This window comes from Monodon monoceros, unplaced genomic scaffold, assembly GCF_005190385.1.
Source record: "Monodon monoceros isolate NGI ecotype Baffin Bay Population unplaced genomic scaffold, NGI_Narwhal_1 Super_Scaffold_14, whole genome shotgun sequence".
NCBI lineage: Eukaryota > Metazoa > Chordata > Mammalia > Artiodactyla > Monodontidae > Monodon > Monodon monoceros.
The window spans coordinates 31,586,128-31,874,485 of NW_021703770.1; the positions used below are offsets into that span (position 1 = coordinate 31,586,128).

Below are 288,358 nucleotides of genomic sequence, written 5' to 3' on the forward strand. Positions count from 1 at the left end.
AATGTTTCATTCTTTTTTACTGCTGAGTAATATTCCATTGTATATATATATACCACATCTTGTTAAACCAGTTATCTGTTGATGGGCACTTGGGTTGTTTCCATGTCTTAGTTATTGTAAATAGTGCTGCTCTGAACATTGGGGTGCATGAATCTTTTCAAATTAGAGTTTTCATCTTTTCCAGATAAATACCCCAGAGTGGGATTGCTAGATCATATGGTAGCTCTATTTCCAGTTTTTAAAGGAACCCCCATACTGTTCTCCATAGTGGCTGCACAAATTTACATTCCCACCAGCAGTGTAGGAGGGTTCCCTTTTCTCCACACCCTCTCCAGCATTTATTATTCATAGATTTTTTGATGATAGCCATTCTGACCAGTATGAGGTAATACCTCATTGTGGTTTTGATTTGCATTTCTCTAATAATTAGTGATGTTGAGCATCTTTTCATGTGTTTCTTGGCCATCTGTATGTCTTCTTTGTCTATTTAGGTTTTCTGCCCATTTTATGATTGGGTTGTTTTATTTTTTTGATATTGACTTGTATGAGCTGTTTGTATATTTTGGATATTAACCCCTTGTCGGTTGCATTGTTTGCAAATATCTTCTCCCAGTCTGTAGATTGCCTTTTCATTTTGTGGATGGTTTTCTTTGCTGTGCAAAAACTTTTAAGTTTGATTAGGTCCCATTTGTTTATTTTTGCTTTTATTTCTTTTGCCTTGGGAGACTGATCTAAGAAAATATTGCTTAGATTATGTCCGAGAATGTTTTGCCTTGTTTTCTTCTAGGATTTATGGTGTTATGTCTTATATTTAGGTCTTTAAACCATTTTGAGTTTATTTTTATATATGGTATGAGGGGTATGAGGGGGTGCTCTAATTTTATTGATTTACATGTAGCTGTCCAGCTTTCCCAACACCACCTGTTGAAGAGACTATCTTTTCTCCATTGTATATTCTTGCCTCCTTTGTTGTAGATTAATTGACCATAGATGTATGGGCTTATTTGTGGGCTAGGGATATGCATTTTAATAAGTGCTGCAAGGGCTTCTCAAATGCCCCATTTTGGACACACTGTACTGGAAACCAAAAATCTGATATTCTATTCATAATTGCTATGTCTATCAAAAAGTTGTGAGTTCAGTTGGAACAAAAATCTGAAGATAGAAAGATCATGAACTTCCATTCATTATGTAACATCTCCAGTCTATTTGGGCACTCAATGAGTTTCCTAATAGAATTCTTACCGCCATTTGACATGTGATAAGTGTTAAATGAACAAATAATGAAAATAAGGAATTACCTCCTGACACATCATCCCTTCTGGTCATCCTGACCTATTATAACCAGAAGAGTCTATTTCCTATGGCACTTAAGTCACATTTAAGGCATATTCTTTTAATTTTTGATGCAGGCACAATGTCAACCATGAATTTGTTTGCAGAATTAGAGCTTGATGAATATCTTATACTTCTTCCAAAGGCATCCTGTGCACTCTTTCTTCAGGTTCTCCCTGCCCATAGTTTCCTCTCCTTGAGACTGTTCCTTGTTCCAAACCAATCCACAGCTCTCTCCAACCTCCCCGTCCCCTGCCAACACGTTCCTAGTTAATTCCTGCTCAAGTCTTAGCTTAAAGATCATTTCCTCATCCAGCCTCCTGCACTGGTAAGGACCCCTCCAACGTGCTCCCAGAGCACATAGTCTTTCCAGCAGTACCACCGTTACTTAAAAGGAAAATAAGCCTAGAATTCCTTTCTTAGTGCTTTGTTATTCTTTTTTAATCTGTTGCTTGTGTTTTCGTGAGTAAGTGCCAATGCTGTCCAATAGAACTTTCTATGATAGTGGAAATGTTCTTTATTTGTGCTCGTGCTTCAATCCAAGAAATCTGTGCCTCTTGACACCGAATAATTCATTGCTTCATTATAACTTACCTTTTCTGTTAGGTTGTGTATTTCCTCATATTTCCATCCATCTGGCTAAGGGAGCAGGAAAGGCTAGAGGAAACTCTCACACAGGAGGTGATATTGGAGAAAGTCAAGAGCAGTGAAGAAGGGTTTCCCTGCAGAACAACAGAGACAGGTCCCGCAGGCAGATGGAACACCATGGACAAAAGTTCAGAAGCATGAAACAGCAGGGCAAAGTCTAGGAGGTCTCACAGTCAAAGACAGTTAATGTCTAAGGAGGACATAAAGGGAACCCAACAGAAACATTTCATATAAGATATGGAAAAAATTGATTAGAATTTGATCTTGGAAAGTGAAAAGAAAAATTATAAAATTAATCTATATTGTTATTTATATGTAACAAAAGTTAGGTAATAATTGTAAGTCTTCCCTAATTTTTGGAATAGAAAACAAAGTTAGTGTTGATTTAGGGTTTGGGAATCTACTTTTAAAAAAATGTGTCTGGTAGCACGTTTGACAAATAGGTTGAAGTCCTTCATTCTTCTCAGCCGCCCCCCTTAATCTATAATTTTCAAATATTCCTCTTTTGAAGATCCTATTAATGTCCATTTTTCCCTCTTTAATTGTTAACTTGTCTAATTTTGCAAGACTTTATCAGTGTTTGCCTGTGATTCTAACATTTCTTCAACATCATCTCCATCAGTTTCATGAAACCCTGCATTAGTTAGGGTTATTCATATTATGACGATTTTTGTGTCCCAAACTAACCAGACACATTTGGATAATGATTACCAGGTTAAGAAGAACCTCCTATAGTTCAGTATGGCTGGAGTGTTGGGTATGGGGCAGGGAGCAGTGGGAAAACCCTGACATTTACCAGCTTCAGCAAGTAAGTCTGACTTTCTGACCTTCAGATTTCTTATTTACCTTGAGGCAGCTGTTGCAAGAGTTCAGTACAAATGGAAACACCAAACACTGTGCCAGGAGCATGACTGTCCCTCAGCAAATACTCATGGTCTTCCTCTGCAGTGCTTTGGATATCCCATATTACATTTGATTGATTGATTGATTTGTGCACGGATCAGATTTCTGTCTTGTTACTCTGTCAGATGAGCACAAAACCTGATAGATGAACTTGTGTGCTGCAGAGGAGCAAGAAAACGTTTGTCAGTTTTTAAGACAGGGCTTCCCTAAAAGCTAGTTTTCCACTGAATAGAGAGATAAAGCAGAACAGGAATGTGAGATATTACATATGCTGGGATGATATCTCTGAGACTATACAGAGCTCACATTTGCAAGACATGCAAAGATTTTTTATTCTAGGGCCGAGGGATTCTGGAATCCAGCCCTTCCTACTTGTCATTCATTCTAGAGAAATAAATAAATTAGGCAGTGAAACAGGAGAATCAGCGTGCCTCAGTGCAATCTTAAAATTGAATTTATAAATAAAAATTAGAAGATGGAGCACATCCTGGGCTCTTCTGAGGAATTATTGACAAATGTGGGACTCTCCTGACCGCTAATCTGAAATGCAGTTTTTCTGTCTATTCTTAAAATAATTTTTTTGTTTTTTATGGTACGCGGGCCTTTCACTGTTGTGGCCTCTCACGTTGCGGAACACAGGCTCCGGACGCGCAGGCTCAGCGGCCATGGCTCACGGGCGCAGCCGCTCCGCGGCATGTGGGATCTTCCCGGACCGGGGCACGAACCCGTGTCCCCTGCATCGGCAGGCGGACTCTCAACCACTGCGCCACCAGGGAAGCCCTTAAAATAATTTTTGAATTCATATTTTAATGTATTTGTTTTAGAATGTTTTATTTCCCTCAAGAACAAAGGGATTCTTTGGAAAGAATTATATGCAAAAATTAGCCGAGTGGTTTGCAACCATTTACAGTGGAAATTTATATGCAGTGGTGGTGGTCTAAACTGTAATCTTTACTTTATCATACAATTCCCATTACTTTGGAGATACCTCAGAGGCTAAATCTCATGGGACAGTTAAAGAGCAAGGCTCTGATTTTCCAATGAGAAACTGAAAACAATAATGAGATTTGTTATCAGATTAGAATTGTAAACTCACCAACAGAGAAAGAAACAAATTTGAGATTTTAATCTTTGTGTTCCACGTTCCAACCACATTATAATAGTATCTCAAGGGAAATTTCTTCTCATTCCTTAGAGGTAATATTTGCAGCTATTTTCCTGGTGTGGGTTAATTTCATGGAAACAGATCTCAAGGATGAATGATCATGTCTAAAGGAAAAAAATGCTGATAGGCTGTGTCTTAATCATACACATCTTTCTTGGGAAATGTTTAACCAAGAATTGAACATGTAAGCATTAAAGGAAATTTAAGGGAACTATTGATTTAAGAAAATTTGTTTTGGAAGGGCAAGGCTAGATACAGGGCACAGAGAAAATCTAAGCTTCCCAACACAAATGTCAGAAAAGATCTATTTATCCTCTGTTGCTAGCCATTTCTAATTTCCCCCACGGAAGAGTGTTCTTTTAGGTTAATTTTCTTAATATATAAATAAACTTGAATAAATCAGTAGGAGAAAGCTCAACCACCCAACAGAGGACATGAATAGGCAGTTCATAAAGAAAGAAACATAAATGGCTTTTAAACATGAAAAATGCTTTAGGCAATTATTAAGTCAAATTAAAAATAGAAAGTTATATAAAAAATGCAGTCTTAGTTCACAACTTGGCCCAGCAACAAATAACATTTACGTAGAAATAATAACCTAAATGTTGAACTTAATATACCTGTAAGTAGCTTATTGAACAAGAGGAACTTGGAAGGTTCCAGCTGCAAAACTCTGTTATCTCACTTTTTCAACCCCATGGCTGAACTATCAGACAATTTCTATCATGTTTCTAAGTACTTTTAGGTTATTAATGAATAGTCTCCATTTTTTTTCAGGTTATCGAAAGCTCTTATATCAGAACACCAAGCTCGTATCCCACAGCTCTCCCACAGCTTGGGCCTGACACAGGCTTAAAGTTTGCAGTGGGCAAGAAGTATGGGCAGGGTTGCCAAATAAAATACAGAACGCCCAGCTAAATGTCAGTTCCAGAAAGCAACAAATGCTTTTCGTAGAATTTCGTCCCAAATAGTGCATAGGAGGTACTTACACTAAAGAAAAGCATTTTTATCTAAAATTCAAACTTAACTGGGCTTCCTGTACTTTTATTTGCTAAACCTGGCAACCCTAAGTAGAAAGTCAATGTCACTTTATTTCTTCTTGCTCACTATGCTGCCTCTGGCTCCCCTAGGGTCAGATGAAGACACAAAAAAGGTAGAATGAAGAGGAAGAAAAGCTCTTGGCCTGCAGAGTTGTCATCTGCCATGAGTGCCCTCTTTGTATGTATCAGTAATATGTCCAAGGTTGATTCATGAGAGACCCTTCATCACTGGGATGTTTTTGCTGTACTTTCCTTGACCTAGAAGATGCCTCATTTGGCTGGCCACTGACAGCTGTCCACTCAGCACCTGGCTCCTGCCTGTCCAGTCGTTGCTAGGGTCATTTTTCATCCTTCCAGATGGTACTGTTGTGTTGGGAACTTTTGAAAGCAACCTATTGGCACCTCTCTTCCACAGAATCCGGCCTGGCCCACGGAAAACCAGATCTTTGCCCCACCAATCCCTGGAAATGCTGGCCAACCTTGACTTTTTGTCCTGCTACCAGGCAGGCTGCTCCAGCCAGCTTCTGGCTTCAGACTTTTTTTCCAGGTGTTAGTCAGTCACCAAGTATGTGACTGTCCCTGCAAACTATCAGTCTCTCTGAGGATCCCCTTGAAGTCCCCCTCACTCAATTCAGGATGAGTGTAAGGTGTCTTCCTCCCCTCTAGCACTAGGGATGGGGTGGGAAACACAACACTCTGCTAACTCTCTCCAAAGCAATGCCCAACACAGGCCCCTTCAGCTCCCTGGCTAGTTCTGGAGACTGGAGGTAGTAGCGAAGGCTGGAAGAATCACCTTGGGGCCACCTGATTTGCAAGCCCTGCATGGATTTCTAGAATCTCTATTTACAACGTGGGGTTGCTTTGTACCTATTGTTCTTAGCTTTGGAGACTCAATTGGATTTCAGAGACTTAAGACACCTATTTTAACAATCTATTATACAACTAAAAATGGTTATATAATTAAATTGTGAAGATGAGAGGGAAAGTCTGTGTGTGTATGTGTGTGTGTGTGTGTGTGTGTGTGTGTAGAAGGCAAGGGGTTGTCATAAACCAAAATCCTCATTGATCATAACAGGAAGGCAGACAAGTGTGTCTAAAACTGATAGACCAAAAAGTAACAGTATAAGCACACTGCTTAGAAATATGGAGATAAATACCAGAGAGAAGATCCAAGTAATTGAAAATGCTTGCTTTTGTGGAGGGGGACTGGGGGTTTGAAAATAAGTGGAGACAAAATACTGCTATTTTTCATTATATGCCTTTTAGTACTATTTTTTTTTAATTTTTAAGAAAATTTTATTTATTTATTTATTTATTGTCTGCATTGGTTCTTCGTTGCTGTGCGCGGGCTTTCTCTAGTTGCAGAGAGCGGGGGCTACTCTTCGTTGCAGTGTGCGGTCTTCTCATTGTGGTGGCTTCTCTCGTTGTGGAGCACAGGCTCTAGGCACACGGGCTTCAGTAGTTGTGGCACATGGGCTCAGTAGTTGTGGCTCGCGGGCTGTAGAGTGCAGGCTCAGTAGTTGTGGCACACGGGCTTAGTTGTTCCGTGTCATGTGGGATCTTCCTGGACCAGGGCTCGAACCCATGTCCCCTGCATTGGCAGGCGGATTCTTAACCACTGCGCCATGAGGGAAGTCCCAGTACTCTTTTTTTAAACAAATGTATTACTTTGATAATAAGAAGAAATATTGAAAAAATAATTTTGCATAAACCACAAAAATTACACAGTCATTAAAAAGAATGAGGCAGACCTACATGATAATGCTAGCTAACACTTATATAGTATTTGAGGAGTATTGGACATAGTCTAAATTCTGGGTGTATGTGTATTTGTTTGCTAGAGCTGCTGTAACAAAGTACCACAAACTAGGTAGCTTAGAACAACAGATATTTATTGTCTGCAGGTCAGTCAGAAGTCAGAAGTCAAGGTGTTGGCAGGTCCATGTTCCCACTGAAACCTGTAGAGAAGGATGCCTCCTTGCCTCTTCCAGCTTTTGGTAGTCCCAGATGTTCCTTGGCTTCTGGCAGTATAACTTCCTTCTTCACATGGTATTCTCCCTATGTGCATGTCTGTGTCTGTGTCCAAATTTCCCCTTTTTATAAAAACACTAGTCATATTAGATTAGGGTCCATCCTAATGACCTCAATTTAATTTGATTACCTCTGTAACACAGAGGTAATCAAATTACCTACCATAACACAGAGGTAATTTGATTACCTCTGTAATCACTTGGAAACCCTATTTCCAAGTAAGGTCACTGGATACTGGGGGGTAGGACTTCAACTATCTTTTGGGGGGAACACAGTTCAACCCATAACACCATGTAAGGACCCAGTGAGGTGGGGACCATTATTAGTACCACTTTGCAGATGAGGAAACCAGAGCACAGAGAGATTAGGTAATTTGGTCAAGAATACATGGCTAATTAATGGTGGTACTGGAATTTAAACCCAGGAGACCTGGCTTCCAAATCCTGTGCCTTTAGCCACTAGACCACACTCTCTCTCTTACACTAGGTGTACAAAGCAAGGTGAGAGTAAAGCATAGAGTATGCTGTCATTTGTGTGACACACTTGTGTGAAAAAAAATTGGAGATGACTATTACATACATGCTTACAAATACACAGTACACTTTTGGAAGAATGCCCAGGAAACTGACAATAGTGTCACCTCTGGGGAGGAGAATTTGGGGACAGGGAAGTGAATCTTTTCTTTAATATGTGTTCTTTTAAAACTTTGAAGTTTGCTGGGACTTATTTGTTTGTTTACCATATGTAGGAATTAATTTAAAATATTTCAATTAATGCACCCAATATGGGAACACCCAAATACATAAAACAAATACTAACAGACATAAAGGGAGAAATTGACGGGAATACAATAATAGTAGGAGACTTTAACACCCCACTCACAGTAGTGGGCAGATTTTCCAGACATAAAATCAATAAGGCAACAGAGATCCTAAATGATACAGTAGAGCAGTTAGACTTAATTGATATTTTTAGGATGTTACATCCAAAAAAACAGAATACACATTCTTTTTAAGCAGACATGGAGCATTCTCTAGGATTGACCACATACTGGGACACAAAACAAGCCCCAACAAATTTAAGAGGATAGAAATTATTTCAAATATCTTTTCTGACCACAGTGGCATGAAACTAGAAATCAACCACAGAAAGAGAAATGAGAAAAAAAAAATTACATGGAGACTAAAAAACATGCTACTAAAAAACCAATAGGTCAATGACAAAATCAAAGAGGAAATTTAAAAATACCTTGAGAAAAATGACAATGAAAACACAAACAAACAAAAATCTATGGGATGCAGCAAAAGCGGTCTTTAAAGGGACGTTCGTAGTGATAAAATATTTTAATTAAAAATGAAAACGGGCTTCCCTGGTGGTGCAGTGGTTGAGAGTCAGCCTGCCAGTGCAGGGGACACGGGTTCGTGTCCTGGTCCGGGAAGATCCCACATGCCGCAGAGCGGCTGGGCCCGTGAGCCATGGCTGCTGAGCCTGTGTGTCCAGAGCCTGTGCTCCGCAACAGGAGAGGCCACAACAGTGAGAGGCCCACGTACCACAAAAAAAAAAAAAAAAAGAAAGAAAAAAGAAAGCAAGAGGAATGTCCTTTCACTAATGCCATCCCCCCAGGTTACAGGAGCTCCTTGGATAATATGCTATGGAAATGTGTAAGGGATCTTTTTTGGGGAAAATGTTCTAAGCGTTGGTTCCCAGACAGCTTCTTTAAGAAAGACAATTGCTTTGAAAGACTTTTTTGGTGGCTATATAACTTTGGGTAGAACTTTAGATAGTGGAATATTATGTAGCCATAACACTTTACATTTTCATGTAGAATTTAATGATCATGGGAAATATAGTTATAAAATATTAAGTGAGCTTGTGTAGATAGATATTTGGCTCTCTTTAAAAGCAATGCTGAATAGAAAAAGCTAGAAGGAAATAGACCTAAATATTAACAATGATTATTTTGTGTGAGAGTGAAAGAATTATGGGTGATGTTTATTTTCTTTTTTGCACTTTTTCTTATTTCATTTATGTTCTAAGATAGAATTTAAAACATTTCTTAAAATGTGCTAGAAGTGTTTCCAATAAGCTAGATCCATTCCCACATGGACTGACACTGCTTCCCCTGAAGAGATTCCAATGACAAGATGAGTGTGTGTGCCCTAGAGGTTTCTCTCCTTCACAGTCAGCCTGGGAATCCTTTTTCACATGTAAGCACTCCTACCCTTAAACTACCACTTTCCTAACTTGATTCCCCAGCAAGATTTTTTTAAAGGAGAATGAGAGGTATGGGGGTGGTCTGCAAGGTATCAGCTGTCATCCTTGGAACTCTATTAGGATTGTTCCCTTTCAACTGCCTGCAGGATGTAACTTTGTCCTGCCGGCCCAGCCTCCTGCAGGCCCAGCTGACCAACAGCAGCTGTCACTTAAGGCTACTCGCGTTGTACACTGTACAACTCAAGGGTGTCATTCACATGGATTGATGTGAGTAGTGTCTCCTAGTGAGGTGTGTGGGAACAGCCCTCATCATAAGACTTATCTGGTTTCCTGGAGAGGTTTGGACTTCTTCCCTCCCTAGCCCATCACTTATCAGCAGACTGCTATAATAACAACCCAGTGACAGCTCTCAGCTCAGCTTCCCCACTGAGGTTCTGTGTCTGCACGTTGGGCTTTCCTCGTGCCAGCTGGCACATGACTCAGACATCATTAAACCATCCTCAGCCCAGAGTCCAGCTAATTCTCTGGAGATCTGGGGGTCAGGCCTTCAGGTCCAAGTCAGTGGCCAGCAGTACTTATTGGCTTGTGTACTAGAAAGGACTTTTGTGGCATTCTCAAGGATGACTACGTTAAACATCAGACGAAAATAAAACCTGCTATGAAGTAAGGCAAGAGTCCTTCAGGGACTGGAAACTCTCTGATCTCAAGTGCTTTCTTCTGATTGGGCTGGGAGGCTCCCCTCAGCCCTGATCATTCTAATAACCAGAGAGATTTACGTAGCACTTAGACGTCTACAAAGGGCTGCTGACGTCTAGGTCACATAATGGAGTGGAAAAAGTGAATTACGGAAAAGTATTGTGTGCTTGATCCCATTTATGTTATGATAATCATAAATCAATATGATCCTAAATAGATAAAGAGATATTTAGAGGAAGTTCACTTAAAAATGATCAGTGGTTATCTCTAGGTAGCAGAATTTGGTGTCGTTTTTTACTTTTTAAATTGTAATTCTCAGTCTTATAAGAACTTTTTTTTTTAAACCATAAGCATGCATCATTTTTATAGACTAAAACCAGAAAAATCATTTTTCTAAAGAGCAGTTACACACATCTCTTTCGACATGAGTATAACCTTAGGCAAATTAGCTAGCTTCTCTGTGCCGCAGTTTCCTTCATTATAAAATGGAGATAATGATAGTTCTTACCTCATGAGACTGTGAAGATGGAGTGTGTTAATATATGAAAGTACTTAGAAAACTGCTCAAAACATTGAAATGCTCAGTGTTATTATTTTGGTGGTAGGGGTGGTTGGTGTTCATTTTATTATTATTAGTCCACATTATGCAATGACATCAGCAGGATGGGAATTACCCAGAACAAAAAGCCAAATTATTTTTACAAGGCTATGAGACAGATTAGTGATAGTTGAAAAGAAAGACATCATTGTACTGACACATTTCCACTGAGAGCCGAATGGTTTGTACAACTGACAATTAGTTTGCTAGTAAAACTGTCAGGGAGTAAAAAAGCTTCAGTCAGGTAACCTTCTAGGAGACAACTTTCCAGGAAAAAAATGTAGTGATTTTTAGGCTGATGAACTTCAAAGAAATGTATGAAGGTCATAATGAGACAGGAATTTCTGTATGAAATGCCTTTACAACATAGGCTACCTGCAGCTACTCAATCTGTTTCATCAACACAGAACCTTCAGTAAGAATCTGGGAAGGATGGTGAAGTGATGCTGTGTATAGTAACCCCTTGGGTTTTTATTTGCAGTGGCGGGGGGGTGTCTCTGCCTGGCATGTGTATGTTATGAAAGGCCCAGGAAGTTATTGTTTGTAAATGTGCACAGGTCAGGGCACCAGGTTCTCTACGTGGTTGAATGCCTGGAGCCTAACCCTGAAATACTTGCTGTGAAGCTCTCCCTAAGTCAGTTCCTGGCTCAGATGCCTCTGGCTTTAGCCTTCTGGTGATGGGGACACCCAGACTTGAATCCCTCATCCAGGCTCTTTCATCTGATGACAACTGATAGAGGATGTGGCAGCAAAGGTATGTCATCATTCAAGCTCATCTGAACCAGGAACCCAGGTGAAGAAACCAGTGTGTGTCCTAATCATTGCCAATAATAAACCAAACAAAGCTGCCTGCCAATTAAGGATATACCACAACAGAAATCCATTATCATTCCACTTAGAGGAATCCTGTGCTTAAAATTCCACAGTAAATGTAAGCACTTTTTACTAGCCGTGTCACGGCTGGAAAGAGGAATTCTTGTGAGGAGCATAAATAGATAATGTTTATGAACCCAGCCACAAGAAGGGCGTTCATACATCTTTCTGGTAGATGAATTGCTTTGTCACCCAATGTCACCCCATGACAAAAATAAGACATCAGAACCACTGGTAGAAAACAGACAAATACAGACTCTTCAAAAGGGGGGATACAAAATTATCTTTGTATGCATATGTTAGTTCTTATAAAACAGAAACTAAATACAAATATTTTGAAGTAGCACTTAGCTTAGTGACCTGCATGTGTGTTAGTTTGTTTATTTACAACATACTGAGGATAGAAGTGATTACTTAGAGAATAATTTGGAGCCTGGTCTAATAGAGACCATGGCAAAAAGCCCCAAGCCTCCACCCCCATAGCAGTACAGAAATTATTTTGACCTTGAAGGGTTTTAGAGCAGTTATACCAATGACCACCTGGGTCAATAAAAGAAAAACCTTTATTGATTTGAGCCATACAGCTTCTTGGAGTGGATTCCAAGATGAACAATTTGCAAATATTTGCTTGTCAGTAGTTGTAGGCTACTGAGCTGAATCCCAAGGGTTTGGAATAAGATGGTCCTCTGAGAGCTAAACTATAATATCAAAACATAATGGGTTGAAGTAGAAATATTCAAAATCACCTTAAAGAAAGAGAATGCTACCCAGGCCGGGCTTTGCTACCATAGAAAAAGCATAGAGGGAAATGCAAACAGTGTCCAGCCAAAGGGTACTGCCTAGGGGTACAGAAATCTTAGCCAACAGGTTTTGAATCATGACTTTTTTTTTTTTTTTTTTTTGCCTGGAAAGGACATTCCCCTGTAGGGATAGAAGCAGAAGATTATCACCAAGTGAGTATAAATGTTCAGATTCCTAGATCAAAACCTCCCTAATGTGAGCAGGATGTATTATGCTACGTGTGCCTAATAGCATGAAACATTCTTTTTTTAAATTAATTAATTAATTAATTTTTGGCTGCATTGGGTCTTTGTTGCTGCACACAGGCTTCCTCTAGTTGCGGCGAGCGGGGACTGCTCTTCATTGCAGTGCGCGGGCTTCTCATTGGGGTGGCTTCTCTTGTTGCGGAGCATGGGCTTCAGGCGCGGGCCTCAGTAGTTGTGGCTCGCAGGGTCTAGAGCGAAGGCTCAGCAGCTGTGGCTCATGGGCTCGGCTGCTCCGCGGCATGTGGGATCTTCCCGGGCCAGGGCTCGAACCCGGGTCCCCTGCACTGGCAGGCGGATTCTCAACCACTGCGCCACCAGGGAAGCCCCTGCTCTTGTTCTTATTGCATGTTTATAATCAATCTCTTGCTTACTCTGGCTTCCGAGGTCAGTGTCTCTACGAAGAAATTTTGTATGGAGAATGTGGATGTCATGTATTCCCATGATGACAATTATTTTTGATATTGTGAGTGAACTTACTTGCTATTCAGTTTATGATTTGGCTTCCCACACAAGTTGACTACAGGGAGAAAATGGGCTGCCCATGCCCACTTAAGTGTTCCAGTCTACAGTCTCCACCATGTTTTGATTTTGTAACTTAAGTCACAGTGGGCACCTTCATTTCCTGGTTCTTAGAGAATAGCATCTTCGTAACCTCGAAACACTGATGAAAGCACGTTTGGAACATGCTTTTTAGTTAATCAGCACATTGGTGTTTTGGTTTTATATCTAATCTCATATACCTGGTTAAGGTGAGTATAACTGACAAACCTAGGTTTCCAAGCCCGTAAGACCAAGGACCACCCAGCAGACCATGGAAAATTGCCAAAGGTAGCAGTTGTCACTTGAGGCCTCCTGAGAAAGAGTCTGATTGCCTTCCCTGGAAGGGCACACCCACTTGTTTCTGGTGGGGGGAGGGAGGAGGGCAGATCATGCCTGTCATTTTTTTCCTGTGTAATCTTGGTCCTTATATAAATGAGCTTACTGGTCTTATGGGATTACTTGAGACAAACTAGTAAAGAGTTGAGAGATATCTACTCAAAACAGTGAATTTGGCTTTGAATAATTGATCTGAAACTTCTTTTTGGCAGTAATTAGCCATTAGGACCAAATGCCCGTTAAGGCCACTCTTGGATCATGATAAGTCCACATGTGTAGTCTGCATATAAGAGAATGTGTGTTTTTCTTTCTGCATAACAGGAAGTTATGCATCCAGCTGACCCAAAAGGAGTAAACATATTATTATCTAAGTCTAAAGGAGGAGAGGCCAAAACAAATCTCAGTTTTATCCTATCAGAGATTATTAACTGATCTTTCAACTTAGTCTGGACACAACTGAGGTCCATAAAGTCACAGCCCAAGGAAAAGCCTATAAGAACCACCATTTATATTGTTATGGACAGATTTCTCTTCAAGGTAGCAAAGAATCTAATAGTGGCTTGTAGTGGAATAGTTACACCTAAACCCATGGCACCTCACGTAATGTACTGGCCTGAAAAACCCAGACTTACATTTTATAAAGTAAAAACTGGTCACCTTTTGCCTGGAACATCTAACAAATTAATAGATCTGTAATCAAGCAAAGAAAAGAATTTTCCATTAAAAAAATTATTTATTTATTTATTTGTTTATTTTATTTTTTTGGCTGCATCGGGTCTTAGTTGCCGCACACGAGATCTTTGTTGCAGCATGCGGGATCTTTCATTGCGGCACGCAGGCTCTTCATTGCGGTGTGCAGTCTTCTCTAGTTGCGGTTGTTTGGGCTCTTGCTGTGAGAGAGCCAGAGAGTGCGGGATCAGTAGTTTCCACGCGCCGGCTTAGTTGCCCCACGGCATGTGAGATCTTAGTTCCCTGACCAGGGATCGAACCCGCGTACCCTGCATTGAAAGGCTGATTCTTAACCACTGGACCACCAGGGAAGTCTTGAGTTTTCCATTTTTTAAAAAATTAAACTATTTGTTTTGAGCCAGCTGTAGATTTATATGCAGTTTTAAGAAATAATATAGAGAGATCCTGTGTCCCTTTCCCCAGTTTCTTCCAACAGTAATGTGTTGTAAAAGTATAGTGAAAGATCACAACCTGGATGTTGACATTGATAAGTCAAGAAGCCTTTTCATAGCCGCACCCACTTCCCTCCCACTCCCATCACTCCTTAATTCCTGGCAATCAGTAATCTATTCTTCATTTCTGTAATTTTGTTATTTCAGAAATGTTATGTAAATGGAGTCATACAGTATGTAACCTTTGGGGACTGGCTTTTTTCACTCAACATAATCCTCTGGAGAGTCATCCAAGTTGTTGCATCTATCAATTGTTGGTTCCTTTTTATTGCTGAGTAGTATTCCATGGTATGGATGTATGGATGTATCACACTTTGCTGAACTATTTACCCGTTCAAGAGCAAATGGGTTGGGACTTCCCTGGTGGCGCAGTGGTTAAGAATCCACCTGCTAATGCAAAGGACATGGGTTTGATCCCTGCTCCGGGAAGATCCCACATGCCGCGGAGCAACTAAGCCCGTGTGCCATAACTGAGCCTGTGCTCTAGAGCCCTCATGCCACACAACTGAGCCCGCATGCTGCAATTACTGAAGTCCTCACGCCTAGAGCCCGTGCTCTACAACAAAGAGAAAGAGAAGCCACCACAATGAGAAGCCCGCACACCGCAACGAAGAGTAGCCCCCGCTCGCTGCAACTAGAGAAAGCCCATGTGCAGCAACAAGGACCCAACACAGCCAAAAATAAATAAAATAAAATAAATAAATTTATTAAGAAAAAGGAAAAAGGACAAATGGGCTGTTTCCAATTTTGGACTGTTATGAATAAAGCTGGTAAAAATATTTGTTTGTAGGGTTTTGTATGAACATAAGTTTTCATTTCTCTTGGGTAGATGCCCAGGAGTGCAATTGCTGGGTCATATGATAGTTGCATGTTTAGTTTTGTAATAAACTGCCAAACCGTTTTGTAGAGTGGCTGTACCATTTTGCATTCCCAACAGCAATGACCTAGTTTATTCACATCTTTGCCAACATTTGGTATAGTCACTATTTCTTATTAGACACTTTGATAGGTATTAGTGATATGTCTTTGTGGTTTTAATTTGCATTTCTCTGATGGATAATGATGTTGAACATCTTTTCAGATAATTTTTTGCCATTTGTATATCCTCTTGAATGAAATGTCTCTTCATATCTTTAGCCCTTTTTCTAGTTGGTTTGTTCGGTTTTCTTTACTATTGTGTTTTGAGAATTCTTTATATGTTCTACATCCTGGTCCTTTGTCAGATGTGTGGTTTGCAAATATTTTACCCTAGTCTGTAGCTTATCTTTTCATCCTCTTATTATTTCACAGGGCAAAATGTTTAATTTTTATAAAATCCAATTATTAATTTTCCCTTGTATGGATCTTGGTTTTGGTGTCAAGACTGAATACTCTTATCTAGTTTTAGATTCTGAAGATTATCTCATATTTTCATTCTAAAAGTTTTATAGTTTTACATTTTATGTTTAACTCTGTGATCCATTTTGAGTAATTTTCTTGTATAAGGTGTGACATTTAAGTTGAGGCCTATTTTTTGGCCTATGATGTCCAGTCAGTCTAGTACCATTTGCTTAAAATCTTTCTTCCATCGAATTCCTTTTCCATCTTTGTCAAAATCAGTTGGGCATATTTGAGTGGTACTATTTGTTGGTTCTCTAGACTCTCCCATTGATCTAAATCCATTCCTTCACAGGCCACACAGTTTTGATTACTGTTGTTATACAGTAAGTCTTAAAGTTGGGTAGACTGATTTTCCCACTTGATGCTTCTTTATCAAAATTACTTTAGCTATTTTAGTTCCTCTGTCTTTCTACATAAGTTTTATAATAATGTAATAAAATCTATAAAATCTATCTGGGATTTTTATTGGAATTGCATTAAACCTATGTGTCAATTTGCTGAGAATTGATATCTTTAATAAATTGAGTCTTCCAATCCATGAGCACAGAATGTCTCCATTTATTAGATCTTCTTTGATTTCTTTCATTAGCATTTTTAGTTTTCAGGATTCAAATCCTGTACATGTTTTATCTGATTTATACCTAAGAATTTCATGTTTTGAGTGATTTTAAATGGTATTATATTTTTAAATTTTGGTGTTCACAAGTTCATTGCTGGTATATAGAAATACAATTGTTTTTAAATATTTATTTATTTTAATTTTGGCTGTGTTGGGTCTTTGTTGCTGCAGGCGGGCTTTTTCTAGTTGTGGCGAGCAGGGGCAACTCTTCGTTGCAGTGTGCGGGCTTCTCATTGTGGGGGCTTCTTTTGTTGCGGAGCACGGGCTCTAGGCACACGGGCTTCAGTAGTTGTGGCTTGTGGGCTCAGTAGTTGTGACTCACGGGCTCTAGAGTGCAGGCTCAGTAGTTGTGGCACACGGGCTTAGTTGCTCCATGGCACGTGGGATCTTCCCGGACCAGGGCTTGAACCCGTGTCCCCTGCATTGGCAGGCAGACTCCTAACCACTGTGCCACCAGGGAAGCCCACAGTTGATTTTTATATGTTTATTTTGTGTCTGGCAATCTTGATGCACTCATTATTTCTAGGAGTTTTTTTGGGGTGCAGGGATAAATCCCTCAGGATTTTCTGTATAGATAATTATGTTATCTCCAGATAGTTTTGTTTCTTCCTTTCAATCTGTATGCCTTTTATTTCCTTTGCATTATCACACTGGCTAGAACTTCCAGCATTATATTAAATAAAAGTGGTGAAATTAGGTATCTTTGCCTTGTTCCTTATCTTAAGGCGAAAGCATTCAGTCTTTTACCATTAAGTATGTTAGCTGTAGGTATTTTGTTGATGCTTTTGTAAGTTTGAGAAAGTTCCCCTCTATTCCTACCTTTCGTTTTTTCTGAGAGCTTTCACCATGAAGGATATTGAATTTTGTCAGATGCTTTTTTCGCATGAGTTTATATGATCATGTGATTTTTCCTCTTTAGCCCATTGACTTGGTGGATTACATTGATTGATTTTTGAATATTGAAACAGCCCTGCTTTCCTTGTATAACCCCATTTGATCATGGTATATAAATATTTTTATACATAGCTGGATTCTCTTTGCTAATATTTTGTTAAGGACTTTTGTGTCTCTATTCATGACGAATACTAAATTGTAGTTTTCTCCCTTTTTTGTACTGTCTTTGTCTAGTTTTGTACTGTTATATAAATGAGTCAGATGGCCTTTGTGTATTGGCCTCCTAGGTTGTTTTTTTCTTTACAGCAGGCTGAGACCCATTAGCTCAAAAGCCCACTGGCACCAAACTCAAATTTTTACACATCCAACATCCAGTTATCTTAAAAATAGTCTCAACAAGCAAATATTTAGCCATTTAGGACTCCCTGCTTTGCACATCCCACGAAACCTCATCTAGTATTTGCTGACTCTTGATAAGATATAAGACCCCAAGCTGCTGCCGTTCAGACTTCTCTGACCCAGAGGCTCCCCACCATGCTGCTGAGTGACATCACGTAGACATGTAAGCCCCTCTCTGATCACCCTTTCTTCTGGGGGTTCCCTTGCTCCCCTCCTCTTCTGGATGGTGGCCCTCTTGCCATAAGCCTCTGGTTAGTCACGTACTGAGAGGAACTTTCCCTCACATGCAACCCTGTCCAAGCACAGCCCAATAAAGCTTGCATGTTACTTCCTTTGTGGTTATATCTTTTTTCTTGTTCATCCCCCAAATCCCTCAAATCCCCTACAGACATCAGGGTAATACTAGCTTCATAAACTGAATTGGGAAGTGTTCTGTATTCTGGAAGAGATCATGTAGAATTGATGCGAATTTTTCCTTCAGTGTTTGGTAGAATTCTCCAGTGAAACTCTCTCTGTGCCTGGAGATTTCTTTGGGGGACCTTTTAATTAAAAATTCAATTTCATTGATGGTTATAAGGTTATTCAGATGATCTGTTTCATACTGGGTGTGGTGAGGTTGCTTTTGTTTATCAAAAAATCCAGTACTTTTTCAGTGCTGTCCTCTTTTTCCTTTCCTTCTAGGAATCCGACAGTACAAATGTTAGATCCTTTGTTATAGTCCCATAGGTCCCTGAGGCTTAGTTCCTTTTTTTTCCTCCAGCCTATTTTCTCCCTGTAGTTCAAATTGGGTCATTCCTGTTTTTCTATCTTCAAGTTCGCAGATTTGTTCCTTTGTCCCCCATCCACTGAGTTTTTAATTTCTGTTTTTGTATTTTTCAATTCTAAAGTTTCTGTTTGGTTCTTCTGTATATCTTCAATTTTTTTGAAAATACTTTCTCTTTGCTGAGTCTATTTTGTTTTGTTTTATTTCAAGACTGTTCTTCATTGCTTACTGAAGCATTTTTATATGGCTGTTGTAACATCCTTGTCAGATCATTCTGACATCTCTGTCACCTGGATGTTCGTATCTATTGATTGTCCTTTTCCATTCAATTTCTGATCTTCGTGTGTTTTGGTATGACGAGTGATTTTTTTAAATTTAAACCTGGTATGTTTGGGTATTATGAGACTTTGGATCTTATGAAAACCTTCTGTTTTAGCTGGCTTTCTCTGACACTGTTCTGTCAGGGGCAGTGAGGGTGCTGCCTCATTACAGCCAAGTAGGGGTAGAAATCCAGATTTCTCACTCAGCTCTGTTGACACCCGATGCGGGGAGGTGTTCCTCATTTCTGCTGGGTAGGGGTAGGAGTTCCAGCTTTCCACCAGGCCTGCACTGGTACCTCTCTTGCTTGGAGAGGTAGGGGTACCTCAGTACTGCCCCGCATGTGGCCCCCACTGACACCACAGGGTGGCGAGTGGCCGTGTTACAGCTGAGCAGTAATGAAAGTCCTGACTCTCCTCCAGGCCTCCCCTGACATCATTCCAGTGGGAAGGAAAGGGGTGCTGCATTACTGTGGGTAAGGGTGTAAGTCCAGGCTCCCCACGTGGTCTCCACTGATCACATGAAGGGATCTGCCCCCTATTCTGCCCTCTCTCACATCACCTTGGCAGTGACTTTTAAATTTTACATTCACAGTTTACATTACAGCCTCATGAGGGTGGACATCTAGTCTCCCTGTTTAACCTTTGTTACCATTGGTAAGGGTGGGGACATAGTTCTTTCTATGATGTTTGGCCACAGTAGAGCAGTTTTCAACTAAAAGTTTTCTCTTCTTGCCAGGCTGCCTCTTTTCTGGTACTTTGGCTGGAGAGAGCAGGCTTTTGTTGGGGCTTTTTTTTTTTTTCTCAGCTTGTTGGCATTTCTATGTTGCTGGCTTCTTTAGCTCCAAGTCTGAGGTATACGAGGCTAAGAGAAACTCAGGGAACTCACCACTGTGCTGCTCTTTGGGGCTCAGTGTTCCTAACTGGTCTGTCTTCTACTCTCCATCTCTCAGTCTTCTTATGATTGTTTTGCATATAATGTTCAGAGTTTTTCCTTGTACTTAGTGGGAAGAATAGGAAAAAGTACATCTATTCCATTTTCCCAGCAGCTGAAGTCCCTCGTTCGCCATTTTGAAAAATGGACAAAACCCACACTCTGGGTCAAGCCAGACAGCATCATTCCCATGGAATTCATAAAGGTGACTAGGTTGATAATCATCTGAGTCAGCTGTTCTAGGTGGTCCTCCAAGTAACTCTGGAGGCTGGGAATCTCCTCTAAGCATTTATTCAGCTTGAAAATTTTGACCAACTCTTTAAAATGAGCCACAAGTACCAGGTTGCAGTCAGAGAAGGATCTGAGCAGTTGACCTTGTTTTGTAGATAGGTAGGAGTCACCCACGTCTCAAGTGGGAGCTTTGCCTTCATGACCTCAGTCACCAAGTTTATGTCTTTGCTAACTGTCCCCAGAATCTACCCTCATCACTGTCTCTGACAGCTAGATTCGCAACCTCCCACTGGGATTTATAATTTCTACTTTTTTTAGGTGTTGAGAAATTTATAATAAGCTTCAAATCTGATGATATTTTAATCATGTCTATATCCTCAGCCTTTGTCATTGTAAGTATTTGGAGAGTGTCTGCCATCTTTACCAGAACACTCTGCCAGTAGAACTGGTTTGAAATTTCACCTTCAAAGGCAGAATTTTAAGTAGATCTCAGCCATAGGTCACCAATGGTGTTGAAAGTCCTTGGGTCTACCCTCCCCATTCCAAATTCACATGCATCCAGACTCTGCATTAGAAAGAGAGAGAAAAGATCCCTTTCCGCTTGATCCGGAATATTCATTCTAAAGATGGAGACTTTATCAGGATTAGACTCAGCTGCGAGTGACAGAAAAATCACAGTGACAGTAGCTTAAACAAGATAGTAATTTATTTCTCTCTTACATGAAAGCCTGGAAGGGCAGTCCAGCACAGGCATGGTGGCTCTGCACTGAGCAGGGACCTGCGTTCCTTTCATCTTCTTGCTTTTCCATTCTCAACATATGGCTTTCACGTTATGGTTCGGAGAGAAGTAGGACATATCCTTTCCCTATAATGGGACTTTCTTGAAATCGTGACTACCCTTTCTCACTGGTCAGATCTAAGTCACAGGGCTACTGTTAGTTGCAAGAAAGGCTGGGTAAGGTAGTGCTTATTCTGAGTGGCCAAGTGCCCATCTGTTCTGTTAACATTACTAAGAAAGAAAGGGAAAATGAAAAAAATCTATAATGATCTATAGATCGAAAAATCTATAATCTGTCATGGACCCATAATTAGCATTATAGATTCTTTTCGCTGTTAGCCCCAGTGACAGAAATTGTTATTTGCCCCGAATATTCATTTTCCCTTTCTTTCTCAGTAATATTAACAGAACAGATGGGCACTTGGCCACTCAGAATAAGCACTACCTTATCCACAAACCTTCAATTTGCCAGAGAGCCAGGCCAAAACTGTAGAAGGTTCCAGTCTCTCTGAAGCCAGCAGAGATTCAAGTGCCCAAGCCACCCTTCTCTTAATTTCCCCCCAAAACATGGAGAGATAAATCCATGAATATGATGAGATTCATTCTGAAATCTGACTCAGTTGTAAGCATATAGTGTGAAAACCCACCTGCAAAGCCAGTGTTACAGGTTTTATAATTTTAGAGTACCCACTTGCTGTGGCCCCAAGGACTCAGAACTAAGTAACAATATCTGAAATTTACCAAAATCAAAAATCATCTGCTGATCTTGGGACTTCCCTGGTGGCGCAGTGGTTAAGAATCTGCCTGCCAATGCAGGGGACATGGGTTCTCCATGGGAAGATCCCACATGCCGCAGAGCAGCTAAGCCTGCGTGCCACAACTACTGAAGCCCGCGCGCCTAGAGCCCGTGCTCTGCAACAAGAGAAGCCACCGCAATGAGAAGCCTGTGCACCACAAGAGTAGCCCCCGCTCACTGTAACTATAGAAAGCCTGCGCGCAGCAATGAAGACCCAACGCAGCCAAAAATAAATAAATATATATTTTTAAAGTATAAAAAAAATTCTCAACAAAATATTAGCAAATCGGGCTTCCCTGGTAGCGCAGTGGTTGAGAGTCCGCCTGCCGATGCAGGGGACATGGGTTCGTGCCCCGGTTCGGGAAGATCCCACATGCCATGGAGCGGCTGGGCCCGTGAGCCATGGCCGCTGAGCCTGCGCGTCCGGAGCCTGTGCTCCGCAATGGGAGAGGCCACAACAGTGAGAGGCCCGCATACCACAAAAAAAAAAAAAAAAAAATTAGCAAATCAAATCCGAAAATATATAAAAAGAATTATATACCACAACCAAGTGAGATTTATCCCCGGAATACTAGTCTGGTTCAACATTTAAAAATCAACTAATGTAATCCATCACATCAACAAATTAAAAAAGAAAAATTACATGATCATATCAATAGATGTCCCTCTCACTCCTTTTAAACATTGTACTGAAAGTCTTTGCTATGCAAAAGGTAAGAAATGAAAAGAAAAAGTATACAGATTGGGAAGGAGGACATAAAACTGTCTTTCTGTTTGCAGTTTGGAAAACTGTCTACAGACTATATGATCATCTGTGTAGAAAAATGAAAGAATTAACAAAACTTTCTGTAAGTAACCAGATATTATAGCAAGGTTTCAGGACACAAGGTTAAATATACAAAAGTCAGTTGCTTTCCTATATGCCAACAATAAACAAATAGAAGTTGAAATTAAAAACACAATACCGGGGACTTCCCTGTTGGCACAGTGGTTGAGAGTCCACCTGCCAATGCAGGGGACACGGGTTCGTGCCCCGGTCCAGGAAGATCCCACATGCCGTGGAGTGGCTGGGCCCGTGAGCCATGGCCGCTGAGCCTGTGCGTCCGGAGCCTGTGCTCCACCAACGGGAAAGGCCACAACAGTGAGAGGCCCGCGTACCGCAAAAAACAAACAACAAAAAAAAACCCCACAATACCACTTGCATTAGCACCCTGCAAATTAAATACTTAAGTATAAATCTAACAAAATATGTACAGGATCTGTATGAGGAAAACTACAAAGCTCTGATGAATGAATTCAAAGAGAACTAAATAAATGGAGAGATATTCCATGTTTATGCATAGGAAGATTCAATATTGTCAAGATGTCAGTTCTTCCCAACTTGATCTGTAGATTCAATGCAATCCTAGCAAGTTATTCTATGGATATCAACAAACTGATTCTAAAGTTCATATGGAGAGGCAAAAGACCCAGAATAACCAACACAATATTGAAGAAGAACAAGGTTGAAGGACTTAATGCTACCAGACTTCAAGACTCACTATAAAGCTACAGTCATCAAGACAGTGTACTGTTGGCAGGGGGTGGGAGGAGGAGGGATTTGGATGAAGACAGTCGAAAGATACAAACTTCCAGTTATAAAATAAATACTAGGGATGTAATGTACATGACAAATGTAATTAACACTGCTGTGTGTTACATATGAAAGTTGAGTAAATCCTGAGTTCTCATCACAAGGAAAAAATATTTTTTCTATTTCTTTTATTTTGTATCTATGTGAGATGTTGGATGTTTCGCTAAATTTATTGTGATAATCATTTCATGATGTATGTAAGTCAAATCATTATACTGTACACCTTAAGCTTATACCGGGATGAATGTCAATTATATCTTAATAAAACTGGAAGAAAAAAAAGCGTACTGTTGGTGAAAGAATAGACAGATAGATCAATAGAAGAGTAGAGGCACAGAAATAAACCCCCATAAATATAGACAACTGATTTTTGACAAAGGAGCAAAGATAGTCTCTTCAACAAGTGGTGCTGGAACAACTGGACATCCACATGCAAAAACTTAATCTAGACAGAGACCTTACACCCTTCACAAATATTAACTGAAAATGGATCTTAGACCCAACTGTAAAATGCAAAACCATAAAATTTCTAGAAGGTAACATAGGAGAAATCTAGATGACCTGGGATATGGCAATGGCTTTTTAGATATAACACCGAAGACACCATCCATGAAATAAATAATTGATAAGCTATACTTCATTAAAATTAAAACTCCTGATCTGTGAAAGACACTGTCAAGAGAATAAAAAGACCAGCCACAGACTTGTAAGAAAATATTTGCAAAAGATATATCTGATAAAAGGACTGTTATCCAAAATATAAAAAGAATTCTTAAAACTCAAAAATAAGAAAACAAACAACCGAATTTAAAAATTACCTGATCAGACAAATTAACGTATAAAGTTGGCAAATAAGCCTGTGAAAAGATGTTCCACATCATGTCACCAGGGAAATGCAAATTGAAACAACAAGATGACACTACACACCTATTAAAATGGGCAAAATCTGGAAGACTGACAACACTAAATGCTGGTGAGGATGTGAAGCAACAAGAACGATCATACATTGCTGGTGGGGATGCAAAATGGTACAGCCACTTTGGAAGATAGTTTTGTGGTTTGGTGGTTTCTTACAAAACTAAACTTGCTCTTACCATACAACCCAGCAATCACACTCCTTGGTATTTACCCAAAAGAGTTGAAGACTTATATATACAGAAAAGCCTGCACACAGTTGTTTATAACAGCTTTATTCATAATTGCCAAAACTTGGAAGCAACCAAGATATCCTTCAGTAGGTAAGCGGATAAACTGTAGTACATCCAAACAATGGAATATTATTTAGTACTAAAAAGAAATCAGCTATCAAGCCAGGAAAAGATGTGGAGAAACCTTAAACATATATTACTAAGTGAAAGAAGCCAATCTGAAAAGGCTACATACTGTGTGATTCCAACTGTATGACATTCTAGGAAAGGCAAAACTATGGAGACAGGGGCTAGAGAGGAGGGAGGCATGATTAGATGGAGCACAGAGGATTTTTAGGGCAATGAAATATCCTGTATGGCATTATAATAATGGCTATACGTCATTATGCCTTTCTCCAAACCCATAGGCTGTACAACACCAAGAGAAAGCCCTAATGTAAACTGTGGACTTTGATGGTGATTTGTCCATGTAACTTCATCCTTGGTAACAAATGTACACACTGGTGAGTGATGTTGATAATGGGGGAGGCCATGCATGTGTATGGAAGATGGTATTTGAAAAATCTCTTTACCTTCCTCTTAACTTTGTTGTGAACCCATAAACTGCTCTAAAAAATAAAGTCTTTAAAAAAAATCTACATTGTTGAGAGTGATACATCTGTGAAATGCAACATTGTTAAAAGTGTTGTCTGGGACAGTTGGCTAAGGAAACTAAGAGGAGGGGGTATATGTATACATATAGCTGATTCACTTCATTGTACAGCAGAAACTAACACAACATTGTAAAGCAACTATACCCCAATAAAACAATTTTTTAAAGAAAATTTTAAAAAAGGAGAATTAAGAAAATTTAAATCTTGTTATTGTCACAAATAGTAGTTTCAAATTTGTTGTCTCAGTTGAGCAGGGCTATGAAATTGAGGCTGTGATCATGGAAGAATCTTCTTGTGGGCCAGTTGGTTTTCCTGTTCCAAGCCATAGATAAATCTTGCCTGTACAGACCATGGACTGATAGCTGTTGATTGATCAACATTAAATGGTCTCTCTTACTATTAAAATAATACCTCAAAGCACATCTACTGTTGATGGTTTGTGGTAGTGGTGCCCTCATATATAAAAGACTGTTTTACAGAATAAAATTTTTTCAGTGAACAGTAGATAAATCACAGAAGTAATTTTTTATTGAACTTGCTTCAATAATATCTAAGTGGGAAGTTCTTGGTTATTGTATAAGAAATGTACCTTACAGATACTTCTTTGGAAGTCTTTATCTCCATCTCTCTCATTAAAATTATATCAGAAAATGAATAGAGCTGGATATCTTACATGTCTTTTGTTTTCATTTAAAAATTATCCTTAATACTACTCACTCCTTTAAATAACAAAAGATGAAAGAAACCTAAGATCATCTAAACAAAATTGGCCTACATTCCCCAACCACTGATGAAAACTAAAACCAAACATTAAAATCCAGTTGCTAGGAGGGGAAACGGAGTATGGTTTGGAGTTGGGAAAAGTAGGTGTGTATGGGTGCAAATGTGTTCCCACTCAAAGGATCCAAGGAAATCAATCTTGATTCTTACTTAGATTTTGAAAACTGGGATGTGATTTTTAGTTATGTCTATGGTTTGAAACATTTTTTGAATCATGGACCACTCTGAGAATCTAATGAGAGTGACGGACTTCACTCCCAGAAAAATGCATGTAAACAAATACATAAGGCTTTGTGTATAATTAACCTTATTGCCTTGAAAATGCTTTTCTTTCCCTTAGAGAATTACAAAAAAAAGTTAAGTTTTTTTCTTTATTTTTAATTTTTGAATTTTATTTTATTTTTTTATACAGCAGGTCCTTATTAGTCACCAATTTTATACACATCAGTGTATACATGTCAATACCAATCGCCCAATTCATCACACCCCCCCCACCCCTCCATCACTTTCCCCCCTTGGTGTCCATATGTTTGTTCTCTACATCTGTGTCTCAATTTCTGTCCTGCAAACCAGTTCACCTGTACCATTTTTCTAGGTTCCACATATATGCGCTAACATATGATATTTGTTTTTCTCTTTCTAACTTACTTCACTCTGTATGACAGTATCTAGATCCATCCACGTCTCTACAAATGACCCAATTTCATTCCTTTTTATGGCTGAGTAATATTCAATTATATATATGTACCACATCTTCTTTATCCATTCGTCTGTCGATGGGCATTTAGGTTGCTTCCATGACCTAGCTATTGTAAATAGTGCTTCGGTGAACATTGGGGAGCATGTGTCTTTTTGAATTATGGTTTTCTCTGGGTATATGCCCAGTAGTGGGATTGCTGTATCATATAGTAATTCAATTTTTTGTTTTTTAAGGAACCTCCATGCTGTTCTCCATAGTGGCTGTATCAATTTACATTCCCACCAACAGTGCAAGAGGGTTCCCTTTTCTCCACACCCTCTCCAGCATTTGTTTTTTGTAGATTTTCTGATGATGCCCATTCTAACTGGTGTGAGGTGATACCTCATTGTAGTTTTGATTTGCATTTCTCTAATAATTAGGGATGTTGAGCAGCTTTTCATGTGCTTCTTGGCCATCTCTATGTCTTCTTTGGAGAAATGTCTATTTAGGTCTTCTGCCCATTTTTGGATTGGCTTGTTTTTTTTTTTAATATTGAGCTGCATGAGCTGTTTATATATTTTGGAGATTAATCCTTTGTCTGTTGATTCGTTTGCAAATATTTTCTCCCATTCTGAGGATTGTCTTTTCATCTTGTTTCTGGTTTCCTTTGCTGTGCAAAAGCTTTGAAGTTTCATTAGGCCCCATGTGTTTATTTTTGTTTGTATTTCCATTACTCTAGGAAGTGGATCAAAAAAGATCTTGCTGTGATTTATATCAAAGAGTGTTCTTCCTATGTTTTCCTCTAAGAGTTTTATAGTGTCCCATCTTACATTTAGGTCTCTAATCCATTTTGAGTTTATTTTTGTGTATGGTGTTAGGGAGTGTTCTAATTTCATTCTTTTACATGTAGCTGTCCAGTTTTCCCAGCACCACTTATTGAAGAGACTTTCTTTTCTCCATTGCACATCCTTGCCTCCTTTGTCATAGATTAGTTGACCATAGGTGCGTAGGTTTATCTCTGGGCTTTCTATCTTGTTCAATTGATCTAGGTTTCTCTTTTTGTGCCAGTACCATATTGTCTTGATTACTGTAGCCTTGTAGTATAGTCTGAAGTCAGGGAGTCTGATTCCTCCAGCTCCATTTTTTCCCCTCAAGACTGCTTTGGCTATTCGGGGTCTTTTGTGTCTCCAAACAAATTTTAAGATTTTTTGTTCTAGTTCCGTTAAAAAATGCCATTGGTAATTTGATAGGGATTGCACTGAATCTGTAGACTGCTTTGGGTAGTATAGTCATTTTCACAATATTGATTCTTCCAATCCAAGAACATGGTATATCTCTCCATCTGTTTGTATCATCTTTAATTTCTTTCATCAGTGTCTTATAGTTTTCTGCATACAGGTCTTTTGTCTCCCTAGGTAGGTTTATTCCTAGGTATTTTATTATTTTTGTTGCAATGGTAAATGGGAGTGTTTCCTTAATTTCTCTTTCAGATTTTTCATCATTAGTGTATAGGAATGCAAGAGATTTCTGTGCATTAATTTTGTATCCTGCAACTTTACCAAATTCATTGATTAGCTGTAGTAGTTTTCAGGTGGCATCTTTAGGATTCTCTATGTATAGTATGATGTCATCTGCAGTGACAGTTTTACTTCTTCTTTTCCAATTTGTATTCCTTTTATTTCTTTTTCTTCTCTGATTGCCGTGGCTAGGACTTCCAAAACTATGTTGAATTAATAGTGGTGAGAGTGGACATCCTTGTCTTGTTCCTGATCTTAGAGGAAATGCTTTCAGTTTTTCACCATTGAGAATGATGTTTGCTGTGGGTTTGTCGTATATGGCCTTTATTATGTTAAGGTAGGTTCCCTCTATGCCCACTTTCTGGCGAGTTTTTATCATAAATGGGTATTGAATTTTGTCAAAAGCTTTTTCTGCATCTATTGGGATGATCATATGGTTTTTATTCTTCAGTTTGTTAATATGGTGTATCACATTGATTGATTTACGTATATTAAAGAATCCTTGCATCCCTGGGATAAATCCCACTTGATCGTGGTGTATGATCCTTTTAATGTGTTATTGGATTCTGTTTGCTAGTATTTTGTTGAGGATTTTTGCATCTATATTCATCAATGATATTGGTCTGTAATTTTCTTTTTTTGTAGTATCTTTGTCTGGTTTTGGTATCAGGGTGATGGTGGCCTCATAGAATGAGTTTGGAAGTGTTCCTTCCTCCGCAATTTCTTGGAAGAGTTTGAGAAGGATGGGTGTTAGCTCTTCTCTAAATGTTTGAGAGAATTCAGCTGTGAAGCCATCTGGTCCTGGACTTTTGTTTGTTGGAAGATTTTTAATCACAGTTTCAATTTCATTACTTGTGATTGGTCTGTTCATATTTTCTGTTTCTTCCTGGTTCAGTCTTGGAAGGTTATACCTTTCTAGGAATTTTTCTATTTCTTCCAGGTTGTCCATTTTATTGGCATAGAGTTGCTTGTAGTAGTCTCTTAGGATGCTTTGTATTTCTGCGGTATCTGTTGTAACTTCTCCTTTTTCATTTCTAATTTTATTGATTTGAGTCCTCTCCCTCTTTTTCTTGATGAGTCTGGCTAATGGTTTATCGATTTTGTTTATCTTCTCAAAGAAGCAGCTTTTAGTTTTATTGATCCTTGCTATTGTTTTCTTTGTTTCTATTTCATTTATTTCTGCTCTGATCTTTATGATTTCTTTCCTTCTGCTAACTTTGGGTTTTGTTTGTTCTTCTTTCTCTAGTTCCTTTAGGTGTAAGGTTAGATTGTTTATTTGAGATTTTTCTTGTTTCTTGAGGTAGGCTTGTATAGCTATAAACTTCCCTCTTAGAACTGCTTTTGCTGCATCCCATAGGTTTTGGATTGTCGTGTTTTCATTGTCATTTGTCTCCAGGTATTTTTTTATTTCCTCTTTGATTTCTTCAGTGATCTCTTGGTTATTTAGTAACTTATTGTTTAGCCTCCATGTGTTTGTGTTTTTTACATTTTTTCCCTGTAATTGATTTCTAATCTCATAGCGTTGTGGTCAGAAAAGATGCTTGATATGATTCCAATTTTCTTAAATTTACTGTACCTTGATTTGTGACCCAAGATGTGATCTATCCTGGAGAATGTTCCATGTGCACTTGAGAAGAAAGTGTAATCTGCTGTTTCTGGATGGAATGTCCTATAAATATCAATTAAATCTATCTGGTCTATTGTATCATTTAAAGCTTCTGTTTCCTTATTTATTTTCATTTTGGATGATCTGTCCATTGGTGTAAGTGAGGTGTTAAAGTCCCCCAGTATTATTGTGTTACTGTCGATTTCCTCTTTTATAGCTGTTAGCAGTTGCCTTATGTATTGAGGTGCTCCTATGTTGGGTGCATATATATTTATAATTGTTACATCTTCTTCTTGGATTGATCCCTTGATCATTATGTAGTGTCCTTCCTGTCTCTTGTAACATTCTTTATTTTAAAGTCTATTTTATCTGATATGAGTATTGCTACTCCAGGTTTCTTTTATTTCCATTGGCATGGAATATCTTTTTCCATCCCCTCACTTTCAGTCTGTATTTGTCCCTAGGTCTGAAGTGGGTCTCTTGTAGACAGCATATAGATGGGTCTTGTTTTTGTATCCATTCAGCAAGCCTGTGTCCTCTGGTTGGAACATTTAATCCATTCCCGTTTAAGGTAATTATCAATATGTATGTTCCTATGACCATTTTCTTAATTGTTTTGGGTTTGATTTTGTAGGTCCTTTTCTTCTCTTGTGTTTCCCACTTAGAGAAGTTCGTTTAGCATTTGTTGTAGAGCTGGTTTGGTGGTGCTGAATTCTCTTAGCTTTTACTTGTCTTATAAAGCTTTTGATTTCTCCATCGAATCTGAATGAGATCCTTGCTGGGTAGAGTAATCTTGGTTGTAGGTTCTTCGCTTTCATCACTTTAAGTATATCATGCCACTCCTTTCTGGCTTGTAGAGTTTCTGCTGAGAAATCAGCTGTTAACCTTATGGGAGTTCCCTTGTATGCTGTCATTTTTCCCTTGCTGCTTTCAATAATTTTTCTTTGTCTTTAATTTTTGCCAGTTTGATTACTATGTGTCTTGGCATGTTTCTCCTTGGGTTTATCCTGTATGGGACTCTCTGCGCTTCCTGGACTTGGGTGGCTATTTCCTTTCCTGTGTTAGGGCAGCTTTCCACTATAATCTCTTCAGGTATTTTCTTGGGTCCTTTGTCTCTCTCTTCTCCTTCTGGGACCCCTATAATGTGAATGTTGTTGCGTTTAATGTTGTCTCAGAGGTCTCTTAGACTGTCTTCGTTTCTTTTCATTCTTTTTTCTTTATTCTGTTCCGCAGCAGTGAATTCCACCATTCTGTCTTCCAGGTCACTTATTCATTCTTCTGCCTCAGGTATTCTGCTATTGATTCCTTCTAGTGTAGTTTTCATTTCAGTTATTGTATTGCTCATCTCTGTTTGTTCTTTAATTTTTCGAGGTCTTTGTTAAACATTTCTCGCATCTTCTCGATCTTTGCCTTCATTCTTTTTCTGAGGTCCTGGATCATCTTCACTATCATTATTCTGAATTCTTTTTCTGGAAGGTTGCCTATCTCCACCTCATTTAGTTGTTTTTCTGGGGTTTTATCTTGTTCCTTCATCTGGTACATAGCCCTCTGCCTTTTCATCTTGTCTATCTTTCTGTGAATGTGGTTTTTGTTCCACAGGCTGCAGGATTGTAGTTCTTCTTGCTTCTGCTGTCTGCCCTCTGGTCTCTTTTTTGTTTTTACATTGCAATTGTCTGATATGTCTCTGAAGTCTTTTTTTTAATATTTTAATTTAATTTATTTATTAATTAATTTTGCTGCACCTGGTCTTAGTTGCGGCATGTAGGTTCTTCGCTGTGGCAGGCGAGCTTCTCTTTAATTGTGGCATGCATGCTCCAGGGCCCATGGGCTCCAGAGTGCATGGACTCTGTAGTTTGCGGCACACGGGCTTAGTTGCCCTGCAGCATGTAGGATCTTAGTTCCCCGACCAGGGATCGAACCCACATTCCCTGCACTGGAAGGCGGATTCTTTACCGCTGGACCAGTAGGGAAGTCCCAAGCTTTTCTAATTTGGGTTTTCAAGTAAACTTAATGCCCTCTTCTTGAAAAAAATTACAATAAATAAAAGTTGTGCACATATAGAATAAAAAATAAGTTTATTCTGTTTGAAAGTAATTGTAATAAGATGCTGCTCCTTTGGTTTATTTTGTTTATTTTGTTCTTTGTTTTTCAAAAAAAACAGCCCCCATTTATTATTTCAAGGTTTCTGTCGGTCAGCAGTCTGGGCACAGTAAAGCTGAGAATGCTGCAGTTGTCATCTAAGGCTTGGGGTACCCTTCAAGGCCCATTCACATTGTTGACAGAATTCCATTATAGGATTGAGGTCGCTGTTTTCTGGATAACTGTTGGCCAGAGACCATTCTCAGCTCCTGGGTGCTGCCTGCAGTTCCTTGCTACATGGCCTTTATAGGCAGTTCTTGGCACGGTTGTTTGCTTGCTTCCAGATTAGCAGGAGCATATGTCTCTGACATTCTAAAGGGCTCAGTCACTTTTAAAGACTCACCTGATAAGGTCTGACCCAGCTGGATCATCTCCCTTTGGATTAACTCAAAAACAACTGATAAGAAACCTAGTCATGGGAATGATATCCCATCACAGTCACTCCCCTGCACTCAAGGGGAGGAGATTATACAAACTGTGTACACACCAGGGGCTGGAATACTTGGGGGTCATCTTAGAATTCTGCCTACCACAGCTACTTTCCCACCACTGCTTCTAGGGAGGCTTCTTTGGTTTAATAAGAAGTTGTGTGGTTTTTAAAAAGATGAGACAAACAGTATCATACAATTGACATTAACTTTTGCTTTGATGGACAGGAAGGTTGAAACCCTGATTCACTCAAGTCTGTGGTAGCAAATAGAATCGTGGCCAGTTAAGGATGAGCTGGGATCTCGAACACCAGATTTTCTACCACTCTTCATGTTGAATTCATGTTACTTCATTTCCTTTGTTCCCAAGTCATTGAAGTCATCTTTGGCAAAGCCTACTTCCCTACTGCCATCTGTCAACAAGGAAAGGATTACAGATTTACTTTCCACTTGAAGATAATTTGAGCAGAAGTAACATTCAAAAGTATTCTGAGGGCTTTCAGGTCACTACAGTTTTCTGACTGAAGCTTTTGAAAAAGCTTCTCCTTTGTTACTCTCAATGCCAGCCTGTAGAAGCATTTGCTTCAGTTTTATATTATATATATAACTGAAAGTCTGAAGCTTCATCCCTCCAAGTTATTCTTCTAAGTGTATAGGCTTGGCCAAAAGACCTTGTAGTTTTTGTTTTGTTTTTCAGAAGAATGAGGTTGGTGACTCCAGGACCTTGAACGGAAGGATCTACATCATTCACTGTATTTACCAAAACTATCTGCCTAATGAACCAAATTGTGAGCGAACTTCTCCCAGTAGAATTGCTTGGAGAACTTGCTTTCCTTTTATCTTTCTCTTAAGTGCACACACAACTTCTGCTTCGAGTTCAATAAGCACTTCATGACCTGTCTTATTCTATATGGTCGATAATATTCTATTATTATTTGACAAAATCTCTTGAAAAGATGGTGATTCAAGGCCCTGGTTTGGAGGAAGACGAAGATATTCAGAGCTTAGGCAAGGCTGTTTTCAGGGTCTTTGGCATTGATGCCAAACTACTGGCCAACATGCAGAGCTGCTTTCTTCTAAAAGGCAGTGTGACCAAATGGGCAGCTGAGCTTCCCGAGGTACCTCCTAGAACCTGAGATGGGAGTCTTCTTTTCATCCAAGTTTGCTTGGCGAAGTCTTTTCACAGTTTTAAAGGAGTAGTGGTATCTATATTTTCAAACATGAGCTCAGAAAACATGTTTTTTTCCCCTGAAGAAACTGGTCAGTAATAATGAACAAAACCCAGAAGGTCACAGAGAAATGTTTGTGGTCCATTCTTTTCCATGCCAAAGAGAAATGTTATCACTTTCAATTATTCAAAGATCTGCTTCAAAATACAAAATACACATTTTGGAGTGTGGTCATCAACTGACATATTCCACCTCAGCTTCAAGCCCCCTGATGGACCAATTTCAGGGCATGTGGCTTTACCAAGGTCTCTCCAGTCCCACAGGGATTCTTTGGTTTGGCATGAGCAATAGCTTTGGATGAGCGATCTTGCAGGATACTTGAAAATAAGGCTCCTGATTTGAGATGAATCCATTTGATAAGATTCTGGTATTTCCAAAACAGGATTCTTCTCATGAATTCACACTATCTGAGATATATTTTAGGATGTAGAAGTGTCACGTGCTCCGTCAGCTTCGCCGGCCTAAGGTTTTCATTGGCAGAATCCTGCCTCATCCAGAGCACCAAGACTTGATATCTGATTGCATTCAGCAATAAAGTAAACCCAAAAAGCACAAATATTTGTTCGTACTGTGATTTATTTCTTTCAACATTTCCAATTTAAGCTAGACATAACAAAAGCAAAGGCCGATATTTTTATTCAAAATGATAGATTATGTTTTATTTAATTCTCATCAGTGGTAAACAATTTTAGAAATCCTAGAATGGCAACAGTGACAATGGTATGTTACCCAACCACACACTCACTTAGCATGCGATAAGACAGTTTAATAAGCAAGCGGAAGGAAAAATTTGGAAATTTATACCAGCAAACTGCTCCATTTGCTAATTACTTGTGTAATCAAAGAGGCAATTGCAAAAGCTTTTTACATCTTCCAGAAATCTCTGGAAATTCCTCACTACTGATAATGAACGATGATATGCAGTTCTACAGGTTTAAAAAGAATCACATAGCTTCCTATGTGTTACACTTTCTGCTGCATATGTGTCTTTTTATATTGCCAGTATTTTCACAGATACATGAGTAGTAAAAAACAAAGAATCAACAGGATTCAGAAAATTGTGACGTTCTTTCATTTCCCTCCAGACTCATATGTGTAATCTAGAGGATGAGCATGGCACAGGCACATGGGGAAGTGGCCTTGGCTTTTCTTACTTACACTTCACTGCAATTCTCTGTTAACTTTCCATTCGGTTAAACTTCCATGTACAGTATCGTAGGCATAATCTTGCATTCTATTCATACTGACACTGATTTACTGCAAATAACTTGATAACCATGGAGCGCTAGTCTTGGCCATGTCTTTATCGTGAATGAAACTCTTTAAATGTAGACTTTGATGTTTCCTGTGATCACCTTGCATAAATCAATAGCTGTTTTCTATTTCCACCATCAGTCTTCTTGTAAAATAGAATTGGAACAAGCTGAGTAAAATGATCTTTTTATCATGTCTTGCAACTATCCTGTCTTTATCATTCCAATGATTGTGAATTTGTACACTTATAGAAATCAACTCATGAGTGCTAAAAAATTGCTTTTATATACAGACAAAATAAGCTCCTAAAAGTAAGTGCGATTTTCCAAGAAAAATAAAATGTTTTTACTTGAGAGTGTCAGGTACATTACACTCTTTTCAACTTGTCTTGAATGAGTGAAGGTAATCTATTATCAATGGTTTTACCACAAAAATCAATATTCACTCTTGAGTTGCAATGTCTTCAAATTTTTTCAACTTTTTCATGCTTTCTGAAATTTTTCAGTGCATCCTAAAATTTTTCAAAGCTATTTTCCATCTGAAATTCTTTGTGACTGATTTTTTTAAGTGAGACCAATAACTATAAGTAACAGAATACTGCATTCTTTGTAACAGCATATTCCAACCATTGAACAATTTTCTTAAAGCTTTGCAGTTTACCTGGAATGTTTTGTAATCTTAAGGTAAATTTGTGTTGATACTGCCAATCATGTAATTTCATGAACTTCAAACTATATGCAGGGTCCCAAGTGGAAGCTGACTCATTCTCTGGCCAGTAGATGAACTCTGATTAATTATTGGTGACGATAAAGCCCTCTATTGCATGTTGCTGTCTTTGGTGTCGTTCTTCAATTTACAATGGGATATTAGCACATCTTGTAAATGAATATAACAGACTTTTGTTCTGACAATGTTTTAAAATAACCACAGTTCCAAAACAAACAAAACTCACACAGGCATACACACAACTGACCACAGATGAAACAATCACACTGCTAAAGAAGAATAACAACAACAAAATGTGTGTACCAAGCCTTGCAGACTGTACAGTGTTGACAGGAACAAATAAGTCCACATGAGGACACAGGCAAAACATCAACTGAGAATGATGCCAGGTCTCATCATCATTTGAGGTGAGATTCTCAATAGTGCCATCTGAGTCCATTCAGGCTGCTATAACAAAAATAACATAGATGGCTATAAACAACAGAAATTTATTTATCACAATTCTGAAGGCTGAAAGTCCAAGATCAAGGTACCATTCGATTCAGTGTCTGGTGAGAACACACTTCTTGGGGCATTGATGGCCAATGTCTCATGGTATCCTCACTTGACAGAGAGCTGAGAGGGGAAGCAGACTCTCTTGTGACTTGTATAAGGGCACTAATGCCATTCATGAGGTCTTCACCCTTGTGATCCCATCTAACCCGAATTACCTCCCAAAGGCCCGACCTCCTAATACTATCACATTGGGAGGTAGAGTTTCAACATGTTAATTTTGGGTGGACACAAACATTCAGTCCATAAGGTGTCCCTAGTTTTCCTTTGATTTTTTTTTTTCTGTCTACATGAAAAGTTGGATATTTTTACATTTTCACAAGACAAATAGGACCATGACTTACATTTTATAATTTACTTAGCTGGTTTGAGAGGTATAATTATTGTTCCCTCTGGAATGCTGGGTAGGCCCATGCTCACTGCACCCCCATCTCTGCCACTGCCCCACCCTTGCCCTACATTATATTTACACAGTTCTTCCAGAAACCGAATGATACCCACTTAGGCATAAATCTGGGTTGTTGTTTTTTTTTTTATAAATAAATTTATTTATTTATTTTTGGCTGTGTTGGGTCTTTGTTGCTGCGCGCGGGCTTTCTCTACTTGCGGTGAGCGGGAGCTACTCTTCGTGGTGGTGCGCGGGCTTCTCATTGCGGTGGCTTCTCTCATTGTGGACCACGGGCTCTAGGCGCTCAGGTTTCAGTAGTTGTGGCTCGCGGGCTCTAGAGCGTAGCCTCAGTAGTTGTGGCACACGGGCTTAGTTGCTCCGTGGCATGTGGGATCTTCCCGGACCAGGGCTCGAACCCATGTCCCCTGCACTGGCAGGCGGATTCTTAACGACTGCACCACCAGGGAAATAAATCTGGGTTTTAGTGTATGAGTTTTTTATAAAAGCTTATGTATTTTATTATTCAGTAGTTAGAAGGGGAGTTCGTGGTTTTCCCCTTTGAGGAGACAGTAGATTTTAAAGTATGTTTTCAAATGCATTTGGCAATGATTTCAGAGAAGAAATGACAAGATTACAAAAGGAGCTAGAAAGAAAGAAAGCAAAACTTAGTAGCAAAATATCAAGTGTCCTTATTTGCCACAGATCCACAAATAAATGGCAGGGACATCACAGGGGTCCAGAGAATGGTTTCACAAGCAATTATAGAGTTAAGAACTTTCAGAGATGAGCTTGAGACAACATGAACTATTTCACGTGCAAATCAAAATCTCAAAGCCAATGAAATTGATAGTGTATCACCCTTACAGGAACACTGAGGAGGGATGGCAATGTAACCACCTTAAATGGCCACTGTTGTCTGCTAGTGACACCTCTTAGTGAGGACTGGGAACACAGCAATATCCACTAGGCTTATGGTGCCAGGTTCCAAGGAAGAGCTCCCTGACAGGTGTTATTCCTTGCTTCATAAAGTCTCAATGTCCTTTTGGGCCTGGACGCCCATTTCTTGCACAACGGTTGTACTCTGAGTCTAACCAATAGCTGATGTACATGGTAACCAAAGTGAAAAGCAGATATCTCAAATATAGACTAAGAATTCATGTTAGAAAACAAAGATGAATAACACAAACTTTATTTTTTTATACTTCATGCTAATTTTATTTTATTTATTTTAATTTATTTTTTATTGAAGTATAGTTGATTTACAATGTTATGTTAATTTCTGCTGTACAACAAAGTGACTCAGTTATACACATATATACATTCTTTTTTATATTCTTTTTCATTATGGTTTATCCCAGGATATTGAATATAGTTCCCTGTGCTATACAGTAGGACCTTGTTGTTTATCCATTCTATATGTAATAGTTTGCATCTACTAACCCCAAACTCTCAGTCCATCCCTTCCCCACCCCCTGCCCCCTTGGCAACCACAAGTCTGTTCTCTATGTCTGTGAGTCTGTTTATGTTTCATAGATAGGTTCATTTGTGCCATACTTTAGATTCTACATATAAGTGATTCCATATGGTATTTGTCTTTCTCTTTCTGACTTACTTCACTTAGTATGATCATCTCTAGTTCCATCCATGTTGCTGCAAATGGCATTAGTTCGTTCTTTTTTATGGATGAGTAATATTCCATTGTATATATGTACCACATCTTCTTTGCCCATTTATCTGTTAATGGATATTTAGGTCACTTCCATGTCTTGGCTATTGTGAATAGAGCTGCTATGAACATAGGGGTGCATGTATCTTTCTGAATTATAGTTTTGTCTGGATATATGCCCAGGAGTGGGATTGCTGGATGATATGGCAACTCTATTTTTAGTTTTCTGAGGAACCTCCATACTGTTTTCCATAGTGCCTACACCAACTTACATTCCCACCAACAATGAAGTAGGGTTCCCTTTTCTCTACACCCTCTTCCAGCATTTGCTATTTGTAGACTTTTTAATGATGGCCATTCTGACCAGTGTGAAGTGGTAGCTCATTTTTGTTTTGATTTGCATTTCTCTAATAATTAGCAATATTGAGCATTTTTTTACGTACCTATTGGCCATCTGTATGTCTTCTTTGGAGAAACGTCTATTTAGGTCTTCTGCCCTTTTTTGATTGGGTTGTGTATAAAACAGACTTTTATTTATTTTTTATTTCTTTTGCGGTACGCAGGCCTCTCACTGTTGTGGCCTCTCCTGTTGTGGAGCACAGGCTCCGGATGCGCAGGCTCAGCGGCCATGGCTCACGGGCCTAGCTGCTCCGCGGCACGTGGGATCTTCCTGGACCGGGGCACAAACCCGTGTCACCTGCATCTGCAGGCGGACTCTCAACCACTGCGCCACGAGGGAAGCCCTAAAACAAACTTTTTAAAAGATGCGAAATAGAAAAAGAAGCAAGGTATTCTGTGAAACATAATTAAAGGCAATAAAAAACAATTAAAATACAATTTTAAATGGATTTTAAATGTTCATCGATTGTTACGGTTGTTTTTTGTTTGTCGCTATAGCACTTAGAAACACTGAAAAATATTCAAATCATTTTTAGAACTTACCCAAATAAAATTCTTTGCCTCAAAAGTACACCCTGTGAAGTCAGAATAGTGGTTATCCTTAAGGGTGGCAGTGCCCAGAACAGGAGAGGCCTTTTGGGGTATTAGTAAGGTCTTTTGCCCCTGGGACTGGTTGTGTGGGTGTGTTCCAGCCATGTGCTGGAGTCTGTGCAAATCATCTCTGAAAGCCGAGTTCTTATTTCCAGGAATTTGTGAGCTAGTTGTTAAACACAGCCATCAATAAAAATTACATTATGGAAACTTAAGATTAAGTAAATTATATAAAACTTCCTAATTATTTTACTATATTTAACTGTTATCCATGCTCTTGAGGTTATTTATGCACATTGTATCTGTGTGACGGAAATATATAACATATACAGATATATATATATATATATATATATATATATATATATATATATATTACTACATGTCTCTCCCCAACTCTGCATTCAGTGACATCATGTTGGTAGTTTGAAATGGGCCGTGGTGGCTGATTTCATTTGCATCACAGAAATGGACAAACGTTAGAAGTCAGGGCTTAAGTTTTATTGATTTTTCTAGACTTAGGAAAGTAATGGAGAAAACATTAATAATTCAGATTGAACTTAAAAGTACATCACGTCTGTAGCCATTACATTGTAAATAGAACAGAAAAATGAGGAAATAGTCTTTCAATATTTGAAAACTATTATCCAGTTCAGCGAAGTTGCTCACATCATTGACAAATAAGTTCAGACATACCTCTTCATTATTTCACTTTTGTCTTACTCATTAATATAAAGAAAAATATTAACCAACATTCATGTTGAAATTACAGTCATTAGTTGCAAACTTAGATTGTCCACTGGTATAAGAAATAAGGAAAAATCAATTTTTTTCTCATAATTTCTTCATTTCTACTCCTTTGTTTCTGTTTTCTTTTTCTGTAATTCTAATTAATTATATTAATTTAATGCAAGCCCTCATTACTCTCGTATTTTCCACCTCTCTGTTTATTTGTTATACTTTCTGGGAGATTTCTTCAACTTTATCTTCCTTCTGTTGAATTTTTAAAATTTAACAATCATTTTAAATTTCCAAGACTTCTTTCTTATTCTCTAATTCTACCATATTTACAACATCCTTTTCTTGTTTTAGAGGTGGAATTTTAATTTTTCAGATATTTCTGAATATACAAAAGGGTATTTTTAAAAATATTTATTTATTTATTTTTGGCTGTGTTGGGTCCCTGTTGCTGCACACGGGCTTTCTCTAGTTGCAGTGAGCGGGGGCTACTCTTTGTTGTGGTGCGAGGGCTTCTCATTGCAGTGGCCCCTCCTGCGGTGGAGCATGGGCCCCAGGCCCGCCGACTCCAGACCGCAGGCTCAGCAGCTGTGGCACACGGGCCTAGCTGCTCGGCGGCACGTGGGATCCTCCCAGACCAGGGCTCGAACCCACGTCCCCTGCATTGGCAAGTGGACTCCCAACTGCTGCTGCCACCAGGGAAGCCCAAAAGGGTATTTTTTTAAGTTGTCCATGATTCTCTGAATTATTTGTGTCTTGTAGGATTGATTTCTCTGTTTAATTTGGTCCTTCTTTTTTCTTGTTACAATCTTTTCTCCAATGTCTAATGATTCTTGGTTGCTCATTTATATTTAAAAATGAGGCAATTGTAAAGCCTGTTCCTTGAAGCTTGACTGTATGTTTGGGCTTGTTGAATGACAGCCTTTGTCTTCAGGTGAGCAGTTGGAGATCAGCCAATTTGCTTGGGGACATTAAAATGCAGGGCTCCTGCATTGTTATCTTGTTGTCTCCTGGCAGGTTGGTCAATTTCCTCAGAGAAGTCCCTCCCTATTTACATTAACCTTGGGAGTAAACAGTAGGCAGCCTGTGACCAAGGGCAGGTAAGGTGACTCTTCCATATACAGACTCCTGTTTTCTGCCACACTTCATTTCTGCCCTCTGTACTACCTGCTTTTGTTGAGACTTTGAGTCCTGAACCTCTGTGAGTTTCTATAGGCAAATCAGCTCCCTGCTCATTGCAGGCCACTTCTTAGGAATGTCAAGAAACAGTTTCCTACACCCTGCTTCATCAGTTACCACCCCATTTCCTGGTTTTTGTCTCGAAAAAGTTTTAGAAATTCTCATCATTGTTCACTATTTTGAAACAGAAAGCTCAACTCATTTTTAACTGTTTGAGACTTCATATATAGGGCTGTTTCCTTTGGGTGGGGTAAGAAGAGTTATGGGTATGGGGGTGTTGTCATAATGTTTTAAAGACCTGAGCTAATATTTCTATAATTATTGGTTCATGTAAGCCCTCTGTCTTGTTTTCTTAAATGTATTTATCCCCATTCCTCACTCCTCTCCCTCTCCTTCCACTGGGCAACCATTTTACTGTATGGGATGATGTATATATCCTTCTATTTGTATGTATCCCAGTAAAATAATGTATCATTATTCTCTGTGAACTTAATTTTTAATTTATACAAATGATATTGTGCTAAATATCTCATTCTCCTACTTTTTTCGGTCAGCTCAAGCTTATTAATTATATTTTCAGAAATTCCCACATCTCTCTTATTTGTTATCTGCTTGATCTGTCAGTTAAAATCTCCAACTATAATTAATGTATCTATTTCTGTCAGTTGTGATTTAATATATATTTGTTTTATTAAGTGCTTATGTGTACATGGTTATATCATTTTGTATTTTTGTATTTCATTTTGTATTTTTGTATCTGTATATCATTTTGTATTTTTGTATTTGTATATCATTTTGTATTATTAGTATATATTATCCCTTACTAACTTTAATTCTACTTTTTACTTGAATTTTAGTTTTTCAGGTATTAAGATTGCTACCTGAGCTTTCTTTTAATTTTCTATTTTTGCCTGGTATATCTTTCTCTATCCTTCTATTTCTAACTTTTCTATGCCTTTCTGTTTTATTTATTTATATTATTTTTGGCTGCGTTGGGTCTTTGTTGCTGCTTGCGGGCTTTTTCTAGTTGCGGCTCTCGTGGGTCTCTAGATTGCTGACTGCAGATCTAGGGACTTGTCAGCCTCCATAATCATGTGAACCAAGTCCTTACAGTCAATCTATCTAGCATCTCTCTATGGTCTCTATACAGAGATAGTTTATCTATCTATCTATCTATCTATCTATCTATCCTTTTTGTTCTGTTTCTCTGCCGAACCCTAATACAGTAACTTCACCATTTACATGTATTTTACTTAATATTATATTAGGATTTGTTTCTTACATGGCATTTCTACTTTCATTTTTTCTTTTCTCTTTTTTCCTGCTTTCCTTTGAGTGGAAGAAATTTTCTTCTCATGAAGCAAGTATGTCCTACAGAATGCCTCTCTAGTCAATGTTTTATCAATAAAATGCTTCTTGATTTTTAATATCCAAGTGTCATAATCCATAAGTACATAACGATGAAAGACTTTTGGGGGCTGATGTTTATGTAGGAAAAAAATTGGTATTTACATTCCCCCAACTAAGTACAATATTTTTTTTTAATATTATTTATTTATTTTTGGCTGTGTTGGGTCTTCATTGCTATGAGCGGGCTTTCTCTAGTTGTGGCAAGCGAGGGCTATTCTTCGTTGTGGTGCGCGGGCTTCTCATTGCAGTGGCTTCTCTTGTTGCAGAGCACGGGCTCTAGGGTGTGCAGGCTTCCGTAGTTGTGGCACCCAGGCTCAGTAGTTGTGGCTCGCAGGCTGTAGAGCGCAGGCTCAGTAGTTGTGGCGCACAGGCTTAGTTGCTCCACAGCATGTGGGATCTTCCCGGACCAGGGCTTGAACCCCTGTCCTCTGCACTGGCAGGTGGATTCTTAACCACTGCGCCACCAGGGAAGTCCCCAGTACAATAGTTTTAATAATATGATGTGAAGGAAGTGTTAAGTTACATTCCCGATAAAATTGGTAAAATGTCCAAATCACGTGTAGACATTTTGAAACGTGCACTAAGTACCAAGTAAGGGGACGTGTGTTCCAGATGTTGCAGAAACAGAGAGAAGAGAAAAGAAAAATTTCAAAGCTGTAAAGCATATGGTGGAGTTTAAGACCTAGCAGAGAGGAGAGAGGTACTTTCATGCAGGACACACAATATGAACCAGCAGAACTCAAGAAACTGGCATGAGGACACAGGATGAAGTACAGGCTGCAAACAGTGGCAGAAAAAATGTAAAAGTCTACATTCTGAACCACTGGCCCCATTCCCAAGCTTGGCTCTCATAGCACTGGATGTTGGGCTTTTTCCTATTACCAGCTCCACCTCAGACAGTTCTGGAAGATTACCCTCCAGAGAAAGTGATCAGCCACAAAGAAGAAATTTCAAACTTTAATCTGAGAGTGTTGCCAAAAAGAGGCTGGGACCCCATCCAATTACTCTTCAGAAAATGCCATCAGAACAATCCCCAACCATTCAGAGCTTCCAATCAGTGTCTATCGAAATGATCATATGGCTTTTCTCCTTTCATTTATTACAGTAGAACTCTTCTAACCAACTTACATTTAACTGACCAATTGCCTCACCATCTCTCAGGAAAACTTATTGACAAATGTTTATGATATACTGCACGCTCATGGCTAGTAGGCTACTCTCTGGTATAATCACATACTTCCATTCCCACAAATTGAGTTATTTCGTTGTTTTTTGTCCCCAAATTGCTTTTTGCCACTTGTGCTTGTTATTTTAAATATTTAATCAAATATTTCTTAATTTGGCAAAATATGAGTGTGAAGCAGAAGAGCTGTTGATTCTGTTTAGAATAGGCAGAATTCTAAAGATTTCCCCCAAGATTCTCATCCCCTGGTTATTCAAACACTAATCTAGGTACTGTTTTATAGGGACTTCACAGATGGAATTAAAATGATTAATCAGCTGACCTTAGAATAGGGAGATTATCCTGGATTTTCCAGATAGGTCCAAAGTAAGCACATGAACCCTTAAAAGCAGAAGAGATGAGGTATAAGGGACGAGCAGAAAGGTCAGAAGTGTGAGAACTCCCCCGCCATTGCTGGCTTTGAAGACTGAGAAAAGACGTCAAGAGCTGAGGAATGTGGGCAGCCTTTAGAAGATGAGAATGATCCTGGCCAAAAGACCACCAGGAAACAGGGATGTCAGTCCTACAACCTCACAGAAATAAATTCTGCCAATAACCCAAATGATTCTGGAAGTGATTCTCCCATAAGAGCCTCCAGTCAGGAACGAAGCTCTGGCCAACACCTCGATTTCAGCCTTGTGGGACTCTAAGCAGAGCTTACTGAACTCTGACCAAAGACCTCTGAGATAGTAAATGGGTCTTGTGTTAAGCAACTCAGGTGGTGGTAATTTGTTACAGCAGCACTAGGAAACGAATACACTATTGAAAAGTAAATTTATTACTTTGAAAAATATTGGTAAGATGAGTTGCTGAAAAAAGCTGTTTTTGAATGTGATGTGACCACGACAATTGTAAAAGATTGGAAAGAAGATTGTAAAGATCTGCAGAAAAATACATTCCATCTGCTTCACAAATGCCCTAGAGGCTTCACTCCGCTTTAACAGCACCCAAACTAGAAATTTAGGGCAATACATGATGGGCATGGCTTACGTAGGAAAGACAACTCAGAAATCCATTGATCTATACTGAAAGAAAAGAACTTAGCTCTACATTTAAAGACTGATGTTAAGTATATGTAGTTTTAAGTTAGCCATATAAATTTGCCCCTGCATTTGAAGACTGGTGTTTATATGTTTTAAGTTAAAACAAAATGGATAAGGTATCTATGTCATTTTTTAAAGATTCCATGCTCTAAGCAAATTTTTTATTAACAAATTATCAATCCTGATTGCCTCTGTTAAGAGAGTTTCTCCTGTAAACCAGTGAATCATCAACTGCTTCCCTAAAGTTCTAGGCTCCTGTTGTTACTGGTTATACTAGGTGTGTGCAGTGCTGTCTTTCACTATAGCTCTCTGCAGAATAATGCCTGTTATCCCCGGGCGGGGGGTCTGGGGGGGCTTTCCTTTCCTGTGCTTCTCCATCTTCAGCTCCCTATGTTGTACATGTGAGATAGTTTCATTGGATGCTATGAATTTTCACCAGAATTTTCAGTTTCCAAGTTGGCTAGGACCTGAAGTAACTTCCCCACTGCACAGTCCTTGAATTACATGCTTACCTTCAGCATTTCCGGTTTTTACTGTTTCTGAGGCTGCGAACTGAAATGCTTTCAGGGTGAGGCAGGTAACCTAAATAAGGAAATCCTGAGAAAGGGAGTGACATGGGCTGGTGTAAGTAACAGGGAGTGGTAAGTCCAGTGATAAACCAGAGTTAGTGCCAAAAGAATAAAGTGCCTGTTAGTGATTGCTGATGCTAATTTCATGCCCACTACCAGCTGCCTTTTAGATCTCCTTTCTAATTTTCATTTTACCTGCCACTTTACAAACTGACAGAAATATGTACAATTTTACGAATGACAAAAAGATGTATTAATTATAAGTAATTTCCCAAAGTAAAGTTGTATTTTGTAATATAGCAGAACATTTTCCGCAACATTTTGGTGAATAACTGATATGCTATTTTGTCATTGTATTGTACTCTTGTACAATGAGAAGGAACCGGAGGGTCTGAGAGGACCTACACATTTTTTAGAGAGAAAGTTGAGAAAAGAAAAGTTAAGGGGAAGTTGAAGAAGGTAGAAATAAAAACTGAGAGAGAAGAGCAAAGTAAGAATTTTGAGGCAATAGGAAAAGGCCTTTGAAATTTGTCATCACTAGCTTGGAAATACAGTTTTCTAGATTGTAGGTAACAGCCTGCTCAAAAGTAAATTCCAATTATATTCAATGACTTTTTAAATACTGTTTTATACCCTGCAGAGGGTCATGAAAAATTTCCATGTGCTTTTGAGGAATTCTTCTTGAGAGATTCTTTTCTAATCATTGATGAGAAATCAATTTTAAATCACTTCTGAATCCCTTTGAGAAAAAGTTGCATATATTCTTTCCCACAGCTCAATTGCATTAGAACATTAGCACGGAGATATTTGGCAGAGCAAAAATCTAGTGTATTTTGACTATTTAGGTGTTAAAAGTTTTAGGGTGAGGTTTCATTTTGTTCTACAAAGTCTGCCAAATTCTGACTAAAACAAATAGGCCAGCAGTGTAAAACTAGATACTGGTTACATGTCTTTTTGCATGAAACCTGTTGTAAGTAGATAATTGTATAAGAAAATTACAGGGTTGTAGTGTTAAGAATTTTAAAACTAACTATGTAACTAACTAACTTTCTGAAATGCATCAGAACCAAAAGCCCAGATAGAGCTCTGCTTCGTGGCTCAAAGCAAACTGACCAAAATATATAAAAGTTAATTCCCTTATTACATTATATTTTGGAGAGTTATTGAAGTTGCTGAAGATTAAGGATATTGAAACAATTATAATTTCAGATGCTGTCTTGTGACATTATGTGGTTTGAGGCAGGACGTGGTTAGGAGGGATTTTTTTCAGTAATAGGAAACAGAGGCAGGAATATCTAGAAAGAGATGTTAGGATAATTGCAAACTGACAACTTGTATAATTCCTGGATTGATTGTTAATATTGAGGATAAAAATATTTGATAGTGTAACCTTGGTTAACTAGGTGAAAATGAAATGTTACCCATAGTAGAGGATTTTAGATTTTTGACATTTTATGACTTGCGTGGATTTAAATAAGACTTTTACCATAAGTATTGGGTTGTTGAGGAGTTATTTTAGGCAGTTTAAGTCAGGACAGGAAATAAAAGATTAGAGTTGTGTCAATGTCAGAGGCCTACAGGGGCCAGGCAGAGGACACAGTAAATGAGGGTGGCCTGGTATAAGAACAAGGGGAAATGGGGAGAGGGACCACCTGGGAGTGTGTGTTCCATCTGCAGGCGGCAGCTGTTGACATCTGGGGATGTGGGGTATGGGGTCTTCAAACATTTTTAAGCGATTTTGGGTATCTGGGTTTTATGTAACATCTCTTGATGTTTAATTCAGCAAATAATGTCATTGATAATCACTCCCATGGGTAGCAAAATGTCCAATAGGAAAAATGAACAAATCAAGGGATAAATGGACCACAAATGACCTAGCATGTAACTGTTGTTCAACGGTAATAAGGGGGGAAAATCAAGCATGAAACTGGTGTATTTAACAAAACACACACTTATAAAAGACTGTGTGAATAACATCATGTTTTTACTTAGCCTTGCTTGGGCAATTTGAACATGGAAAGGGCTCTCTGCATTTGTGGATTTGATTTCTTGTTCCAAATACTTGGGTTTTAGGAGGTGGCTCCAGCCTCTTTTTCTGAGTTAATACCCTGTTTTTTTCTGCATTTCCACTCACAGTGGAAGAGAGGGGAATGGATCTTCAGAGATACTGTGACTTACGGCAGGAATCTCCTCTCACAGCAATGCTGAATACAAAATTCCAAAGGGGGGAGGTTTTCAAGGACCTCTAGCTGAGTTGGTATTTATAGCACCTGAAATGTAGTAGGGATGCACTAACCATATAATTGCATTAAGAAGTTGAATTCTTTGCACTTTCTGCATTTTAAACATATATTGTGTTAAAATCAGAAATAAATGCTATTTTTTAAAGTTTAATCGATAGAAAACAGTATAGAGCACATACAATTCAAGCGTTAAGTGTGTAAACAGCTTAGAGAAACAGCTTTCCTGGACAACCTGCTCTAAATATTCATTTATCCCACCCCTAACCCCTGAGCTTCTCAGATTTCCTGAATTCCACTGACCTTGGTCTCTTTGTAGACCCACTCTGGATACATTCTCATCGAAGAACAGGTTTTCTCTTGTCTTGGGCCTGGATTTCTCCACGAGTACTGGCCAATGTGGGTGGGAAATTCCTTCCATATCCGCTTTGGTGGAATTGCCTGTCTCCTCTCTGAGACCACCACCCATTTTCTTCTCTTCTGGTTTAAGAATCATTTGTTCAATTTCTATTATTTTCCTGGTTACTCTTAAATTTTCAATTAATCATATGGAATTTGGCAAAGTCTAAGTCCATAAACACTGCCACATCTTTCTCCCTCTCCTAAAGCAGATAAGGACGGTAGAGCGACTTCACCCTGATCATTCTGCCCTCGGCTTACATATTGCCCAATGTTTTAGTCTCACTTTTTTATACTCCCCAAATAGTTGCTATTATTGTTCTTATTTTATATACTTATTTGGATTTTCCCCTATGTTTACTGATTTCTCTGTTCAGCACTGCTTTTTTTTTTTTAATTTATTTATTTTTGGCTGCGTTGGGTCTTCGTTGCTGCCCGTGGCCTTTCTCTAGTTGCAGCAAGCGGGGGCTACTCTTCATTGCAGTGCACGGGCTTTTCATTGTCGTGGCTTCTCTTGTTGCAGAGCACAGGCTCTAGGCACGCGGGCTTCAGTAGTTGTGGCACGTGGGTGCAGTGGTTGTGGCTTGCAGGCTCTAGAGCTCAGGCTCAGTAGTTGTGGCACACCGGCTTAGTTGCTCCACAGCATGTGGGATCTTCCCGGACCAGGGCTCGAACCCGTGTCCCCTGCATTGGCAGGCGGATTCTTAACCATTGCACCACCAGGGAAGCCCCACCATTGCTTTTTGAGTGCTACTCTCTCTTTCTGAGTTCAGTGTCCTTCTAATCATACTTTTTACTAGTCCCTTCAGTAAAGCTCCTTGGTGGGGGGCTCTGTCTTATGCCTGGAAATGTCTGTATTTCACTGTTTCTCTACCATGATAGGTAAACCAGGTTGGCAGTTATTTTTCTCTCTGCACTTTGAAAATATGATTCCATTAGTTTCTAGTTTCTATTGTTGCTTTTGCTACCAGCCTAAATGTTGTTCTTTTGTAGGTAAACTGTTCTCTCTCTCTCAGACTCTTTGGTGTTTTGAAATTTCCTACAACATGTCAAGGTGTGGATTTAATTTTTATTTATTTCGCTTGGGACTTAGTGTGAATCTTGAATTTTCTATTGTAATTTCATCTTCAGCAGGCTTTTACCAAGAGAGCCCCTGTGCAACCTGAGTTGAAAGTGTATTTTTCAGAGATGTGTTTTTGGGAAGTGTGTGTGTGTGTGTGTGTGTGTGTGTGTGTGTGTGTGTGTGTGTTTGTATGACCTTCTGTGGGAGTCCTAGGTGTATCACTGACCTAGAACCACATTCTACGTTAATGTCTTAGCTTAAAGATTTGCAAATCACAGAAGTAGGATACACACACTGGAGCTCCAAACTCCCTGGTGAGATAAGCCTTGGTGAGAAATGATCAGTTCTGACTCTTTTTATCCCCACCCAGAGCCTGGAGTGAAACCTACATGCTTCCTGTCATCTCCCTGTGCTGGTGGGTGGGTATTTTCTAGTTCTTTCCTTCCCCAAGGACATAACCCTTCAAGGTTGTAGCTACAGGCAGGGCTGTCAGTTCCAACTCTCTGCCTACTCTACTGTCCCCTTGTGGCCATAAGATCCCAAGTGCCCCGATTACCTGCATGGGGGCAGACACCCCCATCCAAGCTACTGCAGTGGCAGCCTTGGCCCTTTCTCTCTCATTTTCACTTCCATCTTTCCTCTGGGCCTTTGGAGATTTCTCTTGCTTTCTCAGGAGCTCCGCTACACATTTAAAAGGATGTTTGTTGCATTTTATCTAGCACTTAAAGGAGTTTGTAGCAGGAAGGTTTCTATGTTTTCTAACCTCCTCAATAGTTCTGGAAATGGAGTTTCTCTATTCTTCCTTCTTTTTCTCTTTCTCCATTGGATCTTTCAGACCAGACAAAGACTCCCATGTCTAGAATATGGACAGGAGTTCCAAACATGGTTTGGCATCTTTCTTACTCAATAAATCCACTGCAGATCTCCTGGATTCAATATTTTATGCTAGCTACAGTTAATTGTAGAGCACCAAAAGCCACCCCAGGGAGTAGATTCCAGAGATAATATCCCAAGACTTTTTTTATTCTAATTTTTACAGGTTCATTTAGAATTTATTTTTAAAAATCTTTTTTAAAAATTCATATGACCCTTATTAAGGTTAAATCTCATCCATATTTTAGAGATTCCCAGGAGGTGGGAAGGCATATTAAAATAAGTGGAAGGGCCTAGTTCACAAAGCTACCCTTTGACACACTGCTTTGATTTGCTTACATTTACCTAGGGTGAAATTCACTTTAAAAGAGAGCCTGACAATCCTGTTTGTTTGAGGGAATTTTGTTGTTGTTGTTGTTGTAGTTGTAATTGTAATTGTTAAGGTCAAGAAACATTGCCTTAGGGTGTGTTACTTTCACTTACATTAATTGGAATGACCCAGATGAACACTAAAGACAGGGAAAAAGATTGGGAGCTTTGAATCTGTAGAGTGAGGAACAGAGGAAAGGAGGAGGGAAATGAGTTAGGATTTCAGTGAAGGGGCTGGCAGGTGGATGGGCAGGCTGAAACCTTAGGAGCAGCAGGCTTTGGGATGTACGATGGTTAGGGGCCTGCCTGCAATCACATGGCGCTCCCAGAAGAGCAATTGAGTAACATTTAATGGCGGAACTATTTAGAAAAACCAACAAGACTTGGTGAAGCACTGGGGGTGAACAAGAGCTAAAAGCTGTATCACCTGCAGCCTGGAGAGGAGAGGGGAGGAGAGGGGACAGTGACTGGAATCTGGCGAGAGCTGGAGCTATAGGAGACGGGCTTCTGCCGGGAATGCAAGCCCTGGGAGGGAGCTGGGGGCATAAACGCCTGAGCTCTCTCTCCTGCAACCCTTTGATCTCCTGCTAGTGCCAGCCATTGGCCTAACATCACTAGAGACCGAGGGCAAGGGAATCCCATGGATGCAGTCAGGGGAGAGGGGTGCCTCCAAGGGCAAGAGCATTGCGGAGAAGGGTAGAGAGTGGATGCGGAGAGGAAGGGAGACTGTCCCTCACGGCTGGTTGGAGGACGTGTGGGTTAGCATGGGGGCAGGGCAAGCACATAGCGCATCAGGCACTCTTTGACTTCCTTCTTTTCATTTTTCACAGCCTTGCTTTCACACTGCTTCTGCTAATGCCTTTTCGTGTCAAAAGACTACCTTAATGAATGTTGAAAAGGCCCCAGTTTTGGAGCCTGTCTTCAGGAGGTGTAAATTCTTTCCCTATTTCTCGCGTGCCCCTCCCAGCTCCACTTCTCATGGAAAGATGACAGAAATCAAGCCTGTCCCTTGACAGATTGTTCAGCACCTTGGTGACATCAGAGTGGCACTGAACAATAGGAACAGTAGTGAATTGCCCTCACGTGGGTTAAAACATCAAGGCAAATCTAGAACTCCACCAACCTGGCCATTTCCCCAGTGTCCAGGAGAATCAGGAGTGCAGAAACCATAGGCTCTGATCACAGAATCCAGTCTCCTCAGGCCACCCGTGTCTACTACACCCTCTCCAATTTAGTCTCTTGTGTCTCCATTTAATCGTTGACCTTTCCTTATCCAGTAGCTATAGAGAAAAGAGAGTGAAAAGGGGAGGAGGAAGAAGTGAAGAAAAGAGAGCGTATGCCCTTGTCCTCTTTCTCTCTTAATCATTGAAATAATGCGCTACCGATTGCCCTGTGAACGGGACCATGAGTGCTGGGACTGGTCAACGGAGGGCTCCAGAGCCAACCTTTCATCATTTGTTGATTCAGTAACCATGTCCTGTAATAGTATTCTCAGCATTTGACTATGACATTACTCATAATGATTGGTATCTTTGTGTGGGGCTGTGGCTTATAGACTAAGGCTAGCCTGGTGTTCCTTCTTAGGCTGCTCATATAAAATCCAATTTTTAGTCTGTGGAAACAGACACTAATTGAAGCACGTGGGGCAATTTGAGAGGCTGCCTTTTTTGCCCTGTGGTAGATCACTTCCCTTCACCCCATTTCTGGTTGATCTATCTGCCCCTGTCATGTCACAGCTAATCACAGCTATGATGTTCCAATTCTGGTAACTGTGTACCGGGAGAATCAGGAGTGCAGAAATCACAGGCTCTGACCACAGGAACCAGGGCAGGGTCTTTCTTACACACAGGGGATCAAAACCATCTGTTGAAGCATAAATGAATGTTTTTCAGGGTTGCATTTACTGCATCGAGGTGAAAGGGTGTAATGATAATACGACTGAGAATTTAAAAGCAATATGGGGGTAATTAATAACAGTATCAACTTACAGGGGTTTTTGAAGATGAAATGAACTAATATTTGTGAAAATGCCTGGTAAAACCTTAAAGCCCTACACACGTGTTAATTATTATCATCATATATTGATATTGTGGCTAACTAGTTTTTCTGGAAAGAGCATAAGATTTGGAGTCAGAAGATACCTCCCCCTTGAGGATGCCCAACTGTGGGACCTTGAAAATTTGCTCAGAGTTGCTCTCTGAGCATTATCCCTCTCATCTTTAAAGGGGAGATATTAATAGTGTTATTTTCCTTCCATATACAGCTCAGATGGTTAGTTGCAGAATGCTTTGAAAATTGTAAAGCACAACTTAAATGTTGGGTTTTATTTGTTTGAGTGATTAGAACACTGTGACCCAGTGGACAGAACATCAACAGGATACATACCATCACCTACAGGAGTGATACAAAATTTGAGAATATACCCTTCTCAGAAAGTGTATCCATTTGGGGCCAAGGCAGTGTGGTTGTTGGAGCTGCAGACCACTCAAGGGTGGATGCCACGGCCTTGCTGCCACCGTGGAAATTCCAGCCAGCGGAGCCAACGGAATTACATTTGCGGAAGACTTCTAGTGGTAGTATCAGGAAACCACTTTCCCATTCAGCTCTTGCCATGACTTCTAATGGATAGCAAAGTGGAAAACTTGCATTCCCTGAAGGGTTGAAAAGTAACAACACCGGACAGAGAATCAGAAGCTGGGTTCAAAACCCAATTCTCGTACATTCTGGCTGTGTGATGGCGGACAAGTCATTTATCATTGCTTAGCTGCAAACAGAGAATAATGAAACCTATTCTGCAGGACTGTTAGGAGGCTAAAATAAGTTTATGTATGTAATGTCATTTTGTAGATCAGAAAGCACTAAACAGATGTGAGCATTAGTATTCTTCCCAGACACTGAGGGAGATGATACGGAGCAGTAAAATCTCCTCACATGTAAATAGCAGAAGCAGAAAGGAAAACAAGCAAAAGTCCTGGGTAATTCACAAACTGGAATAACCAGCCTCTGAATCACATAGACTTGGCCAGGCCAGGTCCAATATTGAGCCCTGGTGGCCACTTCAGTGGCTGGAAAAGGGGCCTATGAGGAAGCTGAAGGAGTTATTTCCTCTACAGAAAATATACACGGGAGGAAAGCTAATGATTTCCAAGTACACACAGGATGGCTGTGGGAAATGTGGCCAGCAGCTGTGAGCCATTTCCACAGAAAACAGGACTTGCAGGTGGCCAGGATGAGGCTCTGTCGGGGTCAGTAGTACGGGAGATTTCTGTACCTGGGGCGATGGGTCAGGCCAGAGCCAGAGCCAGAGTGGCTGTGACCTGGTTATGTATGCAGCCAGACGGCCCCGCCCATATGGGGCCCAGACGCTGTCTTGGGGTTTAATCATATTGTGCAAACGTGCCCCCTAATATGGAAAGGTTTATCTTTGTGAGATGGAACTTAAAGATCCCCATGGGACAGGGACCTTGCTTTGGTAAGTAGCTCACCCCAGACCTGAACTGCACTTTAATCCCTAAATTAGTTACCTGGGACAATTTACTGCAGCCTTACATAACCTTAAAGACAAACAAAATTTGGAGATAGTTCTCATTCACTCATTCATCCGTCCATTCATTCATTTCTTCTCCATTGAGCTGGTCCTAATGACAGTCACGCACTGGCAGAAGAACCCAGGTGAATGTGACATAGTCCTTTCCCTAAACAAGCCCACTAAGTGGAAGGAAGTTAAGCCTGGAAATTACCATGTAGATGGAGATGACAGTAGATGGAGAGAGAGGTATGAAGAGTGAATGGTGAAGGTTTGAGGGAGGGAGCAATCTCCCCTGACTGTGGAGGTAATGGATAGTATCACAGAGGAAGTGGCATTTAGTAAGGGACCGAGGGCGGGCAGCTCTGGGCAGGATGTTTGCAGCAGTGGCTATAGCATGAATCTTTGTGTGGAAGTATTTGATTTTTTTTATTATTCATGGTTTTTATTGATTGTGTCTGTAATCAACGTGTAAGTAACTTAAGAATAGTGATAAAAAAAAAAGAATAGTGATCATGCCTTGCACTTCTTTGGTGACTGTGCCATTTCTACACAGTGCCCTCCACAGCTATGGAACAAACGTCCCTTCTCTCCAGCCTCTCTTCCACAATTTCTCCTCAGAGACTTTGTTCTAAACAAAACCCTTCCTCTAGGCTTTTATCTGTCATTCTCATGTTCAAATCATATCCATCTTGAGACCTTCTTCCCTTTTTTTTTTTTTTCCTGGGGAGAGACGGCTCAACCTCTCTCTAACTCCTGTTTATAAAGCTGAACCACATGAAATTGTTGTTTCTGTAGATCAAAAATGGTCAAATATTGACAATTTTACGCGGTTCAACCTAATGTATTCTCTTCCGCTGACTCGGTGCTGACTTGGCACTCCCTTGATCTCCCTTGTCATTATTAGAGTTTAAGTGACCTGGTTTCTTTCTTTCTTGGCTTTATTCCTGCCTCCCACCCCCACCCCGACAAATGTGAGCCCATTAGAGCAGGAACTGTACTGTCTTATCTCTGCTCTATCCCTAGCTCCTAGACTATTGCATGGTACATGGTAGGTGCTCAATATTTGCTTAAGAATGAATAAGTGCTTTGCCCCAGGGATGGGCATTAGACAGATTTTCTCTAGTTGTGGAATTGGATGAGTCTCTCCAGGTCTCGCTTATCTCAGCTCCAAAAGCCAAGTTGTGAGGTACACTAGGTCAGTGGTCCCAAAACCTGGCTGCTCACCAGAGTTGCCTTTGGAGAGAGTTAAAAATAGAGATTTCAAGGCCCACTCCAGACCAATGGAATCACCAATGGAATCATAATCTGGCAAGGGCTCCAAAATCTCTAGGTATCTTTGCCTCCCATGAGGACTTTCAGGCAGCCACTGAAACAGCTGTCAACTTGCACCTGGGAACCTCCAGACTCCATGAAGCCACAGGGAAAGGACATCATCTGTCTTGTCCACTGCTAGGCTCCTGGTTCATGGCACAATGCCTAGCATGTGGCAATCAGCAATGAACAGTTGTTGAATGCATGTGGGAGGCTTTCCCATTTTTGAGGGGCATCTTAAACTCCTGAGGCCCATTGGGTTAGCTGAAGAGTTTTCTAGGGTCCCCCTGGGCTCCCAAACTCGTGTCACTGTTTGGATGTGTCACTGGGCAATTTAACCTCTCTGAGCCTCAGATTCTTCTGTAAAATGAGGGCGTTGGATTAATGACCACTAAGGTCCTATCAGACTTGATCTTTCTTTCCATGATGACTCCACTAATTACTAACTGTATGACTTTGGGCAAGTGGCTTACCTTTTGTAAAAGTATCTGCAGCCCTATTCTCTCACCCCTTGCCACTGGATTGTAAGCTCCGTGAGAACAGAGACCTTGCCTGTCCCATTGCATCTATCTGTAATACTTAGTGCTTGGCAGACAGTAGTCACTCAATAAATCATTCTGTGGATGAATGGTAGAGACATTCTAAAATATGCAATGTGAGGGACTTCCCTGGTGGCACAGCAGTTAAGACTCCGTGCTCCCAATGCAGGGGGCCTGGGTTTGATCCCTGGTGAGGGAAATAGATCCCACATTGCATGACATAACTAAGAGTTCTCATGCCACTACTAAGGAGTCCATGAACCACAACTAAGGAGCCCATGTGCCACAACTAAGAAGCCCGCCTCCTTAGTTGCGCCTGCTGCAACTAAGACCCTGTGCAACCACATAAATAAATAAGTAAATATTTTTTAAAAAATGCAATGTGGGAATTCCCTGGTTAGGACTCCGTGCTTTCACTGCCGAGGGCCCAGGTTCAATCCCTTGTTGGAGAACTAAGATCCCGCAAGCTGCGCAGCATGGCCAAAATAAATAAATAAAAATGTAAAAAGCACTGAGAAGGTAGAAGCTAGCTTAGCTAATCAAAAATTGCATAAATCAATCTGAACTGAATACACTGCTAGTGGGAGTATGAAGTCATACAACCACTCTTCTTTCCTTTTTTTCTGAGTAACAAATTTATTAAGATATAATTCGCATACCATAAAATTAATCCTTTTTAAGCATATGATTGAGTGGTTTTTAGTATATTCACAGAATTGCACAGTCATCACCACTGTCTTAATTCCAGAACATTTCCTCATCCCCCCAAAACACCCCATGCCCATTAGCAATCACTTCTCATTCCCTCGTCCTTCCATCCTCTGGCAACTGCTAATCCATTTTCTGTCTCTATGGGTTTGCCTATTCTGGACACATCATATAAATGGAAACATACAATATTTGGCCTTTTGTGTCTGGCTTCTTTCACCTTCTTTCACCTTCTTTCACCTTCTTTTGTGTCTGGCTTCTTTCACCTTCTTTCACCTTCTTTCACCTGTTTTTTATTTTATTTATCAGTTTATAGACCTTTGGGTTGTCTCCATTTTTTCCTCTATTGTGAATAATGTTACTTTGAACGTTTGTGTACCAGGTTTTTTTTTTTTTTGTGGTACGCGGGCCTTTCACTGCTGTGGCCTCTCCCCCTGTGGAGCACAGGCTCCGGACGCGCAGGCTCAGCGGCCATGGCTCATGGGCCCAGCCGCTCCGCGGCATGTGGGATCCTCCGGGACCGGGGCACGAACCCGCATCCCCTGCATCGGCAGGCGGACTCCCAACCACCGTGCCACCAGGGAAGCCCTACCAGGTTTTTTTAGTTTAGTTTAGTTTAGTTTAGTTTTTGTTTTGGCTGCACCGTGTGGCACGCAGGACCTTAGTTCGCTGACCAGGGATCGAACCCGGGCCACCTGCAGTGGAAGCACGGAGCCTTAACCACAGGACTGCCAAGGAAGAAGTCCCTGTGGACCAGTTTTTGTGTGGATATAAGTTTTCCATTCTCTTGGGTTTATACCTAGGCGTGGTCTTATGGTAGTTTGACATTTTGGGAACTGTCAAAACTGTCAAACTGTTTTCTGAAGTGGCTGTTTCATTTTCCAGTCCCATCAACAAGGTATGAAGGTTTCAATTTCTCTACATCCTCGCCAACATTTGTTATTATCTGTTTTTTTTCATTTTAGTTATGCCAGTGGATGAGAAGTATTATCTCATTGTGGATTTCATTTGCATTTCCTTAATGATGTTGAGTATCTCTTCATGTGCTTATTGGCCATTTGTATATATTCTTTGTTGGAATGTCATTCAAATCCTTTGTCAATTTTTTTTTTCCCTAGGATTTTTTAAACTTTATATGGCACTATGGCATATAGTTTATCTGGGTATGGAGGCTTGACTTCACTGAAGACAACTCAGTGCTCTCTGATAGTCTTTTCTTATAACAGGAGTTTTAATTTTTCACCTTCACAATATTTATTTTCCTATATTTTCCATACTGTACTCTTTGATGCAGCAGTTAGGAGTAAAACATTTTGCCTTCTCTTTGCTACTCATTAGCATGTTACAGCTTTGCAAACCAAATACTTTACTCTTTCTTATTCTTCTTTCATAAACTTTAGCTCATTCTCAGCCTCCTCTTTCTTCTTTGCTCATTTTTGAATTGAACTTTTGTCTTTTTATTGAGTTGTAAGAGTTCGTTACATATTCTGGACGCTAGTCCTATATCAGATATATGATTTGCAAATATTATTTCCCATTCTGTTACCAACACTATTGCCCCAGAATCATACCCCTGCCCCTCCCTCAAAAGGAAACCAATTGCTCTTAACTTATTTTCAGGTGGAAGCTGCAAAGAGAAAAACAAGAGCTGGTTAGAACCAACTAGACCCAAGGTGGCAGAAGATCTAACTTCCATTAGACCTAGAGCCACATTATACATTCATTTTAATACCTTAGCATGCTAAATGATACACCCACTTGTGCCATGACAGTTGACGGTTGTTGTGACAACAACCAGAAAAGCCCATACAAGGACTGAAAAGGAGAGTTGCATCAGTTCTGGGTCCAAACCACACTCCTGTTCTGGGATAAGTCATGAATATTCTTCCCACTCTTTCCAGTTCCCTCCCTTTTACCTATACATATGGTATAGGTCCTCCTATATATATGGTGTCTCTGCTGAATTGGGTTGAGAAGTTGATTTGCAAGTTAAGTTCCTTCTTTGGCCATTGAATTAGTTTTGTTATTGGCTGTGTGAGTCCTAGTGGAAAAAGAACCTCCCTAGCCAAGACAAGGGGTCTTGGCACAGGCTAGGACCCTGGAGAGGGTCCAGCTGACCAATTCGGTAACAATTCCATGGGATGCCTTTCTACTTTCTTGATGGTGTCCTTTGAAGCACAGAAGTATTAAATTTTGATGAAGTCCAATTTATCTATTTTTTTCAGTTGTTTATGCTTTTGTCTCTAAGAAACAATGGCCTTATCTGAAGTTCCAAAAATTTACTCTTATGTTTTCTGCTAAGAATTTTAAAGCTTTAGCTTTCACATTTAGGTCTAAAAGTCATTTTTACTTAATATTTTTATACGGTGTGAGGTCGAGCCACTTAAAAAAATATATTTCTATAGTGAAATACATATAGAAAAGCACACAAAATAAAAATGTATAGCTAGGGGCTTCCCTGGTGGTCCAGTGGTTAAGAATCTGCCTTCTAATGCAGGGGATTATGGGTTCGATCCCTGGTCGGGGAACTAAGATCCCACATGCCGCGGGGCAACTGAGCCCCTGCGCCGCAACTACTGAGCTCACGTGCCACAACTAGAGAGAAGCCTGCATGCCGCAGTGAAGATCCTGCATGCCACAACTAAGACCTGATGCAGCCAAATAAATAAATAAATAAATATTTTTAAAAAAGGTATAGCTAAGCTAAACAGATTATCATAAGGAAAACACCCTGTAACAACACCTATGTCAGAAAATAAAACTATTAGCATTCAGCAGGTCCCCTGGTTCCACTTCCCAATCAACACCTCTCCCTCCCCATGAAGTATCTGCTACCGTTTAAGGTAACCCCATGGTTTGCTTTCCTTAGTTTTACCACCTAAACATGCATCCTCAACAATATAGTTTCACTTCACTGTTTTTTTTTTTTTAATTAATTAATTAATTTAGTTTTGGCTGTGTTGGGTCTTTGTTGCTGCCCACAGGCTATCTCTAGTTGTGGAGAGCGGGGGCTACTCTTCGTTGCAGTGCGCAGACTTCTCATTGTGGTGGCTTCCCTTGTTGCGGAGCACCGTCTCTAGGCACACAGGCTTTGGTAGTTGTGGCTCACGGGCTCAGTAGTTGTGGCTCGTGGGCTCTAGCAGGCTCAGTAGTTGTGGCACACGGGCTTAGTTGCTCCGCGGCATGCGGGATCTTCCCAGACCAGGGCTCAAACCCATGTCCCCTGCATTGGCAGGCAGATTCTTAACCACTGCGCCACCAGGGAAGTCCACTTCACTGGTTTTTGAAGCTCATATCAATGGAATTGTACCATCTCTGACTCCTTTTATTCAACATTACTTTTTTGACATTCATTTAGGTTTTGCAAGTAGCTGTAGCTCATTAATATTTATTGTTGTACAGCATTACTTTGCATGAACTGACCATGATATTCTATTTTTGATGGTCATTTGAATTGTTTACAGTTTGGGGCTTTTATAAATAGTGCTTCTATGGACATTCTTTTCCTTGTCTGTCGGTACACTGTGCATGCACATCTATTTGGTGTATACTTTGGTGTAAAATTGTTGGGATTGTATATTTCACTTTAGGAGAAAATGACAAACTGTTTTCCAAAGTGATTATATTGGTTTACGCTCTCACCAGCTGTAAATAAGTTCTTGTTCCACGCTCTCACCAACACTTTTTATCATCAGTCTGTTTGATTGTAGCCATCCTGGAGGGTATGTAGTGGTATCTCGTTGTGGTTTTAATTTGCTTTTCCCCGATGATGAATGAAGTTGATAAGTTTATCAGTCATTTGTGTATTTCTTTTATGGAGTGCCTATTCTAGTCTTTTGCCCATTACAAAATTTTGGGTTTTCTTTTTCTTTGTAATTTCTAAATTCCTAGAAATGTAATTTTCGGTTTTCTTTTTCTTTGTAATTTCTAAATTCCTAGAAATGTAATTTGAAGCAGCATGGATGAACTTGGATGGTGTTATGTTAAGTGAAATAAGTCAAACAGAGAAAGACAAATACTGTCTATATCACTTATATGTGGAATCTAAAAAATACAGCAAACTAGTGAATATAATAAAAAAGAAGCAGACTCACAGATAGAACAAACCAGTGGTTGTCAGTGGGGAGAGGGGAGAGGGATTAAAAGGTACAAACTATCAGGTATAAAATAAGCTACAAAAATATATTGTATAACATGGGAAATATAGCCAACATTTTATAATAACTACAAATGGGTTATAACCTTTAAAAATTGTGAATCACTATATTGTACACCTGTAACTTATATAGTATTGTACATCAACTATACTTCAATTAAACAATGCAAAAAAATTAATTTTCTTTAATATCTAATTTCTAGGAATTTAAAAATATATTCTGAATGTGAGTCCTTTTTCAGTAATACATATCACAAATATCTTCTTGCATTCTGTGGCTTATTGTTTCAACCTCTTTTTTTTGTTGTTGTTTGTTTTTATTTTTAACCATTTTTTAAAATTCAAGTATAGTTAATTTAAAATGTGTTAGTTTCAAGTGCATAGCAAAACAATTCAGTTTCATATATATATATATATATATATATATATATATATATATATTCTTTTTCAGATTCTTTCCATTATAGGTTATTACAAGATATTGATAGGTCCTTCAAGTAGGACCTTGTTATTTATCTATTTTATTTTATTTTATTTTAAATTAATTAATAATTAATATTTTATTTTTGGCTGTGTCGGGTCTTCATTGCTGCACTTGGGCTTTCTCTAGTTGCAGCGAGTGGGGGCCACTCTTCGTTGAGGTGTGCAGGCTTCTTACTGAGGTGGCTTCTCTTGTTGCAGAGCATGGGCACGTGGGCTTCAGTAGTTGTGGCTTGCAGGCTCTAGAGCACAGGCTCAGTAGTTGTGGTGCACAGGCTTAGTTGCTCTGCGGCATGTGGGATCTTCCTGGACCGGGGATCAAACCTATGTCCTCTGCATTGACAGGTGGATTCTTGACCAATGCACCACCAGGGAAGTCCCTATCTATTTTATATATAATAGTGTGTATATGTTAATCCCAAACTTCTAATTTACCTCCCCCCTACCCTTCGCCCTGCTATCCCCTTTGCTAACCATAGTTTTTTTCAATGTTTTAATGTTGTCGTTTTGATGAACAGAAAATTTTACTTATAATATAGTCTAACATATTATCCTTTTTCTTTATGATTAGAGCTTTTATGCCCAGTATAAGAAGTTTACCCCTGTCCTAAGGTCATATAGGTATCCTTTTATATATTATCTTCTTAGAGATTTTATTATTTGCCTTTTACATTTACATCTACAGTCCACCTGGATCTTTGTGTATGGTATGGGTAGGGGTTAAGTTTAATTTTCAAAAATAATGATATCCAATCATCCCAGCACAACTTACTGCAAACACCTTCCTTTCCAAATTGCCCTTAGGTGCCTATGTTATCAAAGTCATGTGTTCATTAACCTTTGGTGTATGTCTGAGCTTTTTATTCTATTTCAACGATCTCTTTGTTTCTTCTTACATTTCCATATAAGTTTGACAAACAACTTGTGAAGTTCTACTGGGATGGAAGGATTTTGATTGAGATGGCACTAAATCTATAGATCAGTTTAGGGAGACTTTACAACTTCACAGTATTAGTTGTACCAGCCCATAAACATGGTATATTCCTCCATTTATTAAGATCACCTTTGATTTCTCTCAAAAATGTTTTAAAGTTCTCTGTGTAGAGAGTTTATACATCTTTCATTGAATTTGTTCTTAGATATTAGACATTTTATAGTTTTTATATTATTTTAAGTGGTATTTTAAATTTCGTTTCTAATTCTTTTTGTTTTTTTGATATGTTAAAAACAATTGATTTTTTGTTGGACATTAACCTTATTTCCAGCTATTTTGCCAAAGTTGCTTATTAATTGTAATTTGTGTGTATTAAAACATGTCCTGTGAAAATAATGATGGTTTTATATCTTCCTTTCCAAAACATATATATATATATATATATTTGAGGGATAAACAGTTTTTACTGGACTCAGGTCAGGAGTCTATGAGTCTTGAGGATCTCTCTTTGTTGGTTTTTTTCCCCAAGTTCTTCTTGGCCCATTTGAGCTACTTCTTCTTCATGTAGTGAATCTTGGCCTCATCCTACCTCTTCTTTTCAAAATTCATAAGTCAGGTGCCCCAGGGATGCAAACCTATGTGTGGGCTTAAGACACACGCATTTGAACAGAAATGATCATATGCTTTTTTTGGTCAGACACCTTGAGGTGCTCTAGAGTAGCCTGGTCATACTCGATCTTGTGGGGCAGCAGGCCTTGCACAGTCTACCTGAAGATGTGCTTTGGCACCCAGAAGTGGAAAGGACCATTGCACGGGTTGGTGTCTATGTGCTTGTAGGTCAAGGCCTGCTACCTTCATGTAATTTTGTAGGAGTTTGCAAGAAATGTTGATGTCCTCATAATGCATGACCACCACTTTCTGGCCGAGCAGTACTCGCCTGGCCACTCTGGCCTCCAGGTAGCCCTGGAGATGGTTTCAACCATTGATTAGCATGACCTGTCCCTCTGACAACTTTGGCAGCTGCCTCAGAAAATTAATCCCTATACTTTAAAATTATTTTTCTTGTCTCGTTGCACTGGCTGGAACCCTTGTGCAATGTTGAAAAGGAGTGGTGAGGATAGACATCCTTGTTTCCAATCTTAGGGTAAAAGCTTTCAACATTTCACCATTACAAAAGATGTTTCCTGTAGGATTTTTAGGAATATTCTTTATCAAATTAAAGAAGTCCCCTTCTATTTATAGTTTGTTAAGAAATTTTCTTCATGAATGCTTACAGAATTTTGTTCCATTCTTTCTCTTACTCAGAATGATTGAATGATTTTTCTCTTTTATTCTATTAATATGGTGAATTACATTTGTTGATTTTTATATGTCAAATCATCCAACTTGTTTGTGATCTACTCCTTGCTATATTCTGTTGAATTTGTTTTGCTAATATTTAAGATTTTTTTTAACAGACTTTATTTATTTATTTATTTATTTATTTGCGGTACGCGGGCCTCTCACTGTTGTGGCCTCTCCCGTTGCGGAGCACAGGCTCCAGACGCGCAGGCTCAGCAGCCATGGCTCACGGGCCTAGACGCTCCGCGGCATGTGGGATCCTCCCAGACCGGGGCACGAACCTGTGTTCCCTGCATCGGCAGGTGGACTCTCAACCACTGCGCCACCAGGGAAGCCCTCAACAGACTTTATTTTTTAGAGCAGTTTTAGGTTCATAGCAAAATTGAGAGGGAGGTACAGAGGTTTCCCATAGACTCCCTGTCCCCACACATGCATAGCTTTGCCCATTATCAACATCCCCACCAGAGTGACCCAATTGTTAAAACTGGTGAACCTCCATTGACACATCATTATCACCCAGAACTCATAGCTTACATTAGGGTTCACTGTAGGTGCTGTACATTCTATTGGTTTGGACAAATTTATCATGACATGTTTTCGCCATTATAGATCATAGAGTAGTTTTACTGCCCTGAGAATCCTCTGCTCTGCCTATTCATCTTCCTGTCTCCACTAACCTCTGGCAACCACTGATCTTTTTACCATCCCCATTGTTTTGCCTTTTCCAGAATGTCGTATAGTTGGCATCATACAGTATCTAGCCTTTTTAGATTGGCTTCTTTCACTTAGTAATGTGCATTTAAGGTTCCTCCATGTTTTTTCATGCTTTATAGCTCATTTCCTTTTAGTGCTGAATAATATTCCATTGTGTGGATGTACCACAGTTTATTTACACATTCACCTACTGAAGGACATCTTGGTTGCTTCCAAGTTTTGGCAATTATGGATAAAGATGTTGTGAGCATCTATGTGCAGGTTTTTGTGTGGACATAAATTTTCAACTCCTTTGGGTAAATACCTAGGAGCTCGATTGCTGAATCACTTGTTAAGAGTATGTTTAGTTTTGTAAGAAGCCATAAACTGTCTTCTAAGATAGCTGTACCATTTTGCATTCCCACCAGCAACGGATGAGAGTTCTTGTTGTTCTACGTCCTTGCCAGCATTTGGTATTGTCAGAGTTTTGGATTTTTGAGTCCTGTTTGTTGATTCAGTCAACATTCATATACCTACATATTTTTCCTTTTTATTCTTCATCCATTTATGCCTCTCTGAGCTTACACTGGGGAATCATTTTCCTTTTACTTGAATAACACCCTTTAATATGGGTTGACTGCTTAAAATTTCTCACATTTCTTTTTCTTTCTTTTTCTCCCCTTCCCCGCCCCCCATTCCCCCACCGAGTATCTTTCTTTCATTCTTTTTTTTTTTTATTTTAATTTTTTGGCTGTGTTGGGTTTTCGTTGCTGCACGTGGGCTTTCTCTAGTTGTGGCAAGTGGGGGTTACTCTTCGTTGCGGTGCGCGGGCTTCTCATTGTGGTGGCTTCTCTTGTTGCGGCACGTGGGCTGTAGGGCGCATGGGCTTCAGTAGTAGTGGCTCGCAGGCTCTAGAGTGCAGGCTTAGTAGTTGTGCACAGGCTTAGTTGCTCCGCGGCATGTGGGATCTTCCCGGTCCAGGGCTTGAACCCGTGTCCCCTGCATTGGCAGGCGGATTCTTAACCACTGCGCAGCTAGCGAAGTCCTGTTTCTTTCATTCTTGACACTATTTTTTGGCCTTAGGAGTGTGCTTTGCCCACAAGTGGGAAAAGCTTGAAGTGTTAGGGAGTTAACAACCCAGGAGCAATCCTCAACTACTGAGAGATGGAATTAATGGATAAATACCTCCAGTTTCCTCCCCACTCAGTGGGCTACTTCTAAGATATGTCCTACACAGCCTCTCAGATGATCCCCAGTGGGATTGAATTCCAGTTGTCCACACTGGTAAAACATTCATCAGCCCATCTTTTATAGGGGTTTTTCCATCTTTTATAGGGGTTTTTCCATTTGCTGTCTCATTTCTCCATTTCCATACAGTGCTTCCTGTAATCACTTCCTAAATAAACTATTTATAGCCAAATCCTTGTCTCAAGGTATGTTTTGGCGGAAACCATATCTAAGACATGGCTTATTTCAGAGGAGCAGTCCTTTAGGGCTCCACACAAAGTAAGAGGAGCTCATTAGCACTCACCACTGCATTGGGGAACCTTGGACATTAATCCTTGTTGTCTTAGCTCTGAGTGTTTGTCAGAACTGCTCAGCTTCTTGGCTTCTCACTTGGTCTTTCTGTAATTGGCATTCATCCCAGGGGGATAAGTGGCTCCAAACACAGGACTCACTTCCTTGGGTCTTATTCATCCCTTGGTTCCTAGTTTGGTAATTCATCATTATTTTGTTAACTCTCTTGTGCCTCTAAGCGGATTTAAAGAAATATTTTTGGTTAACTTTTCAGTTGTCCTCAAAGGGAGAATTAACCCAAATTGTTAGAAAAGAAGCCTACTCCAGCCTCCTTTTCTAGATTTGTATTGCACTTTAACTCTTCAAAAAGGTTCTACTTGAACCTTGCTTATTTCTATTCCCTATCTGTACTCCCTCCTCCCCCATCCATGTGATGGGCTTGCACAACTCTGTGCTTTTACTCTTGTTTTTCCCTGTTCAAAGTGTGACCCACCAAAGTGTGGGGAGATGAGAGTTCTCCTTAACATGCCAGCCTGGACGATGCCAAGATGGTTGTCAGTCAAAGACCAAGTGGGCAGTTTGAATGGGCTGCCTAGAGTGATGAGACCAGCCTTTGACCAGAACAGAAAGTCTCAGTGGGTAAATCAAGCTGGAAGCAGGGTGGAAGCACAATGAAAAGATGAAGAAAGACAGATGTGGAAGAAAGAGAAATGAAGCAAAGTATGGGCATGGAGGTTGGAGTTTGTCCAGGGGCACATCTAAAATGACTGTGTTTAAGTTAGATGTTCTATTTCCCCAGAACATTCTTGAAAGTTCAGCTTAAATGACTTCTTAATTCTCTTGGTTGGAACCACTTCCTCCTTTAACTTTCATAGCACTCTTACTGTATTTATCATATCACATTTTCCCATTGGCTTTGAATAGTCTGTTCCTTCTAAATTATTAAGTAGATGGCAGCTGTGGTATAGTGGAAAGAGCAATGGAATCAGAGTTAGATGACCTGGTTTTAAGTCTCAGCTTCAGCACTTACCTAAGGTGTTTGAGCCTCAGTGTCCTTGTCTATATAATGGGGATAATATTATTTACTCCATAGTGTGATTTGAGTATTAAAAGACATAAGCGTATAAAGCGGTATGTAGTCAAATGGTACATTTGTCAAGTGGCACATGGTGAGCAACTTGACAAATAAAAGCGTTCCTTTGCTGAGACTACTAAGTGTTATGAAGTGCTCTCCATGCTTGACATACATTATCTTATTTAAGCCTCATCAAAACCCTATGTAGAGCTATTACTATGGAATAGTTCACAAATGAGAAAAAAAGATGCTATGATAGGTTAAATGATTTAATCAAGGCCACATAGTTAAGTAGCAGAAACAGGGCACAAATTCAGGTCTGTCTGGCTCTAAAACTAGCAGTATCCATTGGTCTACCCTGCTTCCCAGTGGCTCCCATGGATTTCTAATAAATAGTGGCCTTGAAATCATTTTTTAGTCTAAAGTAATCTGGGCCATTTTTGAGCTAGTGACCTACAAATGTGTTCCATTATCTGTCTCAAGGGGTACCTACTCTATCCTGATTTATAAATAAATTTTCATATATTTTGTTCAAAAGAACTTCCTGAGCAAAAGTGTGTGTGTAATGCATTAACAGAAGAAAAGTGATACTGAAAATTAAGAATGTTTCACAGGACCCCTGATTTAACTGAACATACTGGAGAAGAGACTTCATGTTTTCACTTTTTTCTCTTGAAAGAGGTACTTGATTTTTTGAAGGTGCCATGGAAGCCTTTGAGAAGAAAGCTATGAACTGGTTCCCTAGAAAAAAGCAAATAGATCTATTTAAGAATTAGCCTTTATGATCCCACTGATCATAAGCTGAGGAACGAAACACCTTTGTAGAACAGATGTATCATCTTTCATTTAAAAGGAGTAAAAAATCATGAATCATTTAAATCAGGAAATTGGTGGAAATTTCCACTTTTTGTCTTTGTGTGGGTATGTAATAGTGGTGGTGTTGGGGAAATTGGGGAGATCAGGGTGATAAAAGAAGGTGCTGCAAAGTCAGCTCTATGATCCTACGATTGGACCTTCTGGAAAGGCCCTTACATAACTACCTTACTTTTCCAATAAAAGGCTGTGTATTTCTTCCCCTTAACTGATTTTACACTTCCACTTTAAATGTAACTGAGGATGAAGGACGAGAAACAAAAACAAAAAACCCCTAAGGGTCCGCAAAAAATATTAGGGCTGCCCCAGGGGAAATCAGAGCGAGAGAATGAAGGACCCCTCTTCCTTCCCACCTCCCCGGGGACACACACTTAGCCTCCCTCCCGGACTCCCCGCCCCTGCCGGCTCGCCCTCCCCCGCCCCCCCCACCTCCTCTTTCCCTAACACGTGCTCTCCGGAACACTCACTCGGGAGATATCCCACCTCCCCGGGGCGGGGGCTGGGCTCGGGAGCCGAACGGACCAATCCGCACGCGCCTTACAGCGTCGTGGCCCGACAACGTTGAGCTGCCCAATCGAAAGGGCCTTACCGCCCGTTTCCCGGAGCCCCGCCCCCTCGCAGCCGTGCCCCCGCCCGCCCGTCTCCTCCCTCCTCCTCCTCCTCCTCCCGTTCGCCCCTCCCCCGCCGCTCGGGAGCGGAGCTTGCGAGACGGAGAAACTGGGGCAGAAGTGAAGATGGCGGCGGCGGTGCTGGCGGTGGCGGCGGCTTCTCGCCAGTGACGCGCGGTGCGGGCTCATCTCCCTCCCCACCTCCCTAGTCCGGACCCCGTCCGCCACCGGGACTACACCGGCCCCGCAGCCCGCAGCCCGTCCCGCTCGTCCCTCCCCACTCGGTCCCTCTCCAGACGCCCGGCTGCCGCTGGCGGCGGCGCGACCCGGGTCCCGGCCGCCGGCCTCGCACTCCTGCGCGCTGTCGCCGGGGGAGCGGGCTGCGTGTTGATCCGCCCTCCTGCCCGCCCCGCCGGACCGCCGCGCCGCGGACACACGCCCGGCGGGGAGGCGGCGGCGGCGGCCCCTGCGCATTTGCTTCTCTCCATTTGGGGACTGGAGGGCGGCGGCGGCGGCGGCTGTGGGTTTTGGGGAGGGGAAGGGGTTGGGGCGGGGAGCAGAGCGGGGGGGGCCGTGCTCAGGAGGAGGACGAGAAGGAAGCACCATGACGTCCATCCATTTCGTGGTTCACCCGCTGCCGGGCACCGAGGACCAGCTCAATGACAGGTAATAGGGCCGGCGGGCGGGCGGGCCGGCGGGCTGGGGGAGGGGCGCCTCCCCGCCCTCCCCTCCCCCACGGGGCCGCGCCGGGGCGGGCGCCGGTGTTTACGCGCCGTCCGGCGGTGGGGTGGGGGAGGGTCCTCGCTGCACCAGGGTAGGCCCCTTCCGGGGCAAACTTCTGGTCCCGGGGGCCCGGGGCCGCGGGGGCGAGCGAGATGTGGACGGGAAAGCGCACTGCACCCTCCACTCCCTTGTCCACCCCCCCCCTCCACGAAGGAGCCGCGTTGAACTCGGTGGAGATGGGGGGGGAATCCGGCTCCCGGTGGGGGGGAGCTGTAATTACCGCCCGGCCCAGGCTCGAGGAATCCATATTAGTCAAAGTTGAATTGAGACAGACAATGCGGATGGGGGATGGTGGAGGTAAAAAGAGAGGGAAGAGGAGAAGCCGGGCGAGGGGCCCCGGGTTAGGCTGGGCTCGCCCGGGGCCCTGGGAGCTGTGTCCGGTGTGGTGGTCGGACCTGCGGGGCCTGGAGATCTCGGGGGAGCGGGGAGGGTGGGGAGAAGCTGATTACCGGCGGATCGCGGCTGCGGGGGAGGGAGGAAGCGCCATGATTATTGTTATTATTATTAAATTTGAGCCCCTGCAGTGAGGTTTGCCAGTCCCGGGAGGGGATGAATTTGGGCGCGGGTGGGGAAGTGGATTAGCTTTCCTTGGCTCTGCTACTCCCGGAATGGTGCACGCAGCTCCTGCCCCGGCCCCTGTGGTGCGAGCTTTTTTGTTTCCTTTTTTATTCTAATGATAGTGTTTTCCTGAGTTGTAATTTGACAGCTGAAAGCCGAGCGTGGAGTCAAAGGAAAACTCTTACGTTTGCAGTTCGCAGTGCTGCTTTTCTTAACACGCTGTAAAATTTCTGGGATGGGTTTTGCTATGGGCGGAGGAGGAATTACGATTTTTTTTTTTTTTTTTGGCCTTTCATAAGAAGGCTGTTTTGGCCCTGGATTCCTCTCCTTCCCTCCTCCACCGTCCCCTGCCAGGTTAGGATATTGAATTGCAGGGCCGCATGTTCTCAGGAAACTGAGATAAAGCAGGAAAAGTTCCTTCACTGTTGCAAAAGAGACTCCGAGGAGGTTGAGGGAAGCTTCCATTAAAGCAAGTCTTAGAATCTAGAACTCAGCTCTAATGATGGCCTAAATGTTTACAGGGTCAGAAAGGGGGACATTTTAAGTCTCTTTCTATCCCAACACTTTCGCTGCTCTCTATTCATTATAAATAGGGAAGGCCATCTGGGCCCAAGTTTAGAAGTTAGATATAATTTTTGCTAAGTGACCAGGTGACATAAATTGCATGATGCCCTTTTTGTCATGTGCTTCCCGTCGGGAGGAAGAGGCCTAACTTGCTGCTAAGATACTGGCCTCTGTCTTGGAGTATCTAACCGCCTCAGGTGGGGCGGACAGCCTTTCAATCCGGGAAGCTGGAGGCTTGGTTTCTGGCGTTAGGTTTGGATTTGTCTAATCTTTGCTGTAACCATATAGCATTTAACATGTTTGTAAAACTTTTGGAATACTTTCTGAAAATACTAACCATTTGGAATTGTCACGTAGTTCCTTTAAATACTGAAATAAGTTTTAAGTCATTTATTTTAACATTTCGTAATGCAATCCTTACTCCGATTTTGTTTCATTACAGATCTTTTGTTAAGACTTTCACATAAGGTTTTTTGTAAATTTTAGAACCACGCTAGTAGTGTGGATAGCTGTACTGTCTGTCATTCATAGAACCGAGGTGGTAGTGCTTGTAGTGCAGCTTGTCTTGTAACTTAGAAAATTGCACCGGGAGAGAAGTAGGGTATGTTTTTTATATTAGTCCTAACTTTATATACCAAGAATCCTGACTAACTTACTCAATTTACTGTGCATGCCAAAACCTATTTTGCAGTTTTGTTGGGCACTTTGAATAATTTTTGAGCATTCCTTTTGTTTCAGCTAGTCTGGAAATTGACATGTATCTTTTTTAAAGCTACCTTTTCTTTTTCCATTCATGGTGTAAACAAGTAATCAGCTTTTTTTTGATTTCTGTAATGTCGGTATACAATATTAAGAATAGTTGGATCATCTTCAGTTTTCATTTCATGAGAAATGAAAGAGGTGGATCTGATGAGATCATAAAATGTACATCAAGGTGGCAGATATTTGAACAGTCGGAGAGGGCTGTAGGTAAAATCTTAGGAACCTCTAGTTTTATCTAGTAGCAGTAAAAATGTCTGGTCTGTTGAGACTTACGAAGGCATCATTTGAGGTAGTCATGCTTTTTTAGTTTAGAAAAGTAGTTGACTTGTGGTGGAGCTGTTCTGTGTCTCCCCTTCAGAAGAAAGTTCATGTTTGCATACCTAGTTGCAAAGTAATAGGATCAACCTATTGCTGCATTGCTTGAGGGAAATCTGTTTCCAAACGAGGTTGGTTTTCTGGAACCTTACAACTTACTAGAATAAGCCCAGAATATTTTTGTCTTCAGGTAAAAATCTACCAAGGTTTAAAGTAAGTTTTGGTAATAGAAAAGAGTGTGTTAAAATGGGTTGATTTTCTGTGTATGATAGTCACAAGTGAAATGGTAAATGGTAGTTCGGGATGAAAGATCTATAAATAGGTAGACTTTCGTCTTTACCCGGAAAGCAGTAAGACTGGACAGGCAGCATGGTACTACAAATAAATTGCTCAGTCAAAGAAAACTTAGGGGTCTCAAAACACCAATATTTTCTTCTACAAATAAGTTGTCTTTTTAAAATAACCACATCCTGTTAAAAGTCATATATTTTATTTAGTGTAATAGTGTGATGGCTCAAACATTTAAAGTGTACTCAGCATTTAAAAAAAATACCCATTTGTATCTGATTTTTTTTTCTTTGTGTTTTCATACTTGCTGTTTCTGATAGTCTTTGTATATTGGGTTAAAATCTTTAATTATTGGCTCTGGGAGACCAAATAATGCAGTAGATGAATATAGGTGGGGATGGCTAGGGCAGAGGAGAGGAATTCAGAGAGCCTAGGATGTTGGTTGTAGCTTTCCAGAGTGATTACAAGGTCCCTGGTGCAGAGCGCTGGCCCTCAGCAAATACTCATTGTGTGCAATTGAAACCATTCAGTGCTCAGATACTTGTGTGACATTTTGATTTTCTTTCTAGTGAATTTCTAGAGTTAGTGCTATGTTCTTGCTTAAAACATTGTCTCGAGAAATAGCAAAAACCATAACAAGAACATGGTTCTAGGCATTGAGATTAAGGGGAGAGCTGGAAGTGCCAGCTCACCAAACCCTGGAAAGTGCCAAAGAAGTCATGTAGACCAGTTTTTTCACTGATGAGCTGGAAAATCAGGCCCTGAGCTTATCCAGGGTACTGACAGATGAGGTCCACATGATGGGTCTTCTGATGTTTAAAGTCCAGGGCTCTTTTCAGTGTTCCACATGGCCTGTACTCTGGGAAATCTCTGCTTTCTGAGGCATCCCAGCCTTTGAGCAGCCACCTACCTGTCTTAGAGTTTTGATTTCCCTTTCTTCTCAACTCGTCCCTCCTGGGCTCCAAATTGATTTAGGCCTTTTGTCTCGGGCTGGACCCTCTTAACCCTTTCCTAGTACTAGGTTAGGAGAGGCCTTTTAAGGTGATGGTGTCCCTGTGACTAGTCCCTGTCTTGAATTACTCCTTGGGATGCAGGTGTGGTCTGTATGTGGAATTTTCCTGTGAGCTTCGCTTTTAGGCATTATAATGTGCTGTGTGATCATAAACAGTCTTGGTTGAGATTGTCATAGCAAAAGGGTTTTTCTCCAAGGAGCTCCCCCTTTAGATGCTGTAAGGCTGCGCAGTAAGATAGTGTAGACAGGGGTTTGAAATTTGGAATTCCTAAATCTGGCTTTGTCTCAGCCCCGCTACTTATTAACTGTGTTGTGGTAATCGAGTCATTTAACCACTTACAACCTCACTCCCTGTCTCTCCTCCTCCCCACCCCCTCATACCTCAGTTTTTTTTCTTTTTTTTAAAATATTTATTTATTTTGACTGCACCGTGTCTTAGTTGCGGCACACGGGATCTTTAGTTGTGGCATATGAACTCTTAGTCACGGCACGCGTGTGGGATCTAGTTCCCTGACCAGGGATCGACCCCAGGCCCCCTGCATTGGGAGCGTGGAGTCTTACCCATTGGACCACCAGGGAAGTCCCTCACACCTCAGTTTCTAAATCAGGTATAGTACACACCTCAAAGTTGGTGAAGAATAGTTGAGATAGTGGGTGGGAAAACACAATGTTATAATGTAGGTTCTGTGGAAAATATTATAAAGAGATGGTTAATTTTTACTGCTTTTATGTGTTGTCTGGTTTCCAAATAGAAAAGCAGGAACTCAAAGAAATTGCCCTGGAATATCCTTAGCATTGAATGCAGAATCCAGACCGTTATTCTTAGATCAGGGATTCTCAACTAGGGGCAGTTTTTGCCCCCCAGGGGATATTTGGCTGTGTTTGGAGACATTTTTTTTTTTTTTTCTGGGACGTGGGCCTCTCACTGTTGTAGCCTCTCCCGTTGTGGAGCACAGTCTCCGGATGTGCAGGCTCAGCGGCCATGGCTCACGGGCCCAGCAGCTTCGCGGCATGTGGGATCTTCCTGGACCGGGGCACGAACCCGCGTCCCCTGCATTGGCAGGTGGACTCTCAACCACTGCGCCACCAGGGAAGCCCCTGGAGACATTTTTTGATTGTCCCCGTTGGGGCATTGTTACTGGTCTGTAGAGGGTAGAGACATGAGACCAGAGATGTTGCTAAACACCCTGCAATGCACAGGACAGCCCCACAATAAAGTATGGACCTGTCCAAAATGTCAGTTGTGCTGAGGTTGCGAAAGTCTGTCGTAGATTATCTCGAATGTACATAGATGTAAAACTAAATGGAATAAAGAAGATATGGCACATATGTACAATGGAATATTACTCAGCCTTAAAAAGAAACGAAATTGAGCTATTTGTAATGAGATGGATAGACCTAGAGTCTGTCATACAGAGTGAAGTAAGTCAGAAAGAAAAAGACAAATACCGTATGCTAACACATATATATGGAATTTAAGAAAAAAAAATGTCATGAAGAACCTAGGGGTAAGACAGGAATAAAGACGCAGACCTACTGGAGAACGGACTTGAGGATATGGGGAGGGGGAAGGGTGAGCTTTGACAGGGCGAGAGAGTCATGGACATATACACACTAACAAATGTAGTAAGGTAGATAGCTAGTGGGAAGCAGCCGCATGGCACAGGGATATTAGCTGGGTGCTTTGTGACAGCCTGGAGGGGTGGGATAGGGAGAGTGGGAGGGAGGGAGACGCAAGAGGGAAGACATATGGGAACATATGTATATGTATAACTGATTCACTTTGTTATAAAGCAGAAACTAACACACCATTGTGAAGCAATTATACCCCAATAAAGATGTTAAAAAAAAAACTAAATGGAAATTCATGAGGAAAAATTCAAGCAATGTAAGTTAGTCTCAAAACATGACTTATTTAAATGGAAATTAATTAAAATGAAATAAAATTAACAAGTCAGTTCCATGGTAGCAGTGGCCACATTTCAAGTGCTCTGTACCCACATGTAGCTAGTGGCACCGATTGGACAGTGCAGATACAGAACAGTGCCATGATCACTGCAAATTCTTTTGGGCAGTGTTGACACAGAAAGTGCTTTTTTGCACAAGGCATGGCATTTAGTGAGTGCTTCTTTTTTTTTTCTTAAGTAATTTATTTATGGCTGTGTTGGGTCTTTGTTGCTGCGCTTGGGCTTTCTCTAGTTGCGGTGAGCGCGGGCTACTCTTTGTTGCGGTGCGAGGGCTTCTCATTGCGGTGGCTTCTCGTTGTGGGCTCTAAGCGCTTGAGCTTCAGTAGTTGTGGCACGTGGGCTCAGTATTTGAGGCTCACGGGCTCTAGAGCGCAGGCTCAGTAGTTGTGGCACATGGGCTTAGTTGCTCCACGGCATGTGGGATCTTCCTAGACCAGAGCTCGAACCCAGGTCCCCTGCATTGGCAGGCGGATTCTTAACCACTGCGCCACCAGTGAAGTCCGATTGCTCCTTATTTTTATTAGGAACTGTTGGGTTTTAAAGACTCAAGTGTATCCTCGTCCACTCAGTAGGAGCCAGAAAATAGGCCAGGGATTACGTGGAGCCGAATGAACAAAAGTTGTGGTGGGTAGAGGTTATAATAGTTGAAAGCTGCCTAAAGTTTAATTGTGCTGCACCAAAAAACACAAGTATTAGGGTGGAATAGAGCATCACGTCACCAAACTAGTGGGAAATCTGACTATTTGATTGTTGAGATTGTTACCTAGAAACAACAATGCTAGAGTGACTTTATTGGGAAGGTACAGGCAAGCTTCACTAAAATGATTAAGTTGTTTAAGGAAAGTAAGATTAAAGACAGGGTATGAAATAGCCAAACCAAAAATTGAAAAAACAAACAAGGGAAGATCAGTTTTATAAATCAAGAAATCAGTGACTAAATTGTAGGTTTAGGAGTAAACAGACACTTGGGAAGGAAATTACATAGTACATAGGAGTATAACTAGGAATAATGGGATGAACTTTAGAAAGGTCAGGATTTTTCCCTTAACAATTAGGTTATTTAGGAAATAGTCTCTAAAGGAAAGTTTAATCACTGAAGACTGTGTCAAATTACGCTTAAGTAGATCTTGCAGGGTGTATTGAGGGGAGTAATTTTATGTTGCAGGAGGATGTACTCATGTCTTTTTGCCCCATTTTTATCATACATACACTTGGCCCTTGGTATCCACGGGTTTCACATCCGCAGATACTGAGTGCAGACTATTCATTGTACTGGTTATTTTATAAAGGGACTTAAGCAACCGAGGATTTTGGTTTCCGCGGGGGCTCCTGGAACCCATGCCCCTCGGAGACAGAGGGACGACTGTACTTCTAGTTAAGAAAACAAACTCCAATTATAGTCCGTGTTTCTCTCATTTTGACACCTTGGCATTCTGAGCAAATGACAACAGTTTGCCCTCCTGGGTCACTATAATAATGAAATGTTGATTTGTTTTTATAATTGATTTTTAAGTTTTACTGTGAAAATTATTTTAAAGCGTTTTATTATGGAAAATTTAAAGCATGTACAAAAGTAGAGAGGATGGTATAGTGTATTAACTCTATGTACAAGAGTTATTACCCAATTTCAACAGTTATCTACTCGTGACCAGTCTGGTTTCAAGCTTCTTCCCCATTTATTCCTTTTCCTCAGATCATTTAATTGATGTACCTTCATTATGTATCTCAAAGATGAAAACTTAAAAAAAATTACCTTAATCTCAAAGTTCAGTCTGTTTAGATTTTCCTGTTGTCACATAAATGCTTATTTTTGATGACTGGCAGTTTTGAAATTTTACATAGTAAAACTGAGTTTTAACGTGTTAACAAAATTTAACATTCTTAAGAGTAAGAGAAAATTTGTTTGGATAATAGCCTTAGAAGGACAGGCAGCATCACACTGGAAATCTTAATGTTCCTTACAGGTTGACTGATGCTGTCATTTCTTAACTTCCAGTGTGATAGCATTTTATCAGCAAGTCGCTTGTAATAATGGTTATGTAATGATGGAAAGACAAGATTCTTGAAATTAAGTGATTTTCTGTGGGGCACATTGAGGAATAAGAATAAGTCGTGAAAAGTTTGCAGCATTCTTCTAAGTTAATATATAGAGGTAAGACTACTGGTAAATTGAACTTGGCTATTAGAAATTATTCTCTAGTGGGATCATATTTTACATTATTTTCTTGATAGATCACTGTAGTGCTAATAAACCCCTTCAAAGTGAGAAATATGGTAAATTCTTAGATAACTGTGGTTTGTGACATTCTCATTTTTGTCAGGATATTGAATAAAGAGTTAAAAATTAATGTTATTTCACATGTAAATAAAAATACAATTTGTTTTACCCAAACAGCAAAAGTAATGTTATTTGTTCAGTTTCCAGTTGTATCATTCACCTTAATAAAATGTTTTCAACTTTCTCTCTCCTTATGTATTTTGTAACTCAGCTTTATTGAAGTATAATTTACATACAGTAAAATTCACCCATTTTTAAGTGTACAGTTTGATGAGTTTTGACAAATGTATACAGTTGTGTAACTACTACCACAATCAAGATATAGAACATTTTCATGACCCTCAAAAACTCCCTTGTGCTCCTTTGTGCCCAAAAGTCCCTTCCCCCCATCATGCCCCTGAAAACAGTTATTCTTTCTCTCACTGTAATTTTGCCTTTTTTAGAATTTCATGCAAATGGAATCATGTGTTTGGTGTCTTTTCCTTAGCACGTGTAGCAGTTTTTCTTCTTTTGTATTTGCGGTAGTAGTATTTCATTGTTTGGATATAATACAGTTTTGTAATCTGTTTTCTAGCTGATGGGAATTTGGGTTGTTTTCAAGTTTCTGGCTCTTTCTTAGTTTTTATTTTTTAAAAATTCCTTGCTATAAAAAACATTCTTACAGAAGATCTGGAAAACAAAGATCAAGTTATAAAGTCTAGCAAGGTTGCCATCACTGGTAATGTTTTGGTGACTTTCTGGTCGCTTTTTTCCTATACATGGATTTTTTTTTTTTTTAATATAGTTGTGATCATGCTGGATATAATTTTATGTATTTTGAAATTTTTCTTGACTCTAAAATGTTACGTTATTTTTCATAGGAAAAAGCTCAAAAATTTAAAAAGTACATTTTTCTCGATAGCAGATTTTCATGTTAATTAAAGTACTGGTATATATATAAAGAGATTATGTTTTGAAATTTCAGTAGTAATAGTGGTAGTCTAGATTGCTAGTTATAAAGATTACGACAGTGTCCAGTCTAGGAAGCACTGTGAATTCTCTTGAATGAATCAATAGAATTTTATTTCCATTCTCATCAGTTCAGGCCCCATTTTTTGTAGTACAGAAAAAACAGTGTTGAGAACCTACCATTTCAAGAAATTGGCTCTGCTCCAGCATGAATCTGCTGTTCCAGAATTCAGACCATAAGGTGTTCTAGCTCTTTTTGTGAACTCAGATACCAGGTTTTCCTCACAGACTATCTGAAACTCCAGAGATGGGCTTTGCATGAGCGGCTCCAAGACCCTGTTAGAGGCCTGGTGGAGGTTCACCTGAGTGTTTTTTCCTGGGACAGCCTGCTCTGTGACCTGAAAAAGTCAAGGAGGATGGGTTTTGTACGCTTTAACAAAAAGCCAAATTTGAGATGTGGAAGTTAACTTGATGAAGAAAGTCAAAGAAGCAGAGACAATATAGGGTTATTTTGATGTCTAAATGATGAAAGCAGGGTTTTATATGAAAAGCTTTGAGGAGAGGGGTATGTAGGCTTGTGCAGTTCATCATCTCTTTTCTTAGGTTGTGGGAGTGACTTTGTTTCCTGTCCAAAGGGAATTTGAACTAGTCCAGTTGGTGCTGTGTGTCCACATCTGCGTATGGAAACTTTAAAGGAAGCACCAGACAGGTGATTTTTCTTGTGTGCAAATCTAGTTTAAAATTCTCTTAGTATGCTTCTGTTTCTAGTGATATTTAAACTTCATCTCCGACAGGTCCCTTGGTGTTTTCCGTAAGTGATTGCATTTTTCTGCTTATCAGGTGTTCTGATCATTATAGATAAAGAATAATGAGAAGGAGGGAGTCCTTGGATGCTGTGGACAGTGTACCTTTGCTTTCTCTGGTTGTTTGGGGAAGTATAGGAACTGCTTTTTCTTTGCTTCCTGCAGTTGCCAGTAGGGATGAATACAAATTGGTGCCACATGTTCCGACTGATTCTCTGTTAGGTTTCTGCCACTGCTGGGGGGATGCAGAACCAGGAACGGGTGTCTTCTCTTGGGGAGGTTGGCAACCCATGGTCTGCAGGTCAGAGATGATGTGGGGGCTGATTTTGTTGGCAGTTGCTCATCTTTCTGCCACTTCTGAGAGCCGAAAGATACCAAAAAATAAGTACAACACTTGCACCCAGAGACAGGCGGCAGTATGCGGTTAGCAGCCACCCCATACCATCCAGAATGTTTCTGGTTTCAAAAAACTCTGTTGAGTGGCGGGGACTTTAGGCCAGTTGGTCTTTTGCTTTCCTTCTTCAGGGCGCTTGACTGCTCAGAAGTCTCTTTGGAAATGTAAAAAGCTTCTTCAGTTGGCATGAAGATTCAGTCTTTTCTTTGGTGAATTCTAGGACATTCTTGAGGGGTTTTTGTTTTTGAGCATGATATGTTTAAAACCTTTTTTTTTTTTTGAAATGGAAAGTCTTTCTGGCAATAGTGTTGAAGTTTTAAAAGAGTAACATAACCTAACCAAATTGTAGTAAAAACATTTATTGTGGTAGCCTTTTCGGATTAAGAGGTTCTTGGATTTAAAGTAGTGCTTCTCATAGTGTCTAAACAGACACCGTCATCAGGAACAAAAAAGCGTGAGGACCCCTGTATAAAAGGCTCTCACCCACATTTCTTTGTTTTAAAATTAAGTGATGACAGCAAATAGGGCCAAGCTTGCCAGTTCCTCACTGCCCCCAGCCATCTTTTTCCCCTCAGGCTATAGGTTCTGAGGCTGTCTGTTTGAGAATGGGGTATTTTCCTGCCCTTTGAGGCTAATTTATTTTTGTTTGCTTTTCTGTTTTTACAAGTGAAATTTAAAAAATTCGAATTAATTTACGTAAATATTAGGTCTGTCCCAGAACTATAAGACGCTGAGAGGATAGCTTTTTAAAAACAGATGTCAGTGCTCATAGGCTTACAGTCTTAGCTGGGGGAGTGATGCCGATCCACAGACCAGTAGCAAACTGTGAAAGACTGGTGAAAGAGTTAGTCGAGTTTGACCTGTGTAAATATTTGTCATGTGTTGCCTGCACAGAGTTTGAGCACAGTGTTAGGTTAGTTTCCTTTGTTCAGTAAATGTTTGTGTGCTTCTCAGACATTGTGCTAGGCCTGGGGTGGCTGCACCAACCCTTCCTGGAACTTGGGTTGAGAAGTAGTTGGAACTTTTTCTAGCTCATTGGGAAAGTTTGGAGAAGAGTGAGGTGACAGACTTAGTGGGCCCAGGGAGTGGTATCCGGTAGGTGGGCCATGTTTATTTTTTAAACTTTTTACTTTGAAATAATTGCAGACTCACAAGTAGTTGCAAAAATGATGCAGAGAGGTCCCATGTACTCATAACCCAGCTTTCCTCAGTGGTAATATCTTGATTGTGCCAAGTATTTTTCACATCCTTGTCAAAATACTAGAGATGGGAAGGTACATTTTCTCTATATGCGCTTTTGAAAATTGTTTTTTTTTCTGGTAAGATAACATAGATTAGAAGACACAAATTTAAAGAAAACTTGGTATTCTTCGATGATTTTGAATTGATGGGATATATAGTAGGCAGTCTGTCTGTCTTTGATATGATGGTAATGGGATATAAATTGGAGGAAATTTGGTTGGGGATTTGTTTTTTTCTGTGTGTGTCTGATACTAATTGGCCATGTGACCATGAATAAATGATATAAATAAATGATATGACTCTCATTTGTAAAATGAAAGAATTGGACCAGATCGTTTAGGATTTTTCTGCTCCAATTTCTGTGCTCTTAGAATTGTGGTAGGGAAGAGGGTTTTTGTATCGTAGAATGGCTCAGAGGGAGAAAGGACTGTGAGTCTACGGTTGCCCATGGTTTCTTTTACTTAAATTTTGTTTAAGTAAAAGAATCAATGGAAGAAATAAACAGGTAAAGTGGGAAATAAATTTTACTCTTTTAATCAATGAGTAGTTTGCTAACTAAGTTATATACATTGGGATGCAAAGATGATGGCTTCTGCCCTCACGGAGCTTTCAGTTTAATGGGGAGACACATGAAAATAAAGAATTAAGTGCTAATAGAGACTATAAGTCACAGGGAAGAAGGACCTGATGATTCAACCTGGTGCTTGCAAAGGGCTTTGAAGACAAGGTTTCAGGGTGTGGGGGCTGGTTCATCCTCTTACTTCCATTCTCTTGAGTCTAATGAATTTATAGGCATTGAAGATGCTGGTAGCAGCTAGAGGTTCATCATAGATGTCTGTATCTGATATTGATAATCAGAGTTTTAATAATAGTCCAGAACTCTTGCATTGTTTAAGAACAGTTTACATATAGACAGTGGCGGGGTTTTTTCTGTTCCTTTGCTTTTTGTTTGCAAAAGATCTGTCTAGGGGTAAAAACACAAGAGGATAATGGCCTGTTGGGGTGTGAAAACAAGTTGCTTCATCCTAATGCTTTGACTTAGTTTCGGAAGAGACGATATTGGGAATTGGCAAGGAGGAGGGGATACTTGAAGAGCTTATGTGGGTAGTCTGTGCTCCTTTCTATTCATGCCTGCACAGGTTGGGATTGACCCTATGGCTGCCTTGAATGCTACCAGGAGAGTAGTGTTGGAGCACAGAGACACTTAAAAATGAGACCAAGTGTTCTCTGACTCTTTCATTGTTATTGTCGTTGTTTAAAATGAAATTTTCATGTAGTGCACTGCCGATAAATATTTTAAGATTATTTATGGTTCTAGACATTCATGTGATAGATCTGTTTTAATGGATATAGAATTTCATATCGGATTTAAGACCCCAAGGTGAGATGAAATACTCAAAAATGTGTTTTCTTAATTTAGACGTATCTGCTTAATCCTTTAAATTTTATAATACATTTTAATCTGTCTTCAGGTTTGTTTTGTGATATTGACATTCATTATCCAGTATTACAGTTCTTACAGAGTTTAAGAGTGTTACTGCGTACCTGAAAGAATTTGTGTACCATAGGCAGGCCCTGATGGAGAAGGAGCTCTGAGAACTGGAAAAATACTAGATTTGGAGTCAGGAGACTTGGTCCTTCTACTAATCAGTCATGTAATCTTGGGCAAGTCATTTCCTTGCAGTGAGTCTTAGTTTTAGTTTACTCATTTGTAAGATGAGGGGGTATATGTGACATCTGAAAGTTCATCTCAGCTCTGAATCTGTGTGACTGTAGGCCTATAGATACTGTTTTATGAGTTGTATTTAATATATGTTAGTCAGCTTTGCCATTCTAAGGTTTGATTTTTATTCCTGCCTCAGACCTGCTCTTCTATTCTTTTGTACTTGTTCTAATGGGTATCTAGAAGCAGTGGACATTCTAAACTCTGAATACCTTGTTTGTTTATCTGGAGGGGAGCTCTTCAAAACCAGCCCAACTCTTCTGTGTTTTGTTTTTGTTAATGTTTTAACTGGTAGGGCTCATGTATTTGATTTGGCACAAATGAATTTAGTATAATTATGTTACCTTTTCATTATGCTTTCCATATAAATTTAATGGGGGAAGGTTCCGGGGAGCAAAAGCTTATTTGAAATAATGTGTGATAAAGGAAAAGCACATTGACAGCTTATCACCTCACCTCCTGGGCTTGAAAGTGTTTGCTCACCTTTGGTTGGTAGTGGGTTGGGACTCTTCTCTTTCGGGAGGCTGTTTCGGCAGTCCTCCTACTGTCGAGTGCTCAGGATACCCATTATCATGCTAAATGGTAGACTGTAATAATTGATGTTACCTTTTGACTTGACTAGACTGGAAGTCTACTTGACTTTCCTGAGTAGAAAGTCATTTTTGAGATGTTCAAAATTTTACATCAAGGAGGATTTTAGGATTTTCATGTTTTACAGCTTAGGAAATTGAGGGCTGGAGTGCCCAGATGATTAGTGAAGTGGCAAAGACTAGACTGCATTAATTCAGCTTTATTGTTTTTCCTTTTCTTCTTGGAATGGGCATGGGAAGTAACTTGTTTTTCTGATACACACACACCTGTTAGTATATATATATCTACACACACACACACCTGTTAGTGTATATATATATATATATATATACACACACACACACACACACACCTGGCTATCCAGTGGTTAAGACTCTGCACTTCCACTGCAGGGGGCGCGGGTTCTATCCCTGGTTGGGGAACAGATCTTGCATGCTGCAAGTCGTGGCCAAATAAAAAAACAATCTATCGTATACAGCTATTTGTATGGAAAATTTTGATCAGTTTTTTTAAGAAATGTATCCTGTTTGCAAAGGCACAGTAAAGTTTCATCTTATAGACTATAGGCAATAAAGCTAACAATAAACCTTATTTGACACAAACCATATTCCCATTCTCTGTTCATTTGATCTTGAGAAAAGTCTAGTATGTCCAGTAGTTTCAAGGATATCATTTTAACTTAAAAGGTTCTGATATATTTAATTTATAAATCTCAGACTGATACAATAGAGTTTTGGAAAACTATAAGAAGTGCCTTGTTAATGTGTATATTCCTATGTAAAACACATTGCTTCTCCTGTGTATATTTTTTAAAATTAAAGAAACGCACATTTGAAAAAAAATAGTAATATGTACGCACAGTGTGTATGCCATTAAATAGTATCTCATCCTTTAGTTAAGCACATTTTGTGGGGCTTCTGCTGCATGTTGGTTCTAGTCTTTGGTGTATGATGGTAGAGCTTAGTCTGTGGGAAAGACAGACCATTACAGAGCAGTGTGATAATGAGCATAGGGAAAGAGGAAGTAAAGGATTCTTCACCAGAGGCACATACCCCAGTCTTGCAAAGAAGGAACAGCTTATTGGAAGAAGTAATGTTTAAAAGGAGGACCAGGATTCTGAAATGTTTAAAATGAGGACCAGGCTGAGGAGCTGGTGGGGAAGATGTGTGATGTAGGGCAGGGCCTGGAGGACTAGAAGAGCTTTCTAGGCAGAAGGAACAGCATGCGAGAAGACCCTAAGGTGAGAGAATGCTCAGAGTAACTACATAGGGTCTCAAATCAGTTGAATAGTTCTCTTGTAAAAAAGAATACCCTCTTAACTATCTTCAGTAATGAGCTTGGTATTATCATGATAAAATAAATCTGTTGTGTTATGTCATATATTGGCTGTGACTAGTTAATTTAATGGATTAGACTTAGAGTAACTGAACCAGTGCAATAAAGGGTATGCATTCCATCCTAGTTTAGGCCAGTTGCTTGATCTCATGGCTACAAATAGCATCTTTAAACCTCTATTCAGCCAAGTTGTTGGTGTTTGTTAGTGTTAATGAAGACAAACAAGCTTGGATGGATGGTTCAGTTCAAAAATGCCTTATTGCTGTTGGGAAAACAGTGCAAATCCTGTAAACAGACCAATAATATCACTGAGATAAAAAGACTCCATTTTTCTGTGTAAAAAAACAGTTCATGGTCTTAACCAGGTTAAAGATAAAAGTTTCATAAGAAGTGATGACAGTGTGCTTGTTTCTGGGTTGAGTGATTGCTTTTGATGTCTCTTAATATGTTTTAGTATTTTATATACTTTTATGTGAGTATATATTATTATTATTATTTTTTCAAGTTCAGGTTAGTTCACATTTTATTTTATTTTTATTTATTTATTTTTGGCTGCGTTGGGTCCTCATCGCTGTGCGCGGGGCCCCTCCAGCTGCAGCGAGCAGGGGCCACTCCCCACCACGGTGCGCAGACCTCCCACTGCGGTGGCCTTTCCCGTTGTGGAGCATGGGCTCTAGACGCGCGGGCTTCAGTAGTTGTGGCTCGCGGGCTCCAGAGCGCAGGCTCAGCAGTTGTGGCACACGGGCCTAGTTGCTCCGAGGCATGCGGGATCCTCCCGGACCAGGGCTCGAACCCGTGTCCCCTGCACCGGCAGGCGGACCCCCAACGACTGCGCCACCAGGGAAGTCCCTATATTATTTTAATAATAGAAAAAGAGTAAATTCCTAGGAAAGTGTTTGAATTTAGTTAGCTATTCACCTAAAGCAGGAACATGAAAAGCATTGAATAAATAATACTGATTTAATTTCACTAAAGTTTTTTTTTCCCCCCTTTTTTCCCTCTAGAGACTTCTTACAGGGAGTGTAATTCTTTGTGTAAAACTAATTGAGGGACGATTCTACAAATAATTATTTTAAAAAGTTATTTTAAACTTGGATATTGAACAAAGCCATTAGGATCAAGTAGATATATGGGCATAATTTCCTACTTGAGCTTACAGAATATTTGTTCACAGCCATGCCTCAAAGGAATGTTGTGTGATGAAAGCCTTTTGGGTTTTGGACAAAAATTTATCATTTCCGTTTTATATTCAGAGTTCACGCAGGGAGACGATAGCTTGTCAACAACATTGTGATAAAATTTAAATACTTTTTTTCCTCCTAGTAAATTGACCAGAATTTTCACCATAACTTGAATATAAATGGACATTAAAAGAAATTCCTCTTCGTTTCATTCATTCATTCATTCATTATTAGTCAACAGATATTTATTGAGGGCTTGTTTTGGGCAAGATACTTGGGCTGTATCAGTGAACTAAAGAGGCAAAAATTCCTGCCTTTGAGGAGCTTACATTCTAGTGACATGCTTTTTGTGTGTTCATAGTTATGAAACACTTCTTTTGAAATGTGTGGTGTTTAATTTCCAAATGTTACATCTGTCTGAAATGTATTCCTATTAAAAATGTAATCAGTTAGAAATTATGGGAAAGCCCACTGAATTAACTGTTCTTTGTATTATCCCTAAATGGTTTCTTAAATATTCTCATTATCCTGCAGGGCCACTCCTGCAAGTCCTTCCTTCAGTTTGAGCCTGTGAGTGCCATTCGGGGGGAGCTGAGAGGTGACCTCTTTGAAGACAGGCTCATTGTGGTCTTTGCATTCCTAGTACTTGACATATGTTAGTACATATGTTTATTAAATTAATCTGAACTTCAAAAGTAAGCAAAATAAAGTACTATATTTTAATGAAAATTAGTTCTTAGAACTATATTCCAATCTCTGGAATAAGGAATGAATTAAGTGTATGGATTTTTTTTTTTTTGGAATGTACTATTCCAATAACATTGAAAGATACCACAATATTTCACCTGACCTCCCCCCCCGCCATATTTCATGTAGGAGACCTTCCTTAAATGGTGATCCTTGACTCTGTATGTGTGTATGTAATTTTGGTGAGGTTGATTTTCTTTTCCCATCCAACATTCTATTGTAAACATCTTCAGACATGCAGAAAAATTGAAAGAATGAACAGTGAGTTATTTGGTTATCCACCTTCTCCATTCAGTAATTGTTATTTTGGTAATTGTTTTTGCCAAATTTGCAAAATATGCATGTATATATAAATGACTTTGTTGAGTGGTTTAGAAGTTGCAGTCATCATGATGCTTTTTTTTTTTTTTTTTTTTGTGGTATGTGGGCCTCTCAGTGCTGTGGCCTCTCCCGTCGCGGAGCACAGGGTCCGGATGCGCAGGCCCAGTGGCCATGGCCCACGGGCCCAGCCGCTCCGCGGCACGTGGGATCCTCCCGGACCGGGGCACAAACCCGTGTCCCCTGCATCGGCAGGCGGACTCTCAATCACTGCGCCACCAGGGAAGCTCCATGATGCTTTTTTAATCTTTAAATACATGGACTTGCATTGCCTAAGAATATGAACCTTCTTCTGTACAACCACCATTATCACTTCAGAAAATTAACAAGCGTTCCTTAATACCATTACTTTTCTCCACTTGTCTTTAAAATGTCTACACAATAGCTGGGTTTTTTCAAACCAGAATTCAGTCAAGGCCTACACATTGTATTTGGCTTCATTTGAATTTAGTCATGGAGTCATTTTTACAAAAATATTTGTAGTTTTTCCAAGGGCCACACTTAATTATTGAAATACTAAAGTCATTCTATTTCAAAGCACAGTTGTGTCATTGTTTTCAATTTTTATGAACTTTTAATTTCCGTTTGTCAGCATTGTGTGTTTTAATGAATTTCTCAGTGTTGCTTTTCCTAGACCTCAGGGAATCTTGGATTTTTGTGAGATTTGAAGTTTCACTTTGCACATGTTTTGCATTGGATTACATTTTTTTGTCAGATAACATCCTGTGATTAGCACCAGCTTGACTTCAAAGGATGTGAAAGTGATAGGCCGGGTTGTGCACTTGTTAAACTTGCAAGGATTTTTGGAGACTTTTAATAAAAGATCAGTGGCTGATGAAGGTTTTGGCCTTGTCAGCTTTTGTTTCCTTATGTGGTCTCTCAACTTCAGGGATGAGGAAATGAGAACATTCTATCAGTATATGTTACCTGGGTGATTGACAGGCGAGTTGGCCTGTCAGTGTTGTATTAGTTACTAGACTATATAGAAGATAGGTTTTCTATTGATGCTACGTAAAGATTGGCTTTTATTTGAGCAAAGATTTACTATTCAGATGAGTCTAAGGTTAAGTAGATTTGTAAATAAGATATGTGAAATAAACATTTAAGGAAATAAACATATTAAGGTGTAGGTAATACAGATTTTTGGTTTTTAAACTTGGCCCAGTTAAAGGAAATGGGTAAGGAAGATATCAGAGATGAACCATAAATGAGGCTTTATTCATATATCAGTGGAACTAGGACCAAAGAAAATGCTGAGATTTCCTTTGATCATCATTCTGGTTTTTAATTGCTGTGTAATCAATCATTCCAAACTTAATGGTGTAAAACAGTAATCATTTATTATTACTTCTGTCGATTGACAGTACTCAGCTAGGTGGTTCTTATCTAGATTTATGCAGTTGCCGTGAGATGGTAGCTGGAGTCATCTAGGAGATTCAGACAGCTGGGATCTGGAACAGCTGAGGTTTCTCAGGCATCTCTACCTCTGTGTGGTCTCTGCAGAATGGAGTCTTCGAGGTAGCTAGACTACTTACCAGGTAGCTCAAAGTTTAAAGGCATGTGTCCCAAGAGGCAGAGAGCCAGGCTGGAATGCCTTTTCCTGACATAGCCTTAGAAGTCATGCAGTGTTTCTTCAGCCTCGATCTTTTCTCAAGAAGCAAATCATAAGGCCCATATTCAAGGGAGGATAATTATACTCCACCTCTTGATGGGAGGAGTGCCAAAGAATTTATGGAGGAACTTCCCTGGTGGTCCAGTGGTTAAGAGTCTGCGCTCCAAATGCAGGGGGCCCAGTTTCCATCCCTGGTCATCAGGAAACTAGATCCCGCATGCCTCAACTGAAAAAAAGAAAGATCCCTCATGCTGCAACTAAGACCCGGCACAGCCAAATAAATAAATATTTAAAAAAAAAAAGAATTTATGGATTTCTTTTTTTAACTGTCATGACCATTAAAAAAGATGATAAACTAACAGTAAAGTATAATAGTTCAGAAGGAGATTTGGGTACCATGAAAGTTTTAGAAAAGATTGATACTGTGTATTTGAAAATAGAAACAGTGAAGACTTGATATTTATGGCACTGGACATAATGCATTTTGTGGCAGTAGTAACTATTAATGGACATAATATTTCCAGACAGAAGTATTGTACTGGGCAGTTCAACAGCTTAATATCACAGAGCCCCCTCCAGACGCATCCAGGTCAGAATCATAAGGGGAGCCAATGTAAATGTGTTTCTTTGACATCACTAGTATTACTCATACAGTCAGGTGGTTGTTTGGGTGCATTATTTAGGAAATGTGAAACATTTGCTATGTTCTGAGACTTAAAAGATTGAAATGTGGGCCAGTGATTAGTTCTTCACTATGTCTCTGCTCAGACACAGGGTGTATTCCCTGCGAAACAGAATTTTCTTTGGACAGGAGGTACTTGGCTTCATCATCCATTTGATTAGTCAGCTTTAGGACTGAATGTTTTCTATTTCCAGAGACACATCCGTCTTGAAATGACTAGGTTTTGCTGCAGAATCTATATATTTTAATAATCATTTGCATACCTACTATGTGCGAGGCATTGTACTAGCTACTGGCTAGATATTGGCATTTAAAAGAAACCTTACAGGGCTTCCCTGGTGGCGCAGTGGTTGAGAGTCCGCCTGCCGATGCAGGGGACACGGGTTCGTGCCCCGGTCCGGGAGGATCCCACATGCCGCCGCCGAGCGGCTGGGCCAGTGAGGCATGGCCCCTGAGCCTGTGCGTCCGGAGCCTGTGCTCCGCAATGGGAGAGGCCACAACAGTGAGAGGCCTGCGTACCGCCAAAAAAAAAAAAAATAAAAGAAGCCTTACAGACAGTTCCAAAGGAGAGTTCTAAAAATCTTTTGGGCAGGTCATTATTGTTGACATAAATGTGTAGCTTACCAGTATGGTTAATATGAAGATGATATGTATTTGCATGTAAAGTTTGTTAGAAATAGGCCTTATTATTTCATAGCTTTGCCTAAGGTGGTATATTGTTTGTGGTCAGTTTTAAAGTGATATTAGTCATGTGTCATTTTTCTTAGTGTTTTGCAGTTTTTATTAAATGGAATATGTGATGAAATTGCAGCATCTTTTGTGTGAATGTGAAAAAGACCCTGTATTTAACCTTTTGTTGTTTTGTCTGTTTCTAGTCAAAAGAGGCTTTGTTGTCATTATAAAATGAAGATTGGGATTGGACAGTGTCTGAGGGCCTTCCTAGGACTAATACTCAAAGCAAGGAAGAGAGTGGATTTCTAGATGGTAAGAGGAATTTCTAGACAGTAAAGATGGTAGGAAGTGTCAGTGAAGTGTCAGTTTAAGTTGAATCATATTTTGGACTTTCTGCAAGCCAAGACAAAAAGCAATGGCTGAAAAATTAACTGCTTATCATGTTATATCAGAGAGAAACTTTTTCTTAATCATGCTCTGAGATACATTTTTAGTGAATCTTTTTTATATTTAGGGCTACTAAGAAAGCCCAACGGATGGTGAGTTTTATAGTCAACACCGAAGTTTTCTTTATGTGACTGTACAGAGCACTGATAAAAGCTGAAGTCCTTGTTTTGTGGAGACCCCTCTATGGGAATTGAGGAGTGTAACTTTCTGGATTAGGATTATATAATGTTTAGAGGCTGATCTGGAAAATTATGCGGTTTGCTCATTTTAAACATTTTTAGCATTGTTACTCCTTACTATATATGAAGCACTACGTTTTCCAAACATCATCTCATTTAGCAGCCTGGCAGCACTGTTGCAGAGGCAATTTGAGGTGAAGGCAATTGAGCGTGGCTCCCAGGCTGCACAGCTGTGGAGTGGTAGGTCTCTAAGCACGGGGTCCTTAGTTATTAAGGCCCGTTAACAGGGTCTGCTGCTGAGGCTCATGGGTTACTGTTATGTGAACTGAAGTTTTAAACATTTGTAGATAAAAACAAAATGTCGCAGTAAAGGACTGTGCTCCAGCCTTTAAAAGCAGTACATTAACTGTTATCTTGTGCCTACATGAATAAATTTTTTTTTTATTGCTTTAAAATTTGATCTGTTTGCAGAGGACAGGCCCATCATCATGTGTCTTTTCTTCCTCTTGCCTGGGGTTTGGTGGAGGAATGAGGACTGTAAAGTGACAGTCTCCATGCTCAGTTGAGTGTTGAAACTAGGACTGTTCATTTCTGAAGCCAGTATCCTGGTTCCTATTGATAAGCCTTTGTTGCAGTCTCCATCTGGACATGCTAGGGTGTGAGATGGTGGACGGGGGACCCATTAGAATCATTACCATAGTGACACTAAATTGTTTCCATCCTTTGTGTGTCGTTTGGCTGAGAAAGTTTGTGAACAGTTAGTCTCTTCTTTGTATGATATTCTAGTATCTTTAGTCAATCTGTGCAGTACCTGTAATGTACTAATACCCGGATGTGCAAAAAGTTAAGTCATGGTTACATCCTTAAGGAGCTTACTGTGTAGTTAGGAAAATAAAATAGAAATGTTAAAAAGTAGGATAGCAGTATAGAGACGAAGCAGTAAATGATTAATTGCTAAATTGAGTAGAATTGATGAGAAGTTCTGGAGGAAGTCAAAAGAGAAAGTGTCCACTGGGCCATAGTATCCTTATTACACTTTCTGTAGATATTTGATATATAACTGGGAAGGATAGAGGTAATTCTAAATGTAATTTGGAAAGGTTTAGATAACCAGGATTTTAATAGATGCTATGAATTCACATTATTTTTGCAGTACACATGAGCTAAGAAGTACAGTTTTATCCATGAACTTCAGTTACGTCTAGTTGGTCTTATGTGTTAGTTATGAGGTCTGTTTCAGACGTCTCTCAGTGGTTTTTAATGGGGTATAACGGTAGATATTTGGAGTCACTCTTTGCTGTCTTCACCCAAAGTGGTACTGCCCACCCATAATAGCTCTGGTTCCCCAAATTCCTTTTTCACCAGTTCCTACTTAGCACTCAGCACCTCCTTTTCTTTCATTCAGTCAGAAATGGTTAACGCCAGTAATAGCAGGAGCCACTAATGTTTTGTACCAGGCTTTGTACTAAGCATATTGTATGCTACAGTACCCTGTTGGTTCAATGTGTAAGTAAACTTTGCCGTCACAGAAGTGAATTTATGGTCTAAATTATTTATTGGATGTGTTGAGGGACTCAATCCTTTCTTGGTATTTCAGATCAAAAATCTTGATTTAGTTTAAAGGTCAGGCTTTTAAGTTCTGATTGCTGTGGTTAGAGTTTTTCCAGCTTGTCTACGTTATAGACTATGGCCAAGCCAGTAACTTGAGACACTACTAAGAGAGCTTGAAGAAGGAGGGTCAAGGCCCTTTAGACTTGCTGGTTTCAGGGAGAGTGTGCAAGTAATTCCTTCACAAGCCCAATAGAGCTTACCTTAGTTTTTTAAAAGAAATTTTTCTCCCTAGGGGTTTTTTGTTTCCTTTTCTTTGTTTGCTTTTGGTCTTTGCTCTGGTACTTGCTCTTCTCCCTCATCCCAAGCTCTGTCTTTGTGGACATTCAGTAATCTTTAGAATATTTAAAGATGTTTAAAGTTGCACGTATACGTTTTAAACACAAATGGTATGTTTACTTTTCTATCAGTTTTGTAGATGAAATGACAGTCACTGCTGTGAGGTCTGTTGGACAAGTGAGTCTACATACTTTCTGTATCCCAAAAGGCAGGAGAGTGGAAGTTTTTTTGTTTTTGTTTCTAACTTAGTTAACTGTTTTGGTGATGTTTTAAGGAATTTCAGATCTAGTTTTGATAGTTTTAAAAGTTCTTTTAAAAGCTTATCCCTTTTCTGTCTTTAGTGTGTCATTTTTTAAATTTAGTTGAAAGCAAATTTAGTTTTTGTCCTTATTGTTATTTGCTAGGTATAAAATTTCTGGTTGGGAATAATTTTTCTTCAAAATTTTGAAGGCATTACATCGTCACATAGCTTCCAGTATTTCTTTTAAGGAGTTCGGTGCCATTTTGACTCCTGATCCTTTTAACTTGACCTACCTTCCCCCCTCCACCTCCCCCCCACCCCCCCCAAAGAAAAAGCACTTTGAGAGTCTTTCCTCAGTCCATGGTGCTGAGAAATTTCATGTTGATGTGCCTTTATGTAGTAGGTCATTTTCTCATTCATTGTATTTTGGGCCCCAAACACTTGGTAGGTGCCTTTATTCTGGAAGCTCCTATCATTCCAGGAAATTTTGTTGGAACAGTTGGTCTGTTCCTCTTTGCCCGCCCTGTAGACTTTAGGTTTCAATTTTCTCTTGTCTGCTAAGTCATTTGCCACTTGCTCTATATGTTTCCAGCTTCCAAAAATTTTGTTGGCATCTCTTGCTTGAGTGCTCTAGCCTTCTCTCTTTTTCTTTGTCCTTGTAACTTTAAAATTCACTTGTCGTTTTAGGGGGGTTGTAGGAGGTGGTGGAGATGACTTATGTTTAACTAGAAGTCCTACACAAGGAAATTATTTCTGTTTATTCTGGATACACTGGTTCTCCATACCTGTTGTCTTAGTCTGCTTGGGTTGCTGTAACAAAATACCATAAACTGGTACATTTACTTTTCACAATTCTGGAGGCTGGAAGTCTGAGATTAGGGTGCCATAATGGTCGGTTTCTGGTGAAAGCCTGCTTCTTGGCTTGTAGATGACAGCCTTGCTGTTGTATTCTCTTGTCCTGTCTCTTCTCTTTTTTTATTTTTAAAATTTAATTTAACTTAATTTAATTTTTTACTGAAGTATGATTTACAATGTTGTGTTAGTTTTTGGTGTACAGCAGAGTGATTCAGTTACATACATTATGTTCTTTTTCAAATGCTTTTCCATTATGGTTTATTACAGGATATTGAATATAGTTGATCACAGGAAGGCGGTATATAGTTTATTTTTGCAGTTGTATTTTGACTAGCAGACTGCTCTAGCACTATTGACTGTGTAGCTGATACGTAAGAAAAATAATTTAAAATCTTAGAATCTTCTTGGCTTCTCGAGGTGTTCTGGAGAACTGTAGCTTTTTTAGTTGTGTAAGAGCCATTTTTTTCTGTTTACTAGATAAATATTTATAAATGTTTTCACCGGGATGATGCCACCTTTTTTGAGATGATGAGTCTCAACACCCTTCAAGGCCCATTTCAAAATCCTGACTCCCCTGAAGCCCTGGCCCTCACTGACTCTTCCAATGCAAAATGAATTCTGCCTTCTCTTAGTAATTTTTGGTTATAGGGCTCATCTTGGCAGCTAGTTTAGTGTTTTATTTTTTATTTGTTTTCCTGTGTATATCCTTTTTTTTTTTTTTTTTTGCGGTACGCAGGCCTCTCACTGTTGTGGCCTCTCCCGTTGCGGAGCACAGGCTCTGGACGCGCAGGCTCAGCGGCCATGGCTCACGGGCCCAGCCGCTCGGTGGCATGTGGGATCCTCCCAGACTGGGGCACGAACCCGTGTCCCCTGCATCGGCAGGCGGACTCTCAACCACTGCGCCACCAGGGAAGCCCTATCCTTTGTTTTTACAAGTAGATTGTACACTACTTGAGATGTGTGCATTGTATCAGCTTTTCTTTCTTCCTCAGGCTTCCTAAGGGGTAGATGGCACAGTTTTCTGTAGCTGTGGCTCATGATTAGGGGCAGCATTCCCAAGTATGTAGAAACCCCCTCAGGTGGTGCCACCATTCGTCTCCCCTCCCTCCCCAGTGTATTTTATAGTGCAGCTTATTTCCTGTAATACTTAACTCTGGGCGTTCAGGAAATATTTGTTGATTGAATTGGACCCATGGCAAGTGTGATATGATGATAAGAATAGAGGCTTGGAGAGGTTTTGTCTCCCTCTCTCTCTCTGTCACCTCTTAATTGAGTAATTACAGGTAAATCAACCTCTTGTAGTTTTTTGTTTTCTCATGGAAAACAAAGAGACTATTATATCAAGGACTTGATATTAAATGAAAAAGCTGTATGATTGTTTTTCTGAGATCAAATAAAAGTTAAGAAATATCAAACTAAGTACTGTGTTGGTGCCAGTTTCTAAGAAACTTTTCACAGTCTGGGTTAGGGAGAAAATTTTTTTATTTAGATTTGTCTTTTCTACTTTATAAATTTGAAATTTATCTTTTAATGAAATATTGGTAGTTCTAGTTTGTTGCTTTTTCTAAATCTAGGCAAGATGAAAAGTTGGCAACCTTATGTTTATTCTTATAATTTGAAGGAAATTTTATTTATCTGTTAAGTCTAGGAGTCAGAATGTGCTTTATGCCTTAAAACCTGTGACACCCCAGTTGGGGGACAGGTTTCTATATATTTATTTGTTAGACTAAGCTTGTTAATGTTCCTTTTCAAAGTTTCTATCTTTACTGATACTTTGTCTGCTTGAACTATCAGTTTCTGATAGAAGTGTATTAAATTTCTCATTGGAGTTGACATTTTCTCAAAGGGTCAGTTTTTACTAGATATATTTTTGAGGTTATGGTATTAGGAACATTCAAATTCTTGCATATTAAATGTTCTTGGTGGATTATTCCTTTTAATGTTATGTGGTGTCTCTCTTATCCCTATTAATACTTCCTTTTCCTTCACTCTGTTAATATTTGACTTTTAATATGTGCGATGAACCATTTGAATAAGTAGATTTATTTCTACTGTCTGAATTTCATATTTTCTGAATCTTTTATTTTGCTGCTTTTTTTCCCTTCTGTTAAGATTCCTAGTTTTCTGCATTTCCTTCCTTTTTTCCTCCTCTTTTGATTGGAAGCCATAGATTGTATTTCTGTTCTTTTAGTGGTTACTATTAAACTTTTCAGCCACAGTGTTCTAACAAAACCATGAGCCTAACTCCAACTTACAGGATGAACCCAGTCTTCCACTAGGGAGCACTTTGAGCATCATTTCCCTTCTGTGGAGATGTTTATCTTTTATTTGATCTCAGCTTTGTCTTTTGGATTTCTCTTTTACGGTTGTCTTTCATGGCTGTATATATAGGGTGGAAGAGGTTTTCCAGAGTGAGCACAGTATACCAACTCTACTCCAGCCATTCTTCCATCCCGCCATCCCACTGATTTGCATACCTGCACGTAAGACGCAGTCAATATTTGTTAATTGATACATATCTTATGTCGATGCATCTTGTTCCTTCTGTTTGTTTTAGTTTTACTCACTACTTTTTTCAGCTTTAGATGGAAAGGAAAGTGGAGGGAACAGTCCCACCCAAATCTATGGAAGACCTTTTCACTAACTACCCACATCGAACTTGATGGAGTGCTCAGTGCTAAGAGAAGAAAGGAGGTGTAGAGAATTTAGTTGGGGACAAAGGACTTTAGAGTCCTACTGTGAATTGATAATATTTATTGATAGTAATCTCATTGTAGACTGGTTCCATTTTGTTAGGTTTGTTAACTGTTTTGCTCTGTAAACACTACAGATGCCAATTTTTTTTTGAGGGAACCAGGAGAGCTACACTGTACGTAGCTATGTTGTAGCTATGATGATGGTGGCTGAGTTTTGCAAGCATTGCTGTTCTGACCTAATGTTTGCTAGGACAATCTGAGATGGTGGTGATTACAGGAGTGCCGCTCTACCATCTTCCTTTTTCAGGAGGTTGAAGTTAGTTATGAAGAGAGGATTAAACCAATAAACTTGTTAGTGCCTGATGCTGAAATATTGTATCTATGACTAGGAAGTGATTTTCAGGTTAAAAAAAAAACCCCAAAACCACCCCGAACCAGGGGAAAATGGCAGCAGCCTGGGGATGATAATTAGGGATTGGCAGATAGATGGGCTAATGTCCTTTATATTCATTCCCAGGCTTAGCTCTCTAACATCATTATCCACACGCTACCTAAAAGCACCACGTTTTTTTTGTGTGTGTTTGTTTTTTGTTTAAGTGGTTGGCCGATACAGAGTGGGGATTGAGATGGGATGAGAGCCCTCTTTATCAGTAATGTCAATCTGTAAATCAGAGACTGCCTGTTGAATCTAATTCTATTGGGTTGAGTACTTACTGTAAGGTGAAGAATTGGGAACATTTACTGGTGGATCCCATTTATTGGTAGTGGGGGAAGCCAACCCTTTGCTATGGTTGTTGTGTTGCCAGAGGGGAGACATTTGTGGTTTTTTGTGTGCCATAATGATAAAAACAAAAGGGATCTGGTAAGCCCTTAAATTTGACTGTGGTGGTTTGTAGGTTTGACTTTTTTTGATGACTTCGATTTGGATCTCTGAATTAGAGACCCAGTGTTAAGAACCCCAGTAGGTGCAGATTTCAGAGAAGCCATTTATTTGATACAGCTTTCAGACCCGCTCTGGGTACACTGATGATCATGAGCCAGGTAATAAGCAAGGTTGTTGGACAATTTGATTGTAAAGCCCACTTGGTTAGTCTGGCTTTGTGGGAATAAAGATGCCCAGGAAGGTCTGCTTATACTGTAGAAGGGAAATATTGAAATCTATTGCTGTCTCCTAAAAGTAGATAATTTTGAATCATAGTTAAAGATCTTTAATTTTTCTACTTAAAGGAATAAAAATGCTGTTGCCATGTTATTTGGATTAAAAAAATTGCTATAGATATATGTTAACAATATAATTTTAGGCACAGTAAGATTGTTTATACGGTTTATCTTTTTAATCCCAGTAAGAAAATAGGGAAATCAGTTTTGTTTAGTTAAAGAAAAAAGAGAGGACGGGTAGTTTGTCACTACTGAGCTCTACCTTTTGGAGGGGGAGGGCTTCTCTGTGCTAGGTCCCCTCCACGGTTCGGGGCTATTACTTCTGGCAGCTTAGATTTCAGATCAGTGTCCTCTGGTTCCCTAAGACCTTACTAGAAAGAATGGCCTGTTTGTGTTCCATGTTTAGTGTTTCCCAAACAGTGTTCACTTCAGTTTGAAAAACACAGGATTAAGCGTAAACATGTTTCTTTATTTTAGGACTTATCAGAATCTAATAGAGGTATTTGGATTGTTAATTTCTAAGAGGGGGCTATCCTAAGCAACATTTCCAGAACCTGAAATAGTAGGGTTATTAATATCTCCCTAAATGGACTGTTAATCTTGTGACTGTTTTAAGCAGTCCTTGCATGTATTCGTGGTATTTTAGTGATTTCCAGACTTAGTTGATCATCACTTTGGGTTGCTTAGAAATTTTTTTTTTAATTTTGAGTTGATAATATGTGATTTAAATTCAGAAAGTGTACATTGGCACTCAGTGAAAAGCTTCCCTCCCTGCTCTGTTTCCTAGCTGCCTACTTCCTTTCGTCATAGGTGGCTAAATGTTATTCCTTCCAGAGACGTTTTATGAATGTGCTATAATTTATTTAGCCAGAATATAAATTACTGAGTCTTGTATTTGGAGATTTCTGATTTAGTAGGTCTGGGTGGGGTCTGGTAATATGTCTTTTAACATATTCCTTAGGCAGTGGATGATTAGCCAGGTTTGGACACTGTTATTTCAGATGGTACACATTACTTTTGCATGTGACATATTATCCAGTTCTTAAAACAACTCTGTGAAGCAGATATGGTAAGCACCATTTTTGGCAGAGGTGGAAACATGAGAGCAGGAGATGTTAAATGACCTATTCAAGGTCACGCTCCTTTTTTAATGGTGGAGCTGAGACTCAAAAAAAACCCAGGGTTCTTTTGGGTATCTAGGTAGAACTTGGTTGGCACTAACTTTGACTTTTCATGGCTACAATGCTGATGATTGGCTAAACAACCGGAAAAAAAAAAAGAAACCCCAAACAAATAAAAAATTAATTATGGGTATTTATATCCAATTCTTCCTATTTTGGCACAGCATTAAATGTTGGAATATTTTATTGCATTACTTGCCAATAGATGTCCAGTAATTAGACTTTCTCTAGTTTGCATTTTAAGGTGCTTAGCCAGTTAGACTCATGTTATCAGTTTCAGGCACTTATACAGGCGAGTTGCACACAGACTTTTATCTGTACTTTTGCTTCCTGATGAGCTTGCTTTCTCTCTTCCCTTTGCTTCCAGCTTCCTTTTGGCCCCTTCAGTACATTTCCTTAACATCAACCCAGATTAAGCCACGGAGGAGGGGGAGGAGGGAGGGATGGGGGGAGGAACAAGACTGTCCTCTAAGTGGAGGGACTGGGAGAGTATCCCCAGCTGTGAAGTACCGAGTGATTTCCTTGTCTGTCTGGTAAACTCTTTCTGGGGATGATTCTCAAAGAAAGTTAAAAAAAGTTAAAGTAAAAGACTCTTCTTAATATTGTAGGACCGTTTGACTTGGGGTAGAACCTCCGTGGGGTTATTTTGTAGGACAATATTCCTTTGGTGTGTTTTAAAAAACCTAGTCTCATAATATTGGCCTCATAGCAGAACAGCTAAAAATCTTTAGAATGACTATGAAAAGAATAAAAAAGCTGCAAATCCACTATTTTGAAGCAGTGTAGGACTTAGAGCAGGGACATGAATGCCCATTCATTTGTTCAGCCACCCATCCATCGGCTGTCAGGTGCTGGGGATTTAGAAATTAGTAAAACCCGTTCTTGCCTTCATAGAGTTTGTCAAGCCGTGAAAGAGACAAATATTTCATCAAACAAGTGGTTACAGCATAAGTACTGTGGAAGGAAGTATGCCCCAGGGGACTCAGAGAAATGCCTAGTTTAGCCTGGAGTGAAAGGTAAGTTAACGTTTCCAACAGGTTCTTTCAGCCTACCCTCCAGGGACTAGTAGCTATAGAGGTGTAGAAGGCAGTGGGGTATAGTTTATTCTAGACTGAAGGAATAGGTGTGTACAAAAAAAATAAAATAAGGCGCTCCCTGGTGGTCTAGTGGTTGGGATTCGGTGCTTTTGCTGCTATGGACTGGGTTCAGTCCCTTGTTTGGGGAACTAAGATCCAGCAAGCTGCGAGGTGTGCCCTCCCCCTCCCCCCTCCAAAAAAAGAGTACTTTGTGAGTATAATCTAGAGAAGGACTTGGGAGAGTATAGTGATATTTGGGGTATAGAGTGCCCAGGAAGAGTGAGGAGATGAGATTGGAGGTAGTAGGGGCAGGAAGAGAAGGAATCTCTCACTCTTGTGAAATAACAACCCATGCGCAAAATACACAGAGTTAGAGTGCGTCTACGGATTTCTGGTTCCAAGAATTCCCAGACTTAGCTGTCATTCTCTGGTTCCTCGGGTTCCTACAAGATCTCCAGATTCAAATTGGGCCCTATTTAGTTTGGCAACTGGTTCAAGCTAGAACTTGGCAGATTTGAAGCAGCAATATATAGAGCAAGCTATCCAAAGATGAAAAATATAGTTCAGTAATAATGCTAATGGCTGCCATTTATTGAATGTTTAAGAGCTTGGCTCTTTCCAAGGTGCATTACAAAATTACCTTTAATCCTTATAGCAGTCCTACCAGACAAGTGGTTTTATCTCCATTTAACAGACCAAGATACCTTCCAAGCTCTGGGAGGTTAAAGTAAGCTTGCCCAAGGTTACAGAGCCAATAATGGAAGGGATGGAATTGAACCCAGGTTTGTTAGCCCGACACCACAGCCCATTCTTTTCCCACTCCACCATGCTGCCCCTTGTTCCCAGGGCAGATGGAATGGCAGCTCAGGAATGTAAAATGACCGTTTCAGAGGCAGTTTCATCTTCGATGTTAAAAGGGCAACAAGAAGCCATCCCAGTATCTGTCATTTAAAGAAGCTTTCCTGAATTTAATGGCATCAAGATCCTTGGTCAGGAACCTAACCTCCTAATTGTCTTGTTTTATGGAAAAATCAGATTTCATCACAGGTATTTTCAGTTTAGAGTTCTATCTCAAGGACTGAATACCTTGCCAAATGGTAGTATTTATATTACAAAGTGTGTCAGTTATCTCATGAGACCTTTGATTTGTATGTAGAGTTAAAATTGGGTTTGATGTTGCAGATATTCAGAATGTGGCTATGGCCTAAGGGTGAAGAAAAACCAAGACTTTTCTCTTGAAATTTTGGCTGGATGCTACACTTTTTGGACAGGAGCACTAAAGGAAGTCTTCTCACCCTGTTAGCACACAAGTTAACCAAGTTTGAGTCTTGTACATATGTATAGTCTTACTGTTAAGCAGTTGAAGTTAGATGAGACAGAAATACTTAGGAAATTATCAAGAAGAATTAATGTATAAAGGCCATATCTTTTATCTTTTCCTACCGAATTTCTTGTCCATTTGGCATGTGTATTTTCCTTTTCCTGTTTTGAATGGAGCTGAAAATAACACAGTTGGTTTTGCTTTAAAGGAAAATGACTCATTTTCTTGTGTTCAGCATTTAGTTTCTCAGGGATGTGTTTATCTTTCAAATGGCACAGTAGTTTGGGATTTTGGTCTCTTTTTCATTTTATTATGAAAGATGTTATTTATGGCACTATATAGGAATTTCTAACCAGAATATTTTCTGTGTTAAGGGAAGAAATTATTTGTAAGTATAATGTCTTTTCTCTATGATAGTTGCAGAGTGTTTCTATAACATGAATTTTCTCGTCTTAGTTTTATAGAAATCTTTGAGCAGTTTCAACTGAAAACCATTTTAGGAGGAAGAATTAAAAGAATTTCCCATTTAAAATTTGTATCATTTTCTCAGTTTACAGTATTTATTTAGAAACTTCTGTTTTTTGGTCTTGAATGTATCTTGAAGCTGAATGTCCTGTATTATTTATTTAGGGTAAAAGGAACACATTTTATAAACTGGTATTTGTTCTCTCCATAGCACAAAGTATGTATAAGTCCTGCCTGTACCTGGTTATTCAGGAAGCTGACAGATGGGTTTTTTCCTCTACAAAAGCCATCATTGTGTGACTTGGGGTCTTTTAAAAGTAAAGTCAGATGTTTGCTACCTGGCACCATTTTTTCTTGGGTGGGCAAAAAAGTGAGAAATTGTCAAGTCAAATTTAAAGAAATAAAATGTGGTTAAGACTTACGTCTAAGCAAAGATATATTAGGGATCAACTTACAAGCTGGGATTTGCATTATAAAACTGAACAGATTACTCTTCACCAAGGAAATGTCCTTTTTTAGAGTGTGGGAGGAATAATCTTCTCTATCAGTGGTCTCAAACTCAAATGCCTACAGGTGCTGGGCAGGTAAGGGTACCTCTAGTCACCACTAGGCAATATAAGCTTGGTTGCTAGATCTCATTTTTCAAGAGAAGCTAGAAATCTGAAAATCTGTCTGAGATTTTCCAGTTTTACATGTTGGCCAAGAATCTTTAACAGTCTTTTAACAATTTAAAATGCCATGTGATTCAGTATCATGTGTACATCTGTAGGGCGGCAGTTTGTGACTTCTCCTTCAGGCTCCCCCCTCACCCCTTTTAGTAATTGACTATAGCTTTAGCATATAAATCTTAAAGAGGTTCTTTCTGATCCTTGCCTCTACTGCCTCCCCCTCCCCTATTGAAATGATAAACATTTAGTTCCTCATGGGTACTAATACTATCAGGAGGGCAGGATTAAATTTTTCTTATGCTTTATGCTATGTTATGCTACATTGCTGTACCATTTTACATCTAAAGAGAATCATGCATGGGGGTAAATTTATTCAGAGCGCAAGACAGACCAGGGGGTTTTAGTATTAGCAGTATTAAGAGTTCATTAATAGGGTTTCAGATTCTCCATTCTAACCAACCTTTTAGAAACCATCACTTGTTGAGTTTTGGTGTAGTGATTTTTTTCTTCTCTGTGTGTGTTGTCTAAACAACTATATTGTTTCTCTCATTAGCCACCCTCCCCCATCCCCGATTCCTGAGAAATCCTGAAGTTGGGAACCCATGATCAGGGTTAAATTCACACAGAAGCAGCACAAAATGGATTTTTAAAAATGTATCTGAAAATTGAATGTCTTGAAGTTAAATTTCAGACCTACAATGAGTCTTTCATAATCACACAGATGAAGGGAATCACCCCTAATCTGCTGGTGCTTCTTGTTTCGGCCAAGGCAACCCTAATCCCTCCAGGCTCTTCCCAGCCATCCTCAGACCCATGGGTCAAGGTAGCTGCTAATATTTTAAGTCACAACGCAGAGTGGGTAGGTGGGCTGAAAGCCTTTATCTCGTCCACACATAAACAAATCCACAGTGCAGCATGAGGAGGAGACTCAGTTGACTTTCTTCCATTTTACACCCAAGACGCCCTCAAGGGCCTCTCCTTTGAGCATATCTTAGGTGGCTTGCTCCAGGATTGTGTGAAAAGGGATTTGGGGTTGGGATGCCCACTGTAGTGGATTGAATAAGCCAGCTCCAGGCTTTCAGTTTGCTGGTGGGGGTGGGAATGTGCCTGGCACAAGTAAATGACCATCTCAAAATGCCCTCTGCAGCTGTGCCCAAAGTACATCCTTTTCTCACATTACAGTGGCTGTCAGGCAGGACCATCATGCGATAGCTTGAATTTATTGTTATTGTTGATGATGTGGATAGTTGGCATGCTAGGAATGATTTCAGAGGGGCAGTATATATAGTGTGGTGCAGTAGTTTGTATAAAAGAACAGTGTTGTGGACGGACTCCCTATACTCAGGAAAGTGCATGAAGATATAGTGGAAAGACCATGTTCTGTGGTTGGAGGTGGGTTTGGCGCCTCTCTCTGCCATCTATCTAGTAACATAGTCTTTGCTCCAAGAGGGGAAAAAAAAAGTGCCCTTTGATTGCTTCTTCAGTTTTAAGTTTTAAACTTTAGATAGTTTGCTTTTGGAGAAATGCCAGAAATATTCCTACAGTATTTCTTCTTCTGCAAGAAGGTAGTCTGGGTACATTTGCATTTTGGCAATACCTGCCTTCTCTGACATGGATGACAAGAGGTGATCTTTAAGACATTTTCTGCAGGAGTCTATGATTTAGTGTTGTAGGTAACCTTTCACTGACTGGCTGTTGTTTCTTTGTATGGATTATTAAGCCCTATACTCCAAAATGGATCTGTAAAAGCTTTATTCCGTGGATGGTTATCTAGAGAGTAGAGTGAGGTCACTTTAAAGGTAGTTTGCTAATATGATTATTGGTGAGTCGTGAGTTATTAAATGTTTTCGCTGTGTTAACTAGTCTGCTTACAAGATTTATATGGGCGACTATCCTAAAAGAAATCTGTATATTCACACTTTTCTTGCTTGTTCTAAACTTCAGTTTGAGGTGGAAGACCTAAGGAGTAGTGTTGTTGAGTTGAAGATCAGGAATCTTTTCTGCCTCTGAAATGTATTGTAACAAGTATTATTGTACATTTTTCACTGTTGGAACTGTTATCTAAAGAAGTGGAAGAGTGGGGAAATACTTGGTAAGTTTTCTCTCTTCTTTGCTTAAAGTCTGAAGGTAGCTCAGATTGAAACACAAATGACCGTAGAATGTCAAGTAGACAGTAAAGGTCCTTTGTGAGGGAGAAGCTGTAGATTTATGTAGGAAGAAAATCAGAGCTACCAGAAAAGTACATGGAGGAGGTAGCATTTGAGCTGGGCCTGAAATAATAATAATGTTCCTGGAGGAAATGTACTGGGGGCAGATTATGCCACTTTCTACCATTAAAGTGAGTACTGATACACGTGAAACGTGGGTGGGTATGCCTGATCTTACAGTTCCAGGGATAGCAAAAGGATCATCTTGTAGAAGGTGGGTTGTCAGGAATATCCTTATGTCCTGGAGAATTGGAGCCTTTTAGGAATCCAGATATACCTAAACTTTTTACCTTTAGAAATTTAGCTGGGAATTTAACAGGTTTAATTTTAGGGGTATGTGTGTCTGAACAGATGGCAGGGGATTTAGGATTAGGGCAGGGAATTGTAAAACCAAAGAACCTGTGTTAAGTGCTACTGTCAATTGAGGGTCATCAAAAGATGACTAATCTTTGAAATTATAAGGCTAAATTTGGGGGAAATGAGACTGAAATTGTAGGGAATTTCAAGGGCAGCTATGAGATACGTTACCCTCTAGCAAGTACTGTTATACTGATTTCTCTATTAACATCAGTTTGCTGTTACCTTACCTTGGTGGTCAAAAAAAATTCCAGCCTCTCAGTCTGTAAAATGTCTATAAATTTGAAGGAATGCAATAGGTTATTGAATCAGAATATAGAATAAATCTTTGGTGTAGGAGTACTAAGGATTGTCAGAAGCTCACTGCTTACCTATCCATTGTGTTATAGCCACCTCACAAAGGCTTTCCTGCCTGTCTCTGAAATGAGATTAAATGCTGAGTTAGGTTATTTTGTAATGTTATACTGTGTTCTTAAAATTGTTTTCCTTTACAATCACATGTAAAGATTTATTCTGAAATGGAATTTGGTGAGCTGTAGGGTGGTTTAGATTTTACTTTAAAAACGGAAAACTTTTGTTAATATTGCTGTGAGAGGAAATATAGTTAATAACTTGAAGCATTGTAAGCTTTTGGAAGAAGATCCTTTAAATTAGATGAGTGCCTAATACTTTTGTAGAGACATTTAGTAACTCAGTAAATTTAAATGAATATGATCAGTGGCCTGTGGTTCTGGGATTTACATGTCTGCTGAAGACTCTATAATGTAAAGGGGAACAAAGTACTCCTTATTTTATAGTTAGTACCTTTTTTTCCTCCCCCTTTGCTTGAAGGTTTCTTTGTTACTGTTATCTGGGATCTGTGTAAACTAATGTGTATGGGACCAATTTAGTCATGATAACTATCTTGAGATTTGGAAAAATGATACATTTTCTGTAAATTTTTTGCGGATTGAATTTAAGAAATTAAACATTTGATATTTGGGGAAATATTCTAAGTGTCCATGTAAAATTAATTTGTGTGTGAAAGTTTCAGATGGGTAAGATGAAATTGAATATGACAGTTAGTAAGTGCTATTTCCATATAAACATTACATAAATATCTTCCATTGATATATTTGCTTTTCATACATTCATAACAATTTCAGGACTGAAAAGAACCAGAGAGGACTATTAGTCTTTCTTCACGTAGATGTGACCGGAAACTTAGTGGGCTTAAATGAACCCAGTTGGTAGTAGATGAGCTGGGAGTAAACCCCAGATTTCTTGCTATCCAGTGGGTATTATTTCCAGTACAAATGGGTGTATATTTCAGATGGAGTCCACCATGATTTTTTTCTTTTTTTTTTTTTTTTTTTTGCGGTACGCAGGCCTCTCCCCGCTGTGGCCTCTCCCGTTGCGGAGCACAGGCTCCGGACGCGCAGGCTCAGCGGCCATGGCTCACGGGCCTAGCCGCTCCGCGGCATGTGGGATCCTCCCAGACCGGGGCACGAACCCGTGTTCCCGGCATCGGCAGGTGGACTCTCAACCACTGTGCCACCAGGGAAGCCGCCACCATGATTTTTAATATTAGAAAATTTGATGTCAGTAAACATTTCTTCTGTCCCCTTCCTAACCTGAAATTTGCTTCTGAGTTCTTGACTTGTTATTTTCTAGCATCTTGATATCCTCAAACCTTACTTTAGTTTTATAGATATTATTTGCCTGGAATGATATTTGGAGCCATGAAAGCATCATTTAATTCTTAATCTCAGTTATTGTCCAGCTTTGAAAAAGCTTTGACAAGTTTTGCACCCCCCCCCCCCCCCCCCCCGTATTCTTTGTGAAAACGCTAGAGACAGTGTTGGGCTAAGAAAAAAGGAATGGAAATGAATGGGTTTAGTTGTATGCTGGTGAACAAGTTATCTTTCGAAAGTGTCACTACTATGGCTTTTGGGGAATAAAACCTTTCTTAGTCTTTTCTCACAGTCTGGCTCTAGTCTGTAGTCTGGTGAGGAGTTTTATAAATTACTCATAGTCATTGTGGGCTGAGGAGAATGAGAACTCCTGCCTCTGCTCCGGGTCTTCTCAGGGCTGTTGTTATTGCCCAGAATGGAGCCTCTCAGTTTGGAGCCTCCTAGTCTATTTTCTTCTCCCCATTTTCTAGTCAGCCTTCTCTCAGAGCTCATGAGTTCCACAGTGCATTATTCTTACGGTGTTTTATCTTGCCTTGAAACACAGATATGTGCCTTATAAATGAGCAAACTGGGATTTGGTCAAAAAGCTTGACTTTACAGGACTGAAGAAGACACATTTTTGTTAATGAAAGGCTAGAAAAATGAAAATGTATTTTATTGAGGGCCAAGTCACACATGATCTGATGTTATTCTTTGGGAGTGAGAATAAAATCACTAGTGAGTATTTACTTCTTGGTAGACAAATTAAATATGGCATCATTTGAAAGTTATTTTTGCTTAGAAATACGATTTAGTGTTGGACATTTGCTTATGCATATTTTAGTGTTTGAAAGATACTACTCATCGTTGAACAGTGGTTAGAACTTTACTGGATAAAGTAAAATTGAAGGACAACTGGCTCCTATTAGAATCTCTTTATCAAAATAATTAGATTATTTGGCCATATGTTATATGATTGGTGGTAGCTTTTAAATCCTAAACTGGCTTTAAGGCATGATTAATTCTGACTATGTATACCACTTTTGTCTGTTAGGACGAATGATTGAAATTTGATTTCATGTATTTTTGTCACTCTCTAGAAAGCAAAACTTACGGAATTTCCTGTTGATTTACTGTTCTAATTTTTTCCCTGTTGTTCCTAAAATGCTCAGTTTATTTTTAAGAGAATAATTTCTGGAAAAGTTTTCAAAGGCATTTGTTTTGGTAATTTAATAGAATTGAACTCTTAAAATCTCTACATTTGAATACATCTTTGTATTATAAAATGGCTTCCTTAGGTTGACAAAAGTGCCCAATTTAAATGAGTATTACAATATTTTATATTAATTCAAGACTGTTTCTTTGAGAGAAACAGCAAAATCATAATAGATAACATGAGTTAATATCTTTCTGTTACACAGCCCTTTGAGATTTTTCTAAGCATATTCAGTACTCTTAAAAATGTGAGGTGTTATCCTTATTTTATAGATATGGGTTTTAATTTGTACAATTATGTGTCACAAGGTCATTCAAGAACTTTTGAGACTATTCTCACCTTAAGTCAATTTGGCTTTTGCATTGTTTCTGCCTCTTTATATTAAATTCTTAATATATATGTGCTTCCCAAATATTTTCATTTCATCATGTACGTGTACATTCAAGAGTCTCTTGGCATATGTAGTATGGTGTTTAAAAACTGGCTTTCCATTGGGCGTTGGTTCAAGTACCAGTTCTACTGCTGGTTTTCTAAATAAACTCTAGAAGCTTCAGTTTCCTCGTCTGTAAAATACTAGATGATGACTGAAGTTGCAAATGAGGTGGTGAGGGAAGGCAACTGCAGGGTTGACTGTGATCTTTTCTGGGACAGAAATCAAAGATAATATAAAAAACATTCTTGCTTAGTAAAATTTTTGTATGCTATTGTTAGAGATCACCAGATCAGAACTGTTTTGCTTACAGAGGCTTTGTACATGTGGTTTATTCATGTTTTGTTTTGTTTTTAAAGGTTACGGGAAGTTTCAGAGAAACTGAACAAATATAATTTAAACAGGTAAGAGATTTAAGATATTTTACATTTCCTGAAAAGAATGATTTTGTTTTAATTAGGAAAAAGTACTCATATTTAGGCAGCAGCTATTAAGAAAATTTTAATCTAACTATCAAATTTTTATGGGTTGTGTTCATTTGAATTATAGTTGGTATTCATACTGATTTTTAAAAACTCTGCCATACCAAAGAGCTATAATGACTATGTAGATATAATAATTTTTTCAATTATTCCTTTAAAATATGTCAATATTAGTTTTTTAAAACAGGCTTTACTAGCAATTTTTTTCTTTTGTTACTTGGATTTTCTAAAAAACCCTAGGATGCATTTGCCATTTAAAAAATAATTTTGTTTGCATACTTTTCTTTATTTCCCAGCCATCCCCCTTTGAATGTGTTGGAACAGGCTACCATTAAACAGTGTGTGGTGGGCCCAAATCATGCTGCCTTTCTTCTTGAGGTAAACCGTTTACTCTACGGTAGAGAAATGAAAATGGATGTTAAAATACAGCTGTGCGTCATCATGTGTCTTCCTTTTCAACCGTGGAAGATAGCAGTTTCTTGCAGTAGTTCTTCCAGAGACCACCCAGTTCCATTTCCTTATTGTATAAATCCTCTGGCCCGGAGAAGGCTTAAATGATTTACTAGAGGTTGAAACTAGTTAGTAAGAGAGTGGAGAAGTTCCTGATATCTAGTCATTTCCTTACTCTGAATTCTGTTAGATGGAGATATTTTAAATTATTTTTACTGGTTTTATGATACTGTATACAAACCATACTTCCCCAGCTCAGGTGTGAGTGCCTTCTAGAAGGGAGCTTATTTGTTGCCTTCTGAATTGACAGTGATAGGTACATAATTTGTTTGTTGAATAAATTCAAGTTTTAATACACATTTTTACTTTGGAAGTTTCTTCTATTTTCTTTGCTTCTAGGATGGTAGAGTTTGCAGGATCGGTTTTTCAGTACAGCCAGACCGATTGGAATTGGGTAAACCTGACAATAATGATGGGTAAGACATTATGTCCTTTCCATTTAATAAGTATTTAGCTCTTAAAGGTATTATATTACACCTGTGTTTTGATTTTTGGGAACCCTCAAATTAAAAAAAAAAGCATTGTAGAAAAGGAGATGCTTAAAATAGAGTGAAATGGTTACTTTGTAGTTTGATTTTAATTTTTATGCAAGCAGTGATTTATAGCTAAAATATTTGCATTAAAAGTAGCAGAGGAGTCAATGATCACTTAACAGAAATAGATTACCAGAAGAATGATGTGTATGTGGTAGAGCCCAAGATCTGCTCTTTGAGTGAACTGACTTTTCGGATCATATTTTTTTCCCTTTTAATATTCCCAAGTCAAGTAGCTCAATTTGAAAATGACAGAGTCTTTAAAATTTTGGCCTTTATAAGTGACGTCATATAAAAAAGGTTGCTAGATAATGTATGATGACTTTCAGTTGACTGCTTCTAAGGAAAATATGATTACTTTAAAAAATCTAAGGAACAATTCATTTGCAGTTAAACCGTGAAAACAGTTTCAAACAGGAACTGGATTGTTATGAGGCTAGAAATTGTTAGGTTTGCTCTTTGATCTGAAGTATCCATTTCAGTAACAGTAATCAGAGAATTGTTAGGCTGATATTGTACCACAGTAAGTCCCAGAGTAGTGAGGCCTGGCTTGTTCCTAGGGATTTTGGGACTGTTCTGTGATTTTTCTACCTTTTGTTTTTTTCCCAGGTCAAAGTTGAATAGCAATTCGGGGGCAGGGAGGACATCGAGGCCTGGTAGGACAAGCGACTCCCCGTGGTTTCTCTCAGGTTCCGAGACTCTGGGCAGGCTGGCAGGCAACACCCTGGGGTAAGTTGTGGTCAGAAGATGGCATCCGCGGGTCTGGGTTATTGCTCTGTGAGTGCTCATTTCCGAGTTATCCAGCGATGGAGTGAGGGAACTCCTGCACTCTGAGCAGGGGCTCCTGTCGCTCATGGTGAGCCACCATGATAAAAAAACCCACATAGGCTAATCACAGCTAACCTAGGTTTTTGTCCTTCTAAAAATGTATAATGGCTGCATGCATTTATCGTGTCATTTATGTTATTTAAAAATTTTCAGTGATACTATCTTTGGTCTCATTTGTGACTAATTCTTGGGTAAAAAAAATCCAACATTTCTTTCTAGTGTTCGAATACAGTAGTTCTTTCTGAATTAATTTAGTGAGGCTTGAAACGATTATGTAACTGAACTTTACAGCCTTTAATGAAGTTTTTACTTTAAAAACATTATAGTGGTATACTTGACACTATATAGTGGTATATTTGTTTCAAGTGTACAACATAACGATTTCAGTATTTCAGATTTCAAGTGTACAACATAACGAAACATAACGATTCAGTATTTGTATATATGTGTGACCCTTGAGCAATCTAGGGGTTAGGGGCACTGACCCTCTGCACAGTCAGAAACCCACTTGTAACTTTTGACTCCCTCAAAACTTAACTACTAATAGCCTCGGGTTGACTGGAAGCCTTACCATTAACGTAAACAGGTGATTAATACATATTTTGTATGTTATATGTACTGTATTCTTATAATAAAGTAAGCTAGAGAAAACAAAATGTTGTTAAGAAAATCCTGAAGAGAAAATATATTAACAGTACTGTACTTATTGATACCGTAAGTTTACATCATCTGTTTATAAGATGAATTGTCTGTCATTACCTATGACAGTATTGTCCTATATGATACAAAACTCTAGATGTTATATGTATTACTAACACTAGACATCAAAAAGGAAGAGATAATGTGAAAAATTCGTATTTATTTACAGGTATAGTGATTCATGAATTGATAGCAAAGCAGCAGCAGTATGATTACCTCATGGTAGCCTAACCTATACACTAATGAATGAATTGGTATAAAAATTTTATGGCATAAGTATCACATGATATATATAGTCATATTCATCGTATAGTATTAGGAACATTGTTACACTAAAGAAAAACACGCTGGGCTTCCCTGGTGGCGCAGTGGTTGAGAGTCCGCCTGCCGATGCAGGGGACACGGGTTCGTGCCCCGGTCCGGGAAGATCCCACATGCCGCGGAGCCGCTGGGCCTGTGAGCCCTGGCCGCTGAGCCTGCACGTCCGGATCCTGTGCTCCGCAACGGGAGAGGCCACAACAGTGAGAGGCCTGCGTACTGCAAAAAACCCAAAAAAACCCCAAAAAAACCAAAAAAAACCCACGCTTACCTGTGATGATAGGCTGATATGCAGTTTCTCCAACCAAGAGAGACAGAAGCATTATGTATGGTAATGTAATTCTATGAAAGCAAAGGGGTAAAACAGTAAGAAAATGAACACATTATTAATTTTATATTAAATATCACCTTATGCCTATGTAAGCATAAACTAGTGTCTATAAATATTTTATGCATTCATGACCTACCTTTTTCTTAATTTTTTTTGATATTTCCAGGCTACATGATTCATCTGTGAGCTTTTTCAAATCACTGCAAATCTCCAAAAATTTTTCCAATATATTTATTGAAACAAATTCACATATAAGTGGATCCACACAGTTCAGTCTGTGTTGTTCAAGGGTCAAATGTATTGTGAAATGATCCCCACAAGAAAGTTAGTTAACATCCACCACCATATATAGTTACAAATTGTTTTTCTTGTGATGAGGACTTTTAAGATCTGCTCTCTTATCAACTTTCAAATATGCAGTACAGTGTTGCTAACTATAGTCACCATGCTGTACATTATATCTCCATGACTTTATTTTATAAGTGGAACTTTGCACCTTGTTTTTACTTTTAAAATTATTTGTAGAGTTTTTACTTTTTAAACTAGATACTCAACTCTTCCATTTTATCTAAAGTTGATATACTGTCAACTAAAGGAATCATATACAGATTCCAAGCCAGATGATTTTATTCATTTTATACCTTGATTTTTGAATAGCCAAATTTTCTGAAATTACTCATTTAATGGTTAGATAAATGCCAAGTCAGTCAAGTCAGCATATGTGTTCAGAGGCTGATCAGAGAAATATAACTAGAAGCAAATTAAATTGTTTGAAAATATAATTAAGGAGAAGATGTTTTTTAAACATTTTATTTTGACTCTGAATTTCTAGGTAAAGTTACATTTAAAAATTGAGGTCCCAAGGTACTTATTTTCTCTTTTTTGTTTTTATGCCGAACTAAATTTAATTTGAGGTCAGAGGGAGGTCATTTAGTTGAGTGCATCCTTTAGCTCATTCTGTGCTCATTCATAGCTCTGGTTTTTATTAAAATGTTAGATATCTCCTTTTAATGGTTCTATGCACACACATAACATAACAACAGTGTATGATAAAGAATTCTGAAAATAATATATAATAACAAATGGAATTTTTATTTGATAAATCTGCAAAAAGTTTGTTTATATTTAAGAAAGAATAAGTTATGTATGATACTATGTGAAACTTTACCGGTTTAGAGATTAAAATTTAGTTCTTTTTTTAGTTGAGGGGTTGTCAAATTACAGCCTACAGGCTAAATCCGGGGCCTCCTATTTTTACTGAGATACGGCCATGCTTGATGTTTTATTTACTGTCTGGTTGCTTTTGTGCTAAGATGGTAGAAGTGAGTTATCATGACTAAGACTGATTAGCCTACAAAGCCTAATAAATAAATGATTTACCATTCTGCTCTTTACAGGAAAAGTTTGCTGATCCCTTATTTAGTTTATACATTTATGTAGTGGCATTTGTTCCTAATCCTGTATTCTTTATTTATTTTTAAATTTAACATTTCATTTTGAAATAATCTGACTTTAAAAAGTTGCAGAATGTCACCCAACTTCCCCAAATCTTAATATTTTACGTAACCATAGTCCAGTTATCAAAACCAGGAAATTAACACTTATCAGTGCTTAATCTACAGAGTTAATAAAGATTTCACTGCCTGTCCCATGCGTACCATTTCTCTGCTCCAGGATTCAATCCAGGATCCCATATTGCATTTATTGTCATGCTTCTGTAGTTTCCTCCAGTCTGGGACAGTTTCTCAATCTTTATCTTTCTAGACCCTGATGAGTTTGAAAACTGACTGGTTATTTTGTGGAATGTTTGAATTTGTCTATTATTTCCTCACGATTAAACCCAGGTGATGCATTTTTTTAAAGTCTTTATTTTTTAAGAGCAGTTTTCAGGTTCACAGCAAAAATGAGAAGGTGGTTCAGGGGTTTTACATATGCTCCCTGTCCCCACACATGTACAGCCTCCCTTGTTATCAGTACCCCCGCCCCCCGCCCCCCGAGTGGTCCATTTGTTACAATTGATGAACCTACATTGACACATCATCACCCACAGTCCATAGTTTACATTAGAGTTCACTCTAGGTGTTGTATGTTCTGTGGGTTTGGATAAGTTTATAATGACATGCATCTTCCATTATAGTATCATATCAAGTAGTTTCACTGTCCTAAAAATCCATTGATCTTTCTACCATCTTCTTAGTTTTGTCTTTTCCAGAATGTCATATAGTTGGATTCATACAGTATGTAGCCTTTCCAGCTTGACTTCTTTCACTTAGTACAATAGTATGCATTTAAGGTTCCTCCATGTCTTTTCATGGCTTAATAACTCATTTCTTTTTAGTGCTGAATAATATTTCATTGTGTAGATGTACCACAGTTTATTTACACATTCACCTGCTGAAAGACATCTTAGTTGCTTCCAAGTTTTGGCATTATGAGTAAAGCTGTGTCCTGGTTTTTGTGTGGACGTAAGTTATCAGCTCCTTTGGGTTAAATACCAAGGAACATGATTGCTGGATCATATGGTAAGAATATGTTCAGTTTTGTAAGAAACTGCTGAACTGTTTTCTAAAGTGGCTGTACCATTTTGCATTCCCACCAGAAATGAGTGAGAGTTGTTGTTGCCTCATATCCTTACCACCCTTTGGTGTTGTCATTGTTCTGGATTTTGGTCATTGTAATAGGTGTGTAGTGGTATCTTGTTTTTTTAAATTTGCATTTGCCTGATGACATATGATGTGAAGTATCTTTTTATATGCTTATTTACTAGCTGTTGATCTTTTCTGGTGAGGTGTCTTTTAAGGTCTTTGGCCCATTTTTCCATCAGGTTTTTTGTATATTTTGGATAAGCCTTCTTTATCAGATGTGTCTCCCGCAGATATTTTCTCCCAGTCTGTGGCTTTTCTTTTCATTATCTTGACAGTGTCTTTTACAGAGCCAAAGTTTTTCATTTTAATGAAGTCCAGCTTATCAGTTATTTCTTTCATTGTGCCTTTGGTATCATATCTAAAAAGTCATTGCCAAACCCAAGGTCGTCCAGATTTTCTTCTGTGTTATCTTCTAGGAGTTTCATAGTTTTGCATTTTACATTTCGGTCGGTGATCAGTTTTCAGTTAATTTTTGTGAAGGTCTGTGTCTTTTTTCCATGTGGATGTCCAGTTGTTCCAGCACCATTTGTTGAATCAGCCGTCTTTGCTTCTTTGTATTGCCTTTGTTTCTTTGTCAAAGATCAGTTGACTCTATGGGGGTCTATTTCTGGACTCTTTTTACTATTCTGCTGATATATTTGTCCATTTTTTTTCTCCAATAGCACGCTGTCTTGATTACTGTCGCTTTACAGTAAGTCTTGAAGTTGGGTAGTGTCAGTTAGTCAAAAGAACTTTGTTCTTCTTCAGTATTGTGTTGGCTATTCTAGGTCTTTTGCCTCTCCCTATAAATTTTAGAATCAGTTTGTTGATACCCACAAAAAAACTTGCTGGGATTTTGATTGGTATTGCAGGTGATGCATTTCTGGCAGGAATACCACAGAAGTGATGATGTGCCCTTCTCAGTGCATCGTATCAGGAGGCACATGGTACTGATATGTCTCATCACTGGTGATGGTTATACCTCTGATCACTTAGTTAAGGTGGTGTTTGCCAGACTTCTCAACTATAAAGTTACTGTTTTCCCCTTTGTAATTCGTATGTATTTTGTGGAGAGATACTTCATGACTATGTAAATATCCTATTTTCCATCATACTTTTGCTCATTAATTTTACCATCCATTGGTGATTTTTTGCTTTAGTTGTTACTGTGGTGTTGGCCAAGTAGTGATTTTTTTGTTTTGTTTTTGGCCATGCTGCGTGGCTTGTGGGATCTCAGTTCCCTGACCAGGGATTGAACCCAGGCCATGGCAGTGAAAGCACCGAATCCTAACTGCTGGACCACCAGGGAACTCCCCAAGTAGTGATTTTTAAAAACTTTTTTCATTATTTCTTTTGTACTCATTAACTGAAATTTGTCTGTAAAGAAGAACTTTCCCTCCTTGCCCACTTATGTCTGTTTCTATTGAGTTATTTATATCATTATGGTCTCGTATATTTGTTTTATTTTATGGTTTGCAATCCATTGCTGTTTATGTCGCTCAAATTGTCCTAGATTTAAATCCTCTTCTCTTTATAAATAAAACTTGGATACAACCAATTATAATACACTGCATGACAGAATGACTGAGAGTAGTGGAATTTTATGACTTTGCTAATAACATATGCAACAAATATAATAATAAAGTAGTACATTTGAGCTTGAATAAAGCCTCAATAGACCTACTCCAAAGAAGGTTGGGGCTAATTTTAAGACTTTAAAATGTGGAGAGAATCATTAAAATTTGAGTCCCCCTTACTCACCCTGGCTTGCACTCCTGTTTGACTCATGTATTTCTGTCTCCCGCCCCCTCCCCCTCCCCCCTACAGTGGACTCTGTGTAAGCTTTCTTTAGCATTGGGTTTCTGAATTGCAATTTTGAAAAATGTCACAGTGTCCCACTGGCTAAGCCATATGTTTACCTTTATTTGGTCTTGCAGATGTCCACAAAATGTAAGCACTTATTAAAGGCTGATTGTTTCTCTTGGCCTCTCTGAAATTTTTCTCAGTTTGTTGATGGTGAAATTGTGATCCGTTATTCTGTAAATTAAGAAACTTTAGAGTCAAAAATACTATCCTTCATAAAAATTTTTTTTCTTGAGTTGTATAGTTTTTTTCCCCCATTTGTATTGATTACAATAAACTTTTAAAGAAGCTTGCAATTTACTATATGTGATAGAGAATCTAGAACAGACAGATCTTGAGTCCCCAGAGGGGATTTTTATCTGCAAATTTACCAAATGCAGTCATATGTGAAAGAGACTGTGCCCACAGACCTTGGTCCCCAACCCCTTACCTTTGGAGTCCTGGCTTGCTCCCTTTGGGTTCAGAGAAGTGTTGTGAGTTAGGGAGCAAGTGGTCTCTGAGAGATGCATTTGAAAGATTTTGGGATGACTGGTACTGTTTTTCTTTTCCATCAGCATGGATAATTGAGAATTGATCATTTATTATAACTAATCATTCTTAGGAATACATAGCAGTCAAAATTCCTGGGACTTTGAATATTTTTCCCTTTGGTGTTTTCACTAAATTGGCAGGTTTACGTGCTAAGTATTTCTAGCTGCTGTCTTTCCCCCATTCATAATTACTGAAATTTATCCTGGGAGATATTTTAAAAATGTCCTGGATATTTTTGTTAAACTTATTTCAGACCAGGTTAAGGGCAAGAACACCAACTTTATTTGGAGGAAAAAAGACAGTTTGTGTTGGACTTCCCTGATGGCGCAGTGGTTAAGAATCCGCCTACCAGTGCAGGGGACCACGGGTTCGATCCCTGGTCTGGGAAGATCCCACATGCCGTGTAGCAACTAAGCCGGACTACTGAAGTGAGTGATTTAATGATTCAGTGCCACAACTACTGAAGCCCACGCACCTGGAGCCCATGCTCTGCAACAAGAGAAGCCACCGCAATGAGAAGCCCGCGCACCACAATGAAGAGTAGCCCCCCCGCTCGCCGCAACTAGAAAAAGCCCGCGTGCCGCAACTAGAAAAAGCCCGCGTGCAGCAGCGAAGACCCAACATAGCCAAAAATAGATAAATAAATATTTTTTAAAAAAGAGTTTATGTTTAATAGGATGTTTAAAATGGAAATATTATTATCAAAAGTCTCTTTATTCCGTTGTTTGTTATCACTGGCTATAATAGATGATAGGTATAAGCTGCTTTTCATTGGTTTGAGCTACCGTATTTCCTTTGGAGTTTAATTTGAGCTAATAGTACAGGATTTGAAAGGAAAAAGCCAAGCAGGCCATTGTAATTGTAAACAGCTGAAGCTGGCCCCAGTCTAAAAAGGTGGTAAGATAGTAGGTTGTAGGGCTTCGACAAAGCAAGTGGACGCCCCATTTTTATTTTATTTAATTAATTAATTAGTTTATTTTGGTACGCGGGCCTCTCACTGTTGTGGCCTCTCCCGTTGCGGAGCACAGGCTCCGGATGCGCAGGCTCAGCGGCCATGGCTCACGGGCCCAGCCGCTCTGCGTTATGTGGGATCTTCCTGGACCGGGGCACGAACCTGTGTCCCCTGCATCGGCAGGCGGACTCTCAACCACTGCGCCACCAAGGAAGCCCTCGGACTTTTCTTGTTCTTGATGCTGTACATTTTTTTTTAATAACCAGCCAATCAAGTATATGGAGCAGACTTGACCCATGGGCTTTAAGGTTGCAAGCTGTGGATTAATGCCATACTCAGTGTGATTTTCTCAGTTGACTGGAGTCACTTTGTGTACCTTGAGTATTACATGATGGGGTCAAATTGTAGGATTAATTTGATGAGCAAAATATGGATAGAAGAAACTGGTTTTTCCATTATTATTAATTTTTTTTTGCGGTACGCGGGCCTCTCACTGTTGTGGCCTCTCCAGTTGCGGAGCACAGGCTCCGGACGCGCAGGCTCAGCAGCCATGGCTCACGGGCCCAGCCGCTCCGCGGCATGTGGGATCTTCCCGGACCGGGGCACGAACCCGTGTCCCCTGCATTGGCAGGCGGACTCTCAACCACTGCGCCACCAGGGAAGCCCTTTTCCATTATTTTTGAGTTTAGTATTGAAAATTATATAACTCACTGTAATTATAGATAAAAAGGGGATTCCAGTACTGTCTTTTGTGACCACTAATAAATCTCTATTAATGTATACTTAGTCTAACACATTGCTCTTTCTCTGGATAGCAAGCTGGTTAGAGGAATGTTCAGGAGCAGTTGAGGCTGGTCAGCTGGTAGATTGTTTGGATTCTGATAGAAGAAATCCTGCACTGCGGGTGCAAGTGGGAAAACGTGGTATTCTCCATAGTAACGGTCAGGTTAATGAATGGGCAAGCCAGAGATATTTTGACCTTTGTCTTTCAACTAACCTCAGGTGAGGGTTTGACCTTTGTCTTTCAACTAACCTCAGGTGAGGGTTTGTGTAGCAGAGATTGCAAATTGGCTTAAAGGCAAGAATTTGAATGTTCTGGATACGCAGGTATTCTCCACTCTTCCCTGTCGTCTTGACTTTACTTAGAAATTAGTAACCTATCTACCTCTCGTGGAGATTTGAGTTTGTGATACCTGTAAGGTCTGCCAGGAATAGTTGTGTACTTGGATAGTATATCTGATCAGGTTTCCAGTATTATTTGCTTAGGGGGAAAATCATATGCATTTTTCAGTAGAAATATTGAGTCATTACTTATATTTATTTTGGCCATATAATGTCTAAACAGGGGCGTTTTGGAGTGAAATTAATAATAGGCTCAGACAGTAGGCTTACTCTGGCATTATCTCAGGCAAACTGGGACATATAGTTACCCTAATTATATCTTTTTAAGACTCTTTAGTGTGGTTCCTCCTGTTTTCAAGTTGAAATAATATATGTAGCTTTTGACTGTTAAAAGCTTCCAAAAGAGTGGTTCCACCTGACTTAATTTTGACAACTTACAGGAAACCATGAAGTAGAAGTGCTGATTTAATGTTTGATTTGAATATCTGTTTGTATGTTTCATTGATCCTATATTATTTTCTGTTGCGTAATTGTCACAAAGCATATAAGTTGAAAAGAAAACTTGTCTGTTTTTGAGAGTACTGCTTTCTTTGATGACACATGACTATAATTTTAAAATCATGTTTAAAAACATAACACAAAATTTACTGTCTTTACGATTATAACTGCACATCTCAATAGTATTAAGTATATTTATATTGTTGTGAAAGAAATCTCTATTATAACTTTTTCATCTTGTAAAACTGAAACTTTATATCCAGTAAACAACTCCCTTTACCCCTCTCCCCACCATATGACAGCCACCATTCTACTTTCTGTTTCTATGAATTTGACTACGTTAGGTACCTTTTATATTTGTAATCATACAGTATTTGTCTTCTTGTGATTGGCGTATTTCACTTAGCATAATATTTTCAAGGTTCATCTGTGTTGTATTGGGTTGGCCAAAAGGTTTGTTCGGTTTTCCCATAAGATGACTCTAGTGGCGCTTAGTTGTCTTTAACTTCATTTGAAACAATTTTGTTAGATTGTATTGTGACAGCTGTCATATCAGCGTGCATGTAAAAAAACTTACCAAAATTGGTGAATTTTTGTGTAGCCATTTTAATATTGAAGATGGAAGAAAAACAACACTTTCGGCATATTATGCTTTATTATTTCAAGAAAGGTAAAAACACAACTGAAACGCCAAAAAAAATTGTGCAGTGTATGGGGAAGGTACTGTGACTGATCAAACGTGTCAGAAGTGGTTTGCGAAGTTCCTTGCTGGAGATTTCTCTCTGGATGATGATGTTCCACGGTTGAGTAGACCAGTTGAAGTTGATAGCGATCAAATGGAGACATTAATTGAGAACAATTAACGTTATACCACGCAGCTCTTACACATAGTGCTGCTATGAACACGGGTATGCAAATATCTCTTCTAGACTCTGTTTTCAATTTTTTTGGATATATACATAGAATTATAACTGCTGAGTCATATAGTGGTTCTATTTTTAATTTTTTAGGAAACTTCATACTGTTTTTCATAGCACTGCACTATTTTACAGTCCTGCCTACAGTGCACTAGGGTTACAGTTTCTATACATCCTTGCCAACACTTGTAATTTTCTTTTTTTTTTTTTCATGGTAGCCATTCTGATGGGTGTGAGGTGATAGGTGATTGTGGTTTTGATTTGCATTTCTCATGATTAGTGATGTTGACCATCTGTTCATATGCTTACTTGGCCATTTGTGTATTATCTTTGGAGAAATGTCTGTTCGCATTCTTTCCCATATTTTAATCAGGTTATTTGATTTTTTTTGTTGTTGAGTGTTGGAGCTCTTTATATATTCTGGATACTAACCTCTCATTAGATAAATGATTTGTAAATATTTTCTTCCATTCTATAGGTTGCTTCCTTACTCTGTTGATTATGTCCTTTGAGGGACAAAATCCATTGGGATATTCATAGGGATTTTGATGAGTCTGTAGATTGCTTTGAGCAGTATGGACATCTTAACAGTATTAAATTTTCCATCCCATGGGCACGGGTGTCTTTCTATTTAGTTGTTTCTTTAAACTCTGAATTTTACTTTTTGTGCTGCAGACTGTTAGTAGTTATGTCTCATAGGTCTTTCACGCAAAGGTGAGATGTATTCTATAACTCACTTTAGAGCTGTGACTAGAAATGCTTGGTATGTGGTTCTTTTAAAAATTGTTTTAAAAGATGCAAAAGGGTGGTATATATCTTTCTAAAAAGTGAGTTTATACTTCAGCATTTAAAAAAATTGGAACAGTGTTTTTTTGTTTTGTTTTGTTTTGTTTTGTTTTTGCGGTATGCGGGCCTCTCACTGCTGTGGCCTCTCCCGATGCGGAGCACAGGCTCTGGACGTGCAGGCTCAGCGGCCATGGCTCACGGGCCCAGCCACTCCGTGGCATGTGGGATCCTCCCGGACCGGGGCACGAACCCGTGTCCCCTGCATCGGCAGGTGGACCCCCAACCACTGCGCCACCAGGGAAGCCCGGAACAGTGTTATTTTAAAGTTCAGTTCTATTGTTCTGTCAAAATACTACTATAGCATATTATGTCATTTAGAAAAATAGCTTTATCATATTCTAAGATAATGAACATGAGACCCAAAGCGATCTTTCTGAATGATTGTTTAAAATGCTGTTTCTTTAAATTCTCCAATATTTAGAAGTCGTTGGAGTTCTGGAGTGGGTGGAAGTGGAGGAGGATCCTCTGGTAGGTCGTCAGCTGGAGCTCGAGATTCTCGCCGACAGACTCGAGTAATTCGGACGGGACGGGATCGAGGATCTGGGCTTTTGGGCAGTCAACCCCAGCCAGTTATTCCAGCATCTGTGATTCCAGAGGAGCTGATTTCACAGGTATGGATCTTGTAGAACAATTAACGTAAGATATCAGGACAGGGTGAGGTTTAACTAAATATAGCAGGCTGTAGTCATGATTTATATCATGAATTGTGAAATACTCGTTTTCTGTATTGATCCTAGGAAGCTGATTTTAATAAAGAAGTTATGAAAAAGATAATTAGCATAGTACTCTATTTTTTATTTCAGGCCCAAGTCGTTTTACAAGGCAAATCCAGAAGTGTCATTATTCGAGAACTTCAGCGAACAAATCTTGATGTAAACCTTGCTGTAAATAATTTACTTAGCCGGGATGATGAAGATGGAGATGATGGGGATGATACAGCCAGTGAATCTTATTTGCCTGGAGGTTGGTTGATCACCATCATGGTTTTCTCATCTCTGAAGGGAGAGATTTTTCTTTGACTGGGGAATGGAATTTTAAAGTGCAATAGATTTACTGACTGTTCTTTCCAAGGTGGTAGATATTTCTCATTGTAGTGTTTGATTTGATGGTAAAATTCTGTTTAAGGGAAAATGTTTTTGCTTAGTGGACTTGTGTTTGGTCCTATAAAGACATGGATGTATGTGCATGTCTTTATCACTGGCTGACAGATGACTGGAATGTTGTATTTTGATGCCCTTATTTCTGAATATGGAATAACTGAACTGCATTTAGATTTTGACTTTCTGTGATGTCACAAGAATCTTCAATAGTGATCTTTTTTTCTTGTGGTAATTTAGTAGTTAGCCCAAGCAACAGTCATGCAATTGATGTTCCTTAAAATCTGTGTTAATAACGTTAACTTTATTTCCTAGGTAGTTACTGCTTTTCTTCTCAGGTTATGTCAGTAGTCAGTCCCTGATTTTAATGTTTTAATTTTCAGGGATTTTTCAATGGTCTGCAGATTTTTTTCTCTATATCTGCTTCATTTATATTTGTTTCTGTTTATAGAGGATCTTATGTCTCTTCTTGATGCTGACATTCATTCTGCCCACCCAAGTGTCATTATTGATGCAGATGCCATGTTTTCTGAAGACATTAGCTATTTTGGTTACCCTTCTTTTCGTCGTTCGTCACTTTCCAGGCTAGGCTCATCTCGAGGTAATTTTGCATTTATTTTTTTGTGATTGTTGGCTGACTCTACGGAGAGATAGTGGTAGAATTCATTGTATTTGAACTTTTAATATTACAGTAGATGAAATCATTACTTGTTAGTGTTTTTGGATGCTTTGGCATTAAAATAGTTACTTTTGAGTTTGAAGAGCCACACTAGAACTTTAGAGATGATCTTATCAACATAGTAGCATATATGTAAAGGGTTACAACTTACCTAACTGTATTTTTAATTAGGAATATGGATTCTGAAGTAAAAGCAGAATTCTGCTTTACGGTGACATGCAGCATTCAGATAACAAGTCTCTTTAGTTTATTTGATTAAAATAAAGTGATTATTTTGTTCATTTTAAACCCTGGTTAGATGGAAGAGTGAAATATGAAAAAACTTATTAGAATGAGATTGATCTATAGTAAATATATAGAAATGCTTATCATACTAAAATGATATTTTTAGAAGTTTGAAATCTTGGAAAGGTATAGTACACAGTAGAGGTTAGAAAGAAGATTTTGAAATCATACAAATATAAACCTTTCACTGTGTATGTTGATATGGATTTAGCTTGCATTTTAACTTTTGTAAGTCAGTATTTTTACTTTCCAGAATGTAAAACTGCTTGATTGAAGTAACAGGCAAGAATCAGATATATTATTTACTTATCATTAGTAAACTGGAAAGGATGCTGTTTTATATTAAGACCTTACTGCAAATACCTAGTACTTGAAAGCAGTTTTAAAATAACAGACTTATGATGATCTTTTAGTGTACTGAACCTATTATGTAACAGCTTAAAAATTTTTAAAAAATAAGTGCATATTTTACTGCCTAAAATGCATCAAGTATTGCATTTAAGATATTCAATATCTAACACAAAACTCCTTCTAAATTTCTCCCTTTTGCTTTTCCTTAGGTCATTCTATGTGGGCATCTGTTTTACTTTGAACCATATGAAATTGGTGGTACTTGACCATGTTAGATCTGCATGGATGGCAGTTTTATATGGTTCAACTTAATATTGTTTTTAATCCTTACTATCCAAGTCTTGGAAAGTTTATTTTGGTTGCCTATTTAAAAAATAATACGTGAGCAAGCTGAAAAAAACTGGTTTTAAAAAGTTTGTAGGCCAGTTTCAGGGGAAGCATTTTTGTAAAGTAATCTTTCTATAAAGATTCTCAAAAGAAAAATTCTGTCTAGTTTCTCAGAAATTTTAAGACTTTTCCATAAAAATCCAGCCTATAAAATTACTCTAAACAAGGGCTTGGATTATCAAAAGTTTTATAGTTAATGGATTTTAAAGTTACCCTTTTCAAGATTTGGTTGTTTTTTTTTTTTTAATCTGTATGTGTAGACTCTCTAACAAATACTCTTTTTTGGTTTATGTATCTAACGTGTTAAAATTTTAATTTATGAATATTTTCTAATAAATTTAAGTTACGGTAAACATTTTTAATGAAAGCCAAATATTTAAAACTCCATTTAAAAAATCCAAAATCCAGTTTAAAATAAAGCAGTTCTGCTCTAAAAGCACATAGTTGGAATTCAGAAAAGTCTGCCTCTACATAGTGCTTAAAAATACTAGTTTATAATTTTCATACATTCACTTGAAAGAGTTAATGTTTTGAATGTTGCATGTCAAACTTATTAGATATACATTTACATTAAGTTCTTGTGAGTGGATAAACTGCTGTTAGTTGCATCCTGAAGGGTCTTTACTAGAGAGTGGCTTACTTTTATCCCACTGGTGTGACCCAATTGCATACCAGTTCTCCTTCTTCCCTTAGAGAGAGACTCTGAGCTGTTGCGTGAACGTGAATCCGTTTTACGTTTACGTGAACGAAGGTGGCTTGATGGAGCCTCATTTGATAATGAAAGGGGCTCTACCAGCAAGGAAGGAGAGCCAAACTTGGATAAGAAGAATACACCTGTTCAAAGTCCAGTGTCTCTAGGAGAAGATTTGCAGTGGTGGCCTGATAAGGTATTTGAAAAGAAACCCCACCCATCCTTTCCATTTTAACTGAATTCCTGGCACTCCCCTCCACCCCCCCAAAAAAGTTTCTGTTTTATTTCAGATTTTCGTACTGTCATTTAAAATGCAGACATAGGAATTCCCTGGCTGTCCAGTGGTTAGGACTCTATGCTTCCACTGCAGGGGTCATGGGTTCGATCCGTGGTCAGGGAACTAAGATCCTGCATGCTGCATGGCGCGGTCAGAAAATAAAAAATAAAAATAAAATGCAGACATAAAGTGATATTTTTGTTTTGTTTTAAATATAAGTAGATCATCTTTATTTGACAGTACAGGAGTCGTTTTAAGGAGATGTGTTCAGTGGTGCTATTTCTTTTTCTACTTGATGAAGTAAATCAGAGAAATAAGGATGGTAGTTCCAGATAATATATCAGCATTCTGTTTCAGGATTTCTTTTCTGGTGGTAATTATACCAGTAACGAATGGTATATTTCTTGATAGGAATTTGTTTTGTACTGTCAAGAGTACCCCATTTTCTGCGGGGCAGGTTTCTGGTCATTGTTACAAGCATGCATGTCAGGGCAAGATTAGGGATCTGTGTTTCTTTGATTTTAGCTTTCCCGTTTGATGGCAGTGAATTCTGACAGGCCCTTTGCTCTAAAAGCTGTGGGAGACAAAGCAGGCTGAACAGGAATGGACTGGGGGAATTATGCTCTGCATCCTGAGTGGTAGTACAATGACTAGCTTCTAGAAAGCATGCAGGATTTAAGTTGACTTGAATCTGTAAAAATCCATCACTGCTACAAGTGAAACAGAGTTGACACATTCTTTTATTTTACTTTTATTTTTATTGGGGTGTAATTGATTTACAGTATTGTGTTAGTTTCAGGTGTACAGCAAAGTGAATCTGTTATACAAATACATATATCCACTCTTTTTTAGATTCTTTTCCCATATAGACATAGTCTATTGATGGTGTGTAGGTTTCACTGTCTTAAGTGATTGGTAATTTATCTTCAAAGGCTCCTGTAGGAAGCCATGGGTTTTTCACCTGTTTTTTGGAGTGCCTGTTTCTTATTTCCAGAGCCAGTTGGATAGGAACTTTCTAAAGTAGAAGTAAAAGAAGATAAGAACTTGAAGGTTATCTCTAGCAGATAAGGAGATTCTGATGTAGATTTCTTTTCTTTCTTTGAAGTTGAATTTGGGATATTAAAGGAAAAATATTATTTAGTGTTCTGAATTTGTTTATTTTTCATAGTTATTGTGACTCTTGATGTAGTTCATTTATTTTCCTCTGTATTCAGCTCATGTGGAAAGCTTGAATGCAAGAAGGAACATGAATTTCAATCAGCCTCTTTGTAAGCAAAAGGTTATTCTGTTTTCTTTGGCAGCTGACAGACTTTCCCTGAATTGCATTCTCTTACTTATTTCCATAAAACTAGAAATGTTCCAGTTTCTACTTTTACTTCATATGGTAGAAGGTGATTTAAACCATTGGGCTTTTTCTTTTTCATTTCTTTTTTTTCCCCTACATTGTTCTTTGTTTCCTGTTTCTCTTGCCTTGATCATGCTAGAACTGTGTCTATGTCATATTGGCAGGAAGTAATAGAGGACTTATTAATCTTGTTTTAATAGTGCCATTGCATACATATTAGTGTAGGCTTCTTTGTCACACATCTGAAAGTGTTTTGAACAGTATGAGTTTAGCAAGCTTTTTCCCTGGCCAGTGTACCCTCTGTTAGAGTTAGCCGGTCTTTGTTGGCCTTTACTGATAGGCATGGTTTTGGGTATAGCTTGTTTTCAGAGACAGTTACTAAATGCATCGTAAAATCTTGACACTGTACAGGCCTTACTTAGTGTGTTATTTCCTTCGTTTGTTTAGACATTGAATGAAGGAGAAATAGCAGTGTGTGCAACAAAGTATATCCTACCTATACCTTTTTTTTCCTATTAAAGAAAACTCTAATTTAAAATGTCACTGAAGAACTACTTTTTATTAGCTTGTGATTGAAATTTAGACATCAAAAATTTCAGTTCAGGGAAAGAAAACAGCATAAACCTAATTAAGCTGTTAAGCATTATCCCAGTTATCAACAAACCACTAGATGATTGTTTTGCAAGGCTGAATGCTGCAGTCAGAAAGAGAATGCAGAGAGTTGTTAAAGGGAAAAAAGACCTTGCTTTTAGAACAGTGGGCAAAATGATCATACAGGGGCATAGGATACATTCCACATGAAGAAACAGGCACTATGTGGGGCCTTATTAGTCCTCCAGAATTGGGGGTAGTGATCCCTGAGGAGGAGAAAAGGGTTTTGGGGCAAACTTGATAGGAGATGGAGAGGTAGGTGGAGAGAGCAGGGAGGTATAGGGCGTCAGCACGCACTGTTTGGAGGTAGTCTCTCTGTCTCTTTTGCTTTCTCTCTCTCTCCCTTTTTTTTTTTGTTTTTTGTTTTTTTGGGGGGTGGGGGGGTGGGAAGAGGGTGTCCCAGCTTAATTTCAGAAATGACCTAAATTGTAAGATTGGTTAGTATCCATGGTATTTTTCATTCTTCCTTTTGTTAGAGTGCCTGAGAAATTCCACTGTTAAATTATCTGGAATAATTTTGACTTTCCCACCACCTATTTAGAGGAACGGCTACTTCTTCAAAATTTCACCATTTTCTAGGCTAATAAAGCTCCCTTAATGGTGGAATGAATGTTCTCTTTAAGCCTTTACAGTATAATCTTAAATTGAAAATATTTGAGGTAACCTTTATTTCCATAAATTATTTTGATTTAAATGTCAAAACTAGTATAAAAGCATAATTGGTAACCCTTGTGCACTGTTGGTGGGAATGTACATTGGTTCAGCCACTATGGAAAACAGTAGGGAGGGTCTTTAAAAAATTAAAAACAGAGCTACTGTATGATTTAGCAATTCCACTTCTGGGTATTTATCTGAAGAAAATGAAAACACTAACTCAAAATACATTTGCCCCCATGTCCATTGCAGCATTGTTTACAATAGCCAAGATATGGAAGCAACCTAAGCATCCATCAATGGATGGGGACACACACGCACACGTGATTGAGTAGCCTTGATTAAATGCATATTGTGTGTTAGGCCTTTTGTTCAGGTGTTAGGGTGAGAGTTTTGTAGAAAGGCAGAACAATGATGTTAATACTTTGGTGTAAGTACCATAATGGAATTAGGTATAAGAGGCTTTGGGGAATCACAGGAGGCCAGAGTGATTACTAAGAGTTACTTTGATGGGAAGGTGCAATCTTTCAATTAGGCAGTTATCTAACATGGCTCCATTTTCACTTCTCAGTCATTTTTGGAATTTACTTTTCTCAGATTAGAAATTTAGTTCTGTGTTGCTGAATGTCTACATTTACATTGTATCTATATATATACCAACCTACTTCCAACAAGAATCTAAAGTGACTGATAAGAGAATAAAAAATGCAGCCACAATAGTAACAAAGACTGTTAAAAGTAAGAATGCAAAGGTAAGAGCTAAGTAGTAAATGCTGAAGGGAAAGGGCAGAGAAAACTTACACGGAAATCCATACTAAGTAAATCTGAAGTTGAACATAAAAACTTCTGCTTTGTGCCTTGTAACAAAACAAACCCTTTCAGATTAGAAAATGCACACATCCTTTATTTCCAGTAAGCTCCCAGAGAAGAATTTGACAAAAGTTGTTTGGTGGGTGATGAAGAAACAAAACTGATTCAGCAAGTCAGTATTGTTAATTTACAGTCGTATCGCTTACTGTTCTGGATCTATTTTCATATAGTTTAGGGAAAATAAGAAAATTTATTCTCCACCAGCCTTTTGAATTGTAGAGTTGTGTGTTATTCTCAAGTTTCTTTGAATGATGTTGAGAGGAAATAGTCCCATGACATTTGGCTCCTTAAATTATTTGAAGCAGCCATCACTGTTGGGACCAATTGATCCAATTTGTTGGTCATTCTGCTTCGCCTTCAAGGCTCTAGAAGTGGAAGTTGGGTGAGGAAGATCTTTTTTTTTTTTTTAAATCAACATATGGAAGCTTCCAGGAAGTATCTGTTAAAAAAGTTGGCTAGGTGTGTCACAAATGTACTTTAAGAATGAAGTAAGAGCAAAAGGAGAAGAGGTCATAAAGAGGAAGAGAAGCCAGGAATAAGGAGAAAATGGAAACCTAGATAGGTAAGGAGAAGTGAAGTGTGAATAAGGACAGTTAACAAATTGTGCCATGTAACCTGTAGTTGTATAACATCCATTTCAGCCATAATACACAGCACATTGCAGTTAGAATTGGTACTTAATGGGAAAACTAGTGTTTGCTGATAGTAGGAAAATTAAAAAAAAGAAAACCAAGGTTTGTAGGGAGAAATTTAGGAATAATAAGACCAATTTTTAAAAAATGTAAGTAACTAGGTGAAGTTAATAGGAGTTCATGTTGCTATGCTGAATGACCTTTTTCTTTTCTTTTTCTTTTAAAGCTTTGGCTTTTTAAGGTAATTTTTATCATATTTTTGACATTTTCCATCTGTCTTTAGGGAGGGATTCCTCATTTGGTTGATCTTTAATGTTCAGACAGTTGCAAATTTATTGATTAGATTCAGCTTCTAAAGGATTCGTTTTGTTAAAAAAAAAAAAGTAGAGCTACAAACTACTGATCTTTACGGAAATGTGCATATCCACCTTTTCCAGTTGGGTTGAAGCAGGGCCCAACTTGCTCAGAAGCAGCCATTAGTATTTCATCAAAATGATAAAAGCCTTGTCTTCTGTGATATTATGAAGTGTGTGAGCTGAAATACTGTTTCTTTGTGTGTATTTGATTGCTTTGTATTTCTCCACCTACTGATCTAAATCAGGCAAGAGACAATAGGTGATTTTTCCATCATCTCCTTTGGTTGGTGGTTTTGCCATCTCTCCACATTTGTCCGTAATGGATTTTCAGGGCCTTCAGGGTTCACTTAGCGCATTCAGGACTAATGAGCTGGGGAACATGGTCCATCCTTGAAGGATATAGGCAAGTCAGTTCTGAGAGTGCCTCACACACCATGCTGTGGCTATAGGGATGGATCGTTTAGGATTGTACTGCTCTGGCAGAGTTTTTACTCAAAAAGTTTGAGTTGAGATGAATTTGTTCCTTCAGTTGTCAGTGTGCTCCTACTATGTGCCAAGCACCAAGCTGGCCTGTGGGAATGTAGAGGTGAATTCATTATGGACCTTCCCATAGGCAACTCATTGGGGAAGAGAGACATTCACATACAATGAAATGTGTTCACAGTATGACCAGTGCTAGACTGAAGGTGTGAATACAGTATTTATAGGGGCTCAGAGTGGGGAGTGACTAACACCACCTGAGAGATGTGGCAAAGACTTCACAGAGGAGATGACATTTAAGCAGCATTTTTAAGGTTAAGTAGGCATTAACCAAGATGCAGAGGCATTCCAAACATGTCAAGTATGGGCCTAGAGTCAGGAAAGGTCAGGGTGTGTTTGCGGAACAGTGAGAAATTCAGAATTGCTGCTCTGTGGTGGGAGAAGGAGAAGAGCAGGGTGGAGAAGACCAGAGAGCCCTAGACAACTTGCCAAAGAGTTAGGATGTTGTTCTGCCAGCAAAGTTCTTAGAGAAATGACATGATGAGATTGGTGGGGTTTGCTTTTGTATATTTTTAGGGAGACGAGCACTATTGGCACAGTGGGAGAAAGATAGGAATAGTAAAAATCTAGAGTCAGTTAAGAGACTGGTAGAATTGTTGTAGAAGGGAATTGTGAGGCTCTCAACCAAAGCAATGACAGGGAGGATGGATGAAGGGAAGAATGTTCGAGGAAGTTGAGACAAAGTATAGCATTGGTTTGCTAGTCACCATCTGGTTAAGAGAAGAGGAAGAGTTGAAGAGAGGGCCCAGGTTCCTTTGTTGCCCTCCTGTTACAGGGTGGGTGGTAGATGTCATTCATGGAGATAGGGACTACAGGGGACATATAGCTTTGGAGGAGACGATGAATTCATTTTAGAGATGGTAGGGTGCTTTTCAGACATCCAGGCAGTTAATCTGCAGGTTAGTCTGCAGATAGAAGATTTACACGTTTAAAAGCGTGGCGCCCCAGTGGATACAGTCACTTAGGCTGAGGGTGGAACATCATTTGAATAAACGGACAAGGACAGAATCTGGGTCAGGGAGTACATGGTGGTACAAGGGAGGTGGAGAAAATACTGTAGTCATGAAGATGGGAGGAAGACCAGTAGAGAGTAGTGACCTGTGAACAAGGGAGAGGAGAGGTTCTAGAACTGGTGATGAACAGGGTCCAACGGTTCAAAGAGTTTGAAGAGAAGATGGATTGGTTCAATGCATGGGGCATCGATAAGGCTGTTGCAAGAGCAGGCGTGGCTGTCAGTGCGAGCCGGTGAGGTGAGATGAGATGGACGCCGGGTGACAGTTCACTTCCCCGGGCCTAAGGCTGAAGGGCAGGCGGGTTTGGACGGTTGTGGAGGTAATGAGAGAGGGTTGTATCCACTGTGTGTGGTGAGTTGTCCTTAGATAGTAGAGAGGAACACTTCTTTCTCTGAGAAGGGGAGGGGGAGGGGAGAATGGTGTTTTTTCATTAAGTAGGTCTGGATGGAGATGGAAATACTCAGGAAGCTTGTGCCTTTTGGGTGAGTAGGAGATGAAGTCAGGGCAGCAGAGTAACCAGAGTTGAATTTGACCACTTATTTGTGCCAGGTACTTTAATATATGTTACTTTATTTGGTTTTTACTGTCCCCCTCCCCATCGTGTTATTATTATACCCATTTTAGAAGTGAAGAAATGGGTTCAGAGAAGTTACATAACTTATCTGAAGTTACCTACTTAATAAGTGTTGGATCCAGGTTTTGGACTCAACTTGGTCTGATTCTATCATCTCTTTACCAATGGGTCGAGAAGGAAGTGTGAGGTAGAAATGTTAAGATTTGATGCAGCAGCCCTGGAGAAAGTACATGGTGTTTTTCAGATACCCATGGTGAAGGGAGGAGTAGAATTGCTAAGTTGGAAAATTTCAAGTTTGGTCTCTTTCCCATCCCTCCATAGATGTGACTTGAAAATAGAGCTGATTGGCACTGGTAAAATAGAAGATTAAAATTAGTGTTCTTCAGTATCTATAGTTACTGCAATTTACTGTATAGTTTAGATTATAACAGAAAATGAACAGAGAAATACTGACTAAACCTATTGATTTGTCTGCTTATAAGTGAAAGATTGAAACTATCAATGACATGTTATAATAAATGAATATCTATAGCTTCCCACTGCATCAGAAACAAGTTAAATGAAGTCTTGTAAACTAATAATACATCAGCGCCATTTATTGGTTTGGGGACCATTTTAATTAATAATAAATGCCCAAAATGTAGAACTTTAACCAAAGACTTGTCCATTTTAAAGCAAAATGGGGATTGAAGGGGCTTAAAATTCCTGTTGTTTCTAATAGAAGTCCCTGAAGGACATATACCAAAGTGTTTGAGAACTTCATCCAAACCTACTTTAAAGCATTATGTGCAATTAAGTTGTTATGACATAATTACATTGCATAATTGTTGGGTCCGTTTTCTTGAGCTTATAATGTACCTGGAAAATAAACCTCTTGGGGGAAAAAACAGTTCATACTGATTATTGGAGAAAGACTATATATGCAAGCAAGATCTTATTTTAAAGAGGTAACTTGAAACTCCAAGAAAGCACTTGATGTTTTAATTGTAGTTTTATAGAAAGTATTAGTGCTTTTATGTATTTCAGAAATTTCGTATGTTAAATGGAAATTGTTTTAAATGTGTAAATATTTGAGCTTATGTAAGCATGTATGTACTGTGCTAAAAGTCACTTGTGTTGGGCTTCCCTGGTGGCACAGTGGTTGAGAGTCCGCCTGCTGATGCAGGGGACGCAGGTTCATGCCCCGGGCCAGGAAGATCCCACATGCCGCGGAGGGGCTGGGCCCATGAGCCATGGCCGCTGAGCCTGCGCGTCTGGAGCCTGTGCTCTGCAACGGGAGAGGCCACGACAGTGAGAGGCCTGCGTACCGCAAAAAAAAAAAAAGTCACTTGTGTTTCGGTTTGTGTGTAATATTAATATGCATCTTTTGGTTTAAAATTTTTTCTTAAACAATTAGTGGCTTACATTTAAAAAAAGAAAAATCACCAGCATGAAACTGCAAAAAAAAAAAAAATTAGTGTTCTTTCTATACAGCTCTGAGGCATAACCTGTTGTTACTATAAGTCTTGACAGGCTTCACAGACTATAGCTGAGCACCATAACCCATCTGACCAAATAAGATTGGAATTTGACAGAAACCTAAAAAGACGCCATTAGTTTAGCATACTCTGGAGCCAGAATATCAAAGAGAGCAGAGAAGTTTTGCAGTGGCAAAAATACAACGTAAAATCTGTTATTGGCAAGCTTTGCTGTGAGATTTCTGGTCATTTTGGTCTTATGTTAAAAAAATTATCACTTTTATCATTCATATTATTTATTTAATTTATTGTCTGCACTTTTTATAATTTAATTGCGTTCCGACTCATTGCATGTGCATTGCTTTAAAACTAAATGAACTTTTACCTTAAAAAACAACACAGACACTTGTTTCAGCAGCTTGGAATAGCCTACAGGGAAGGAATCTTGTGTTGATAACTCGACTTTCGCCACTTCAACTCCTTAGTCTGTTTTTTGTTCATTTATTCAACACGTTTATTGAGCATCTACTCTGTTCACTGTTCTAAGAACAGGGGATACAGTGGTGAACAAGACAAAGCTTATATTTGAGTGAAGTAGACTATAAATGAGTAAATACAATATGTCAAGTTGTGAAGTGCTGTGAACTAAAGAAAGCAGAGTCAGGAGATGGAATATTAGAGTGCTGATTTTGTAGATAGTGCAGTCAGGGAAGGTCTCATTTGAGCAGACTTGATTGAGGAGAGGGAGTGAGTCACCTGAGAAACAAGGCAAGAGAATGACAAGGACATGGTGGGATACTGGCAGGAGCAGGAAAAAGGCCAATATGACTGGAGGAGAGTGAGTTCGGGGGCGCGGGGGGTGGGGCGCCCAGGCCACTTAAAGGAGGGCATTGCGGGCTGTGCTGGAGACTTTGCTAAAGCAGTTTGTGTGTTCACATAATTAATCGAAATTTGATGTAGTAATTAATGTGATGTATCCGAATCTTTAGGTTTGGCAGTTGTTATATTTATACCACTGTGTTATTTCCACTTTACAGGATGGAACAAAATTCATCTGTATTGGGGCTTTGTATTCTGAGCTTTTGGCTGTCAGCAGTAAAGGAGAACTTTATCAGTGGAAGTGGAGTGAATCTGAGCCTTACAGAAATGCACAGGTATTTCATTATATTAAATCTTGCTTTAAATAGCTCTTCAAATCAGCATACAAAATGGTAATCGCTTTTCTTATGCTTTCAAAGAATCCTTCCTTACATCATCCACGAGCAACATTTTTGGGGCTAACCAATGAAAAGATAGTTCTCCTGTCTGCAAATAGCATAAGAGCAACTGTAGCTACAGAAAATAACAAGGTATGACACACTGTGAAAAACATTTCTTAAATTCTTGATTTTCTTCCTCTCCCTGCCCCTTTTCCATCTTTTCATTTCTATCTTTCTATCTAACTAGATCTGCAAATAACAAAGTGTCTCAAGCCTTAGTACAGTAATCCAATGTATAATCTTTTTATTGCTGGTTTATCTCTGTATTATAATTCCTTTTCAGAGATAGCTTTCTACTTTAAGGGAAGGAAAAAATATTCACGCTAAGTCCTGGCAAAAGGAGATATTCAAGAACTACAATAGATAGATTGAGGAAGTATGGATATTATATCTCAGATTATCAGTGTGACTTTAGAGTCACTAAATTCGTTTAAAAATTGTTGGAGCAGATATGGACTTTCAATTAATGCCTTAGAGATGACTTTAGACATTTATTTCAATAACTACTATTTTGATTGACTTGCGTGAAGGAAGTATTTTAGTTTCTAGTCTTATTAAGAGCCTTTTCTGAATTACTTTTTTTTCTAGCCTTTAGAATTCCAGTCCAGAGTGTAGGTATTCCTTGCCCTTGTTTTGACCACAACCCTTTTGAAAAGATTACTTGTTTTTATTTAATCCTCTGATGTTTTATCTTTAGGTTGCTACATGGGTAGATGAAACTTTAAGTTCTGTGGCTTCTAAATTAGAGCACACCGCACAGACTTACTCAGAACTTCAAGGAGAACGGATTGTTTCTTTACATTGCTGTGCCCTTTATACCTGCGCACAGCTAGAGAACAATTTATATTGGTGGTGAGTATCACAGAGGGGGTATTTCATATCAGTGGATGCTTTTATGTACGCAGATAGGTGCTTTGAGTAGTGGAATACCAATAGAGAAGGTCAGTTGAAAGATAATGCTTTAGACTCACAGAAAACAAACATATGGTTACCAAAGGGGAATGGGGGTAGGGGAGAGATAAACTAGGAGTCTGGGATTGGCAGATAGAAACTGCTCTATAGAAAATAGACACACAACAAGGTCCTACTGTATAGCACAGAGAACTATATACAATATCCTGTAGTAAACCATAATGGTAAAGAATATGAAAAAGAATATACATATGTATAGAATATGAAAAAGAATATATATATATTTTGACCACAGTCCTTTTGAAAAGATTACTTGTTTTTATTTATATTCTATATGTGTGTATATATTCTTTTTCATATTCTATATATAGAATATACATATAATCATATATATTTCACATTTTATATATATATATTACATATATATATATATATAAAAATGTAATATAATAAGTGAATCACTTTGGTGTACACCAGAAGCTAACACATCATTGTAAATCAGCTATACTTCAATTTTAAAAAAAAAGCTAATGCTTTATAGAGAGGGAAATTTTCACTTTGGAGCAAAGTAACATTGGAAAAAACCCTTAAGATAAAGAAAAGCTTATAAAAATAATACATACTTAGTGACTATAATTATGAAATTTTTAAAAGGTATAAAGTAGAAACAAAACTCACCTATAATCCTACAACCGGAATGTAACTGCTGTTAACATTTTGGGAGTATTTTATTAATCTTTATTTTTTTCCTATATATAAACGTGTACTTTGCTTTTACTTAATTAGAAACTTAGAGTGTTTTTCATACTTTTTTCATTTAACAGCTACATAAAATATAATTTTAAAGGTTATTAAAGTATGTCATTGTATGAATATTCTGTGCCTCATTTAATTATTCCTTTACTGTTCGAAAGGGGCTTCAAATGTATTTTCTGTTGTGTTTTAGGGAATTATCAGCAACTTTGCATTGGCAGAAGTAATGTATAGGGGAATTTACTAATGAAACAATTATTTGGAAGTAAATATCAAATGATGAATTTCCTGTGACTTTTAATCCTAAATGTTTAATAAAAGTGGACCCAGTTATGTATTATAAACCTGTGATCAAGTTATGATTATTAATAAGTTATACATTTTAATATTATACTGAGGCAAAAATATTAGAGAAGGAATATACAAGTAATACTTAAATATAATGTGTGTAATTTCAGATTTATTTAATGGGCTTCTTCGCCGCTTATTTGTCCAATTTTTGCTTTTCCTTTTCAGGGGTGTAGTCCCTTTTAGTCAAAGGAAAAAAATGTTAGAGAAAGCTAGAGCAAAAAACAAAAAGCCCAAATCTAGTGCTGGTATTTCTTCAATGCCGAACATCACTGTTGGTACCCAGGTAAGTGGTTAGAATTAAGTCTGTCCTGAGACTTCTCTGGTGGTCTTCCTTGGGTAAGTCTCCACGCTCCCAATGCAGGGGGCCCCAGATTTGATCCCTGGTCGGGGAACTAGATCCCACATGCATGCCCGCCACTAAGAGTTCATACGCTGCAACTAAGAAGTCCGCGTACCTCAACTAAGAAGTCCGCATACTGCAGGCAAAATAAATACATATTAAAAAAAAAAACCGAATTAAGTCTGTCCTAAGGGACATTGTTGCTTATCAAAATCATTTCTTCCCTTGTAATTAATTCCCCCGTAGGCAGTTTTGTAAATGAATGTCATTTGAAGGACCTGGTTCCAGTAGTATGTATGTGCCACATCACTTTTTACTCAATAGCTGAGTAACATAGATTCTGCCCTGATGTCAGTTGGTTTTCTTGTGGGACAGGAATCTCAGATTAGCCTGGTTTTAAGAATCATTTGGTACTTAAATGTAGAGTTTAAAAATGTAGAGTCTGGAGCCCCTTGCCTGAATTATTCTTTCAGTTGGTTGGTGGTAGGACGCAGGCTTCCTTATGTGTCACAAACATCCCAGATGATTCTTATGACCAAGCAGTTTGAAAGATACTGCTCTCTGGCAATATTGTCAGCATGAGGCAGGAGTCTTCGTCAAATCCTCGTGTTTCTACTAGTTTCTGAGATGGTTTTAGCCTCTTATATATATATCTTATGGAATGTGATTTTCTAGTACCCCAATGGTTCTCAAAGTGTGGTCCAAGGACTCCTGCTGGCTTCTCAGCCCTTTCGGGGGATCTGAGAGTCCTTCTTTTTCTAGCTACCTATCTGTGTAAGGCTGAGTTGTCGTCATATACTTCAGCTAAAGTAACATATTACAGCAAATTGAATGCAGGAGCATACATGGGACTCCAGCTGTCTTCCATTAAATTAGACATTAAGAGATTTGCAAAAATGTAAACAATGCCACTTTTCTTGCTGATTTTTTAAAAAATGTAGTTATTTTTATAAGTTATATTAACATGGGGTTTATTAATATTAAATATTTAAAATTTTCAGTTTTAATTACTAATACATTAAATACCAACTATATATGACCCACATAAACAAAAGATTTGGGGATCCTTGGTAATATTTAACAGGGGGGGACGGTCCTGAGACCAAAAGAGTCTGAACACTACCGTTATACTTCTAATTCATTAGATTCCGTTAGAAATTTATCTTCGGGTTAAAAGTTGACATTTATATTCGTGATAGCAAGTGCTGCAATGAGTGTTTAAGGACTTTATAATCCCTAACGCTTAGACAAGTGTTGGGTTTTGTGACGTAACATGGCACTAATTTCCTCATCTAGCACTTTTTTTTCAATTCAGCTTTTTCTCATCACTATAAGGTGGTATCATGTTTACATTACCTGTGTCTTAAAAAGTAATCACTACTTTAGCTGTTACTTTTCTCCAAAACTCAGCTTATGTACTTCTTATTTTTGTTTGGGACTCCCATTTGTTTTGGTCCTATTCATGGTTGTCTTGTTCTGACTCCTTTGTTGGCCTTCCAACTAGGAAGTTTTCAGCAATTACCCATTATTTTGAATATTGTTGTTTAGTCTTCATTATTTACATCAGTTGGTTTGGACAGATCTTTCTTTTCTAGGAGCTCCCTTTTTCTTATTCAGTTCACATACTGATTTCTCATGTTTTCAAAGTTCCTTATTTATTAGACTCACATATTAGCAGAATATCCTGGCAGATGCCTTATTAGCATGTAGGATGACATTACTATAGACAGGGAGGGTAGAAAAATCCTTTAAAGATGCACTGAAGAAAAGTTTTAAGCAATAGCTTGGCACTAAATTGGTGAAAAATAGCAGCATATTCCAATACTTTGGTATAGAATAAGATTTTGTTTTAAAGTGTAGAAAACTGGAGGTTTAAGACAGTCATGGCCACATAATGGGGAAATCGTTCATATGTTAACATCAGAAAGAATGGTCGATCAGTTAAGAGTTTGCAGCCGCACCTGCACTCACAGATCATAATTGTGGAGAGTAGTATGTTTAGCAGATATTCATTTCATGTCTTCTTATATGCTGGATATACACCTCCTTGTCTCTAAGGTGCATTTATTTTTATAAGAAGGTATTAATGGATAACTTCTAATATATCTTGCCACATTTCTTTGACAATTATAGCCTTCTTTCTTGTTGATCCTCTTTCAGTATTTAAGCTTTCACCAGTATTTCCCAAAAATTTATGGATGAAACCTCTCTTTAAGTCAACCTAAGCAGGACATACCCTTTTCAAGAAGCCGGCTCTTCTGAACTATTCATTCTATGCCACAGAGCTATATTTAGTGACACACAGCTATTCTTTGACAGAACTCCTGCTCTGTGTCAGTATTTCCAGTTCCTGTACTTCTCAAATGTACCACCTTCTTAAGATTGTGTGACTTATATTTAATTATAAATTGACAAAAAACATGATCATCATATAGTCCACTGTCAAATATAACATAATCGTTAGTCACTGGATGACTGAACAGAAAGTAAGATTGGGCTACTTTAGAATCAAAAGAGATTTCCAGAAATAATGTTCATACCTCATTTAGAGTTACTGTTGGTGCATTTGGCAGTGTCACCTTAGCTCTGTTATTGGTTTTAGAGTATGACCTAGGAGTGCTCCATGGTAGTGAAGATTTATAGGTTATTCACTGCTGAACTCAGTTAACTTCTAACACTAATGTCTACATATTCTTTTTCTAATTTAAGAGAAAACTTATATTATTCAGTGAAAATTCTGGCTTGTAGGAAACAACAGTCTTCTGAGGGAAACAAGTATCGGTAGAGATGAAGTTATGGAGCCTATATATAGCATCATGAATTAAGGAAGAAAATAATTTCAAATTATAAGAAACAGATAAAAAAATGTAATTGTTTTGTTCACATTTCACTTTTTAAATAATAACCTTTTTAGTTTCTTCTCTGCTATTTCTCTTCTGTGTCCTTGTGGCAGAACGGTCAGGTTATTTGCTGCATGAAATTTTAAAGTTCATTTTTAGCAAATGTGCCAATTATTCCTGCTCCATAATTTGGGAACACGTAACTCCTCTAGTTTGTTTTAAAATTGTCATCTTGATGGTGATTTTTCTTTTGTTTGCTAGGTATGCCTAAGAAATAATCCTCTCTATCATGCTGGAGCAGTTGCATTTTCAATTAGTGCTGGGATTCCTAAAGTTGGTGTCTTAATGGAGTCAGTTTGGAATATGAATGATAGCTGTAGGTTTCAGCTTAGATCTCCTGAGAGCTTGAAAAGCATGGACAAAGCTAGCAAAACTACTGAAGCTAAGTAAGTACTATGCCCTAACTAATCTTGATTTAACATCAGTTTCTAGTTTGCTCTGTATGTGAAGGGGGGTAACCAAGGAGACTTAGAGGTGTACAGTGACTTAGACAAGTGTTAACGTGAGGGGGTCTTATTAAGATCCCCATGAATTTTCAAAGGAATTGGTAAAATTTACTGTTTGCAAATTGGTTAATATTTGTATATTATAGTTATTCTTAATGTTTGGTGGCCAGAATAGCAGTGTAGAGTTCTCTTTTGATGTCTTTGTTTTGTCATTAGAGTTCATCCTTGGAAGGTGTTGCATAGCAGTGATAATACGTTCAGCCATACTGTCTTAGGCAGACTTTTTCCTCCTCTCTCCATGTATAATCATCTTAATTTCTACCAAACATCTTGCCTGCATCTTGATCATTGAAAGGGTTTTACAGGTTAATGTGCTTGGGGAGGGAAATTCTATAAAGGATTTGTAAACTTTTGGGTTGGGGGGGATATGTGAACAGAAATACCACTGAATTGTGTATAACCCACATTCTGGGGCTGGCTTACTGTTTGGGAGCCAGGTACACAGATCTTAACACCTGTACTTTTAGAAGCATCTAGTCATCTTTATGATTTGGTTGTTTGGTACATGATCTTAAACACTTTAGTAAAGTTTCAAAATTACTTTTTTTCTTAATGTTGTAAAAAATACATGAGCATTATAGAAACGTGGAAGAGTAATATAATATCACATTCCAGAAATAGCATTTTAAATATTTTGGTATACTATTTTCTTTTATTCTAAATTATACAAGCATTGAAAAGAAATGATTGGGACTGTACTATACATACAGATTTTTAAAGTTTTGAAATTTTTTGCTCAAATTAATGTAATGATTGTACAAGGATTACTGTTAAGTTTAAAGATATTCTTTTATAAACCAAAGCTACTGTAATTTATGCCTAATTAAGATTTTTTGCATATTTTGTGCTTTGTGCTCTCTGTCTTGTTTTTATTTTTTAAATTTATTTATTTTTTTGTTTTAGAATATGTTTATTCAATTAAATGGGTTTATAATACTTTATATTAAAGTGCAAGACACGGTGTGGATATTTTCCAAGCACATGAATTTCAGCTGGCACTAGATTTATAAGGAGCCCGTGTAAGAGAAAAAGGTTTTTTAGAATCCTCTTCCTTATCTAGCCCGTATTAGCTGATCGAATTGAGCATTCTTAATAACAGACTCTAGACACTTGCTTTTTAAAGGCTCACTTCATTGCAGGCAAAGGCATAAGTGAAAATACCACACTGCCATCTCCCCTAAACTCCCACGTTTTATCCCAGGGTAGGTCATACTCTTGGTCTGGGTGTTCAGCACGATGGTGGAGATGCTTGTTGATGGCTAGTGATACGTGACTTCTCTTAGGTCATAAGTTGATCCTTGCTTGGCAGCTCTCTTCCTTTGCTTCTTCAAAGGGAGAAACCAAAGTGTTGAGTAGGATGTGACATCCCATCTTTTTTTTTTTTAACATCTTTATTGGAGTATAATTGCTTTACAGTGGCGTGTTAGTTTCTGCTGTATAACAGAGTGAATCAGCTATACATATACGTATATCCCCATATCCCCTCCCTCTTGCATCTCCTTCCCACCCTCCCTATCCCACCCCTCTAGGTGGTCACAAGGCACCGAGCTGATCTCCCTGTGCTATGCAGCTGCTTCCCACTAGCTATCTATTTTTACGTTTGGTAGTGTATGCCATGGTAGAGTCCATGCCACTCTCTCACTTTGTCACAGCTTACCCTTCCCCCTCCCCATATCCTCAAGTCCGATCTCTAGTAGGTCTGCGTCTTTATTCCCATCTTGCCCCTAGATTCTTCATGATCATTTTTTTTTTCTTTTTTTAGATTCCATATATTGTCTTGTTTTTAAAAATAGGTGGATAGACTTTCCCTCTACTTGCATTGATTGTTTTTATCCTAGAAATAAAAGTAGCAAAATACATTTTCATTGTTTATGAAATTTTGTAAAGAGCATTTGAAATCTTTTTGATGTGCACAAATAGAAAACGAGATTAAAATAGGATGTGGTATTTATATCCTGTGATTTATTAAGTTTTTCAGAACCTTCCTTGAAATTTGCCTTCTTTATTAATAAACTTAGTAAAAGAGCTAAGTGAAATTAAATGTTAAGAAGATAATCATTTTCATGTCAGTAGACTCTTATAGTCATGGAAACGTGCTGACTTTAAGCGTGCTCGTGATGAGTCAGTACTGGCTTGCTTCCACTGTCACAGGATTTGCAGAGCAGCCATGAGTGTTCATGTGTGCTTGTACTGAGAACTTTGCTAAGATGCTGGTAAAAATAACGCTGTTTTTCTATGGACTATTTCTAAACTCAGGTGAAATTCCTGGTGGGGTTAATAGCAGATGAGGGGGTTAAGATGATGGCCCTGATTATAATATATACCAGCATAATCTATATATAACAAATTTCTGAGTAATACATGACTTTTCTCTCTAAAAATTGACTTCTGCCTTTTAATGAATAAAAATATTTTTTTACCATCTGTAGAATATTATGTAGTTGCTATAGTTATCTTCTCAAGTATAGCGTTAATGAAATAACTCAGGGAAGAGGGATAGTTTATTAATACTATAATTTCTCATTTCAGTTATAGCAGGTGATTATTCTTGGACCATCTGGTGGTAAAGTTTTGTAAGCCATTGCAAGGAGAGTTCCTTCTTTGAACTCTAGGAAATTAATGATATAGTAGACTTTTTATTTACTTGCCTTTATCATCTTTTCAGTTAAATTGCAGTGTCCAGGTCAGGATTTACTGAAGTGTGAAACTTGTTTGCTCAAGAGGCTTTTGGTAAAGCCATATTGATAAATTGAGTGTAGCTTTTGTTGTTATTCCTAGATAAGGCTTATCTGAACCATTGTCCCATGTTGTTGATAGCTTCACATAGTATATTTCTTTCCTATTTTAAAAAATTAAGAAAAATTTGAAGTATGCAATGTGTATCTTTTTCAGTTTGCATCCTAAAGAATAACAATTTTGTATAAGTTTTTACTATTTCATTCCCTAATGAGAATAAACTTGAGTCTCAAAAATAAGCCATTTGACAAGTTCCTAATATGTCATTTTCCTAATTATAAGGAGAATCTTATTTCTAATTGCAGGCCTGAAAGTAAGCAGGAACCTGTGAAAACAGAAATGGGTCCTCCACCATCTCCAGCATCCACGTGTAGTGACGCATCCTCCATTGCCAGCAGTGCATCAATGCCGTATAGTAAGTTTTATGTGTAGTACACATTGGTCAAAGTAAGATCCCAGGCAGAGAGCTGTGTTCAGTTTGTTTCTGATTTGAGGCAACTCAGACCATTTTTAATATCTTTTAATATAAATTGTGTTCCTACTAGTTTAATTTTTTTCAATGTGCAACTTTATTTAAATAGAAAAACAGTATTTACAGTGTTGAGTATTCTTGTTGTTTTTGCGAGTTATAATTTGCTGCAATATGTAGTAAAGTGCATTGCAGTAATAGAAGGAAATAATTGCCCCTCTAGAATATCTGCCTACCTTTGTTGGGACTGTTATTGTAGATTGGTTATGGCTTGGTCACAACTTTCGCTCAGAATTTGTAGAATTTAAAAACCTAGATTTACTACTGCACCTTGGATTTAAAGAGTTTTTTTTAAAAAAGCTTTCCAAAGTACATTTATTTTCTAGTTTTAATTGCTTTGTACTTGAGGAAATTGAAAGTTTTTAATAGTCATGTGCTAGTTTTAAGAACAGCCCAACAGATCCTCCTTTTTAAACATTGGTCCGATAGCCCTAATTTTGAGGCTCCAGCATAAGCTTAAAATTTTTAAATACTTCTTTGCAGTTGTTTATAGTAGTGTTAATATTGTTAGGCATTAACGAACATGGATATTTTTCACTATGAATTCATTTAAAGTGGAAGTTAGTTATGAAAGCTCAATTCATAAAGCAGTAGTTCATGAAATTTATTTAGATATCTCAATTATGTATCCCTTTACAAATGATCTTTTTTCATATATTTAGATGAAATCTATAAAGTTTCTTTCACATTTTCTTTTTGGTACTTACCATTTTGTTGTTGTCTAAGAACGACGACGGTCCACCCCTGCCCCAAAAGAGGAGGAAAAGGTGAACGAAGAGCAGTGGTCTCTTCGGGAAGTCGTTTTTGTGGAAGATGTTAAGAATGTTCCTGTTGGCAAGGTTTGTTCAGAATGTCTAAGAATTAGTTACTCACTGAACTATAATGGTATTGGTTATCGAAGAACTTACGGTTGGTGAGTGCTCATCAGCCCTTTCCTTAAGGCTGCTTTATTTATCACCTCTAATGATCTCTTTAGTCCCATCCTTTAATCTGATGCACGTATCTCCTTTGTCCCTGACAGATGAACTGAAGATTATTATACCTCTCCTTGAGCATTTATGGTGATATTCTGCTTTTTTAAAAAAGTGTTATTTTGGAATAATTTTAGATTTACAGAAAAGTTGCTAAGAGATAACATTACTTTTTGATACAGTCCATTCTTTGGGACTTATACAGTTTTAATGGAGATGATCTTCCATAACATTTAAAAATCTTGCTACTATCTTTAAGCTTCCACTTTCTCTTCCCTTCTTCCTGGAGAGGGTCTTGCCTCCTAAGAAACCAAGTGAGTAGAGTTCATCAGCTGGAATGCCATTAATTTCACCCTTGTCCTTTCACATTCTTAAAAACAAAATGGGACTATAGCTGTAGAATACCTGCAAAGTAACTTTTCCTGATTGCTCTTTAGTTTGTGAAATGGGATGGTCTTTCATTTGGACTTAAAGGGCAGAGTAGATACATCATGTCCTGCAATTTACAAAGGCCTTTTGATTTCAAATAGAACTGTAGTTTACGGGCAGCTATGTTTTTCTAAGATGATCACATTGGCTTAAAATCAAAAGCAGTAAGTAGCAGAGGTATGACTCAAGTATTCTGGTTTCACGTCCTGTGCTTGGCTTTCTGTGCATTGCTCACTCTACCTATGTTGTCTGTGGATAATATGTCATGGAAGTAGATGTCAACAGTATATTTGGCGAGTGTGTTCAGGTTAATTTTACAACTTGACGATCATTGAAGAAACATACTCATAAGGAATTAAATGCCTTCAGTGTTAAATTGGTTCAATGACTCTAACTTGCATATTGATTTCATATGAGTTAGTGTTAACATTTATCGTATTTACCTGTATTCTAGGTGCTGAAAGTGGATGGAGCCTATGTTGCTGTAAAATTTCCAGGAACGTCCAGTAATACTAACTGTCAAAACAACTCTGGTTCAGATGCTGACCCTTCTTCTCTCCTTCAGGATTGTAGGTTACTTAGAATTGATGAACTGCAGGTAAGTGTAGAGGACTCACTCAGCAGGTGAATGTCGGAACCCTGAGTATGTTACAGATTTGAGAGCAAAATTCCTTCTGTCATGCAGGTTGTCAAAACTGGAGGAACACCAAAAGTTCCTGACTGTTTCCAAAGGACTCCTAAAAAGCTTTGTATACCTGAAAAAACAGAAATATTAGCAGTGAATGTGGATTCCAAAGGTAAAAGATTTTGTAACTTTGCTAACTGGCATACTCCATGTTCTATTAATACTTGTGCAGTAAATGGGAATTAGATAAAGTGGTTTGGCGCATTTGGCAGTTTTTGTCTCCTGTGTGTAACATTATGGAATGAAATGTATCTACATTTGAGATGTGGCTAGAGATGTAAAATTTGGTAGGTACTTACTAGAGTTCACTAAGGATGTGTAACATTTTTTTTTTTTTTTTTTAACATTTATGTGTTTCTGAAGGTGTGCATGCTGTTTTGAAGACTGGAAATTGGGTACGGTACTGTATCTTTGATCTTGCTACAGGAAAAGCAGAACAGGAAAATAATTTCCCTACAAGCAGCATTGCTTTCCTTGGTCAGAATGAGAGGAATGTAGCCATCTTTACTGCTGGACAGGTATGGAGGCTTATTTTTGCTTTTGAAAATTTATATGACAACATTGGCATTTTTGTGATGCTTAGGGGTTTGGCTCTAGTTTGCTTGTTATTAAACATTGAAGAATTTAGAATATTCAACATATTTTAATATTAAGTTTCTTATTTGGTCACTATTACAAACATATAAAATCTAATTTGAAAATAAATATAACTATTGTAAAAATCAGACATAACATTTTTGATTGGGAGCCAAACTTTTTAATTTTCACCTCTATTATAGGAGTCTCCTATTATTCTTCGAGATGGAAATGGCACTATCTACCCCATGGCCAAAGATTGCATGGGAGGAATAAGGGATCCTGATTGGCTTGATCTTCCACCTATTAGTAGTCTTGGAATGGGTGTACATTCTTTAATAAATCTTCCTGCCAATTCAACAATCAAAAAGAAAGCTGCTATTATCATCATGGCTGTAGAGGTAATCTGACTTTTGAAACTACTTGGCATTTCAATTCAGAAGGCACTGCTGGAGTCCAGGGAAACAATCTTGAATAGATCATTCATTGCCGGTTCCCTATGGGAACTAATAGTCTATTAGGACAAGAGAGATGCGTATACCATTGATTACAGTGTGATTTAAGCGTTTGAGTAAGGCATGCATAATGTTGTAGAAGTACAAAAGGGAGGGCTGTAAATCAAACTGTGACTGTAGAGGCTTCCCTGAGGAGGTGATACCTGGATATAGTTTTAAAGAATCAGATGGGGGTCTCCTAGACGCAGGATGAAGGTAGGAAGTGTTATCCCAGGCACAAAGAGCAGCCTTTGTGAATCTCAGAATGTACATGTTGGGAGAACATGTACATTCTTTTGATATAACTAGAAGGTAGGGCTTATACAGATCAATGAGTGGCAAGTGATAAGGTGGGAGAAAGGCACTGGGGTGCCTTGTGTGTTAACCTAAGGGGCCTGAGCATTCCCCTGAAAGCTAGGAGGAGAAGGATTTTAAGCTGGTTTTTTTGTGTGTTTTTAAAGAAGATGAGCAGTGGATGGAGAACAGAAGTTTAGAGACCAGATAAAAAAGCTAATGTAATTATCCATGTTAGAAACAAAGTAAGCTTGAACTCTTTTTTTTTTTTTTTTTTGGTGGTACGCGGGCCTCTCACTGCTGTGGCCTCTCCCGCTGCGGAGCACAGGCTCCGGACGCGCAGGCTCAGCGGCCATGGCTCATGGGCCCAGCTGCTCCGCGGCATGTGGGATATTCCTGGACCGGGGCACGAACCTGTGTCCCCTGCATCGGCAGGCAGACTCTCAACCACTGCGCCACCAGGGAAGCCCTAAGCTTGAACTCTTGGAAATAAGGAAGAGGGGATGGATTTAAGAGATCTTAAGGAAGTAGAAGCTCTAAAGCTTGGTGACAGGATGTCAGCAGTAAATGAAAGGAAGGGGTTGTAAAGCTTCTGATTTAGGTGTGGCTGATAGGGAAATGAAAAATAGGAGAAACTGGAAATTCTCTGGTGGTCCAGTGGTTGTGGCTCCCCGCTTCCACTGCAGGGGGCACGGGTTCGTTCAGTCCCTGGTCGGGGAACTAGAATCCCGCATGCCATGCGGTGCAGCCAAAAAACCCCAGAAAAATAGGAAAAACAAATGGGATAAGGGGAAAGGATGAGTTTAGTTTTGAACATATTGTGGTTGAGGTGTTTGTATTTGTTAGATGTGGAGGCAACACCACTGGAAGTTATTGGAGCAATTTGAGCAGAGATTGACCTGATTTGCTTTACATTTTTAAAAGGTCATTGCTGACACGCTGAGAATACAAGGGCGATGGGTTGGAAGTAGGGAGGCCAGCTAGGAGGCTATTAAAAGAATTCAGGTGGAAGGTGATGTTGGCTTGACCCAGGAGGTGGAATAAGTGATTAGACTCTAGATATACTAGATACGTTTTAAAGTAGAGCCAACAGGATTTGCTTATGGCTAAATATAGGGTGTCACATAGAGGAAGCAGAGGGCAAAAGGTTTTGAAGAGTGAAGTTGCTGTTTATCGAGATGAAGACTGTAGGATTGAAGCAGGTTCTGGGGGGTGAGATCAGGAGTTTAAGATTCTTATCAGATATCCAAGAGGAGATGGTGAATAGAGAGTTAGATGTGTAAGTTGGAAGACCAGGAGAGAGGGGACCAAGCTGGAGAAATGTACTTAGGAGTTGTCAGTATATCTGTGATATTTAAAGGACTTATACTGAATGAGATTACTAAAGTCTTGGAAGAGAAAAAAGATCTAAGGCCTGAGCCATGAAAATAGTCTCAGCATTTAAATACCAAGAGATAAAAAGAAACCTGCATGAGAGACTGAGAAGGAATTGGAGGGAAACGAATGAGTGTTGTCTTGGAAGCTAAGCAAAGAGCATGTGTCAAGCAGGATGTGTTGTTCAAGTGTATCAAATGATGCCGTAGGACAGTAGGGCGTGTACTGAATACTGACTTTTGTGTTTGGTTCCATCTAGGTCATTGTTGACAGTGGGGATGCAGGCCTGATTTAGAGTGAGCTAAGGAGAAAATGGGAGTTGAGGAACTTAGACAACTCTTTTGAGGAATTTTTCTATAAAAGATAGAAATGGAGCTTAGAATGGGAGCTTATTTACCCTCCATTAGGTTGGAGGTGATAAGCAAACTTACTAGAACTGCATCTAAAATAATCTGAATCTAGGTGCTCCTGAAAGATACCCATGAGCTTTTGTTTAGAGACACAGTGCTCATACTCTTAGTTTAGCTTTAATTGTTAACCTACTAGACTAGTGGTTCCAAACTGGTAGGGGTATGGGGTTGAAGGAGGTGGCCGTGGCCTGAATGTGGCCCCTAGAAATAGCCTTCACATCATTTAAAACTTCTTGATTGGTTGCCAGCATTCAAAAATCACAGGATTTGTATTTAAAACTCAGATTTTCAGGTGCTCTTAAAGAATTAGAAGATAATGGTGATATTGGGCCATTATAAAAAACATTAAGTCCTCTTAGAGGCTATACATGGTGTCTCCAGTTCATTGCAGTTCCCACTGTTTAAAATTTGTTGCTCTAAGTCCAAATGTTAGTCACCATTTATTTATTATACGGTTTGTGTTACCTTTCTTACAGCCAGCCTCCTCCACTCACTTATACTTTTGCATATGCTTCTGTAGGCATTTGATTCTATGACCCCTGCACTTTGTCAGCATCTCAAGGGTAAAGATAAAATGTGCCATCATCCCAAGGGTAGCGATAAAGTGTGCCATCATTTATCTTTCTACATAGCCTTCATTTACTAGGGCTTGGTGCACAGTAGACGTGCAAGAAATTTTTGCTGAACTCTCTGCTTTGTGTTATAAGAATAAGTGACAACATACAGTGATGCAGGATAAACATAGTAAGTACGGTATTGATACTGTCAGTGTGAGAGCCCATGTACTGCCCAGCAGGTTGGAGATGAGAGCTCCCTGTAGAGTAGCTGCTTCAGCCAGATGACTGGCTGATTGCTTGAAAACATTCTATATATCACAGCAGTGTGCAGCAAAATATCTTAATTTTAGTTATTTTTAAATGTACTGCACTTTTCATTCTTTGGAGAGACTTTGACGTATTCTCTTAACGTATTGATTAATGCATATTTGCCACTAGACTTTGGCAAATTTAGTCTTATGTGGGCCACCTCATATTCTTGAACTGGAGCTTGCAATTTATGGGGTCACTTCAGGATCATCGTTCCAGAGTCAGAATGGCTTATCTCACGTGTGTCAAGTACTGAAAACAATTTTTTAGCTGTATTTTCTTGTGCCCTTCTTCCCCCATTGTTACTTCCTCTCATCCTCATAAGGTTGGGGGAAGGGATGGGTTATCTAGGCAATTTGTGGAGAGCTGCCAAGTTCAAAAGCATCTCTCTTCTTTCCTTTGTATTCCCACGCATTCTTTTCCCACCTGCTTTCTTCCAGCTCTCAGTTTTAGTTAAAATGAACAGATATGCTTGTTTTCCATAACTAATGCTTTACATTCAGTCGATTAAATATCCCATAACTATAGTTTACATTCTGAAAAAAGTACATTTGAACTCTTTGGTCTGTTTATGCTGTGTCTTAAGTTTGTTTAGGCTGCTACAGACAGAGTGGCTTATAAACAACCGAAATTTACTTCTCATGGTTAAGGAAGGTGGGAAGTTCAAGATCAAGGTGTGGGCAGATTCCTTGTCTGATGAGGGCCCTTTCACTGGTTCACAGATGACCATGTGTCCTCACACAGTGGAAAGGGAGAACTCTGGTCTCTTCAGCCCCCTTTAAGGGCAGTGATCACATTCATGAAGGCTTCACCCTCACGACCTAATGACTGTCCAGAGGCCCTACCTCCAAATACCATCCACATTGGGGAGTAGGCTTCAACATGAATGGGGGGGGAGGGAATACTCCATCCACAGCATGCTATTTCTCAGGTAGAAGATGATATATAAATACTTGATCATTACTACCATGTCTTTGACAATGAAGTACATTAGTTGTCACCTTTGGGGATTGTGTCTGTCGTTATTTCTGGGGGGAGTTGAAGGTTTTGGCTTTCATGTACCATAGTGTGATGTAAATGTAACCTTAAAAGAGCACAAGAGGTGAGAATAAGCTTGGAATAAAATGTATACCCTATGCTTAATTGGTTAACAATATTAATAGAGTTCTAATTTGATAGTTATATATGATGTAAATAAGGGTGCCGTATAAGCTATGATCTGTAGGTCCAGTCCAGCCACTCCCATTCATGCATTGTGTATCTGGCTGCTTTCCTGCCACAGTTAGAGTTGAGTTAGTTGCAGAAGCTGAAGATATTTATTGGTCCTTTACAGAAGGTTTACCCACTCTTCCATTCCTGTCAGTTGTATTCTGTGCTTAAGGGTACCTTCAAGTTCAGCTTCTTTTGCCAGGCCACCTTAAATTGTCTCTGTGTATCTGCAGAGCTGATTATATTATTGTGTTGGCCATGTGAACTTTTTGACATGTGTAATGTGCTGTACAAATTCATTGAAGTTTTTTTCCTAATTTGTCTGAGCACAGAAACAAACCTTAATGCAGCACATCCTACGCTGTGACTATGAGGCCTGTCGACAATATCTTATGAATCTTGAGCAAGCGGTTGTTTTAGAGCAGAATCTACAGATGCTACAGACATTCATCAGCCACAGATGTGATGGAAATCGAAATATTTTGCATGCTTGTGTATCAGTTTGCTTTCCAACCAGCAATAAGGAAACTAAAGAAGAAGAGGGTGAGATTAAGAACTGTAACATGATCTTTAAGAGGAATTTTGGGCAATTTTGAAAATATAAAAATTATTAAAAGAAAATCACTGTAAAGAATTTGTACGTACTTTTACTTTGCTTTGTAAAATCTAGGAGTCTCAGAAGGTAAAAATGCCTGTTAGGATGAACATGTAACATGAATAAATAAAATTTTTATCAATGTGTTTCTGTTGCCTTAAATTCTAATTTCTCTGTTAAGTACAAACTGTATATATGATACTTAAGAGCTTTACTGATTTTATAATTGCAGGTGACTTTTATTACCATGGGAATTATTTAGCAAGTTAAGTCAAATTATATTGAGGCAACTCGTATCCCAATTTTCAGAATGTAGAGGGAAAAATAACCTAGTGAGTTGTTAGATGTTTTTGGAAAAGTAAATAAGCTTTTTGCCATAAAGTTTTTAATTGGCTAAGTGAAGGGGGAAGCTGAAAACCTAAAGTGTAACTGTGTAATTCATAATGGTTTTCCTTATTTTGAATTCTGCAGATGATATTCTGGTAGCTACGTTTTTGAACAGTGGTTTGCAAGTTTCTGACCTTTGTCTCGTTATCGTTGACTGACTAAAGGATTATAAGTAGTGTATAAATTAAGATTGAGGTACCGATATGTAGGCCTTTTCTTCCTTGGTAGTGAAAGCTAAATTTCAGCCTACTTGTGAATAACCTTATTTTTTATCTTTGGGGGTTGAAAAGTAAGGCAGAATAAGGAAATAATTCACATTAAAGGGCATAGTTCAATCTAGCTTAAGTGTTGCTCTAAGGAGGGAAAATTAAGCTGTTATCACTAGTATGTGAATTAGAATACTAAAACACTTAGCAGTTAGCATTTAATGGCCTATACATACTTCATCTCTTAGTTATTTTTGAAGTTTAAATTGATCCTAATTTTTTTCTCTTATGTTTCAGAAGCAGAGCGCTCTGAAAGAAATACATTTGCAGAAAGGCTTTCTGCTGTTGAGGCCATCGCAAATGCAATATCAGTTGTTTCAAGTAATGGCCCAGGTAATCGGGCTGGATCATCAAGTAGCCGAAGGTAATGTGATTTTTACCAGGAAAGTTTAATTGGTGGAAACATAATCCAAGTACAGAAAGAAATGTATCTCTTTCCTATCATATGCATGAATTGGTGGGTCCTTTTGTTTTGTTTTTGTTCCTCCCAATATCAGCCTGGGAAAAATACCTGACAGTATCTAGTTAGAGTTTAGGTGTAAAACAGTAGGACCTAGGATCCTTCAAAAATTTGAGGTAATTTAGACAAGTAGTTCAAACTTGATTCTTTGAATGTGTTTTAAACTCATCATTCATGTTTCCTAGGAAGTTATTTTCTTTAGTTGGAGAACAAGTAATATAATAATTGAGAGAACCTCAATCTTTTATTTTCAGATTGTTTACTTAGCTCAGTTTCTCAGACGTCCTAAAGATCTGGGAAGAAATGAAAGGCTGATGTATATTATGAATGTTTGGTATTTTAAATTTTCAGGCTTTCTGAGTTGTGAGATGGACACTTTATAACACATTAAAAATTACTAGATGTTCGAATAGATGAAGACTATAAAGAATTCAGGATACAGCTGTTTGTAGTTTTTTTTTTTTCCCCTGAAGGAAAACACATTTATATTAGACATGAGAGCCAAAATTCTTGGATACTTCACAAATCATTAATGGAAGCACTGCTCACTGTGCTAATGTGATAGGTTGTAAAGTCTACTTAAAACGAAGACACTCTTTTGCTTATTTTCTGTTCTATATTCAACTTTCCCTTTAAAAGTGATTCTTCTAAAATTGGTTCCAACTTGATAGCTTCCCAGGTTCAAAAACATCCTGAAGTGAGGTTTATCAAAAACTAGTTATGGGTAACCAAATTATAATTTAAGATAGTACAGAAACATTATGTAGACTATGCAAAATGGAAATTATCATTTGTTTAGGACTACACTAGGCAAAATGTTTGGTCTAAACTGGAAAGCAACTTAAATTCTTCATGAAGAAATTAGTGTCTGAATTATTTCAGGTATTTCATTTCCTCAGGGAAAATACAGGTGCAAATCAAGTTGGACTCTGATATGGTTGGTCCAATGCCAGTGCTGCCATCTTTTTTTCATGTAAGGATTATTTTGAAGGCAAAGACTAAAAGGAGCTTCAAGAGTGGGTGATGTGTTGCTCACAGAAATAATTTGCAGAGTAAGCTCCTTTGAGGCATTTGCCGAAGATTTCACTGCAGTGCTCTTAACCAGTTCAAACTCAGGGCTGCCGGTTGAACAGATGAAAGCACAGGAGTCTTATTATCCACGCCGGGCAGTAGGAAGTCCACAGACTCTGCTTCATTGAAGTGAAACCCTCCTCTAGCCTACAATGGATTTTCTAGGCGATACCCCTTGATGAGTATGCAGGCTGGGATTCATGAGCTGTAAGCTCAAAACTGATGCAATTTCAATATTGAATGGAGTACTGTTAAATGCCTTCAGATGATGATTTGACTCAGAAGTTTTGTTATGTGACTCAATAGTGCCTGAGTACAAAGGGCAGATTTAGTGGAAAGCTTGATTGATGCATCTGATTGCAGGTGTATGTACTCTAGAGATTATTAATCTGGAAGACACATGACCTTCGCTTTTTTGTCACAGTGGTATGTTTGAACATGACTGGATTCTAAGGCTTCTGTAGCATGGATATAACGTGCTTACAAAGAGGAAATTACATCAACCTTGAATTCTTCCATATTGTCAGAAAATACGATGACTCCAGGCAAGCCTATACGAAGAAATGTCAAAACTCTGAATCTTAGCAGCCAAGGTGGTGTCTCCTCAGTATTGTCCTCAGCCACTGAGGATACAGGTGAATCTTCATGAATTGTGTACAACATCTTGAAGAATAATTTTCTTTTTTTTGTTTTTTTTTGTTTTTTGTTTTGAAAGAATCTGTATGAGGAGCTGGGCATTGTACTTAAAAATGTTCCCAAGACCTAATGAAGAAAAGAGGTAGAGGACAATTTTTTTAAATGACAAGGAATGACCCCCTCATATAATATTGAATTGACTACATCACAACAACAAAGTTGGGAGTTTGCAAGTTCAAGATGAGACTATGGTCTCAATTTATCTTCATTTATTCTTAATGTGCTCTAGGCTAGAGGTTGGAGAATAGCCCATATATGTTTTGTTTGGCCTGTGCAATGTTAAAATTTTTTTTTTTTCTTTAAAATTCGAATGCCTTTAGATGAGCATGTATGCCTCTAGTTTGCCATGACCCCCTACTTCTTACACCTGACTGCCCTTTCCTCAGTTTATTTTACTTTCCAGGCCCAGTAGGCATTGTGTTTGCGACCCTGGTGTAAGCATTCTTCTTGATAAGCCCAAAACATGCATTTATTTTCAGGTTATTTGCAGTGCCTCCCAATTACCGCTGATTTTTTTCTCTCTGTGTGTTTTGAGTAAGACACATTAGGATACCAAGTGTCTGTGTTGAGCTTATTTAAAATTGTATAGGAGCATCACCGTGTGAAGTCACCCGGGTGTGTGCTGTTACTGGTAAGGAGCCTGCCATGCTCTTTGGGTGATATCTTGGACAGGGACGTGACCTTGACTGAAAGAATCATAATCACTGTTCCCTGCTCCCTTCCATATTATAAAAACTCTTGAACTCAGATTCCTAAATTGGGAGAGAGAAGACACCAGTACCATAAAAGAATTAACTATAGGTATTTTTTAATAGTGCATACTATAATAGCTAGTATATTTTTTGAGACATTAAAATTTACTTTGCAGAATCTTCCAAAAAATGTTTCTCTTCCCCAAGGTACATCATCATACACAAGCCTTATAAAATAGATGGGTTCCTGAAAGTAGCTTCTAAATGCATTTTTAAAAAATTTTACTCATAAAACTGAAAATGTATTGCTATGGAAAAACACACTTACCCTCGGATTAAATAATAATTAGAGATTCAAACATTAATACAAGTATTTCTGAATTACTTATTTGCAGACATATAATGCTCACCTGGTAAGGTGTTAGGTTTTTCACATCAGAAATGTCATGTCTTTGGGATTAAATCTGCCTGGGAGAAAGCAGTCCCTTATGTGTTGCCTGGCCCTTAAAATTGAATTCTTACTCTTTATTCATTTAGAAGCTCTAAAATTGTGGCCAAGTGAAAGGCTTTGCCTTATGTGCTCTCTCTTAATTGCTGCTAGTTTTTAATGTGTTAATTTTGTAGCCTTTGTAAGCTTTTATTCAGAGGTATAGATTTTTGTACAGGTAGTTTACTAGTTCCCCTAATGAGGTCTGTGTTTGTGATTATTTCTTTATCTTTTTAGCGATGTGCACACCTGTATAGCAGGAGAAAAAAAAATCACGCCCAGATATTAATCTAACAACACATTTTACAAGCTCCAGTTTCATTCATTAATTTCCTTGGGATGAAGTTGTACTGTTAAAAAAACTTTTTTGTATAAAAAATAAACCTAAATTGATCTTTGTTTGAAAACTACTTACTGTGTGGATATTAGTTCCATTGCTTTTGAGAGCACAGAAAAGGGGTTTAGTGGGCTAACAATATTGGTTTTGTGCTTATCAGTATGTTTTGCCAATGTCTACTATTGAACTTAATTCTTACTGATGATAAACAGGGGACAGAATTTTTTTTTGTTTTAATGTTCAGCTGTTCATTTATCTTAACTGTATGAGAGATTATTTCCTAATCTTAACTTCACTGCAACTTTTGTTCCCGGTGCTTAAGTTTCTGTGGGAGCTTAATATAGTGGTTTTAGTGCTGAACTGGGTACTAGGATCCCCCAGTTCCGTTTCTATCCCTTGCTGACTTATTCTGTGATTCCAGAATTGGCATTTGTACTTCACTTTCCTGCCTGGAGTATTTGCTTGTAGAACAAACTTTCATCTCAGATGAGAAGTTCTGTGCACCTTATCCTTACACTTAGACGTGGTAGTGAGCTCTGATTTTGTCCATGTTCTTCTAGTTTGAGATTACGGGAAATGATGAGACGTTCATTGAGAGCGGCTGGTTTGGGTAGACATGAAGCTGGAGCTTCATCCAGTGACCACCAAGATCCAGTTTCACCCCCCATAGCTCCCCCTAGTTGGGTTCCTGACCCTCCTGCAATGGATCCTGGTAAGATCTGTTATCTTATTCAGTGTTTAACAAAAAGACAGGGTCGTGAAAGAAAAGAAATAAACATTTCAGTGGGATATTTAGAAATCTGAAATTGTTAAAATTAGCATAATGAGTATTATAACTAGCTTACATAGATTTGGTTTAAGATGTTTGTAACTTAAAAATTAAAATTCTAGAAAGTCTTGTTAGATATCCCTCTTCTACTGAAATACATATTTCTATACTGGTAAGAAGCTAGCTAATAATATATCAAGATAAGTCAATAGGAATCCAATAGTGGATTCCTTCTATTATAGTTTGGAAAAGAAGCATCCACTTAAGCCTCCGTCCGATTTGACCTTTGGCTTGCAGAGAAAAGCCTTAAGGCCAGTTAAAAGAACATGTTAGGGATATGTTGCCTATAATGATGTACATCCTGCTGTTCTGTTTACTGAAAGATGGTGACATTGATTTTATCCTGGCCCCTGCTGTGGGATCTCTTACCACAGCAGCGACTGGCACCGGTCAAGGACCAAGCACCTCCACCATTCCAGGTGAGAATCTCTACTATTTTATCTACCTAGGCATTTGGAAGATAAAACTAAACACTTTGTATATAGGTTTCTACAGTTCTACAGTTTATCTCAAGGAGACTTCTTGGCTTGAAAAATATCTAATTCTGTGACTTATCTTCTGTATATCAGTGAAGCTGTGGTGTGTATGTGCATATATTTCATCAGTTGAGATTTATAAAATGTGTTAATGTGTTTAAATTCTCTGTAGTGAAGTTATTAATTTGTTACCAATACTCAAATATTTTTCTGGTGGTTTATTTGATAGATACTTGGTATATTATTCTAGAACAGTCTTTCACTCTGTTTTGAACACTTTTGTTACCAAGTGGATCTGCTTAATTACAGGTCCTTCCACAGAGCCATCTGTAGTAGAATCCAAGGATCGAAAGGCCAACGCTCATTTTATATTAAAATTGTTATGTGACAGTGTTGTTCTACAGCCCTATCTACGAGAACTTCTCTCTGCCAAGTAAGAAGTTTAATATACTTTTGATATGAAGATTTAGCTTTACTCCTTTTACTGTTAAGTTGATCTTGCAACATATGGAACAACAATTATCTTAATTGAATTTAAAATTTATCGGAATCTAGCATTGTATTTTCCGTGTTACTAAGTAAGCTCTCTTTAGTGAAAGAGGCCTTCTCGATATAATACAGGGTACACTAAATGAATAGTTTGATTTTATGTTAGCTTGATGAGGGTGTATATTTATATGTTAAAAAGATCACAGTATAGTTGCTCTCAAATGTTGAATCCATAAATTAGTTATATCACTGTCACCTGGAGAACTTTAAAAATTATACACATTCTTCCCCAAGCTCTACACTAGAAGTATAACTCAGCAGGCCTGAAATGGGGCCTGGAATCTGTATTGTGAAAATCCAAGGATGATTCTTACGGTTTCTTTGGAAATCTTGGCTTACGGAATCATCATGAGATCATACAGAGCTTTTGATAAGTATTCTGTTGTAAGTGCTCATTAACCGTTAATAGGTTACATCTCTACCTGCAACTTGATTGTTTATCTTCCTTTACAAACTCATAATGATGAGTGTTTTTATAATAGTTATTAATCTGTGTCAAGCTCTACTTGCATTAACTCTTATTCTAGATATAACTGTCTGGAGTAGATAATATTATCTCCACTTTACATTTGCAGCAGTGGGCTTAGAGGTTAATTAACTTGCCCAGGCTCACAAAACTATTGAGTGGCATAGCTGGAATTCCAGCCCTGGTATGTGTCTTTATTACAGAACTGGGACTCCCAGCCTTGACCCTTATGTCACCTTCCCTATTTAGTACAAGAAGGTGTTATGAGTTTTTTTATCTTTGAGGGTGAGGGAGTTTTCATGTTTAAGTCTTACTGCCCTTTGGATGAAAATGACCAAATTTATGAAATTATGATTTAATGAAGGCTGCCCCACACTAGTAAAATAAGTCATTGGATTATAAACAGAGTTATTATGACAGAAGCATCTTAATAATTTATTAGTGGTTTGAGGCATAGATAAAAGTGGTTTATATATGGATACATACAGTATATCTTTCTGTTTTTATTTTCTCAGTTGTCATCTTTTTGCATTTATGGTGTTTTTAATCATATTACCTTTGTATAATTTCCTCGTGGTGGTGTCTAAAAAGTTATTTTATGTTCTTATTCTCTTTCTCTTTGCTGTTAATTCATTTTATATTTCTACAATTCATTTCTATTTCACTAGTGCTTTATTTTAGTACCCTCACAGTGGTTGACTTTTTCCTCCTTTATCTAAAAAAACATATAAAATATCTGGAAAACACCCAATATGCCACTGTATTCATAAGCTGATGTTACTAGGAGAGGCAGTGTTCTTTTTTTTTTTGCTCTATGCGGGCCTCTCACTGTTGTGGCCTCTCCCGTTGCGGAGCACAGGCTCAGCAGCCATGGCTCATGGGCCCAGCCACTCCACGGCATGTGGGATCTTCCCGGACCGGGGCACGAACCCGTGTCCCCTGCATCGGCAGGCAGACTCTCAACCACTGCGCCACCAGGGAAGCCCAGAGGCAGTGTTCTTTTGCCTGAGTTTTAGGTGATAAGTATAGAGATGGTCAAACTGGCCCTTTTTGCTTTTTTATACTACAGATACAGGAGAATTTCCTACAGTTGCTAACACAGTTTCCTAAGTGATGTATCTGGGAATTATTTACCATGGAGATGACTCAGTAAGAAAAGGGTTTTTTCTTCTTTTTTTATTGAAGTATAATTGACTTATTATGTTAGTTTCAGGTGTACAACATACTGATTTGATATTTTTTTACATTACAAAATGACCACCACGATAAGTGTAGTTACCATCTGTCACCATACAAAGTTATTACAGTGTTATTGATTATATTCCCTATGCTGTCCTCATGACTTATTTTATAACTGGAAGTTTGTACCTCACCTATTTCACTCATTCTCCTAACCCCCTGCCCTCTGGCAACCACTAGTTTGTTCTCTGCATCTATGAGTCTGTTTCTGCAAGAGGCTTCCCTTTTCTCCACATCCTCGCCAACACTTGTTAATTTGTTGTCTTTTTTGATAATAGCCATTCTGACAGATGTGAGGTAGTATCTTACTGTGGTTTTGATTTGCATTTCTAGTGATGTTGAACTTATGATGACTAGTGATGTTGATGACTAGTGATGTTGAACTTATTCACGTGTGTGTTGGCCATCTGTCGTATGTCTTCTTTGGAAAAATGTTCAGGTCTCCGGCCCAGTTTTTAATCAGATTGGGTTTGTTTGATGTTGAATTGTATGAGTTCTTTGCATATTTTGGATATCAGTCCCTTATTGGATATATCATGGGCAAATATCTTCTCCTGTTCAGTAGGTGGGCTTTTCATTTTGTTGGTGGTTTCCTCAAAAACTTTTTAGTTTGATGTAGTCCTGTTTGTTTGATTTTGCTTTTGTTTTCCTTGCCTGAAGAGGCAGATCCAAAAAAAATAAAACGTAAGACCAGTGTCAAAGAGCATACTGCCTGTGTTTTCTTTTAGGAGTTTTATGGGTTCAGGTCATACATTTAAGTCCCTAATCCACTTTGAATTTATTTTTTTATATGGTGAGAGAAAGTAGCCCAGTTTGATGCTTTTGCAGTTAGCTGTCCAATTTTGTCAACACTATTTGTTGAAGAGACTGTCTTTTTCCCCCATTATATATTCTTGCCTCCTTTGTCATGGGTTAATGAACTTGCCCAGGCTCACAAAACTAGTGAGTGGCATAGCTGGAATTCCAGCCCTGGTATGTGTCTTTATTACAGAATGGGGACTCCCAGCCTTGACCCTTATGTCACCTTCCCTATTTAGTGTACAAGAAGGTGTTTTGAGTTTTTTATTTTTGCAAGGCCATCTCTTCTGTTCCATTGATCTCTGTGTCTTTTTTTTATGCTAGTACCATACCATTTGATTAATACAGGTTTGTAGTACTGTTTGAAATCAGGGAACATGATGCCTCCAGCTTTGGGTTTTTTTCCCTCAAGATTGCTTTGGCTGTTTTGGGGTCTTTCATGGTTCCATATAAATTTGATGATTATTTGTTCTAGTTCTTAGAAAAATGTCATGTGTATTTTGATAGGGATTGCATTAAATCTGTAGATTGCTTTAAGTAGTATGGTCATTTCAGTAACACTGATTCTTCCAATCCATGAGCAAGGTTTATTTTTCCATTTCTGGTCATCTTCAATTTCTTTCATCAATGTCTTATAGTATTCCACATATTCCAAGTACAGGTCTTTTTACCTCCTTGATTAGATGTATTCCTAGGTAGTTTGTTATTTTTGATGCAATTGTAAATGGGATTGTTTTCTTAATTTCTCTTTCTGATAGTTTGTTTTTAGTGTATACAAATGCAGTAGATTTCTGCATATTAATTTTGTTTCCTGCAACTTTACTCAATTCATTTGTTTGTTCTAATTGCGTTTGGGTGGCATCTTTAGGGTTTTCTATATGTAGTATATGTCATCTACAAACAGTGATAATTTTACTTCCATCTTTCCAATTTGGATGCCTTTTTGTTCTTTTTCTTATCTAATTGCTGTGGCTAGGCTTAAAATACTTTGTTGAATGAAAGTGGTGAGAGTGGGCATCCTTTTCTTGTTCCTGATCTTAGAGGAAATGCTTTCAACTTTTCACCTTTTATTATGTTAACCGTGGGCCTGCCAATATGTGGCATTGATTATGTTGAGGTATGTTCCCTCTGTACCCACTTTCTGGAGAGTTTCTATCATAAGTGGATGTTGAATTCTGTCAGAATCCTTCTCTGCTTCTACTGAGGTGATGATACAATTTTATTTTTCAGTTTGTTAATGTGTATCATGTTGATTGATTTGTGGATATTGAACCGTACTTGCATCCTGAGATAAATCCCCTGCTTCATCATGGTATATCATCCTTTCAATTATTGCTGAATTTGGTTTGCTGATATTTTGTTGAGGATTTTTGCATCTCTGTTCATCAGTGATATTGGCCTGTGATTGATTAATTAATTAAAATGTTTTGTGATGTCTTGGGTTTTGGTATCAAGGCGATGCTGGCCTCGTAGGATGAGTGTGGAAGCATTTCTTCCTCTTACTTTTTTGGGGAATGGTTTGAGAAGGATAGGTGTTAACCCCTTAAATGTTTGGTAGAATTCACCTCTGAAGCTGCCTGGTCATGGACCTTTGTTTGTTGGGAGTTTTTAAATTACCAATTCAATTTTATTACTGGTAATCATTCTGCTCATATTTTCTATTTCTTTCTGATTCGGTCTCGGGAGATTGTATGTTTCTAGGAGTTTATCCATTTCTTCTAAGTTGTCCATTTTATTGGTGTGTAATCATTCATAGTAAATCTCTTATGATCCTTTGTATTTGTTTGATCTTGGTTGTAACTTCTCTTTCAATTCTGATTTTATTTATTTGAGCTTTTTTCTTGGTTGAATCTGGCTAAAGGGACACATAAGTGTGTTTTGGAGTAAACAGAAGGGAGAAGTGTGTTTATTCTACAGTAAGCAGCTTCATGAAAATGAAGTTTGAGTAGAACCATGAGAAATAGGGAGAAGAGGGAACAACAACATGGAGAAGTATGAATATTATGAGGAACAGTAATTCATCCAATTCAGAGTGGAGGATTAGAAAGAAGAGAACAACAGCCAGTGGATCTGAAAAAAATAGGTTAAAATCACTACTTTGGTCTCTGTTCTTTGGGCTTGAATCCTCTCAATAATGGCCTTTGTTAGACTGTAATAGTATCAAAGTGGGATTATAAGAATAGTAATGAGATGGTGGTATAAAAGAGATGAAAATAGGCAAGAGTACAAACCAGAGTCAAGGCTATGTTTATATGTCTGTCATAGCCTTTAATATGTGTGTTGTAATAAACTGAACTATTGAGTTGTTGAAAATGGAAAAGAAAGATGAGATGCAGAAGTTTAAAAATTGCTTTAGAAGGAATACTTTGTGAAGAACCAAAAGTTTTGTCTGAAGTTACTTGGGACAGTGATACTGTTGGGTGACATAGATAAGTCAGGTAGAGAGCAGGTTTGCGGAGAAAGATGATTTGAGTTTTAGACACGTTGAATGTAAGATACCACTGGGAAATCCCAAGTAGGCTTATCAAGTAAACAAGTGTAGGTGTTGGAACCGTATTATTTTGAGAGAAGTGGTAGTTGCTATGGCAGAAGAGAGAGAGAGGCACAAACGGCTGAGGACTGACTTCTGGGAAATGCGAGGGGTCTAGGAGGAAATAGAAATTCAGTGAAGAATGTTTAAATACATTTTAAAGAGGAAACTCGTAATAATAATAGCTAACACTTAACTGAATACTTGTTTTTTGCTAGGCACTGTGCTGAAACCTTTTAAGTAATAATTCATATAATCCTCCTCACAATAGCTTGAGATAGAGCCTGTTACTATGCTCACGTCTAGAAAGTATTAGTTTACTCCAGAGCCCTTGCTGGTCTATTCTTTAGTGTCACTAAAGCCAAGAAAGTAGACCATGGTTTAGAGAGACAGAGGTTCCACAAAGTGGCTTTAAGTGAGGTAATATGAGGCCAGAAAATACCACTGATGGTTTTCTTTGAATGGTGAGACATTATTTACTAAGACAAAACTGTTTTTTTGTTTCATCATGCACATGTGTTACTTTCATAATCAGGAAGGACAATAATTGATAATATTTTTATATACAATTTTTCTCATTTTAGGGATGCAAGAGGTATGACCCCATTTATGTCAGCTGTAAGTGGCCGAGCTTATCCTGCTGCAATTACCATTTTAGAAACAGCCCAGAAAATTGCAAAAGGTAATTTATTTCAACTTCTAAAAGGGTTGCTTATTTTTTAATTTGAATAGATTCTCTTCTATAATTATTCAAACCTAATTTCTGTATATGGAAATGATACTGATTAGAAACTATCAAGATAATTCTTTTGCTTATGTGTATGAAATTCATATGCTTATACTTTTTTCAAGCATATTGTACCTTCTAACTTTCCATCAAAAAGCAGCTGGTATAAATTTCCTTAAATTAAAAAAAAATTCCATAATGGACTGTGTAATGATTAATCTTTTGAAAGAAAAGATGGATTATTCTTAGAACCTGTCCACGTGTTAATTCGTGTTAGTGATAAAATTTTATGGAAAGAACAGGCCAGAAGTCTTACTGTTCTTTCTGACTTGGATTTACTGCCTAACAGAAAGCATTAAGGAATATCAGTTCCTGCCAACCAGCCTTTAAAAGATTTAGTAGTTATCTTTTAAAAAATACTGGCTATGAATAAATTACGTGATTGTCTATAATTTGTTAAGTAGAGCTAGAACTTGAATCTTAACTGCATGAGGTAGAGCTAATGACTCAGAAGGCTGATGTTTGATGTATTTGTATTGTCCTCATATGTGGTTATGATATAATTATGCTTTGCTTTACTTTGCACCAGAATTGACTAGATTTCCTTGCATTGTTGACTTTGTATGTCAATTTATTTTATTAATATATAGTAGTTTCTTATTTATACTATGTAAATGTTAGAGCTTTTCCATTTGAGGAAAGGAGTAGATGGCTGTAAGTCTTTTCTTGATGTATGAACTATTATGTTTTTAATCTTTTTAGCTGAAGTGTCCTCAAGTGAAAAAGAGGAAGATGTATTTATGGGCATGGTTTGCCCATCAGGTACCAACCCTGATGACTCTCCTTTATATGTCTTATGTTGTAATGATACCTGCAGTTTTACATGGACTGGAGCAGAGCATATTAACCAGGTAAGTTATTTTATATTTCCCTATATTTATGCTATCTAGGTTTTCTTTTCTTCCCTTTGACCATCACCAGAGTTATAGTTCTTAGCTTTGGAATTGCAAGGCTGGTATTTCCTTTTACTCCTGAGTTTTAAAATTCTCCAAAGAAAATTAATTTGTATTTAATTCCTAAATAAATGAGGCAAAGGAGTTGACTGTTAACACCAGTTACGGGCTGTCATAAAAATTAGAAATCTTCGCTGGGTAGTATAATCTGATTCACAGCTCTTGATTTAGACTTTATAACAGTTATGCCTTTTTTTGGATGATACAGATTATTTTTGCCCTTCTGGTAATATTTGATTCCCATTTGTGTACCCATCTGTGACTGTTTCCCAGAGCACATTAATTTTGCTCTGCTGTTGTTGTGATTGAATTGTTTTAGAAAATATCAGAAATAATTATTGTGATGAGACATACATATCATTTTTCTAAAAAGTATATCCTTTTCATTTTAGGATATTTTTGAGTGTCGTACATGTGGCTTGCTGGAGTCCCTCTGTTGTTGTACAGAATGTGCAAGGGTTTGTCATAAAGGTCATGATTGCAAGTGAGTGTGACTTTAGTTTTCTTTAATATTGTAAACTACTTAGATTCATATTCCCATATTAAAATAATCTGTACTGAGTCATGCTTTGTTTCATAATTCAGAAAGCATGAGGTTCTGTCAGGTTGCCCACGTTAAGCCACTGTGTGTATTAAAACGTAGTTTTTGATTTAAAGAGTACTTTGCAATGTTTGTTTGCTAGTTCTACTCTTTACATAAAACTAGCCTGATGTGCAAGAAATATGTGATCATACATTGTGACTAGAATCAGCCTTTTAAGAAATATATATACAGAATGTTTCTGTCTGTGTTCTCCAGCCAAAGTCTCAGGCCCCCCTGTAGTAGGGTATATTAGCAGGAAACCGCTGAAGGCATTAAGGGAATCATGATTTGGCATGTGCCTTGTTGTTTTTTGGGGTTTTTTTTGCGGTACGCGGGCCTCTCCCGTTGCGGAGCACAGGCTCCAGATGCGCAGGCTCAGCGGCCATGGCTCACGGGCTTAGCCGCTCCGTGGCATGTAGGATCTTCCCGGACCGGGGCATGAACCCGTGTCCCCTGCATCGGCAGGCGGACTCTCAACCACTGTGCCGCCAGGGAAGCCCGTGCCTTGTTTACTTCTTAAACTAAATGTAATAACCTTCATCCAGCAATAGAGTTGCTATGGTTAGTTTCTTAGTTTTCACAGACCTAAGAAGCAATAAAATTATCCCAGCACTAACATTTGCAGTGCCTCAGAGTCCCAGTAGGGACATCAGCTATAGCTGTGCCACAGGTGTGTAGATGTAAAAATAGTTAATAGAGAATTGGTTTGTAAAAATCCTCTATTGTGCTTTATTTATTTTCTTTTTAACATCTTTCTTGGAGTATAATTGCTTTACAATGGTGTGTTAGTTTCTGCTTTATAACGAAGTGAATCAGCTGTACATATACATATGTCCCCATATCTCCTCCCTCTTGAGCCTCCCTCCCACCTTCCCTATCCCACCCCTCTAGGTGGCCACAGAGCACTGAGCTGATCTCCCTGTGCTATGCGGCTGCTTCCCACTAGCTAGCTATTTTACATTTGGTAGTGTATATATGTCCATGCCACTCTCTCACTTTGTCCCAGCTTATCTTCCCCCTCCCTGTGTCCTCAAGTCCGTTCTGTACATCTGGGTCTTTATTCCTGTCCTGCTCCTAGGTTCTTCAGAACCTTTTTTTTTTTCTTTAGATTCCATATATATGTGTTAGCATACGGTATTTGTTTTTCTCTTTCTGCCTTACTTCACTCTGTATGACAGACTCTAGGTCCATCCACCTCCCTACAAATAACTCAACTTCGTTTCTTTTTCTGGCTGAGTAGTATTCCATCGTATATATGTGCCACATCTTCTTTATCCATTCATCTGTTGATGGACACTTAGGTTGCTTCCATGTCTTGGCTATTGTAAATAGAGCAGCAGTGAACATTGTGGTACATGACTCGTTTTGAATTATGGTTTTCTCAGGGAATATGCCCAGTAGTGGGATTGCTGGGTCATATGGTAGTTCTATTTTTAGTTTCTTAAGGAACCTCCATACTGTTCTCCATAGTGGCTGAATCAGTTTACATTTCCACCAGCAGTGCAAGAAGGTTCCCTTTTCTCCACACCCTCTCCAGCATTTATTGTTTCTAGATTTTTTGATGATGGCCATTCTGACCGGTGTGAGGTGATATCTCATTGTAGTTTTGATTTGCATTTCTCTGATGATTAGTGATGTTGAGCAACCTTTCATGTGTTTGTTGGCAATCTGTATGTCTTCTTTGGAGAAGTGTCTGTTTAGGCCTTCTGCCCGTTTTTGGATTGGGTTGTTTGTTTTTTTGATATTGAGCTGCATAAGCTGCTTGTAAATTTTGGAGATTAATCCTTTGTCAGTTGCTTCATTTGCAAATATTTTGTCCCATTCTGAGGGTTGTCTTTTGGTCTTGTTTATGGTTTCCTTTGCTGTGCAAAAGCTTTGAAGTTTCATTAGGTCCCATTTGTTTATTTTTATTTCCATTTCTCCAGGAGGTGGGTCAGAAAGGATCTTGCTGTGATTTATGTCATAGAGTGTTCTGCCTATGTTTTCCTCTAAGAGTTTGATGGTGTCTGGCCTTACATTTAGGTCTTTAATCCATTTTGAGTTAATTTTTGTGTGTGGTGTTAGGGAGTGTTCTAATTTCATTCTTTTACAGGTAGCTATCCAGTTTTCCCAGCACCACCTATTGAAGAGGCTGTCTTTTCTCCATTGTATATTCTTGTCTCCTTTATCAAAAATAAGGTGACCATATGTGCCTGGGTTTATCTCTGGGCTTTCTATCCTGTTCCATTGATCTATATGTCTCTTTTTGTGCCGGTACCATACTCTCTATATGTCTCTTTTTGTGCCGGTACCATACTCTCTTGATTACTGTAGCTTTGTAGTATAGTCTGAAGTCTGGGAGCCTGATTCCTCCAGCTCCGTTTTTCTTTCTCAAGATTGCATTGGCTATATATGGGGTCTTTTGTGTTTCCATACAAATTGTGAAATTTTCGTTCTAGTTCTGTGAAAAATGCCATTGGTAGTTTGATAGGGATTGCATTGAATCTGCAGATTGCTTTGGGTAGTAGAGTCATTTTCACAGTGTTGATTCTTCCAATCCAAGAACATGGTATATCTCTCCATCTGTTTGTATTACCTTTAATTTCTTTCATCAGTGTCTTAGTAGTTTTCTGCATACAGGTCTTTTGTCTCCTTAGGTAGCTTTATTCCTAGGTATTTTATTCTTTCTGTTGCAGTGGTAAATGGGAGTGTTTCCTTAATTTCTCTTTCAGATTTTTCATCATTAGTGTTATAGGAATGCAAGAGATTTCTGTGAATTAATTTTGTATCCTGCTACTTTACCAGATACATTGATTAGCTCTAGTAGTTTTCTGGTAGCATCTTTAGGATTCTCTATGTATAGTATCATGTCATCTGCAGTGACAGTTTTACTTTTTCTTTTCCGATTTGGATTCCTTTATTTCTTTTTCTTTGATTGCTGTGGCTAAAACTTCCAGAACTATGTTGAATAATAGTGGTGAGAGTGGACAACCTTGTTTTGTTCATGATCTTAGAGGATACTGTTTCAGTTTTTCACCATTGAGAACAATGTTGGCTGTAGGTTTGTCATATATGGCCTTTATTATGTTGAGGTAAGTTCCCTCTATGCCTACTTACTGGGTGGGTTTTATCATAAATGAGTGTTGAATTTTGTCAAAAGCTTTTTCTGCATCTGTTGAGATTATCATATGGTTTTTATTCTTCAATTTGTTAATATGTTTTGTCACATTGATTGGTTTGCATATAATGAAGAATCCTTGCATTTGTGGGATAAACCCCACTTGATCCTGGTATATAATCCTTTTAGTGGATTCTGTTTGCTAGTATTTTGTTGAGGATTTTTGCATCTATGTTCATCAGTGATACTGGCCTGTAGTTTTCTTTCTTTGTGACATCTTCGTCTGGTTTTGGTATCAGGGTGATGGTGGCCTCGTAGAATGAGTTGGGGAGTATTCCTCCCTCTGCTGTGTCTTGGAAGATTTTGAGAAGGATTGGTGTCAGCTCTTCTCTAAATGTTTGGTAGAATTCGCCTGTGAAGCCATCTGGTACTGGACTTTTGTTTGTTGGAAGATTTTAAATCACAGTCGCAATTTCAGTGCTTGTGATTGGTCTGTTTATATTTTCTATTTCTTCCTGGTTCAGTCTTGGAAGGTTGTGCTTTCTAAGAATATGTCGTTTTCTTCGAGGTTGTCCATTTTATTGGCATATAGTTGCTTGTAGTCATCTCTCATGATCCTTTGTATTGCTGCAGTGTCAGTTTTTACTTCTCCTTTTTCTTTTCTAATTCTATTGATTTGAGTCTTCTCCCGTTTTTTTGTGATGAGTCTGGCTAACGGTTTATCAATTTTATCTTCTCTAAGGACCAGCTTTTAGCTTTACTGATCTTTGCTATTGTTTCCTTGGTTTCTTTTTCATTTATTTCTGATCTGATCTTTATGATTTCTTTCCTTCTGCTAACTTTGGGGGGTTTTTTTTTGTTGTTGTTCTTTCTCTAATTGCTTTAGGTGTAAGGTTAGGTTGTTTATTTGAGATGTTTCTTGTTTCTTGAGGTAGGATTGCATTGCTATAAATGTCCCTCTCAGAACTGCTTTTGCTGCATCCCATAGGTTTTGGGTCATTGTGTTTTCATTGTCAGTTTTTTCTAGGTATTTTTTGATTTCCTCTTTGATTTCTTCAGTGATCTCTTGGTTAGTAGTGTATTGTTTAGCCTCCATGTGTTTTTATTTTTTACAAATTTTTTCCTGTAATTGATACCTAGTCTCATAGTGTTGTGGTTGGAAAAGATACTTGATATGATTTCAATTTTCATAAATTTACCAAGGCTTGATTTGTGACCCAAGATATGATCTGTCCTGGAGAATGTTCCATGAGCACTTGAGAAGAAAGCGTATTCTGTTGTTTTTGGATGGAATGTTCTATAAATATCAATTAAGTCCATCTTGTTTAATGTGCCATTTAAAGCTTGTGTTTCCTTATTTATTTTCATTTTGGATAATCTGTCCATTGGTGAAAGTGGGGTGTTAAAGTCCCCTACTAGGATTGTGTTACTGTCGATTTCCCCTTTTATGGCTGTTAGCATTTGCCTTATGTATTGAGGTGCTCCTATGTTGGGTGCATAAATATTTACAATTGTTATATCTTCTTCTTGGATTGATCCCTTGATCATTATGTAGTGTCCTTCTTTGTCTCTTATAATAGTCTGTATTTTTTCAATTTTATTTTATTTTTTTAAATAAAATCCTCTTTCTTTCTTTATTTTTGGCTGTGTTGGGTCTTCGTTTCTGTGCAAGGGCTTTCCCTAGTTGCGGCGAGCGGGGGCCACTCTTCATCGCGGTGCGCGGGCCTCTCACTGTCGAGGCCTCTCTTGTTGCGGAGCATGAGCTCCAGACGTGCAGGCTCAGTAGTTGTGGCTCAGGGGCCTAGTTGCTCCGCGGCATGTGGGATCTTCCCAGACCAGGGCTCGAACCCATGTCGCCTGGATTGGCAGGCAGATTCTCAACCACTGCGCCACCAGGGAAGCCCAATAGTCTGTATTTTAAAGTCAGTTTTGTCTGATATGAGAATTGCTACTCCAGTTTTCTTTTGATTTCCATTTGCATGGAATATCTTTTTCCATCCCCTCACTTTCAGTCTGTGTGTGTCACTAGGTCTGAAGTGGGTCTCTCATAGACGTATACAGGTCTTGTTTTCGTATCCATTCATGCAGTCTATGTCTTTTCGTTGGAGCATTTAATCCATTTACATTTAAGGTAGTTATCAATATATCTGTTCCTATTACCATTTTCTTAATTGTTTTGGGTTCGTTATTGTAGGTCTTTTCCTTCTCTTGTGTTTCCTCCCTAGAGAAGTTCCTTTAGAATTTGTTGTAAAGCTGGTTTGGTGGTGCTGAGTTCTCTTAACTTTTGCGTGTCTGTAAAGGTTTTAAATTTCTCCATCAAATCTGAATGAGATCCTTGCTGGGTAGAGTAATCTTGGTTGTAGTTTTTTCCCTTTCGTCACTTTAAATATGTCCTGCCACTCCCTTCTGGCTTGCAGAGTTTCTGCTGAAAGATCAGCTGTTAACCTTATGGGATTTACCTTGTATGTTATTTGTTGCTTTTCCCTTGCTGCTTTTAACATTTTTTCCTTGTATTTAATTTTTGATGGCATGATTAATATTTGTCTTGGCGTGGTTCTCCTTGGATTTTTCATGTATGGGACTCTGCGCTTCCTGGACTTGATTGACTATTTCCTTTCCCATATTAGGGAGGTTTTCAACTGTAATCTCTTCAAATACTTTCTCAGTCCCTTTCTTTTCTTTTCTTCTTCTGGGACCCCTATAATTCGAATGTTGGTGTGTTTAATGTCCCAGGGGTCTCTGAGACTGTCCTCAAATCTTTTCATTCTTTTTTCTTTATTCTGCTCTGCAGTAGTTATTTCCACTATTTTATCGTCCAGGTCACTTAATCTGTTCTTCTACCTCAGTTATTCTGCTATTGATTCCTTCTAGAGAATTTTTAATTTCATATTTTGTGTTGTTCATCATTGTTTGTTTGCTCTTAAGGTCTTCTAGGTTCTTGTTAAATGTTTCTTGTATTTTCTCCGTTCTATTTCCAAGATTTCAGATCATCTTTACTATCATTATTCTGAATTCTTTTTCAGGTAGACTGCCTGTTTCCTCTTCATCTGTTTGGTCTGGTGGGTTTTTACCTTGCTCCTTCATCTGCTGTGTGTTTCTCTGACTTCTCATTTTGCTTAACTTACTGTGTTTGGGGTCTCCTTTTCACAGGCTGCAGTTTCGTAGTTCCCGTTGTTTTTGTTGTCGGCCCCCAGTGGCTAAGGTTGGTTCCGCGGGTTGTGTAGGCTTCCTGGTCAAGGGGACTGGTGCCTGTGTTCTGGAAGATGAGGCTGCATGTTATCTTTCTGGTGGGCAGGACCACGTCTGGTGGTGTGTTTTAGGGTGTCTGTGACCTTATTATGATTTTAGGCAGCGTCTCTGCTAATGGGTGGGGTTGTGTTCCTGTCTTGCTAGTTGTTTGGCATAGGGTGTCCAGCACTGTGGCTTGCTGGTCGTTGAGTGGAGCTGGGTCTCAGTGTTGAGATGGCGTTCTGTGGGAGAGCTTTTGCTGTTTGATATTACGTGGAGCTGGGAGGTCTCTGGTGGAACTCGGCTCTCCCACCTCAGAGGCACAGGCCTGATACCCGGCTGGAGCACAAAGACCCTATCAGCCCCATGGCTCAGAAGAAAAGGGAGAAAAAAAAAAAAGAAAAAAAGTTATTAAAGTAATTTTAAAAATTATTAAAAAGAAAAAATTAAAAAGTAATTGAAAGAAAGAAGAGAGCAACCAAACCAAAAACCAAATCCACCAACGATAACAAGTGCTAAAAACTATACAAAAAAAAACCAAAAACGGACAGAACCCTAGGACAAATGGTAAAAGCAAAGCTATACAGACAAAATCACACAAAGGTGCATACACATACACACTCACAAAAAGAGAAAAAGGGAAAAATACATATATATCGTTGCTTCCAAAGTCCACCGCCTCAATTTGGGATGATTCGTTTTCTATTCAGGTATTCCAGAAATGCAGGTACATCAAGTTGACTGTGGAGATTTAATCTGCTGCTCCTGAGGCTGCTGGGAGAGATTTCCCTTTCTCTTCTTTTTTTCACGCAGCTCCTGGGGTTCAGCTTTGGATTTGGCCCCGCCTCTCTGTGTAGGTCGCCTGAGGGCATCTGTTCCCACCCAGACAGGACGGGGTTAAAGGAGCAGCTGATTAGGGGGCTCTGGCTCACTCAGGCGGGGAGGAGGGAGGGGTACGGAATGCTGGGCGAGCCTGCGGCGGCAGAGGCCAGCATGACGTTGTAACAGCCTGAGGTGTTCCGCGTGTTCTCCCGGGGAAGTTGTCCCTGGATCATGGGACCCTGGCAGTGGCAAGTTGCACAGGCTCCCGGGAGGGGAGGTGTGGACAGTGACCTGTGCTTGCACACAGGCTCCTTGGTGGCGGCAGCAGCAGCCTTAGCGTCCCATGCCCTTCTCTGGGGTCTGCGGTGATAGCCGCGGTTCGCGCCCTTCTCTGAAGCTTGTTTAGGCGGTGCTCTGAATCCCCTCTCCTTGCGCACCACGAAACAATGGTCTCTTGCCTCTTAGGCAGTTCCAGCCTTTTTCCCGGACTCCCTCCCGGCTAGCTGTGTCACACTAGCCCCCTTCAGGCTGTGGTCATGCTGCCAACCCCAGTCCTCTCCCTGGGATCTGACCTCTGAAGCCTGAACCTCAGCTCCCAGCCCCCACCTGCCCCGGCGGCTTAGCACACAAGCCTCTCGGGCTGGTGAGTGCTGGTCGGCACCGATCCTCTGTGAGGGAATCCCCTTTGCCCTCCGCACCCCTGTTGATGCGCTCTCCTCCATGGCTCTGAAGCTTCCCCCCTCCGCCCCCCCCCCCCCCCCCCGTCTCTGCCCATGAATTCCTAGTGTGTGGAAACCTTTCCTCCTTCACAGCTCCCTCCCACTGGTGCCGGTCCCGTCCCTATCCTTTTGTCTCTGTTTTTCCTTTTCTTTTTTGCCCTACCCAGGTACGTGGGGAGTTTCTTGCCTTTTGGGAGGTCTGAGGTCTTCTGCCAGAGTTCAGTAGGTGTTCTGTAGGCGTTGTTCCACATGTAGATGTATTTCTGACGTATTTGTGGGGAGGAAGGTGATCTCCACGTCATACTCCTCCGCCATCTTGAAATTTGGCTAATAAGTTTGTCTTCCTTGTTTTAAATATCTGAAAGTGAGAATCACCTTACTTACTGAATGCTTACTAGGTGTACTCACTGTGCTAGATGCTACAGTGGTGTTTGACAAGATAGTTAAGATACCTCTTCTCATGTGTTGCTTTACAGACTTTACACCACTAAAGTAATCCTGTTTGTTGCGTGAACAGTTACACTTTGCATTTAAAAGTTAACAAGGGTTCTGTTGAGTTTTAATGAGTTACGCCTCTGTAATTTCAATGTAGACCTTTGTATTTTAAAAAAAATTTCTGTTTTTGTACTTGTGTATGAATTCCTTCTAGACTCAAACGGACATCACCAACAGCCTATTGTGATTGCTGGGAGAAGTGTAAATGTAAAACTCTAATTGCTGGACAGAAATCTGCTCGGCTTGATCTACTTTATCGCCTGCTCACTGCTACTAATTTGGTCACTCTGCCAAATAGCAGGCAAGTAGTGGGATTTTTAGGACATAAATTGAGTTGTAAAAGCACAGCATAGGTAAGTAGCTTCTCCCCCTCCGCATAACAATGTGCTGTTTTGCAGGGGAGAGCACCTCTTACTCTTTTTAGTGCAGACAGTTGCGAGGCAGACAGTAGAGCATTGCCAGTACAGACCTCCTCGAATCAGGGAGGATCGTAACCGAAAAACAGCCAATCCTGAAGGTGAGTTAATTTGACAGTTATGACATATAGGAAAAGTGGTATGTTTATTTCTGCCTTACCCACTACTTCTTTTCCTTTTCTTTTTAGATTCAGATATGCCCGATCATGATTTAGAACCCCCAAGATTTGCCCAGCTTGCCTTGGAGCGTGTTCTACAGGACTGGAATGCTTTGAAATCTATGATTATGTTTGGGTCACAGGAGAATAAAGACCCGTATGTATTCATTAACATTTTTTTAGAGTTATTTATTTCCCACGTTAGTGTAGGCGATTACAGTGCATTCTTTCTTTCCCCTCAAGTCTCAGTGCCAGCAGCAGGATAGGCCATCTTTTGCCAGAAGAGCAAGTATACCTCAATCAGCAAAGTGGCACAATTCGGTTGGACTGTTTCACTCACTGCCTTATAGTCAAGTGTACAGCAGATATTTTGGTAAGTCCTTTGAATAATTATTTACAAGCACATGAAAAGGATGTTTTTTTACGTAGTTTCCCATAATTTTACTAATCGAGCTCCCAAGTACCAGTAAGCTCTAATTAAATAAATAGTACATTAAGGGGAATGGAATTTTGGGGGTGATTTAAATTTCTCATTTTAGATCAATCAATGAAAGCTCCTTCTTTCATTCTAAATAAAAGTCCTAGAGTGTATTAAAAATACAACAGTATAGGGCTTCCCTGGTGGCGCAGTGGTTGAGAGTCCGCCTGCCGAGGCAGGGGACACGGGTTCGTGCCCCGGTCCGGGAAGATCCCACATGCCGCGGAGCGGCTGGGCCTGTGAGCCATGGCCGCTGAGCCTGCACGTCCAGAGCCTGTGCTCTGCAACGGGAGAGGCCACAACCGTGAGAGGCCCGCGTACCACAAAAAAAAAAAAAAACAGAACAGTATAAAAATGTATGAAGCAGTGTTAAAGATTAATAGTAACTCAGTGCGAATTTTTTTTAAATATCTCTTTTTGCTGTGAAATTAGAAAAGAATATAAACTATAAAACCCAGTGCTGATGAGACTTGGACACTGATGAGGTGGCATTGCATTTGGTACTCCTTTGGAAAACAACTTGTCAGTGTCGACAGCCATAAAACTAACATTGCCCTCAGAAGTTTTCATAAAGAAATAATCTACAATATGGGAAAGAAAAAGATTGTGTCACAGAATAATACAAAATTGAAAAACAAATACTTTTATGGATCCGATAATAGAGGACTGTTGACTCAAGTCAACCACTTACTGAAATGTAATGCAGTGATTTAAAAATAAAGGTTATTTTAAGTAACATTTAAAAAACAACAGGGAAAACAATGTGGAATTGGGTGTTCGCTGTAATTAATAACTTTATGATACACTGTGTGTAGAAATGCGACTAGAAAGTAATGGTTAAGTGAGAGGGATGGGATTATGAATATATTAATATAAATATTTGAGTCTACTCTGATGTTTTGGTAAGTACCCTGTACTGAGTGAAATATATTCTTTCTCTGATTTGATATATTAGGTTTTGTTCTGCTAAATAGTAATTGATATTCATAGGAGTTTGAGACTAAAAAACAAGAGATCAGACATTTAAGAACCACTGTAGGTCAAGCATAGTGGTGGTGGGCATGTGGCATAAATTAATCACTGACATTGTAATTGTTTTGGTTAAATATATTGTGATGTTTTTATTATGAAATGTTAATAGCAAAAAAGTGTTAGAACTTTTTCCTTTATGAATGTCTAAACATCTTAGGAGATGTCTCAACATTAATAGAGTGGATTACTATTTTTAAAGCTTTTAGATACTCTACTAGGTACACTAGTGAAAGAACTCCAAAACAAATACACACCGGGACGTAGAGAAGAAGCTATTGCTGTGACAATGAGGTTTTTGCGGTCAGTTGCAAGAGTTTTTGTCATCCTTAGTGTGGAAATGGCTTCATCTAAAAAGAAAAAGTAAGGCATTCTTTCTTATTTTGGCTTCTATATAATTTTGCTCACATTTTTTTGTGATAGTGATAAAATTTTGTATATGAAAGGATTCAGAAGATTCCTGTATTTCCCTTTTTGCTCTAGCAACTTTATTCCACAACCAATTGGAAAATGTAAGCGTGTATTCCAAGCACTGTTACCTTACGCAGTAGAAGAATTGTGCAATGTAGCAGAGTCACTGATTGTTCCTGTCAGAATGGGTATTGCTCGTCCAACTGCACCTTTTACTCTGGCAAGTACCAGCATAGATGCCATGCAAGGCAGCGAGGAATTATTTTCAGTGGAACCACTGCCACCAAGACCATCATCTGATCAGTCTAGCAGGTAAATTTCTGTCTGGTAACAGATTCTGATTAATTCTTTCTCTGGAAATGTCACAAATGTTACTAAAACTTTTGCATAAGCACTCAGGTCCTGTACAGGATCATTTGTGTAACCAATGGTAAAGATTTTACTTAGTTTGGAACATGTGAAAAGCACTTTAAAAACTACATGTGTCTACACATCTAAAGTAATAGATCTGTAGTTGTGGGGTTTTTGTTTGTTTGTTTGGAAAAGCACTATTTTTATTATGCCAATAAAGTAATCTGGTAAGAAAGTTTACTTTAGACTTCTGTACTTCATTACTTTCTGGTTTTTCTTACCTTTAAATATAGCCTGCTATAAGGCCAAGTTGAAGAATGAAAAGCCATGTTAACTTTCTCTGTGTCCAAAGCCTTGGGTTAGGGGGCAGCTTGTTATTATATAATCTAAATAACAACCAGAATGGTGGCATTTAAAAATATTCTCTACAACCATATTATATAGGATAAGGCTAAAACAATTCAATAAAAATGTTTCTAGTTATAAGATTACTTATTCTTAAGTCTCATTTTTCCATTTGTTTGATAGTTTCCCTAACTAGGCTCTAAGTTTGCTGAGTCAGAATGTTTAGAAACTAAAATGTTCTGGTGTCTTTTATCACAGTGCTTCTCAAATTTTAATATGCATGCAAATCACTTGGGTATCTTACTAAAATGCAGAGGCTGATTCTGGAGGTCTGTGTGGGGCCTGAGATTCTGTATTTCTTAGGAACTTTCAGGTAGGACAGTGCCAATACTTCTGCTTTAGGGGCCACACTTCTGAGTTGCAAGGTTTTAGAGATCTTTTGCAAATATTTGTTTATTTTATTTGGTTTTCTCAAGTCTGATTTTGTTACTGTGTGCATGTGTTACTAGTGTTTTAATAAGGATCTTTTGGAGCTGAAGACCCTTATTCCTCTTTTCTGGAAAACAACTGTGTGTTAATAAAGCCCTTCTTTAGTATTTGGGCCATTTCCCAAGACTTGTTCTTTGGTTTTCATCTGTGTTGTTGAGTGCTCTCTCTCATTATTCTCATTATTACTCCATATGCCAGTATGTATCCCAACTTTGCCTTTATTGTCTGGTCTCCTAGGACACCCTGGAATCTAAAGTCCAGGTTTGTCTATAAAAGTTCTCCAGTGGTAGCCTTGTCACTGCTATACTTCCAGGATTTGCTGAAAACTGTAATAAATTGAGCTATATGTTTTCAGACTTGCCAAACCATATCTCATTATGCTAGCAGAACCTCTCTGTGTTCCGTGTGATGCTTCTGATCCTGATCCCCTGTGAGGAGCCCCCCAATTACTTATGTGGTATCACCTTGTGAATTCTTTGTACCCTTCCCTTGGTTTTGTTCTAGAACATAAAAATTTCTATCTGTTGAACAGATTTTGGGATCATCTCATCTATAAACAATGCCCATAGCCTGTTCCTACTGTTTTCAAGATTTTTTGTCAGCTTGCCCTGCTTCTTAGTCGTTTTATTAAAGTACTGTGCACTCTTAAACTTTCCTCTTCATTCTTGGTTGTTCTTTGGCCGATCTCTGATGTCTTCCCAGAAGGTCTCATGATAATCAAGAGATAATAGTGCTAATGTTTTCTATAACTGTTGATATAATATAGAAAGTCCTTCATTGTAATAAAGTACAGTCACTCCTCATAAGGGTGTATTTTGACCAGTGTTCCAAGAATGTATTTAAAAAGTACACACTTGACCAGTCTTTGGGATTTCCCATATCTTGGATGGTAGATGGTGTATATCAGCAGTCCCCAGCCTTTCTGGCACCAGGCACCGGTTTCGTGGAAGACGGTTTTTCTACGGACCGGTAGTGGGGGTTGGGGGGGATGGTTCAGGCGGTAATTCGTGCAGTGGGGAGCCCCAGGTGAAGCTTTGCTTACTCCCTGCCCCCCTCCTGCTGTTCGGGCCCGGTTCCTAAAAGGCCGCGCGGACCAGGAGTGGTGCTCGGCCCAGGGGTTGGGGACTGCTGGTGTATATCACTCCATTGAGTGTAAAGTCTTGAGTTGATAGCTTTGCTTTTTATGTTGCTTCCCTCCACCTCTTTAAAACTCTTCTGTCCTTATTAATTAATCTGTTTCTACTCTACCTGCCAAATGGTGTGTTATTGCAGAATGCGGAGAACTGAAGGGAGGGAGTGATTGGGGAATATTTCCAAAGGATGGATCTGGTGACAGTCATCCAGACTTCCCCGAGGATGCAGACATAGATTTAAAAGATTTAGATAAAATTTTATTAATAATGGAAGACTTAAAAAACATTTGAAATACTTTTTTCAAATCCCAGAACTGGGAGATGGCCATTAAAAAATACACAAAAGTTTTAAGGTATGTGGAAGGCTTGAAGGCTGCTACTGAGAACGCAGGTAGAGCAAAGCTGCAGCCTGTCGCTTGAGCTGTGTGCTGAATATCGGTGCTTGCAAACTGAAGATGTCCGATTGGCAGGGAGCAGTCGACAGTTGTTTGGAGGCCCTTGAAATAGATCCAGCAAATACCGAAACACTGTACTGTAGAGCCCAAGGATGGAAGGAACTGAAAGAAATATGATCAAGCATTGGCTGATCTTAAGAAAGCTCAGGAGATAGAGCACCAGAGGATAAAGCTATCCAGGCAGAATTGCTGAAAGTCAAGCAAAAGATCAAGGCACAGAAAGATAAAGAGAAGGCAGCTTATGCAAAAATGTTTGCTTAATAAGGAATTCAGTTTTGCTTAAATATGCATTGATTGTATAAAGCAAATAAGACAATTTAAGGGTTTTGTCTATTATGTATGATCCCTAATGTGTTCTACCATTGTTTACAGTCTAGGAATATGGGTAGGGATTCACTCTTAATAGACCAGTGTTACAAAATATGGTGAAGTTGATTTCGTTTTAAATGGCTCTCTGCATTACTCACAGAGGATAATGGTGTCCAGTGTATTTTAAACTCCTAGACACATCTTGTTTTAATAAATAGATGAAAACTTAAAAAAAAAGAAAAAGAGAACCACGTCTCATAATAACAGCGGTTACTGAAATTTTAGTATGAACTTGAGGAACTTTCTTAAGCATCATATATGTATTTAATCTAAGTATTTAATCTAAAATCTGTTTTTAATTTTCCCAATAACTAATAGATACCCACTATCATCCTAATTTTAGAGGTGAGGAAACTGAGGCTCAGAGCAGTTAGATAATTTGTTCAACGTCACACAGCTATTAAAGTTTATAGATATTTGGAGGTAATTCTAGATAGATATTTTCCTTTTTCCTATATCCCTGTATATTAGATGGCAGAGTAGAGAGCGAAATTGCTGCTTTGTGCTTACTGATAGTGTTGATGCATTGGATTAACCAACACCGAAGCCCACCCTACTTCATAGCACAAATTGCAGTCCTAAACTCTCACAGGTGCCGTCTTGTAATCAGAAGTTCTCTGAAGAGACTTTTTCCTGTCCCCATCTAGCCATGGCTGATGTAGGTAAATCTCTTGAAACCTGTTGCTCTTTCTTGATTTACATTTGGCTTTATGTATGTGAGGGGGGGACAAAAGAGGGGATTTCTATGACGTAACTTCTATTTTGCTTAGACCCCAGACCTTTACCTGTGAAATCTATGGCTCTTGAAACTCTAGCCTAAGAGACACCAGCAGATACCTCTGGTGCAAATGGTGGCACCGTTATCACTAGGATAGTTGTGCTTTGTTTTTGTTTAAATATTTTATTTAGTATTTTTAGGTGTTCCGTAGCAAGAGGCATTTCTCTGCACAATCTGGCAAACTGCTGGAAATAGGAGTCCCCAAAACTTGAAAGTATTTTAACAACTTCTGTTAGACTGGATTTCAGGACTGTGGTGCTTCATTGTGGCAGGAAGTGGGAAAGAAATTAAATCATGGTGTGAAGAAAACTGAAGCTCATTTCTAAATGGGGAGTTATAATATGTTCTGTGTATTGGCAGTATCCTACCTACTAAGTTCATAACTTCTTAAAGTAACTACTTTGAGAACACTATTGGACTTGTGGATGTTTGTTCCAGGATGTTTTTTTAAAGAAGAAATACTCATTGACTGTGGCTTGACATAATGTTGACTTTTATTTTTTAATATTGAAAATGTTGAAATCCTAGTGCTTGGAAATATCCTTTTCTATTTATATTTTCCCTTTTTCAAAAATATTAGTATATTAGTTTTGGGTATACAACACAGTGATTTGATATATTTATAAAGTGATCACCGAATTAAGACTAGTTACCGTGTGTTATCTCTTCAGATTTTCTTTTAGCCTCTTCAGTCCACTGTCTCTGAATTACCAGTTACTTAAATTTCTAGTATTAAACAGCAAATTTCTGTTTATTTGAAAGCAGAGTGTCTAAGTTGACTTTTCACGTGTAACTGGTTTGATTCTCATTTCTCAGAGCCGCTGAGGTGAGGAAAGAACACTATCAGTGTAAACACTTAAAGGTCCTTTCATCTCTTTTAGACTGTGTTTCTTAATCTGTAAATAAAGTATAATAGTTAGGTCACAGGGTTATTAAACAACAATCTTCTGATCTCTGACCTGCATTTTAAACTGCATTCTCTGGTTCTCCTCTTTTATAACGGAGGCATTTGTCCATACTTGGCTGTTTCCAAGTCACATTTTTAAGAAAGTGAAACTTTTGCCACCAATCATCTTTTGCTATGATTCTATTTTAAAATCATACTTTTGAACTTATTTTTTTCTCAATACTCATCAGCAAGTCAGTGGTTAATAAGCTGATGCAAAGTAGGTCATGTCAGTCAAGTCTTTTAAAAAGAGTAGGTTACTTTTAATAAACACTTCTGTTAGTGGATGAATGCTGCCGTCAGAGCCTTTGGAAGTTGAAAGGTTTAGCAGTGGAAAAGGAAAAATTTTCCCCGTAGAAATACTTCAGTGGGAAGGACTCATAAAAGTATGTGCATTAACACAGATTTGAAATGACTTACTAAAAAGTAAAAACAATTCTGAGATTTATAAGTTAAATCTCTGGTAAAATGATTTCTTTGGGGTTCATATTATCTGATATACTATAGATTAATTATTGTCGGTTTCTAAGAAATTTTAGGTCAGATTTAAAACGGCATCCTAGCAAGTGAATCACGTTGAGTAACACTGAGAAGCATAAACCGTCTGAGCTGTATATCAGAGGTGTGGCAGCAGTATGCTCATAACCTGATTCCTTACAGCTCCAGTCAATCTCAGTCGTCCTACATCATCCGGAATCCACAGCAGAGGCGCATCAGCCAGTCACAGCCTGTTCGGGGCAGAGATGAAGAACAGGACGATATTGTTTCAGCAGATGTGGAAGAGGTGGTTTTAATTGTTTTAATTGTGGTAGATGAGAGGCTTTTATTTGGGGGGGAAGGGGAAAGTAGTCACAAGTTTATTAATAGCTAATAAACTACTATTAGTAATAATAGCTTACATGTATATGCTTCCACCTTTTAGACTTTTGTTATATGTTCTCATTTGTGGTTATACATCTTAAAATATGTTAGTATGTTGATTTACTGGATAATAAAAAATTAGAAACATAAACTTGTTCTACTTAAGGGTTCATAGAAAAGATATTCTCAATGTTAAAAGAGTTTTTAGTAGTTTTGTGCAATGTATTCGAAGGTGGACAGGGTACTGCATATTATATAAATTTTATAATTGCAGAAGTTTAAAAAAAAATATACTCCCAATACAATTTTTATAATTTTAAGGCTCTGTGTATGGACAGCAATCATACACTTTGGGATATGTGGGCATAATTTTTGATACCAGATTATCACTAGCAACTGAAAATTTTGAAAACTGCTTAGTGTTACAGTTCCCTGTAGTTAGGGATCTTTGTATGTTAGTTTACTAAATGCTGTGGAGGAGTACTGGTAGAGAAGTGGGTTTATTATGTACTTTGATTGTCTACAAATAAGATCTGGATTTAGGTTGAGGTGGTGGAGGGTGTGGCTGGAGAAGAGGATCATCATGACGAACAGGAAGAACATGGGGAAGAGAATGCTGAGGCAGAGGGACAACACGATGAGCATGATGAAGACGGTATGCAGGTTATTTGAGAAATTATTCAGTATGAGAAAGTCGGGTACTTTTAAGAGATATTAATAGAGAGAAAAGTGTATTTGATGTGTAGTGAAATGTTCATCATATTTCTGCTAGGGGATTCTGTAGTATCTGTCAGAATTTGAGGAGGTAGCTATATACATATGTAAACATAAATATATATACTTTCATATATTTACATGTAGAAAATAATTTATCCTCTTTCCTTTTACCTTTTGGTTCACACTTTCTTCTTAAAAGGCTTTTAGAAATTAAAATAATCATAACCACATAACATTTGAAAAGTTAGAGAAAAGGAAAACAAATAACCCATAATCCCACCCAGATGCTAACAGTTTGTATTTTTACTTTCAGTCCTCCCCTGTACTGCCCCATTCCCATGCATGTCTTTTAGATATTGTATGTGTAAGTTTTTTTTAACTTTGTTTTTTTGACTTCGGCCTTTTTGCTACGTAGTCATCATAACCATTCTTATTAGTAGCCATAGGATGGACTTTTGGGGATCAGCTTTATTGAGGTATAATTGACATACAATAAACTGCACATGTTGAAAATTTATAACTTAATATGTTTTGACGTGTATGTGAAGTACAAAGGATACACATGTTTAACCTTCCCCTCTTGGAATCCCAATATGTAAAACAGATGAAAATGGAGCAGTGGAGCTACCAGAGCTCTGTCCACTAGCTGGAGTCCTCCTGCCCAACATTTTTTACCTAAGGCTATGCAGGCCAGATTTTGAAACTGTGTCTACTGAGTACCATAATTTACCTAGTCATTCTTCTGCTAAGCAGGCAGTCGTGCATACTCTAGTAGTTATCACTTCTCTCTGCGGGCCCCCGACCCCTCCCAGTTCCCACCCTTACGATATTCTAGCTTATCAGCCTGACTTGATCCAGTGAGTTTGTACCTTTTCTTATTATTTAAATATATTTGCTAGGGAGTGACATGGAGCTGGACTTGTTAGCAGCAGCTGAAACAGAAAGTGACAGTGAAAGTAACCATAGCAACCAAGATAATGCTAGTGGGCGTAGAAGTGTTGTCACTGCAGCAACTGCTGGCTCAGAAGCAGGTATGTTACCTTCTCTTAGCAACTTTCTTGCTTATAACTAAGGCTATGTGTGTAGAATTAACTGGTTAAACTGTGCTCAGTATAATATGCACAGCGGTAGCTAACCCTTTTATTAACTTCATTTCTCCATAGATATTAGTGAAGAAGATTATTATTTCAATGACTTTTTGCTTTTCTGGTTTTTAAATAATGGATTATTTCTAAGGTTCATTTAAGAGTTCTAGTTAAACTATTTCAATGATGGGTTTTTGGACTGTTGGATACAGTCTGGCATTCTGTTTAATATGTATATTTTCCTGAATGAGGGGGTACACTGTAATTTTAGATATCAACAAACTCACAATGATTTTGGTTTTAAAAATTAAAAACTTAGGTGCGAGCAGTGTTCCTGCCTTCTTTTCTGAAGATGATTCGCAATCAAATGACTCGAGTGATTCTGATAGCAGCAGTAGTCAGAGTGACGACATAGAACAGGAGACCTTTATGCTTGATGAGCCATTAGAGAGAACCACGAATAGCTCCCATGCCAACGGTGCGGCCCAAGCTCCCCGTTCCATGCAGTGGGCTGTCCGCAACACCCAACATCAGCGGGCGGCTAGCACAGCCCCTTCTAGCACATCCACACCAGCAGGCAAGTCTGTAAACTTGGTGTTCCTAAGGTTTAAAAATTATGCATGTTCCTCTAGAGAACAAATTAAATAATTTCAGAATAGTTCTTCATTGTTTTGCTGAGTTCAAATACAAAATTCCCTTCCCTGAAATTAGTGTGGTTTAAGAAAATGCTCATTTACCACATTTACTAATGTAATTGATCTTTTAGCTTATTTAAATATATACAGTGTTAGTGAAACACAGTTAGCAGCTAACATTAGCTTATTATGGTTGTCCTTTTTTCTTCCCTTATAGCAAGTTCAGCAGGTTTGATTTATATTGATCCTTCCAACTTACGCCGGAGTGGTACCATCAGCACGAGTGCTGCAGCTGCAGCAGCTGCTTTGGAAGCTAGCAATGCCAGCAGCTACTTAACGTCTGCAAGCAGTTTAGCCAGGGCTTATAGCATTGTCATCAGACAAATCTCGGATTTGATGGGGCTTATTCCTAAGTATAATCACCTAGTGTACTCTCAGATTCCAGCAGCTGTGAAATTGACTTACCAAGATGCAGTAAATTTACAGGTATGAAACCACTGCAAAGTTACTCATTCAAATATATTTTTTGGCTGTCTGTTATGAGAATTCCAGTATAATGGGAATTAATGTTACAAGTACTTAAATGTCTGTATCATACTACTCTATCGAACTTAACTTTATCTGGATAGTTTTAACTGTTTTAGTTTGGTCTTTGTAGAACTATGTAGAAGAAAAGCTTATTCCCACTTGGAACTGGATGGTCAGTATTATGGATTCTACTGAAGCTCAATTACGTTATGGTTCTGCATTAGCATCTGCTGGTGATCCGGGACATCCCAATCATCCTCTTCATGCTTCTCAGAACTCAGCTCGCAGAGAAAGGATGACTGCACGAGAAGAGGCTAGTTTACGAACGCTTGAAGGCAGACGGTATGAAATTCTTTGTTTATGCTTGTATGTTTAGACAGAACCGTTATAGCCTAGAAGTTTAGAGGTTTTTGATTGCTATTACATAGGACCTCACTCTGTTGTAAAGGAGGAAATACGTGCCTTGCATTACTTCTTTTAAACCGTTGTGTAGTTGAAGCAAAATAAGTTATAATCCAAGCTATTTAAAAAAAATTTTTTTTAAATTCATTCATGTTGTAGTAATCTGATACTAAATTCTTCTCATTTTTGAAGTAGTTGGTCTACAGCCTTGTCTCATTCCCCAGGCCTCCCCCCTTGAAAGGCATATATTCATAGAAAGACTTATTTTGACCACGATTAAATATGAATATACTTTGTACTTGGGAAGGAGAAAGTCTGTGTAATTACCTAAGCTGCTCTTTGGTTTCTAAAATCAAATTTCTTTTTCTACCTCCTGTAGAATCATAATTAAAGTATATTTGTTTATGTATTTATTGTGTTCTTTCTATTCAGTTATAAAATGACCTTTTTCAAGACTAGAAATTAGCCCACACATTGAAACTAGATTAGTGGCAGTGCTATATAGTGAAAATGTCCCATCCCTGAAGTCGAAGTCCTAGAATTTGGTTCTAGCTTTGGCTCAGGCTAAACAACCTTGCTACTTTGGGTGGACCATAAATGGAGGAAAGACAAGGGTCTAGGAGACTGCTTAGGAAATTTAACAAGACTATGGTTGGAGTCTACAAGAGAAGTAATAGTCACCGAAGTAGGGCAGTGAAGGGCCAGTGAGGAGAGAGCGCTGAAATCATTACAAACAGAACTTAGGGCCGTGTTGGGGTATGGAGCGGGGAGGAGGCAGAATTTACATCTTCTGAATTTAGATTCTGAATAACTAATACAAAAATTAAAAGAAAAATCTAGAGGAGTAGAGTGGACATACCTGCTTTTGAACATGTTGAGAACTGGGAGAGGATTTAGTGGAAATGTTTAGTATGCAAAATTGAATGCTTGGCAAAAAGACCTGGATTAGAGATAAAGACTTGAGGGGCAGCAGCTTTCCTGTCCTAGGAAGCCTGCTCCACCAATAGACACAGGTCTTGTCTTCATTAGGCTAGTCACTACGCCAAAGAACACAGATTTCTGATAATAGATTTTCATTGGTGATAGGGTTCCCTTTTCTGTGTTGCTCCCACTCTCACTCTAATAGAATAGCTTTATTGAGATGTAGTTCACATACCATACAGTTCACCCATTTAAAGTATACCGTTCCATAGTTTTGAGTATGCTGTGCAACCATCATCACAATTAGTATTAGAATGTTTTATTCGTTTCCACAAGAAGCCCCATACCTATTAGCAGTCACCTCCCGTTTTCCCCTACTTTCTAATCCTAAGCTAAGCAACCACTGATTTACTCTCTGTCTCTCTAGATTTGCCTATTCTGGACATTTCATGTAATGGAATCATTCAATATGTGGTTTCTTTTACCTAGCATAATGGTTTTAAGGTTCATCCATGTTTAGCATGTATCAATACATTATTTCCTAGTATTCCATGTCACATTTTGTTTTTCCACTCATAAGTTGATGGACATTTGGGTTGTTTACACCTTTTGACTATTATGAATAATGCTGCTGTGAACAGATTGTGTACAGTTTTTTGTGTAGATAATGTGTTTTCAATTATCTTGGGTATATATCTAATTGTAGAATTGCTGGATCACATGGTAACTCTCTTTAACCTTTTGAGGAACTGCCAGACTGTTTTCCAGTGTGACTGCACCATTTTACATTCCCAATAGCAGAGTATAAAGTTTCTAATTTCTCCACATCCTTGCCAACACCTGGTATTATATGTCTTTTGGATTATAGCCATCCTAGTGGGTATGAAGTGGTTTCTCGTTGTGGTTTTGATTTACATTTCTGTAATGGCTGATGAGCATCTTTTCATGTGCTTATTGGCCATTTGTGTATCTTTGGAGAAATGTCTGTTTAGATGTTTTATACATTTTAATTGGCCTCTGTTTTTATTATTGAATTTTATGAGTTCTTTATATAGTCTGGATACAACTTCCTTTCAGATACAGGATTTGCAGAAATTGTGCCCCATTCTGTGGATTGTCTTTTCATTTTCTTGAAGGTGTTCTTTGAAGGACATAGGTTTTTTAATTTGGGTAAAGTCCAGTGCTCTTTATTTTCTTCTGTTGCTTGTGCCTTTGGTGTCATTTTAGGCACACTTTTAGGTTCTCAAAGTGTGGTTCCCAGAATAGCAGCATCAAGATCACCTAAGAGCTTGTTAGAAATATAAATTTTGGGTCCTACCCTAACCCATTCTTACTGAACCCATAGAGGTGGGTCCAACAACCTGTTTTCACAAGCCCTCCAGGTAATTTTGGTGGACACTGAAGTTTGAGAACCACTGTCTCTGGGGAAGGAGTACCTTCTGCCAATCCAGAGGACGCTGGAATTTCTTTCCTTTATAAATGTATACAGTACTGTAAATAATATACAATGGTTATATTTCTAAGGCAGAGCCCAGGCGTAATGAGTTTTTATTTATGGATAGTCTCAGTTCCTAATTTTGCATATTCATAACAGTGGTACATTTCACATTTGTGTTCTTTTTGTAAACATCTTCATTTCTTTTTACTCCAACAGACGTGCCACATTGCTTAGTGCCCGTCAAGGAATGATGTCTGCTCGAGGCGACTTCCTAAATTATGCTCTGTCTTTAATGCGGTCTCATAATGATGAGCATTCTGATGTTCTTCCAGTTTTGGATGTTTGCTCATTGAAGCATGTGGCATATGTTTTTCAAGCCCTTATATATTGGATTAAAGCAATGAATCAGCAGACAACATTGGATACACCTCAGCTGGAACGCAAAAGGTAGCCATACTTGCCATGAGATTGTTTTAAGAAATACTTGCTGTGGTCTCCATTAGTACATTGTCTGATTTTTGGAGTAAGGAGAACATTGCAAACAGGAACATTACATGTGGGCAGGTGGGCTTGAGTCCATCCAGCCACTCTCCATAGCTACTCCTCACTTAACACATGAAACCTAAGAATCCAGTTAAGCTTTATGCTGGAGGTAGTTTGTCCTGATTGTTTTATCATGTTTTCTATTAGAGTTTGTGTAAGCACTCACTATTTCTTGGTGTGATTAGCCTTTTGCTTCTGTTGAACCTATTTTGTAGTTGTTGTACATTTGGCCGATTAGTCTACCATTCCCAGAGTCTGAAACTTTATCCCAGTGTTTGAAATTGGTTAGATACTAAACTAACCTTTTCAGTATTTTTTGCATCACCTTTGCTCCTGTTCATACAGCACAAAATACTTCATGTAAAATGACTCACTTGTCTTTTTAAAGGACACGAGAACTCTTGGAACTGGGTATTGATAATGAAGATTCAGAACATGAAAATGATGATGACACCAATCAAAGTTAGTGTACAGAAAATCTGCTAATCTACTTCAAGAAATGGCTGCCTCAGTATTTCCCCTTCAAGCTTTTTAACTTCATTATTTTCTGTCTGGGTGGGAATTTCTCTTTTCTTCTCTATGTCCCGTTTCTTGCATTTTCTGTCCATTTTTCCTTATATATCCTTGCATTAATTCATAAATAAGGATGAGTTAAAGAAATATTATAAACTTTTTCAACAGTTAATATTTTTTCTATTTTGACTTTGTATCTCTCCTTTGCATTTCTCTTAGTTTTATGTTTACCTTTATTCTTAAGTGTGTCGGTACTACGTACATTTGAATAAAGTCTTAGCAGAACTTTTGCTAATACTGATGCAAAATAGACTGAGTCAAGAAAATGGAAAATACCAGTTATAACTCCCTATTTCATCAAAACTCAACAGTTAATGCAATAAAAAAGAGAGAAAATATTCCAAATTCAAGAAATTTGGGGATTTTCTACACTCTTATTTGTAGCTTTCAGGTATAATTTCAAGTAGAATTAAAATACTTTTCTAGTGGGGTCAAATAGTCTGCTTGCCTGTTTCTTATTATCATGTAGTACTTTATTCAGGCCTGGGAAAGACAACTTAACTTTAACTGCTATTTTTTGAGAACCCAGCCATAGCTCACTGCTATTTTCACAGCATACTGTAAGCACTGACAAAAGTTTTATTCCATTAATGGGAGTTGGTGCTGGTGTGCTGATTTCCTGTTGGGATGCATGAGTTGCCCAGACATTTCTCTGTTTATCTTCTTATATAGAGGAATCAGAACTTAAAAGTAAGCAGATGCTCAAATTTTAGCCCCTTTGGTGGAGTCATCAGTGAGCCAGGTCCTGAACATGCTCAGGAAACTAGCTATATTCAGGTCTAAATCTCTAGAGAGAGAAGAGGTGGATGTGGGTAGTGTCTGTCCAATACAAAATGGAACAGTATTTGTTACTGCTAATATTTTTTGCAAGTTTTTGTTGTGTTAAAATACACATAAATGAAATTTATCATTGTAACCATTTTAAACCAATATTTTGAATTACCACTTTAAAATATTATCAAAATTTTGGACTATCAACTTGTTTTGAGTGGCATTAAAATTTTATAAAGAGATAACAAGAATTTTGGATTGAGCAGATGTAGATCCTTTTACCCTTCCCCAATAATTAATTTTTTAAAAAAACATTTTATCTCTTTATGTTTAGGTGCTACTTTGAATGATAAGGATGATGACTCTCTTCCCGCAGAAACTGGCCAAAACCATCCATTTTTCCGACGCTCCGACTCCATGACGTTCCTTGGGTGTATACCCCCAAATCCATTTGAAGTGCCTCTAGCTGAAGCCATCCCCTTGGCTGATCAGCCACATCTGTTGCAGGTGATTCACATAAACTAGGCTTAAGGTTTCTTTTTAGTTGAATTTACTTTTTTAAAGTGTTCAATGTAACTGTAATATTTTTATTAAAATTCCAGCCAAATGCTAGAAAGGAGGATCTTTTTGGCCGTCCAAGTCAGGGTCTTTATTCTTCATCTGCCAGCAGTGGAAAATGCTTAATGGAAGTTACAGTGGATAGAAACTGCCTTGAGGTAAGATAGTAAAAATCTTCGCAATATAATATTTGTGAGTTGAACACTTATCCCAGCGTCTAGTTTTTTGGAAATGCATTCAGAATATTGTGTTTACCCAAATAACAGACGTATCAGAAATTCTTGCCTTATAACATAATTAAAGGAATTCCAGTACTGTCATTAGTCTGCTTTGAGACTAACTTGCTGTGTTTGCCTGTTCCGGAGTTGATTGTTGTAATTCTGCTGAATATTTAAAATTTTTATACATATGAGCATATATAATATTGGCTTGTAACTTTTCTTTTTGAGTCTAGAATGGGAATAAAGTAATATTAATGATGATACCTAACATTTGTTGGATAATTCTATCTCCTGGGCACTGTCTCAATTAATCTTCACAACCATGTTGGGTAGAAAACATTATTATCCTGATTTTATGGGTAAGGCTTGGAGAGATTACATAAATTTCACGTGGGAATGTCTGTTGTTATAATACAACTAGTGAAATGACAGATCTAGTTTTTAGATGAAAGTCTGATTTGAGAGCCTGAAATTATACTATACTGTTTCTCCAGTGAAAAAGTAATAACACCATTTAAGAGTGGGCATATAGAAGACATGTACTTGAATAGAATTTTCTTTATTATCTAAGTGATAAAGGAGAATTTTATGCACATAAGACACTTAAGTAACCATAGATATTATAAAGATACCTTGGAAAGTTCTCTGAGGCTGCTCTGGTAAATGCACTGGAATTGGTGCTCATCCATGGGAATCAGATAGACAAGAAATAGATTGCATCTTTGTAGTTGAAGTGCCAGAAGGGAATTATTTAACTGCCATGTGATCTCTGTGGAGTATTAGTAAGTTGAAAAGGAAATCTAGTCAGTTTGTTTTTTAATATCTAACATTTAAATGTAAAAATTCATAGGTTCTTCCAACTAAAATGTCTTATGCTGCCAATTTGAAAAATGTAACAAACATGCAAAATCGGCAAAAAAAGGAAGGGGAAGAACAGAATGTGGTGCCAGAAGAAGCTGAGAGTTCAAAACCAGGGCCATCTGCTCACGATCTTGCTGCACAACTGAAAAGCAGTTTACTCGCAGAAATAGGACTGACTGAAAGTGAAGGGCCACCTCTTACATCTTTCAGGTACTTGCTAAGTGAAGATAGTTTTTCTATGTTATTACTTTATGGCTATTATAATTTTTGTAAGAGTTTTTATTTAGAAAATTTATAATTTTCTTTGTATATAAATAATAGGATGAAATATTATTTGTGTTTTCCTAATTTATAATCAGAAATTTAGAGTTTTCTGGATTTTGTTTTTTTGTGACTGTTTTGTGATTGATTGGCATTCTGATTTTCTCCTCCTTTTACTGAAGGAATTCTGACTCTGTTTTTAACGTTCAGTACTGAGTTAAAGTATATATCCATGTCAAATTGCCAATTATACACTTGTTAGCAGGAGCTCAGCTATGGGAGGGGAACATGTGAAAAAAAGAGCTTTATAGATTTGTGACTTTCACATTTGTTTGGGCTCACTCCTTTGCCAGGTTCACATTTAGTAAATCTCTTGCAAGTGGTAGGTTCTTTGCTTTCCCAGTAAAAATTTGCCTAGTATATACTGTGACTCAGTATGGCTGATCACCTAATGATTTGTTGAGTGTCTGCTTTATGCTGTATGATTTTTGGTTATGTAATGTCAGATTTTTTTTTTTTCTTTTTGGTTTGCTTAGGAGGAGTTAAACTAGTTTAGGAAACTGTATACATCTTGTGTACACAGTCTAACAACCATAAAAGGCAAGGAAGAATTAGGGACTGGGATGGCCCAAGCTTCCTAGAGACAATATGATTTGAGCTGAGATGGTTCGAATGTGTAGAAGCAGATAGATTGAAGGAGAGAAGAATTAGAGGTAGAGAGACAAGCTATTATTCCTTCTGGCTAGTTGTTAAAAAGGGGGCTGAAGTAGAATATTGCCTTTGGGGATGAAAAGGAAACCATGGTTAGGAAAAGAAAACTTATGAAGGACTTGATCACTCTGGAGGGACCAAGGGAAGAATAAATTAAAATCTGTTCAAGTCCGTGCAGTAGGAAAATAGGTGGTACTATTGAAAGAAATCAGGAGGCATTGTCACTGTGGTGAAGAGGCCATATTCAGTTTCACCATGCTGAGTAGGATTGAAGTGGATATATTTCACACAATGAAATTCTGGTCCATTGTGCACTAAAGAGGGGTCTGGGAATCATCTAGTGGAGACAGACACTGGACTTTAAGGAGAGGAGGTAAAACTAAAGATGAAGATGGAAGCCAGCCTGGGGATGTATCCTTACGTAAAGGACAGAAGGAATAATGGAGTAAAATTAAGAAGTTCTCCAAGGAACGAGTAGCTATAGAAAAGTTCTCCATTAGAGAGGATGTGGTTTTGAATTACTTAAGATCTCAGAATATTAAAAGACCAAGTAATTACTGTTATTGACCAAAAACCAGGAATTTTTTAGAGTTGCCTAAACTGCTTCCCCCTCTCCCCTTAAACTTCTTACAGGCCACAATGTAGCTTCATGGGAATGGTCATTTCCCACGATATGCTGCTAGGACGTTGGCGCCTTTCTTTAGAACTGTTCGGCAGGGTATTCATGGAAGATGTTGGAGCAGAACCTGGATCAGTATGTATTTTGAGCACTTTACATTCTATTCTGCCTGATAAGAACATATTTCAGAGGATAATTCTGTCATGCATTTGTTTTGTTGTTGTTTTTTTTAAGATCCTAACTGAATTGGGTGGTTTCGAGGTAAAAGAATCAAAATTCCGTAGAGAAATGGAAAAACTGAGAAATCAGCAGTCAAGAGATTTATCACTAGAGGTAAAGGTATTTAGATTTTCTAATCCTATACATACAGTGTGCTATTTATATAAAATTTAAAAACAAATAACAATTTTGTTTAGGGGATATATACTATGTAATTAAAAATTTAAAGAAAATAAATGGTAATCATCAAATTTAGAGTAATGGCTATCTCTGGCAGTTGGTTTCCTAACATCCTGTAATGATGAGCAATGGGTTTGTTCGTTTAAGTATCATTATGAATACATGGATTAAAACTGTTTGGATGTGCTTCATTTCATTGATGCTCAAATTATCTTTTCTGTGGCTAGTGAGAGTCCAATCTTTGACAACTTCCTTACGTTTTGATATGTCTCATTTTCTGTTATTTTCTGTCACAGACCTTAAATCAGCCATTTCTTCAAGAAGCCCTGCTTCCTTTTAGCAGGAAATTGTATTTTGAGATTATAATCTGGGCTCTAGGTTGCTCACTGCCTGTTGGGTTTGTCATTGTTTCTAGGCCTTTTAGTAGGAAATGCTCCTTTAAAAAAGGAAGAAGAAAATTATTTCATGAGTTCATACTGATACTCCTAATTCAAATTCAAGATTTAGGACCACAAGTTTGTTTTATTTTCACCTTTCAGTCTTTACTTCCTTTCTTCTGAACTGAATAATATCCAGCTTCCCAGCAACACTGATAAAATTACTCATTTGCTTTTATCCCACAGCATGCATACAATAGTCTTAGAATCATAACATCAACACCACTACCAACAAAATGATTATTGAAAATAGCCCAAGATTTATTTGCAGTTTTTGTTCTTAGAGCATATCCAGTTGGAGATGTACAGTCAAACTACATTGTTTAAAGTCACTTGAAATAATTCCTTTTGTGTGGTTTTGCTACCTACCATCTCATCCCCACACAATTAGGGCCTTTCAGTTCATTTTGCTTTCACTTTTTAGGGATTGCTCTCTCCTTTTTTTGACTTTGTTATGTTTCATAGTTAATGTAAAATATCTACAGTTGCAAGGTCAACTCTATAGAAGAAGGTTGTATTCAGAGAAATCTAATTTCCATTCCTGTCTCTTTTACTTTGTATTCCCCCTGCCCCCTTTCGGGTTTTTGGTGGTTTTTTTTGTTCTTGTTTTTAGCTTACTTCCCTCCCACCTTTCAAAAAATATATAATCCTGTGTGTATTCATTACGCACCTCTCTCCCCCACTCCCACCCTGAACATGCTATTATACATTTTACTCCATCTTGCTTTTCCCAGTTAACAGTATATCCTAGAGAGAAAGCCATGGCTCTATATATAGAGAGATGTTGTGCCTTCTTTTTTTCCAGCTACCTAGTGTTAGCACCACATTTTATGGCTGTATCAATTTTTTTCATCCGGTTTCCTATTGATAGACATTTGGGTTTGTTTCCAGTCTTTTGCTGTTACAAATAGATATGTGATGAATAATAGCCTTATGTGTGTTTCTCTATTTGGCTAGCGTGTTTTTGAGATAGATAGACATGGGTCAAAGGGCATGTGTATATGTAATTTCGTCAAATATTGGCAAATACCTCTACATAATGTCTGTATATATTTGCACTTTCAACATGAACACAAGAAGGCCTGATTTTCCAAAGTCTTGCCAGCAGTTTGTTGTCAGATTTTTAGATTTTTGCCAATCTGATAGGCAATATAGTTTAAATTTGTATTTCTCTTACTATGAGCAAAGTTAAACTTTGTTTCATACATTTCATATATTATGGCTGCTTCTTTTTCTGGGAACTGTTTGTTGACATTTCTTGCCCATTTTTCCTATTAAAGTGTTTTTTCCTCAATTTTTTTAGAAACGCTAGGTGTATATATACACTACACATGAATCTTTGTCGGTAATAGAAGGTGCAAATGTTTTTTCCCGTTTGTCATTTTTCTTTTACTTTGCTATGGTATTCTGCCACCAAAGGAATATCCTATGATTTTTTTCCCTAGGATTCACTATTAAAAAAAAAAAATTTACACTTTGATCTACTTGCAGTTTATCCTGCTATATTACCAAATTGGTAGACCTTTTAAGAAAATGTTATAATTGAGTTAAATTCCATTTTCCTGATTTAATGTAAGATATTCTTGTATGAGAGTGTTATTTGGAATATAAGCTTTTGAGAACCCAAATACTTCGTAGCTATTTCAGCTGTCAAGGGAAAGCTAAAATTAGATTTTCAGATTTTACATAGAAAAATTTCAAGGTGGTTTCCAACACTGAATTTACTACTTTTTGTTGTGTTTTAATAGGTTGATCGGGATCGAGATCTTCTTATTCAGCAGACCATGAGGCAACTTAACAATCACTTTGGTCGAAGATGTGCTACTACACCTATGGCTGTACATAGGGTGAAAGTTACATTTAAGGATGAACCAGGAGAGGGCAGTGGTGTAGCACGAAGTTTTTATACAGCCATTGCACAAGCATTTTTGTCCAATGAAAAACTGCCAAATCTAGATTGTATCCAAAATGCCAACAAAGGCACTCATACAAGTAAGTACTCTACAGGTAACAAGCACATACAGATTCTTTCCTTGTTTAATGGAAACAATGATAATCACGGTTATATATGTTTACAGTGGGAGAACGTTAATGTATATTTACACTTTTATACCATTTTATTCTAGATTAATGGTTTAATCGTGTTTAAACTACTATAATTGACAATTTACCAGTTTGCTCTTTTACTGCCACACTTATTTCCATAAATGGTTGTGATTGTACTATTTTTTTTCGTCTCAAATTATAATGTCTGGGGAGTGGGAGGTTTAAGATCTATGGTAATATAAAAATTCAAAGAGCAAACTGCAGGATTCCCCCAATCCCTGTATTTAATAAGTAGAGATACTTAGAAGAAAATGCTATTGTCTAGAATAGTGCTTTTCAAAGTATAATTTGCAGAGTCGCTCCAGTCTCCAATGAGATGGAGCTTGCAACCAAATGTAAGTTGGCTGTGTCACCAACTTCACTGTTTAATTTAGCAAGACTTTGTTTTTTGGTAAGAAGGTTTTCTGTATTAACATCCTGGTGTAAGCTTTGCCTCCTTGAGGATCAGCACTTTGGGGTTAGGATTCTTACCTAATTTTCAGGATTACAATTAGCATATTAAAAATGTGTGAAAACTACAAAAGGTTGAAACTGGGGGTTCATGTAAGGTAGGGGCAGAAGATCGTCAGTCTTGTAGGTGGATGGATGTAGTAATTGAGGGAGAAGGAGTTACTAACAAAATCCTGTGTTTTACCTAGGCTGTAGCTGTATCTTACTGGGGTTCTGTAAACTGGCACCATAAAAGCTGACTGAGGTCTGGAAAAAAGCTGAATGAGCTCTGGAAAGAATTGAGGATGAAAAGATGGGGAGAGTACCTCAGCCTTTCATCATTAGTTTCACCATTTGAATTTCTATAGTCCTATAATAAAAAGAAATTGTCAAGTGTGAATGAGGAAACCTGGGAAGTCATGATGTTTCAGAAATAACTTTTCTGCTTACTCTTTAGGAAACCATACCCTGGTTTATGCTTAAGGTTTTAAGAATAATAATAGCTGGGTGGCTATAATGCCTTTAATGCCAAAAACTAAGAATAGAGAAGATATTCAAATATGTAAGAAATCTCAGCATTATTTATGGTGGAACTAACATAGCCCCAGTTGCTACATATTATTTTACAGCTTTGACATGACAAGGGGATAAATTCATTAAACAAATACTGAGTGAACATTTATTACCTACCAGGTTCATTCTACAGAATCACCCCCAACCCTCAAAACCATACGGAGAGTGAGAGAAAGGCACTTACACAGATGATAAGGAAGATGATCTACAGTTGTCATGTTCTTATTATGTTTGTCTCATGTCCTCACATTGACTTTAACATTTAAAGTAGCTGCATTTACATTCATCTAAACAAAGTGCATTTCATATTTTTTTCCAGGTTTAATGCAGAGATTAAGGAACAGAGGAGAGAGGGATCGGGAAAGAGAGAGAGAAAGGGAGATGAGGAGGAGTAGTGGCTTGCGAGCAGGTTCTCGGAGAGATCGGGATAGGTGAGATGATTTTGTGTCTTTTATTGAGTACCATCTTTCTGGATGAATTGGAGGTAGGCCTGTAAATAAGAGTCTCAGTTATGGACTTTTAGAAAATGAAAGTTTTAATAATTGGATATATATATTGTAACTAAAAAAGTCTAACCAACTGTTATTAAAATATTCTGCTTTAAAAACCCAGAGGCAGTTGAAATTATATTGGCTTTTTATTTATCCCACTCAAGTTACTAATTTTTTGAAATTTTTATTAACTTCATATCATGCTTTCCTAAATTTGTTTTAAAGTTTTAATTGTGGCAATTGTGTTATTTAAACCTGTAATTTTTCATGTGTTAGGATGGGTAGCATTTTACTTTTGACTAAAATTTCCAGTAAATGTGGGTGGACTTTTGATTTTTGGTATTTTAAGGTCCTGTTCCCTTAGAATCAAATTAACCTATGCATTGCAGATTTATGGATTTTCGAGTGCCAAAATCTAGATAATCTTTATTTCCCCACCATCATTCTTTAGGCATTCTTCTACCCTAGTACCATAACTGGAGCTAACTGTATGCTCTGGTTTTCCAACTTTGTTACTAGTTGCACTGATATTTTCATTTTGCAGACAAGGGAATGAAGTCATAATAGCTTTGTTCATCTTTCAGGGATTTTAGAAGACAGCTTTCCATCGACACTAGGCCCTTCAGACCAGCCTCTGAAGGAAATCCTAGTGATGATCCTGATCCTCTGCCAGCACATCGTCAGGCGCTCGGAGAGAGACTTTATCCCCGTGTACAAGCAATGCAACCAGTATGTATGGTGTACTTAGCTACCTCTTAACTGGCTGTGCCCTTTTTGGTTTTCAGTTAAGAAAAGTTGCCAGCTACTGGAAAGCCATGTGGTTGAGGACTGCAATAAAAAGGAAGCTTAGGGAGGGAAAGAAGCAGGACTTACTGGAGAGTAATTATATATAGCTTGATGTTTTTACTACCTATGCCAGGTTGGCATTCTACCTAGTAATTTCCTTGTGTGCTAAGGAATTATCTGTTCATTGTATTTATTTGTACCCTTATTTGTACAAATTATTGTTACTTTGCAGCTAGAACACATTGCAAATAGTGTACTTTACTCTTTTTTTTTTTTTTTGGAGTAAAATTGCTTTACGGTGTTGTGTTAGTTTCTGCTGTACAATGAAGTGAATCCGCTATATGTACGTTACTCTGGATACGTATGACAGGAAGATTTTATTTTGAATATTCTGTCAGAGGTTTCTTTCATGGAATATGAAACATAACCTAGTTGTGTTTTTTTGTCTTTATACATAACTATATGTACATGTTATAGCAAAAGAATAGTAAAACAAGAGTCAACCAATTATATTTCAGTGAATCCTTAGCCTTAAATATAGGCATCTTTTTCTTTCTCCTCCTCCCTCCTTCACTTCTTACCTCCTTTTTGCTACACTAAATGAAAAAAATGTTTCCAGGTCTCTGATGAGGAAGGGAAAAAAATGAAAATTGAGTATTTTTATGTTTACTCATGGGTATCAAAAACCTTTAAAAAAGGCTTGTCACCCAATATTAAACTAGCTTTAATAAGACTGCTAGTGCATAGGCTATTTAATTCCCTACCAAAGTTTTCTATAATTAAGCTTCCAATTTAATAAAATCTGTTACTGGTTCAGAATTTTTTTTTCCTATTTGTTACCCAAGTTTCTTACATTTTCTTCTTCTTTTTTCTTTTTTCTGATAAAAGATTGCTGATTTAGACAAGAGGTTTCAGAGAGTAGAGGCAAATAACATTTGTTTGTCATTTACAGGCATTTGCAAGTAAAATCACTGGCATGCTGTTGGAATTATCCCCAGCTCAGCTGCTGCTTCTTCTAGCAAGTGAAGATTCTCTGAGAGCAAGAGTGGATGAAGCCATGGAACTCATTATTGCACATGGACGGTAATGTATACAATTGGGAAGACATTTTAGTTTAAACATCAGCTACTTTATTTTTAGGATGTGGCTGTCACCATATCTTAAAATTTATACTAAATAGTACAAGACTTTAAGTGGCTTTTTAAGAGATGGCTTAAAATCCATGAGTGAGACAGCTGACTTCACATGTATTAGAAGGGCAGAATTTTAGCAGTCACTTTAGGTTCTGAAGATTTTTTACGAACCTTATTTAGAAACTAACTTATAAAGAAGTACATCTCATTCTCCATGTGAATACCCCTAATGGCAGAGGCCAAATACCTCAAGGAATTGGGTGTAATCCCTGAGGTCCTTGCAATAAACATGAAATTTCTTTTAGACCTCCTGATTTATCTTAAAAATTATGCAAGTTTTTGCTTTCTATTGTGTAGTATATTTGTTTTAATATGAAACTTAAAAATATCTAACAGTTAAATTACTTATCCTTCCTTTCCCCAGGTGACAGGTAAAAGTGACAGGAAGATATGCCATACTTAATCTGTGCCCTACTGGGGCTACTCTGATATCCAGTTTAAGGCTTTGAAGTGTTACTTTAGATGAAAATGTCTGTTTATTTTTCTCCTAGTCATGATATTGAATGAGGAACTTAGATTAGATATAGTCCTAGAGATGGATAAGTGGGTAGGCTAAGCCCTGAAACTAAATAGCCACTTACTTCCAGCTATTTACCTGTCTCAGAGCCTTTGAATGGTCCAAGCCGAAGACTATTGCTAGAAGTTTATTTTCTTTGCTGTTACTACTATTTTTCTTCTCTTGACTTTCATGTACTATGTCTTTATTCCTCTTCGCTGTTTCTGGAAGTATCAACACACACTGATATAGCTTAGCCCATTATAGAAAAAGTTGCAAATAATGTGTGTTTTTGATAAAAAAGATATTTGTAAATATATGTAAGGGTTGCTAATTTAGAAGTGTTTTCTATTGAAATGCAAGAATATAATATTGACTGCTTTCACCTGGCTTTATGGATTGAACAGTGGATTTATTAGTATTCTAGAATAATTAAATACCCTAGAGCATTTGATTCCTATTGTGGTTGCTTTCTGAACATTTTTCTGTTCTTTTACAATGCTTCCCCTGAGCTCAAGTTTCAGTTCCCCTATGAAGACTGCATTTATTTTGTCTTAAATCAGGTAGCCTTTAGTTCATTGTCTTGCATCATACATGTAGCATCCTGTGTTTTTGTGTATATTATTGACATTTTTGTTCCTAGAACTGCATTAAGACTAGTAAGTGTCCTAGATGTTTTTTTACTTCAAAACTTAAATGTATTTATATATTCTTATAAGTTTAAATGCGTGTGGTTTTCTCTACACTAAATTCTAGAATTTCAGTTATCTGAAATGTGAAAGTTGTTTGTTTGTTTTTAGGGAAAATGGAGCTGATAGTATCCTGGATCTTGGGTTATTAGACTCCTCAGAAAAGGTACAGGTAAGGGATGTTTTGTACATGTGCTAATAATAAGCACTTGGAATTTAAATTACAGAAGGGAAAGGAAAGCATATTTACAAAGAAACTATGTCTTTGTAAGTAAAATGCTTGATTACAGTAGAGGAAAAAGCAAAGATTAGTATAAAGGTGTCATATACAGAATCAAGACTGGTTGAGTTAGGGTTCAGTGTAACCCCACTCACTGGCTGCCTCCACTTGAGCACAGGCTGAATTAAGCTTAAATTAGAGATGTCATTAATTAATATCAGAGAAGGAGAGTAGTCCTGTGGATTCCTAGGTCTCCTTCCTCCAGTAAGCAGCAGAGATCCAGAGAAAATGTGACATATGGTATAGCAGTAAGAAGGCTTTTTTAAAGTGCATGATGCATTTCAATTTGTAAGCTACCTGAGAATTTCAGTGCCAGCCAAGATATAATCTTATCTCTTTCACTGACTACAACTAAAGACTCTGGACAAAATACAAAAAGGAACTGCTTGAGGATTCTGAAAAGTAAACAACAGCACACTGATAGGAGGGAAGTCAAAATTTGAAAAACTGTTATTTTGAAGCGTTGTTTCAGGCAGGAGAGTAAAACTGGTCCCCATTACTCCATCTTAACTGGAAGGTAGTACATGCTTTAAGAAATAAACTATAGTATAAATCACTGTCCAAGTCCCAGACTATCCCATATGGTGCATATGCGGGGCAGACCCAATAGTATAATTAAAAGGCTTTGAAAACTTAATTGGTAATGGAACCACTGCACACAGAAGATGACACTTCCAAGCTGAACGTAACCAGGTTATTGCCTACCAAAGCCAAAAAACATCAACATTCTTCTCCATGTCATTTTAACAAGACCCAGAGTTTTACAACTTAGTATTCAAAATGTCCAGGATACACTCCAGAATTATTCAACATACAAAGAACCAACAGAGACTCACTAATTCTCCTGGCAAGAGAACCAATAGATACTAGCCTTGAGATGACCCACTTGTTAGAATTATCAAAGACATTATCTCATGTTCTGTGAGATAAAGGTAAATAAACACAAATGAATGGAAAGGTAGAGGTTCAGAAATAGAAACTAGAGAACCAAGGGAAAATTTTAGAAAGTACAATGTATGCAAGAAAAAATTCACTGAATAGGTCAATAGCAGAACAAAGATGACAGAGGAAAATTCATCAGTCAGTTTGAAGATAGAAATTATCCCTTCTGAAGAATAGAAGGAGAAAAGATGTCAAACAAACAACAGTTTTCAGAGACCTGTTGGACCATATCAAACATGCATGTCACTGGAGTACCCAAAAGAGGAGAACGAGATTGTTACAGGAAAATATTTGAAGAAATAATAGCTGAAAACTTCCCAAATTTGATGCAAGACATAGATTTATAGATTCAAGGAGGTCAGTGAACCCTAAAAAGGATAAACTGAAAGAAAACTGTGTCTAGATACATCATCAAGCTGCTGTAAAACTAATAAGGAAGCAAAGAATAGTGCCTTACATATAGATAAACAGTGATTTGAAAGGCAGTGGATTTCTTATCAGAAACTGCGAAGGCCAGAAGACAACAGAGAGCATCATCCTTAAAGTGCTTTTAGAATTGTCGATCCAGAATTCTATATCCGAGGAAAATATATTTAAGGAATCAAGGTGAAAGAAGCTACCAGATTTTCATTAAATAGTTTTACTCAAATGGATAGAGAAGTTAACAGGCACAAGCTTTGTATATCACGATTCTGAAAGAATGAGTTAAAGTTTATTTACATTTAAATATGCATGTGGCTTTACCTATCAAACTTTATATTTAAGTAATTTAGAGAACCAGTTCATATGTTTTGCTGTTAAAAATCAATCTTGGGTAATGTCAAAAATATTACTGTTATTTTTTTTGGAGGGGGTATCTGGATTATTATTATTGTTAATTTTAAAGAGAGTTATAATGGCATTTTTTAATAAAAAATAATCCTTTTCTTGTAGACACATATACTAAAATATAAACAAACAAATAAATCAATCTTGGGTCTTAATCTCTGATACTCTATTATTAGGAAAACAGAAAGCGTCATGGTTCTAGTCGAAGTGTAGTAGATATGGATTTAGATGACACAGATGATGGTGATGACAATGCCCCTTTGTTTTACCAACCTGGAAAAAGAGGATTTTATACTCCAAGGCCTGGCAAAAACACAGAAGCAAGGTTGAATTGTTTCAGAAACATTGGCAGGTAAAATAATCTTGTATTTGAATTTTTTTAAAATTTCAGTTTATGAGACTTTCTAAAATATATTAGTTTGTAAAATGTGTATATGTTCTACTATAAAAATTTCTCAACATATTTTATGTATATTATATATGTGTGGGGCGTTATGTGTTCTGGAGTTATTTTTGAATTTACTATTTGCTTGTTTTTTATTTTTAGGATTCTTGGACTGTGTCTGTTACAGAATGAACTATGTCCTATCACATTGAATAGACATGTGATTAAAGTGTTGCTTGGTAGGAAAGTAAGTGATTTTAATGAACCTAACTGCTTTTACATTGCAAAAAATTTTTTTCATAAAATAATTATATATATAGCATTAAATTATGTTAAATTTTAAAGCATTATAGCCATTATAAATCATTTCCAAACATTTAATGGCATGGGGAAAATCTGAATACATGGAGGAGAGAGCATAGAAGAATGGGTGACACACAGGTGGGTTTGGAGGGTTTGACAGACCTGGATCCTGTTGCAGACAAATCCCTTGACATTTATGGCATATTTCCCCATTTATAAAATGGTAAAGAAAACAGTATAGCGCCTGGCACATAGTGCTCAGTAAGTTCTAGCAAGTAGTGGCAATAGAAGTAGTATTGTATTGAAAAGAGCATTCCCAGTTTCAAAAATATACACAAGATGTAGGTGGCTAGAGGGACAAAAGGATGTAAGAAAATATAGCATAGTATGCTTGATAGTTATCTCTGGGTGACAGCATTAGGTTATTTTCTTTATGTGTTTTGATAGTTTGACAGCTGGTACATTCCTTTACGACAGGGGGTTGGGGGAGAGAAACGACATCCTTTAAATTAATGCATAATACTAATTATAATCACAAAACAACAAAATATTTTACAGTCTCTTCTAGGGATGCACAACACACATTGGATATGATTAGCATTGTTAAAGCTGTGGTCTTAATAACTTTCTTTACTCAAACCCATTGGTGAATATTATTTTCTATTATTACAGCATATCATACTATGATACATATTTTTCCTCTTCTTTTTTTTTCTTTTTAAACTCTGACTCTATTGACTTCTTAAAGTGTTCCAGCTAAAATGTTCTTGTGCAGAGAAAGAACTGGACTTAAAGCTCAGCAACATAGAAATGTTGAGCCTTTAACAGGGTTTATGGAAAAGATTAAGGAATCAAATAGACTCAAGTTTAACCCAATGATGTGACCTTCAGCAAGTTACTGGATTCCTCTAACATCAGATTTATCATCTGGAATTAATAATCTGTATTTTATGATTATTGTCAAGGCTAAACAGGATGTGTATTTAGCTTAGGACCAGTTGCTCGGCATAATCACTTTGCAATAATTAGTGCTGGTTTCTACAAATAAATTACTTTACAACTTAAAAAAAAAACTAGTATACTCCTGGTTTTAAAGTTTTTAAAAATGCATATTTTTCATGCTTTGAAAATTAAATGTATTTATCAGAGCCAAAGACTTATTAAAATTTTACCTCTTTAGATCAGTTATATTCAGTGGAAGATAAGCTGATAAAGAATAATCTTCAAATTAGATAAAATTCTTTATCATAGATTTCAGCTTACTAATGAATTCAGTTAAGATGTTTCTTTCATAATTGATTTTCATATGATTACTTTCTTAGGTCAATTGGCATGATTTTGCTTTTTTTGACCCTGTGATGTATGAGAGTTTGCGGCAACTAATACTTGCTTCTCAGAGTTCAGATGCTGATGCTGTTTTCTCAGCGATGGATTTGGCATTTGCAATTGACCTGTGTAAAGAAGAGGGTGGAGGACAGGTAAAGCAAATGTGTGGTTTTCTGATTCTGGCAGGAGAATTTGGTTAGTCTGTCGTGCTTGACATATAGAAAAACAATTTAGATAAATAGGGACCAAGAAAGAGACACACACACACACACACAGAGAGAGAAAAGACACAGTAGGAGATGGAGAGAAAGAGATGAATGGATGGAGAGTTAGTGAGACAGACTGAGAGGTCGAAGAGTTTATAGTTACTTAGGCCTAGAATGTATGCATCCCTTAGATACTTGTCAGATACAGAATTGTCTTTAGATTTAAAATTTTTAGGAAATTGTTTTATGAACTGTTAACTTATTACTGCTTTGACAAAATTGCTTTTAAACGGCACTGCTAAATTTTTCACAGGTGGAACTTATTCCTAATGGTGTAAATATACCAGTCACTCCTCAGAACGTGTATGAGTATGTGCGGAAGTATGCTGAACACAGAATGTTGGTAGTTGCAGAACAGCCATTACATGTAAGTGTTTTCTGGAAAATGTTACTTGATCTGATGAGGCTATGTGTGTCTTCTGTGTTTTAAACTAGCTCACAGTGTATTCAGCTTGCTTATAAAAGGTCAAAAATTTTAAACCAAAATGAATTTACATAAAATGTAAATTACACATGAATCCAGACCTTTCTTTTGGGTAAAACTACTTGGAAAAACCATGTAATCATCCGAAAGGAGATTTGTTAAGGATGCTTTGTGGGACTGAAATGACTACTGTTTTGGGGGTCCTGCAACCACCCATACCTCTGGTGACTCACTAGAAGGACTCCTAGGACTTGGAGGCAGTTGTACTCATTGGTATGGTTTATTATAGCCAAAGGACTCTCACAAGGGGAAAAAAGTACATCAGACAGAGTCTGGAGGAATCCAGATACAGGCTCCAAAGTTCTCTCTCTGGGGGCATGAGTTGTCACAAAGAACATACGTCTTCCTCCAGCAGTGAATTACAGCAATGCATGTGCAGTGTTTGTGTTTAGGGAAGCCTGCTTAAGAGTCACAGTGCCCAGGGTTTTTATTGGAGGCCAGTCCTGTAAGCAGTTCAGACCCCCAGAGGAAAAACACATGTTCATCATAAATCACCTTCTTTGCACAAATAATCTAGGCAAGCTGGTACAGCAGGGTTTATTGTCCCAGGCATTCAAAATAGCCACATCAGTTAGTAATGTAAGGAAAATTCTAAAAACCAAGGACCATTCCTCCAATCAGGCTCTTCTAAAGAGCAACATCAGGCCTGCTCTTTCTCCTGTTGAAGAACGTTTATGAAGTGTTTCTGATCCCTGTGCTGGGAATAATTGTGTGGGCTCTGGAATCATACTGTCAGGGTTCAAATCATGGCTGCAGCCCCCTCTAGCTGTATGACATTAGCAAACTACTTAACTATTTTGTGCCTTGGTTCCCTCCTCTGCAAAATGAGGATAGGATTAAATGAAGTAACATATGTAAGGTGCTTAGAACAGTTCTTGGCACATGGTAATTTCTCAGTAAGCTTCTAGATTTTGGGTTTGTGTCAGGGATGTTTGTTTTTGTCATTATCATACTCTTCCTAGGATGTTGACAGGATAGCACATTTGACAGATTGAAGCTATTCTTAATGACTAGCCTGTTTGCTATTAACATAATTTAAAAAATTATTTTTGTTAACTCCTGATATGTAACAGTACTCCTTCACTTTTGAACCTGTAGCCCTTTTTTCCCTCTGCCACTCTTTTGAATCTGTTAATAAGAAACTCAAAATATAGAACTTAATTTTTTAGTATTATTTAGAATTATTTAATATTCTTAGGCTGCTAAAATTAGATGTTGGACTTTAACAATAATGATGCTATGTAGAAAATAAAGTACTGATAGTAATAAACAGGTTATTTTTGAAATCCTCTAGGCAATGAGGAAAGGTCTGCTGGATGTGCTTCCAAAAAATTCATTAGAAGACTTAACAGCAGAAGATTTTAGGCTTTTGGTAAATGGCTGTGGTGAAGTTAATGTGCAAATGCTGATCAGTTTCACCTCTTTCAATGATGAATCAGGTATGAAATTTTTTTAATGTTTATTTAAGGAATAAACTACATAGATAATTTGGTCAGTTTTCTGAGTTTCTGGTTCTTACATATTTACAGGGGCTTATATTTTAAGATATGTTTGAACTATGATAGCATTAGGTCATTCTTAATTCTTTTATTGTTTAATTTTTCTAGGTTTTAACAAATGCATGGTTTTAGTATGATACAAGTAAAAATTCCTGGTGAGCAACTGTGTGAAAAGGACTTTTATATACTATTAATAATTAAGAAAAAATAATCCATGTGACAGTTCTGTTGGCCTTTCCCTATTCATGTTCCTTAAACTCTAATTAAAGAATTTGACTACATGATGTTTGCTTTGTAGAACCGGATCCAAAGCACACTTAGAAAGACATCAGAGCACACAAACACATGGAGAATCTAGAAAGAATAACAAGAGGTAGTGATAATCCTAGAGTAACATTCATCTTTAGTGCTTGATTTGTTGCAGCCCTTCCTTTTCAAGTCCCGTATTCTAGGAATAGACTTTTTAGCTGTGACTACACAATAAAACACTGGAAGCTCCAAGAAATTCCTGAGAGGACTACTATAACTCTAGTCCAAGATTATTGCATACATGAAGATACCAGTTTTTTCCCCTTTATTTTTCATACTTTGCAAACAGCGTCAGCCAAATTATAGTAAGTTAAATTTGGATAAATTTTCTTGTTTTTCCCTCATGCTTGGCAACGTATAGATCATTGTGTAGTAGTTTTTGTGCCACTTATTAATATAATTTTCAATACTTGTGAGATAAGAACTTGGCTTATTTACAAACCAGAAACCTAGAAGCGGGAAAAAAAATACCTAAAGACACTCCCAAGTATGATCCTCAGATCATCAGCATCAGCATCATCTGGAAGCTTTTTAGAAATGCAGAATCTCTGGTTCCTTTCCCCTTTCTTCCCCCATACCTAGTGAATGAGAGTCTGCATTTTAAAAAGATCTCGATCCAAGGGATTTGTGAACTCATTAAACTTTGAGAAGCACTGGTTTAAGATCATAAGAAAACTCATGACTTACAGGTGGAATTAAAGTCATGTGATTTTTGAGGCTGGTGGTTCATTTTTCTTGTCTTGGTCATCTTGGTCATTAGGATTGATTAATGAACTCTAGAGGTTTCACATTATGTAAGTGGTCCTAACTTCCTCTGTTAGGGTTAGTGCCCCCCCATTTTAATTTTATACCTACTTTTATAAGAAGTAATATTCTAAAAATACAACTGTTATAGTATATATGTATATATTTTTAACATCTTTATTGGAGTATAATTGCTTTACAACTGATATAGTATATTTATTGAATTTATATTCATTTGTAGGAGAAAATGCTGAGAAGCTCTTGCAGTTCAAGCGTTGGTTCTGGTCAATTGTAGAGAAGATGAGCATGACAGAACGACAAGATCTTGTAAGTTAAGTTTCACAAGATTTGTAGAAGAAAATGTAAAAACCTTAAATACTATGTATGACGGCATTTTGTTTTCAATTTGTAATGGTTGGTCATTTTAATTTTGGCTAAGAAAATTATTGAAGGTCAGAAATAAAAGGCAGTTTTGTTTCTTTACTCTAGAACAGAAGTATGAGTAAAACTGTAAGCAGAGTGAAATACATCTTAGCTATTAAAATGCCATCCTTAGTCCCAGAAGGTAATACCAGCTTATTGTTGAGACATGTTTTTTCCCCTATAGTGCTTATATTGTACATCCTTAATCTTTTTGCCTCTTTTGTACATCCTTAATCTTTTTGCCTAGCAGCAAATCTTTGCAAAATTTTTGAATAGTATCTTAATTGCTCTGTATACTATGAATAGAATAGCTTAATTATGAGTACTACATCTCTGATTTTAATCTTATTACTTATTATTAACTTAGAATCATAAATTAGATGATATAAACTTTGATTATATTGAAAAGTCTGTCAAGTCTGTGGAACCTATGTCCAACCTTGAGTATATCCAAGTCAACCTGTCCATTAACCTTGAAAGGCAGTCTAGACTTTCCTGTAGAAATTTGAGGGACATTCCTTACCCAGAAAATCTCACGAGATCCTTTCTATTCATATTCCTCATAGTTCCCTGTGACATTTCCCCTGTTGATGCAGCCTTAGTTCTCAATATTCTAAACCAGACCTCTTATGGAATGTATAAAAATGATCCAATTTCTAGATATATCCCCCAGTTTCATTTGATAGGGAGAAATAAGTTACTTGTGCATGAAAGCACAAAACTTGCTGTTTCCAATTTACCTGTAATTCAGGCAGTAACTTATTTTTTTGTGTGTGTGGGGAAGGGGTCGTGCATTTTAGCATTCCTTCATCTTGACATGGCCCCAAGAGCCTTCCAGTATTTCTCCACTATAGCAAGACAGGTTGTCCAGCAGTCCTAGCTGTCAGCTGGGTTTTGTTCTTGGCTTAGCCATATGGTAGTTTCCTAGGTTGCTCCCTAGGTTGATTCCATATAATTCCATGTACTTTGACTTTCCTGATCTTGTGGACCAACCCGAAAGTCCCTACTAATGCTAATACCATATCTGTCCCTGTTGGCTTTAGGAGTACCTGATAACGTATTAGGGTTCTTGAGTCAATCTTTGGATTCAGAGCAAAACCAATACATCCTCAGTGCAGTCGGTCAAGTTAAGTCTCACTGCATTTCTGCCTTCTACTGGAAGAGAAAGCTGTTAACTATTCAGTCTTTTATGAGAGAGAATTTCCCTCTGTAGGGGCCTCAAAATGTCTTAGCAGTAGCTTTAATTTGTGAGCTTTACTCTTTAAACTCCTGTTATACCAAGGTGTCTTTTACCTCCTCCTCTTCCCCTTCCCCTTTTGGGAGGTTATCCTTCACATATTGTTGGGTTTTTCCTTATATGTCTCAAGGACAGAATATAACAGCGTTTCCTAAACTGTTTTCCCTTGAATTATTAGTCCCAGGATTGTGGGGTAAGACTACATAGTTTATTTCCCTCTTGGAGAGTCACAGGTCACTAGTAAAAGTTCTGAGAAGTCCTCTGGTATTTATTTCTCTTCCTCTAACTTCTCTGAGGTCCATCTGTCTGGTTAATCATATTTATCCTTGGAGAAACACTTTAAGTTTGTTTTTTACCTGTAAAATGAGTAGATTGGGCCAGCTTTACCTCTACAGTACCTTCCAGCTCTTTTATAGTTCTTTGAAGATTTTGGAGACCCTGACACAGAGGTTGTTTTTCCTGCCTCCTTCTATAGAATTCTAGATGAGATTTCTCACAAAACTATGCTTCAGGAAATAGTTTAGGTTTCCTAGTCATTCTGGGATAATGAATATATTTTGCCTGTTTAGCTGTACACTATAAATGCAAGATTTTAAAAGCTTTACCTTAAGAGACTCTGTCAGTGAGGAATGGTATGTATTAATGAAAATATTTCAGGAAAGTATATCTTTGGTTATCATATTTAAAGAAAAAGTAATTTATGGTATATTACACAAATTAGATGCATTTTAAAACTCAATGTTGGGACTTCCCTGGCAGTCCAGTGGTTAAGATTTTGCCTTCGTGTGCGGGGTGCGGATTCGATCCCTGGTCGGGGAGCTAAGATCCCACATACCTCGGGGCCAAAAAACCAAAACATAAAGCAGAAGCAATATTGTAACAAATTCAATAAAGACTTTAAAAATGGTCCACATCCCCCCCACCACCACCAAAAAAAAAAAAAATCTAAAAAAAACCCCAGATATGTTAAAATGGCTTATTGCATGGATTTTGATGTACAGTAGATGCTGTCGAACACTTAATTACTATTATAAAATTATTATGTATCACAATGGACCACTGAAAATACTGGGTTTTTGTTTTTTTTTTTTTTGCGGTATGTGGGCCTCTCACTGCTGTGGCCTCTCCCGTGGCGGAGCACAGGCTCCGGATGCGCAGGCTCAGTGGCCATGGCTCACGGGCCCAGCCGCTCCGCGGCATGTGGGATCTTCCCAGACCAGGGCACGAACCTGTGTCCCCTGCATCGGCAGGCGGACTCTCAACCACTGTGCCACCGGGGAAGCCCCTGGGTTGTTTTGCTAGTAGATAAAATACAAAATAACTTAGATAACCTCTGTGAATCTTGAACCTTTTTTGGAGACCTTGTACCTTATTCTCATTAAGGGATACTCTGTGGAACTTAGCAACTGGAAAGGCCCTTAGAGAGCATTTAGTCCAATAGCCTCATGTTACAGATGAGAAACTGAGGCAATGAAACATAGTCACTTTTCTACATACCTGACATTTTTTTCTCTTCTGACCCTGAACCTTTCCTTTTTAATACAAGAAATAAATGTAAAACCCAGTTCAAAATAATACCCCTTCGTAGGTTTTAACACAAGAATGGGGCTCTATGTATATATTGCCAGAGTTAAGGGTTGAATGTTAATCTTTTAAAAGCCAAACTTGTAATTATTATACTCCTGTTTAGGTTTACTTTTGGACATCAAGTCCATCATTACCAGCCAGTGAAGAAGGATTTCAGCCTATGCCCTCCATCACAATAAGACCACCAGATGACCAACATCTTCCTACTGCAAATACTTGCATTTCTCGACTTTACGTCCCACTCTATTCCTCTAAACAGATTCTCAAACAGAAGTTGCTACTCGCCATTAAGACCAAGAATTTTGGTTTTGTGTAGAGTATAAAAAGTGTGTACTGCTGTGTAATATTACTAGCTTATTTTGTAGATTTTTTTCCATTTGTCTATAAAAGTTTATGAAAGTTAATGCTGTCACACCCTGTGGTGGTACCTTAAAGAGATTAAATGCAAACATTCCTTGCTGAGTTTGTAGCTTAAAGGCCTGAGGAGCACTAGCAACATTTCACTGTAATGGTTTGCTAGTCAGCAACTTCTGGGTCTAACCCCAGCCAAAGATGACAGCAGAACAACATAATTTACACTGTGATTTATCTTTTTGCTGAGGGGAAAAAATGTAAAATGTTCTGAAAATTCACTGCTGCCTTTGTGGAAAGTGTTTCAGCAAAGGTTCTTGTATAGAGGGAATAGGGAATTTCAAAATAAAAAATTAAGTATGTTCTGTGTTTTCATTTTAACTTTTTTTATGGTGTTTAATTTGTGGTTGGCTGCAATTGTGTATCATGTATATGGAACTTGTAAAAAAAAAAAAGTTCTGAACATTCAGATCTTAGAGATGAAATCACTTTTACCTATAAAAACCACTTTTATTGAGGTTTGACTGCATTGAGCTCTAGGATATTAAATGATATCACTAATATTTTGCATGTAATTTGTTCATTTGAGTGAGGGCACTTTTTTGTACATATGATGGGGGCCAATGCACAATACTTTATCACAATCAACTTTTTTCCTTTGTATCCCTATTTCAATGAGCAGTCAAGTCAGGTGTACTGCACTTCAGTTCTAACTAGACATTTGTACTAAGGCATTTCAGTTATGTAAACTCAGCCTGGGCACTTTCTGATAACTGTAAAATGTTTTATAAGATCATGATTATTGAAGATAAATTTTGAAAAATTTTAAATGTTCGTGAGCAGCTTAACTACTTTTGTATCTAGCCTTTTTTAAGTATCTTGTTACATTTACTTTTTTAAATAAAGAAATTACAGAAGAAATGTCAAGTAATACTGAAGAAACAGTTTTTATTTATGTAGTTGTACATTTTTAAACTAAGGACAATATACCGACACGGTTATGTGCATAAAATTTTTGATTTAAAGAACTGAATGTACACATGGACTATAAGAAACAGAAGAAAATCAGTCCACATTTTACAGTTAGCAGAGAATCCTGAATGGCACTGGCCAGGCCACTTTTCCTTTTTACAAATGGGGGAAGTAAAGTGAGCCTTACTTGGCATAGGAAGTTACTTCACTTATATTTGATAACTGAGAGGTTCTTTTTGATGACCTATTAATTATGTAGCTTAGGACCATTATCTCTGAATTCTTGTGGTTTTAGTAGCTTTATTCAATGGCATAATAAGGAACACTGTTTTCTTCACCATGTCTTCAGTAAAGTGACTTAAACCAGTCACTTTACATATTGAAAATGAGGAGAGAAATTCTCTGGAGTCTTTCCTACTTTTCATTTCCTTTATAGGACTCCTGGCCTTTGGGATGTTTTTCACGTTCAAAGGCACTATGCTTTATTATATACACATATATATATATATATATATAACTTCCTTCAGAAGACTGAACCATGTGATATTTTCAGCCCTGCTGACACAATAAATATTAAAAACTAAAGTGACAGTAGTAAAATTCATTATATTACTTAAAACATACACAACGTAAGATGTATGAGATGTGTAAATTAACCAAAGGTTACTTTACAAAATGAGACATTGGTTTTTATGTCTAAATGCTATTTCTGAATAAATGAAATAGTAATTAGAGTAAGAGCTGATTTTCATCGATGTGTCTGAAAGAGAGAAAAACTGTATGCACATGACGGAATTGATAAAATGAAAACAAACTAGGTATGATTAGGACATTTGAAACCCTAATTGTGAACTTATTTTTAATAGTTATTGAAAGAATGAAAGTATTTAAAATAATGCACAATGTCTTAAAGTCTTCCTAAATCAAAATTTTGGTTAAAATGCTTTCAGAAATACTAAAAGCAGAGGTTTTTTTTTTTTTTAAAGTAAAGCATAAAATGGTTCTAAATGTAAAATAAAGTCATGTAAAATAAAGTTCTCTTTTGGTCTTGTTTAGTGATTAAATCTAATGGACTTGAAAACAAATTTAGGAATAGAAGACCAAGAATGAACTTTACTGAAGGTTTTCAAAGTTTTGCTACTTTTATTTCTTTCCCCTGAATTATCTGAATATCAAGACTACCCAGTATAAATGGCTTCCTGGGGCATACTTGAGAGGATTTTTAAATAGCATAATTTCACTATTTAGTACTTGCCCCTGAAGATACGATTTCTCTCCTAAATATATTATTTTTGTGTGTTTAGAGGTAGTCAGCAATATCTAGGTCTAAACTCAAGCTGAGATCTTCCCTTGAGGCAGTACTTATGCTTCTGAATGTGATTCTCTTGTGCTTGTTAATAGAGATTCCTAAGCTTTGCTCATCCTCTCAATCACATTCTGATTCAGTAACTCATAAGTGGAGAACAGAAATCTTTATTCTTAACAGCATCCCAGGTGATTTCTGAAACACTGCCCAAAGAGCATTCCTTTTTTTCATGAATATAAAGCCCCCTCTTGGTAAACGCCCCAGAGCCAAACCTTTCCTTCTTAAAACCTATGGGAAGGTAATTCTGTTAATCATCTACTCCTGGATTAGGTTCTTCCTCCTGTGCCTGGGTAGTGATTGAAAATATTTTCAATGTTTACATTAACCTAAGTAGGTAGGTATGAACATAGAGATTAATTCTTCTCTAAACATCATTTGATTAATGTAGAAATGTATTTTAAATGTGACGTGTTTACTTATTTCAAAATACCTTGGATTAAATATAAGCAAAGAATCTTCTGTTACCTCCTGAGATTCAAAAAAAATTACTGGATTGTTATCACTGCAAACATGAAGTTTCTCTTAATTTTATTGAGTATTTACTATGTGTTAGGCAGTTTGTTAAGTGCTTTACTGTATTTCATTTTATCCTGAGATAGGCACTATTACCATCCTCACAGATAGGAAACTCGACACATTAAAACTTTTGCTCAAGGTTACACAGCTGGTAAGTGCTGAAGTGAGATGTCTCCAGGCATCCTGGAGCTTGCATTCCTGAACATTGGGCTACGCTATTTTGTGGAAGATACGATTATAATTGAGTTGGTTATTAAAGGTCCTGAGCACCCAGTTCCAGTATGTAGGTGTGTGTGTATGGAGGGAGGTTCCCCCATACCACCAAGCAATGCACAGTTCAACTCAATTCTGACACTATCTACCTGGAGATAGCATCAGATGCCACAGGTAAAGGGCTCAGTCCCACAAGACCCGCCCTCCACTTAAGAAGCCAATTGCAAGCCCAAGTTGTTAACTATACTTCTGACTGGCTATATAAATCAGAGGTTCCCATGACTCTCCTTGGGTTTGATTAATTTGCTGAAGCGGCTCACAGAACTCGAACATTTTACTTATTAGGTCACTGGTTTATTATAAAAGGATGTAACTCAGGAACAGCCAGATGGAAGATAAACACTGGGCAAAGCATGGGGAAAGGGTGTGGAGCTTCCATGTCCTCTCCCCACATCTCCACGTGTTCACCAACGCTGAAGCTCTCTGAACCCTGCCTATCTGGGTTTTTATGGAGGCCTCATGTCACAGGTATGATTGATTAAATCATTGACCACTGGTGATTGATTCAACCTCCAGTCCCTCTCCCTGCATAGAGGTCGAGGGTGGGACTGAAAGTTCCAACCCAGTCAAGGTTGGTTCCATTGGCAACCAGCCCCCATCCTTATGAGTGGTCCAAAAGTCACCTCATTAACATAACAAAAGCAACATTGTTCTCATCACTTAGAAAATTCTGAGGGTTTGGGGAGCTCTGCACCAGAAACAGGGATAAAGACCAAATGTGTACTGCTTATTATAAATCACAGTATCAGTCATAGAATAATGAAATACTCCAATGAGAGTCTGGCTGATTATGAAAAGGCAGAGTGATTCATATAGTTTTTGCTAAAGATTTCTAAGAAAAACTTTTGTCTTTAGTAACTTCCCCTGAGGATAATAAGAACTCTGAAGATCTGTGAATTTTCTAAAATCAACCATGGTACCTACTTTTAAGTCTTAAAAAATGAAAAGCACCATACATAATGAAAAACTAATTTCTTGTTTGCAAGTTTTCTCATGAGTTGAAACGAGCTGCTTTCTCTAAAATAGTAAATGTCTTTCATGGGTAAAATAATTTTCTGAATCTTTTTCAGAATGTATTTTTGATTATTTCTAGTTGCTGAACTGGATTCTTTGAATCAATAGTTTGTATTTTTACGTAGTGCATGTAGGTACATGCAGGAACTCTTCGGGAAAAAGAGCAGGCTGTGTATTTCTGTTTGAAATGCTTTCTTCAAGGGGAAGATGAAATTTGACTTTATGAAGATTAAATGCACTGTCTATTGCAAAATTATGGCATAGTTCTGATTACATTTGAGTAAGAGGAGCGCAAGAGGAGGACTGGGATTGGCGGCGTAAACACAGCCTGAAGGGGTTAGTGCACCACGGCTAGCCGGGAGGGAGGCGGGGGAAAGGTCTGGAGGTGCCGAAGAGGCAAGAAACTTTTTCTTCCCTCTTTGTTTGCTGGTGTGCGAGGAGAGGGGATTAAGAGCGCTGCTTAAAGGAACTCCAGAGAGGGGCGCGAGCCGCGGTGGACCCCAGAGACGAGCGGGAGACGCTAAGGCTGCTGCTGCCGCGACCAAGGGCCCTGTGTGTGAGCACAGGTCACTATCCACACCCCTCTTCCCGGAAGACTGTGCAGCCCGCCACTGCCAGGTTCCCGGGATCCAGGGATAACTTCCCCGAGAGAACGCAAGGCGGGCCTCAGGCTGGTGCAACGTCATGCCGGCCTCTGCCGCCGCAGGCTCGACCCGCACTCCGCGCCCCTCCCTCCCCCCGGCCTGAGTGAGCCAGAGCCCCCGAATCAGCGGCTCCTTTAACCCTGTCCTGTCTCAGTGAAAAACAGACGCCCTCCAGCGACCTACACGCAGAGGCGGGACCAAATCCAAAGCTGAGCCCCTGGGAGCTGTGAGAACAAAGAAGTGAAAGGGGAATCTCTCCCAGCAGCCTCAGAAGCAGTGGATTACAGTTCCACAATCAACTTGATGTACCCTGCATCTGTGGAACACCTGAATACACAACAAATCACCCCAAACTGAGGAGGTGGACTTTGAGAGCAAGATTTATGATTTTTTTCCCCTTTTCCTCTTTTTGTGAGTGTGTATGCTTCTGTGTGAGATCTTGTCTGTATAGCTTTGCTTCCACCATTTGTCCTAGGGTTCTATCCATCCGTTTTTTTTAAACTTTTTTCTTAATAATTAATTTTAATAACTTTATATTACTTTATCTTTTCTTTCGTTCTTTCTTTTTCTTTCTTTCCTTCCTTCCTTCCTTCCCTCCCTCCTTTAGACAACAAATCATCCCAAAATTGAGGAGGTGGAATTTGAGAGCAAGATTTATGATTTTTTCCAAACCTTTTCCTCTTTTTGTGAGTGTGTATGTGTACACTTCTGTGTGAGATTTTGTCTGTACAGCTTTGCTTCCACCATTTGTCCTATGGTTCTATCCATCCATTTTTGTTTTTAATTTTTTTTAATAATTATTTTTTAATTTAATAACTTTATTATATTTTAATTTATTTTACTTTATCTTCTTTCTTTTTTCCTTCCTTCCCTCCATCCTTCCTTCCTCCCACCGTCACTCCCTCCCCCCCTCCTTTCTTTCCTTCTTTCATTCTTCCTTCCTTTCCTCCTTTCTTCCTATCTTCCTTCCTTCCTTCTTCTACTAATTCCTTCTCTCTAATTTTTCTCCTTTTATTCTGAGCTGTGTGGATGAAAGGCTCTTGGTGCTGCAGCCAGGAGTCAGTGCTGTGCCTCTGAGGTGGGAGACCCAACTTCAGGACACTGGTCAACAAGAGACCTCCCAGCTCCACATAATATCAAGAGGCGAAAATCTCCCAGAGATCTCCATCTCAACACCAGCATTAGCCACTGGGGACAGACATCAACAACAATGGGAACTACGAACCTGCAGCCTGCAAAAAGGAGACCCCAAACACAGTCAGATAAGCAAAATGAGAAGACAAAAAAACACACAGCAGATGAAGGAGCAAGATAAAAACCTACCAGACCTAACAAACGAAGAGGAAATAGGCAGTCTACATGAAAAAGAATTCAGAATGATAGTAAAGATGATCCAAAATCTTGGAAATAGAATAGACAAAATGCAAGAAACATTTAACAAGGACCTACAAGAACTAAAGATGAAACAACGATGAACAACACAATAAATGAAATTAAAAATACTCTAGATGGGATCAATAGCAGAATAACTGAGACAGAAGAACGGATAAGTGACCTGGAAGATAAAATAGTGGAAATAACTACTGCAGAGCAGAATAAAGAAAAAAGAATGAAAAGAACTGAGGACAGTCTCAGAGACCTCTGGGACAACATTAAACACACCAACATTCGAATTATAGGGGTTGCAGAAGAAGAAGAGAAAAAGAAAGGGACTGAGAAAATATTTGAAGAGATTATAGTTGAAAACTTCCCTAATATGGGAAAGGAAATAGTTAATCAAGTCCAGGAAGCACAGAAAGTCCCATAAAGAATAAATACAAGGAGAAATATGCCAAGACACATATTAATCAAACTGTCAAAAATTAAATACAAAGAAAGCATATTAAAAGCAGCAAGGGAAAAACAACAAATAACACACAAGGGAATCCCCATAACGTTAACAGCTGATCTTTCAGCAGAAACTCTGCAAGCCAGAAGGGACTGGCAGGACATACTGAAAGTGATGAAGGAGAAAAACCTGCAACCAAGATTACTCTACCCAGCAAGGATCTCTTTCAGATTTGATGGAGAAATTAAAACCTTTACAGACAAGCAAAAGCTGAGAGAGTTCAGCACCACAAAACCAGCTTTACAACAAATGCTAAAGGAACTTCTCTAGGCAAGAAACCCAACAGAAGGAAAAGACTGACATTAACGAACCCAAAACAATTTAGAAAATGGGAATAGGAACATACATATCAATAATTACCTTAAATGTAAATGGACTAAATGCTCCCACCAAAGGACACAGATTGGCTGAATGGATACAAAACAAGACCCATATATATGCTGTCTACAAGAGACCCACTTCATACCTAGAGACACATACAGACTGAAAGTAAGGGGATGGAAAAAGATATTTCATGCAAATAGAAATCAGAAGAAAGCTGGAGTAGCAATTCTCATATCAGACAAAATAGACTTTAAAATAAAGACTATTACAAGAGACAAAGAAGGAAACTACATAATGATCAAGGAATCGATCCAAGAAGAAGATATAACAATTGTAAATATTTATGCACCCAACATAGGAGCACCTCAATACATAAGGCAAATACTAACAGCCATAAAAGGGGAAATAGACAGTAACACATTCATAGTAGGGGACTTTAACACCCCACTTTCACCAATGGACAGATCATCCAAAATGAAAATAAATAAGGAAACACGAGCTTTAAATGATACATTAAACAAGATGGACTTAATTGATATTTATAGGACATTCCATCCAAAAACAACAGAATACACATTCTTCTCAAGTGCTCATGGAACATTCTCCAGGATAGATCGTATCTAGGGTCACTAATCAAGCCTTCGTAAATTTAAGAAAACTGAAATTGTATCAAGTATCTTTTCCGACCACAACGCCATGAGAATAGATATCAATTACAGGAAAAGATCTGTATAAAATACAAACACGTGGAGGCTAAACAATACATTACTTAATAACGAAGTGATCACTGAAGAAATCAAAGAGGAAATAAAAAAATACCTAGAAACAAATGACAATGGAGACACGACGACCCAAAACCTATGGGATGCAGCAAAAGCAGTTATAAGAGGGAAGTTTATAGCAATACAAGCCCATCTTAAGAAACAGGAAACATCTCGAATAAACAACCTAACCTTGCACCTAAAGTAATTAGAGAAAGAAGAACAAAAAAACCCCAAAGTTAGCAGAAGGTAAGAAGTCATAAAAATAAGATTAAAAAGAAATGAAAAAGAAATGAAGGAAACAATAGCAAAGATCAATAAAACTAAAAGCTGGTTCTTTGAGAAGATAGACAAAATAGATAAACCATTAGCCAGACTCATCAAGAAAAAAAGGGAGAAGACTCAAATCAATAGAATTAGAAATGAAAAAGGAACAGTAAAAACTGACACTGCAGAAATACAAAAGATCATGAGAGATTACTACAAGCAACTCTATGCCAATAAAATGGACAACCTGGAAAAAATGGACAAATTCTTAGAAATGCACAACCTGCCAAGACTGAATCAGGAAGAAATAGAAAATAGGAACAGACCAATCACAAGCACTGAAATTGAAACTGTGATTAAAAATCTTCCAGCAAACAAAAGCCCAGGACCAGATGGCTTCACAGGCGAATTCTATCAAACATTTAGAGAAGAGCTAACACCTATCCTTCTCAAACTCTTCCAAAATATAGCACAGGGAGGAAAACTCCCAAATTCATTCTACGAGGCCACCATCACCTTGATACCAAAACCAGACAAGGATGTCATAAAGAAAGAAAACTACAGGCCAATATCACTGACGAACATACATGCAAAAATCCTCAACAAAATACTAGCAAACAGAATCCAACAGCACATTAGAAGGAGCATACACCATGATCAAGCGGGGTTTATTCCAGGAATGCAAGGATTCTTCAACATACGCAAATCAATCAATGTGATAAAGCATATTAACAAATTGAAGGAGAAAAGCCATATGATCATCTCAATAGATGCGGAGAAAGCTTTCGACAAAATTCAACACCCATTTATGATAAACACCCTCCAGAAAGTAGGCACAGAGGGAACTTTCCTCAGCATAATAAAGGCCATATATGACAAACCCACAGCCAACATCATCCTCAATGGTGAAAAACTGAAACCATTTCCACTAAGATCAGGAACAAGACAAGGCTGCCCACTCTCACCACTCTTATTCAATATAGTTTTGGAAGTTTTAGCCACAGCAATCAGAGAAGAAAAGGAAATAAAAGGAATCCAAATCGGAAAAGCAGAAGTAAAGCTGTCACTGTTTGCAGATGACGTGATACTATACAGAGAGAATCCTAAAGATGCTACCAGAAAACTACTAGAGCTAATCAATGAATTTGGTAAATGTGCAGGCTACAAAATTAATGCACAGAAATCTCTGGCATTCCTATACACTAATGACGAAAAATCTGAAAGTGAAATCAAGAAAACACTCCCATTTACCATTGCAACAAAAAGAATAAAATATCTAGGAATAACCTACATAAGGAGACAAAAGACCTGTATGCAGAAAATTATAAGACACTGATGAAAGAAATTAATGATACAAATAGATGGAGAGATATACCATGTTCTTGGATCGGAAGAATCAACATTGTGAAAATGACTCTACTACCCAAAGCAATCTACAAATTCAATGTAATCCCCATCAAACTACCGCTGGCATTTTTCACAGAACTAGAACAAAAAATTTCACAATTTGTATGGAAACACAAAAGACCCCGAATAGCCAAAGCAATCTTGAGAAAGAAAAAAGGAGCTGGAGGAATCAGGCTCCCTGACTTCAGACTATACTACAAAGCTACAGTAATCAAGACAGTATGGTACTGGCACGAAAACAGAAAGATAGATCAATGGAACAGGATAGAAAGCCCAGAGATAAACCCAGGCACATATGGTCACCTTATCTTTGATAAAGGAGACAGGAATGTACAGTGGAGAAAGGACAGCCTCTTCAATAAGTGGTGCTGGGAAAACTGGACAGCTACATATAAAAGTATGAGATTAGAACACTCCCTAGCACCACACACAAAAATAAGCTCAAAATGGATTAAAGACCTAAGTGTAAGGCCAGAAACTATCAAACTCTTAGAGGAAAACATGGGCAGAACACTCTATGACATAAATCACAGCAAGATCCTTTTTGACCCACCTCCTAGAGAAATAGAAATAAAAACAAAAATAAACAAATGGGACCTAGTGAAACTGAAAAGCTTTTGCACAGCAAAGGAAACCATAAACAAGACCAAAAGACAACCCTCAGAATGGGACAAAATATTTGCAAATGAAGCAACTGACAAAGGATTAATCTCCAAAATTTACAAGCAGCTCATGCAGCTCAATAACAAAAAAACAAACAACCCAATCCAAAAATGGGCAGAAGACCTAAATAGACATTTCTCCAAAGAAGATATACAGAATGCCAACAAACACATGAAAGAATGCTCAACATCATTAATCATTAGAGAAATGCAAATCAAAACTACAATGAGATATCATCTCACACCAGTCAGAATGGCCATCATCAAAAAATCTAGAAACAATAAATGCTGGAGAGGGTGTGGAGAAAAGGGAACACTCTTGCACTGCTGGTGGGAATGTGAATTGGTTCAGCCACTATGGAGAACAGTATGGAGGTTCCTTAAAAAACTACAAATAGAATTACCATATGACCCAGCAATCCCACTACTGGGCATATACCCTGAGAAAACCAAAATTCAAAAAGAGTCATGTACCAAAATGTTCATTGCAGCTCTATTTACAATAGCCCGGAGATAGAAACAACCTAAGTGTCCATCATCGGATGAATGGATAAAGAAGATGTGGCACATATATACAATGGAATATTACTCAGCCATAAAAAGAAACGAAATTGAGCTATTTGTAATGAGATGGATAGACCTAGAGTCTGTCATACAGAGTGAAGTAAGTCAGAAAGAAAAAGACAAATACCGTATGCTAACACATATATATGGAATTTAAGAAAAAAAAATGTCATGAAGAACCTAGGGGTAAGACAGGAATAAAGACGCAGACCTACTGGAGAACGGACTTGAGGATATGGGGAGGGGGAAGGGTGAGCTTTGACAGGGCAAGAGAGAGTCATGGACATATACACACTAACAAACGTAGTAAGGTAGATAGCTAGTGGGAAGCAGCCGCATGGCACAGGGATATTAGCTCGGTGCTTTGTGACAGCCTGGAGGGGTGGGATACGGAGGGTGAGAGGGAGGGAGACGCAAGAGGGAAGACATATGGGAACATATATATATGTATAACTGATTCACTTTGTTATAAAGCAGAAACTAACACACCATTGTAAAGCAATTATACTCCAATAAAGATGTTAAAAATAAATAAAAAATAAAGTTAAAAAAAAAGAAGATATACAGACTCCCAACAAACACATGAAAGAATGCTCAACATCATTAATCATTAGAGAAATGCAAATCAAAACTACAATGAGATATCATCTCACACCAGTCAGAATGGCCATCATCAAAAAATCTAGAAACAATAAATGCTGGAGAGGGTGTGGAGAAAAGGGAACACTCCTGCACCGCTTGTGGGAATGTGAATTGGTACAGCCACTATGGAGAACAGTATGGAGGTTCCTTAAAAAACTACAAATAGAACTACCATATGACCCAGCAATCCCCCTACTGGGCATATACCCTGAGAAAACCATAATTCAAAAAGAGTCATGTACCAAAATGTTCATTGCAGCTCTATTTATGATAGCCCAGAGATGGAGACAACCTAAGTGCCCATCATCGGATGAATGGATAAAGAAGATGTGGCACATATATACAATGGAATATTACTCAGCCATAAAAAGAAACGAAATTGAGCTATTTGTAATGAGGTGGATAGACCTAGAGTCTGTTATACAGAGTGAAGTCAGTCAGATAGAGAAAGACAAATACCGTATGCTAACACATATATATGGAATTTAAGAAAAAAAAAATGTCATGGAGAACCTAGGGGTAAGACAGGAATAAAGACACAGACCTACTGGAGAACGGAGTTGAGGATATGGGGAGGGGGAAGAGTGAGCTGTGACAAAGCGAGACAGAGGCATGGACATATATACACTACCAAACTAAGGTAGATAGCTAGTGGGAAGAAGCCGCATAGCACAGGGATATCAGCACGGTGCTTTGTGACCGCCTGGAGGGGTGGGATAGGGAGGGTGGGAGGGAGGGAGACGCAAGAGGGAAGAGATATGGGAACATATGTATGTGTATGACTGATTTATTTTGTTATAAAGCAGAAACTAACACTCCATTGTAAAGCAATTATACCCCAATAAAGATGTTAAATAAATAAATAAAATAAATTATCTAGTTCCCAAGTTGGAAACATGGAATCATACTCAACTTCTTCTTCTTCACCCCCACATTCAAGTTAGCCATAAAGTCCTCTAATTATTAAACCCTAATCTCTCGAATTCACCTATTTCTCTCCAGGTCCTTGTCTAACTAAGTCACCATCATCTTGCCTACATCAACAGCCTACTAGCTGGTTTCTCTGTTGTTTTGCTCCACTTTGATATGTAGATGGAACCATCTTTCTAAAATGCATATTAATCCTGTCACTCACTCACTTGTTTAAAATATATTGATTTCCCATGGCCCTTAAGGTAAAGTCCAGGACTCCTTAACACAACAGATAAGACCCTTCACAGCCTTATCTCTACTTGCTCCGTTGTTATACCGAACGACTTGCAGTCCCCTATGGGTATGTCCTCTGTCACTTTGAGGCCTGTACAGATATGATTGACCTTACTGCCCTCTCTTCATTGCCTTTCATCTTGGAATGGTTTATTCCTACTCATACTTCAAAATTCAGTTTAGCCACCTCTCCAAGAAGCTCTCCCTCCATCCTGACAAAGCTGGTTTAGATGCTCCTCCTTTGTACTCCCAGAATAGCATATGCTTGCTTGATTTCACCCTCTAGTCTGTAAGGTCCTTAAGAGTAAGAATCATGGCTCACTTACCTGTGCCTCTCTAGTACCCAGTATGTTTATATCTATTAAATGAATGAATAAATGAATTTCAGTGACCAACTTTAATCCAGTTTAGGAAAATACTGTTGTAACCTCACTGTTGATTTTTATCATCACCTGGAGCTCTGCACCTCTGAAATTTTAAGTCATACTATGCTACTCTGTGACCAAAAAACTACTACTGTCCTTCCAGTGCTCTCACACTTATTATAATGAGTAAAAGAAAGCAGCCTTGCTTCCATTATTCTGTATTTAGCTTAGATATGGCAGCAACTTACCCTAAAATAGTTAAGGGAAGAAAAAGTTGTTTTGTACTTTGAAACCTAAAAAAAACCCTGCATTGCTTGCCAATTCTTTTGAGACAAATGCTTTATTTATGGTGGATGCGCAGTATAGCTCAGTATGGCTTTGAGGGTGGCAGAGCTAGATCAGATCTATGGCTGAGCCAGTCACTTCTGGCCACATTACTACACACCTCCGGCTGGGTTTGTCATAGGCAACATGATCTCAACATACCTAAACCTGACATGAAAAATTTCCAACTAAACCTTCACTGGTGAAAGGCATTGCTAACTGCCTAATCTCTCTCTCTACTAGAAACTTGTAGGCATCCTAGAATCATCCCTCTAACATAAACTCCATATCTAATCACTGATCAAGTCATCTTGAGTATACCTACTTAACTCACATGCATGTCTCCTCCTTACATTCCCTACTGCCTTATTTCAAGCTTGTATTATCTTACACCTGGCCTATTTCAACTGGCTTTGAACTAATCTTGTCTCCAAATTTACCCTTTTCCCCCACATTGGAGGTCTTCCTGCGTGATAAATGAATGCCTCAAATATAGAAGAATCTACTCCAGTGCTTTTCAAACTAGGGTTTAGGATCTGCCAATTTTGTGCAAGGGTTTTTATTTTTATTTTAAATAAATATATATTGGATTATCAATATGACCATTTATGATGGCACTGATGTCAAGTAATATTCCTTTAAACGACTGAAAGCTAAAGAGGAAAACTTAATATATAAATGATGCATTTGTTCCTCATGAAAGGCAAGTGATATACAGGAGAGCTGTTGTTGTGGGAAAATGGAGTCACCTATCCCATGGCTGGAATGCAGAAGGACACACTTCATTAATGATCATTATAAAATTCCCACCTATGCAATATAGTTTTTGCAAAACATCATCCATTGCTTACTGTCGTAAATTTGAATTTTACCCTTTCTATAGTCTTCTTTGTGTCTATTTTTATTTTTTAGTTGTATAAAGCTCTAAGAACAAGGAGTTTATAACTGGTCTTATGTTTGTACATACTTATGTTACAATACATACAGTTTAAGTCGATACTAATTTTTTTTTTCTTTAAAACAGTTTGAGGGAGAGAGAGGGGGAAGATGGCAGAAGAGTAAGACGCGGAGATCACCTTCCTCCCCACAGATACATCAGAAATACATCTACACGTGGACAACTCCTACAGAACACCCACTGAGGGCTGGCAGAAGACAGACCTTCCAAAAGGCAAGAAACTCCCCACGTACCTGGGTAGGGCAAAAGAAAAAAGAATAAACAGAGACAAAAGAATAGGGACGGGACCTGCACCAGTGGGAGGGAGCTGTGAAGGAGGAAACCTTTCCACACATTAGGAAGCCCCTTCGCAGGTGGAGACTGCGGGTGGTGGAGGCGGGAAGCTTCGGAGCCACAGAGGAGAGCGCAGCAACAAGGGTGTGGAGGGCAAAGCGGAGAGATTCCCGCACAGACGATCGGTGCCGACCGGCACTCATCAGCCCGAGAGGCTTGTCTGCTCACCCGCTGGGTTGGGCGGGGCTGGGAGCTGAGGCTTCGGCTTCAGTTGGAGCGCAGAGAGAGGACTGGGGTTGGCGGCGTGAACACAGCCTGCAGGGGGTTAGTGCACCACGGCTAGCCGGGAGGGAGTCCGGGGGAAAAGTCTGGACCTGCCGAAGAGGCAAGAGAATTTTTCTTCTCTCTTTGTTTCCTGGTGCGCGAGCAGAGGGGATTAAGAGCGCTGCTTAAAGGAGCTCCAGAGACGGGCGCGAGCCGCGGCTAACAGCGCGGACCCCAGAGACGGGCATGAGACGTTAAGGCTGCTGCTGCCGCCACCAAGAAGTCTGTGTGCAAGCATAGGTCACTATCCACAGCCCCCTTCCGGGGAGCCTGTGCAGGGTCCCGGGATCTGCTGAGGTCCCGCCATTGCCAGGTCCCGGGATCCAGGGACAACTTCCCCGGGAGAACACACGGCACGCCTCAGGCTGGTGCAACGTCACGCCGGCCTCTGCCGCCTCAGGCTCGCCCCGCACTCTGTGCCCCTCCCTCCCCCCGGCTTGAGTGTGCCAGAGCCCCCGAATCAGCGGCGCCTTTAACTCCGTCCTGTCTCAGAGAAGAACAGACGCCCTCCGGCGACCTACAAGCAGAGGCAGGGCCAAATCCAAAGCTGAGCCCTGGGAGCAGTGAGAACAAAGAAGAGAAAGGGAAATCTCTCCCAGCAGCCTCAGAAGCAGCGGATTAAAGCTCCACAATCAACTTAATGTACCCTGCATCTGTGGAATACATGAATAGACAATGAATCATCCCAAATTGAGGAGGTGGACTTTCAGAGAAAGATTTATGATTTTCTCCCCTTTTCCTCTTTTTGTGAGTGTGTATGTGTATGCTTCTGAGTAAGATTTTGTCTGTATAGCTTTGCTTTCACCATTTGCCCTAGGGTTCTGTCCCTCCATTTATCTTTTTACTTAAAAATATTTTTCTTAATAATTATTTTATATTTTAATTATTTTATTTTATCTTATTTTATTTTATTTTATTCTCTTTCTTTCTTTCTAATTTTTCTCCCTTTTATTCTGAGCCGTGTGGATGAAAGGCTCTTGTTGCTGCAGCCAGGAGTCAGTGCTGTGCCTCTGAGGTGGGAGAGCCAACTTCAGGACACTGGTCCACAAGAGACCTCCCAGCTCCACATAATATCAAATGGCGAAAATCTCCCAGAGATCTCCATGTCAACACCAGCACCCAGCTTCACTCAACGACCAGCAAGCTACAGTGCTGGACATCCGATGCTAAACAACTAGCAAGACAGGAACACAACCCCACCCATTAGCAGAGAGGCTGCCTAAAATCATAATAAGGCCACAGACACCCCAAAACACACCACCCGACGTGGACCTGCCCACCAGAAAGACAAGATACAGCTTCATACACCAGAACACAGGCACTAGTCCCCTCCACCAGGAAGCCTACACAACACAATGAACCAACCTTAGCCACTGGGGACACACACCAAAAACAATGGGAACTATAAGCCTGCAGCCTGCAAAAAGGAGACCCCAAACACAGTCAGATAAGCAAAATGAGAAGACAAAAAAACACACAGCAGATGAAGGAGCAAGATAAAAACCTATCAGACCTAACAAATGAAGAGGAAATAGGCAGTCTACCTGAAAAAGAATTCAGAATAATGATAGTAAAGATGATCCAAAATCTTAGAAATAGAATAGTCAAAATGCAAGAAACATTTAACAAGGACCTACAAGAGCTAAAGATGAAACAAACAATGATGAACAACACAATAAATGAAATTAAAAATACTCTAGATGGGATCAATAGCAGAATAACTGAGGCAGAAGGACGGATAAGTGACTTGGAAGATAAAATAGTGGAAATAACTATTGCAGAGCAGAACAAAGAAAAAAGAATGAAAAGAACTGAGGACAGTCTCAGAGACCTCTGGGACAACATTAAATGCACCAACATTCGAATTACAGGGGTTCCAGAAGAAGAAGAGAAAAAGAAAGGGACTGAGAAAATATTTGAAGAGATTATAGTTGAAAATTTCCCTAATATGGGAAAGGAAATAGTTAATCAAGTCCAGGAAGCACAGACAGTCCCATACAGGATAAATCCAAGGAGAAATATGCCAAGACACATTTTAATCAAACTGTCAAAAATTAAATACAAAGAAAACATATTAAAAGCAGCAAGGGAAAAACAACAAATAACACACAAGGGAATCCCCATAAGGTTAACAGCTGATCTTTCAGCAGAAACTCTGCAAGCCAGAAGGGACTGGCAGGACATATTTAAACTGATGAAGGAAAAAAACCTTCAACTAAGATTACCCAGCAAGGAACTCATTCAGATTTGATGGAGAAATTAAAACCTTTACAGACAAGCAAAAGCTGGGAGAGTTCAGCACCACCAATCCAGCTTTACAACAAATGCTAAAGGAACTTCTCTAGGCAAGAAACACAACAGAAGGAAAAGACCTACAATTACGAACCGAAAACAATTAAGAAAATGGGAATAGGAACATACATATCGATAATTACCTTAAATGTAAATGGACTAAATGCTCCCACCAAAAGACACAGATTGGCTGAATGGATACAAAGACAACATCCATGTATTTGCTGTCTACAACAGACCCACTTCAGACCTAGAGACACATACAGACTGAAAGTAAGGGGATGGAAAAAGATATTTCATGCAAATGGAAATCAGAAGAAAGCTGGAGTAGCAATTCTCATATCAGACAAAATAGACTTTAAAATAAAGACTATTACAATAGACAAAGAAGGACACTACATAATGATCAAGGGATCGATCCAAGAAGAAGATATAACAATTGTAAATATTTATGCACCCAACATAGGAGCACCTCAATACATATGGCAAATACTAACAGCCATAAAAGGGGAATTCGACAGTAACACATTCATAGTAGGGGACTTTAACACCCCACTTTCACCAATGGACAGATCATCCAAAATGAAAATAAATAAGGAAACACGAGCTTTAAATGATACATTAAACAAGATGGACTTAATTGATATTTATAGGACATTCCATCCAAAAACAACAGAATACACATTCTTCTCAAGTGCTCATGGAACACTCTACAGGATAGATCATACCTTGGCTCACAAATCAAGCCTTGGTAAATTTAAGAAAATTGAAATTCTATCAAGTATCTTTTCCGACCACAACGCTACGAGACTAGGTATCAATTACAGGAAAAGATCTGTAAAAAATACAAACACATGGAGGCTAAACAATACACTGCTTAATAACGAAGTGATCACTGAAGAAATCAAAGAGGAAATTTAAAAATACCTAGAAACAAATGACAATGGAGACACGACGACCCAAAATCTATGGGATGCAGCAAAAGCAGTTCTAAGAGGGAAGTTTATAGCAATATAAGCCCATCTTATCAAACAGGAAATATCTCGAATAAACAACCTAACCTTGCACCTAAAGCAATTAGAGAAAGAAGAACAAAAAAACCCCAAAGTTAGCAGAAGAAATCATAAAATTCAGATCAAAAATAAATGAAAAAGAAATGAAGGAAATGATAGCAAAGATCAATAAAACTAAAAGATGGTTCTTTGAGAAGATAAAGAAAATTGATAAACCATTAGCCAGACTCATCAAGAAAAAAAGGGAGAAGACTCAAATCAATAGAATTAGAAATGAAAAAGGAACAGTAACAACTGACACTGCAGAAATACAAAAGATCGTGAGAGATTACTACAAGCAACTCTATGCCAATAAAATGGACAACCTGGAAAAAATGGACAAATTCTTAGAAATGCACAACCTGCCAAGACTGAATCAGGAAGAAATAGAAAATAGGAACAGACCAATCACGAGCACTGAAACTGTGATTAAAAATCTTCCAGCAAACAAAAGCCCAGGACCAGATGGCTTCACAGGCGAATTGTATCAAACATTTAGAGAAGAGTTAACAACTATCCTTCTCAAACTCTTCCAAAATATAGCACAGAGAGGAACTCTCCCAAACTCATTCTACGAGGCCACGATCACCCTGATACCAAAACCAGACAAGGATGTCACAAAGAAAGAAAACTACATACAGGCCAATATCACTGATGAACATACATGCAAAAATCCTCAACAAAATACTAGCAAACAGAATCCAACAGCACATTAAAAGGATCATACACCATGATCAAGTGGGGTTTATTCCAGGAATGCAAGGATTCTTCAATATATGCAAATCAATCAACGTGATACACCATATTAACAAACTGAAGGAGAAAAACCATATGATCATCTCAATAGATGCAGAGAAAGCTTTTGACAAAATTCAACACCCATTTATGATAAAAACCCTGCAGAAAGTAGGCATACAGGGAACTTTCCTCAACATAATAAAGGCCATATATGACAAACCCACAGCCAACATCATCCTCAATGGTGAAAAACTGAAAGCATTTCCACTAAGATCAGGAGCAAGACAAGGTTGCCCACTCTCACCACTCTTATTCAACATAGTTTTGCAAGTTTTAGCCACAGCAATCAGAGAAGAAAAAGAAATAAAAGGAATCCAAATCGGAGAAGAAGAAGTAAAGACGTCACTGTTTGCAGATGACATGATACTATACAGAGAGAATCCTAAAGATGCTACCAGAAAACTACTAGAGCTAATCAGTGAATTTGGTAAAGTAGCAAGATACAAAATTAATGCACAGAAATCTCTGGCATTCCTATACACTAATGACGAAAAATCTGAAAGTGAAATCAAGAAAACACTCCCATTTACCACTGCAACAAAAAGAATAAAATATCTAGGAATAACCTATGTAAGGGAACAAAAGACCTGTATGCAGAAAATTATAAGACACTGATGAAAGAAATTAAAGATGATACAAATAGATGGAGAGATATACCATGTTCTTGGATTGGAAGAATCAACATTGTGAAAATGACCCTACTACCCAAAGCAATCTACAGATTCAATGCAATCCCTATCAAACGACCACTGGCATTTTTCACAGAAGTAGAACAAAAAATTTCACAATTTGTATGGAAACACAAAGGACCCTGAATAGCCAAAGCAATCTTGAGAATGAAAAACGGAGCTGGAGGAATCAGGCTCCCTGACTTCAGACTATACTACAAAGCTACAGCAATCGAGACAGTATGGTACTGGCACAAAAACAGAAAGATAGATCAATGGAACCGGATAGAAAGCCCAGAGATAAACACATGCACATATGGTCACCTTATCTTTTTTTTTTTTTTTTTTTGCGGTACGCGGGCCTCTCACCATTGCAGCCACTCGCACCGTGGAGCACAGGCTCTGGATGCGCAGGCCCAGCGGCCCTGGCTCACGGGCCCAGCCGCTCCGCAGCATGTGGGATCTTCCCGGACCAGGGCACGAACCCACATCCCCTGCATCAGCAGGCGGACTCCCAACCACTGTGCCACCAGGGAAGCCTGGTCACCTTATCTTTGATAAAGGAGGCAGGAATGTACAGTGGCTAAAGGACAGCGTCTTCAAAAAGTGGTGCTGGGAAAACTGGACAAGTACATGTAAAAGTATGAGATTAGATCACTCCCTACCATACACAAAAATAAGCTCAAAATGGATTAAAGACCTAAATGTAAGGCCAGAAACTATCAAACTCTTAGAGGAGAACATAGGCAGAACACTCTATGACATAAATCATAGCAAGATCCTTTTTGACCCACCTCCTAGAGAAATGGAAATAAAAACAAAAATAAACAAATGGGACCTAATGAAACTTCAAAGCTTTTGCACAGCAAAGGAAACCATAAGTAAGACCAATAGACAACCCTCAGAATGGGACAAAATATTTGCAAATGAAGCAACTGACAAAGGATTAATCTCCAAAATTTATAAGCAGCTCATGCAGCTTAATAACAAAAAAACAAAGAATCCAATCCAAAAATGGGCAGAAAACCTAAATAGACATGTCTCCAAAGAAGATATACAGACTCCCAACAAACACATGAGAGAATGCTCAATATCATTAATCATTAGGGAAATGCAAATCAAAACTACAATGAGATATCATCTCACACCAGTCAGAATGGCCATCATCAAAAAATCTAGAAACAATAAATGCTGGAGAGGGTGTGGAGAAAAGGGAACCCTCTTGCACTGTTGGTGGGAATGTAAATTGATACAGCCACTGTGGAGAACAGTATGGAGGTTCCTTAAAAAACTACAAATAGAACTACCATATGACCCAGCAATCCCACTACTGGGCATATACCATGAGAAAACCAAAATTCAAAAAGAGTCATGTACCAAAATGTTCACTGCAGCTCTATTTACAATAGCCAGGAGATGGAAACAACCTAAGTGTCCATCATCGGATGAATGGATAAAGAAGATGTGGCACATATATACAATGGAATATTACTCACCCATAAAAAGAAACGAAATTGAGCTATTTGTAATGAGGTGGATAGACCTAGAGTCTGTCATACAGAGTGAAGTCAGAAAGAGAAAGACAAATACCGTATGCTAACACATATATATGGAATTTAAGAAAAAGAAATGTCATGAAGAACCTAGGGGTAAGACAGGAATAAAGACACAGACGTACTAGCAAATGGACTTGAGGATATGGGTAGGGGGAAGGGTAAGCTGTGACAAAGCGAGAGAGAGGCACGGACATATATACACTACCAAAGTAAGGTAGATAGCTAGTGGAAAGCAGCCGCATAGCACAGGGAGATCAGCTCGGTGCTTTGTGACCGCCTGGAGGGGTGGGATAGGGAGGGTGGGGGGGGGAGGGAGAGAAAAAAAATCAAAACTAATTTCACTTGTTCTGAAAGGAACTATGTCATGAGAAAAATTTCTAAAAAGATCATGCTCGGTATTTTGGACAACAAAAAAGAAAAAAAATTTTTTTTTAATCTAGAAACAATAAATGCTGGAGAGGGTGTGGAAAAGGGTACAGTCTTGCACTGCTGGTGGGAATGTGAATTGGTACAGCCACTATGGAGAACAGTACGGATTTTCCTTAAAAAACTACAAATAGAACTACCATACGATCCAGCAATCCCACTACTGGGCATATACCCTGAGAAAACCATAATTCAAAAAGAGTCATGTACCAAAATGTTCATTGCAGCTCTATTTACAATAGCCAGGAGATGGAAGTAACCTAAGTGTCCATCATCGGATGAATGGATAAAGAAGATGTGGCTCATATATTCAATGGAATATTACTCAGCCATAAGAAGAAACGAAATTGAGTTATTTGTAGTGAGGTGGATGGACCTAGAGTCTTTCATACGGAGTGAAGTAATTCAGAAAGAGAAAGACAAATACCGTATGCTAACACATATATATGGAATCTACAGAAAAAAAAATGTCATGAAGAACCTAGGGGTAAGATGGGAATAAAGACACAGACCTACTAGAGAATGGACTTGAGGATATGGGGAGGGGGAAGGGTAAGCTGTGACAAAGCGAGAGAGTGGCATGGACATATATACAGTACCAAACATAGAATAGATAGCTGGTGGGAAGCAGCCGCATAGCACAGGGAGATCAGCTCGGTGCTTTGTGACCACCTAGAGGGGTGGGATACGGAGGGTGGGAGGGAGGTAGACGCAAGAGGGAAGAGATATGGGAACATATGTATATGTATAACTGATTCACTTTGTTGTAAAGCGGAAACTAACACACCACTGTAAAGCAATTATACTCCAATAAAGATGTAAAAAAAAAAAAAAAACGAGTTTGAGGGGCTTCCCTGGTGGCGCAGTGGTTGAGAATCCGCCTGCCAGTGCAGGGGACATGGGTTCAATCCCTGGTCCGGGAAGATCCCACATGCCACGGAGCAACTAAGCCCGTGCACCACAACTACTGATCCTGTGCTCTAGAGCCCATACTCCACAACAAGAGAAGCCACCACAGAAAGAAGCCGTACACCGCAATTAGAGACAGCCCATGTGTAGCAATGAAGACCCAACACAGCCAAAAATAAATAAATAAATTCTTTTTTCAAAGTTTGAGACATCATTCAAGTTTGAGAAATGAGGATTTATCCATCTTATTGTTACACAATAAGCCACCAGTAGCTTGAAATTATAAGTTTTCTGTACCATAGGCTAATTTGCCTTCTTCAGTCATTACCACACAAATCTATGTAAGTGGAATGGAGGCTGTTGCAGTTACTACAGTTGCATAACAAATTATCTCCAAGCTTAGTGGTATAAAACAATCATTCATTATGCTCATAGATTCTGTGGATTAGGAATTTGGACATGACACAATCATGATGGCTTGTCTCTGCTCCATGATGTCTGGGGGTTTCAAGTGGAAGGAAGACATCATGGCTGGTAGCTGGAATCCTCTGATGGTTTGTTCATTCACACATCAAGAAATTGATACTACCTGTTGATTGGGTGCCTCAGTTCCTTCCCACATAGGCTTCTCCATGTCATCTTTGTGGGCTAGTTTTTGGCTTCCTGTAGAATGGTACCTAAGTTCTAAGGGCAAACTTTCCAAAAGAGAGAAAGAAAACCAAGCAAAAGCTGTCTATATTGTCCTTTATGAACTAGCCTTGAAAGCCATGGATTCTATTTGTTAAGTCAGTCACTCCAATGCAACAGAATTGAGAGCCCAGAAATAAACTCATGCATATACAGTCAACTAACATCTGACAAGGGAACCAAGAATACTGAATGGAGAAAAGACAGTCTCTTCAATAAATGGCACTGGGAAAATTGGATATTCACATGTAAAAGAATGAAACTAGACCCCTATCTTACACCACTCACAAAAATTAACTCAAAATGGAGTAAAGACTTAAATATGAGACCTGAAACCATCAAACTTCTAGAAGAAAACATAGGGAAAAACCTCCTTAATATGGATCTTGGCAATGATTTTTCAGATATGACACCTAAAGCACAAGCAAAAAAATAAAAAATAAACCAGTGGGACTACATCAAACTAAAAAGCTCTGCATAGCAAAAGAAGTCGTTAACAAAATGAAAATATAACCCACAGAATGTGAAAACAATATCTGTAAACCACCCCAAATGTGTTAAGTAATCATATAATAGCCAAAAAGCAAATAAACTGATTTTTAATTGGGCAAAGGACCGGAATAGATAGTTTTCCAACAGGTACATGAAAAGATGCTCAACGTCACTAATCATTAGGGAAATGCAAAGCAAAACCACAGTGAGGTATCAACTCACGCCTGTTAAAATGGCTAGCATCAAAAAGACAAGAGATTACAAATGTTGGCAAGGATGTGGAGAAAAGAGGACCCTTGCGTGCTATTTTTGGTGGGATTGCAAATTGATACAGCCACTATGAAAAACAGTATGGAGGTTCCTCAAAAAATTAAAAATAGGTCTACCATGTGATCCAGCAATTCTGAAACCAAGCAGGACCCTACAGGGTCTTCCCAGGGACAGAACCCCTGTGACCCCTGACTCTTGTTTGTAGAAAAGCTTCAGCCTCCTAAGCCTTCCCTGAGTTCCAAAGAGCAAATTTAATCAGAGATGTGAAAAAATGCAGAAAAAAAGGAAAGCAGTCAAGCAAGACAAAATAATAATAGTTTGGCTATAAAACAAAGTCAAGGACCTTTCATTCCTCTCAAGGGCTATAGATAATATCCTAAGCCATATCATTTAGTTATTCTGCAGATAGTAAAATCTCCACCAGGTGGAGGAAGTTAACTACATGCTGACCACCAGCACTAGACCCAAGACTGGCTGGAGCCAGAAAACTGATCATTGAGGTCCCTGAAATACCACCTTGTTACCTCACCCTCAACCAATCAGAGAACTGTGCACAAGCTGATCACACACCCCATGACCTTCTCCCTCACACTGCCTTTAAAACCCTTCCCTAAAGTCCACTGAGGAGTTTGGGTCTTTTGAGCACAAGATGCCCATCCTCCTTGCTTGGTGCCCTGTAGTAAATGCTGTACTTTCCTTCACCACAACCTGGTGTCAGTAGATTGGCTTTGCTGCGCATCAAGTAAGTGGACCCAAGTCCGGTCAGTAACAATTTCACTCCTGGGAATATATATGAAGGAAATGAAAACATTTTGTTGAAGATATACCTGCACCCCATGTTCATAACAGCATTATTTACAATAACCAAGACATGTAAACAATCTAAGTATCCATTACCAGATGAATGGATAAAGAACTTGTGGCATATAATTATTCAGCTATAAAAAAAAGTTTGCTTAACATGTATGGATCTTGAAGGCATTATGCTAACTGAAATAAGTTAAGTCAGACAGAGTAAGACAAATACTGTATGATCTCACTTATATGTGGAATAAAAACAAACAAACAAAGCAACAAAAAAAACCCCCCAAACCCAACATCACCAAACTCGTGGAAAAACAGATCAGATACGTGGTTACCCAAGGCAGGGGAGTGGGGGAAGAGGGAATTGAATGAAGATGGTCAAAAGGTACAAACTTCTAGTTATAAGATAAAATACTAGAGATGCAATGTACAACATGATGACTACAGTTAACACTACTGTATGATATATAGGAAAGTTGAGAGTAACTCTTAAGAATTCTCATCACAAAGAAAAAAGTTTTTCTTTTTCTTTTCTTGGTATCTATGTGAGATAATAATGTTAACTAAACTTGAGGTAATCATTTCACAATTTATATAAGTCAAGTCATTTTGCTGTACATCTTAAACTTATACTGTGTTGTATGTCTATTATATCTCAATAAAACTGGGGGAAAAAAGTAAGTCATGGGGCTTCCCTGGTGGCACAGTGGTTAAGAATCCGTCTACCATTGCAGGGGACACGTGTTCGAGCCCTGCTCCAGGAAGATCCCACATGCTGTGGAGCAACTAAGCCTGTGTGCCACAACTACTGAGCCTGCGCTCTAGAGCCCTCGAGCCACAATTACTGAGTGCACGTGCCATAACTACTGAAGCCTACATGCCTAGAACCTGTGCTCCACAACAAGGGAAGCCACCACAATGAGAAGCCTGTGCACCGCAACAAAGAGTAGCCCCTGCTTGCCACAACTAGAGATACTGTGCATGGCAATGAAGACCCAAAGCAGCCAAAAATTAATTAATTAATTATTTTAAAAAAGTATGTCACTAAGGATAGCTCACATTCAAAGGAAGGTGTTTTTTTTTAAGATTTTTTTTTTGATGTGGACCATTTTTAAAGTCTTTATTGAATTTGTTACAATATTGCTTCTGTTTTATGTTTTTTGGTTTTTTGGCTGCAAGGCATGTGGGATCTTAGTTTCCCAACCAGGGATCAAACCCGCACCCCCTGCATTGGAAGGTGAAGTCTGCATTGGATCACCAGGGAAGTCCCCAAAGGGAGGTATTTTAGTCCATTGCAGTTGCTATAGCAAACTACCACAGACTGGGTGGCGTATGAAGAATAAATATTTATTTCTCACAGTTCTGGAGGCTGAAAATCTGGGATCCGGGTCTGAGCATGATCAAGTGAAGGCCCTCTTCTGGGTCACAGACTTCTTATTGTATCCTCACATGGCGGAAAGGGCGAGGAAGCTCTTTGGAGCCTTTTATGAGGGCACTAATATGCTATATTCTCTAATCAGAAGACACAGAATGGCTAAATAGATTTAAAAAAAAAAAAGACCCATCTATATGCAGCCTACAAAAGGATCACTTCAGATGTAAGGACACACACAGACTGAAAATGAAGGGATAGAAAAAGATATTCCAAGCAAATGGAAACCAAAAGAAAGCTGGGATAGCTCTAATTATACCAGACAAAATAGACTTTATTTAAAAAATTTTTTTAACATCTTTATTGGAGCATAATTGCTATTTTTAACATCTTCAAAATAGACTTTAAGATAAAGACTGTAATAAGAGACAATGAAGGGCATTTTATAATGATAAAGGGGTCAATTCAACAACAAGATAAAACATTTGTAAATTTTTATGCACTCCCACATAGCAGCACCTAAATGTATAAAGCAAATACTAACAGACCTAAAGGGAGAAATAGACAGCAATAAAATAATGGTAGGGGGGGCCTTCCCTGGTGGTACAGTGGTTAAGAATCCATCTGCCAATGGAGGGGACACAGGTTTGAGCCATGGTCCGGGAGGATCCCACATGCCACAGAGCAACTAAGCTCATACACCACAAACACTGAGCCTGCACTCTAGAGCCCGCGAGCTACAACTACTGAGCCCTCAAGCCACAACTACTGAAGCCCGTGCGCCTAGAGTCCGTGCTCTGCAATAAGAGAAGCCACCACAATGAGAAGCCCATGCACTGCAACGAAGAGTAGCTCCTGCTTGCCACAACTAGGGAAAGCCCGCGTGCAGCAACAAAGATCCAATGCAGCCAAAAATAAATAAATAAATTTATAATAAATAAATAATGGTAGAGAATGTTAATACCCTACTTATATCAATGGATAGATCATTGGGTCAGAAAAATCAATAAGGAAACATTGGCCTTACATGGCATATTATATCATACGGATGAATATATATAAAATATATATAAATGATATATGATATATATAGATCTTTTATATATATATATACATATATGTGTGTGTGTGTGTGTGTGTATATATATATATATATATATATATATAAAAGATTCCATCCAAAAGCAACAGAATACACATTCTCCTCAAGTGCACATGGAACATTCTCCAGAACAGATCATATGTTAGGCCACAAAACAAGTTATAAAAAATTTAAGAAGACTGAAATTATATTAAGCACCTTTTCTGACCACAATGGCATGAAACTAGAAATGAATTAAAAGTAGAAAACTGGAAAATTTCCGAATATGTAGAGATTAAACAACATGCTTTTGAACAACCAATGGGTCAAAGAAGAAATCAAAAAGGAAATTTAAAAAATATACCTTGAGACAAATGAAAATGGAAATACCAAAACTTATGGGATGCAACAAAAGCAGTTTTAAGAGGGAAGTTCATAGCAATAAATGCCTACATCAAGGCACAAGAAAAATCTCAAATAACCTAACTTTATACCTCAAGGAACTAGAAAAAGAGGAACAAATGATGCCCAAAATTAGTTGAAGGAAGGAAATAACAAAGATCAGAGAGAAAATAAATGAAACAGAGACTAAAAAGGCAAGAGAAAAGATCAATGGAACTAAAAGCTGGTTCTCTTAAAAGATAAACAAAATTGACAAACTTTTAGCTAGGCTCACCAAGAAAAAAAAAGAGAGGATTCAAACTCAAATGAAAGAGGAGACATATAACTAATACTTGAGAAGTATAAAGGATCATAAGAGACTGCTATGAACAATTATATGCCAACAAATTTGACAATCTATAAGAAATGTATAAATGTAGAAACATACAACCCACCAAGACTGAATCATGAAGAAATAGAAAATCTATTTCCAATTACTAGTAAGGCAATTGAATCAGTAATCAAAAACCTCTCAACAAACAAAAGTCCAGTACCAGATGCCTTCACTGGTGAATTCTACCCAACATTCAAAGAAGAATTAATACCAACACTTCTCAAAGTCTTCCAAAAATAGAAGAGGAGGGAATGCTTCCAAAATCATTTAATGAGGCCAGCATTACCTTGATACCAAAACCAGGCAAGTATGCCACAAGAAAAGAAAATTACAGGCCAATATCACTGATAAACATAGATGCAAAAATCCACAACAAAATATAAGCAAACCAAATTCAACAATATATTAAAAGGATCACACACCATGATCAAGTGGGATCAATTCCAGGGACGCAAGAACGGCTCAACATCTGCAAATCAATGTGATTATATCACATTAACAAAATGAAGTATAAAAACCACATAATCATCTCAATAGATCCAGGAAAAGCATTCAACAAAATTCAACATCCATTTATGATAAAAACTCTCAACAAAATGGGTACAGAGGGAATGTACCTCAACATAACCAAGGCCATATATTACAAGCCCACAGCTAACATCATACTCAGCAGTGAAAAGCTGAAAGCTTTTTGTCTAAGATCATGAACAAGACAAGGATACCCATTCTCACCACTCTTATTCAACATAATACTGAAATGCCTAGCAAGAGCAATTAGACAATAAAAAAGAAATAAAAGGCATTCAAATTGGAAAGGAAGAAGTAAAACTGTCACTATTTACAGATGATATTATATATAGAAAACCCAAAAGACTCCACCAAAACACCTTAGAGTAAATGAGTTCAGTAAATTTGCAGGATACAAAGTTAGTATACAAAAATCTGTGTTTCTATACACTAACAATGAACTATCAGAAACAGAAATTAAGAAAACAATCTCATTTACAATTGCACCAAAAAGAAAAATATCTAGAAATAAATTTAACCAAGGAGGTAAAAACCTGAACACTAAAAACTGTAAGACATTAATGAAAGAAAGTGAAGAGAACACAAATAAATGGAAAGATATTCCATGCTCATGAACTGGAAAAATTAATATTGTTAGAATGTCCATACTACCCAAAGCAATCTACAGATTCAATGTAATTCCTATCAAAATTCCAATGGCATTTTTCAAAGAAATAAAATAAACAATCCTAAATTTACGTGAAACCACAAAACACCCCAAATAGCCAAAGCAATCCTGAGAGAGAACAACGAAGCTGGAGGTATCATGCGCCCTGATTTCAAACTACATTACAAAACTATTATAATCAAAACATTGTAGTATGGCATAAAAACAGACACACATATCAATGAAACAGAATAGAGAGCCCAGAGATAAACCCACACATATTTCATCAATTAATTTGACAAAGGAGCCAAGAATATTTAATGAAGAAACAACAGTCACTTCAATACACGGTGTTGGGAAAACTGGACAGCCACATGCAAAAGAATGAAACTGGACCACTATCTTACATCATATACAAAAATTAACTCAAAATATATTGAGTTTTGAAATATATTTCAAATCATAAAAAACAGAGGCAGTAAGCTCTTTAACATTGGTCTTGACAATAACTTTTTAGATTTCACACCAAGAGCAAAGACAAGAGCAAAAATAAACAAGTGGGACTATATCAAACTAAAAAATTTCTGCATAGCAAAGAAATCCATCAACAAAATGGAAAGGCAACTTACTGAACGGGAGAAAATATTTGCAAATCATACACCTGGTAAGGGGTTAATATCCAAAATACATATAAAGAACCCATACAAACTCAGTAGTGAAAAACAAACAATCCAATATAAGGGCACTAATCTCATTCATGAAGGCTCTACTCTCAATACCTAATCACCTTTCAAAGGTCTCACCTCCTAAATATCACCTTGGGCACTAGGTTTTCAACTTAAGAATTTTGGGGGACACAAATGTTCAGAACACAGCAGAAGGGGAATAAGACTCCACCTTTTGGGCTTCCCTGGTGGCACAGTGGTTAAGAATCTGCCTGCCAATGTAGGGGACACGGGTTCGAGCCCTGGTCTGGGAAGATCCCACATGCCGCGGAGCAACCACGCCCGTGAGGCACAACTACTGAGCCTGCGCGTCTAGAGCCTGTGCTCCGCAACAAGTGAAGCCACTACAATGAGAAGCCCGCGCACCGCGATGAAGAGTAGCCCCCGCTCGCCGCAACTAGAGAAAGCCCGCGCACACAAACGAAAACCCAACACAGCCAAAAATAAATAAATAAATTTATTAAACAAAAAAAAAAGACTCCACCTTTTGATGGGAACAGTGTTTGGGATGAGAAATGTTTCAAATATATTAGGAAAATATAATATGCCACAGAATCTATGAAGATGTAGAATCCTCCTACTCCCAGAGATCTTTCAGTTGCACATATAATATTTTACATTTGCTCTTCCTGTTATCTTTAAACATCTTGAGGGAAACTAATACATACTGCCTACTACGCTTCAGGCAATATAATAAGCACTGAAATGTGTTTCTGCTGTATTAAGATTATTCAATTCTAATATAAAAATGGAAAGAAACTAAGTATGGGAGCAAATAGCTTGCAAGACATAAGGAGATTCATAAGACATGTTAAGTATAAATAGTAAACAAGTTATTAACCTGTGAGGCATGTTAAAGATAGAATAAACAGAACATAAATGTGTTGAACATAGACAAAAATAATGGAACAAATGAGAGTGTCACAGATAGAAAGGGCTGCAAGGACCAAGTAATTCTTAAACATTCATACTTTAAGGATCATGTCACTTCCAGATTGACAACTAACTATGTTACCGCTAAATCAACCACTAATTGGTGACATCTATTCTGGCCTCACATAAGCTTTTCCCAAGAAACACAGATAAAACTCATTGCTGCTCAGCAGGCTAATTTAGGCAAGTTACAGCTGTGACCAGGCCTACTTGCGCCTGCATCCCTCCGAAAGAGCAAGTGTATGTTGGCTCCACTGCTGAGAACCCCATGCTCATCCTCAACTCTGGCCTTTGTAACTATACCACCAGCCAGGAAGGCTGATGCAACAAAGACAGGATATATAAATACTGATTAACATTTGAATAGTATGGTCCTTCCACTCCCTCCCCTCCCCACATCCTATCTTAAATAGGTTAGCTACTCCATCTCTTTCCCCTTAATGTATGTTTTCAATTAATTTAATAAAACATGTGATTCGAGTGACTCAATTGAGCCTTCCTGTTCCATGACCTCTAGGATGGCCTGATTACTAGTGTACTTGGAAGCTATCACTGTAATTTTCCACCCCAATAGGTGCTTTACAAGTAATATATTAGTAAATCCACACAACAATCTTATGAGGAAGGAATTGAGGAAACTGAGTCTCAGAGAAGCGAAGTAACTTGTCCAAAGTAGCACAGCTAATAAAAAAGGGAGCTAGAATTCAGGCCCAGGATGATACGGCTCCAGGATCCACGTTCTTTTCCACTAGTCTCATTCGCTTTTGCATCTTCAACACGAATATGATGCCTGACATATAGCATACTGTTTGATGACTTTAAATGGTAGAATCCTTGCTCTTAGTTTATTTGCCACATGGCCTACGATGAATTATCTAACTTAAGACTCAGTTTCCTCACAGTACTTATTTAACTATTATTTAAAGTTACTATTTGTAAAAGTTTTTACTCAGCACTTGGCCCCTAGCAGTTGCCTAAGTAAGAAAGGCTATCTCTCATCCTCCAACTCTAGGACAGGTTTGAGAAGGAACTTCCATCGTTTTCAAAGCTTAATCTTCTACCCTGTTTTAACCACACTTCCCTCATCAGCTAATCACAGAACAGGTGCATGTTGTTCAAGGCATGACAAGGTTCCCTCAATATTCCAGCTTCAAAATACTTAAGGAAATCTCTCTTTCACCTCATTCCTAGTTTTTGGACCCAACTATATTTTCTTTCTGTGGGCAGTTATCTTTAGATAGCTCCTCTGAGAGGCGGGGCCATCGGCAGCCCCGGAGTCTGTCCCCCCTCCACACTCTAACTTTCGGCCTTGAAAAGAGCGTTTCGCAGGGAGCCTGGAAGCCTACTGCCTTCGGGCTGGGTAACCTCAGGGGTTTATCCCAAGCCCGAGTTCCTGGTCCGTAAGCGGAGGGGCATCGCTGTTTACGGCACAGGGGCGTCGCGGGACCCCGCGGCTCGGTTCACAGGGCGGTACGGCGCCCGTCACTTGCTAAGCACAAGTGTCACTACAAGCTTAGTTTGCTGAACCAGTTCCACAGAGCCTTCAAACCCCATCCCCGCCTTCCATCATTCGCCCCCCTCCTCACCCCGACGCCCCACCGACCCGTTCCCGCACACCTTCCGCCGACCTCTTCTCGGTCGCTTCAGGACAAAGCAGGGCAGCCTTCTCTCTTCACCAGTGGTGTAACGGTGCGGTCCTCTTTTCTCACCGAGAGCATGGCTTCTCCTCACTACCGCTCCACACGCGAAGAGCGCTCTCTCCTCTTTAGCTCCTCCTGTGTGTGGTCCGACCGCTACCTGGCGGTCTCTCAGGCCGAGTTAGCGCCGACACACCGTGTTCCTGAGGCAAGGCGAGAGCTAGCTGGAGAGTCGACCAAGAGAGATGACCTGGCAGGTCCGGGCACCTCCCGCACCGCGCGACTAGAGGACAGCCTCGCGGAAGGGTCCGAAAGCCGAACCCCTCAGGCCACAGACTGGGGGGCGTGCCGAGGGGGGTGCCTGTGGGAGAGTTCCTCAGGGAGCGAACGAGGGGCGGGGCCGGCGTGGGGGCGTGGGCTGCCGGAGGAGGCAGGGCCTGGAGGCGTGGGAGGCGGGGCCAGCAGGCGCAGAGAGACACTCGCTGGGAAGGCGGGAGATGGGGCCGGCGCAGCGGGGCGGGGCCCGGAGGCGGGAGAGGCGGGGCCGGCAGGCGCAGGGAGGGACCCTTATTAAACAGGGGGGGGGGGGGGCCGGCGCCGCGGAGTGGGGCGGGGCCGGCCGGAGCAGGCGGGTCCCTGAGGCCGGGGAGGCGGGGCCAGGCCAGAGCTGGGACAGTCCCTCAATGGGCAGGCGAGAAAGTGAGGTCGACAGAGTGGAGTGGGGCGGGGCCGGCAGGAGTAGGAGGGGTCGGGGCCGACTCAGAGGACCCGCCGGCTACTTGGTTCTGTCCCAGGTGGAGGTGGCCTGAGGCACTTGGTTCCCTCTGCTCTCGTAGCTCTGGCGGAGTCTGCGCGATGGGAGACGCGGAAAGGCCGGAAACGTCCAGGCCCCAGCAGGAGGAGGTAAACATTGCTGCTGCTTCCTCTCCCGCCCCCAGTCACGACTGGCCTCTAGATTGCGGGTTGCGGCGGGGAACTGCAAGGTGCAGGAGCGCTGTGAGAAATTTTATTCATTGCCTTCTGAAACCTGGTGTAGGCCCGGCTTCGAGTCCTCGCTGCAGACGGGTTTCGTCTTTTCGAGCGCCCGGGAGGCAGTCCCCGGGGAGGGGTGAGGAGCGAGCCGGGTTTCTGCTCCACTGCTCTGTTCCGGGGCTACCCAAAGGCGATGCTCTGAGACTTCAGACCGGGGCAAAGCGCACCCCTCTCCCATCCTTCCCTGTTCTGGAGCCCTAGCCGGGGAAATTGAGGCAAGGGCCGAGGACTGGTGGCTCTGCTGGAGAAATGCATGCCATCTCTGGGATCGGTAAAAGGACTTGGAAGGATGCCTGTGGAAATTGACACAGGTGGATGGGGTGGAGATGATAGGTAGAATGGCGTCGGGAAATCCTCATAACAATGAAATGATCAGGTTAGGAGGCCAGTTTTCTCAGACCCGGCTAAACTAGCTGTGAATCTTTGGGTATCACTATCTTCGTTTATATGGTGGAAATGATACTTCCTTCACAGAGAATTAAGTAAAATGCTTTATGCAAAGTGCCACAGAAGTTGTGGGTGCTTAATAAAAACCTTAGTTAACGTGTTCATCTTCTCTGCTTCTATATTAGTAGAGGTACATAGCAACTGTAAATAAGCTGGGATTCATTAGATTGTAGGGTTGTAGGGTAGTTCAAATTGTTGCACTATAATTTTCATACCCTGTTATTCTGTAAATACTTCTAAACCTGTTGCTGTGTGTGGTATCTGATTATTTTAATAGAGTTTCAGTTCACAGAGACACTTGCTTGGCCCTACATTTCTTCAGAAAGTTGTAGATTACAGATTTGGGATTTTATTTTATTTTATTTTGACTTTGTAAACATTTAATAGCTAGTTAACAAATTGTAAATAGCCCTCAAACTTTTTCTTCCCCTCTTGAAACAAATATATTTAGTACCAATTTCCCCACTGTAATGGGACAACTCAAATATTTTTGTTTGTGCTAGTAGTACTAACACTTATTGAGATTTAAGACCTGGAAGTTAATTTTTATTTATTATCCCTATCTTGATACAGACCCACAAAGACAGAGGCAGTACTTTAGATCTAGAAATAATTTTAGTGAGCACCTCTTCCACAGTTTTTAACTCGAAATGCAAGGGTGCCTTAAGTACTTTTTTTCTCTAGATATATTGGTGCAGCATGGGCCACCTGCAGCAGAATCACCTGGAAAACATTGTAAAAAAATGTAAATTACTGGGCCTATGCCCCAGATGTAGTGAATCAAAATCTCTTGGGATGGGTCTGGGACTGCATTTTTAACAAGCACTTCAGGTGATCCTGGTACACATATTTTAAAAACACTGCCTTGAAGAGTTTATACCTTGAAGGGGGTTTATGACTCTCCTGAAGTTTGTAGATTTTGTATGTGCAGCTGTGAATCTCCTGAGAAAGGGGGTTCAAAGTTTTTATAGTTTCTCAAAATTAACTATCATTAATCTAATTGATAGTCCCTATTTTCAAGGTAAGAAAGTTTAGGCCAGAAAAGATGAAATGATATGCCCAGGACCACACAAATTAGTAGCAGAGCTAGGTTTAAAACCAAGTTCTCATTCCTAGGCCAGTATTCCATCTGTTTTATTAGATTTGGTGGGAATAGGAAAATGAAAACACCTACAAATAGTGTATGGTTCTGACAGCATCCAAATATTCTACTTCACCTGAAGAATAGGAGAGAGGTGAAGGCAAGCAAATGAAAGTGGTGAAATTGGAGGTGGATGGGAGGGAGGGGCTGTGTAGAATGCCAGCCTAGATCAGAGCAGGGTGAGTGCTAGCTGGGGAATCTTGATCTAGATGGGTGCCCTAGCATGTCCTAGTAACTCTTGGGACCAGGTGACCAGAAACAGGAAGCACCATTCTGAAAAAGACGGTGGAATGTTGCCAAGGAATGACGATGAGAAGCTATTTCACATTCTCACTTAACACTTATGCAGTTACAACAAATTTGTCTACTTCCGGTCTTACCTGCTGTCCAATCCTGTTTACCACTGCCAAATTAATCCATCATTAAACCTGTGCCTCTGTGTCACTCCCCTCAAATAAATACTCCCAAAAGGGTCTCATTTCCCACCAAAACCTGCCCAGCTCCTCAGACTGGCAAAGTCCTGTTCAAGCAGCTTTTTCACGCTAACTGCCACATCTTAATTCAGGCTGTCATTTCTACCTCTGAAATCGACACTATAGTTGCTACCAAAATCTATGTTTTTTCTTTTCTAATTTAACCTACACAGGGATGTCCAAGTTATCTTTCTCATGGCATCCTAATTCATGTTAATTCCTACCCAGAAACTCTCCATGACTCTCCATAGGAATGATTTTTTTTTTTGGCCGTGCCGCGGGGCTTGTGGGATCTTAATTCCCCAACCAGGGATCGAACCCGAGCCCTCAGCAGTGAAAGTCTTAACCACTGACCGCCAGGGAATTCCCAGGAATGATTTTAAACTGTGCTCCACAATGAATGCCTGTGAGGAGAGTTGAAGTCTGAGCCTCCCAGCCCCCCAGATATTTGAAAATCTTTGGCGCAGAAAACTCCAAACATCTTAGCCCAATTGAAATCCACAGTGTAGATCCTTTCTGTCTCATCTGTTGATCCTTGCTTTAGCCAAGTCAGGTCACTTCTACCTTTGCTTTACATCCATTTCAGCCAGTTTTAATCCCAGCTGGCTCTTCTTCCATCTGCCCTTTTTCTGTGAAGAGAGATAGTCTGCATTCTCAGCTGTGCTGCTGCTGCTCTATATGTTCTCCCTGAATAATCACATCCATCCTCTTGGCGACTACTCATAGGATCACTACTCCATTAGGAAGGAGGGAGGTAGTGCCTCTGCCTACTACCATAGTGTTATATTTTCAGCTGCCTTCTGGATATCTTGAAACTGAGCCTATTATCTTTTTTATTGACCAAAGTGATTTTTTTTTTTTTCCCGGTACGGGGGCCTCTCACTGTTGTGGCCGCTCCCGTTGCGGAGCACAGGCTCCGGACGCGCAGGCCCAGCGGCCATGGCTCACGGGCCCAGCCGCTCCGCGGCATGTGGGATCTTCCCGGCCCGGGGCACGAACCCGTTTCCTCTGCATCGGCAGCGGACACGGCGCCACCAGGGAAGCCCGACCAGAGTGATTTTTAAAAGGCTTTTGTGTTCGTAACTTGTTATGGCTTGGGTTGGTGGGGGGAGTTAATTCAAATTAAGCTTTTGTTAAACATCTAATGTGAGAAGTAAGAGTTTTTGTCTGATTCAGTTATTCTCCAGGTGCTGAGCACTTTCTGAATCTCTTATTTCTCATTTTGATCATCCAGTTGTTGGAGCTGGAAACCTCAAGGGCATCTTCAACTCTTCCTTATCCTGTTGTCCAGAATCCAAATTTTAGCAGGAATTATTAAATCTACTTTTGAATATCCCTTAAATCAGTCTTTTGTGTTTCTGGAGCTGATATCCTCGTTCAGGCAAGAGATGGATAGTGCAATAATCTTTTCATTGTTATCTCCACCTCCAATTTCTCTTCTAATCTAGCCACATTTCTCCAAAAGTGATTATAAAACAAATCTGATTCTGTTCCTTACCTGATTAAAAACTTTCAATGGCTCCCAGTAGACTGCATGCTAAGGCCAGATGCCAAAGTGTTATATATCAAAGCAGACCACTTTGACCTGCTCCAACATTTTCCAAAAAATCAACATCTTAATATCCATTTAAAATGCAAAAAATAGGCACATCCCCCTTAACCTCAGATAAAGCTTGGAGATGGAGTACGTATTTTAACAGCTGAAAGTTAAAAAATGTTTTGTTTGCTTCTTTTTGTCAAAATGATGACACTGAGTAAAAAAGAAATTGTCAAAATAGTTGTATCAAATGGCGATAGGAAAATAGCTATGGCAAAATTCATATATATTTACATTCAAGGCCCTTGCATGGTTTAAAACCTAGGCCAATTTTCCAAAAAAAATCATAAGTACAACACTAATTGATAAAATTGACTTTTGTCTATTTTATTAGTATAATTTTTAAGTTAATATATATAACTTATATATATTATTATATATAATAAGTTAATTAAGTTTATATATAACTTATATAATATAATAATATAATAATAAGTTAATAATGTAATATAACTTATAAGTTATAATAATATAATAATATATATTATTATATTATATATTAATTATATTAATAATTATATAATATATACTTATATTGATTATTAATTATATAATAGAATTAATTATATAAATTATTAATATATAATTAATTATATATATTAATTATTAATTGATATATATAATTAATTATATATTATATTATATTATATATTAATATGTATAAGTTATATATAAGTTATATATATTATATATAATAATAAGTATAAATAAGTATAAAATAATAAGTATAAATAATAAGTATAAAATAAGTATAAAATAATAATATAACATATATATTATTATATATAATAAGCTAAGTAATATATATAACTTGTATAATATAATAAGTTAATTAAGTTAATATATATAACTTATATATATTATTATATATAATATATTTTATATATTATTTTATAATTACTTATAAAATCAATGGAATAGTAAGTCTGTTTTGATGAACCCATCACTTTAAGTTGGTGTATAGATGATAGTTGAAGATTTATATCAAACTTAGTAAAGAATTACCTCACGTATTTTTCAGAAGTTCTCTTAATTCACTACTGGCCAATTCTGTGGATTTATCAACCCTGTAAAATATGTGGATACCCGTAGCATTCAAAATGCATATGGCTAGTATGCTGCTGTCTGATGCACTCACGTACTTCTGTTGCCACCAGGATCAGCAGTCTTTATTTCCAGTGCTGTTTATACCAGTAGTACTTGTTTTGTAATGACTAACTAATTTATTCATTTTTGAATTTTTTAATTAATTTATTTTATTTTTGGCTGCGTCTGATCTTAGTTGCGGAACACGGGATCTTTTGTTTTGGTGCGTGGGCTCTTCGTTGTGGCATGCAGGCTTCTCTCTAGTTGCAGTGCTTGGGCTCTGTAGTTTGCTGGATGTGGGCTCAGTAGTTGTGGTGCGTGGGCTTAGTTGCCCCGTAGCATGTGGGATCTTACTTCCCCGACCAGGTATCGAACCAGTGTCCCTTGCAGTGGAAGGTGGATTCTTTAACCACTGGACCACCAGGCAAGTCCTGTAGTGACTGTAATTTAATTAAATATGTGGAAACTAGTAATATGTGAGTATGAAAAGAAAGTTTTTTCTATGAAAACTTAAACTGAGAGCTTTGGAAAATTCAATAAACATGAATTGTTAACAAATTCTGTAGAATTAGATGTAAGCAAACAAGTATAAAAAGATTGGGGAGAATCATAAAAGAGATAAGGATTTTGCACTGAGATTGTGCTACCCTAAGTGTGTTAAAACTAGAAAGTATAGGTGTTGCGTTGTGCTGTCTTAATGTCAGAAAGTCTTGGGACTCCAATCAGTGTGACAACGACAACGTTTTGGCCTTATAGCAGAAGATTAGCAAATAAATGTAAATGTTTTAAGTGAAATCAAATAGTTTAAGGCATATATACTTTTCTTGTGATTCCTTAATTTAACCAGTTTTCAACTAACAGTTCTTAACTTCGAACAAGAGAGCTACTATTATGTTATTGTTACTATTAGCATTATTGTTTTTTCCTTTTTGGTTGGTTTTGAAAAAAAATCTTGGGTCATGCCTGAAAAATAGAGACAAATGTTTACAGGGTTTTTGTTGTTGTTGTTTTTAACTGCCTGTCTTTAATCTCGTGTTATTCTTCAGTTAAGCAGAGATAGCTAGAGAAACTTTCATCTGAGTTCATCCAAAAAAAAAAAAAAAGGACAACCTGGAAACACAAGTCCATGCATTAGTGGCTACCTTTCTGTATGGTATAAAACATTTCTGTCAGTTACTTTTATTACTGTTTTAAATGATTTAAAACATTTATTATTTTTTAATTGAAGTATAGTTAATTTACAATGTGTTAGTTTACAGTGTACAACAAAGTGATTCAGTTATACATGTATATGTATTCTTTTTCAGATTCTTTTCCATTATAGGTTATTACAAGAGATTGAGTATAGTTCCCTATGCTATACAGTAGGTCCTTGTAAAAACACATTTTAGAGTGAAATTTTAAATCTAATGTTTGTGACACTAGAGGGACCACATAGTTCTTAAGAGCACACTTGGAAAAGTCATTGTGAAGTGTTTTCTGCCTTTCTGGTTTATCTTCTTCTGTCGTCCTCCACATACCATAAAGTCCAGATATAGAAAGTTACTTCCAATTCTTAAAAATGTCATATGCCATCATGCCTTTTTTCATATTGTTTTTTCTTCTAAAATATGGGTTCTTAGCCCACATCCACAGAGAATACCCTGCAGAGCCTAGAACTTTGGGATGTGTGGTTCTCCTGACATTGTTTTAAAATGTGTGTGGATTTTTCTTAGCTTCAGGAAAATAAGCAATATGTCATCTCTAACCCAGTTCAAAAGTCTATGTTCGTGAAAGCCCCTCTCTTTACGTGGCAGTATCTCCTCATTCAGCTTCTTTTCTTAACAACCCTCCTAAACAAGTGATGATGATCAGATTAAATGACTTACCTAAAGACATGAATAATACTTTGTGCTTATTGTAAGTGAACACAATTTTGTACTTTAATGAACAGTGTAGAGTGAAATATGGTCATTTGGTTCACTTCACATTCTGCCATAGAGGCGGCAATTTCCAAAGTGTTGATTTTCAATCTTACCTTTACTGTCTTATCATTCACCTGTGAAATACATCCTCATCAACAGCACACTTCAATGATCTCATTATACGTAGTGATTTTAACCTGGTAAAGGAGAAGGCGAATGCATTTTGAGAAAGTTTTACTCTGAGATTTTTGAAGCTTGCACCAGTTAAAAATCACTGCTTTAAGCCTTATCAGTTTGGCTGGTAAGAACCAAAGGATCGCTTTGGTTCTTTCAACTTTATTTATAATGAAATCATTTTTATTTTTCTTGCTTTTTCCTAAAATCAAATTTGGTGATTTCCTCCTCCTGTCATTTCACTGGTTACATCAGTACCATTTGTTAAATTAATTTTGCTTAGTAGGAGATATTACAGTTGGCCCTTGAATAACCTGGGGGTTAGGGGCACTGACCCTTGGTGCAGTTGAAAATCCACATATAACTTTTCATTTGGCACTCTGTATCTATGGTTCTGCACCCACTGATTGTCAACCAACTGTGGATGGAATAGTATTGTAGTTTTTATTGGAAAATATTCACATGTAAGTGGACCTGTGCAATTCAAACCTGTGTTGTTCAAGGGTTAATTGTAGTGTTTACTCTTTTTAACTTTAGTTATCTCACTGTTTTGAATTCTGGTTTTTAGATGTAGGCTGGCCCTACTAGCTGCCATCCATACATATGTATGGATGTAGTTTAAGGCAAGGCTTTGAGTTCAGACCTATCTCAGTTCTAATCTTATTTCTGCCACTTACCACTTGTGGGATCCTGGGTATGTTATTTATGTACTTCAAGACCTAGTTGTCCCATCTGTAAAATGGGAATACTGTTACTATTTGACTGACTTGTACAGATTAAGCAGAATAACGTATATAAAGCATCTGTGTGGTGACAGTTCAAAAGCAGCCTCAATACCGGACCCAGAGGACATGGTCTTATGTGTATCTCCTGTTCTAGAGCCTGGAACTGCAGTGTCAGGATCTTACGGCTTTTTTGAGATTGCAGAGCCCTCAATGGCAACACAAACAAACAAAAAACTTGACCACTTCCGTTTTAAAAATTTGCTTAAATATTTGTGGAATGAATATTGAGTAAGTGCCAGGTACTATGCTAGGCTCTAGGGATTCCACAAGTGTAAAGTTGGTTTTTGCTGTTAAGAAGCATGGGCTAGAAGAGACTGTAGAGAAGTAACAGGGAATTAAATTGCAGTGAGCTATGTGCTATGTTAGGCACCTAATCCAGGCCTTTGGTGTAGTGGGAGGAGGAGGAGATGTGAGGGCACTCAGAGGAGGCTTGCTTTGAGTGGTTATTAGGTTATTTCACTAATGTATTGTGGTCTTATGTTAAATTTTTAAAAATCTAAAGGTATCCAGTAATCTGAGCACAAGGTAAAGAGAAATTAACAGCCCATTCACTTACTTAGCTAATGTTTATTGATGTTACACTTGACACAGTACTCTGGGAACACCACAATATATAAAAACTGGTCTCTGCTCTCTTGCTGATTATTTAAAAAAAAAAAAAATATATATATATACACACACACACACATATATGGCACTGTCCCCTTTTAGAGTGCCATCCTCTTTCCAAGCAGTATGTATTTAGGTATGTGTTTCTTACTTTATCCCATAGAGCTTTGAGACAGCCCCAGTGAGACCATATGCAGTAAAGGAATGTTAACATGTAAATAGCAAAAACCAATTGGTACATGGGAAGGGTCAGACAAACAAAGGCTACTAAGTTTTTGGTAAGGAGTTTTCAGATAAGTATTATAATTTCAGTTAATATTAGAAAAGAAAACATTAAAATTTAAAAAGTAGCTTATAACAGTAGCCTATTCATGCCAGCATTCCGTCTCTGTGAGAGGCACTGAAGGGGCATTTTGTCTACAACTTTAGAAATTTGTCCACTGTGACGTTTATGGGTCTAATTTTATACTTATCCTCAAAGTAACAATAATGACAATAATATTTTGAGAGATTACTATGCACCAGCCTCTGTTTAAAACACTTTTAATCATCACAATTAACCTCTAAGGTAGGTATTATTTTACTGATGAGGAAACCAAGGCTCAGAGAAGTTAAGGAACTTCCTATAGCCACACAACTAAGCAAACACCATTAACCAGCTACCACATAACAGTAAGGATTCAAGCTGGGGACACTGGCTCCCAAAACGATGCTGTATCCCGAACTTCCCCAGATGTGTGTTTAGATGTGAATAAAGAGGAAATCTCTCCATAAAATGGGTGCTTGTACTTTATTTTTCACAGAGGTTATCTTCAGATACCAACGAAAATGAAGCAAAGTCAAATGAAGAGCCACTCCTAAGAAAGAGTTCTCGCCGATTTGTCATCTTTCCAATCCAGTACCCTGACATTTGGAAAATGTATAAACAGGCACAGGCCTCCTTCTGGACAGCAGAAGAGGTAAGTAGCAGCACCGTCATCAGCAAACATGTTCTCTAGTGCAGTGTTCACATTTTCTGTTGCAGGACATTAAAAATGTTTAACTTACATTATAAGGTACATTGAATAAGATCAGTTGTATAAGATAATGTTTGAAATACAAATACTATTTGTACTAAATAGTGCTAAGTACTAAATAGTACTAAATACTATTAGTACTAAATAGTACTAAATACTAAATACAGGGTTCTGCAATGTTTTGTGTTTAGATTACTGTCTATAAACATGTTTTCTGCTGAAAAATGTCATCTCAGTCTGCCAGAATTTTACCTCCAATATATTTCAGAACATTTTCCATTTTTAAACAGAGTTTTGGTTTGCTGTGACCAAATAAGACTAGTCTTTACTTATGGTTAGTGGAATAAATAAAATTGCAGCCATAGCTAAAGCATGAAATAGTGAAAGCCTTAGAGACCCTCCTTTCAGATGAGAGGCTCATCTGATGGTGCAGAAGGAGCTGTCACATGGGGAGTTTGCCTGGGCAGGGCACTCGCTTCTGAGGTGCTGGCCTGAATTCACAGTGCTCCTCCCAGCCTGGCCCTGCCCTCAGCCACATCAAACCTGGCACAGCTGTGCCAACAGACAGGACAGCTGTGGAATGTTTTCTTGTAGTGTGGCAATTTCCGCCTAGGAAATGAGTTGAACACAGCAAATCAGAAGATCCTCGCTGGTTTGGTAAAAGGGCAGTTGGTCATGCAAGCAGTTGCTCCATAGTCTGCAAATAATCATTGTCTTAATTTTTGAATACGATGGATGATACCTGTACAGCACTCTGTTCTCTGTGTGTGCATATTTATCTATATAGATAGATATATCTATTTGTTTAGATATATTTGGAACTGTCTGTTTATTTATCTGTTTTTTGAGAAATTGACTCTTTACATATGCTGTTGAGAATGCAGACTCTGGAACCAGGCTGCCTAGGTACAAATCCTGGCTCTACCACATACTAGCTGTGCCACTGGCAAAGTTGCTCTGTGAAACCTCTCTGTGTATCCTCATCAGTAAATTGGGCTAATAGTACCTAGTTCTGGTTGTTAGGATTAACTAGATGTGTAGAATGTTACTTGGCATTTAGCAAGCACCAAATAAATGTAAGCTATTATTTTACACAGAAGGGGGGAGATTTATACTAGAAATCAGAAGGCGCCAATTTTTGAAGCTTCTGTTACATTGATTTTACCCACCTACCCATCTTTGTTATTTTATATTTGTTAACGTTATTAACATCTTTGTTATATTGTAGTTGACATGTAGAGCAAAAAACCAACCCAAACCCAAACTCAGCATTTTCAAATTGGGCCATAGTGCTAGGCACACCTGACTGTCTCTAACTGTGGTTTTTAGAAAGTTTTTTGTGAGATGTGGTTAAGAGAACAAACGGAGTACATAGGTGGCTTTTTCATTCATCATGTTAAAAAAGTACTTGTGATACCTGGGTTTTTTTAATTCATGAAAAAATTTCTTGCATCTTTTAGGAAATGTAATATGTGTAGTACTATGACTTAAAAAACACTAATTTTTAAAAATTAAAATATAAAGTTGGTACATGTTTTATAGACAGCTGATAGAAAGATTCAAATACATAATTAATTGGGAAGTCAAACACATTTTTAGTTCCACATATTATTCATTTAAACAAATTATGTAAGTTACAGTTTAATCAACTCTAGATTTCATTGTTTTATCAGTGATTTAGCTTTATTCCTAAATATGCCTGATCATCGAAGCCTTGATTCAGAAGATAAAGTTCTGGTGTTTGGGTTTTTTTTTCAAAGCTACCCAGGCAGTTCTGTTAACCAGTAGTTTGTAATCAATCTTTAGATTGTAAAATTGAGAATTTATTCAAATGAGATAAAGCTGGGCGAAAAGTTTTACCTTTTAGGAATGGAAAATGACTAATGTAGATAAGTTTAATATTTAAGAGAGAGCATATTGTAATATTAAAATTTAGTATCAGGAGTATAATACACAAAAACCAGGAAGATGTCAGTTAAACCCGAGTGAACTCTTAATAGAATAGGACATGATTTTTAGCTTACATATTTTAAAAGATGTATACAAATATTTCCTCTCTGCTCCATTGTATCCCCAACATTTAGCACAGTGTCTGGCATGTAGTTGGTGCTCAGGAAACATTTAAAAAATAAAGTAATGAGAAAAAGGACTTTGGAAAAGAACACAAATGATTGAAAGGATGAAACTTTAGTCTTTTTTTGGAATGGTGAAAGAGATTAGGGCTTTGTTAGAATAAATAAAAGAAGGACAAAAGACAATTACATATTTCAAATGTTTATGAGGTTATTATGAAACATACTTAGGAGATCTTCCTGAGACAAAATGATATCTACAAGGTACATTTAAAGACTATTTTACAATTGTAAATTTCACCAAACTCTAGAGTACATTTCTATTAATTCCAAGGACTAGTTCTAATAAACATTTTCCAAAATATTTCTATTTCCAGAGGAAGCCATATCTATAAATTGTTTTAAAACCCAGATTGTTATGTGCCTGACATTACTTCTGGGTATAAAAGTAGATTAGTCAGCAGTAAGGTAGCAGCTACAATTGCTTAGCAAGTGCCTAGTTATCTGTCTAACACAATGGTAAATATGTATAATATGTTAAAGAAATGGCTGCTGAAAGGCATTAGTTTATTCACCTCAGTTCCTTCTTGACTGTTTCTACTCTTTCCCCATTTTGCCTCTTCCTTAATTGCTTCCAGATTTTGGCTTTCCCCCAAGCTTTATTGATATAGTTGACATATAACATTGTGTAGGTATAAAGTGTACAACGTATTGCTTTGATACACTATGTATGGCAAAATGATTACCACCATAGTATAAGCTAACACCTGTATCCCATCACATAGTTACCATTTCTTTTTTGTGGTGAGAATAGGTTAATTTTCATATTTTGAAAGGACATCCTGGCCAGCTTCTCAATTAGCTAGAAGATAGATGTCTTCATAATGTTTTAATTTTGTTCTGTTCCTTTGTAATTTTCTTAGTTTGAGCTGCTATAATAATATCATAGAGTAGATAGCTTGCAAACAACAGAAATTTATTTCTCACAGTTTTGGAGGCTGGTGATTCTAAGATCAAGGTGCCTGCAGATTTGATATCTGGTGAAGGCTTGCTTCCTGTTTCATAGACAGCTGTCTTCTTGCTATGTCCTCACATGGCAGAAGGGGCAAAGGAGCTCTCTGAGGTCTCTTTATAAGGGCATTAATGCCATTCATGAGGGTGACCTAATCACTTCCTAAAGGCTCCACCTCCAAATATCATCACATTGAGGATTAGGTTTCAATATGGACTTTGCGGGGACACAAATACTCAGTCTATACCAAGAATGATGAAATTTTTTTCTTTTTCACATTTTACTGCCAATGAGATGTCCCACCTTAACATTGAAATGGAAGTCAGTTTTCCATACTTTGAGAAGAATTTAAGTTAAAACTTTCGAAAATCTTTTTATTTCAGGTTGATTTATCAAAGGATCTCCCTCACTGGAACAAGCTTAAATCAGAAGAGAAGTATTTTATCTCTCACATCTTAGCCTTTTTTGCAGCCAGTGACGGAATTGTGAATGAAAATTTGGTAAGATTTTTGTTTCCACTTTTGTTCTCATTCAGCAGTTAAATGATAGTAATGGTGGTAAGATAATCAGACTGAGTCTGAAAAATGATGTCTTAGAAATGAACTTAACTCTTGAAAAAATTTTTTCTGATGAAGTGTCAGAGGCAAGGATACATTTCTGTTATTTGACCCCCCAAAATATCATGAAATCAAGCATATTGTACCAATCAAAACTACTTACAAGGCATAAGCATGAGTTTGAATTTACCCTTAGATAGTAATCCTAATAGAGAACCTGCACCTTAATAATCTTTCCAGAGCTCTGCAATAGAGCACTGGGTCTGGCTTCCCATTTTTAAACTTCTATTATGGTTGGTTAGAAGACATGCTTTCTTATTAAAAAGAATGGGAAGATGCAAATTTTCATTATAAGCTTGTAGGGGCTTCAGTAGATGTACTTAAGGTCAATTCTACAAAGCAAAATAATTATTTTTGGTAGATGTTCTGAAATTTATTTGGCTTTATAGGCAGCATCTCCACCTAATAGGTCAGTTTATTTAATTGCTTAAGAATATAGTATGCAACTAATTGTGGAGGGTTGATGGATTAAGTAGTACTGCTTAAAATAATTCATAAGGTCTTTCTGACCTGTCTGTGGCATGACAGGTGATTTTTAAGTGGTAATTCTGATGTCCAGATTCTGATTTGCAGTGTTTAATGAGAGCCCATAGAATTGGATATATTTGTTTCCCTTATCTTCTTAGGTGGAGCGCTTTAGTCAGGAGGTGCAGGTTCCAGAGGCTCGCTGTTTCTATGGCTTTCAAATTCTCATCGAAAATGTTCACTCAGAGATGTACAGTTTGCTAATAGACACTTACATCAGAGATCCTAAGAAAAGGTATTACTGCTGGGATTTTATTTACAAAGGTTTATCCTATTGCTTGATTATGTTAATATTAAGGAACTAAATATTAGGGAACGATTATTCAAATATGGAAGTTTAGGAGTACAATATTTTCTATTGCTTAATAATGTGTTAGATTAAAAAAAACTTGTATAGGACCAGTAAATCTTTGGATAGTATATCTTAAAAAACTGTTCACACACTGTTCTGTTTAGAAATTAAATATTCTAATTTAGTCAATTTTGTATAAGACCAGATCCAAAGCACTAATTTGAGTTTTACTTTCACTTCTATATTTTATGGACATGCAAAAATACAGAAAAACTACAGGTCTGTTGCATACCATAGAATTGCATAGAATCAAATATAGTCTGATTAAAAACAAGTAAATTGGAGATTCCCTGGTGGTCCAGTGGTTAGGACTTGGCGCTTTCACTGCTGAGGGCCTGGGTTCAATCCCTGGTCGGGGAACTAAGATCCTGCAAGCCGTGTGGCGCAGCCAAAGATAAAAACAAAAAAAAAAAACCCAAAAAACCAAGTGAATAACTTTGCCATTAATCTTTTGTTTTTACAGGGAATTTTTATTTAATGCAATTGAAACAATGCCATATGTTAAGAAAAAAGCAGATTGGGCCTTGCGATGGATAGCAGATAGAAAATCTACTTTTGGTATGTAGCTTTAATTTATATATGATCAAATTAGCCTTGGGTTATACAATGCTATTTTACATGGTGTAGTATCACTATTCCTAAGAATTAATTTGAAACTGGTGAAAAATAATCTAAATCTATTATCTATTCTGTTTATTAAATTGAAAGTTGAAAGGTTAAATGTCAGCGCATAATTACAGGTAAATAAGAATCAGTCACATAGACTGTGACAAGAATATTAGAGCAAGACTATATGCTTTCAGTAATGTTTATTTTCCCTAAAATAAAGCAAGTCAAAGTCTTAACATTTTTCAGGGAACAAATATGTAAATTAGTGCACTCAACTAAGGCAAGAAACAGTTTGCAATAACAGGCTTAATTTTCACAGATAAGTTAAACGCAAACACCCTTTTGGGTGAGTTGAGATCCAATAGCATTTTTTTACGGAAGCGATTAACATTGTTTCTTATAATATAAATATTTATTACATTTAATTAAAATATTTAGATATTTAATTTAAATAGCTCTAAGTACCTTTCTTATTTATTTCACAATTGGTTGTCTTTACTTTCTGGTTTTATTCATCATGTGGGGAAAAAGGTCTCAAAATTTTTGGTCTAAGTACTCCTTTGCACTCTTAAAAATTATTGAGGACTGGTTATATCTATTGCTATTTTCATATTAGAAATTAAAGCCAAGAAACTTTCAAAATATTTAATTATTAACGCATATTAAATTAACAGTAATAACCCATTGCATTTTGAAATAAATAATGTATATTTATGAAAAGAAACACTGTATTTTCCCAAAAAATTGGAATGGCCTAGTTTTGGCCATTCCATTCTCACTGGAATGAGGATGGCCTAGTTTTTTATTTTTGCAAATCTCTTTAATGTCTGATTTAACAGGAGGATAGCTGGATTATATCTGCTTCTGCATTCAATTTGTTGCAGAATGTTGTTTTGGTTGAAGTATATAAAGAAAATCCAACCTCCTTCAGATATGTAGTTAGAAAAAGGAGAAGTATTTTACCAGACTTTTCAGATTGTTGTGAATATGTTGTGTAGCCTTTGGAAAACACCACTGTATATTCATGAGAGAATGATGGTAAAAAAGATAAATAGTGTCTTATTATTACTATGAAAATAGTTTTGACTTCACAGACCTCCTGGGTCTGTGGATCTCCAGGGATCCCTGGACCACACGTCGAGAACCAGTGATGTAGTGTAAGATATGGGCAAGATGTAGTGTATCAGGGAAGAAACATATATGTCTGCATTGCTTTCAGTTCATTTCAAGAATGAGAAAAGCAGTGATTCTCAGTGTGCATAAAATCATCTGGAGAATTTGTGGAAAAATCCTGCCGATTCCTGGTTCTCACCAGAGAGTGATCTGCATTTTATACCCAGCTGATTTTCTCACAAGTGGATTGAGAAGCACATTTTGAGAAACATTGGCTTTAGAGAAAAACAAAGGGAAACGTCAAGGTGTTCAATATGCACTGAAAAGATTAGTGTGGATAGAAAATGATGGACAGGCTCACAAAAAGCATGTCTTTCATGATACTACCAAAGAAGTAACCTAGAAATAGAGAAAATAGAGGAGGGTGGCAGTCATCCTGTGACAATCTGCTTAGTTTTTTTAAAAAGTGAGATATACTGCTTAGTTTTTTAAAATATCTTTAAAGAACTTTAAAACATTAAATATATAGATTCAACCTTAATATACGTAATGAAATTACATTTCAAACATCAAAATAAGTATGAGTTACACAATCTTATTGCATTGCATCATAGAGGTTAGCTGTATCTTAAAAATGCATCCTACTTTCCTATCTCTAAAATCATGAGGTCTTTACAATTCATTATAGCTTTTAGAAGAAATGTTTTGGAACATTTGTAGCTCACATCTATTCTTGAAAATTTGTAAAATTTACCCCTCATAATCCTTTAGTCTTCTCCAAAAAGAATAGCCTTCTATAATTATTTCTGTTGTGATTTTCATTCTGTAGCATTCATGTGAATGCGTAGAATAGTTAAAATGACAATTTTCCTCTTATTCAAAGTTTGTGTAAAATTATAGTCTAGTTCCCTTATAGATGAACATTCACATGGCATCACATTTATGTCAATTAAAAATGAATCAATTATACCTATTACCTTATTAATAGCAAGATGAAAATATACTAATCTATGTTAAATTAATGATAAATCTCCATCCTAAAACAAATAAGTCACTAGTCTAAAGAGCTATTTTTGTTTTCAAAAGGGTCAACAGAGCATAGTGTTCAAACATACATGTATGTACATATTGCATTCACAAACACGTACCTGCAAAAAAAAAAAAGAAAACAAACAAACGCGTACCTGCACTCACAGGCACGTGTGGTGCACAGATATATCACCTCTTTTTTTGCGTGTGGAAGGCTCTCCTTTGTCCATATTCCAAGACCTGCAGGAGTCCATTGTTGGACCTAAGACCTGAAGTTGACATACCTTTCTGCTCTAGTAGGTAGAGGTGGCAAACTTCCTCCTCTGAAGACTTGGCCGCAGCACTAACTTGTTGATTGTATTTCTCGGCAAAACAGTTGTGATATTATTATTAAAAAATATATGTAAAAGTATATATTATACATATATAAGCTTGAAAATGTCTGCAGTATATGATATTTCAGAAAGTGAAACTATTTTTTGTCTCCCAGGGGAAAGGGTGGTGGCCTTTGCTGCTGTAGAAGGAATTTTCTTCTCGGGATCTTTTGCTGCTATATTCTGGCTAAAGAAAAGAGGACTTATGCCTGGACTTACTTTTTCCAATGAACTCATCAGCAGAGATGAAGTAAGGAATGAAGTATTCTTCTACTTATATTTGTAATCATAGCTGCTGTTCATTTATTTTTCCTTCTGCTGAAAATACTTATGGTGACACAAATATCCTGTTAATTAAAATAAAACAGGAAGTCATTTCTTCCTTGGATTTTAAGACTGTGTTTTCTTCCTACCTCTCTTACTGTTCCTCCTCAATCTCTGCCCATCCTTATGTACCAATGTACTCCTGGGTTCCCACTTTGGTCGCTCTCCTTCCCTATACATGACTTCCTGGCTGATCTTATTTATTCCCATGGAATCAGCTGCCACCTAGATGCTCATAACAACTAAAACTTTATCTGTAGCCTGGTTATTCTTTCCTGAACTCCAAACCCATAAATTCAAGTGCATGATAGACGTTTTCTCCTGGAAGGCTCCACAGATATCTCAAACCTAGTATCAAGCTCATCATCTTTCTCCTGAAATGTGTTCTTCCTGTTTTCTCTGTCTCATTGAGTGCCTCTACCTTCTACCCAGTCATACAAATTTGAAATTTGGGAGTCATTTTAGATTGCTTCTTTTTTTTTTTTTTTTTTGCTGTATCCAGTCAGTCACTAAATCTTGTCTCCCTCTGTCTGCAACACTCTTTCCATCTTTTCTACCATTTTTGTTTTCATCTGTTGATTACCTTCTCACAAGTTGCCACTTAAAACTTTCCTACCCCAATTAGGTAAAACTGACCACTCTTTGCTCTATGTATTCCTTTGAAACCTGAACTTGTCCCTACCTTAGAGTCCATAACATGTATTGCACTTCTTTTTTTTTTTTTAACATCTTTATTGGAGTATAATTGCTTTACAATGGTGTGTTAGTTTCTGCTTTATAACAAAGTGAATCAGTTATACATATGTTCCCATATCTCTTCCGTCTTGCGTCTCCCTCCCTCCCTTCCTCCCTATCCCACCCCTCTAGGTGGTCACAAACCACCTAGCTGATCTCCCTGTGCTATGCGGCTGCTTCCCACTAGCTATCTATTTTACGTTTGGTAGTGTATATATGTCCATGCCACTCTCTCACTTTGTCACAGCTTACCCTTCCCCCTCCCCATATCCTCAAGTCCGTTTTCTGGTAGGTCTGTGTCTTTATTCCCATCTTACCCCTAGATTCTTCATGACATTTTTTTTTCTTAGATTCCATATATATGTGTTAGCATATAGTATTTGTTTTTCTCCTTCTGACTTACTTTACTCTGTATGACAGACTCTGGGTCTATCCACCTCACTACAAATAACTCAATGTCGTTTCTTTTTATGGCTGAGTAATATTCCATTGTATATATGTGCCACATCTTCTTTATCCATTCATCTGTTGATGGACACTTAGGTTGCTTCCATGTCCTGGCTATTGTAAATAGAGCTGCAATGAACATTTTGGTACATGACTCTTTTTGAATTATGGTTTTCTCAGGGTATATGCCCAGTAGTGGGATTGCTGGGTTATATGGTAATTCTATTTTTAGTTTTTTAAGGAACCTCCATACTGTTCTCCATAGTGGCTGTATCAATTTACATTCCCACCAACAGTGCAAGAGGGTTCCCTTTTCTCCACACCCTCTCCAGCATTTATTGTTTCTAGATTTTTTGATGATGGCCATTCTGACCGGTGTGCGATGATATCTCATTGTGCTTTTGATTTGCATTTCTCTAATGATTAGTGATGTTGAGCATTCTTTCATGTGTTTGTTGGCAATCTGTATATCTTCTTTGGAGAAATGTCTATTTAGGTCTTCTGCCCATTTTTGGATTGGGTTGTTTGATTTTTTGTTATTGAGCTGCATGAGCTGCTTGTAAATTTTGGAGATTAATCCTTTGTCAGTTGCTTCATTTGCAAATATTTTCTCCCATTCTGAGGGTTGTCTTTTGGTCTTGTTTATGGTTTCCTTTGCTGTGCAAAAGCTTTAAGTTTCATTAGGTCCCATTTGTTTATTTTTGTTTTTATTTCCATTCCTCTAGGAGGTGGGTCAAAAAGGATCTTGCTGTGATTTATGTCATATAGTGTTCTGCCTATGTTTTCCTCTAAGAGTTTTATAGTGTCTGGCCTTACATTTAGGTCTTTAATCCATTTTGAGTTTATTTTTGTGTGTGGTGTTAGGGAGTGTTCTAATTTCATACTTTTACATGTACCTGTCCAGTTTTCCCAGCACCACTTATTGAAGAGGCTGTCTTTTCTCCACTGTATATTCTTGCCTCCTTTATCAAAGATAAGGTGACCATATGTGCATGGGTTTATCTCTGGGCTTTCTATCCAGTTCCATTGATCTATATTTCTGTTTTTGTGCCAGTACCATATTGTCTTGATTACTGTAGCTTTGTAGTATAGTCTGAAGTCTGGGAGCCTGATTCCTCCAGCTCTGTTTGTCTTTCTCAAGATTGCTTTGGCTGTTCGGGATCTTTTGTGTTTCCATACAAATTGTGAAATTTTTTGTTCTACTTCTGTGAAAAATGCCAGTGGTAGTTTGATAGGGATTGCATTGAATCTGTAGATTGCTTTGCGTAGTAGAGTCATTTTCAAAATGTTGATTCTTCCAATCCAAGAACATGGTATGTCTCTCCATCTATTTGTATCATCTTTAATTTCTTTCATCAGTGTCTTATAATTTTCTGCATACAGGTCTTTTGTCTCCTTACGTAGGTTTATTCCTAGATATTTTATTCTTTTTGTTGCAATGGTAAATGGGAGTGTTTTCTTAATTTCACTTTCAGATTTTTCATCATTAGTGTATAAGAATGCCAGAGACTTCTGTGCATTAATTTTGTATCCTGCTACTTTATCAAATTCATTGATTAGCTCTAGTAGTTTTCTATTGCACTCTTGTCTCTCTCCTCTACTGGACTCAAGTTCCTTGAGTGCAGAAACCTTGTCATTTATCTTTGTGTTCTCAGTGTTAGACCGTTATAGCCATTTGGGTCACATTGATTGACTAATCCTGGCTCCTCAGCTTATTTCTAAAGTGACCTTGTCAAGTTACTTAACTTCTCTGAGCCTCAGTTTCTTCAGTTATACACCTTAACAGGCTTTTGTTAAAATGCAATGAAACAATATGTAAAAGTACTTTTTGGGAATCCCCTCATAGTCCAGTGGTTAGTACTCTGTGCTTTCACTGCTAAGGGGGAGCAAGTTCAATCCCTGGTTGGGGAACTAAGATCCTGCAAACCGCATGGCATGGCCAAAAGAAAAAAAAATGCTTTGTATAATTACTTTGTGTTGTTTTGTGTCTTTAAATTTCTAATAATTTTTATTATTAATGTTATATATGATTATTATAGAGAATTAAGAGAATAAAATCATTCAGTCTCAACACGCAGAGATAGCCACCTTCCATATTTTGTATTTCCTTCTGGACAATTTCCTACATTTAAACCTATGTAAATATATACAAACATATTTTTATAATTTGAGATATTCTGCGTTTTTCATATTTTTTTGAGCTAAGATCATCTTTTTTCACTAAGCAGAATATTATGAACATTATTCTATGACATTAAGCATTTTTCAGAAACAGTTTTCTTAGATTATACATTACATATCCTAATGAGTACATGTATCATTTATTTGACTATAATTAGAAATTTAGGTCGTTTCCTGGTTTTTTGTTTGTTTTGCTATAATGCAAAATGACTATCTTTGTATATAAGCTTTGTCTCAATTTCATACTATTTTCCTAAGGTAGATTCCCTAGAAATAAAACTACTAGAGTACAAGGCATGAACATTTTAAAGGCCATCATACTCACTTGCAGATTTCTTTCCAGAAATCAGGTAACAATTTGTAGCCCCGCCTAACAATGTATGAACATGTCTTTTCTTACTATACCCTTACCAGATTTACTTGTTAAATATTGGATAAATTTGATAGGAGTAGTTAGTATCTCATTATTAGTTTTAGTTGCATTTATTTGATTACTGCTTAGATTGAACATTGTTTTTATAGTGATACTAGTCATTTGTCTTTTTTTCTGTAGTTACCTGTTCTGGTCTTTTGCTTTTATTACCGTCGGTATATATTCCCAATGCACAGTAACTGATTGGGCTCTTTCAATAAGTATTTGTTTATTGAGTTTGTTATATTTATCACATGAATATAATATAAAATATGAATTTTGTTATATTTACTGCAAATATTTTCCCAGTTTGTCGTTTGCTTTTTAATTTTGTTTGTTCTATTTTTTTTTTTTTTTTTTTTGGGTGAAGTAGATGAGGATAGCTTTATTTCTTTGCTAGGCAAAGGGGGACACAGTGGGCTCCTGACCTCGAAGAAAACTACATTTCTCTGTTCGAATCTGCCCTTTGGAACTCAGGGAAGGTCATGGAGGCTGGAGTCTTGCCTACAAGAAATGGGGGACAAAAGGGCCTCCAAGCCTGGGAGCCCCACAGGGCCTCACTCAGTTTCACTCCACACTTTTCTTTGATATTCCTCAATCTTGAGGACAGATATTGGACAAGAAAGGGAACAATCATTTTGGATAGAGATGTTAATCATAAACAGAGGAACCCTGTTTTAGGGAGACTTGGTTTTAATCCTTACTTCGGTTTTTATCTTTCCCCAAATCTTTCAGGGAAGTGGGTGATGACTGTTCTGACTACTTCCTGCTCAGATGGGGCATAGTCCTGCCTAATTTTTGGGCAATAGATACCAAATTAAACATATTTGAGTTCCACATCCTGGATCCGAGTCTTATATGATTAAGATCTCAATTCCTTGGTCCGGTTAGAGGTAAGAGTGACGACTGGAACTTTAGTAGACAGAATGGATCTCATTCCCTTAGGAATTCAGGATAGGTCTGAAGGCCAGTTTGGAACTGGTACTTAGGAGAGACTTGTTGTAGCCAGTTGTTTCCAAACTATCCCTTGTATGGTGAAAACCCATCAAGGCAATCCTGAAGACCTGGAAATAGGAAGCTGACCACATATCTAGCAGTTAGAATTATCAAAAAGAATCAGCATATGAATCTATAGGTAGAAGGTATGAGAAAGGCTAAGAAAACAGAATTTTCATTCTGCTTGTCGGAACAAATACTTGTTTCCCAAAGGGTGAGATGTCCACTTCTCGGGAGTCTGCTCGCTGGCTGTAGGCAGGCTTGGCTGGTCAGTCTCTGGTAATCTTCTTACTCTGGTGTGATGTACCCATGGCTTTACTCCATCCCATTTTAGAGAGACGTGAGTAGTAAGAAGAATGTTATAGGATCCCTTCCTAGGATCCCTTCTGTTTCTCTTTAAGCTGCTGCTTAGGTCCTTGCTCTTTCCATACTTTCAGCAGCACCTTGTCTCCTGCTTTGAGGGGATGCAAGAGAGCTTCCAGGTGAGGGGGAGACCTGTGGAACATAAACTCATCCATGCATACAATTAACAATTGACCAGTCTGTTGTACATAGTGTTTAATTTTTTTCTTCCTATGTTAGAGATGTTTCTCTTTTTTACTGTTACTACTTTTTCCCTTCTGGCTGGAAAGGCTTCTACTCAGCCTTGATCCAGGTGTAATCCTCTTAAATCTTTAGCCAAAATCTCATTGAAGAGGGTGAGGGAATTTTTAAATCCTTGTGGCATCTTTGAGTTTGACATAGCTCAGAAAGTTCCAAGTTTACAATAATACAGGAATGAATGTGTCTGAAATCACATCCACAATGGTCATGTAGTTTTATCATAATTACTCCATTTTGACTCTCAAATGCATTCCCCATGTCAATGTTAAAGCAGATGTGCAATGCACATCTGAAAGGCCACAAAACAGGCCGCTTTTTACCGCTTTTTAAAGTTAAACCATGTATAGGCCAGAGTGACTTCCTCATACCTCAATATGTGCAGATTTTTTTCTTTCATTTCCCCTTTTGATTGCAAGTCTTTCAGTAGAAGACATTGATGATCAAAATATCTGTCCCTTGGTGCCAGGGTGATTCAGCTGTTTGCCCCAGGTGTAGATCATGTCCCTTGGTGCTAGGCCTCCTTTGTATTTACCTAGTCAATCCACATTGGGGGAAAACTGATCAAGTATAGTGAACAAGCACAGAGGTATGTTAATGACGACATGCTTTATAGGCTATACATTTTATCATTTATACCCAATTGTCACACAAGCATTGTACATGTGCTTTCAGCAATAGACCTAAAACAAGCAGTGGTACATGATGAGTAATTACACTCTGATACCTTCACTGGGTAGTTTTCCTTTCCTCCTAAACATCAGGGCAAAAGTGTGACTAACACAATAACTTTCATAAATTCAAACTTCAATTAACAGAACTAGAATTTCATATCTATTGAAACATAATCCTTTTCTCTAAAATTACCCCCATTTTCATAACCCAAGAGTCTCCAATTTCTGGAGGGACTAGGCAGAGATAAAAGAATATTTCAGTTTTTCCTACAGAGGTGTAATTTACCCAATTGTTCTAAGTCATAAGTAGCTTGAGGGGAAGGGCTTCCCTATGTCTGGGAAAACCATAAACATTATTTACCAGCCCACTCAGTAACTAATCCTTTTGCTAACTTTTTATGAAGCCATCAGATTCTCCATTAAGATTTTAAAATTTCTTAACCAGCTCAGCTGTATGATATGAAATTTATCAGAGACCTGTATTTGTCAAAAGGGGTCCTTCACATAAGTCTTCTTGAAGATGAAGTACCTTTGCAAAAGCATCAGAGTACAGCAGCAGAAAGACTTACAAGGGCTCAATTAAGCATCTGACTGCAATGTAATTGGTAAAGAAACTTGGTTACAATAACCAGGATTACGTTTAACTTGACCGGATTACATTTAATTTAACATACCAAATAATCCTAGTTAAATATTTCTCTCTGAGATGCCTCACGGGCCCTCTGAAGAATCTCAAAGTTAGCTGGAGATCAAAAGAACCTTTAGAAACTGCCAAACAATACTTACTCATTTTATACAAAGTGAAAAGATTTCAAGGGCAAATAGGAATCTGGTCTTGCCCTAGCCCACTCCCAGCAAAATCCATTTACCCAACTAGATTTAATCCAATCTTTGAAAATCCTGATCATGCACAACTTTAAAAACATGTGCTTTCTTATGGAGAATTATTCCTAAAGAGTTTACCCAAAAGCTCTTATCTCACTTGCATTACTTAACATTGATGACTCTAAAGACATGTCTATATTAATCAAACCAACAAGCTTAAGCCACCTTCAATAGCAGATATTAATTCAGTACTGAATATTTCCCAGATCATGTGGTCCTAAAATTTATCTTGGCCATTTTTCTAGACATTTAGATATAATTTGTAAGTGTTTACTTTTAAGTCAATTAGATAGAGCTCATTTACAAGTTAACTTTTATGTAAAGACTGAACCAGAGATCAGAGTTTTTTTGCTTGAGTTTAAAAAGGCCTTCTTTCCCTGCCTTTTTCTTCAGTCTCAGGAACTAGAGATGGTCTAGATAAAATAAGTGTTCTGGCGGGCCCAGGCACAGGGGGAGAGAAATAACAATTCCTTTTCATGGGGGAATAGCTGAAGATCTTCCAATTTTGTAAAAATACCCTGGGTGGGGTGTTATAAGATGGAACAGAGCTCTGATCACCCATAACAAGGCTAGTCCAGAAGGGAAAATCCCAACCAACATTCTGCCACAGGCAAAACCAGACACGATAGGACCGATTCCCTGGTGTTGTCACACGTGAGCCCTGTTAGTGAGCCCTGTTATTCAAAGACGTCTCAACCAGTCAATGTACTGACATGCATACTTACAACAAACATGATCCCATGAACAAAACACGTACAACTCTTTTCTCAGTCTTCCTTATTTTCCTTTCCCTTCAGAAACAACCAGCTCTAGGCAAAATGACTTTCCTTTCTCTTTGTACCATCAGCTTGTTACCTAGCTGCTCACTTTTATTATGTAACTGCGTGAATGCTTGAACATATGGAATTTCTCCTGTCTTTCTATTCCTGTGACAAAACAGCTCTAGCTGGAGAATAGTATAATAATTTAGGCTACCATTCAAAGACCATCCTTCCTCATTTGGGCTTCCCTGGTGGCGCAGTGGTTGGGAGTCCGCCCGCGGATGCAGGGGACACGGGTTCGTGCCCTGGTCCGGGAAGATCCCACATGCCGTGGAGCGGCTGGGCCCGTGAGCCATGGCCGCTGAGCCTGCGCGTCTGGAGCTTAAGCTCCGCAATGGGAGAGGCCACAACAGTGAGAGGCCCGCGTACCGCAAACAACAACAACAAAAAAAACAAAGACCATCTTTCCTCATTTTCAAGAATGTACGTTGGCCAAACAGAATTACAATAGAATTTCATTTTTTTCCTAGTTATAGGTTTAGAACTATAGGTCGATGAGTCTGCCAAGATTTTTCCCAGGGGGCTATCAGATGGAGAAAGAGGAGGAGAAGGAGGGGAAGGGGAAGAGGAAGAAGGAGAAGGAGAAAAAAAGAAAACGGAGAAGAAGGAGAGGAGGAAGAAGGAGGAGAAGGAAAAGAAGAAGGAGGAGAAGGAAAAGAAGAAGAAGGAGAAGAAAAAGAAGGAGGACTTCCTATATTTGATTGATAGAACACTCACGAGCAGACTGAAAACAAAACAGAACCCTCGCCAGCAGACGGAAGCCTTATGCCAGAAAAAAACAGACAGCACAAAGCTCAGAGTGGTTGCTTCCAAGTCCTACTTATCCCATGACCTTAGTCTAAGCTGCGCCTTACAGATGGGATTTCTGAAACAGAAAATCCCCAGATGGGAACCAAGCGTTCCCCAGATGGAACCAAAAGTTCTTCAGAGGGACAAAATTGAAGGAGCCTGGGAGTGCACTCCCAGGGACTTACCCAGATTCTGGCAGAGGTGTTGCGACATCAGACGCTATCTTTTCTGCTTCCCCAAAACAATTCCTAGGAGTAGGACGTCCAGGGCGGTCCAGGCAGGAGGAAGAGAGGAAGAGAGGAATGTCCTCAAGGCAAAAAGGGCCTCGGCAGTTGCTAGGGCGGTCCCTCTTCCTCTGTCTATTCCCACCTCAGAGTTCCAGCTGCCAGGATGGCAGACAGGGTTATGACTGGGGGCTCGGCCTCCAGGCAAGGGTCCCAGGTGATCTGGCTTCTAGGGACACCCCCCCGGACCGTCCCCGAGGCAGTCCCTTGGTGATCACCAAAATTGTTACCGAAAGCTTGGCCTCTCTGTATACCGGTGCCAAATCGAATCTCAGGGGACAGAGTTTTGGGTGAAATAGAAGAGGATAGCTCTATTACTTTGCCAGGCAAAGGGGGACACAGTGGGCTCCTGCCCTCAAAAATTGTGTGTCCCTTCTTTGTTCTTTTAATGTACAAAACCCTGAAATTTGTGGGATCTACTTTCAGAGATGAGTTAAATAGTCACACATACTTTGGTTTTGGCTTTTGAACATTTAACTCTTTAATGCCATTGAAATTTCTTTAGTACAAGTATGGAATGTAATATAAGTAAAGCGTAGGATAAGTTAGAATGTAACTTAATTTTATTTCACACACTCTTCGGAAGTTTTTCCAATTCTCTTTAAGTAATCCTTCCTTCTCCATTGACTTGTGATGTCTTCTTTATTATATATTAAGACTTAAAGTATACTAAAATCTGTTTCAGGGCTTTTTCTTTTTCATTAACCTATATGTCAATATCATGCCATAATAAACTATTTTAATTATTGTAGTTTTTTATGTTTTGATAATTAGTAGGCTAAATCTCATAACTTTTATTTTTAAAGTGTTCTTAAAAGATTCTGCCCATTTAGTCTTCCAGATTAATTTTTTAACTTAAAAACAACCCCACTAGGATTTTGATTAGAGTCGCTTTAAACCTCAAAATTAATTTTATTCCCTTATTGATTTAACAATTACAAGTGCCTGCCTTTGACTTACTCATCTCTGTAATAGGTAGCTAGCTGTCGGTTCTAATCAACACTACGTTGTCACCTTTCAGCAGTTCATTTGAAATTCAGCCTTTGGTAATTTGAAATATCCTCTTGAGTCAAGTGGAGGGGGTATGTTTCACTAGTAAATTTTCTAAGATTAGCTATATAAAGAGGTTTTTTCCTAATGGTTTCTTCTGGGAATGACAATTTAACTAGGTAAATAATCCTTGGAAAACAACCCTTGATTTGAGTCTTATCTTTCAGTTGTCTGGGTTTTTGTTGTTTCATTTAGAAAAAGCTAAGCAGCTCTGATTTGTAATCCTCTAAAGCGTGTATTCCTTCCACCTTCTCCTCCCTTGTTGGCTTACAGATTCATTTCTTTATCTTTGTAGTTTAGAAATGTTAATTGACTCTGCCTTGTTGTCAGTCTCTAATTGTTAATTTTGTTTAGAACTCCATCATCTTTCTATGTCTCTGACCTTTCTCTTTTTGTTTTTTTTTGAAATTTTCGTCTGTTGTTTTCAGCTTTATACCATCTGTTCTGTGTTTTGAAATCCCGATTATTGTAGGTTGAATCTCCTTGCTCTGTTCTCCAATTATTTAATTTCTATATCATTTCATATATTTGCATAACTATTCTGTTCTCCAATTATTTAATTTCTATATCATTTCATATATTTGCATAACTATTCTGTTCTCAAGGTATTTCACAATTTTGCTTTCTTTTGTCGTTGAGTTATCTGCAATGTCATTTCTGCTTTATACAGCTTCAGATGGTATCCTTAATTCTTCAGTTTCCATTTTCATTACACTGAATTTATTTTTATCTTGAGCCATTCTTGTTTAATATAACTTGTGTTTTTGAAATCTCTGAGTTTCACCTGTTCTTTAAATACTTAATTGTTTTTCAATCATTTCTTAATTTTTTAAAAAACACTAAAAATGAGTGAATTTGCATTTTGGTTCTTCTTTGTTTTCCTTTCCAAAATGCTTTTGGTTGCAGATTTGTTGTTGTTAATTAATTCTTCTTTCATGTTAATGAACTGAGATTTGCTGGCATTGAAAATTTTTCATTATAGGTTATTATAATTGGCATTTTAATAAGGCTTGAAGAAAAGAAGTTCCTGACCCTGTTAATCCTTCTTCTGTCTTCCAGAAGTTCAGTGTTGCATTCCTAACTACTTTATATAATGCCTGATACATCACTGTGTGAAAATAGCTGATTAAACGTCCTTTGACAGTGATATTTTTCTTCTGTTTTAGGGGCTTCACTGTGACTTTGCTTGCCTGATGTTTCAATACTTAGTAAATAAGCCTTCAGAAGAAAGGGTTAGGGAGATCATTGTTAATGCTGTTGAAATTGAGCAGGTAAGCAGGAAAGCTTACATAATTAGCACATCTCTCTTTCTTTGATGTTTGTACCATTATTTCATTAGGTTGACACATGAAATTGCCATTTTGTAGGTCAAATTAGGTATCAGCAATATTATATGGTCAACCTGGCAGTACCAATAGATGATGTATTGCAGTTATTATGTCAACTTATAATTTGGTTTATAAGTCAGTCTTTATTATATATTAAGATCTTATGTATACTATAATTTGTTTCAGGACTATTTTTTTGTCTCGTTGATCTGTCAAATTTCATGCCATAAAAAACTATTTTAATTATCTTAGCTGTCTAGGTTTTTAGCTGCTAGAGGGCAGTGATGGTTCCTTGTTTTGTATTCTTAAACTAGCAAGGTATCTAGCTTGAAGCATGCATCAAATGTTCACAGAATGAATAAATAAATGAATTAGTGAATAGTAAAGTATGATTTAGGGCATGTAAAGATCTATAACTAGAAAGACCTGGATGCTTCACTTAGAGTACTTTTATCATTTTAAAGAACTAGTTGAAAAGTAAAATAAGTTTTTAAACTTCTTTTTAATAGTGCATACTTTAACAGCCATAGTTTTCATATTGAGAAGAGAGAAAAGGCATAAATCTTGAATCACTTTTAGAACTAAATCCAAATGGTTAATATGTTTTTATTTTTTCTTTATTAAAACTTTACCACTGTGTTTCAATGTAATTGGCATTCAGTTTATCTCCCAATTCCCAGATGCATTTCTATTTCTTTCTCATTTTCTCTATTAATTGAGCTTTCTCTCTTTCCCAGTTCCCTTTCATAGTCATGTTCCCCACAACAATCATCTTAGGTGAATCTTTTTCTGGGTATTTCAGAACAAAGTATCTCCTTTCTTTCTATTGAGAAAACATATAAATTCAGGTCCTGTAAGTGCTACTTTAAAAAATACCGGTAGTGTAATAGTTTCAATTTACTTTGGCTATATGAGAATGTGAAATAATAATGTGAATAGTAACACCCCAAACATTTTTAAGCAAATGAGATGTTTGCCATGTTGAAAGAATTTATCCTAGTGTACTTTCCTTGAACAAGATCAGTGACTTAGAAGATTAATAAAATTAGAACCCTCTTTTTATTTGGAAAACACATACAATTTATTGTTCTTTCTTTCTACTTTATTCTGTTTTTCTTTATATCTCAGGAGTTTTTAACAGAAGCCTTGCCAGTTGGCCTCATCGGAATGAATTGTGTTTTGATGAAACAGTATATTGAATTTGTAGCTGACAGATTGCTTTCAGAACTTGGATTCTCAAAGGTAAGGTGCTTAAAACGTATCACTGCTAGCTAAAATGTTATAGTGAGGTAAGGCCTCTAAAATACGTACTATATTTCACTGAAAGCTTTTGTAACATACTAGTCTATTTTTTTTTAATTGTCCACAACAGCCTTGTTTTACATCAACAAATTGATTTTGCAAAATCCTTAAATGAAACTTAAATGAAATTCATAACAGAAGTACATGCTGATAAATCTTAGAACTAATAAGCTCAATAAATTACATTGTAATACATAATTGTAGGTATCTGTTTAACAGGACTATCTTTAAGTAATTGGATTCAATATGCAAATATATGTTTACCCTCAGATAAATCCCCATGTGTCTATGTTATAATTTGTGGGTTAATGCTTTTAAATAGGAAATCATTATTAGGAAGACATTAACTGTCATAATTTGACTCTTTGAACTCAGTTGTCTTTAAGTTATTTCTGTCATTTTGTTTATCAGAGATAATGTACCTGAATTTTCATGTGTGCTTTTCACATGACTTAAGAGGTGGAGGCTGCAGCCAGACTCCCTGGGTTTGAATCCTGATTCCACCACTTTCTAGCAATGTGACCTTAGGCAAGTTGCTTAACAACTGTCTCAGTTTCCTCATCTGTAAAGTGAAGATAATAATAATCCTTACTACAAATTATTGTTGTTGAGTTGGTATACTTAAAGCACTTAAAATAGTGTCAGACATACAGTAAATGAACACTAAATGGTCATGTTGTATTCATCATAAATGGAACATTCACAGAAATTTACTATGTACTATAATATGTTAATTAGAAATTATAGGTTTTGATTTCTCAGCATGGAAATGGAAGTTTAAATTAATGAGAAGAATTATGAAATCCATGATGCTGAGGTAATCATTACCTTTCTTGGTAATACATTTATTTTCTGGTAACTACAAAAATACTGTGATGAAAAAGTCAGATGGGGCAAAGATTTTTTGTAATTATAAACTGTAAAATATCACTATTTATATATTTTAGTTGCAAGATCCTCTCTTTTTACTGATCATTAGTGAGAGAAATAAAGATTATAATTACATTAATATGATCTCTGAAATTTATAAACTATGTATTAAAAGAAATTTTTTTTTCCTAAGTTATACAATATGTTTGTTATAGGAAAGTTAATTTGTTTACTTAAACCTTAAAGTGAACTCACTATCCTTTAACCCACCACCATATCCTCACACCCACAATCCACATTCTCCTGCTTATTGGAAAACTACACACCCCTGAGTCTAGTTTTTCCTTTGGGAACTTGCTAACTCTAGATATATAAAACATGCCTCCTAAGAAGAAAATCTGGATGTAGTATAAAACATTATTTTTCCACAGGCCTTCAAAATATCTCAATAAATTTCAAAAAGCAGAAATTATACTGACCTCTTAGATTTAATGCAATAAAATTAGAAATTAACAATAAAAGATTACCAAAAAGTTCCATCTTCTTAGAAGTTGAGACTATATTCTTTAAAATGAGAGTAAAAATGAAAATATAAACTAATAGAAAATATAAACTAAATGGCATTAAGATTACTATATATCACAACTTGTAGAATGCAGCCAAACAGATCCTCAGAGGAAAATTTGTAGCCTTGAATGTCTATTAAGAAAGCAAGACAATTTAAAATACATGAACTAAACTTTGAACTCAAGGAACTACAAAAAGAATTATTCTTATAATGTTAGTTTTTGGTAAAATAAGAGATTATTTAAATTAGCAAACGGTTGTCATTTATACAGAATTCTAAATAGAAGCCACATTAATGTTGTTTTCAACTTTTCTTTTAGTTTTGGATTAGTCAATAAATATTTGAGTACTTCTATGTGTCAAAACCAAGCTACTTAATTTAGGTTGGTCTTAGTTACTTTGTCCATGACATGAATGACTTGGATCAGATTTTTTGGAAGATACCCAGTTTTAAAATCCAGTGAATCTATGACTTGTTCTGTGCTCTTTCCACTGTATCCTGCTCTGAGTGATAACTTACCTTTTCACCGCCTCTTAGCAGTATTTCTGACAGGCAATTTCACAGAGTTCCACAGCTCAACCACACCCAGCATATGTATTTTTTTTGGAAAAAAAATACATATAGCTTTTTTAAGATATAAATCACTGAACATGCAGTTCACCTATTAATAAATGTACAATTCAATGGTTTTAGTATATTTGCAGAGTTGTGCAGCTATCACAACACTTTGAGAATATTTTTATCACCCCACAAAGAGACTCTATACCCATTAGCAATCAGTCATTTCCTTTTCTTTCCTCCATCCCCACCATAGCCCTAGGCATTATTAATTTTCTGTCTCTTTAGATCTGCCTGTTCTATAAATCCCATTTCATATAAATGGAATCATACAATATATGATACATACCATATACTGGTATATGGTATATACAAAGCCAGTATAATGTTTTCAAATTTCATTCATGTTAACATGTATCAGTGCTTTATTCCTTATTATGGCCAAATAACATTCCATTGTATGATTATACCAAATTTTATTTATCCATTTATCGGTCGATGGAGATTTGGGTGGTTTGCTTTTTTGGCTATTATGAATAATGCTGCTATGAACATTCATGTATAAGTTTTTGTGTGAACATATGTCTTCATTTACCTTGGATATATAACTAGAAGTGAAATTGCTGGGTCATAGAGTAACTCTGTTTTTAATCATTAGAGGAACTACCATACTCTTTTCCAAAGCCACTGCATCATTTTACATTAACACCAGCAGTATATGAGGGTTCCAGTTTCTCCACATCCTCACTAACACTTATTATCTTTTTTCCTTCCAGTTTTATTGAGATATAATTGACATACAGCACTGTATAAGTTCAAGGTGTACAGCATAATGATTTGACTTACATACATCATGAAATGATGACCACAATAAGTTGTCTTTTTTATTACAGACATCCTAGTAGGTGTGAAATGGTATCTCATTGTAGTCTTGGTTTGCATTTCCCTAATGGATAATGATTTTGAGCATCTTTTCATGTGCTTATTGGCCTTTGTATATCTTTTTTTAGAGAAACGTTTGTCCATTCAGATCCTTTGCCCATTTTTAATTGGGTTATTTGAATATATTCTTATCTGTGGTATTCCTAATTCCTGCTGGAATATTCCTAATTTTAAAAAATCCTCTTTTATTGTTTTTCATGGATCACAGAAATATCTCCATTTCCATCAAGCTTTATCTCCAGGCCTGCCTCTTGAATTCAGAAGCAGTAAAAAAGTTTTGTCAACTTATGTGCCACTTTTTGTTTGGGGTTACTATGGACAGCATTTATTCTGTCTTCCCCAATCATGGTCCCTTAACATCAATTTGATGATTATATGTTCTCTTATGAACTAAGAAACATATTTATGTCCACAGTACATTGTTGGTAATTTAATATTTTGTAGTATCATGTAGATGTGACTATCTAATGGTAATACCTGTGGAAAATGCCTATAATACCTATGGTGTTTTAGATTTCTCAAGCTGTGAAGACATTTTAGTCATTTTAGTTTGGCATTAAATCTTTCATTTCCATTTTAAAATAGTCTTTTTTTTTCTTTCTGCTTCTTTGAATACCAGAGATGCTCGTATAGTTTCTTTAAGAGGTTAATAGGTGATCTTAGTCATCTTAAAATGTATCAGCCTTGAGTGCTTCCAGGACCCTAGGGAATAGTGTGATCTTAAGGTGACTAGACAGGTGTTGGGAGACCTGAGTTATCTATTGTTCTTCTTGTGGGATATAATTTGGCTTCTTCAGAATGTCTAACAATATTTCTTTTCTTTTCAGGTTTTTCAAGCAGAAAATCCCTTTGATTTTATGGAAAACATTTCTTTAGAGGGGAAAACAAATTTCTTTGAGAAACGAGTTTCAGAGTATCAACGTTTTGCAGTTATGGCGGAAACTACAGATAATGTCTTCACCTTAGATGCAGATTTTTAAAACCCTCCCCATACATATCTAAACTTATCATTGGTAAATAGCAGTCTATTTTTCTCTGCTTAAAAAAAAAAAAAAACCTAAAACATCTTCTTTAGGGCACAGGAGTTTGCTCAAAAGGAAATCCAAATATCAATCAAGTTGGATTTATAGAAATATGCTTTAATCTTCCTGTTTAACAGTCAGAGTATGACCTCTAAATGCTTTTGTTCATCACTAAAATAAAAGATGGCATTATATTTGTTAAGAGCATGGCGTGAGGGATCAGATAAGAGTTTGAGATTCTGTCCTACTTTGTGTGACCCTTGGTAAATCAGTTAATCTCTCTAAACCTCAGTGTACTTATCTTTAAAAGGAATGTAATAGTAGGTCCTAAATTCATAAAGTGTGTATGAGGATTAAGATGCAAAATAAGTTCTTAGCCAATACTGCTGTTGCAGCCTCCTCCTCCTTCCATTTCCCCCTCCTATTATTATTATTGTTGTTGTTAGTAATAGTATTAATTGCAGTGATGTGATTAAAATACTCCCATCTCCTCAAAGTAATTGTGATTCTAGGTCCTAAGATCTAGAATTAGATCTTTGTATTTTTAATGTTTTAGGAAGAACATGAAGATTTCCTTAAAAGGATTATAATTTTCATTAACATGAGAATAACTTCTTTGAATTTCTCAGTGTGTAGTTAAGGAAATTTAGTTCTAAGTTGCTTTGGGCAGGTTACTTATGGAGTGGAATCTAGGAGGTTATCATGATAGTTGACCTTGTAAGCAAAATGATTCTGCTCCTTCAGAAATTAAAAGGGTAATTTTAGCCAGACGTAGCCCTGGAATGTTTAAAACCAGGGTGAATTAGCTAGAATAGCATTTCCCAAAGAGTATTGTAAAAGCTGTTAGCCCCTCTAGATATTTTGTGGGGTGGTGGGGAGAGATTCTGTGGTCAAATGAGTTTGGGAAATATTGTACACTCCATTCCTCTTTAGAATGTATAGTCAGTACATCAAAGACTGAGAAATTCTGCAGTACATAAACTGATTTCCCCCTGCATATTGCAAACCTACTTAACAAAGATCTGTTTTTCACCTGTTAACATCTCACCTAACTATTGTTCTTCAGAACATAGGTTGGAAAAAGCTGGCCTAGATAACTGTTCTATACATGGAGGAAGGGCCTGTGGACCAAGCAAGGGAGAACCTGGTAGGGATTATTGAACCATTTCAACTTTGTGCCAAGCTGAGGAATGTACCTGTGATTGACCTCAGCTATATTTCTTATACTCCCACAACTCTTATATGCTGTTATGAGATTTAATTCTTTTATGGAACAATGCCTGCTGCATGATAGCAGATGGTTAGGGAGGCTGAGGAAAGGCCAGCATCTGAGAAGTCTGCTCCCTCTATCGTAGGGAACTGTCAAGAGGTAGCCTGAACCCAAGCAAGCAGTGGGGTTCCCCACTCACAGCAAATTATTTTATACAATTCTGGTTAATAAGGTTTAGAAATTTTCTCTTTGCATAAATTTTTGCTCCATTCATTCCACAACTATCTAATGGATTAAAACTGGGAGTTTTCAAGTGGATGCAAAAGGAACAGGCCATAACTTTATATGTTAGAGGGGATATCAGAAACTTGAGCTATTTTGGCCTATAATAATACCATTTATCTGTTCAAGGCTTCATAGTTTGCCGAGTGTTTTTGCATCACCTCATTTGATCTCACAACAGCCTTATGAGCTTGACAAAGCAGGTAGTATTGAAATTTTTTTTTTGCGGTACGCGGGCCTCTCACTGTTGTGGCCTCTCCCGCTGCGGAGCACAGGCTCCGGACGCGCAGGCTCAGCGGCCATGGCTCACGGGCCCAGCCGCTCCGCGGCATGTGGGATCTTCCCGGACCGGGGCATGAACCCGTGTCCCCTGCATCGGCAGGCGGACTCTCAACCACTGCGTCACCAGGGAAGCCCAGGATTGAAATTTATAGATGGAGAGAATGAGGCTCAGCAAAGTTCAATGACTTGGCCAAGATCTGCTCATACTCACTGTCCCTACAATATATTTTTTTTTCTTAGAAGTTGTCATATTTCTGATATTTAGTCCTTTGCCATCCATCTTCACTTGGTTTTCCCTATTTTTCCATTAAACTATCACATACTTTAATTAAGGTACCATATACATTCATTAAAGTATCATAGTATCATAAACATTTTAACTATATTCAGGAAATATGTTCAAAGACATTCATCTACTGCCATACAAAAACTTACATTTAAAATTGATAAAATATTGGTAGTGACATCAGAATGCAAGAAAAAAAGTTTTATATTGCACATTCCCTTTGTTTTGAATCCAAACCTTTCTCAGAGGTGATTACAGGTGCCTTAATATGAAGCTTATTTATCGTAGCAATAAACCTAACTGTATTGAGATGACATTTTAATACTGAAATACTGGATTTTTAATACACTGGTTTATTATATTCAGTATTCTATCCCCTTTTCCTGGCTTCCAGGTTTCATATTTATTTATTATGTTTAGTGTTTTGCTTCTTAGTTCTTAGGGAATCAAGAAGTTGTGGAATCTCTTTTTAATATTATCTGACAGGCAAAGAAAAAAATTCAGAGTATGTTTATAACTTTTATTTTAACAGCACATGTATTTAAATCATTGCTGTAGTAAAGTTGGTTATTTAAGAATGTAAAAACTAGTTGTTTGATGACAAATTGCATTTATTAAAAATATTTCCTTGTAGCCATGTAGAATCATGACTTGGGAGGACTCAGGAAGACTGATCCAGTGCTTTCAGGCCGGGCTGTTTTGCTGTTCAGTTACATACAATAATAAACAATTATTCTTACAGTTTAAGCTTACCTCAGTCATGTCTTTATATAGGAAATTTTTCCCGTTCCCTCATTTTGGAACATTCAAAATTTTCAGCTCCTTTTGCCACTTTGGTTTTCATTTGTTAATGGAAAACGTAATTATAGAGAAAACACAACAACTTGTATATTTAAAAAATAAATTCTTTCATATTCAGAATTTTGCATTTTACATTTAAATATGCAAACGTCATACCACAGAATTCCCAAATTGCATTTGTGCAGATTAAGCTAAGGGCTGAATGTCACTAACTGATTTTCGGTGATAAAGAGAGCTGCTGCTGGTACAAGAATGCCAGTTTAATCCTGTAACCAGCTATTATGTTTTTGAACTAAGTTGAGTGAACTGGTAGCCAACTCAGGAACTCTTCCTCAGCAGAAATCTGCATGAGTAGCACAGAAGTGAAATCTGTATATCTTTGTTTTTCCCACCCTTCAAATGGTCTGCTCCTTTTTAGACAGCAACAGGTTTGAAGGAAAATCTGATATTTCTGAGGCATTAGGACAAAAGAATTTAAGCCTTTAAATTTGGGGCTTAATTCTGTTAAAGAAAATACAGGTGAAAATGAAAGGCTGAAGAATTTTTTTTGTACAGGTAAAAGCATAACAATTCAGTCTTTTTCTAAGTTTCCAGGAACCTTAACTTATGTATCTGTTTTACAACCGTGTTTTGATTTTTCCAAATGTCTGGTCATTTAGCAAAGCTAGTATCTACTGTTTACATAGAAAGGTTTATTAGGTGTGGTGTACTTAAATATTTTTAATGTATTTTACATTATGGTCAATCCAGCCAATCCTGCATATATAAAATTTGTTTTTTTCCCCAAAGAAATGAGTTGTTTTGTTATTTTATTAGTTTAGTACATTAGAATAAACTGTATCATAGCTACATCATTTTGTGTATGTCACTTTTGAGTAAGAATGTTTCTTTGTAAGTGCAGGGGCTATTCTAGTAAAGGAATGTATATATTTTCTATTTGAGTATACAGATAAGTACATATTGGTATTACTATGTTTAACTATTCCTCCTACCACTCTTCTTTGACCTAAGTGGGAACCCCCGCAGCTCTCATCTACTTTCTCCCAATCCATGAGCCTGCCTTTCTTTGTGTCTCTTTGTATCCAGCTGAGATTCTACAATCTATTCTATTACTAGTCGTAACATTCTCTATCAATACCCTGAACTGTGTTCTTCATCTGCATTTCTACCTTACATAGAAAATTCAAAGAAATTCCTCCACCCTGTTATGAAGCCACAATCCAGTTTTTCCATGTTTGCACCCCACCAGTCAAATACTGCTAGAGAAAAAGTCATGTAAGACAAATTGGATCTACTATACATTCATGATTACCTACTGTCTTAGTCCATTTAGGCTGCTATAAAAAACTACCGTAGAGAGGGTAGCTTAAACAAGACATTTATTTCTCACAGTTCTTAAGGCTAGGAAGTCTGAGGTCAAGGTGCTGACAGATTCAGTGTCTGGTGAACCTTGCTTCCTGGTTTATAGACAGCTGTCTACTGGGTGTGTCCTCACATGGAGGGAGTGGTAACGGAGCTCACTGAGGGCTCTTTTACAAGGGCACTAATCCCATTCATGAGGGCTCTGCCCTTATGACCCAATCACCTCCCAAAGGCCCCACCCCAAATATCATCATATTGGGGAATTAGGTTTCAACATGAATTTTGGTGGGACACAAACATTTAGGTTTATAGCACCTCCATCAGCATTGTCTGACAATCATACTACAATTTCCTGGTAAACTTGTTCTCCATTCTCCTCAATTGCTTTTTCACGCTGTTTCCTCTGTCTGCTCCTACCCTCACTCCCCAAAGAGGAACCTATATCATCTCGTTTTTCTTTTTGGACTATGGGCACACAAGAGAGATTCTCAGAGTCAGCAGAAAATTTTGACAATTTAGGAGTTCTAAATCTAGAACCTAAGAACTTGGCAGTAGAATCCAAGATACCAATTTCTATGCATGATTTCTGCTCTGTGCAGTCATTACCATCAGAGTGATTAAGGAGAATATCTGTTTTGCCCTCCCTTCTGGGAATAACAGCCACTTGATTCTGGGAGCTGTTGCTCCCACTCCCACCATGTGGTTCTTGCAGGGCTGCCAATGCTACTTCATCTGCACAATGTGTACTTCATATGTTTGGGCACAAGTGTGAGGCATGTGATCCAGGCGGGGCCGGGTCCTTACCTAAGGTTTTCTAATTGAAACAAAAGGAAAAGGATCACTTTTATTCTAACAACAAACTAGAGAAAGTGTCCTACCTCTAACTCCCCCTGAGGTCCAATCTTATCCCAATTCTTTGTAACCTTTCATTGTCAAGGCAATAAATGCCTACATTTTGCCTAAGATAGTTCAAGTTAAGTTTCTTGATTGGCAACCAAAAAGACCCTAAAAGCAGAAATTGGTTCCTGGAAACAAAACAAAAACAAAGTGATTGGCAAGAACCAGGGTGTTCATGTGTGCATCAGTCCAGGAGCTGAGAGCCTGGAGTTTGCACCTTGAGCCCAGGGATTGCACCTTGGGTGGACCCTGAGAGCCGGGTGTTTGAGTCTTCAGTGAAAGTGAAGTACTGCCTGGAGGACAAGGTGAAGAGTAGGGGAGGGAGGTAGAACTGAGTTGTGAGTCTCAGAAGAGCAGGGTTTTTACAGAAGAATGTAGTGTCCATGGTCTGCACACTCATCCTGCAATTAAAAAAAACAGCTGTCCTTGTTTTACGTGGCCTTTTTAGGTGACTTGTGCATCTGGGCTTTCTGCAACCGTACGCCACCTCTCACAACCACATCTGCGCTCTGTTTGTTTCTCCAAGTTGGCGTGTTTACACATCATAGGGAAAGAGAGCATCGCCAGTTTGTGTGAGTAATGGTCAAAGAGAATGTTCTTGATATTGTCTCACCAGTAACAATAGTGTCCAAGTTCTAAGAGGAAAAATGTGTGCTTCACTGTATCTTGAACATTTAATTCTCAACAAAATAATATTTTGTACATACCTTAGCATTTATAAGGTGATTTTTGCAATCATATTATTCCAATCATTTCATTGGTTCCCTAATTTTATGAGGAACTACTGTGTCATAATAATAGTTTATAAGGGATCTGAGGCTTAGACAAGTTAAGTTACTTGCCCAAGCCCATGCAACGAGTAAAAGTTAGAGGCAGGACTCCAACCCAGCTGTCATGGCTTTAAATCCCATCATTTTTTCACTGAGTGTACCCAAATTTCTATTCCTACTACTACTGGAAGCCTTTGGCTTCCTGCGGGTGGTACCTGCTCCGGAAGTTCCTGGAAATGTTTTGCCTGAGGTCGCATTTCCTGACTTCCTCATGGTGGAGCCCTTGAGCCACTGGTTTCTCAGCCCAGAGGCTGCTCCTTCGCTGCGGAGCTAAGGAGTTAGATTTTGAAGAAAGACGACTGTTTCCAGTCCAGCTTAGGCTGCTTGGTCAGAGCGAGGCCTCTGGAAACATAGAAGGAATTCACGCTCAGCACTGGCCCTTTAGAAGAGCAAACTCCCAGCAAAAGCCCACAGGGAACGTGCCCCCTGGCTGGCTGTATAGAGATGAAAGTCTAGATGACAGTGCCACAAAGGAAGCCCTGCATTTTAGCACCAACTGAGGGAGGAAGATCCTCTTTCCATAAACGATGCCAAGCAGTTATGAAACAACTGACAAACCACACACCCTTGTGAGGCATCAGAGCCTCGGACTAGTCACAGAGTCCCTTTGGCTTCTCCATGAGTTGGAGGGAGGGTGTGGTAGAGAGGAGAGGGGATGGTGGAGAGGGGAGGGTCAGAAATGGCAGAAAGGTGGCGCTTACCCTCTAGTCCATTCTGGGAGGATCTGGGGATGGAGGGAACATACTAGCTCTTGTCTATTGTACCTGAATAGGTCACATGAGTTCCTTGGGCCCTGGATACCTGCAGCTCTCCTCTGCCTTGGTCTGAGGAGGGTGATCTATGTGGTCGGGGCAGGATGGGGGTATTTTCACAATTCGGAAATGGGAAGCAGGTTTCCTGGGAGTTAGGGGCCATTAAAAGATGCTTCATCCTATGAAGCCTAAATCTTCTTTTTTCCTTAACAATTCCTTTATTTTTGAGGCTTTAGGTCTATTACTTGGGAGTGAATCTGTGTCCAATCCTGTATTATTATTCCCTGTGAAGAGCAGGGCCCCACTGGCAACACTTTACACCTGCTGCACAGCTACAGGCTTGTTAAAACACAGAGTGCTGGGCCTCACAGTGTTTGATTTGCTGGTGTGGATGAGCTCAAGAACTTGCATTTGGAAATTCCACTCCTGGGTATATATCTGCTGGTCTTGGAGAGTCTTGGGGAGAGGCAGGAGGCAAGTGCAGCTCACCCTGGGGACGTAGACACTGGAGGCAGCCACCCCTGGGAGCCCAACACTGGCAGGTACCATTGTGGAATCCTCCCTCTAGCCTCAATCTGTCTTGACCCAGTTAACTCACTTGCAACCCACAGAAAGTACCTCAAAATGTGGGACACTGCTATTGTGAGATGTGGCAGAGCACAGGCTTTAGAGCCAAACTACTTGATTCAAATCTTGGCACTACCAGTTCCTGGCTGGATTTTGGGAAGTCATTATCTGTAAAAGTGGGAAGAAAAACAGTGTGGACTTCTTGTGTTGTTGTATAAACATGCAGGACACTTAAAAGAGCGCTCAGCACATAGTAAGCACTCAATAATTGACACTATTGTCTTATAGCTTCTGTCTAGCACTAAAATTCTAACTCTATGCCTGGAACGTTCCCATTAGTTTAGAGAGACCTTAAAATCAATAGTTCCTGTAAGGCTGAGCTATGGGCCTCTGGCTTTGTCACCTCTAACAATTTCATCATAGTATAGGTTTCATTTCCATCTTACAGACTGATTTTTCAATTTTTTAGTATAAATTTCTAAATGGTCTTAGTATCTAGCATTTTAGTTGGCTGGGAAATATATTTGTGTGTTTCCTTAGCAAATAAGACAGCTTTACTCTGCCTACAACATTAGGAGCAAGTGAAATTCAGTTCACTGTAATTATCTATAAGGTTTAACATCGCTTTCTGCTGTTTTTACGAACATTCCCTTTTAGGCTAATGCACAAATCACAAGCCTTCATAATGAATAATTCCCATTTGGTTCTATGGGTAGCAAAGTCAAGTAGCTGTAGTGCCACAATATATCACGGCTCTAAGAAGAAACTTCAATTCCAGTAGATATTATCCTGCTGTTCCTACAATGGATTGAGAGCTTGAGGGTCCAGGTTTGTGGCTCTTCTGCCTTGAAAGCCACTCATTGCATAAGGTGGGATTCAGACTGGCTTTCATTTGCAGTAGGGACCTCAGTTTGAGCCTAGGCACCACCACTGGGATTCAGGCATGGCTGGTATTTTGAGAGAACTGGTGTGGTGGCTCAACTGAAGTTTCTTTGCATGGGGTCTCCTGAGAGAGGATCAACTCTGGGGCAAGGAGGAGACAGATCTGATGGGTTTGACCCAAGCACTTGGATGGGGCAGAGATTCTGAATGTAGCACGGAGGCCGTTATGCAAACCCTCCCAGGTAGGACAAGGGTGAAGCTAGAGTTTGAAAGAGTGCTTTTACAGAACCTTGCCCATGTTGGGATACAAACCACACCAAGGATAATACAAAGAGGAGGGGTCCATTCCCCTTTGCAAGCCATCTTGTAATCAACTTTGGTGCCTGGCAGAGCAAGGGGGTGCCTGGTTGTTCCACCTTCTTGCTGTTGTAAATACACACACACACACACACACACACATACACACACACACGCACACGCATAGACATGTCCGTATACAACTTTATACGTTTCCATGATTTTCCCCTGGGACAAATTGGGTCAAAGGATTGCAGAATTCTGAAGCTGTCCTATTTTTTTAAAAAACTATGTATGGAAGTAAAATATGCATACAAAGACAGGTCTGTCTTTTTTTTCCTTTAAAATAATAGAGATGTTTATATATAAAACTTTCTTTTTACTAAAACTATAGATATATTCTAAAACCTTTTCTTTGGCCTCAGAAGAGGAATTTTTGTTTTTATTTTTGTTTGGGCCACATTTCTATTTATTCCTATGGCAGATATGCTTAGCAGTGACCTCCAAAGCCATCCCCAACCCTTGCCTATTTCCAATGACAGAAGTTGGGAAAGCCACGCACTTGCTTTCCCAGATTCCCTTGTAGCGAGGCGTGGCTAAGCAGCCCAGTTTGGCTAATAAACCGTGAAGGAAACCTGCTGGGGTCTTACGGAGAAATAAGTTTTCCTCTCTGCTGAGAGTGAGTCTTATGAAAAGAAGATCTCTGCCAAAGATGCTCCTTTGTGCCCTGCCTTCAAAGGGTTGTGTGAGGATGTAATCCTTGGATCAGTGGCAGCCATCTTGTGACCATGAGGCAACAAGCATGAGGAGAAACAAAAAGGGCAAGATATTGATGATGGGAAGAGGTAAAAGGCAAAAGATGCCTGGGTTTTGAAGATACTGTTATATGGCTAGACCAGCCTTGGAAACTCCTACCTCCTGTTTTCCGTTCCATGAGACAATAAGTACCAAGATTACCTGGGCTATTCTTACTCATGGCTTCTATTACTTATAACAAATGCATCTTAATTGAAACATGCTCACCTTTTTTAAACAATTCAAAATGAGTTCATTATCCTTCTCCTCTTATCCTGCATCCCTCACCCATAGCGTGGTTTCAGTACTCCCACTCTGATTACATTCTTTACAAAACATTTAAAAATGTTAAGACACCCAGGTCCATTTTTCAGCAATTCTGGCATCCTTCACAAATGTCCATTCCCACCCAGCCCTGGTGCAGCTTGGCTTTTCCACCTTCTGGCAGAGGACACAAGGTAACCCTGAGCAGTCAGCTGCCTTCCTTGTGGCTTCACCCTGCCGTCCACCCAACTCCCCATTCCCCATGGCAGCAAGGCAAGAGAAGGTGTCCAAAGCACTCTTGGGTTCTGCTACTGGGCTGCCCTGCCTGCTTTTCATTTCAGGACTGAACCCCAGCACCCCTCCTTCCTGAGGAGGGGTCACAGTGGATGGGATCTCTGTGCTACTGTCTTTTAACTGAGACCATGTTAGAAATGCTTAATGTTCAAACCAGAACCTTTGTTCTGAAAATAGTACACAAGGCGCTCGTGCCTGGAATACAAAGAGCTCAGGGATTCTTTCAGATTCGAAGACAGCTGGATTCGTTTTCCCTTCCACAGGTATGTTTGGACTGAGAGAAATGTTTGATTGTGTTACCCCTGAATGGCTGGTTTTCTGTTGTGATTTAACTAATATTCAAGTTTCCTGTGACAGGAATAAATTACAGGGCTTATTCTATCCTGTAGCCCATACCTTTCACAGGTAGCCTAGTGGGAGACTGTGGAAGTGCGTGCTCATGCTGGGTGGGAAGGGGCAGGCAGGTAAGGAATGCCCCCTTTCTGGCTTTGGGCTCAATACCTGAGGAGAGAGTAGAAGGGGGTGGGGCAGAAGCTCAGGTGGAGATACTGCAGGTGCATTTGGCACCAGTATGTGGTACAGTGAAAACAGTACTGGGTTGGGAGTCACAGAGAGCAGTAAGGTGGAAAGATGAAATACAATGGTCAGACAGATGAGAAAGATCTCAGTTCTACCATTTATTGGCCATGTAACCTTGGGTGAGTGGCTTAAACCCCTCTGAACCTCAGTTTTTCTATCTGTAAAATGGGGATGCCTTTTGATTTGAGGTTTAAAAGAGTATGAGGTGAGCAGTTCACTTCAGTAAAATAAGGAACCCGGATCTGAGCTGAGTGTACAAAGGGAAGAGTGCTGAGTGAGTGGAGACAGGAGTAAGGTCTCAGTTTGTGCCTGAGCTGGTCTTGGGGAGTTTTAATTGTTAAATAGTTTAAAGTGGTAGCTGACTCTCCTGTGGTCAGGCCAGGCCTTCCTTAAAGCCGTGTTACTCTCAGGATAACCACTTGCAGGTTTATTTTATAGAGAAGGAGACTGAGGTCAGAAAAGTCAAGAACCTTGCCCAAGATTCCACAGCTATTGCAAGTTAGAGCAACTGGAACTAGACCTAGGCAATCAGTTTTAACTTTAAATCTTCCTTGATAACTTGACTTTTAAAACTTTCAGTCCACCAAGTGTAAAATGAATAAATTTCAGGCAATCCCCACCCTTGGTGCCCTTTCACCTCCCCTTACCCTCCAAACTTTCTCAACTATGAATTTTCCCACAGCTAACCTCATACTCAGTAGAAAACTTCCCCCCAAACTCAGGAACAAGATAAGGATGCCCACTCACACCACTGCTATTCATCATAGTACTGGAAGTTCTGACCAGAGTAATTAGGCAAGAAAAAGAAATAAAATGCATCCAAACTGGAAAGGAAGAAGTGAAACTATCTCTTTTGCAGTTGACAATTTTACATATAGATATGAATTTTTAAACGTGTTCAGAATAAAGTGTAAAAGGCTGATGACCTATGAGTATTTTCTCTCAGAAGTATTTATTCTCGAATCAGTGCAGTAAATTCTGCATGTGAAATTTATTGCATCAATCAGCTGGTACAAAGTTGTTTTTTTTTTTTTTTTTTTTGATACGCGGGCCTCTCACTGTTGTGGCCTCTCCCGTTGCAGAGCACAGGCTCCAGGCGTGCAGGCTCAGTGGCCATGGCTCACAGGCCCAGCCGCTCCGCGGCATGTGGGATCTTCCCAGACCGGGGCACAAACCCGTGTCCCCTGCGTTGGCAGGCGGACTCTCAACCACTGCACCACCAGGGAAGCCCCAACCTTTTTTTTTTTTTATTCTTAACTTTTCCATGGCCACTGAAATCAC

General features: G+C 38.3%; 2 protein-coding genes and 1 pseudogene across 3 annotated transcripts; all 3 read left to right on the forward strand.

The window, feature by feature from the left end:
- The first annotated feature begins 68,119 nt into the window (after window positions 1-68,119).
- UBR5 (ubiquitin protein ligase E3 component n-recognin 5) lies at window positions 68,120-211,547 on the forward strand. Of its 2 annotated transcripts, none has more exons than XM_029222473.1 (59): window positions 68,120-68,641; window positions 107,206-107,250; window positions 107,625-107,706; window positions 108,178-108,254; window positions 108,981-109,100; window positions 120,322-120,511; window positions 120,704-120,863; window positions 121,449-121,598; window positions 123,375-123,586; window positions 132,797-132,913; window positions 132,998-133,108; window positions 133,716-133,870; window positions 135,200-135,317; window positions 138,476-138,660; window positions 141,822-141,931; window positions 142,772-142,884; window positions 143,900-144,043; window positions 144,131-144,242; window positions 144,494-144,648; window positions 144,910-145,107; window positions 149,686-149,896; window positions 150,839-150,965; window positions 154,905-155,056; window positions 155,497-155,592; window positions 155,959-156,082; window positions 161,816-161,913; window positions 162,721-162,869; window positions 163,364-163,455; window positions 172,070-172,216; window positions 172,314-172,432; window positions 172,520-172,646; window positions 172,733-172,862; window positions 174,199-174,359; window positions 174,480-174,719; window positions 179,934-180,057; window positions 180,678-180,789; window positions 181,751-181,882; window positions 182,256-182,513; window positions 182,789-183,057; window positions 183,230-183,441; window positions 186,077-186,307; window positions 186,792-186,865; window positions 188,082-188,254; window positions 188,350-188,463; window positions 189,377-189,597; window positions 190,993-191,113; window positions 191,213-191,311; window positions 193,563-193,806; window positions 195,242-195,353; window positions 195,998-196,142; window positions 197,152-197,282; window positions 198,689-198,749; window positions 200,804-200,979; window positions 201,175-201,259; window positions 202,638-202,793; window positions 203,161-203,274; window positions 204,686-204,830; window positions 206,185-206,270; window positions 209,294-211,547. In XM_029222473.1, the coding sequence occupies exons 1-59, from the start codon at window positions 68,580-68,582 to the stop codon at window positions 209,504-209,506; spliced, it is 8,397 nt and encodes a 2,798-aa protein (XP_029078306.1). In that variant the 5' UTR covers window positions 68,120-68,579; the 3' UTR covers window positions 209,507-211,547. The 2 variants fall into 2 exon arrangements, with proteins under 2 accessions (XP_029078306.1, XP_029078308.1); XM_029222475.1 differs by having other exon boundaries at window positions 68,580-68,641; window positions 123,393-123,586; window positions 209,294-209,903.
- Window positions 176,837-178,618, forward strand: LOC114895643 (annotated as a pseudogene).
- Window positions 211,548-242,706: 31,159 nt separating the features above from the next.
- Window positions 242,707-276,761, forward strand: RRM2B (ribonucleotide reductase regulatory TP53 inducible subunit M2B). Its single transcript, XM_029223248.1, has 9 exons — window positions 242,707-242,845; window positions 251,994-252,149; window positions 255,674-255,790; window positions 256,534-256,667; window positions 257,248-257,342; window positions 260,026-260,159; window positions 271,274-271,378; window positions 272,564-272,677; window positions 276,503-276,761. Exons 1-9 carry the CDS (start codon window positions 242,798-242,800, stop codon window positions 276,653-276,655), a joined length of 1,056 nt encoding a protein of 351 aa, XP_029079081.1. The 5' UTR covers window positions 242,707-242,797; the 3' UTR covers window positions 276,656-276,761.
- The last annotated feature ends 11,597 nt before the right edge of the window (window positions 276,762-288,358 follow it).

Excerpts from the sequence above, each read along its gene's own strand:
- UBR5 (XM_029222473.1), top strand. The coding sequence starts at position 68,580 with ATGACGTCCATCCATTTCGTGGTTCACCCGCTGCCGGGCACCGAGGAC. Across the intron at positions 108,255-108,980 it reads AAACCTGACAATAATGATGG|GTCAAAGTTGAATAGCAATT; the intron begins GTAAGACATTAT and ends TTTTTTTCCCAG. Across the intron at positions 195,354-195,997 it reads TCTCGGAGAGATCGGGATAG|GGATTTTAGAAGACAGCTTT; the intron begins GTGAGATGATTT and ends TTCATCTTTCAG.
- RRM2B (XM_029223248.1), top strand. The coding sequence starts at position 242,798 with ATGGGAGACGCGGAAAGGCCGGAAACGTCCAGGCCCCAGCAGGAGGAG. Across the intron at positions 252,150-255,673 it reads CCTTCTGGACAGCAGAAGAG|GTTGATTTATCAAAGGATCT; the intron begins GTAAGTAGCAGC and ends TTTTTATTTCAG. Across the intron at positions 256,668-257,247 it reads ATCAGAGATCCTAAGAAAAG|GGAATTTTTATTTAATGCAA; the intron begins GTATTACTGCTG and ends TTGTTTTTACAG.